Here is a 288,358-nt window from a genome sequence, read left to right as displayed (position 1 = left end):
GTGTCCCATTAAGTGCAAATGCAGCTCAGCTGTGAGCTACCTCCTTAGCTCCTTCAAAGTACCATCAAGGTCAAATGAAGCTCAGGTGTCCAACCAGGTCTCCATTAGCCTTGATTGATTACAGCTGTGGAGCCAGCCCTGCCCTTCCCCAAGCTGTCAACCAGCTGTCAAAACATGGAATCGCTGTCAACACCACATCATCCACCTGATGATCTTCTGATCTTCCATTACAGGCATTCTCACTCTGCAGTCAATTGAGAGCAATTCTCTATGCCAGCTTTGAGGGATTGAGGAAGTTGGACTGCACCAGCTCCCCCAAACTGGAGTGCCCTGAGGTCAACTTTGCGAGGGCTCACTGAAGATTCACCTGCCACCCTCTTTGGGCCAGACAGCCTCTAGGGTCCTGCTTCCCCCAAGGTGCACACCAAGATCCCTACTCCTGTCCCCAGGCATAACCTATCCTATCCTAGGATAATCTATCCTAACATAACCCGTGCCAAATCCTACTCTGTAAATGATCTGACTAGAGAGTACAAACTCCAGAGAGCCAAGTGTAGGAGAGCAAAATCACTAAAAGCTGCAAACTCAAAGACAGAGTCCTGTGACACATGTCATTCTCTCCCAGGTGAATTAATAATATCTGGAGGGGGGAACTCTGGATAAGTTCCCAAACCAGCACCAACAACTGGCTCCACAGCACGTCTCTCTTAGCAGGCCTGCCGACTCTAGCCACATCACTGAACCTGAGCTTGGTGCTGGTGCTGCTGGAGCTTGCAGACCCCCAAAATGATGGAGTGTCCACAAACAAGCACCATCATTGGATATATCTAGCAAAAACCTGTCAAACAACAACAACAAAAAAAAAAGAAACAGAATCAACAGGTATAACTAAATCCATAGACTGCTCCATATTTCCCTCATGGCTACTGCAGCTTAATACCACACTGCTGTCTCCTACTGTGGAAACCACAGCATGGCGCCACCGCACAACCCTCCGTCTGCAGTGACTGCCAACCACAAAAGTGACTGCATAAATTACTCAAGAATGTTCCAAAGTCCACAGCAACACAGCTCACCCAGGCAGCCCCTGCAGCTTAAGCCATTTCTGCCCAACGTTGCATATATGCAGCAGGGATCAAATGCGTACACCTGTGGGCTGGGCAAAAATGGGTTCACCATATCTCTCCCTCATACTGTTGAAGCCACAGCATAAACTCCACAACGCAACCATCCAACTACATTGACTGTCCTACTTCACTGGTGGACATACCACTTAAAAACTGCTTATCTCCAACGTCCTCAACATGTATGTCCATACTTGCAGCAGTAGTAGTGAACCCATAATTCATGCAAACCCTTCTTTTTTTGTTTGTTGGTTTGTTTTAATGTGAGTGGTGAGACGCAGCAAGCAGCAGCAATGGTTATCATAGTGAAATTAGGATCCCCAAGGAAAAGGCCTCCAAAGAATTCCGAAAGAGATGCCTGAGTATTCTAGTCAGGAATCTGAAGCACACTGACATATAGTAGGATGCCAGCCAAAAAATGACTTTGAGTCCCACCCACCCAGCCACCCAAAAAAGCATCCAATAAGGAGCAGGAATCTTCCCCACTCATGTCACTCATGTGATAGTGGGGAGGGGAAAGAGACTTCCTGTCAATTGCACCTTTTGCAAAATGGTGGCAATGGAAGGGCATTCCCCATTCCTGAATACACTTTGAACTGATTTGTAGAACAACTGAGCAGTTCTAGAATTTACTGGCAAGTTATACATGATAGTCTTTGCAACAAGTTCATTCATAAAGAGATTTAGAAATGGGCTATGTCAGAATGTCAGATGCAAGAGAGGGCACCAGGATGAGGTCTCTTGTTATCTGGTGTGCTCCCTGGGGCATTTGGTGGGCCACTGTGAGATACAGGAAGCTGGACTAGATGGGCCTATGGCCTGATCCAGTGAGGCTGTTTTTATGTTCTTATGTTCTTATAAAGCATGAGACTTTGTGCCTACGTGTTTGCTTTAAATGTGCTTTGTTTCTTTGTTTTATTATTCTTTTATTGTTTTATATAACGTGAGCTGTCCTGACAGTTTTTTGTGAGCCATGTGGTGAGATAAAATGTTAAAAATAAAAATGGATGTTTTTTTTACCCAATCGCATATGAAAAGGAATATGAAGATAATACTAAAATACTTTAAATGGACTAAGAAAAAAGTCTAGAAGTTTTCATAGTTCATGAAAGCAATTTTCATGTACCCAAAAATAATGTGACATCTTACTTGGCAGTCACATTCTTTCTAGTTGTAGACTCATTATAATCTCAAAAAATGAGCAAGGCTGTACTTTCTGTGTGGGTGGAAAAGTTGTGAGAAAGATCAAGGCTTCCTAAAGGAAGATTCAATAATCTTTTCTGAAGATTAAGCGGGGGGGGGGGAATATGGATATCAAGAATTCTGCTTGTTTCATGCAGAGATCGGCGCAGTTCCACTGTAGCCAACCCAACTGCTGTGAGAACCTTCCTGTCAATTAAAGTGTTCAGAGGAGACTTTGTTCCATGTTCCATCATTTATTGAAGTCCCAAGGGCAAGCACAAAGGGCAGGGCCCTCTCTGTGGTTGCCCCAATTTTGGAACTTTGTCCTACAGAGGGTTTATGGTGCTTCAACTCCACCAGGTGTTAAGAAAGTGCTAAACACATAGTGTTCCATTAGGCATTTGATGAGGGCTGAATTAACATTGTATCTTTGACTCTCTCTGATTGATTTTACTGCCTAAGGGCCCAATCTAATTTTCCCACTTTCCAGCGCTGATGCAGCCGCAATGCAGTCTTGAGTTAAGGGAACAAACATTCCCTTACCTTGAGGAAGCCCCCGTGACTCTCCTCCGTCACAGAATGCATTGCACGGCTGCATCACAGAATTGACATGGCTGCATCAGCGCTGCAAAGTTGGATAGAATTGGGTCCTATTTCTGATTATGGTGGCATTGTTTTAACATAGCTCTTATTCATTTTTAAGTGTCCAGGTTTAAGAGCGATTTTGAAATCTGTCGATGAAAACCAAGCAAGCTCTTCCCCTACCCCAAAATTCTGCCTTGGTGCCAAATATCTAATCAAAATATTTCTAAAATATTATATTATCGTACAGTTCCTTATTACACTTAATGATGCCCCCCCCCCAACAAAAAAGCTGTGAATGAAGGCACTTTACTGTATACAGTGTTGTGCTTGCTATAGTGTCCTATCAGGAATTATGTGTGGGCAAAATAATGAGGAATCATAAAAAGCAAATCCTAAGAACACACAAACCAGTATTAAGAATACTGTATAAGCTCTCCCATTTGATTAAAATCTTATTTGATCACAGACATTACCTTTGGGACAATATAAATAACTGCTTAATAGTATTACAGATTATTTCTTAGGAAAGAAGCACAAAGAGAATTAAAGCTCCAACATCTTTGATGTAAGGGATTAAAGATCTGAACCACTTCCACAGATGTAATTGTTTAGACAATTATTCATTTTCTTTAATATGTCAAAACTATTACTTTTTCTTCTAGCTTTGGTAGGTATGTCCATGTGGTGCCTTTGTATCCATGGGTTATCCGTTTCAGAACTCCCACGGATAATCATATTTGCTGTTTTTGGCCCAACTGGGCTCCATACGCATCCAGAGCCCTTCTGAGCCTGCATACAGCCTCCCCGAGACTCAGAAAACCTCCCAGACACGACCAGAACAAGGTTCCAGTTGTGTCTGGGAGGTCTGTGGGGGGAGGCAATCTGGGGGTTCAGCGTTTGTGGTGTAGATGCTGAATCCACAGATAAAGAGACCCCACCTGTTCACTCACTGAAGTCAGACTGATTATATGAATAGCTGAAGCACTCATGTCTTTCTGTGGGGTGGGGTAGGAGGCTATCATACAGTAGTATATTGTGTTTTGAATAAGCTAGTTTTAAAAGCCAGAATTAAGTTTTCAAGTTTATATTTTTTAATATATTTTATACATTGGGACATTTCCTAAGCTGCAGTGCAATCAGTTGTGTAACCTTCTTACTCTCAAGTAACTGTGTTTAGGATTTCAGCCTTGGTCATGATTAAACTTAGGATTCAACTCATAGGCCCAATCCTATTCAGATGCCATGCCAACATTGCACAGATGCTGGCTTGACATCCCTCATATCCTGAGCCTGTCCTGGCAATGCCATACTGACACCAGTGCAACAAGGACCAAATGCCAAAGCTGCCCTGGCAAAGGAACACCTTCCCAGTCACTCTCCAACTGTTCATGGAAAAACCTATATAGCCTGTTATCCACAGAGCAGCATCCTGATGGCAGTGTGTTATCGTCATGACATTGGCTTATCAGCCATGTGACATCCGTGTGTCATTGCTGTGAAGTTGGCACATCATCTGTGTGGCATCTGTGGATCATCTCTGTGATGTCCAAGGAGCCACTCGTTGCCTCAAATAAGCCTCAATGCTGGCAGCTGGAGAAGTGCTGCCAGAGTGAACTGAGCAGGGGCGGGGGCAGGTGAAAATCCAATGGGTGACCAATGGGGGGACTCCCCCTCCTGCCAAACACTTGGAATGAATAACACAGCCACAGTCACCGCCTCAACCATATGGAGATGCCTCAAGGACTCGAACACACACACACAACATGACATAAGAATGCCACAGCACTCCCACCTCCTGCAGGAGTTACAGTGGCATCAGCTGCAAAGGGACAAAAGCAAAGTAGTGCTAGGATTCTAGCACCAAGGATTCAAGTCCCTTCATCCCACCCATATAAACTCATAAATCCAAGGAATCCCTTTTGAGTAGAGCAGAGTAAGGCTAGAAATATAATTCCCTTGGAAGAGGGCAGCCATGTGAAATAAATGCACAAGCCCCTCTATGGCAAGGGTTTGAGTCCTGATGGGGGCATCTGACAGCTGGAAGAAACCCTTTTCAGGGGGAGAAACCTGGATATGCCACTAGGGGAGCTGCAACAACATGCAAAGAAGGGTGCTGATCTAGTGAGAGATATGGGTTTAGAACCTACATTGACCATTCCTCAAAACTGCTCACTAACTACCCAGCTACAGCAGAAGAAAGGCAAAGAGCACCTTTCACACACTGAACTGGGAGCCTGTAGCACAAGGGCCTATCAGATGGAGCACTGCATGGACTAATCAGTGGGCTGGTATGTGACACAGGGTACCTATTGCAGGGGCCTACAGAGTTACACACACACACACACACACTCCATGCCCTTTGCTGCATTGCTGGCATCTCTTAGTATGGCTGTCAGCAGGGATGCAAAAATTTAGTGGGGCTTGACTTAAGTCAAGTCAGAGTCACCACTCCCCACAACTCAACTTGAAAAAAGTCATAACAGGGGAACTTTCCAGGTCACCCTTTAGTGACTGTAATGGACTCGAGTTGAGTTGTTCCCCCCTTGAGAAAGCCCTCAGTGGAAAAAAAACAGGGCTGCTCCCCTACTCAGAAGTAGTCCCACTGCAGCCAGTTATTCTCTTCTCCCTCTCCATGTGGTTACAAGCATGATTGTTATGAACTCCTTCCCCCACCCCCACCCTGCCTCCTCTCTCTCACTGGGCTTTTTCAGTCAATCGCAAGGCAAGAAGCCCCTTGTCTTCTCCTCCTGCTCTTGCTCAGCCAATGAAAATATCAGAATGGCCATCCTTTGTCCAGTGATCATCTGTTCCTTCCTATCAGATGGGAAAAGAGAGTCCAGTCCCACCTCCCACCCCCTGCTCACATTAATCCTTTCCTGCCTCCTGGCTGGAACTTCCCTGCTGTTCACCCTGTTAGAATACTTGTCCCACAAAGTTTTCAATGCTGCAGAAACAGTAAACAAGCACACCCAGACACAGATAGACTTGAGTCAGCATGTGTGGGAATGATTGCTGAGTCAGGGGACCCTGATTCGAGTCTTTTATAGTCTTCTATGCGTATGACTCACAAGACTCTGTGTTAGCAAAAATCACACATTTTCACGACTTGTGTCCAAGTAGTTGATTTGAGTCCCCAATCCTGGCTATTAGTACACTGCCCCCATGCACTGCACTGTCCACTGCCATGTACCATGGCAACAGAGAGCAAGGGGCTCATGATCACTAAGGAGCATTCTCCCCTTAGATCTCAGTAAGTCACAGAATGAGGTTGCTCAGACCCTGAGAAAGGACATGCCTTCCCTATTTAGGAAAGATATGTTCTCCCATAAGTTCTTTCCAGTCATATGTCTCAACTATGGGTTCTAAATGGTATGTCAATAGATACATTTCTGATGAACTCACTGTTGTGATGCGTGTCTCATGAGATTTGTTGAATTTTCAGAAATTTGTTTTATATGTTAAACTGTTTCAGGCGCAGTGCTAACCAACTTTCCAGCACTGAGGTAAGGGCAATGCAGCCCCAAGATAAGGGAGCAAACATTCCGTTATCTTGCGGAGGCCTCCGTGAGTGCCAACCCAACTGCAGGATGCAGCATATGCCCCATTGGCACAACTATGCCAGTACTGGGAAGTTGGTTAGGATTTGGGCCTTTGTTGAATAACCACTAAACCAGTGGTTCTCACACATTTAACACCGGGACCCCTTTTTTTAGAATGAGAATCTCTCATGACCCACTGGAAGTGATGTTATGACCAGAAGTGATATCATCAAGCAGGAAAATTTTAGCAATCCTAGGCTGCAATCCTACCCACACTTACCCAGGAGTCAGTTCCATTTACTATCATTGTTAAAAGAAAATACATAGTAGCTTGTTAAAAGTATAGTCCTTCTGTAACATTTCCCCAAATGCAGTCACATATCATGGCAGCATCAAGTCTAATATATTAAAAAGAAAAAATTGAAGTGGATGGGGACTCATCTGAAATTGGCTCGCGACCCACCTAGTGAGTCCCAACCCACAGTTTGAGAAACATGGCATTAAACGTTTGCTATACTTTGTTAATTTTGCAGTTTTAAAAAAAATAAAACTCAAGTTTTCAGTAGTTAAGAAGTTATAAGATCATGTCAAAAACCGTTCCCTGTTCAAATACATGATGGCCCCTGTTTAGCTGGTTATCAGTATAAGAACAGTAAGCTGAAGAGCAAATGGTGCTCAATGAAGAGATGGCTTTTTGGCGGCTAGTATAATTTCTGAGAAGCTTGCAGTGGGAAGACACTGGGAAATGCTTGGAACACAGTTCCTACCTTGGGATGCCCTGTTAAGCAGTGCAGTTATCCCAAATGTCAATTAATTAATTGTTATCAGAACATAAGAATGACATGTTATGTTTAATAGATGAGTCATACACAAGACCTCGGAGTCTCTTTTGAGGTTTACACATTAAGACCCTCTTTCTGTGCAAGCACTTGAGTGCTGCATGTCAGTCCCTTTGTCTTCTGAAGTAATGACTTGAGTCTTATTCAGTGTGTGTCACCCACTGCATAATTATCTTTGCTTTACTATTCAAAAACAGAATGTGGTTGATTTCGTTTAACTTGACAGCCATGTTTCTTTGGCTCAATAAATGTTATCAGGCATTCTTTGGCTGTTCTTATTGCATCAGCTTTAATTAGTTTTTGATTGCTGTTAATTTCACAGTCTTTCTGTTTAATAAATTGCATCAAAAATGCTTTCGTTTTTGTTGCATCAACTTTAATTAGTTTTGTGCATTGCTTACTCAATTTTGTTTGGCCTTTTTGAAGGAACATTCTCCCCCCCCCATCTTACTCCATATATATCCATGATGTATATAGTATCAGTGATGGGCAGTGCAGTCCTAACCTGCACTGGAACAGGCAGACCAACTGGCCTGGGTTGTGTCCAGCGCAGGTTCAGAGGTGGCTGGAGATCGCTTTGGGGTAAGGGGATATTTTTCTCCTTACATCGTTTTGAACCCCAGTTACCCCTATGGGGCTACTCAGATCTGAGCAACCTATGTAAGGCTGCCGGGCCCAGGAATAGGGGTTAGGATTCAACATGTGCCACTACGGCCAATCCCATCCCCCTCCTGAGCCCAATCCACCTCCCAACTACACTTCCCCGTCCCAAAACGACCCATTGCCACCTCTGTCCCTCTCTCCCAGCACCTTTTTCCAACTCCTGTGCTGGTCTGCCCAGGCTGGCACAAACACATTCATCTTGGGATGGATCCAGCCTCTTTGAGAGCCCAATCCTGAGCTCTGCACGCCAGCTTACTGCTGGTGCGCACAGTCGCAAATGTGCTATAAGGTACCTTTGTGTGGCTTAGCGCTGGCCAGGGCCAGTGGGAGGCTAGCAGTTTGCCATTCAGCGGTCACCCGGACCGCCTACTGGAGGTCAGTGGGGGGTGTGGGGAGGGAGGGGGCGGAATCCACCAGATCCAGAGCCCCATATCATGTCTCTCAGCTCAACACAGAATTCTGTAACTCTGTACCTGCTCAATAGAAGGCGCAGAATTGAGTAGCCCCGTTTTGGGGCTAATTTCCTTACACAGGGGATGGGGATGAAAGCCCCTTCTCCCAAGGAGGTGGCAGGGCTGCCCAGGGCGCGTTGGATGCCACATTTACCAATCTGGCACCACAGCAGTTCCAGACAGCTCACAATTGGGCTGTGGCCTCTGCGTAGGTTCGACTGACTCCCAAGTCGCATGTAAACTTGCTTTCTCGACACTTAGGAGCCTGCTCCAGCACTGCTCACCTTCCAGATTGCTCTGTAAATGAGTTGAGTTATTGTCTTAAGCAGTGCTTTTTTTGTAAAAAGAAAAAAGAAAGAAAAAGAAAGGTGCAGGGACTCACAACTTGTTAATCTTTTATTTATTTATTTATTTATTTATTTATTTATTTATTTATTTATTTATTTTTAAACCATTTTTTATTGGAGAAATAAAATCTTTTTTATGTGCTTCCCCCCTAAAGATGAACTTACTTCTGAGTAGACATGCATAGGATTGGGCTGTCGATCTCCACATCCCTTTTCCCCAAGCTTCTTTTTCTACACAAGGTGGAAAAATACTGTACAGGTGCACTTGTAGTGTGTAGTATGTAGTGTGGCACTACTTCGAGGAGAGGAAGCAGTGAATGGATTCCGGAAAATGGCTTACATGAGTTCCATGTAGTAAATTTACTCTAAGCAACTGTGGGAGTAAGAACAAAAAAGGAATTCTTACACGAGAGGGTTCCTTAGGTGCACACAGAAACAGCTACATTTGCAAATAAGCGATTAAATATGGTTTAATTCAGGTATCAGAATACTCTGTGTCTTTGGGAAGGCGCTTGGCATGCAATTGTATGTTCTCTGCTGCCCTGAACAGCTGCTGTGCATTGCTGGAGAGGAGCTGCCAACGCTGGCTGGCAGAGGGCATGCTTGTGGGGGAAGGATGAGGAGAATCTCTGGCAAGGCTGGACAGCACATTGTACACATGTAGAATTCCTTTTCACCTGCCCTTAGCATGTGAAAACGGGTGCAGATATATATCTTTGCCAGGATTAAGAGCCCAATCCTACGTATGTCTACTCTGAAGTAAGTCTCGTTCTAGTCAATGGAGCTTACTCCCAGGAAAGTGCCTAGGATTGCAGCCTAAGAGCCCAATCCTATGCATGTCTACTCAGAAGTCCACTTTAGTGAATGGGGCTTACCATGGATAGGATGGCAGTCTTAGAGTCCAATCCTGTGCCTGTCTACTCAGAAGTAAGTTCCATTATAGTGAATGGGGCTTACTGTGGATAGGATGGCAGCCTCAGGGCCCAATCCTGTGCCTGTCTACTCAGAAGTCAGTCCCATTGGAGTCAATGGGGCTTCCTCCCAGGAAAGTGTGGAGAGGACTACAGCCTCAGAGCCCTTCCTCTGCCTGTCTACTCAGAAGCAAGTCCCATTAGAGTCAACGGGGCTCACTGCGCCCTCGCACTTGTCAGCCAGAGTTGCCTGGTGCAGGAGGAAGCCTGCCTGGAAAAGGATGGGGGGGAGAAGAGGAGCCCTATGGGGGGTTGTGCTGGGCTGGGCGGGGGAGGCTGGGGGGACCCTCGTTCAGTGGCTGTGCTTTCGAGGGGAGGGAGGGAGGCAGGCACTGGGCTGGGAGGTGGAACTGAGTACTGCGGCTGCTTGTTGCTGGGGAAGCCCATCAAAAAGGTGCATTAAAAAGGTGCCGGACCACCGTTCCGGTGCGTTCCATTAGAAAAAAAGCCCTGGTCTTAAGACAGTGCTTCTTATCAGTTCAGTGTCGGTCTTTTGTCATTAGTGGGAATATGGTCATATGACAAGTTACTTGATAGTTACTGAGGGATATGGACAGAGAGATTTTATAGAAAACTTTAACTGTTGTGTGATCATCAAGTATCTATGTTATGTTAGTCAAATATTTCCATACTGTTTTTCAAGTGAGTTTCTCAAGATGGGTATACAGCAGGTACAGTCTTTTCCTTTGCAAAATCTTGTCAGGTAAAGCTGCACCTGTTTAATTTGTACCTGTCATGCAACAGTTAAAACTGCAGATGCAATTTTCTCTGTCAAGAAAAAAGATATCTTTGATCACTTTTAGGTATCAGGCCTGCTCAGAGCTAAGGTAACAGACAACCTAGGGCCTGCAATTTTACTAGCTCAGGGCAGGTGTACCTTTATGGTTTTGTGACAGTCTGTTTCTTCTTAGGAAAATGTGCCTAGGGTCAAAAGTAACAGATTTGTTCTTTAGATCCACCTTATAAAGACCTCTCTCTTCTCTAGTCCCCAAACTTGGCACTGTGCAAAGCTCTTTGTCCTACAGAAGAAGAAAAACTTTAAAAACGAAACCCTGGGCATTTTACATTGCATTTCTTTCATCACCCATATAGTTTTATATGAGTGTCTCTATGCACATAACAATGAAATAGTTGTGGTTGCCTTTTGTTTGTTATGCTTAGGGTGCCTTGGGCTCAAATTCAACTAACGCTGTAGCAGCAAAAACAGTGAATTGCCATTGTGTTTAGTATTTTGATTCCATAAACCTGGACTTTTAACACGGCAGCTTCTCCACTTTCTATTAAATCAATGGTTTAATGCAGTGTTATTCAAACTGTGCAGCGCGGCTCTTTAGGGAGGTGCCAGGAACTCAAAAGGGAGGTGTGGGATGTCCTCTCGCAGCGACACAGTCACACCCCTGGGCAGAATATGAGCCCGTCTTCTGCCTGTCATCTGTGCTTTTTTTTAAAGTAGAAGAAACGGGAGTTGCTCAACTGCGAGAGTGGCTGCCGCCGCCCCGCCCTCTTCTTCCTCCACTTCAAGGCTGCCGCCTTCTGTGTTTGCTGCATGTTGTTGCAGTCCTTCACCCTCGTTGATCCTTGTCTGGTTGCTTCCTCGTTCCCAGCCTGGGATTGCTTCTCATCAAAGTGAAATCTCCAGGAAAGTGAAACCACCAGGATGCAGGTCTCTTGTTATCTGGTGTGCTCCCTGGGGCATTTGGTGGGGCCGCTGTGCGATACAGGAAGCTGGATTAGATGGGCCTATGGCCTGATCCAGTGGGGCTGTTCTTATGTTCTCTTTCAACCCACTCCTCCCTTTTGATCGCCAAACCTTTCCAATTTCCTCCCCCTCCCCAAATAAAACGCTTCCTATTTTACCAGTCACCAGGGGTCTTAAAGTTGTTTCCATGCAGTTGGCAAAGGGGGGGGGGGAGAGAGAGAGAGAGAAGCACACACTTTACTTGGCCAGGAGCAGAAAAAGGGTACTCTTTTTAAAGTGATTTATTAATCATGTTGTTTGACTGTAAAGGCTGTATTTTTAAAGTGATGAATCTTGCTATTTGAAGGGAATACTTATCAGCCATTGATGAAGTGATTGCCAGCCCAGTCCTATCCACACTTTCCTGGGAGTAAGGCCCATTGACTCTAATGGGACTTACTTCTGAGTAGACATGCATAGGCTTGAGCTGTGCATCTCCTAGTATAGGAGACAAATCAGCTTCCTAACCAAACCCTTATCAGCTCTGATATATTTTCATGGTCTATTTTTGTTTTACCCACCAGCTGCTGGAAAAATTTAATTTCATTAAATTAATAAAGGGTTCAGTCCTATCCAAGGAGAATGGGAGAAATGACTAGTTGGATTGGGGTCCACAGGGGTGTGTGTGTGTAATGTTGGCCAGACTGGACCAACATTGAACTTTGAACTTTATGATTTGATAAAACAATTCTATTGGTATGCTTACAAAGTTTTAAAAAATGAGTCCTCCCGGACCAGACAAAATCTACCTACTCCAGTATCCTGTCTCCAACAGTGATCAGCAACTGATCATTTATAAAGCATGTATATTACTGTGTATTAATAATATATTTGTAAGATCTGCATTTAATTAATATGATTAGTATAATTAATATTAATATAGTTAATTTATATTTAATATTATAATAAATATAATATTAAAAATATTATATTTAATATATTTAATATAGTTAATATTTCTGGCCACTTCCTGTTTAATGATGTCACTTCCAGCCCTCAGGAATATGATGGGGAGTCATGGCCAACAGCCATGGGGGTCAAGGGAGCCACTGGCTGGAAAAGTTTGAGTACCACTGGTTTAATGTTATGATGCATCAGTGATGTGAAACTTTTTTTTTTTCTGTGAAGCCTACAGTGTCAATTCACGTGAAAAATACGAATAATTGCCCTGCTCTCAAAAACATTATATTTTTAATAAGGTCTATATACCTTAAGCCATGTGTTAGCTGTCTATACAATATGTCTCTCTCCAGCTAAAGAGTCCAAAGCTACTCCACTAGTTTGTATCCACAGTATATCATTCAGAAGACTTTATAGAAAGGGCAAATGCCAAAAATCAATGTATAAGAAATTTGTGTATAACAAGGTTGGACCTGTACTAAAATTGTCAAGGCCCACCATCAAGTTTTTTGATGACTGACACCATGCTGTTGATGGGGGGCTCACATTCTCCAATGGCCCTACTAATAAATGACCCTCCCCCAAACTTCCGCAGCACACCTGCAGACCATTCGCGGCACACCAGTGTGCCACGGCACAGTGGTTGAAAATGGCTGCCTCAGAGGAAAAGAGACACAGAGATGCCTGCAGTGCTGCAGTCTTCCTTCCCTTTAAAGGCCTATAATTAGAATGACCTCCTCTAAGAGTTCAGCATGCTGTCACCGCTTCTAGCCTGAGGTCCTGCATAGCTCCCCGAAATGGCAGCCAGAAAACAAAATAGAGTTAGGGCAAACTGTTGAAGAAAAGAGGACTTTTATAACAATATATTAAAAAATTGCTTTGGCTCCCCCAGCTTCAATGTTTGGGGCTTTTTAGGAAGAAGGCAATTGTGGCATGACATAACTGAGGCTTATACAATTGAGCACAGTGTTGACAAAGCAGATAAAAGTTTTGCTCCCTCTCTCACAATATTGGAGGTCATACAAGGAAGCGGATTGGCTGGAGGTTTAGGATGGAATAGAGGAGGCACTGTACTTCTTCACACAGCACAGTCTGTGGAATTCATTGTCACAGCATATGGTGACAGGCACTACCTTTAAATGGCTTTAAAAGGGCTTTGGACGTATATATGAAGGACTCATCCATAAGTGGCTACTACTCTTAATGGCTACTTGGTTCAATGGCAGGATGCTTCTGGATAGCAGGAAAGCAATAGTGTGAACGTGTTCCTTTCACTCTGACTTATGAGCTTCCCAAAGGCAACTGTTGGGCCATTGTAGGAACCAGATGTTAAACTAGATATGCCTTTGGCCTGATCCTGCCAACCTTTTCTTAGGTTCTTTTATGTAAGGTGACCTCCAACTAATAAATGTAGATATATTTTTTTTCTGACTCATTGAACAAGGACAAGCTAAACAGATTAAGGCCTTTCTACCCACCCACCCCCCATCAAATGATTTCTTTCTTCTCTAGAGACAAGGATGAAGGAAGTCTACTCCTTGGTATATATTAGGGAGAAAGAATATGGCATGTTACTGAAGATTTCAATAATATTCTTCTCTGCATCATATGTTTTAATTGTAATGAGAAATTGGAATAGTTAACTGTTTTATGTGTTCACATGACTACTATGTTACTGTGTACTTTGTATTACCCTTGGATCTATTTTTTTTTTCTTTTGAAATGAATCCAGATATTTTATTTCTAAACAGTGGGAAGATTATCATCTTTATGGCTTACAATATTCTTAACTGCCTTGGTGGTAACCTTTGATTACCTTAAAACATAAGGTAATATATATTTTGTTTATGCTTCAGGCTGTGTTTTAAATTTGTGGCATAGTGAAATGCTGGTAGTACATCCTGCTTCACAGTATCTGTATATATATTTTTTTTCTTTGTTCTTCCGGATGTATTCAATTAATTCAGCATTGAACAGTCTAAGGATGTCCAATTCGCTAATAATATCTCTCCAGCCTAAAGCCAAGTCCTACAATGTACATATCTGCAGATGTGAGTCAGAATTTAAAGTGCTCACTATTTCAGAGCAGGCTGTCATGATACTATAGGACGAGGTGATTATAGCCCTAAGGCTGCCATCTATCCACATTTACCTGAGAGGATGTTGCCTATAATGGGACTTACTTCTGAGTAGATATGCGAGGATCGGGCTCTAAATACGTTATCTTAACCCTTTTGAATATTTGTTAATTTACACATAAAGTAGCTGCACAACAAATTGTGGAAGGCAATTAATTGAATCTTATAGCCAAAATCTAGGAAAGCTCTGACATCAATTCAATAAACACAAAGTTGGTCCAAAAAATATCATCTAAGCAAGTGCCCCAAAGTACAGTTGGGCAGGACTGTACTCATCCTGCTCTCCTTCATGCCGTGCCAGTCACAACTGGAAAGATTAGTTGGACAGTGGTAATGGTTTACTCATAGGAGGAGCTGCACGATGTTCATGTGTACATCCCTAATCAGGTTTTGGGAGGGAGGCTCCGATGTTAACTTTTGACCTACAGCAAAACATTTGAGGATTTATAAACTGAAATAATAAATATAAAGATCATTGAAAGTTGATAGCAATTTTACCTTAATTTTCAGTTATAAATATAAAAGAAAAATCCTCAACGTTTTAAGTAAACATTAATATCAGCAAAATCTTTGCTGACATCTGTTAGTTGAAGAACTTTGTCGTGATCCTGCTCTGCATCAGTGCTGCCTTTCCGTTGTACATAAGTAGTTGCACGTAAATTCAGACGGGGACCCATGAGTTCAGCAAAAAGTACACATTTATTGCCAGGGCTGAATTGTTATAGAATGGCATAAGTACGAGCTGAGATACAGAGAAAATACAGCTGAGATGAGGAATTATTTAGCTCTATATGGAGAAACTTGGAGTCTTTGAATAAAAGATGACATCCTTTTCTATGAAAAGGTGGCACAAATTATAATTAGTTGGTGCAGGCTGAATGCTAGTTTTAACAGGCCTGAATTTTAAAGGACACTGATTTAAAAAAATGCCCCCTAAGAAGCCTCTTTGTTTCCTCCTTAGAAGCAATTTCAGAAGGACAGGAGAGTGTAAACTCTTCCTTACCTATTTTATGGCTTTGCATGCATGGTTGAAAACTACCCCCAGGAATTAGCAACATTACTTTGGCTGTCAGCTGCCATGTCCTCCCATCCCCGAAGTAACTGCTGCATGGTGCTATGTTGTCATTTATGGGACATATATAATATATATAACAGTATGAACTGGCTGCTGCCGCAAGTGGCTAGGCGTACTTGACATTGGGCAGCGGATACCTGCTGATACAGGTATGTTCACACAGGGGCAAGGGTTGGGAGGAATGGGGGGAAATGTGGTGGGGGGAAGGCGCATTGGACCTGAGAAGGGGGCAAGTTTGGTGGCAGCCCTTCTTTGATTCACCTTCCCCAGGTGGGGCGAAATGGAGCGGGTTGGGTGGAAGAGACAGGGTTGAACAGGGGCAGTATCAATGGCAGTGGTGCTTTCAATATCCTATTCCCCTTCTAGGCCTGAATCTGCCTCCCCAGTACACTTGAAATTGCTGGCACAATTTCACACACCAGTGAAATAGCTGGCACAGATCCAAGTAGACGCATCCCAGCGCAGGAACCTTACCTGGAGGGGAACTTTGGCACTGCCCCTCTCACAGGCTACCGCACATGCTCCAGTGGTGCAGCTGCATCACTGAGGGAGGGAAGGGATAATATTGGGGCATAAGAGGGGTCAATGACCTATGAGCTGACTGTGGATTGTTACTCTGAAAATGGTTTGGAATCTGTGTGGAATCTGTCTCCTTATATGATACAAATAAAAAATAAAAATAAAAAACTTCCCCCACGGTAAGCCATGCACAGTAATGCTCTGGTGCAAAGATTCTGTCATTGTGAATCAAACTCACCCATGTTTTGGAGAAGAGGATTGGAAAGTCTGTTAACCCTAGAGTGTCATTTCCTGCTGTATTTTAAGCAAGAAAACAGGTTTAACCCTCTCTAAACTGTTTTATTGGCTAGAAAAGATGTGCTGTAATTGAGGCTGCAATCCTAAACACACTTATCAGAGAACGAACGCCAGGGGGCTCAGGGGAGTTAATTCTGAATAAACTTGTTTAGAATTGTGCTGCAGGACACTGGGTATGCTTACCTGTATCAATCGATACAGCTCTAGAACAAATAAAATTGGCTGACTTATATGGAAACTTTTGCCTTTGGTCATTCTGAAGATTAGGTTTTTTCACGATTGGCTTGCTGTTTACTGAGAGTTTCTTTTTAATTTCATAGTTTATATAAACATGTAGCTTCTGTGCAAATGATGGAGTGGTCCATGAAAGCTTATGCTGAAGTAAATTGATTAATCTTTGAGGTGGTACAAGAGTCTGCAACAGGCTAGCATTGGCTTCCCATCCAGAAATAGTTTGGATTCTAAGTCTACAATTCTAAGTCTCCGAATATACAACGTATTTTTTGTTCTATCAATTTTCAGAAAATGTGTTGATTTTGCTAATTCATTTTATATTTTTACCTTTGTACCTGTTGTTGATAAATAATAAAAGCAGCTGGCAGTGATCTTGTGGTTACTGACATTTGCTTTTCCCCCCCTTTTTTAAAAAAAATATATATCGCTCACATTCAGTTTGGGAAATATTAGCACCTGTGAAAGTAATCCACCTGCTCTTGATAGAGTGTGCACATATTTGTTCCGTTCCCAAATGCAAGTCTTCTCTGGCTTTATTGCTGTCATTATCATCTAACAGTTGAAATCTGTGATTAAGGGTACAAAGGCATACTTTTCAGAAAGTAAATATTATTCATTGCAGTGTGAGCTACTTCTTGGGGAGAGAAGAGGGGGAAGCATGCTTAGAATTGGGTACAAATGTATTCCTTTTCTTGAATTGGTAATGCAAATCTTGAATTTTACTTTCTCATCCGGTTCTCTTCTGTATGTTCTTAGCAGTCAGGTAGTCATAGTACTATATGAGAATGAAACATTCTTTTGCCCTCATATATATGTCAAGAAGTACAAAGTACTAAGTAAGTCATTGGCATTGGTTTCTATATTTTGTATGACTGCTATACTTAGCAGTGGCATTACTGGGAGGGGGAGCACTAAGTTTTGCAGATGCCTCAACGTGTCTTGTAAGCATCCCCTCTCCCTCGCTTCCGAACTCATTCCAGGCGATGAGAGCAACAGGAAGGACATTCCTCTGTGGTTGGTTTTGCCACACAGATTGGCTTTGAAGTTGAGGGGATGCATTTACATGGCACTTTGAGGAGCCTGCAGAACTTACTGTTTTGCCCCCCCTCCAGCAATGCCACTGATACTTAGTAGTATTTGCTTTGAATGGTTGAGATAGAACCTACCACTTCAGTCACACTAAATCATTATTAATTAAATTGCTGTTATCTCTTTCCAGATAAGTCTGGACCAATGGCAGAAGAGGGTCAAAGTAGGCATGCAGCTAATTTCATTTAGGCATGTTTAATTTCAGGAGTGTCTCATGTTTAATTCGAAGGTAGCAGCAGACTGAAGGGGCGTGAGCACGTCCATTCTTTACCACATGGGGCCAATTCAAGTTTAAACTGAACGAACACCAAAGTGAACACCAAAGCGATTCACCAATAACGAACACCAAAGAACCTTTCTTTCATTAAGAAATAGCAAGTATGTGACAGAGATGTTGAACTGGTGAATCTGTGATGATTCAAGAAAGCTTATTTGTATTAGTTGAGAGCTTTGATGAAGAATGCATAGGAAGAAAAGGAGTACATGGCAGCTTGTCAGGGAAGAAGCTGGGGGCCAACAGCCAACAAGGGAAGTACTGCTTAGTAGTTAGTGCTCATGAAATTCAATGAATTTGGAAGTTTCAATTGGAGCGGCAGACCGTGGTTGGGGTGGGGGCATTAAAGCTATATCAAAGTGTCTCTGACTGATTTCTAGCCAGACATAAAGTAGCCTCCAGGTACTTCCAACATAAAAAGGAGGAGACAGAAAGATTGATGTTGGGGGCAGAGGCAGAAGCAGTGAAAGCCAGGATGGGGTTGCCCAGTTGCTTCTTGCCTCAAGGATCCCCACAGGCCGGCAAAGCAAGCTGCAAGCAATGCCAGCCCAGATAGACATCATCTTTCTCTTTTGCTTGATCTTTCGCTACTGCTACCCCAGTCCTTGCTTGCTTTTACCTGTTGTCAAGGGAAGGGGTGAGTGCTTCCTCCCAAGTTCCACCCAGATTCACAGAGCAAGGAAGAGGTGAGTTAGGGAGTGGTGTCTCTCTACTCCATGCATTCAGTGATACAATCCTATGCACACCTACTCAGCTCCGTTGTGCTCAATAGGGCTTTTCCTGGGAATGTGTGTATAGGTTGGCAGCCCAAGTCACATAATCAGCAGGCCATCCATGGGTGCAGGGCAGTGGTGCTCAAAGTGGTGGGTGCTCAAATGAACGAAAAATGGGTCATAGGAACCATAGGAACGAAAAATGGGTCATTTCCCCTTAAGGGGAGTGACCCAGTAATCATGGTGCCGTGGACACCCAGAGGTTTGCCAGCCTAAATGAGGGGGGTCTGCAAGCCTTAGAGATGGTCCGGGAGGCCTGCAGCCCAGGAGGTGGCAGGGATGGCAGCCCCAGCTGTTCCCAAATCCTATCCCCCGTTCCGGGCTATGGAACCTGAAATGGGTCCCCTCGACCAAGGAGACCTCCAACTGCCTCCCTGACCCCACAGGATACAGTGATGGCCATTTCAGCGCCGCTATATAGGATTGGACTTTCTGTTAATTTTAGTGTTATTTGGTGGTGGAATAAGCTGCTCCAAAAAGATTTAGCAAGTGCTTTTATCACTCCTTTCGGCATTAAAACAGATCAATGGTTCCCAAACTTTTTTTTGACTGGAGGCTTCCTTGACCTACTGGGCTCCCCATTAGGACTACAGTCCTATGCATTGTATCAGGCAGTGTTGGGAAAACCCAAAGAGGCTTGACTTTAGTTGAGTCACCCAATCACCACTCCCCATGATTTGACTTGAAATAGAGTCATAACAGGGGCACTTTCTGAGTCATTGAGTCATCCTTTAGTGACCCTAATGGACTTGAGTCAAGTCACTCTCCTTTAAAAAATGGAGAAAAGGGGGCTGCTGCCAGAGAGTGTGTGCGTGTATTGGAGCTCTCTTTGAACACTCCCCTGCTGTCCCTGCCCATCTGTAAAAAGGGCAGGAGGGGTGGGAGGGGTGGCGAGAGAGCAGGGAGAGAAGTGGCAAAAGGGAGTAGGAGGGTCATAAGCAGCAGCTGGGAAGTTTACCAGGATAACCCGATCCTTGCAGCTCTGCATAGAAGTAGTCTCACTTCAGCCAATCATTCAGTGGGGGTTGCTTCTCCTCCTGCCCTCCCTCGGCCAATGGAAATATGAGAATGCCCATCCTTTGTCCATTGATCATCCCTTCCTTCCTTCCTACCAGAGATGGGAAAAAGAGCCCAATCCTGCTTCCCCCCTTCTGCTCGCATTAACTCTTTCCTGCCTCCTGGCTGGAACTCCCTGCTGCTCGCCGTTGGAATTATTCTACATGGCGAAAACAGTAAGCCGGTACCCCCAAACCCAGGCAGACTCAAGTCAGCATGCGTGGGGACGAGTGCTAAGTCAGGGGGGCCCTGACTCAAGTCTTTTTCAAAGTCTTCCACATGTGTGACTCACAAGTTGCAGAGCCAGCAAAAATCATGCATTTTCACAACTCGAATCCGAGTCACTGACTTGAGTTCCGAACACTTGTATAAGGTGATGGGCTTTTTGCAAGGATTCCACTGCTCCCCTGGCTTTTTCTGTGGCTGCCTGGGAGCCATGACTCACAGTTTGGGAATCACTGCCTTAGATACTTAATTGGTTTAGTAAAATTCAATATTCGCTTAAAGAGAGACATTTAAAAATACTAACTGCTAAAAGCAATAAATATGAACTCAAGAGTCATTGCAATTTATTATGATTTATGACACTGTAAGCTAATTTTAACTTGGACTGTCTATAATTTGGAATGGTATTAAATATCACAGGTGATGTCAAAAAGCTACATTTTCAAATTTCTCTTTTACAGAGAAGAAAGAGTTGGAGAGATGCTCCTTTTGGCTAAGCTTTTAATGAGCTCTTGTGCAGTAATTAAAGCCTGAAGTGGTGGCTCTTCTTGTCTTTGGAATATTTATGCATTTTTGTCTATTTATAGTTTGAAAATGATCTGTACAAATTAAGGGGAAGGTTTATTACAGATACTGACATTATTTTGGTTATGCATATATATGGGAATTTTTTTAAAAATTAAATCTGCCCAATATTAAATGTTTAGAAAAGTACTGAGTAACGCAGTCGCCCGGGCAATGCTACGTGCTGTCCAGGCAATGGCCATTGCAACACACAGTAAGACACATTGCTGCAGCCAGAACAAGACAAACACCAGCAGAGGGACCAGCATGGGCAGGTGCTGGGCCTCCATGCTGGCAGGACAACAAAGAGAAGCACAAGGCAGTAAGTAATCCACCGCTCAGTGGGGAAGTGTTCCTGGGCAGGGGGAGGGCAAGGAGAAGGCAGGGGGAAACTGAGCAGAAGGAGGGTGACCCAGGGGCAGTTCAGGCTCTAGAGGTGGCAGGGACAGTGGCAGAAGCTGCTTCTGAATTCTGTCTCCCCTCTCAAGCCTCAGAGCCCAGCACAGGTCTCCTCGATTCTGCGCCTGCTAAGTAGCTGGCACACATCCGATTAAACTCATCAGAGCTGCCGGAGTTCTATACAGGGTAAGGAACCAGTGTCCCCTTACCCCAAGGAGACCACCGTCTGCTGCTCTGGCCCCACAGGATACAGCAGCAGCTGTCTCAGCACTGTTCACCGAGTGGTACCAGGGCAGCATAGGATTGGTCCCTAGGTGTTGTCATCCACTGTGGTATAGTGAATTGCATGCCCAGTACAGAAACAGAAATGCCATTTGTGCAGCGGTATTTTCCTTTTCGTACAAAAGAATAAGAATCAAATTGTGTTTGGTGGGAGATGTGACCTAGACATTAACTCATATTTACTACATAAGATCAAGAGGCTTTTGAAAATAGTTATGCTCCCATGTTCCATGGGGTGAGTTCTACAGAGGAACTGTGCAAATTGATGCCATCAGACCCTTTCCAGTATTGCCGTGTTCATTTGCATCCTATCTGTCCTGCAAGTAGGTCAGAGCAAGAAGCAATGACTTGCCCAAGGCCACCCAGTCAGCTTTGAAGCTGAGCAGGGATTTGAACTGGGTTTTCCACACTCATATTCAACACTCTAGATACTTCATCACACAAAGGCATCTCATTTCTGAACTGACAAGTCTTAATGCTTTTAGTTTTAGGAGGCATTTCAGATCCCAGCTTGCTTTTGTTCTTATCTATCTATATACGTACATGTGGGTGTTTTCTGTTGGCTTGCTTTATTCTTTCTTAGATGAGATTTCAAAAATTATGCATTGTATTCAAGATTTAGAAACACAATTCTTTATGATCTCTTATTCTGATGGTTTCTATCAGTTTTGTATTCTATGTGAGCAGGGCCTGGTCCTTCCAGAAGGATTTTCCAGCAAGTTTTGGTGATGGTGTTGGAGTATTTTTATTTATGGAAATGGCGTCATAACTTTCTAAGTAGAGGGTCTGGTGGGAATAACAAAGTTTGAGGGAGACTCCTGTACCCATATGTGTAGCAGATGGCCCCAGGCACTCTCTTTACATGCCTGCAGGTCTCGATGTGCAGTGACTTCTGTGGCTGAATTTCAAAGAAGAGAGACTCAGGCTTCCCTGGAAAAGCATATCTCAGTTGCCTTAGCTAGTCATTGTTAGTAAGAAACAGGGGATGGCATGGACCATGTGCTTAGAGGCATCTGTTGGATTTAGTTTAGTTCTGGAGTGTCATGCCAGAACTATAGCCAACTTTGTCACTTCCACCAGAACCCACCACCACCGGGAAGATGACTACCTGATCTGCCACTACTATGTCCAGTGCCACTGGCAGAAAAGCAAGCATTAAGCCAATTGCAGCAAAGTTTGTCTTTAAGGAGCCAGATGAAAGCCATAGCAAACAACACCTCCCAAGGGCCTCCATTGCAGTTCTCGTACAGGGATTTTGTGTCACACATAAGTTCTGGATGTGTAGGAAGGAGGAACTGCATATGCCCAAGGAAGGAGCAAGACTGAAGGCTCTGACTGTGCTGGGAAGTCATTTGCCAAGGGAGGCTGTCCTGTAGAGGTGGAGAAGGAAACAGATGTTATGAGTGAGGCAGCAGTTCAGGTAAAACCACCATAACTCTTGAAAGTGATTTTGTAAAGCAGCACTTATTTGCAGTACAAAGCACATACTGAGTGATTAATTCTCCAAACTGTTAGGATTCAACCTTGAAAGGTGTGTTGTAATATAGGTCTGACTCTGCATGTTCACCCTGGACGAATGATCAGATCACAACTTCCAGGTACACTTGATTCCAGTACCTGTTGCTATAGCAATGAACCCCCTGCAGATCTCTCCCCCTCTGCCCAATCTGTGTATAGCTCTTTCTCAGAAGAACTGCCCTTCCACCAGAGCTTCATTGATCGAATTACAGATTCTGAATCTCAAGCATTTTTGAAAGTCCTTTCCCATAAACTAGATGCTATCTTTTCTAAGCTTGGTTGATTGAGGTTGAGTGAGACTATTGTGTTCAGTTAAAGGAAACATAACATTCTCTCTCTGGAGAAAGCAATGTAGCGAGAGAGAGAGAGAGAGAGAGAGAGAGAGATCTGATTATAGCAGCAAATGCAATATCTGAAACTACTGTGAACACTAAACTTGTAAAGTAATGGGAAAGCTATAAATAGGCTGTGAAACCAAAACTAAACAACACCCAACAGAAGATACTGTGCATAGCAAACCCACAAGCCTAAGTTCATTATAGCTTGGAAATAGGTTTAGCAGCAATAACTTACCTTGTTTAACACCTGCCTTGTTTAACAGTAATGAAGAAGAAGAAAAACTATCAACCTTCAATCTTGCCTACCCTATCTAACAGATCAACTCTGTGAAGGCTGTGATATTTCCTATACTGAATCCCAGAGGTCCCCAAACAGATAATTAGTGCTGTGGTTGTACTTCTCCTAAGGGCACAATCCTAACTTGCGCTGGAACAGGCAAGCCAGGAGGCTTGTGCTGTATCCAGCGCAGGATTGTGGCCAGAAGCGGCTTAGCCAGAGGCAAGGGGAAACTCTTTCCCTTACCCCTGGGTAAGGGCTGCTGGCCCCAGTGGGTTCTTCGAACCTGTGCCATCTTCTGAGGTGGCACAAGTCCGAGGAGAGCGGAGCGGCTTGAAGCTGCTCCATTCTCCCTGGGAACGGGGGTTGGGATCCGCATAACTGCCAGATCCTAGCCCTGCTTCCTTTTCTTCACCTGCCCGCCCCCAGGACCACCTATCGCCCTCCCTCCCCCTGCTCAGGAACGCCTCCCTCCCTCCTCCTCCCCGCCCCCCACAGCTACCTTTTGTCCTTACGTTGGCTCATCTGAGCCAATGCAAGGAGCTGGGGGCAAGCTGGTGCAGAGGCTTCTGTCAGCCTCCGCAGGCCGGCACTTCTCAGAGCACCCACCTGACTTCCTCCTGAGGAGGTGCTGTAAAGCACGTTTGCGACCCTCCCAGGCCGGCCCAAGGGACTTGGGCCGGCGTAGGGCACAGTTAGGGTTGTGCCCAAAGTGACTTAAAGAGTGACCTTTTGGGGCAGGAAGGAATGCTTGAACGGCTAAGTTTTTTTTTTCCTTGGACTCCTAGATTTTCATCCCAAATCCTATCTAAATCCCTGCATGGTGATGCAGCAGCACAGGTGCAGCTACTGCTATATCCCTTGGGGGATTTTTGGCTGCTGAAAGTCTCCTTGGAGTCAAGAGATATTTGTCCTCTTGACCCAGGATAAGACTCAATTGCTGTATCTCTGGCACAAGACCTAGTCAGGTGGACTGGGCCTGAGAAGGGGGTTAGGATTCAGCATGCACTGATGCTGCCAGTCCCGCCCTGATCTGCCCATCCTCTGTTCCATCTCGTCCCCATCCCATCCCCTACCTGGACCTACCTGATCTGGCAGGTGTCCTGACAGCCACCAGTGCACATGGAAAGGCTCCAGCCTTCCCATTGGCATGCTGGCTCTCTGCACTGTTGCAAAGCACTTTATGGCATTTTTGAGGCAGTGCAAGCAGAAGGAACTCACGTTCCACCGATGCAATGCTTGAACTGGATTGGGCCATTTGTCTACCTGACACACCAGAAGTATGATTAACTGTGACATCACATAAGTTGTGACCACAACATTTGACAGATCTGAGTTAGTTAGCAGCCCTGGAAGAGGTCTCTTCAGTGAGCTGGAAGAGGATTGGAATGCTGAGCAGACCAGCTGTCTGGAGAGGGCAGCTGACAGATGGGGATTGTCAGTTTGCTGCCTCCCTAACTTTGCTGCTGTACATAATGATTTCATGTTAACTTCATGGATAGATTGGCCTTGAATTCCTCAAAGCATTTGGTTGACCATTGAAAACATTGGCCTAGATGTATCTGTGGTCTGATTGAGCAGGGGTCTTCTGATATCTGAATTCTGCTGACGTTTGTGTCACAGAACTGTCTACCTCGCTGAAACAGTATGAACCTCTGGTAGAGCAGTGCTCCTGCAACTTACCCAGTCCAGAAGAAGGTGCATCTTCTAATGCAGGATCAGCAACAAGGTGCCTTCAGGAGCGCATGCAGCCATGCTAGCATCTTGTGGTGCCCAGTGGGGTCACTAGGGTTCATGTCACCCGGTGCAGGAGACCAGCGCGTCACCCCCTGCAGTGGGCGGGACAACACTCTAGGTGGTGGGCATGGTGACCTACCATCGTCCTGCCCCCACTGGTTTTTTGACTGTACCTTTTGATAGAATAAAGATATTTCAACATAATTTGTTTCATCGCATTCTGCATGAAATTACACATTGATTGATGTATGATGGTATTATTCCTCCAAACTCTGATTTTAGTGATTTTGGTCACTAGTGGTCACCTCCCCCCAGGGTGTCAACTTACTAACACCTTATTGGAGCAGTTCTCAAACTTTTAGCACTGGAACCCACTTCTTAGAATGACAATCTGTCCAGGACCCATCATAAAGCAAATTAAAATAAATAATTATAAATAAATTAAAGTAAAATCAATAAATAAGGGAAAGCCAGCCCTGTTCCACCAAGTGAATTTTCTCTGTAGCCTGCCTGCAATAACACCCCCCCCCCAAAAAAAAAGAATCAGTAAGATTTTCACCCCTACCCAGTACCCAATTCAATTTAAGTTCTTCTATTTCAAGCATATCACTATCAGGACCCGCCTAGCTTTGCAAGTCTGAGAGTCCATCTATGCCCATCTACTCAAAAGTAAATCCCATTATAGTCAGTGGGGCTTACTCCCAGGAAAGTGTGGATAGGACTGCAGCGTAAAACAGAAAAAAAATTTCACCTTACCCTGTCAAGCCTGTTTCATTCTTTTTAGGGGGGGAGGCTGCCTTCTGGAGCATTTGTTGAGCTCTAGTTGCATCAAATCAGGACCATTCTGGTGGCCTCACATTTCCCTTTGACTGACCTGCCCAGGAGCCAAGGCACGTTTGCTTACTCACGAGTAAACTGACCATGTGGCTTTCTTTAGGGCCCAGTACATTCGCTAGCTTGGAGGGAGGGACCTCTTTCTCGGATGTTTTTTGGGGGCTACATTCATTGGATCAGGACCAATATGGTGGTGTTGGATTCTTCTCAGCCGGCCCTTTCAGATGGACTAAGGTATGTTCACCTACTCATGAGTAAACGCGCAATACCCCTTGGTTTCTCTTTCTATTGGGCTCCATGCATTTTTTGTTTTCTGGTTTTTTGCCAATAACATTTGATAGAAAGGAGATATTTCACTCTTGTTTTTTGCATTGCATTCTGCTCGAAATTCCACATCCAATGGTATATAACATGATGTGGTTACTCCTAACCACCATGATTTTAGCGCATCACCCTCCCAGTGCGCGTCACCCCCCTCTTGCGCGTCACCTGGTGCGGCCCGCACCCCCCTAGCGACACCACTGGTGGTGCCCGCCTACTGCTATCATCATTGTCTAGCTATCTTCTGTTCTGTAGTCCTGTGAATTGTGAAATGTGAAGAAGAGAGTAGAAGGTTGAATTTCTTTCTTTTCACTCCCACTTCCTCTTGTACTTTCTCCCTACCTGAAACACAAGCATGCACTGAGTCAAGCACAGCTTCAGAGAGCAGTTCTGTGAACAGGACACATGCAGGTGGAAGCCACTGGCAAGAAGATGGTGAGGTTGACGAAAGATAGCAGGACATGAGGAAGTTGTGTGCATGTGTCTGGATGAATGAGTGGGTGACCAGTTGCATCCCTCTGTGTGTGTGTGTGTGTATGTGTTATAAATGGTGAAAGTTGCATATATGTGAATGCATGCATTGGGGAAAAGCTTGTACATGTGTAAGACCTCAATTTGTTCCTAGCTCAACTCCCCTAACAGCCAAATTGTGCCTGGCATACCCCCCCCCATGACTATTTTGCAGTGATGCTTGCTGTCTGTTCACAGAATTCCTATGGCATAAACAGGTTCATTGACCAAGAACTCTTGTTATAATAGAATGGTGTTTCTCAGCCTGCCTGATGTGCAGTACATGCATCCGTTCCTGAATGATGGAAGCCACAGAGCATTTTGGGCTGGTCTCTGCCTTATAAGTTCGGTCAGTGGAGGATAGGTGTGGCTGAACAAGTTAATGTTGTTGTGCCTCCTCCAAATATATTTGGAGACAGCATATCTGTCCAACCTAACAGGTCAGAATTAACTGGTCACCAGAGGGGCTGGGAAGATCTGTTATTGTTCAAGAATACCTGACCTACAGAGATACTTCTTCACTCCGGATGAACTTGTTGACTATCCTGATGGGCTAGGGGCTGACGATGCTTAACAATCTTTAAAGCATGTGGCCTATGGGTGAACCTAGTGCTTGCAGTTGGTGTGGAGCTTTCCATTCAGGGTGAATTGAAGAAAATGTGGTTTGATAGTTCCCACCTTGGTGGCCTGAATGAATCAAGCATTTAACAAATCAAGTTGTGTCCTATTTCTAGGGATGTAGGGGCAATGGGGATCTGACTGCAAAGCAGTGTCGTTCATACCTCTATACAATCTCTTGCAGAGATGCATGCCTGGATATCAGAAATAGATTGTAGGTGTTTTGACTAATCTGAGTCAGGGCTGAGCCCCAGCTGCATGGGCAACATTGTGACATAACCCATATGATAGACCTTGGTTCTGGAATTTGACACTTCTGCATTGACTCAGAGAATACAGCAAATCTGTGTGCTTATTATTATAATTATAAACCCTGGTTGTTGTTTCACATAAGCATGTTTACATTCAAGTAAAAAAAAATTGGTTAGCTACGAAAAATAGCAATGACAGCTTGCTCAATGTGAGATTAGTGCAAACAATAGCTTGGATTACTAATGAAAATCATTTCTGCGTATTTTCTGATACCACTATTAGAATCAATAATCTGTTTTTTATTCAGAGAAAAAAATTTGTTCCAAGAACTACAACTCCCAAAATGACTTGCAGAGATAATGAACTCTTTAAAACATAGGGGTGGTCACTTAGCTATCAAGTAAGTACTGTATTTGATGTATGATGAGACAAAGATCAAATATTAGGCAATCAGTGGCCCTGTAAATCCTTGCTGTGAGCCCTATTGGCTCTCATTCACTCATACTACTTCAGCTGGACTAATGGAGTGGCTGTAATCAAGTCTATTAATGGCACAGTACAATATCTGCAGGTTTACAGATTGCTTTAAAATGTATGTTACACTGTACTCATTACAAGAGCAAATACAAATGTTCTCATTCTTTTCCTAGCATCAGTGTGCCTTTAAATTCAGGCCACAACTCTGTGAACAGAACAGGATTTAAAATTCCCCAGCAGTTATTTTAAGCACTGCTTTGTTATGGAAATGTATTAAATGAAGGTCATCATTCTGAGTTTGATTCTGACAGACATAATCCCAATAATTGATAGAGGTCAATTTCAACAGAGTGATATTATGCACTTACAGGTGGATAAAATCCCTAGTCAAGTGCATAAATCCAAGGCCTCCCCTCCCTCCTCACATTTATGCCCCAGGCTGTTACAGAAGGTATTATCTTTTTTCTGTAACAGAACCAGTGTCTAATGGAAGCAGGAATACAACAGGAGGGACTGTGATATGAAAATAACGTATATACATTTTCCACTGTTTCCAAAGAACTTGCTAGGGAGTTTGGGTCCTTCCTGGAAATCCATTGGGAATTGGTTCTTATCTTCAGATCCTGCCTATCCCAGAAAGTTAGGTTTGTAAAAGTGTGATTTGGGAGTGCAGATCAGGTCTGGGACAGTCCATTAAACTACTATAATCCTGTCAAAGATTCAAAACATAGCAACAATAGAGATAATTTAGATGGATACTCCTGGCAGCTAGTGCTTGTGGTTCTTTACAAAATACGCATGCCCCCTACCCTATACTTAAGCAATATATATAATATTTGAAGGATCAAAACTGGATTCTGCTGATTGGGGAGACAATATAAATGTCATTAAAAGTTGAGTTGTTTTAGAAAACTAAAAAGTGACTTGAAACTGCAATAATTAAGCTAATTCTATCAAAATTAGATTTGTCTGATGCAAGCACCTTTCTCAAATTGCTTTGCTAAAAAAATATAGGAATTAAAGCTCAGAAGAGATGTATAGGAGGTTCATTTTTATCTTTCAAAATGTAGTCTAATTAGTCAAGATGACTTAACATGAACTATTGCATGTTAAGTTGGGGAAAGGTAATAGAGTACACCCTTTGTTCACAGGATGCTTCATATTCATTTTCTGGAATTTCCAGGTAGGGGTGGGAAAGACACCTCCCTGGGAATTTTTCTTCCATAAATGAAAAAAATACTGGCCAAGATGGACCAATGCTATACCTTGGTATAAGGCATCTGTGTTTAAAGCATTCAGGGATAAAAGAGATAATAATTCTATCATATAATTGAGGGGATTGAAGGTGTAGCAATAGGGTTGATTTTTTTTTTCTCTAGGTCTTCAGCATCTGTAGGTTTGTCCAGAGGTAGAGTCAAGATGGTAAAACAACTGTTTGTTAAGATTGGTACCAGAAGTGCTAATTATTCCTGAGAATTAATATGAAACCTAGAAATTTGATCTTTCATATGTCATGCAACTGTATCAAAACTGTGTCAAGAGGTTGAAATTATGAATAATGAATATAGGTCACCAGTGTAGTTATCTGAATATTGTTTTATGTATACTTCCCTCTGTAGAGCCCTCTCAGTAATATTTTGTGTATTTAATGCATGTCATAGATATGAAATATGATGTGCTTACATGAAAACAAGTGGGTTTGGTTGGTTCTTCCTTCTTGCTTTAAATATATAATGCACTTGAGGGAGGACTGCAACCAAATTACTATAGAATAAGATTACTTAGCAGTTATGTAAGAAAAAGCTAGATGTTTTCTTGCTTATATGTTGGGACTCTTCTCTTTAACGTAGTTTCAAACCAACCAGTGGCCTTTACACCAGGGGTGTCAAACTTGTTTCATACAGAGGGCTAAATAGCATTCATGATGCCTGCTAAGGGCTGGAAGTGATGTCATTAGTTAGGTCTTAACAAAAAATAAGCACTTTTTCTCACTTAGGCACTCATGAGCTGCAAACGACAGAAGAGAAAATCTGATCATATGTCAAGATATGGGAGAGCCCAATTTTCATGTGTGCTGCCCTTTCAGCAGTGACTCCTTAGCACTGCTCAGCAGCTGAGAGCCTGAGGCAGTGGCGCCACTAGGATTCGCGTCACCTGGTGCAGGAGGCCGGTGCATCACCCCATGTAGTGGGTGGGGCAATGCCCCAGGTGGGCGTGGTGATGTACCATCGCCCCACCCCACTGTTTTTTTGGCTGTACCTTTTGTTATAACACAGATATTTCAATGTGGTTTGTTTCATTGCATTCGGCATGAAATTACACATTGATTGATATATAACATGATGGTCTTCTGATTTTAGTGATTTTGAAAACTTACAGAGTCACACACTCACTCACACACACACACACACACACACACACACACACAACCTGTCAACTTACTAACACCTTATTGCAGCAGTTCTCAAACGTTTAGCACTGGGTACCACTTTTTACAATGACAATCTGTCCAGGACCCATTGGAAGTGATGTCATGGCCAGAAGGGATGTCATCAAGCAAATTAAAATAAATAATTATAAATAATTAAATTAAAATAAAATAATTAAATAAGGGGGAGCCAGTCCTGTTCCACCAAGTGAATCTACTCTGAAGTAAATCCTATTGTGGTCAATGGGGCTTACTCTCAGGAAAGTGTGGGTAGGATTGCAGCCTGTGAGCCCAATCCTATGCATGTCTGCTCTGAAATAACTCCCATAGTGGTCAATGGGGTTTACTCTCAGGAAAGTATGGGTAGAATTGCAGTCTGTGAGCCCAGTCCTATGCATGTCTACTCTGAAGTAAGTCCTGTAGTTGTCAATGGGGCTTACTCTGTAGTCTGCCTGCAATAACAACCCCCAAAAAGAATCAGTGAGATTTCCAGCCCTCCCAGTGCCCAGTTTAAAGTTCTTCTATTTCAGGCACATCAGAATAAAGACCCACTTGGCTTCACAAGTGCAAAATAGAAAACTTTCCCCTTACCATTCAAGCCTCTTTTTTGTTCTTTTTAGGGGAGGGGGAGGCTGCCTTCTGGAGCAGCTCCATCAGATCAGGACCCTTTTGGTGTCCTCACATTCCCCTTTGCCTCATCTGACCACCAGCCAAGGCACATCTGCCTACTTGCGAGTAAATGCAACTGTGAGGCTGCTTTGCTTTCCATAGGGCTCCATAGACTGGGAGGGAGGCAGCTGAGAGGGAGGAACCTTCTTCTCCGGTGTTTTTGGGGGCTGCACTCATTGGATGAGTACCATTCTGACGTCCTTGGAACCTCTCAGCCTGCCTCGACTAAGGCAAGTCTGCCTACTCACTAGTAAACGTGGCCACATGGCTTCGTTTTGGGCTCAGACTCACAGCCGGGAAGGGGAAACCTCTTGGGTGTTTTTTGGAGGCTGCATTCATTGGATCAGGACCATTCAGGTGTCATTGGATTCCTCTCAGCCTGCCCTTTCCGATGGACTATGGCAAGTACGCCTACTCACGAGTAAACACACAATACGGCTCACTTTCATTTTCCATAGGGCTCCATGCATTTTTTCCTTCCGGTTTTTGGCCGTAACATTTGAACGAAAGGAGCGATTTCAATTCCGTTTTTTGCATTGCACTCTGCTGGCCATTCTGCATCCAATGGTGTATGGCATGATGCGGTAGCTCCTAACCCCGCGATGTTAGTGGGCCCTCACCCCAGGGCGCATCACACAACCCTGGCGCATCACCAAGTGCGGCCCAAACCCCCTGCACCCCGCTAGCGACACCAGTGGCCTGCAGGCCAGATTAAATGCTTCTGTGGGCCACATCAGCCCCCGGGCCTTATGTTTGACACTCCTGCTTTACACTGTATATTTTCCAGTTGGTATACATGGATGTATGGTAGTTGTTGATATTTGTTTTATTATGCCCACATGTATTTGCCAGACTATAATGGGCAGTGGGCTTCCAGTGCATTAAATACCTGAATGGCCTTAACATAAGGTGCTTCACTGTGCTGACACCCAAACTACAGAACTCTTCTCCTAGATATATTCACCTGGTGTTATAATTACTTTTATTTTTCATTTGTTAAGAATATGGTGGTGCTGTTTCTCAACAAAATGTACATTACAAAACAGTTTAAATAGCACACGAACAGCCCAATCCTAAACTGCCCAGGGCACCCAGCCTTGGTGGCACGAAGAACAGCTACCGCTGGATCCTGCATGCCTTGGGTTACCGCATGTGGCACCTCAGGAGAAGGGAACTTTTGTCCCCTTCTCCCGGGTAAGGGAAGCAGCCCCGCAATGGGGCTACTCACTTTACCACTAACCAAAAGGTCAGTGGTAAAGTAAAGGCATTCGTGTAGGGGACTGAGCCCCTCATGAATGCCTTTAATCCAGTGGAGCAGAGCTCCACGGACCCGCCTCCGCTCCCTGCCCCTGAAACGCCTCCCACCCGCCCCTCCTCCCCATCATGCCTCCCCTCTTTCCACCCCCCACCGGCCTTCCCCCTCCCCAGAATGCCTCCCCTCGCTCACCGTGCTGCGGCTTGGTGATCCATGAGACTGCCGAGCGGCGGAGGCTGGGTGCCTGCCCTGCCCTAGCCTGGCGCTAGCCCAGCACCGGCTGGCACTGGGCTAACACAAGCGGTAGCGTGGCAGTGAGGCTCACAAGCGTGCCTTATGGCACGTTTACAACAGTACACAGCAGCAAGAAGCCGCGGCACCAAGCCCAGGATTGGGCTCTGAATGGTTTCCTGTCCCCAAGGGCTCACAACCTAAAAAATATATAGAAGAGACACCAACAACAGGCACTGGAAATGAAGTCATGCTAAGGTGAAGAGGAAAAGTTGCTCTCCCCTTCGAAATATAAGAGGACACCACTTTAAAAGGGGCCTCTTTGTCTAGTTAGCACCAGCCAAAGACCACCTTATTCTCTCTTGCATTGAAGTGGTATTTATGTTACTTTAGTATTTAGTCTCACTCTTGTCTTTTTTTTAAATTCATTTTTTAACCTTGTTGTTTATCTGCTGCTTTCATTTTTAAACTTTTTAAAAAAATATATTTTTTAAAGTGGATAAATGGATTTCTTTGTAATTCACCTTCTTTTTTTAGTTCAAAGATAGATTAAATTTCTTTATTTATTACTACTGCTGCTACTTTTACATTGCTATATACATCTGTTCAGAAAGCTTTTGTTTAATTTAACAAGGAAGGGGTCTCTTTAAGGTAACTTAACAACATTTTCCAGTGAGAAACTTAGCCAAGGCTGAATGCAGCAAATAAAAAAGCAACTGTATTCAGGTCACATATTTCATTCACATATTTTACTTGTAATAGTGCCCTCAGAAAGGCCAGATGGCTGAAATGTTGGCAGGCTCCTGCACCTGAAATTATAATAAAATACTGTGTTATTATCTGAAATATGTGAATTGAATGTCATTTTTTTTTACCTGTTGTTGTGTTCGCTGGCTAGACAGCTTTTCGTATTACTTAAGCAATAAGACATGGTAGGGTGTATATTACTGAATCTGAGTTTGACTTGTTTACTGAATCATGTTGCCAAGTAGCAAATAATTCCAGCCGCTGAAAGAATGCACTAACAGCACTGCAGTGCAGCCCTCTTCAGCGTCTTACAGCTATTTAAAACATGGTCAGAAAAGGAAAGTGCTAATTTGTCAAGTTGATGATGCTGTGTCTGTACATTGCAAGCAAATTATCGTAGAAAAGTGGTATATCAAATATATGGGAGGAAATGAAAGATGGCTAACACAGCAGATTGGTGCAGTATTTAAAATAATGATAGTTGCTACTGGCAACTGTAAGTTAAGCTGCTAAATTGTTTTCTGCACTAATTGATTTTACTCTTAGTTCTACAGATGTCAACTGTTTGCACTGAGCCTTTTCATCAGTGTAGCCTGCATGTAGGGCCATTTTTAGGTAAGGAACTATGGGCATATTCATGCTTTTTGCTTTCCTGTGGCTTCGTTCAAACAACTTTGGCAACATCTGTGCACAAGAAATCGTGCAAAATGTGCCAATGCTATAGCTACTCTCTGCAAAAGCAAAAAGGGGTGCTTCAGAAACCCAATGTCCAAAAATCAACAAAACACCCTAAAATGAGAGATGTACATTCATAAACACTTATACTTGAAAATATAAATGCAGTGGTTCATAGCCACTTCATAGCCAGTTCATAGCCACATAGCCAAGTACAAATATACATAATTAATGGCCCAGTCATAAGGGTACACTTTATCAGTGAAACGCACATTCACTGTCATAATGCTCTTTGCATAACACGACACTACTGGAGTGCGCGACCTGAGGGAGTGGGATGTGTGATGGCTTTCTGCAATAATACCATGAATAATAACATAATCAACCCAATATTGATAAGACTTTCTTGGGGTGAACTTAAGGTGGATCAGGGCCTCTGAGAGGAATTTTATTAGGGGGTACAAAGTTTCAGGGCCCCTTTGCTAAGGGTGAGGGGTGAAACAGTGGGGTAGGGTGGGGATGGGCAAGCAGAACAGGGCAGGGAGGGGTGTGAAACAGGGTGGGGGAGGGTGGAGACAGTTGGAAAAGTATTTAGAGCCCAAGTCTACCCACCTGTGTGGCACTGGCAGCTAAATACAGTAATATGGAAAACCAAACATACTCCTAAGTCTCTCTAAATTCTTTTAAATATAGAAAATCATGTAGAAAATTAGCATCATCGTATTTACGCTCACACTAGAATGGAAACTGTCCTGCACATACCAAAACTTACTTCTGCAGCAGCTGCAGTCCCACAGCTGTGTCCCAGAACTCCTATACACTCCTTCATGGTAAGCAAATTCACAAACCAAAGAGCTACTGTAGCAGTCCAGTTTCTTCCCAGATTTGCAGTGTTGAGAAAACCCAGTATGGCTTAACTTGAGTTGAATTGCAGAGTTACTCTCCCCCAGGGCCTCTAAGAGGAATTTTATCAGGGGGTACAAAGTTTCTTTTGGGCCCCTTCACAGAGGGGGAGGGGTGAAACAGCAGGGCAGGGTGGTGCTGGTTGAGCAGAATAGGGACTGTGAGGCGCAAAGCAGGGTGAGGGGAGGGTAGAGACAGCTGGAAAAGTCTTCGGAGCCCAGTTCTACCCACCCATGTGGCATCAGCAGTGTCCCCAGCATCCCCAGTCATTTTAGTGTCCCCAGCATCCCATACGGACAACAAGACTGAGTAGACAGGAAAATGTCTGATCCCAGGAAATTTCTGGGCCCCTCCTTTGGCTCCTGGACGCCCCTTTTGATCCTGGGCCTGGGTATAAATTACCTCCTTTACCCCCCTCTCCTAGGCCCTGCTCCCTCCCCATGACTCAACTGGAAAAAGAATCATAACGGGCATTTTCTGAGTCTCCACCCTTTAGTGACTCTAATGGACTCGAGTTGAGCCCCCCCCCCTTTAAAAAGCCCTCTATGAAAAAAAAACAATAGGGCTTCTGCCCGGGAGTGTGTGTGTGTCATAGCTCTCTTTGAACACTCCCCTGCTATCTCTGCCCATCTGTAAACTGGGCAGGAGGGGGTGGGAGGGACTGAGTGAGAGCCGGGACAGAAGCAACGAGAGAGAGGAGGGTCACAATGAGCAGCAGCTGGGAGGCTTACCAGGATGACCTGATCCTTGGCAGTCCTACTCAGAAATAGTCCCATTGTAGCTGCTCATTCAATGAGGTTCCCTCCCCCAAATACCAGTGGAGTCAAGAAGCCACAGGGTTGGAAAACAGAATCAGGCAAAAGAGTTTTCTCCCACCTCCCTGGGCTTTTGCAGCCAATTGTAAGGCAAGAAACCCCTTGAGCTCCTCCTCCAGCTCTCCCTCAGCCAAAGAAAAAATCTGAATGTCCAACTATGATCATCGGTTCCTTCCTTCCTGTCTGAGATGAGAAAAAAGATCTTACTTCTGCCTACACCCTCACATCTGATTCATTAACCCTTTCCTGCCCCCTGGTTGGAACTCCCTGCTACTCACCATCGTATTGATGCCCCACAAGGTTTTCCACGTGGTGAAAACAGTAAGCAAGCATCCCCAGACACAGGCGAACTCAAGTCAGCGTGAGTGGGGATGAAGTTCCCAACATTGCAGATTTGACATTGTGTTAAGGAATGTCATGTATGCATTCCTTGGCCCAGCATAAATGGCTTGCCAGTAGCTGCAGCTGCACACTTGTGGTCCCTTCATCCCGTATGGGCAACAAATCTGAGTAGATAGGAAAATGTAAGATCCCAGGAAATTTCTGGGAACTTCTCCTTTGGCTCCTGGGCCCCATTTTTGATCCTGGGCCAGGGTTTAAATTAACTCCTTTACCCCCTTCTCCTAGGCCCTAAGGTAGATGGAGACTTTGTGGTAGAATGCCAGAAGATGCTTGGTAAGGGTGGAGGGGAAACTAAGACTTGACTTTTATGCGGAAGTACTGTGAGCTCAGTTCTGCTCCTAAAAATAGATTCCTGGACTAAGCATGTTCTCAGGCACCATGTTCCTTCATTCTGTCTGTCTTATCTAGGTCAGTTAAGACTATTGGTCACAACTATAGTGGGGTGGTAGTAGGGGTAGCGGAAAAAGTGGTGTCAACCAAGTGCAGGAGGTTTTGTGGAGATCTTCTGGATGCTAGTAAGTGGGTAAATGAATGTATGCAGAGCAGAATATGGTTGCAGTTTCTAAAAGCAATACATGAAAATAGTATAAAATTGTGCAATTGTTTTTGAATGACAGGAAATGAGAAAAACAATGTCTTTTGTCAATAAAAAAATGTGAGTGTGAGAGTATGTGCCCTTTATATCTCTTTCCAAAGACAGAAAGGTTCGAAACAGAAGACAGTTTAGGTAAAAAGCTAGCTTTTGAAATGCAGTTCCACGCTTATAGCAGGTACATAAAACACGTGACATGATCTGTTAAAAATAAGTCACTGCAAAGCAAACTCTTGTCTGACGTGTCATAGGTAGTTTTTTTAGCTGTTTCATCAAATGAAAAGTGCATGTTCATACAGCAAGAGATGTTGACAGTGACATGCCTCGTCAGCACAGCACGATTCTTGGCTTTTAAAATGAGTACTTTCTACATTTGGCTACTTCTTCAACTTCCTGAAGCACTGCATTCCCAAGTAATTCATACTTCTGAGCTGTATTTCTGCCTCCTTCACAGATTCAGCATTTACTGTGACCTTTGAAGCATTAGGCAATTAAATCCTGTGATACCCCTAGGCTCAAAGTAAATATTCTCATTTTGCAGACTGGGAATTTGCCTTAGTGAGAATAAGCAGTTTCGGGGGGGGGGGGCTTACCAGTGATTCATGGTCCAAAAAGATTCAGGAGCTCTTGGCTGCTTCTGTCCTGATGGTCCATTAAATGAAAATCCATATAGGCAAAAGATCACAACCTGAAATAAATATTAAAATATGATACGTGATTTTGGTAGCTTGCAATGTGTTCCCTATGGGGTTTAAGATGAGTTTACTAGTCTTTGGGACAGGGTCTTTGCTTGTGACAGGTTTGCCACAGTAGATTTGTGATGCGACTCTCAACTGTATCTCAGTGGTAAGCATGAGCTTCACATGTGGAAGGTGTCAGGTTCAATCCCAGGGAGGACTGGGAACAGTTCTCATCATATGAACCCTTGGAGAGCCACTACTAGTCAGTGCAGAAAATTCTGGGCTTGAAGGACCAATGATCTGAATATGATTCCGAACAAAAGCATGACAGCATAAAATGTTGCCCTACATTCTGTGTGTGTGATATGAATGAAAAAGTGTTTTCAGTTCACTTTTTGCTAAAACAGCCAAATGATCCCAAATCTCTGCATAAGTACTTCAAAATTAATCTCTTATTTTTTTTTCTTTCTTCTCTGCCTTTGCTCCTTCATTACCTTTTAACCTTATATTTCCTATCCCCATTTTCTTCCCATTCAATTCTCCTGCCAGCATTTCCAGCTTATTCTAATTTAATTTTTCACTTTTCCATAAAGATCCCACTTGACATCCTATTTTTTTTTCTTACAACCACTTTTTAAGGTAGGTACAATATACCCAAAGAAGGGGTTCCTCACGTTTTTTTTTCAGTGTTTTTTTTTCTAACCCCCCCCCCATTTTAACCCTTCAAACTTGCTTTTCCTCATTTTGCTATCGTCCTCTGTTTCTCCAATCAATTTCCAAGGAAGTGAGCTTAATTTTCAGCTCAACCCTATCTCCCACTGGCATGCAAGATTTAAGGCTATGAGTGCAGCCTCTTCCAAATCCTGTGTGCCAGCAGAGGACCAGGTCAGCCAGGAGAGGTAAGTAAAGAAAATGTTTACATACCTCCTCTGATATTTCCTGAGTCTCCATGGGCCTACTCAGGTGTACTTCAGCTATTTTGCTGGCATGGAACTGTTAAGGCCAAGGAGGTGGATCAGAAAGGGAGCATTGGAGCTGGCAGACATCTCTGCTGCCAGATCAAGAGAGAGAGCAAGCAATAAAATTGATGTTTTAATTAACAGTGTTGAATAGGACTTACTTATGAGTAAACACTGTAGAAGGATCTTGGCCATTTGGAAGAGCATTGCTAGATAATAGCTGTTTTAATTCCAATCAGTCACGGAGAAGCAGTGCCTCATCAACAGTGAAGGGTGGAAACAACTGCAGAAGCCTGAAGAAAGATTGAGTTAGTTCAATAAAAGTTTCTTGGGAGAACTACCACTGCAGCCTGAAGCCCATGTTATGTGTGCAAAACCTGGAGAACCAGTTTATTGCAATGGATATGGTTTGTCAACAATTTTATATTTCAAATTTTGGGCAGAAATTAGCTATTTTATAGAGAGACAATTGTTGCCATGAAATTCTTTCATTATGAGAATGTATATCCTATTTGAGACCATGGTTTCCCCTCGTTCTGTCCCACTGTTTTACTGCCATTTCTTTTGTCCTGGGCTATGTCTTATTTCTCTGTTATGCAGTTGCTGGGGGCTTACATTGTATTTAGCTCACATGAGCTATATCACCAGTCAGATTTGGCTAAATGCTGACATGACCAATGGAAAACTACATTTTTTCAGAAATGCTTCCTGAACAGCAGGGATGTGCCGGAGCCACTAACTTGAGTCAAGTCTCCGCCCCTCCTTGCGTTGAGTCGCAAAGGAGTCATAACGGGGGTTTTTGCAACTCATCCAGAGGCATTTTTAGAGTCAGTTTGACTCAAATCTGAGTCTTCGCAAAAGCGAGTCAAGCTGTGGAAGCTGCAAAAACAAAAAAGCAAACACACACACACACACACACAAAACAGAGTTGCAAGCACACATAAAAGCGAGTCATGACTTGGGTCTATTAGAGTCTTTTCATTTTTAGGGTAAAACCCCGAATCCTGTGCCAGTGCCCAAGTTTTTGACACATGTAACTTGAATCTGTGCAAGTCACAAAAAACACATGTTTTTGCAACTCGAGTCTGAGTTGCAGCCCATCCCTGCTGAATAGGCAAACATTTCAAGTGGATTACTGACGCGTTTCATGTACTTTGGCCCTTAGCAAACTTTCATTTTAAAATAGCCCCTGCAGCATTTTGTGATAGTGTTTACTGTTACTTTACTGGACATTACTTTGTTTCCATTTTGTGAATGAATGAACTTTTAACTACAAAGTTAACCATTCTAAATCTTGCATTGTTCCACTGTGTTGCTTTCTCTGCATGAAGATATATGACATTTCCTAGTCATGGTCTTCTGACTTCACAAGGATGTTTGTTGGGCTTTGTTTATCTAGATCATTGTCTATCTTTTTCATATAAGGGTAATTCATTATTCAAAGAAACTTAGGGAGCTGTGGTATTATTGAATTTTTTTTTTCAAGTGACATAAACAAATCACACTGTTTCCCAGTTACCAGTAGTGTTAATGAGGTAGTAGCAGTTATGATGAACCATGAGGATTTAAAAATCAATACAGTTTTACCTGAAAAAAGCATTGTAAAGGGAAAGCAAAGTTTGGATAAAGGAAAAGGCAATAATAAATAGCACAGCTTTCAAACCATCAATATGTTTTCCAAACAAAAGTGCACACCAGCTGCCTCGGACCGTGCCCATGTCTGTCTTCTGTCAATCACACACATTCTTTTATTAGTCTAAGATAGAAATAAACAACAAGACTGACAGTTTTGTGTCCTTTGGCATTTTTGTGTCACCACCACATGAGTAAGAGGGTATTATGTCATCCCTCAAGACTGTCAGGTCTGCTTTAGACTGTTGTATATCCTTAAGTGTTGTTTTCTTTAATTTTTTCCCCTCTAATCTAATTTGTGAACCCAATATCAATTACATATTGTTGCTCTACCAGAAATCTGGCTGGATATTAATACATACTGGGGATAAAACTGTCTGTTTTCAGAGTGTCATTTCAGTGTTGGAAACATTCATGGAAGGTTTCAAAATGCCCTTTTGGTGACAACTGGAAATGGGGATGTTATGAGTTGCCAGAAGTATTTGAAGGGCTCAATCCTAGCCACACTTTCCTGAGAGTAAGCCCCATTGAACAAAATAGGACTTACTTCTGACTACATTGTGCCCTAAGATAAAGATTCATAGTCTACTATACTTTAGGCTAGTGTTTTAAGATATGCTGTATCCCACAGGGCCAGAGCATCCACCAGAGGACTCCTCAGGATAAGGGAATCTTAGCCTTTGCCACCGTCCCTGCCCCCCTCCCAGGCTGGAACCCCCTATGGCCTGCCCAACCTCTGCCAAGTTTCATCCCGCCTTCCCTCTGCCCTCTTCCTACCCCAAAAAAATCTTCCTTCCTCCCGGCGAGAACACTCACCAGCCGGTGCTCCTCTTCTGCATCCTTCTGGTGTAGAGGCCCAGCACCAAGTAGGGCTGCAGCACCAGGGGTGGGCACCATAGGATTGGACTCTTAAGTCAAGCAGCAGGTTCTGAAAGATTTCTAAACTCGCATATTTCTTGAAATGCCTCGTCTTAGCCATTTCTCTCCTGTTAGTGGTGGCACTAACATTTCAAAAAAGTGAAATTTCAGTGTTCTTTCCAAGTAGAAATATTAGCGATGTCAAAGCAAACCAAATCACTTTCTATAAGACAAATGACATTTTTTTCCCCAGAGGTTTCTGGTGAAAGTTGCTTCAAGTTTCAGAGATATAACCACCTGGGAAAAAGTTTAGGGAGAAGATGGGACAGGATCGGCAGTTTGCTCCCAGTTTTATAGCAATTTGGCAATGGCTCAATCTGAACAATAATCTGTCAGCATCACATCCAGTTTGAGCCTATGTGTATTATACATCACATAACTCAGTCCTGACTTCCACCATCAAATGCCATGCAGCTGTGCTGCTGGAGCATGTGGTGCATGCCATGGTGGGGGGAGCACAATCAGATGGCAAGTGAGAGGTAACTAAAAAAACTTTTTTTCACTTTTATGAGGGAAGGACTGGGGCATGTCAGAGCCAAGAGGGGTGGCACTCAGCGTGGGCAACTTCTGCCAGATGCTGTTCCCTCCGGGAGCAATCAACATACCCCCTTTGTGTCTTAAAGAGCTGGCTCTGGTCCAAGAAATCCCACTGGTGATCAGGAGGCTTCCAAAAGGATAAGGGAAAATATTTTCCCTTTACTCTTCCAAGCCTTTTGATCTGCCCCTTCCCCATCACAGCATACAGAATAGCTGATTTTGGCATGGCTGCATACTATGATGGGGAAAAGGATACGATTGGACTCCCAACTTTTGTGTGGCAATATCTGAAGACTGGTCATTCTAGGAGAAGTGAGCTATTGTTTTGACAAGAAATAACTTTAATAGGTTTTATATGCCCTTTGGAATTTTCACACTGTCTGGAGAATACAATATGCACTATTGATATGCAAGAGGAAAAAGATCCATAAAATTTTTCATGTTTCTGTATAGGATTGACATTGCTCACATGGTTCAACAATTAATCATTGCATTTAAGCCATAATGAGGAAGACTGGGCTTTCATTATTAGCTACAAAATTACAGACTCTATTTTTGTCTTATGACACCTTGGCACATTACAAGATGAAATAAACTAATGTAATAATAGCAACCGGCTTAAACTTTTCTATGTGAAAAGTTATATGTGAAAAGTTGTGGGGTCTCTTGGTATCAGATTTCATTTTTTATTAATCTATCTCTTTATTTTGTCCATTTTTATCAGGTTGTTACTGTTTCGTAATAATCACAGAGATATGTCAGCAGCCTGAGGTATTAAAAAACAGTAAGCTTAAATAGCCATTGTTCAAGGCACTGTTTGATATGGCTGTTATAGCTTCCAAGTATATTCCTCAGAGACCATCAAAGAAAACAAACAATAACTAAAGGCTTTTGATTAAATGTTTGCAGGGACAGATATCTGTTTAATCTTATAACAGATGAACAGAAGCCATCTGAAGGTTAATACTTCAGGATATCATTTTAGTCATTGCCATTGGGGGGTAATTAGCATAATCACATTTTCCTACCTATATTACTTCAGTCAATATTGTTTCTCATTAGGCATTTGACACTCATGTCTATCATCACATTGTTCATACATGACATTCTCCATGTAGGGTCATAACTAAACATGATCAAGACCAATATTCCACCTAAGTTGCACAGCTGCGCACCTCTCAACTGAGCTCTATGCAGCTTGGTGTTTGGTTGATCCGGAAGTTGGCGATGATGTGTTGACATCTTCGCCAACTGCTGGGAAGGCACAACTGTGCTGCTGTCTATCATGGAAAGGCTCCATGCAGTGGCGATGAATCTTAGAGGGAATATGAATCGAGACAGGTCAGAGGGGAAAAAAATGAGCTATGCTCATGTTTCCTAAGTGATAATGCATACTCATATCTAAGCTGTCAGTTGTTGGAAACATTTAGGGGCCCAATCCTAACCAACTTCCCAGCTCCAATGCAGCTGTGCCAACAGGGCAAGTGCTGCATCCTGCAGTGGGGAGACAGTCATGGAGGCCTTCCCAAGTTATGGGAACATTTGTTCCCGTACCTTGATGCTGCATTGTGGTTTCATCAGTGCTAGAAAGTTGGATAGGATTGGGCCCTAATTCATTTACCTTTACCACAAAAAAGAGGAAAGATTGCATGCCCAACTTACAGTCCAATCCTAACAAGGGCCTGCACTGGCAGAACACAGGTCCCACCAGTGCATGCTGTCACAAATTGCCGTTAAGCACTTTGTGACAATTCAAAGCCCAGGCATGCCAGTGGGAAGGCTGGACCCTTCCCTCAGGATTCCCAAAGAGCAGGTAAGTTCAGTACAGAGATGAGGTGTACAGAGGTGGAGGGAGGCAATGATGAGGGCAGGGGAAGCAGATCGGGTCCAGGAAGGAGCTGGAATTGGCATTGCCAGAATGCACTATATCCAAACCCTCTTTCCAGGTCTGATCTACCTGCATGAATCAACATGGATTTGCACCTGTATTATTGCTGGCACAGGTCTGAATTGACCCAATGCAGCTGCTGGGTCTCACCTTAGGTAAGGGGACATCCAGGATAATATCCCCTTACCCTGGGGAGACCTCCAGCAGCCAAAAATCCCCTATGGGATGCACTGTAGCCAACAGCATTGCTGCATCACCATACAGAGTTTTATGTTGGATTGGGCTGAATCTTTAGTTTGTCAATGATTTACAGAACTTTTTGACATATGATATATTGGGTTATTAAAGTTTTTTTTGCAGTACTTTTGCTGTAGTTCAGCTTATGAATATTCATTTAGTATTTTCTCTTATTTCCTCTAATTTATTTCTTACTGAAATAGCAGTATCTCATTTTGAACTGGATATTTTTAGTGAGCCTTCTTCCTCTCCCAGCATGATATCTCAGTCTTTTGATGGCCTCACTTTTCCTCCAACCATCTGTATTTTGGTGAATAAATAATTGAAGAACGGAGTCTATATATTACATTTTCCTATATTTCGCACATGGAGGCTGCATTCCTATATACCTATATTTTCATTAATGGGGCTTACTTCTGAGTCAAATATGCATGGGGTTACACTGTAAATATCATTAAGCTGTGCAGATTTTTCATGTACATATAGTACTGTCTTTTCATATGTTTCAAGATCCCAGTGAATTGGGGACCCCTGGACTAGGACAGTATATATATTTTTTCCTGACTATTTAGTGAAATATCCAATCCAAGAGTTCTGGATTAAAAATTCCAGAGTTTTACATGCCAACATTTTGGAAATCTTGTTGGTCATGGTATCCAGCAAAGAAGTGCAAGGGTTTGCTAAATTTTGAAGGGGTCAGTTTTTATAACTCATTCACATGAGATTTGGTAGTATAGCTCAAGCTTTGCACACAGACATTTCCATTTTAATCCATATCTGGCATCTCTAGGTCAGTAAAGATTCCTGACTGGAAGCCTGGAAAACTGTTGCTAGTCCGTGTAGGCAATGAATCAATGTCCTGGCTCAGTATAAGGCAATAAAAGTCAGTTTCCTGTGTTTTGTTGATATGTCCCAGATGGTGGAAGTTCCAAGTAGTGCTACTGGATTTGCTGTTCTTTTGGATAAACTGTACTGGTGTCCCTGTAATATTTGCTTCGTTGACAAATGTACAAGTATAGCACAGGAGGAGGTAAACAGCAGGCAGTCTGCAACAAATTCTTTATCCCATAGAAATTCCCCCGAGAGCATCCTTGCATATCCTTGGTGGAATTAATTTTCCGTTTTCTCTCATTCTCACTCTTTGGAGACCGCAAACTGGTATTTAGCTGAGATGTGGTTTGACACTAACCCTAAGATCCAACCATTGTCTTTTCCACACCATTGTCTTTTCCAGAAAGTTCTCCAGATATCAAGCAGAAATTTTCCAGTTCAGGAGCTCAACATGGCACCCCAACAGCCACCTTCCACTTAGGCCTTCTACTCTGTTGCCTTGCATTTTAACTTGATTGTTAGTCACCTTGGGTGCTCTTCGGGAGAAAGGCGAAATACAAATCTAATAAATAAATAAATAAAATAGGCAGAAGTGCTATACATACTCACCTGGGAGCAGGTCACATTGAACTCAATGAGACTTACTATTGAGTAGACATGGGTTGGATTGTACTGCTAGGCTGTGCAACAAAAACATTCAACTTTAAATTTCTTCATTAAAGAATTTTCTTCCCTTGCCACTGGAAACATCTTCTACATCATTTAAAGATGGTGCTCCTTTCATCCAAAACTGTTGGAGTGAGCTGCAGATACACGGACTTAAAACAAATATATAACACTTGAAAAGGGGATAAATTTTAAAAGGTATATCAGAGTACTATGCATTTTTACACAGAAGTAAGCCTCATTATGTTCAGTACGACATTGAGCACAATTCTATGCATTTCTACGCAGAAATAAGTCCCATTCTGTTCAATGGAGCTTACTTTCAGGTGTGTATAGGATTGCAACCTCACTCACAGGTACATTTGCAGAGGATTATAGTCTTAGAACCCAATCCTATGCATGTCTACTCAGAAATAAGTCCCATTATAGTCAATGGGGCTGACTCCCAGGTAAGTGTGGATAGGATTGCAGCCTCAATGTAACATGAGCTATATACTGTCTCATGAGTGACAGTAAGATGATGGGACAAATGATGACATATGTCTCATGAATGACCCTTGGGAAACATGGTTTGACCCCAGGCTAATAGTTTTCCTACTGCTAAGCCTAAGGCTTCTCTCAGCTAAGGTCCTTAGCAAAAAGGTTTGAAATGCAGCAGCACCTGAACAGTCCTGCTGATGACACCTCCACTCTTGCTATAAGAGAAGTTCCGATGCTCCACTCAATCCTAAGCCCCCTTGGCTATTAAGAAATGATAAAATTTAGATTTTAAATAATTATTTTCCCTTGAATTTTTTTTAAAATAAAACAAATTATAACAAATTAAAGCTGTTTTACTGAATATTATGTTAAAGTGCCTTATTTATAAAATGCTTTAATACATGCCTCTATGTTTTGCTTTTCAGCTCTAAGGGACAATAGGATTGAGCTTCTTCGAGCGTCATGGCATGAACTGACCATCAGAGTCACAGATGTGTCACTGTCAGATGAAGGGCAATACACCTGTTCTTTATTTACTATGCCTGTCAAGACTTCCAAGGCTTTCCTCACTGTCCTAGGTAAGCAAAACAGATTTAGAAATATCAAAAAAGAAGATGACTGCTATGACTTCTTAAGCACCAGAACATGTATCTGATCTGATCCGAGTGCCATTTTGCTTTCTGTCAATTCCATTGGATTCACAGCCTTAAATTTAGCAAAACAGTAGATTTGTGACTAGCGAAGTTCCACTGAACAGGCAGGCCAGTTCGCCTGTGCTGTATCCAACCCAGATTAGGAGGTAACTGTTGTGCAACTCACATATTTATCCCCTTACCCCATGTCTGTGCCAGTCACCCCTATGGAGCTACTCAGATTTGTGCCAGCAAAATCCGATCAGCCCAGAGTAACACCGGGCTGGCCAGGAGGATAGTTTGGATCTGGGCAAAATTGTTGAGGCTGTTGCCATTTTCCTCCCAGTTCCAATCCACCCACTGGCCCACCCTGCCCCAAAACGTCCTGATTCCGCCGTCCCGCCACCCTCTCCTACACCCTGGTTTATGGTACATTTGTGACACTCCTAGATTGGTGCAAGTGATTTGCACCAGCCGAAGATTAAGTCAGGATTCTCCCCTCAGTCATCTTGTCCTGGGAAATATGTGTTTATCTGCACATTGTTCAGGAGCATAAAAAGTGGACATGCAAATTATTCCTGCAGTATGTGGTGCTGTAGTATGTATCAAAACAGGTTCTACAACTCCCATACCTCAGTAGCCCCATAGAGAAACTCCTGAGAGCAAACATGATATCCTTACATCCAAGGATCAAGGGTAAAAATTTCATTTGCATGTGCTCATTTCTTTACAATGTACTAATACATGTCAAATAAGAGAGTAATCAGTTGGCACGACAGAGCCTCTATGTTATTGAGTTATCTTGCCTCTATACTGTAAGGACATCTTTCCACAGCGATGGATGGCTGCTTTTGTGCTTTAACTTCTAAATATTCTGCTGTTTCTCTAACATAAAGCAAACGTTTGCAAAATGAACAAAATATAATGATTATTTATGAATAGTATAGACATGGAATTGCTAATGATTTCTCACAAGATAAATATACAGGGGAGAGGGTCATATCCATGGATCCAGGATCCGTAAATTTATTTATCTGTGGAACAGGTCTGGGGGCCCCCAGCGCTTGCCCCTCTGGAGGGTTTCCCTCGGCCTCCTAATGCCTTTCTCCATGAAACCAGAAGTTGTGTTGTTGTTTTTTTCCTCTATAGCAGAACTCAGTCTGAGCTCAGCAAAGGCCAGGGATGGAAGTCCTCTGCTTCTACTGAACTCCGAAACCCCTGGAGGCGAGGGGAGTGGAGCTCTTCTCACCTCCAGAGGGGGGCAGTCCCTTCGGGACTGTGGAGAAAGATGTTCGCCTGTGGTTTCAGCTGTCTGTGAGGAGTTCCATAATGGAACCCCTATGGATAAGGGGGCATGCCTGTACACATGTTCCAAACATGTTATGTGTCTGCAATCCTATACACACTTTCCTGGGACTAAATTCCACTGAACACTATGAGACCTATTTTTGAGTCAACATTCACAGAATTATGCTATAACATGTTATAAAGAATGGAATTTTAGCCCAGTAAAAGCAAAGACTATGGACTCCCCTTCTGGATAGGGTGTGTGTGTGTGTGTGTGTGTGTGTGTGTGTGTGTGAGAGAGAGAGAGAGAGAGAGAGAGAGAGAGAGAGAGCATGTGCATGCTGCTCTTGCACTGGGTGTGTATCAGTGTCTCTAATGGCAGCTGTCTAAAGATACTCTTCACCTTCTTTAGGCTAGTAGTCTCCAAAGTAACAAACCTGAACAGCTGTTTGGGGACAAGACTGTAACTCCATGGTAGAGGACATGCTTTGCATGTAGAAGGCCCCAGATTCAGTACCTCGCATTTTCACTAAGCTGTCTGAAACCCTGGAGAGCTTCTGCTGTTATAGACAATACTGAACTAGATGAACCAATGGTCTGACTTCATGAAGGCAGCTTCCTATGTTCAGATGCAGGGCATAATCCTTGCTCATAGCAATACATATATGGGCTGCTGCTTTAGATTTGAGAGGCAGACCCTGTTTGGCAGGTTTTCTTACCTTTTCTTTCCATTCTTTTAAAAGTTTTTCCTCTGTTTTTGACTCTTTGTATAGAGTAAGGTGAGAGTTGAATTTAATAAGGCTGATGTAAAATGTTCTGTGTGCCAGTAATATTAAACTTAATCCAGCCAGGGAATTGCTTTTGTGCCTAGGATATGAAATATGTGCCTCTGCTAGTTCCACTGAGACTATTTTACCAGTTTGACGTTAAAGGGGAGGGGGAACCAACTCAGAACAGAGTATTCCAGGATAAAGACAAATGCAGGTCAGTTTTCAATCTAAAGAAGCACATCTTAAGATCATAAAAAACAGGTGGTGATTTAAATTCAAAGCGCAATATACCTCCCAATATCATCTATTTTGTTTCTAGAGAAAGGATATAGCCATGTTAAAAAGTCATTTATCATGCTGTAGTCTTATAATTTTTGTAATTTAAGGGCAATTATCAAATCAGTTGAAAATCTTACTTCCTGTAATGCATTTCTGCCATCTTTTTAATTAGCTAGAAAATTTCTGCATATCAATCACCTTTTTCATTCTTATGGATTATTAGATTTTAATGTTAGGAGTATTATTAAGGATAACATAACATGTCATACATCCCACAGAGAATTAATATATTCCAAAAATGCTGCAGTTCCTTTCATGTTGACTACAGGGAAAATTGGTTACCTGTGAATCTATGCTGAAGCATGACAAAAACACAAGTGGAGATTGCAGAGAGGCTGTCTTTTGTCAAGTGCAAAAAAAAATGCATAATATACCCACACACAAAGTAGTGTCAACTTGTTTATGTTGTATGAGATCATAACAAAAGATGATGGGAGGAAACAGTCTGTTCAGTTCCCAATTATAGAATGGAATATTTGTAAACCTATTTAAAATGTCACTACAGTGTTATGGGGAAGTTTGGATTGTGGCCTCTATTTGTCAGGGATGGTTAATTGTTATGCTGTATCTATAACTTGAAACTCACTGTGCGTCACATCCCCTGTGTCTGAAAGAGGCACCTCCAGTCAGGGTAAATTTTAGATACCAAGTGCTGGGTGATAACAATATCTCATGATATTTTCTATTATATTAAATATCAATGATATTTTCTACTCTCTACTTTTCTAACAATGAAGTGTAGGTTGACTCATTCTTCCTGGTGTGGTCCATTTGAAAACTTGTACCTTGTAATTTATGCTGTCTTGTGTCTGCTGCTTTGTGCTGTATGTCACCCCCTCCTCATGGCTATGCAATTGCTATCATTCTACTTTTCTACTCTGTAACTCTGCTTTTCTACTTCTAAGTATCATTATTGTTTCCTTTTCCCCCCATTCATCTCTTTTCACCACATGAATACTTTTCCTCACCAGTCTTCCTCCAGACAAAATCTCTAACCTAGTGTTGGCCAGTGACGCTTTGCTGCCTGAAGCAGAGCACCACATGGGACTTCTCCCTTATCTTTCCTCTCTCTTTTGGGTTATTTCGCGCCCCCCCCCCCAAAAAAAAATTTCTCCCCCTTCCTTCCTTTTTGAATAGAAAAGGGTAGGGAAGAGGAAAAGCAGAATGGTGGCATTTCACATTCCTTCTTCTGCAGATCATCCATAGCATGGTGCCCTTGAGAACTGGTCCACAATCTGCAACCTGAAGTAGCCCTCTTCATCCTGCTTCATGGTAGGCCCAGCCCTGCTCAGGTCTGAAAATCTCACTATAGTGTCTGAACGACTTACCATAGTGAGGAACAATGCAGCACAATACTATACTTGCTGAGTCTGTTCTTTAAGTGGAACTACTGAGCAAAAGTCCAGCAAGCATCATAATAGCAAAGTGTAGTGCTGAATACCTGGACTTCTCTGTGCTTGTATTAGGAACTGGTGAGCAATAGTTTGCAGTGATTCACCATACTTAGCTCTTTCGGCCCTTTCAGTAGGGAGTGTACTGTGGGCAATAGACAGCTAGTGCTAGGTTTTGAATAAAGAACTGATGCAAAGTAGGTTAGAAATATGCAAGATAGCTAGTCAGCCATGATCAGCAGTCTGATGCACAATAGCCAGCATAACTTGTCCTTTAGATAGGGAGCTTATGAGAAACAGCTGATTCAATAGCTGGCGGTTTCTTTGAATGGGTCATAGTATTGAAAATTGGATATCTGTGAAAGGTGATTTGAGCATGAGAAACTAGTTTTTGGCGTATGTAAAATATATGCGGGGAGGAGGAGTGAAATTTGGAATTTGTCATGCTCCCCTGCTATATACATTGGACTTTCACTGAGAACTTTAGAGAAATGCTAACAGTCATGCTTGCTTATCTACTCCAGGGTTACTCCACCTTTCTTCAGTGTTGCTCTTTTTGTTGCTAAGCACCTGCTCATGGAGTGAACCTCTGCTTCTATTTACCATCTCTGAGTAACTAAGGACTTTGTACCCATCCCTTTATTTTTATCACCATTGAAGATGCCATAGTATTTGTTATTTCCATTGATGGTACATCCACCACAACCGTTGCCTTCCTCATGCTCTAGCTTATGTCTTTTCCTCCCCATATAAAAGCCGTCCCTTAAGATGAGAGTATTGGAGGGAGTGGGTAGGTGTTTAAAAAATAAAATAAAAATTTGCAGTGTGGGGGTAAAGGAGGCGAAATATAAAGGAAAGTGGATCATAAAGCATTCTGTAACTCCCATCTCTAGCTTTGTTACAAGACAAGGGAAATGGAGGGGGCTGGGCTCAGAGTGACATGCCCTTTCCTGCTCCGAGGTCTGTGCATTGTCACCTGGCAGAACACATTTGGAGCATCCCGATTTGCTTCAGTTGCCTGAATTTCTCTCTGCAGTGCACTGAGATCCCAGAGCTCCAGCTGCACATTGAGTCCAATTTCACGGTCTGCATCGAAATTCACTGTTTCTATATAGTCCATGAAATCATAATTTATACAGAATGTAAATTGTAATCATATGGGTTGATCAAAATCTCACTGTGGTCTGAAGAAAGAACTCACAGCGACATCAGTAAATTTAAACTTGTTATTACTAATTAAACTGAGGCAAGCATAAGTCATACTGAGTCTGTGCCCCGTCTTCGTCTTTTTATTATTAAAACATATTCAGGTCATATTGTCAATTGGTGTTTCTTCTCAATCAGTTTATTTTATTGAAAGGTTTTTTGTTTTTTTTAATGTGAATGGCTCTTGCTTTTCAACATGATTTGCTTAGAAACCAGACTTTTGACAACAGTTTCAAAACAAGATGGAAGAATTCTGTTTCATATGTGAATAATTTTGCGCAGTTCTGATTGCTTATTTTGTTGGGGGAAAGAGTTCTGTAGTACATACTAGCTATTAATTTACTATACATGTAGCACCTGATTTTTGATAAATCAACTGCTGATTAATTAATTCATTATAAACCTTGATACGGCTGACATACATCAAACAGTCTCTCATCAATAAAAACTGGATAAATCAATAGTGCCAGTTTAGCTCTTAACAATAACAAGCTTTTAAAATATCTCATTGTGACTAATTTTTTTTTTTTTTTTGCTTTTTGTTAGGTGTTCCAGAAACTCCTCAAATTAGTGGGTTTACTTCACCAGTTATGGAAGGTGAAAGGATGGAACTCACATGCAAAACTTCTGGTAGCAAGCCAGCCGCAGATATCAGATGGTTCAAGAATGACAGAGAGGTGAAAGGTATTGTTTGGAACTGTATATTTCATTTATAAGGAACAGTTGTTAATTAAACATGCAAATCAGGAGATTTGATTAGCAAAATGTTACAATTTTATTCCTTGCAGATAATCAAAGTGTAATCAAATGCATTTCCGTAAGCAAATACAAAGTATTTTTCATATAGCTATCAGTAAGCCAAATCCATTGGGAACAGCAAAATTCTACTCATCAGATGTTGTGTTCTTCATTTTTCCCACTGACTAGCTACTGTAGCACCTTTCTCCCACAGCAGTCCCAATTGCACAGAGCATGATTAAGTGATGTATGCGTCCAAAGTCCCTCATGCACAGCCCCACATATTCCTATGCATAGAGACTGCTAGAATGAGGATTTGAAATGGGAAATTTCTGTTTAGTTTACTTTAATGGCTAGTCTAGTTTAATATAGAAAGTATGTGTGTGTGAAAAATTAAGCCCCGTTAATACCTATCTCCTATCTCTGTCTGCCTCTTCCCCCTACTATTTCCAGGCTAATATACGTTCTGTCTGTGATGAAGTTTCACCAGTACAATATCATATTTCTTAAATTGACTTATTGTGGATCTATTACGTAGGTCATTTCCTTCAAATGGGACCTGGTGCAATTTTATAAAACAGCCATCACTTGCATTTTCTGTCTCGTGGTTAGAGCTCAGAGAACACTTGCGGTCTCAATAGTACATTTCTTTACTGAAGCACATTTTAGAGTCCTTCATTATGACCAAACAATATTGCAAGGCTGCTGCTTGAGGGAATAAACAAAAATCACTGAGGGATAAAAATAGAGAGTAAAACCATATCCACAGCATCTTGAATTGCTATAGCGGAACATGCTGCTTCCCTTGTTCAGAGGTCCATGAGTGGTGCACTCTAGGTGCTGTTGCATAGATTCTGCATCATTCATGCCAATTGAGGCAGTAACCCCACTCATGAATCACTCTGTATATGAAGTGAAGTGAATCCACTCTGATGTGAATGAGGAAATGCCTTGAAATACTTTCAAGGCATCAGAGTCACTTTGCCCCAGCCAGTCACTGGATTGGGATGTATGCCTACTGATGCATCTGTTTAACACAATGTACAGCTTGTGGATTGTAATAAATGGCACAAAGCCAATCACACAGCTCCAAGAGCACTAAGTGAATTTTGAATATAATGGAAAAATCCTTGTGAGTTGGGCTCAAGCAAGATGAGGTTAAAAAAATTATATATACATATTTGCATTTTGAGTCAAATTTGTTTATATTTAAAACAATATATATTTGCCTTTTGTATTTGGCTATATATAGATTCTTGCTAAGTTAAATTCAAAATGCAAATATGCATTGTTTTAGTGCAGGGGTGCTCACACTTTTATGGCTCGAGAGCTACTTTGAAACCCAGCAAGGCCTGGAGATCTACCAGGGGGGAAGGAATATTTTAATATTCATTACACACACACACACACACACACACACACACACAATGTATATGTAATATTCTATCTATATCTATCTATCAAATCTCTTATATATAGTATATATTAAATATATTAATAAATATTAATATATATTTTTTATAAACACACATTATATATGTGTATATATATATGTATGTATATGTGTATGTGTGTGTGTGAGTGTGTGTGTGTTTGTGTGTGAGTCCCCTTTGGTGTGGGAGAAAGGCAGGATAAAAATCATATATACTGCTGAGTCAGCAGTCAGTCCCATTACAGTCAATGGGGCTTACTCCCGGGTAAGTGTGGACAGAGCTGCAGCTGCGTGTCGGCGGGGCTCACTCCCAGGCAAGTGTGGCCGGTACTGCAACCTTTGAGCCCCGCCGCGCGTCTGCTCAGCAGCCAGTTCCCCTGCAGCCAGGGGCCACTCCCGTGAGCGTGGCGGGACCGCAGCCTTACTTGTAGGTGAGGCCGTCCCTGCAGTTGAGCATCTGCTGGGCGGTGAGGCCGTCGTCGGGCACATAGCCGGTGCCGCCGCTGATCAGGTAATCGGTCATGCTGGGCGCCCGGGTGGACCGCGGCAGAGAGAGGGAGAGCAAGAGCAGAGCGCGCGCCAACCTCCCTCCGCCACATGGGTGCTCCCTCCCCTGCATGCACACAGACAGGACTCCTACTGCCGGGCGGCGCGTGCACGCGCTGACGAGATCAGCCGCGTGCTCCAAAAGACACTTGAGCCTGGCGCGTGACGAACCCCGCCCCCTTCTATGGCGCTCTCTCCAATCTAAAATAACCCGGAGTTGCACCCTGTGCATGTGCAGGTGTGACTCTAGCAATGAAGTCTATAGCGGCTATATAGACTTCATTGCTAGAGTCACACCCGCACATGCACAGGGTGCAACTCCGGGTTATTTTAGATTGGAGAGACAGGGTTCCGCGATCGACTCATTTTGCCTGGCGAGCTACCAGTCGATCGCGAACGACGTACTGAGCACCCCTGTTTTAGTGCCTGCGGTAGCAATGAACAAGCACGTTGAAGTTTTGCTCTCACATTTCTGAAACTGATTTCAACGTCTACAGCAATTTTCAACCACTGTGTTATAGCATTTTGGTGTGCCTCAAATGGTCTGCAGGTGTGCCACACAAGTTTGGGGCACAGTCTTTTGTTAGGAGGGCCATTAGTGGATGTGAGCTCCCTGCTAGCAGCATGGTGTGTCTTGTCAGTTGTCAAAAAACTGATGGTGTGCCTTGACAATTTTAGTGTCTGTGTGCCATGAGATGGAAAAGATGAAAACTGCTGGTGTAAAGCATTTTTACCAAAGCTAAACTTGTCTCTTGATTGTCTTTTGGACTCACTCCCTGATAGAGCTGGGCAATAGAAATGTTTTGGTGTTCTGTGCAGAAACAATGTCAACTACAGTGTCTCAAAGTGCCCTAGATTATAGCCTCATTTTGCAACAAGGGAGACAAGGGTCAGCATTGTTGAACCTGCGATCTTCCCAATTCAGGAGCCACATGTTTGATGCTGTAGTGAAAAGTTAACTGTCTGGAGTCCTTCCTAGTGATTTAATCGCCCACTAGTAAAGGAGGAACACATGCTTGGAGGAATGTGAGAGGCCGATTGTGAGGTGGATTTATGTCTGCTTGTCGCAGAAAATCTCAGGGAGGGGGGGAAGTATCATAAATCTTCAGCTATTAAAGCCCCATTCTGAAATCAAACTTTGACACTGATTTTAGATGCCTGTTCAGTATTTAATCAGCAGTGTGAGAAAATGTGCTTGAATGCATAGAGAAATTTGCACCTGTCTAATGCTGTCTTTCTGTTCCTTTTTGCTACTTTGATCTATTGCCAGGGTATGTTCCCATATGCAAAAAAGGTTGAATTGTAAACCCTCTTATCTTCCCACTAAATTGTTCTTTAACATAATTGTGCTTCTTCGCAGCCGTGGAATCTTGTGGTCATTCAGCAACTTCTTTAAGGGGTTTGACAGGGCTGCTCCAATTTTGCTCTGTGAGGCAAAAGTCAAGGTGACACTGCCCAATGTGTGGAGAGGTGCTTAGCACTCTGACCATGCTGCTGAGCTAGTGCATTCGCGTGCATCACAGATGGTGCTTCCATGTACAGGCTCCAGGCTGAATACCTGAAAAGCTGAGATTTCTGATGCAGAATCTGGTGAATTCAAAGAAACAAGGCCATTACCCATACTTAAGCTTAATTTTAGTTTTGAATAGGACTAGGTGTTAAGCCAATGGATTAATGGACCAGCTAGGCTTTGGACATTCAGTGTAGCTCCAGTGTGGATAAAGTGTGCAACTATCTACTCTTTTCTGTGTCCATCTTGCATTCACTAGTGAGCAGGGTACAAGTGCTGCAGCCTTTAAAAAGGGGGGGGGAGAGAGTCTGGTTTGGAGGAAACCTCCTTGCTGGCTCCCAGCCTTCCCCAGCAGCAGCAGTTCATATGCGGTTCTCACTGATCACCCAACCCTGTCTCTCTACAGATTTTACTATTTTGTTTTGTCTCTGACACAGGAAGTATGACAGAAGTGCTGAGAGCGGCACAAGGTGTGCTACTAATGTAGCCAGCACACATTCACAGATTAAAGAAAGTAGGGTGGTGGCAGTGCTGGTGTTTGGTCTTCACAAGGAAAACAGGAATGGTGGTAGCAATGGCATTTGAGGCATGGGAATGCAGCCGGCTGATGCAGGGCACAAGCCATCTTTGCCAACCTGCCAACCCAGGTCTGACCCGGGTTTTATGTTTGCTCACCAGCTTTTCAGAATCCTTCTGTGCTGTCTTATTGGAATCTGTTCCAGGTTCACGTGTCATGTAACCAGTATGAGTCCACTGGATTAGAGAGCAGATACGGGAAGTGAGGAGTCTTCATCACCCATGTGACTATAATACCCATGTACACTTCTTTTGAAACTTATCTGCACTGGTGGTTCACTGTGGTCATGTTGGCTTTTAAAAAGTAGTAGCGATTAGGAGCCTGTGCATAGTTGCTGCCTTGGAGAAGACATTCTGTACCATGCCAAAAGCTTACTCTGCCTTCTTGACTATGCCATTTTAAAAGTTTTAGTCTAGAAAAGCAAACTTGATAAGTGTAGAAATGCCTTCTTGTAAAAAAAAAATAATGCCCAGCCTTTAACATCAATTGAACATCTCAGAAAACCTTTACTAGTAGAGGTTAAGCAAATATTAGCATTTTGTTAAGGACATTTTTATTTTATAGTTTATGTTGTTATTCTTTTGGTTTCTGTTTCAAATATTGTGTTCTGGCCTGAGCCCTCTGCATTGACCAGATTAAAAACTACAACAACACCAAATAATAATAAGATGATTTAAGAACAAAAAAAGATTAAGGGCGTAATCTTAACCAGGTCTACTCAGAAGTAAGTTCTATTTTGTTCAATGGGGCTTACTCTCAGGAAAGTGTGGTTAGGATTGCAGCCTATGTTTTTTTAATAGGCTTCAGGGAAAGACTATTTGAATTGTAATCTAGTTATATCAGAGATAATGAGGAGCTGAATCTCATTCTGACACTTCTGCCTTTTGGTTGATATTGAAATTGCTTTTCCCATCTGTGTCTGTGTACATTTGGGAATGACAGCACTGGTAGTTTTGTAAGACAAATAATGGAATGTCTGGAATAGAACTTTGTTTGCCTTGAAAGAGTGAGCAAACATGATGAAAGGTGCATTTGTCATTTGCTATCTGAAATGGCTCCGGGTACTATATTGTCTTCTTTTACCTTTTATCATCCCAAACTATGGTGCTAAACTATAGTAAACTTTTATTTTGCAGATGTTAAATATTCAAAAGAAGAGGATGCAAATCGGAAAACGTTTACTGTCAGCAGCACAATAAATTTCAGAGCCGATCGCAGTGATGATGGTGCAGTTGTAAGTTGCAGAGTAGATCATGAGTCCTTGAATTCCACACCTCAGATAGCAATGCAAGTGCTAGAAATACACTGTAAGTAATACCACAGAATGACTGTAAGTAATATGCTGATGTAATTGTAACTTTCAATATTGCTTCTGTACTTAAGGGAGAAGGTGTTATAACAATTTGGATTTTTTGAGCAGAGGAAGGCAGTTCTAATCTGGGGAAAAACTAGCACTGTGTTATATCCAGTAGTATTCATAAGCTCCAATTTAAATTTTCATGAAAATCTTTTGAAAGATCAGTTTCCCTCTTTGGAAACAAATGCTGCTGATTATCAGAAAATCCAGAGTCTCCAATATTCGTACTCCAGGACTTAGGATGTGAATGTTTGGTGACAATTTGTTAGATTACACTAGGTGAAAATGTGGGAGGGGGGAGATTGCTGTCCTCCAAATGAAAACATTTGGTACTTTGTATTTTATTATTACTACCTGTAGATCAACTATATGTGTTTCACTATTGTTATGGAAGACGTTTTGTATTTGTAAAAGTTTAAATGTAAAAGAGTGTAAACGTAACCTAAGTCAACAAAACGATAACATAGGTGCCCTTTATAGAGCGTATTCTGTCAACAAACTGAACTAAACTGGAGTATTTTTATTAGTTTGACTGTCTTGACTGGGAATATGCTGCTCTCCATCGTTTTAGTCAAACTAGCAACTAATGGGTGCATTAAGGTGCTAAAGAAAAGGAGGTGGATGTTCTTCATTGGTGTAAAATACCTCTCCAGTCATTGAAAGGTGAATGCCAGCTGAGTTTGAGGAAAAGAACAGGGATAATGCTAGATGTGCAATTTGCAGATTTGAATTGGAGAGAAAGATTTGGTTGTTATTAGCTAAAGTTAACTAAAAAATAAAACTGCAAAAACAAAACCTATCCAGGGTAGCCATGGGAGGCTACAGTCAATCTCTAGAAATCTGATGAAGAATTAGTGGCTGTGGTTTCTCTCGTATTAATCTTTTTGCTTCTTTGATGCTCTAATAGTTTACAAATAAACAGACAATACAAAGATGCCATAATTCTCCAGGGTTTCCACATCCAAAGGAAAATGTCCCTATGACCTGACTGCTGCACTTCTCCCCATTCAGGGATGCAGGGAGCTTGCAACAGTATTAATGCTACCATGGCATCCTTCCTCCCAATAGGCCTTGAGAATAATGCATCTAAGAAGTTAATAGGTACATCATGCATACAACTTACACAAATTATTAATATACTGGCTCAGAACTGGAATCTTCATAGTATAGGCTGCCAAACTGTATTATTTGTGTCTTGACTGGGAGGTGTTTTCCATGATTGGTTTTCAGCATCATGCTCAAGTGCAAAATTGCAGGTGCTATTTGTTGACTATTCATCAGAAACAGAAGGATTAAGAAGTAATAGCAGCCACAGTTTCTACGAACATCCCTGTATTATAGAAACCAGATTCTATTGCCTTGATGATAGAGAAACAATCTGGAGGAGGAATGCCTCACTATCCCTATCTTTTTACTGCCCAAAGCTAAAAGAAGATATTGATTTATTTCATGAGTTTCCTTTTTAAATTGCTAGAATTTAACTGCCAGAAGGAGGTCATGTGATGCCTTCCAGTACATGTCAGCACCCGTGTTGGGTCAAAGGAGGGCCTATTGTACTGTGAATAGAGACTGCAACCCTATTCTTGCATATGTTCAATATGTACCATGCCGAAAAGCACAACTGCTTCTGGTTTTATTGTAAAACTGGAAGTGATGTTTTTATTGCCTTATAAGGCATTCTGAGGCCCCAGAGGGAAGCCCCAGAGGGTCTTTGGAGGCTGTGCTCCAGTCATGCTCAGAGGGTGGGGGAGCTGTTTGGGACCCGTGAATAACTGAAATCTGCATATGCCAAACCCGTGAATAACATGGACCCTCAGTATTTCATGACTTAAATATCTATAATATTAAAAACTTTAGTCAAATTCAGATTGAAAAAGAGCCATTTGAAAACTACTTTATAGAAGCATTCTTTCAAACTGGTACTTCTAAACCATTACTTTCAATAGTTTGCAAGATCTTATTCATATACTCTTCCAGTTTCAACAGATAAAGGCAGACCCGCCCATCCCAACACAAATAATTATTTCTGCAGCTTTTGGATGCAATTAACATAAGGAAGTGATCATTTTATCTCCTATTGATAGTTTACAAAGGAACTTGGCAATCAGTGGAATCTTTATTGACAGGACAAACAAAAAAATAACCCATTAAGGGCGCAATCCTAACTCCTTATATCAGTGCTTTCCAGCACTGGTATAGCGGTGCCAATGGAACTTGTGCTGCATCCTGCAGTTGGGTGTCACTCATGGAGGCCTCCTCAAAGTAAGGAAATGTTTGTTCTCTTACCTCAGAGCTACATTGCCCTTATGTCAGTGCTGGAAAGCACTGACATAAGGGGTTAGGATTGCGCCCCAAAACAATTTGCTTTAATGTGAGAGGTGATTATTGCAAAGTTGAAAAATAAGCATATATAACAATGAATTATTGAACCTTAAAATATTCCATGGCCTCTTAACACAAATCAAATTGTGGCTAGGAAGCATTTAAACTAGGAAACTCAATAATCTACCAGTGTATGTTTATGGCCATTTAAGCTTTGATGACGCTCTACAGATAGAACTGTACATTCAGAATTGTATGGATGTCTCTGGTGTGGCCAACACTTAAGATAGCATTAACAGGAAAGTTGAAGGAAGAAATTAATGAAACTGTTGCACAGCATTATTTTGATTTGGCCCATAAATTCTGCTTTTCTGACTGCATATTTATATTGTAAAAAGTAATCTGCTGTTTCAGGTCTGCTTTTGGTATTATTACTTTAGGGTTGTATTTTTCATGATTTTACTGTTGCTTTTAACTTTGCGTGTAGCCACCTTGAGTGCCTCTGTAAACCGGGGGGGGGGGGGTAAAGTGTAGGATTTAGTTTTTTAAAAGTTAAATAAATACATCAAAGAATTGGAATGTGAATAAATTAGAAATTGAAGGGCAATATGGAACATTTAATAATTCTCTTAAATATTTAAGCCCATTCAAATACAGAAATGATTTAAATTATCCACCTGAATTATAATGTAAACACTACACTCAATGTTATTTTGTTTAAACTTTCAATCTAATGAATGCTTGAAACCTAGCAAATATAGTATCTAGTAAAGAAAATCAGCAGACATGAAAGTTCAGTGCCACAATTTGCATGTTTAAATGAGATCAATTAGGTTAATGATGGATGAAAATAAAAATTCCATGTTTTAAATGCAAAATAATTCAAAACCATGTAGGTTCATTTGCTACCAAACTTTTAAATTCAAAGGGGTTATTGAGTTCAAAGGGTTAATGTACAATCATATAATTTACCATCTGGAGGGTTATGCTCCAATACGGCTTGCTTATAATGAAATATTAACCAATATAATGTTTTGTCTAACTTCCCTTACTGCAAAGTGTCACAGAACGGTTCACAGTGGTTATAAACTGCAAGACAATAATTGTGTTGTGCAGTATACCTCACACAATTACAGATCCTACACAAAATACTATCAAATAAAATCATACTGTCAAGTAAAACTTGTATATGTAGATACTCCTAACTGATTCATAGCAGAAAATGGGTGCTGATTGACCCAGAATTCACTGATTCCATTGGTTATAATGGTAGTCAGTCACACCAGCCTTATGGAAGCTATGGAGGTATGACTATGCTGAAGTGGCAAAAAAGTGCCAAAAAAGCGGCCAAATGAATGTACAAAAATGGCTCTAGCTCCTGATTGACTTTACCACAATCTTTCAGAAGCATTTGCTTCTATATCATGAATTTTAGCCTTGGCATAATCAGACAACTACCTTAGTACTTGGATGATCATAGCTTAAACATTCACCATAGGTTTAGGATAAACTCAAAAGTGATTGTGTGACTTGATCTGTATTCAATATTGAAATAATTTATTCAACAACCTCATAATCTGGCCCACCTCCCCCCAGCAGTGTCTGTTCTAGTGGCTGTCTGCTGGTATTCATTTGCATCTTTTTAGATTGTGAGCCCTTTTGGGACAGGGAGCCATTTAGTTATTTGATTTTTCTCTGTAAACCGCTTTGTGAACTTTTAGTTGAAAAGTGGTATATTAATACTGTTAATAATAATAATAATAATAATAATAATAATAATAATAATAATAATAATAATAATAATAATAATAATAATCGTTTCACAGGTAGCAATGACCTCTTTTGCTTCACTACTGTTAGAGTTAGGCAAATGACCAGTACTGTGGGCAGTATTGTCATGACATAAATTTATTTAAAAATCTAAACGCAACCATGTTTGTTCTTAACTTGAGTTAAATTGTAGTCTGATAAGATATAGTGGATAGCATCCAGATTTAGAGCCCAATCCTGTGCTCGGCAGCACAGCTTCGTGCCACCGACCACTGTTGCCAACGTGCCGTAAGGCATGTTTGCGAGCCTGACTGCCAAGATCCCGCCTGTGCTAGCCCAGCGCCGAACGGTCACGCAGCCTCCACGGCTTGGCGGTCTCATGGACCGCTGAGTCACGGCACGGTAAGTGGGGGCAGGGAGGAGGCGTTCCAGGGAGAGGGGAGGCCAGTGGGGGACGGAGAGAGGGCGGGGGGAGGCGTGACGCAGAGGCATGACGCAGGGAGGGGTGGGCTGGAGGTGTGCCGGGGGGAGGGAGAGAGGCGGGTCTGCAGAGCTCCACTCCGCTCTGCAGGATCCAAGGTACTCGTGGAGGGCTCCAAGCCCTACACAAACGCCTTTACCTTACTGCCAACCTTTTGGTCAGCAGTGAAGTGAGTAGCCCCATTGCAGGGCAGCTTACCTTACCTGGGAGAAGGGGACGAAAGTAGCCCAGGGCGCACAGGATCTGGTGGCAGCCGTTCTCAGGGCCGCCGAGCCTGGGAGCCCCGGGCAGCTCAGGATTGGGCTGTAACCCTTCTGCTGGAGCAAGGACTTGTCTGCCAGGGGAGAAATCCCTTTCACCAAAGCAAGGAAACTTTGGGCCCAATCCTATCCAAATTTTCAGTGCCAGTGCAGCTGCAATTCAGTCCTGAGGTAAGGAAATAAATGTTCCCTTACTTTGAGGAGGCCCCCATGACAGCCCCTCCAATCACAGGATGCAGTGCATGCCCCGTTGGCATTGCTGCATCAGCGCTGGAAAGTTGGGTAGGACTGGACCCTTTGTCTTCTGTCTATGTGGATGCTACCTAGGGAGCTATGTTAACCTGTTAGGTAATAATGATCTGCTTTTGTCACATGAGTATTACAGAATGTGTAAACCCATTTTCCCCTTAATTTTATAATTCTGTTCTTTTATTTTGAATTTGTGTTTAAAATGTCAATTCAAATGTAAGCATGCATAACAGCACAGTGCTATACATTGCCCCTACATGATGCAGCAATACCAAAATAGTGACTGCTGCATCCTGTGGTGGTGGTGTTGGGGGGGGGGGTAGTCCAGGAGGTCTCCTCTGGGTAAGAGAACATTTGTTTCCTTACCTGGGGTAAACCTCAGCAGCATGGAGGGATCTCCCTGACACCTTGAACCTGTGCTAGATAAATAGCTGGCACAGGTCCACATGGACCTGCGTCATGGGGTCAAGTTGGCAAGGGGAAATAGGATATCAGCACCTCCAGCGCTGCTGACCCCACTCTCTCCCTGGCCCAATCTGCCCATCCCCCACCTCTGTCACCACCCTCTCAGTCCATTTTGCCTCACCACCCTCTCAGTCCCTCCTTGTCCCATTGCCTGATTCTGTCCTTCCCCACCCCTCCTGCACCCCCTATTACCTCCTACCTCTACCTCTTCCACTGACTTACTTTTATCAACAAGAAGGGGGACTACACTGAATGGTGAGCTGTCAGAGTGCCTTTTGTGACTGGTGCTGCTTTATGGCAGTTGGCACCAGTCTAGGAAGTACATCATCGTCAGGCAGCATGCATAGGACTGTAAGTTTCATCAATTTTAGCAGAAGGGTTAAGCACATTCTTAGAGCTTTCCTATTGATATAACTGGGAATTGAAGCTGTCAAACTTTGGCTGGATCAGTCAAATAGCAGCTTTCCTTTTGATCAATACAGTACAGTAAATAAATGTGTATTTTCTTCTAAGAAGCAGCCGATCATTTCAATGAATAGTGAAATAATTTATCAGGCATAAAATACCAAATTCTTCATGTAACTTGCTATTTAAATATAGCAGAGATATAAAAATATAAGGTCATGGAATTTAACAATTGCAAAACCTGTTTTCTTTGCCTTACGTTTGTGTTAGTCAAAGTAGTACTGTCTTAAGAACACTGATTCACAAGTAGAATACCTCAATAGTTGCTAATTTTATTATTTATTTATTTATTTAAGAAATTTATTTTAACAAACCTGTTTCAAAATGTTAGGTATATGTTCTTTGGAACATAAAAAAACAAGTTGGATTTACTGTAATTTTAAGTTTAGTGAGTATAACTGGAATACATTTTTTTTACCGCATTTGCATAATTTACATGACCTGAATATGTGGCTATAATTTGTAGTAACTAATTAGGTTTAAGAACCTCAAACTTATTTTTGTATCTTTCATGTCTGAAAAAGATACTGTGTTCAGTGTAATTTTGATATTGATCATAAAATGGTAGCATCATCCTGAAAGGATATTTTTATTCTTTTCAACAGAAATTTGTTAGGAAAAAAACCAATTGAAATCTGGAAGATACCATAAAAATGTGCTATGCTGAAAACAATAAAATGACACTTTACATTTTAAATCAAAAGATAATACAAGAATTAGTTATGCAGGGAGTAGAATAGAAAGCTCTGATTTAGGAGACTTTTAGGACCAAGTGGTGATAAGTGTTTATTGCTATTTTTTTATAACCTTTCAAAATTCTTCCAGAGCTGTTGTGATATAGTAAAAAGGAGAAATATATTAATACTTTAAATATGCAGAAGTTGTTAAGTCATAAAGTCATCAAGATATGACATTGTTTTTAGTTCACTGTTCAAATAAACTGGTAAAAGCAAAACAGGATACATGGTGGATTAAATCATACTAATTTGTTTTTTAGCGCATGTAAGAAGAACTGCTGATAGATGGCACAAAAATTAAGTAGGAGTATAAATATAGTGGAGACTGAGTTCAACAGGGCAAGCTGAGGTGCACTCTACAGTATGAAATGTTATTAAAAATCTTTAAAACTCAATCCACAAGTAATCACTACACTAGTGCACTCTAGTCTGAAACACTAGTCCTGTAAGGCTGACTGCTGATGTTTTAAGTGACAATGTGGTGAAATTCCATTGCCCAGGTATCCCCCCCACAAACATGCGTGACACAAAAGACTTGGTTGAAACAGGGCCATGATTTATTCCATTACAAGGCTGCGCAGCGATTGGTGCAATGCAACGGGTCCTGACTATACTCCACCCCCTTTAGTGCAGGCACCTAACTAGGAGGAGACAGTTCCTGTCTGAGCCCTCCTTTGGGCGAACCACCTTAAGTCAGAACCTGAGCTCGCCCAAGGCTCCCCCAGGTTCTTCATCACCAACCCCTGGAATCGGGGTCCAGCCAGCTGAATTGTTCTGCCAACCCTGAGCCGGGGAACCATGAAGGTGAGCATCCCAATTCCATTCCGGGGTCAAGCCAGGCTGCCCCTGATTCCGGTAGCCTCGGGGCTCAGCACTACTCTGCCACATTGGGGGGGGGGGCTAGCCTAGTGCTTAGCATCCCCCCACCCCATCTAAGAGTCCTTGCAGGATTCATTGCAAGTCTGACAGAAAGATATGGTTCCCGACCTCTGAGAGATGCACGCCATCTCACCTGTAAAGGTGCAGCAGAGAGCTCTCTATATCTGGGTGGCGAAGCACTAGGCCGCCAGCTGCCAACACTTCCCTCCCCAGGTGCGCATTCACCTTCCTTCCGGCTCTATGCTTGTAGTACACCTCCAAACCCGGCGCGGAAGCAGATCCAACCATATGATGATCAGGCACCATATGATGAGCTTCTCAGTGTGGTGAGGTCTTCTGCCACCTGCTGCCTCAAGGACAGCCTCGTCCTCAGGCAAAGGTCATTACCGCCAATGTATATGAGAAGTACCTGGGGAGGAGGAGCTCCCTGTATACACTCATATACCATGGGCAGTAACTCCCCCCACTTCATCCCTCTTCTGGCAGCCCACTGCACTGAAAGCTGTGCTCCCAGGCCCAGCTGAGATCCAAGTTCACTCTTGAGAGCTTGCTTGTGAGCCCAGAAGACAATGGAGTGGCCACAAGTCAGTGCCCTCGCTGGCAGTGAAAGGCCCAAACCTAACAATTAAAGAAGAAAAAACAAAACAATGTAGGTAAACAGGAATAATCAGGTGATAACTAAGGCGACCTGCCTGCCTTGGGGCGCACGTACGAGCTCTTCAATGCCCGAGATCTCCACCTACCCATTCTTTTGATCTCCCCACTATCATAACCCATGCCAGCAGCAGCTGTTGCTGCCCCTGTCCTAAATGAATGAAGGCCAAACTTGGCTGAGTCCTGGCCAAGGCCATCCAAAGACTTCCGCACCACAACCACAACCAGGAACTGGAACATGGTGAGGGGCTCCAGCCTCCTCTGGAACCTGGTGAGGGGCTCCAGCCTCCTCTGCCCCATTGGGGGACCATCACTGACATCTTGGGATCTGCTCACTTTGTGCGCCTCCTGTGCTACTTCGGCCCCATTTCCAGCACAACAGTGCTCCTTCCACTTGTGCACAAAGATTGGCCTGTCAGACACGCCTCTCTGAGCCACATTCTCACGCAGCCCCGCCACCGGGCAAAGTGGGGAGTTCCCTGCCCCATTCAGTTGGACCCACTGTCCTTGACCGACCTGGTCTGTCTTCGACCGCCTCAGCCTCACGCCAACCTGGGTCCAGTGTACATCCATGACCTGCAGGGCACGCTCAGAGGAGTCCCACCTACTTAGTGCCAAAACCTCACCTGGGCAGAAGGCCCTCCCACAAAAGGACAGCAGCCCTAAACAGCAGTGCTTCAAATGCAGTGGAACAAACTGCACTGAATGACTCACATAGTGAGGCCAGGAGGTCAAACGTAATAGGCTGCCTACTGTCCCCTCCCTTAGGGGACTCACATGACCACCCTGTTAACATTCTCCTAATGCGAAAATCCCCGGTGCAGTCAGACAGCCCGCTTGCCTTGGCCTCAAAAGTCAGGGCCACCAAGTGTATTACTTGCCCTGCCATTTGACCTGAGTCTGACTAAAAACTGCATCACATGCTCTGGGGGGATGGGCCAAACACCTGGGAGGCCAGCAGTAGCCCTGAAGCCCTCAAACTCGCCTACTCTCCTTTTATAACTTGCCCAGGTGCTTGGGGCCAGGGAGGCATTCACTGCCCTGTTGACTTCTCGCACCCAAGGTTCCGCAACCACTGGGGCTTGGGGTCCGGCTCTTCCCTCGCACAGGGTGCTAACTGGCGAAAATGCTCCTCCTGGAGAGCATGGGCTATCCCATTAACCAAGCCCGGCACATGCCTAGCCACATGTAACATGTAACATGTTAAGACATAGGCATTGCAGTACAAAGGCGTGTACTAAACACATGACTCTTGGGGACCGGGAGGTTTGCCGATTTATAAAGTGAACTACTGCCAGATTATCACACCAGAATTGCACTGTGGAGTCCTTAAACTCCAACCCCCAGGGGTGGATAGCAACCACGATGGGAAAAAGCTCTAAAAAGGTCAAATCAGTTGTAATGTCTAAGTGCCAACTAGAGGGCCATCTGCCAGGGCACCATCTTCCCCGAAAATAAACCCCAAAGCCTGTGCCACCTGCAGCATCTGAGTGAACTCGCAGCTTTTAAGAAGATAGCCCACATGCCCATATCCTCCCGCATTGCTGGTGTCACTCTGATCCAGTGATGAGGCTTAGATGCCCCTCTAAGGGCATTTGTCCACGTAAAATTGGTTATCGAAAGCAAAACCCAGCAGGCAGAGATCATCTGGGTGGACTGGCAGCAGCTGAAATGCAGACTCAGTGTAGCATTTCGCCATTTGTGCCCAAGCCCCACAACCTCTGAGAATAGCCAATGCCACCTCAAATGACGTGTACCGCACCAAGCAAAAATCCTACTGTATACCATCATTCACTAAAGCACCCCTGGGGAATGAGAGGTGGTGGATCAGCTGGTATTCCCCGGTGTTTTCTTGGGCACTACACCCAAAGGAGAGATGCGAAGGTGTGGCAAGGGAGGTAAATGAAAAAGGGGCCTCGGACCCTGCCTGTGTCAACCTCCCTACCTATCTCCACCTTCACCACATCTTCCAAACCAGCCACTGATTTCAAATTATTGGCCCAAGCCCGTTCCCTCCACTCGTGGGGCCAGGGACTGAGCGCACCCTCCAGGAACATCTGCTCAGAAGCAGGTCCCCTGTGCTCCACAGGGCCCACTTCCTATCCTTCCCTTGGGCAGAGCCCATCCAAACCCCCACCTATGCTGCAACTGATGTGGGTTGCATCATTTGTCTGATGGAACAGCAGACTTGAGATAGCCCCACACCCTGAATCTGCCATCACTTCTCTACAGCCCACCATGGAAGGAACTGCATCAGTCTGCTTTCTCTGTTAATCTACATCAGTCTACTTATTCCCTTTGTTCCTTTTCATGCATGTTCCTTTAAACTTAAAGAAACCGTGTGAAGAATGAGGAAGATGAATAGACAGGGAATTAGATTGCCACTACCTGCACCTGAAACAACCACATGGGCAGTTATCTGCATCCCTAGCTCCTCAACCCACTCTTGTGTGGTTCCTTTACTGCGCAAGGAAGGAGTGAGGTGAGTGAAGCAGATCACTGCAGCCCATGCAGTTGTTTGGGGAGCACACAGCAGCAATCTGCTTCTCTACCCACTCACCTTATTCCTTCCTTGTGGTCCTTTTAGATAAAATAGAAAGGGCAGGGCACTCTGGGGGTTCCCAGCTTGACACACACTGACTTTGACAAAATAGATTGTGGGAAGGAGTGAGGTAAGTGGTTGTGTTTTTCTTTTTTTCTGGGTTTCATGAAGGTAGTGTGTAGCAGCAGTGATAGGCCAGGGCAGCGTTTGGCAGCATATCTGATTGGGCCATCCCTGACCCTGTCAGATGTCTTTTTTGGTGAAGAGTGGTGAATAAACCTGGAAATGTACATAAACGTACTGGGGGGTGGTACCATCCCAAAGCTGGAGTATTGGAAGAGATCAGGCAAGACTGTACCACCCCACTATTGAAAGAGCAACCATGAATGTATTTCATCCTGCACACTAAGCCTCATTAGGCACTGGTTGTGATATAGAGATCAAAATCCATTCATACTGATAGGTAGTCTCTGCATTGACAGTCTTTTTCTTCTTTACATATGGTTATCTGGTACACAACAAAGTGAGCTAAGGAAATAAACTTTATGGGAGAAAAATATGGTAGAACACTTTTAAACGTAGCAAAAACTTGTTGACTAGCAGCCCAATCCTATGCCAGTCTACTCAGAAGTAAGTCTCACTGTTCAATGGGGCCTACTCCAAGAAAAGTGAATATATGATTGTAGCCTAAGGGCGCAATCCTAACTTGTGCTGGAAGCAGGCAGGCCAGTGGGCTTGCACTGTATCCAGCACAAGTTTGGGACCAAAAGCTGTGCAGCCCGAGGCAAGGGGAAGCCTTTCCCTTTACCCTGTGTCACACTGCAGCAGCTCTAATGGGTCTACTCAGATCTGCGCCATCTGATTTGATGGCACAAATCCAAGCAGCCCGGGACAGCCCTAGGCTGCCTGGGAACAGGGTCAAGATCCGGTATAGCCCCGCCCACCTGCTCCCTGCAGGTGCTCCCTGCCCACCTGCCCACCCCCGGGAACACTTGCCACCCACCCTTCCCCACCCTGAAATGCCTCCCCTCCCACCTCCTCCCCACCCTTCCCACACACACACACAGAGATCCCTGCATTGGCCAAGGTTGGCTGACACAACTCACCCATCCTACAGGGCCTTCGTTGCCATTGGGAGGCTGGTTCATGCCCATGCACCAGCCTATCTCCCCTGAAAGTGGAGAAAAAGAAACTTTTGGGCCGGCCCAAGTGAAGGGCAGGATTATGACCTAAATGTGTTACATTCGAGGACGTTTAAAAAAAATGTCATAAGAACATAAGAAGAACCCTGCTGGATCAGGCCAATGGCCCATCTATGAGCTTTATGTATCTCACAGTGGCTCACCAAATGCCTCAGGGAGCACACAAGACAACAGACACAATCTGCATCCCGGTGCCCTCCCCTGTATCTGGCAATCAGAGACAGCCTGCCTCTAAAACCAAGATCATTATTTTTAAAATCAAACAGATCATTATTTTTTGAATTGCTATAGATATTGAGTTAAATTCTCTTAACAGATATGTTCTTAAAAGCTGTTAAAAAGTGCTGAAAAGAATTAAACTACATTTCTAGGCAGGTTTATGGGCAGAGGAGAAATCAGGAGATGGAGGTAGATTTGTTTGAAAAAGAATTTCTGAATAAGTGCCCTCAACAGCACAATCCTATTCATGCCTAATTGGACATAAGTTCCATTAAATTCAATTGTATGTATGTCATTTTGTCACTGGAGCAAATATTTCCTTACGCCAAGGAGGACTCCCAAAGCTGAAATTCCCTAAAAGATGTAACGGATGTTTGCATTGGTGCCACTGCATTTCTGTGTAGGGAATTAGGTAGAACTGGGCTGTTACTCCCATAAAAGTGTGTAGAGGATTGCAACCTAAGGTTGGTGTTGGTTTATAGTAGACTACAGTGTCTTTATCGTCTGAACACTTTCATTTCAAATGTGTGCTGTAAATTAAGTTCAAATTTAAAAAGTATTTGTTGTGATGTTGTGCTTCTTCTTTGATTCTTGGCGTATACATGCCATTATGAGAAAGGGTTTGTAATATAGGACCGTTTTATCTTAAGAACAAGTTTCCTGAAAAATACATCTGCTCATTTTAAAAAAGAAGAAAAATAGAAAAGAATAATAATTTGCACTGACCCTTCACAGCCTTTCTGCCAAAGATTAAACCTGGATTATTGAACTGTATTGCTTACTAAATATTAAGTAGTAGTTTGGGAACTTTGGAAATCACAGAATATGTTCAAGCTCTTTGAAGACTGCTGCTTTTACAGTATTATTATTATTATTATTAACAGTATTTATATACCGCTTTTCAACTAAAAGTTCACAAAGCGGTTTACAGAGAAAAATCAAATAACTAAATGGCTCACCGTAATAACTTATAGTAATAACGTACACAACCAATTAAGAATGTGCAAGCCAGAAAATTGCATTGTTATAGTATAGACTGTGTAGCTGGCTGCCATTCAGACAAGACACAATGCATGCTTTTCAGCCATTGTGACCAAGTTAGTCATAATTTGGCTTTAGTGAGAAATTGGCTTTTCGACTTTTAGACAACAATACTGACTGTTCTGTGGCATACTTGTAATAAGAAGAGAGCAGGAATCCTCCTGGGATCACAGCAGGAAGAACTGGAGTGACCAGCACTAGGCCTCCTTCTCCAACAACAAGTAGTGTGCCTTAGATATCTGCAAGCTCAGCATCCAAAGATTCCAGAATCCGCATCTCAGAGGGCCTCCAGGACTCGGCCACTACTGGTCATGTCTGAGAGGTGTTCTGAGGGCCACTCCATGGGCTTTCTTGTTCCTCAGGATGCCTCCTAGACGCAATCAGAAGTCAAAGATGTGAATTAGATGTAGCTTTCAGTCACATCCTGGAGGCCTTCTGAGGAGCCCATGGAGTGGGCACAACCCTAACATGTTTAATTGCAGAACTGTGACCCTGCCCCCCACAGACTCCACCATCAGTGGATTTCAGTATCTGTGGGGAGTCCTGGAACAGATTCCCTGCAGATACTGAAGGCCCACAGTATCAGTTGGGTAATGAAGGAGAACCAAAACTTTCAAACCTTATCAGCAAGCTCTTTTTGCACCATTACTTGATGTCACCCAGTATCAGCTTCGTTCCCTCCTCACTTACATCATCCAAAGCTAAGGTTTTGCCTTCACTGAAACAGGTGTACTGTGGTTGCTTAACTTTTACTAAAATGTATTCCATCAATATTATGGCTTGTGTTCATTCAGACATGTCCCAATCCTATGGGTGTGCTGTTCCACTGGAGCACACATTCCAGCAGCATGACACGGTTTATGGGGATAGCAAAAGGTTAAGTGCCACTCAGCCCTGCTGGGCCACCACACGTCAGCGGCCTGCCAAGGAGCCCTGATGCTAGTAAGTCAGCATGGGGCTGGGTGAGGGGGAGGAACAGGGCAGCGAAGGGTGGAGAGGAGTGTGTGTCAAGGCTGGGAAGGGAGTGGTATCAGCACCAGCAGTGTAACCGATATCCTGTTCCTAGAGGCAGTCTAAAACATTTTTATTTTTCTTGGATGGCAGTGTTATCCTAAAAAAGGGCTAAAAGCGGTGTTATGAGTTTTTACCCCAATTAATATTTTAATCAATTTAAAAGCATTTTTATGAAGTGTAATCACTGTCATATCGGTGGTATGTATGTGTTTTATGACTGTGGCTGTCAGCAGACACAGCCACTCAAAGAGCACAACTACATAGTCAACTACTTGAGTTAAACTTACAGGAGCCATTTTAGATTTGTATGCTATTGTATGAACAGCTACAGGGAACTTAATGCTGCCAAACACTAACAAATTAAAACACTGCCAAATTAGAACGTTGAAAAGATAACAACTTGAACCAACAGAATTGCACATCGCATTGAATTGCTATGGAAACAGACTTGTTTTAAAGTACTGTTGAAAAAAACAACACACCAACATGGCAAGCAACCATTAAACTTTTGCTTACTCATGAGTAAACATGAACATGTAGCTCAGTTTCACTTTCCAGCAGGTTAATACTTTTATCAGATTGGAGGGAGGGACTTCTTTCTTGAGTGTTTTTGGGGCCCATGTTCATTGGATCGGGACAATTCTGATGGCATTGCATTCCTCTTGGCCTGCCCTTTCCAGTGCACCAAGGCATCTCACCTACTCATGAGTAAATGTGCACTGTGTTCAGTTTCACTTTCCATAGGGCTCCATGCATTTTCCTTGGCAGCTTCTGAGAATGCTCAGAAGACTGTAAAGGCAGTTACAGCAACAGAGCTCTCAGGGAGGTAGGGGCTTAGAAACACAGACAGAAGCACTCCGGTTGAACCGCAGGTGCTCCGCAGCCACTTAGGTACATTTTGGAGTTATTTTGTTAATTGAGCAGGATATCACATTTTATAAGCCAAATTTTATGTTCTAGTGGTGTTATTTCATTTATACCATTTTAGACTGTCCCTGCCTATTCCCCTTCCAGGCCTCAACCCTCATTCCTGGGTCTGCTGGCACAGGTCCAGGTAGACTCATTTTGGAAGCAGAGGCTTACTTCTGGGCAAGGAAACAAATGTTCCGTTACCTGGAGGAGATTTCTGGGACTGCCCCCTCCCCACAGGATGTAGTGCGCACTCCAGTGGCATGTCTGTATTGGCAGGGTTTAAGATAGATTTGGACTGTTCATTGCATGAGAGCAAGACAGTGTGTGTAAGTATGTGGTGAGAATAGCAGGGACAGAAAAGTGCATCTGAAGGATTTTGTGGGAGATTTGACTTTTGTCTGAAATAGACTGTTATTAGAAGGTATAAATACAACAGAATTCCGATAATCCAGCACATTTTGGACTAGTGGTGATGAATTGTTGGAAAGACTGCACTATCAGCTGGTACTATGCTACCATTGATTATCCCTGGATCTAGAGTCTCTGTCACTGTAGCAACAGGATTACTATAGTGCTTTCATTACTGCCAATCCACTCGAGTTGCCCCTGAGCTGCTTTTCTAGCCTGTCTTGGCAATACCATTGCCAAGTTAGGCATGACTATGCCTGTGCAAAGGCAAGTGAGTTCAGGAGTCTGCTCCCAAGCTGGGAGTGCTTCTGCAAAATTTTGATGCCATACTATCAGACCGCTGGACTATTTGTTGCTAGACTACTGGAGTTTTACTATACTGTACTGGTGCAGAAAATTTCTCCATCAAACATTTTGTGACGTATGTCAAAGCAGCAACAGTTGAACCCAGAGTATGTCTTAGACAAAAAACGAACAAAAAAACCTCAGACTTTACTCCATAGTACTGGTAGCAGCTGGGGTGAGTAAATTTCAGCAGTCAGTTACTAACTAAAAAAGTGATTTAGTGTTAAGGGCCAAAAAAAAAAAAAAAAGCATATTTAGTTGTCCTATCCAAATATTCCAACTCCCTTCTAATGCCCACTTTTTGGGTACTTAACACCCTCTTTATTTCTAGGATCAACAGCTGTGGTGTGCAAAGAAATGAACAGAACTCCTTATCAGTTGAGCAATTAACAAGAATTTATTGCTACAAACACATACACTCCTGCAAGTCCTCTTGTCCAGAAGCTTTCCCTCCCCAAAACTCCAATTAACTCAGTGGGTAAAGATCCAAAGCCTCCAGTCCAAGTCCAATCCAGTCTCCAAAGCACAGTCCAGTCTTCTGCAGCAGAGTCCCTCCTCACCAGCAGTGTCCTCTCCAGCAGAGTGTCTACTCCAGCTGGGTCCTGGCAGTTCTCTCTTCTGTGTTCTCCAGCAGAGTCCTGGCAGTCCCCTTCTCCCGTGTGTCTGTCCTGTAAGTATGGGGTCAGGTAGCCTCTTGGTCAGGATCCCTCTGGGTCAGGTAGCTTTGCTCCTTCTGAAGCTGCCTTTTATCGTTTTATGTCCCATTAAGTCCAAATTAGGCTCAGGTGAGCCATCTCCAGTCCATGTCCATTCAAAGTCCCATCAGGGTCAAATGAAGCTCAGGTGTCCATCAGAGTCCCATTGGCCTTGATTGATTACAGCTGTGGAGCCAGCCCTTCCCTTCCCAGAGCTGTCAAACAGCTGTCAAAACATGGAATCGCTGTCAACACCACATCATCCAGCTGATGATCTTCCATTATTCATTCATTCATTTTTCACATTTTTATACCGCCCTCTACTGAATTCAATAGGGTTTATTATTTCCAGGTTCTTGTGGATATAATTGCAGCAGGCAATAAATAAATACTAGAGTCTGAGAGGAATATTAACAGCATGATAATAGTCTTTTACTTGGAAGTAAATTTCACTGAATTTGGTGCAATTTACTTTAGCTCAGGACCTGACAACCCAATCCTATGGTTCCCTCCTCCTTGTTGATGCAGTAATGCCCAAATGTCTACTGCTGCTTCCTGCAGGAGGGGCAGTTGCAGAGGTTTCCACTGGGTAAGGGAACATTTGGAAGGGTCTGCTTGGACCTGCACTAGTGAAATTGCTGGTCAGGTTCAGGAAGGAGACTGGGATTTGGCAGCCACTGCTGCCAACAAACCCATCTTCTTCACGGATACAGTCCACAAATCCCCCACCCATTGCCTCCCCATTATGTCGTCCCCCACCACATTACTTCGTTCCCCCTCCCCCAACCTAATCCTGCCTCCCTTGCCATCCTTCCTGCCTGTTTTTGGCATGGCTGCACCACTGGAGGGGGGTGGAATTGAGCTGTTAGCATATTTCACATAACGGCATTCAAATGGAACCGGAAGAAACCAGGGGGGATACTCTCCCCCCCCCCTTAATACTGGATATACTTCCTTGGATATACTTCCTTGTATATCATTTTTTTTCATCAAAACACAGAAAAGAATATTTGTCTAAGTCACTGCTTGTCAGGTAGATAAAACCTGAGAGCATATAACCAGGAGCAGACAAATTAAGTATTAGACACTTTTACATTAGAAATGAGTATTGGGAACTCCACTGGTAAGAATGTACAATTCTGAATCAAGTACACTTGCTGGGTTGCATTTTAACAAGGATTTGTGAAGGACTGAATATCAGTTTTATGTTATTCAGAAGGTGGCTGTGCGGGTTCACTGGCAGAGGTGACGATCAGTTCGGGAAGGTTGTGTAATGAGCTATGCCAGGCTACATACAGCTATCCCAGCCAGAATGGGGGCAGCTACATACAAGTCTGGAATAAACAATGGGGGTAGTAAGTGCTGAGGGATAAATATGCTTGATGATAATTCATCAGGCATGCGGTTGGCTGCCAAGGGTGGTGGGGGGAGAGAAGCAATGCAGGGCTGTTGCATTCATTTCTACCCTTTGGTAGCATATGACTGACAGCTGTTGGATCCTGAACTAAATGGACCCTTGGTCTGACCCAGCAAGGCTTTTCATACAAAGGAAATAGAAAAGTTAAAGGACCGTTATGTAGTATGAAGGTGGGCTTCTACCCACAAGTTAAACTCTGGCTAGTCTGTGCTTGGAATTTTAACAAAGGCTAGATATCTAAAATAAGTTTAGCATAAGCCAGAACTAAGTGCATCAAACCTGACAGATCTGAATAACTTGCAAACTTCTTGCACTGAGAAAATATCAAAGAGAAATTAACAACAGAAGGAAGTATGTGAAAGAGCAACACAATTTAACCTTAAACACATTTTTGTATGTATTGATGATAACCTGTTTTCAAACATAAACACTAATTCCATTGGTTTTCTTTTATGATTAGCTAGGTTGCTAACTGAACCGACTATCTTAGGGCTCAATCCTAACCAAATTTCCAGCACTGACTTAGCTGCAGTGCAGACCCAATGTAAGGTAACAAGCATACCCTTACCTTGAGGAGGCCTCCTTGACTGCTTCCCCACTGCAGGTTGCAGTGCACACTACATTGGCACATCTATGTCAGTGCTAGAAAGTTGGTTAGGGTTGTGCCCTAAATAGCTTTAGTCTGTATGTCGGGTAACACATACATGAATACACAATTTGTGTGTGTGGAAGAGTCCTTACCATTTGGCAAAGGGTTCATTTAAAAGGCCTAGTGATAATGTAGCATACCTGTTGGTTTTGTCTGTTTCCTTGGCAATGTGTAGCTTGGTTTTGCTTACTCAGCACAGATAATTTTTCCCCCTAAATTTGGCAAGTTTGAAAAAGGGCTATCATCTCAAACTGTTTCAAGTGCAAAAGCAGGAGAGAAAAAACAAATTCTGTAGAATCAAGCATTGACACTCAAGGACTCAGAAGGAGAGACAGCAGGTGTATATTGAAGCATGCTCAGAACTTTCAATCAAGCTTTCAAAGAGCTGAACACAAAGGGATTAAGGATATTAGCTTTCTTGAAAGCACCTAATCGAATTCAGCAATTCATATTATTTTTTTTAGCACTAAATAAGTCTTTTTCTAATAAGAATTCGTGCCATGTAATAATAGAAGATATTTGTGTGGAGTGAGCGGATGAACGAAAACAAGAACATTTTGAAAATGCAGAGATTATTCTTTGTTCTTCTTACATTGCCCACGAATCCCTTTAAAACACGAGACAAGGTAATTTGGATTAAAATTGGGCCACAATTTTTTTGAGCTTACTATATTCTCCTTTAGGTTTTAAATGACCTAAGTCTCCTCCTAGATTTCAGGGCATACTCCTGTCTTAGAGGAGACAGTCTGAATGTGCTATCCTACCTTCCTCTCTTTCCTAGTGATCCTACTCTGGCTCCAAGCTTCAGATCATTCTTTCATGATCCCACCTCATCACTGCCAACTCCTTAGTTGAAGAAGTTCAGGTTGGCTCACCCTCTTCAACCCAATCAGCTTCAAAACCTTGAAATGAACTGAGCACCCACTGTACAATGGAGCCCCATCCCACTTTCCCAAGGTGGTCAACCTATAGAGACTGTTCTGGGGTGCCCTTAAACAATCAGCTTGCCTCAGGATACCTATCAAGTTTTATGTATTCCTGTTAGCCCTGCATTGGACATGTCACATGGGAGGCTAGCCTTGATAAGTTCCCCTCTTTTGCCAGTGATAAAGTTGAGCAGAGTCAACTGCAATTTTCTTAAAAACGATGGACATTGATGCTGTTTTTGTAACAGCACGTGCAGGCAGAAAATGTGTAACTTCTGCCATCACAGGCCCTCATTAGGATAGAGCTGTTTGTTAGCAATGGACAGCTCCTATTAGGTGCCTTGCTACACCAAGCACCAGTGTGCTACAGCCCCATCATGCCACAACACTCCAGATGGCTGCACAGGCAACTAGTGACTTCACCGATAAGATTCGGGATCTTTTTACCTTGTTTGTGTGACACCGTCTCCCCCAACGAGGACAAGTGGTATTCTGGTTTTCATCCCTGCAAGATGTTCTCATTGTTTACAATTTACTGTCTTGGATCCTATACTTTCATAAATTTAACCACTACACTACATTCTCACATTACACCAGAACCAGGGGACATCCACTAAAATTGAGTGTTGGGAGAGTTAGAACAGACAAAAGAAAATATTTCTTGACTCAGCCTGTGGTTGGTCTGTGGAACTCCTTGCCACAGGATGTGGTGACGGCATCTGGCCTGGACGCCTTTAAAAGGGAATTGGACAAGTTTCTGGAGGAAAAATCCATTACAGGTTACAAGCCATGATGCGTATGTACAACCTCCTGATTTTAGAAATGGGCTATGTCAGAACGCCAGATGCAGGGGAGGGCACCAGAATGAGGTCTCTTGTTGTCTTGTGTGCTCCCCGGGCATTTGGTGGGGCTGCTGTGAGATACAGGAAGCTGGACTAGATGGGCCTATGGCCTGATCCAGTGGGGCTGTTCTTCTGTTCTTACTGCCTAGCACATCTGACAGCTAACCCAAGTAAATGTTTCCAAATTGGGGATGTTTGCTAGAGGATCTGCACCTATGACTCAAGTTGCTGGATGCACATCTAAATCTAATTGCTTTTAATCAAACAAAAGCCAGATAAGTCTAGGAAGCCCTCAAGGCACCAATCTTTATTCACTGGCAGCCCAATCCTATGCATGTTTACTCAGAAGTAAGTCCCATTAGAGTCAATGGGGCTTACTCCCAGGAAAGTGTGGATAGGATTGGGCTGTCAGTCATTAATGTATATGCTTGGTATGCTAATCATGCAATCCTCTGCACCTTTGAGTTCTATGGAATTTACTTCCAGGTATTTGTAGGATTGTAGCCTTAGTCACAAAAATAGGTACAGAATTTTTGAGGAAATAAAGTTTAATGGACATTCATTGAAATCGTAGCACTGTAGAGCATTGTCTTTAAATGGGAATGGAAATGCAGAGACCAGGCTGAATCCTTCATGGTTCTCAACCGAAAGGCACTGAAACCAGCCAGCTATTGTGCATCCATCTGGTCTAACTATCTTCTTTGCCACTCATTGTTGATTGGTTTGATATTGAGCATCCTTCCCCCATTCTATATAATTGGCTTAATTGCACAACACCACCCTTTTTTTCCATGAAACTATTAAGAAACCTGTTGCTATAATCAGGACACTTATCTGCAGCTGCAAATGGTCTATTTTTGTACCCAGAAATGAAAATCATGGATATATGACGCATCCCAACACCAGCTCTGTGCATTAGCAAGATGAAACTGCAACTGCCAAAGCTCTGCTGGATCTGACATAGGATCAGCAGAAGCCCATATAGCAATGCATGCTTGGCAGGAAAAGGAGGCAGAGAAGAGGAAAATCTTTACATCTGCCAATGCCAGGACAAAAAAGGAAGACTTTGGGCAAAGATGGTCAAGGTGATTAAGTGAAGTTACATCATGCTACTATGTTGAAGTGGTCCCAGCTTCCTCACCCATTTGCTTTGAGAAAAACATATAGTAGGTTTAAAGAACTTCCATGTGATTGCACCACCATTCTGGTGGTGGCCTTGCACAAGATCCTGCAGTCTCTGACAGGTCCATATGCATCATGTGACTATACAGAGGATAAATGACATTCACTGCTTCATGGTGCTTGACCTCATAGAATTTATCCCCTCTCCACTTTGTGTGCTAAAGAATACCACTGCATTACACATACTAGATTGATCATTCAGTGTTAAATGTGTTTGTACAGAGGGGGCCCATATCCTGTATCCACAGATTCAGTTATCCACATATCAGGTCTGTGCCAAATACACCCCCGCACACTCTCATCTCTGGAGGGGCTTCTGAGCTCAGCAGAGGTCGAGCATGTCCAACCCCAGCCTCTGCCAAGCTCAGACTGAGCTTTAGAGCTCAAAATACGTGACTTCAGTTTCACAGAGAAATTGGAAGTGCCATTTTAATTAAAATGTGACATCCAGTTTTTCCATTAATCCAGAAGTCACGTGTTTTGAGCTCTAAAGCCCAGTCTGAGCCCAGCAGAGTCTGTGAAAAATACGTTTCTAAGGTCCTGAAATTTCAGGAGGGTCTTCTGTCACCCTCCCCCCTTTTAGGTGAGATCAAGTCTCCTAACAAGGAAAAACCAGCAGAAAAAGTCTCCTTGGGCTGTTCCAGATGCTCTGTTTTAAAGGACTGACAGCCCAATCCTATGCATGTCTACTCAGAAGTAAGTTCCATTGTGTCCAATGGGCCCTGTGCCCAGGAAAGTGTGGATAGGCCTGAATCCCTCAAAATGGGCAAAATGAAAGACCATTTCCCTGCAAGAGACAATTTGGGTGAAATTAGAGAGTGCTGTCTGTTCTCCACCTCTCCTAATTTTCCAGGGGAAAATCCTTTCATAAATTACCCCTCAGCCCCTGTTTAATGTGGTGGAGCTACAAAGCTGCCTTATTATATGAAATAAGGAACGGGGAACCAAAAATTCTTTTCTACTTGGCTTTTAGTTGAAGCTGAAAGGAATTTGGGGGGCTTTTGAAGCTCACCTATCCTTGGAAGCAAATTTTAACAACTCCCTGTCATTCTTTATTCAGGCTTGGCTTGGGAGAATTTTGCTGGCATTTCTAACTGTCAGGATGTTTTTGGTTTGCCTCAGTAATCCGATTCTTTTGTCCTTTTGTAAGCTTTGTACCCACTGCAAAGCTGAAGCAGACATTCAGAGTTCTGTGGTGGAAATGTGTGAGAATTATATGCAAACCATGGAGGAACTGACCATATTGAGTTAAAATGTATATAAGTTGAGCCTACTTATCCCCTGATTTTCTGTCCATGGATCTGCCTAAATGTGGGTATCCCAGACCCTCCTTGAGCCACACTTGGTTCAGCCTGAATTCTCTGAAGGTGAGCAGAGCTCTACAGCCTTTGCAGGCTTCAGAATGCCTCCTTGAGGCAAAAAAAAAAAGTGTGACTTCTGATTTTCGAACGGAAACCAGAAGTGATGCCTTTTAAAGGCATACAAATGTCACTTCCGATTTTTATCCGAAAACCAGGTCACATTTTTTTTGCCTCAAGGAGGCATTCTGAAGCCCATAGAGTCCACTCTGCTCTGTTCCAGTCACCTTCAAAGGGGTTGAAAGCACGGATTTCATTATCCACAAGTTTTGGTTTCTGCAGGGGGTCCGAGAACAGATCCTTCACGAATACCGAGCCCCACTTGTATATGTACCTGTATAGGTACATATTTTTATTTCCAATTTCATTGTATCCTCATTAAGAAGTGCCTATTTTTTATCCTACAGATATGTTTGTGCAATGCTACCTTTCCATGAAATGGGCAGCCCAATCCTAATTAAATCTCTCCCAGTGTGGTCTATGTTGCATCCAGTGGGGGATTTTGTCTGTTGGAGGTCTCTTTGGGGTAAGGGGACATTTGCCCTCCCCCTGCCCCTGCTCTGGAATTACCCTCGCCAGCAAGACTCCTGATGGCCACTGGCACAAGTGAAAGAGTGTTGGCCTTCCTGCCAGCACTTTCACAAGCCCTGTTAAGCTATTTCATGACAGTGCACACCAGTGGAATGTATGCCACCAGTAGAGTCTCTTGACAGGACTGGGACATGAAATCAGCAAATTGCCTGTAACCGGCACAAGTGGATTTTCTGCCATTACTGTATGGTGCCAGGGAGGAGGAAAAAATCATTGGCAGAAACCCGATAAAGCTACTTTAATCACTTTTATAAATGGAAGCTGACAGAGTAATGAAGGGGGATGCAATATTTCCGGGTTTTCCTAGTGTGATCATACCTGGGGTAAGAAATGTTTTCGTTGGATGTAGTCAGTGAAGGGCATGGGCATTATGCTATATAGACCTTTCCAATAAAGCGAGGTCATGTGAATTTGAACATGAATGGATGAGCTAATTAGACACTGTTTTTTGTAGTTTAACTGATAATCAGGTCAGTGCAAGGTAATTGCAAGAAATGGACTTTGCTGCAATGAAAAGTGATTATTCACAAGGCTAATGAAAGCTGTGCTTCCAAATGAAAGCGTTAACAAGCCATGAAAGAATAGAGGTACTTCTAATTAAAAATGAATATCAAATGCAAAATACCAAGAGAAGATGAAGTGTAGGTACCAGGTTTATTTGAAAAACAAAAGTGAAAGCAAATACCATCAAACAGATGCCAGGACATGGGCTTATTAGGCGTATCCTACACTGGCTGATAAGCTGCATCTATAAAGGCTATAAACAGGAAACCAGCATTGCACTCCTGCAACTGGCATGCAGACACATACTGCTACTGAACCTGGAGACATCATAACTTGTAGCCACTGGTAGTCCTGCCCTCCATGAGTTTGCCCAATCCCCTTTGAAAGCCATCCAAGTTAGTGACCATCAACACGGCTTCTGGCAATGAATTCTACAGACTAATTATGCATTGTGTGAAGTAAATGTTGATTTTGCTGAATTGCAGAAAAAACTGTGTAAGTCATGTGGTTGATTTGCTATTTGGAATTTCAAAAATCATTAACTGTATTATAATTAGAGTCTATCAAATTAAGATGATTTAACTAAACCAGCTGTAAGAGATCCTGGACTCATTCTGACTTGAGTGTACAGCAAACATGCTCATCATAACAGAGAGCTAGGATTGCCAGACCATTTTTGTTCTTTCTTGACAGAATGCATGTTGGGAAAGGGCAATGGGAATTAGATGCCCAGTTCTTTGAGGAATAGAAAACTCAGAGAAAGGAAGAGAAACTTCAGCTTTGAGGAAGAGAAAACTCAGCTTCTCCACTTGAGCAAATAAGCCTGACAAATGAGAAGTTCCCAGTGCAAAGGATTATTATGTTTTATATATTCAGTATTTGTTTGAATTTGGATATAAACTCGGAGTGAGTAGCAACTCTTCAAAACGTGCATGTATAGAACAAATCTATTTTTTAAAAAAAGATAATTTAAAATATCAAATCTAAAAACCACATTCTCAAACATGGCGATTCCAGCCACAAAACATCACTCAAATGTAGGTTGGCACAGAAAGCCTGCTACCTATCAGCAAATCATGGTTTGACAATTGGGAGCACCTTATGGGTTTCCCCCCCCCCCCCGCCCAGCCATGTTGCCTTTTCCCTTCCAGCATAGTGTGAACTATGCTTCAGCGTGTTGTCTGAAGGAAAAGGTGACTGGAATTTGGAACTTCTTAGAAAATTGAAAGCAATTAAAAGTCTAGATTGTATTATTCCCTTGATTACTATTATACTGGGACTGTGGATTACATAGATATAGGTTCATTTAGGGCTAAATATTTTTCATCCAGAATGATCTCATAGATCTTATCCCAAATAGATTCCAGTACGCTCTCAACTTTTCTTCAGAACATCTTTTCGTTTGCGTTACAAAAAAGGATACAAAAGCCTCCCCTTTGTTTTCCTACATTGGAAATACATCTTAGCCAGGTATTTCCTAAAAACTGATAGGGGTCATTGAGAACTTGGGCTTCCCTTAGCCGCATGATCCTCTCCTTTTGTGTCCAGGTTCCATTCAGCTACTGTTTCTTGCTGTGAGACTAGAGCAGCCCCCTCCAAACCCCCGCCCCTTGGGTCAGATTCAGGGTTTGGGTGAATCCTTACCCCTCCCTATGACTGGCACTATTTGCACCTGGGAAGGCATTCCCAGCGCGAAGCAGTCTCCAGTTTGGACTAGAGTATGGTGCTAGAATGTAACAGAAAAGATTTTTATGTTGAAAGTTAATTCCAAATAGGAATTATGTTCTAAAATTTAGCAGACATGTTATACTATTGCATGCTAATTCTACCTGCTGTTTTTATAAGAATGGTTTGCTAACTTAAAGAAATAAAGTCACGCTAAAAGAATATTCTGGTTTAGTAGGGAAGTCCTATTGCTGTCTAAGAAGCATATGCTTCATTATGCATCTAACAAGGTATTTTTAGTTAAAAGCCTGCAGAAGGCTTGCTGTTACAATTTCAGAATATCGTGGCAGTAAACATGCTTATTCAAATGAACCCTTAATGCAGTCCTAATAGCATTCACATCCATCTACAAAGGACTTGCGTGAAGTGCCTGTTACTAATTGTCTGTACTTTCATTTTTGTATTTTACTTTTCAATTCCGAATTGAATGCTAATATAGTTATATAAATATATAATGCATGACACTAGATCTTGTATTAGAAGATCTAATGCATTTCCACTCTATGCACTTCCACTCCAGTTCTTGAAGCTACTCACATCCAGTCATGTCTGTTGCAGCGGTGCCCTGTATGACTCCACTTTTAATGGGGAAAGTAGATGCAGCATCGTTATCTGAAAGCGTCACAAGATGTCAGCACCAGTGCTCTTATTTCAGCATTGTGCAGGCATATAACAGCTGAGTGGGTAAGCTACTGATGTAGTCATCAGATATTGCTATCCACTCAGCATCATGGTGCTCTTGTGGGAGGTCCAGTGCTTCTTTTCCCACCTTGATGTGCCCTAAGTTCTTATCTTTCTGTTAAGTGTGCTTAGTAGCAGAAACTGGTCAGCCACCAACAAACCACCATATAAGCCATTGTTGCTCATACTATCCTGTACTCTTAGAATTAGTAAAGGTCAATATATCGTCACTTCTTAAATGAAGCCTAAGGTTTCCAAATCACCTCTAAGTGAAATCTCTATTTACTTTAATAATCTGCATAGAAGAGAATACTGATATACTATTTAATGTAATTCAGCAAATATTATTTTTTCCAGATATTCCTTCAGTTAAAATAATAGCTTCCAGACCATGGCCAGAAGAAGGACAATCTTTAACTTTGATTTGTGAATCCAAAGGAAAACCACTGTAAGTGATTTAACAAGCAATATATTTTTGTTATTTTCTTTATTTTCCTTTGATTGCAGTCTCTGACTGCAAAGCTCCACTGTTTTTTCTCTTGTCCTGGGGTGTAAAGTGATCTCTGGTACAGAAAACCCCTTGAAGCATGTCTTCATTAAGTGCCTATGGAAGACTGGTCTTTTACTTTGTCATTTATTTTAGTTTGGGGAAAGGATTCCTGCTGTGCATTTTTTTTTTTTTAAGTATGCTATTTCAACCTGAAAGGATTGCAGGCTTATTTGCTGTTCTTATCGTCAGACTGATGATGGGTACATATTCTCAAAGCCTCACATCTGATGAAAAACTTCTAAAATCAACACTTTTTTTCAGCAAAGTGTTGAACTCTCTGCCTGCCTTCATTGTCATTTACATGGTAATTGGAAATTTAATGATATATGCAAATTGTCTTTTCAACTATCTCACTTTTAAAAATAGCAGTAAGAGAGTGGTATATGTAAAAAATTCACTGGGAATTTGTTTATTAATTCCTTCAGAAACAATCCTTACACCCACCCTGGAAATATGTTAGAGTCTGTCATTTGAAAACAGGATTCAAAATGCTCCCTATTATATTAAATGCCACCCAAGAAGAGCCCTTTTATTCTGAGATAGCTTAAAAAACCATGTAAGTACTGTTTCAGGTATGAATAACTCACTTAGCTTTATTGAGTGGGTCTAATGATTATAGAAGTAAAAATACATACAATCTGCATTTAGATGATAAGGACCCATGTATCTGTTATATTACTTAACCACCTATTTTACTAAGTATTGTAAGTCACTAGCATTAAATATAGAGCCCAAATTCTGTTTCAAACGCATTGCTCCTGTATGGACTCTATTTTGAAAGACTTACTAACCACTAATACATTTAGTTCCCTTGGTACTTGAAAGAAAAATATTTGCAGAATAATAATAACAGGGCCAAAACTTCTCCTCTCCAGATACTGACTATCCAATTAGTTAGTGCTCCATGCAGAGTGGGTTTACACAGTCATTTCTGTGTTGCGTGCAAATTTTCCCAAGGCTGCAATTGCGCAGAGAATATTTCATGTGAAACAATCTTTGTAGATGCAGTTGCTGCTTCTTTATGACAGTTCCAGTGCTAATTGGGTGGTTGGCCTATAATCCCATTCCAAGCAAATCAAGGAGCATCTCACTGTGGCAAGACTGTGTAGACACTATAGAAATAAAGTATGAAAGCAACTTGCACAGTCATGGAACATGAAACTGACACTGAAAAAGTGGCACTGCAATTAGACCATCATGCAGAGGCATCTTTTACACCAGTGGTTCCAATCTTTAGGAGCCCGCGGACCACTGAGGCAGAGGTTGGAATAGTCATGAACAACATGCAATGCCAGCTGTGAGTGGTTTCTGCCCTCTCTGGTGGTCTGTGGGGAAGCATCTCCCAAGTGAGCGCTCCCACACAGACCACCAGAAATGGTGGAGAACAGACCATCCACAACTGCAGCCATGGGGAAGTATCGCCCAAGTGAGCATTCCCCCACAGACGACCAGAGAGGGTGGAGAATGGAATGCATGCAACTGGCACTTCAGTGCTGGCTACAGACAGTCCATTCTCCACCCTCTCTGGTGGTTCGTGAGGTACACTTGCTCACCAAGAAGTGACCAAAGGTGATATTTTTCTGAGGTCTTGTGGACCATTTCTCAGGGTCTTGCGGACTACCTGTGGTCCACGGATCACAGGTTTGGAACCAGTGCTTTACACAAACACCACCATCATCTGAACCCAGCTCATATGTGAGGTTGTTTTGCACTCTCCTGAGGTACTAGGGAAGATATGTGATGCTGCATGCGTGAATTGATAAGCATGTTGGCAGAAACACAAAGGCAAAGTGAGCTGTTGCAATCACTTACTAAAAATACAGTATTCAGGAATCCCCCCCACCCTTGGAAAAAGAATGCATGAAGCAGCATGGGCCACAGTCAGCACAGTTGACAGTTCTGTTTGCAGTCTGTATTTTTTTTTAATCTTCAAATGAGGTGTTCATAGTCTTTCTGCCCAATCCTATTGCCCACCGAGGATAATCATTGAAAATGTAACCCCCTGCCCATCCACCCTCCCTACCCATGACATGCCCTTGCTGCCAGCTTATCGTCACTGGAAGAGTCACCCAGAATTGCTGCTACATGCACTGCACCTCTCACCATTTGCAACAAAGACCTGGAAATACGCAGCAGCAGTTAGGCTTCCATACTGCCATAAAGGGCCATTCACTGCCAGAATGAGAGTTTTGGCAGTGCTAGGCCTGGGTAGAACTGGGCCCTTAATCACTTAACACCTATAATATTTCAGTGGAAACAAATAACACACATCCTATACAAGTAGTACAGAAATGGTCTCTAAATTCTTGGAGATACTATGCCAGATATATTTTAATGTCTACTGTTTGTTTCTCTCAACCTTCTTCCTCTGTAATGGGTACCACATTTTAAAATAATTTTCTTGTCGTCATAGTCAGAATCCCTAGCCAGACATTATGTTTGACAGGTGTTAGACTAGAGGTTAAATTTGCTCTGTATACTTGTTACTCAGAAACATTAATGTGGATGACTAATGGTTACTTGACAGATCAAATAGGTGACTTCTCTGTTTCTTTGTCTTTTTAAAGCACGTATGTGAAGATTTTTGTTAGGCAGAAGAAAGTTGTTCAGTAATGCCTTATCTTTTTTTTTTTTTATTCTCCTATTAACTTGCTTGACTGAAATTGTCTATAACAGTGTTTCTCCACCCAGAAGTAACTGACAATAATGCCATCACCAGTTACTTCCAGTAGTATTTCCAGTAGGTGGACCATACAATGTGATGCTGTGAAGAGAAACATTGAGAGTCTCTAGAAGATATTTTTGAATCTAATTCTTTTGTGTCTTTCAAAGAACTTGTGAACTTTCTGAAATAATGATAAGAAACAGATCACTGATCAGAAAACTCCAAATCTGCACACATCATGAGCTTGCTGCATGTTAGTCAAGATCTTGCCAGAATAAGACTACAAGATTAATCCAATTGTGCACAGCCCACAGGTGTACACATTTGTTCCCTATTGTGTATATGCAATGTTGGGCTTAATGTGCCTAACGTTAAGAAATGGCTTAATGTGCATCACAATATTTATCAAATTCCTTGACAATACACATATCAAAATATCAAACGTGTCAACCATGTTATATAATGTAATACTGTGCATTTAGAATCCTTGAATTAATGGAAGAAATCAATGGAAAAATTATGATGAGAAAAAGAAACATATTATCCATAGTTATGCATTTCTTCTAACATGACTATTCCTCTATAATATTTTGGTAGTTCCTTGTCCAAAGACATGTTCAAAAATATCTGAAGGACACTTTAAGATATGTCCCTTGACTTTTGAGGTCAATACAACAGTCTTGTAACCACACTGAGGGCACAATCTTAACCAGGTCTACTCAGAAGTAAGTCCTATTTTGGGGGGACTTACTCTCAGGAAAGCGTGGTTAGGATTGCAGCCTGAATTATGCATTCTGAGTTATTTACTGTGCTAAATACTGAAAGCTAGACTATTCTCAGAAATGGTACACTTTTCACAATCGGCGTGAGTGCTGTAAACCAGGGGTGCCCAAACCCCGGCCCTGGGGCCACATGCTGCCCTTGAGGCCTCTCAATGTGGCCCTTAGGGAGACCCTAGTCTCCAATGAGCCTCTGGCCCTTCAGAGATTTGTTGGAGCCCAACGCAACTGCTCTCAGCGTGAGGGCAACTGTTTGACCTCTTGAGTGAGCTGTGGGATGAGGGCTTCCCCCACTGCTTGCTGTTTCACACCTGTGATGCAGTAGCAGCAGTAAAGGAAAGGCCAGCCTTGCTTTGTACAAGGCCTTTTATAGGCCTTGAGCTATTGCAACACCTTCATTCATTCATATAAGTTCCATCTTTAATATATTCATTTATGTATACTTATGTAAATATATTCAAATTTTCAATGTAAATCAATTCTTTCCCCCCCCCCCCCAGCCCCTGACATAGTGTCAGAGAGATGATGTGGCCCTCCTGCCAAAAATTTTGGACACCCCTGCTGTAAACTGTCTAGTTCTGTGGGAAATACTGTGTTTACAACAAAGCATTCTAATACAATGCATTCTATAGACAAGTTATAGAAATACTTGATATAGAATAGATGATCCTGTTCATAGAAAAATGAATAGATAATCCTGTTCATAGAAAAAATGTTCCATCTTTCACTCTACAATCTAAAAATAGCACTCTTTAATCCTTCATGGAACAGTAAAACAAAGGATGAGATGAGACTCTTGAAAAACATTTACAATGTCTTAAGGCTATGACTCATGTTAACTTTAAAGGTGTGTGTTGATCTATGGTAAGGCCACACCTGGAGTATTGTGTCCAGTTCTGGTCGCCGCATCTCAAAAAAGACATAGTGGAAATGGAAAAGGTGCAAAAGAGAGCGACTAAGATGATTACGGGGCTGGGGCACCTTCCTTATGAGGAAAGGCTACGGCGTTTGGGCCTCTTCAGCCTAGAAAAGAGACGCTTGAGGGGGAACATGATTGAGACATACAAAATTATGCAGGGAATGGACAGAGTGGATAGGGAGATGCTCTTTACACTCTCACATAATACCAGAACCAGGGGACATCCACTAAAATTGAGTGTTGGGCGGGTTAAGACAGACAAAAGAAAATATGTCTTTACTCAGCGTGTGGTCGGTCTGTGGAACTCCTTGCCACAGGATGTGGTGATGGCGTCTAGCCTAGACGCCTTTAAAAGGGGATTGGACAAGTTTCTGGAGGAAAAATCCATTATGGGGTACAAGCCATGATGTGTATGCGCAACCTCCTGATTTTAGAAATGGGTTATGTCAGAATGCCAGATGCAAGGGAGGGCACCAGGATGAGTTCTCTTGTTATCTGGTGTGCTCCCTGGGGCATTTGGTGGGCCGTTGTGAGATACAGGAAGCTTATCTCATGTTCTTATGTTCTTATTGTTCTTATGATTAGTATTTTTCTTTTAATTTTCCTAATTTGCTGAGGGGGATGAAAACTGTAACAAATGCACAGGGAGGGTTAAGGGATCTTTAGCACTTTGTCCCCAGAGTGGTTGTGATCCAGAACATGTGTCAATATATGAATTATTTACATTAGAAAAATGTTTCAGTTCGAAGTCAATTAAATAATAGGTAGGTAGTGTGTAGAGATGCACTATTTGGATTGGAACAGCAGCAGGGGCAAAATGTGAAATGTCCCCTCAGCCCCCATCTGCTGTACTTTTGCCATGGTTAACATGGCCCACATGCTAGTAACCAAAAATCACCAGTTTAACACAAGCATTTAATGCAATGTATATTTTTTTCATTAGCTTATTTTAAAATATGTTAGTGAGGCAAACATGACAGTGGGGTGGAGTTTTTGAGGAGATAAGAGCAGCTCAATTGCATCTTTCTCAATTTCATCTTTGGCCATATTATTAATATTTCTAGTGGTAAGAGGAGGAGGAATACTTATTAACAGTATTTATTAACAGTATTTATATACCACTTTTCAACTAAAAGTTCACAAAGCAGTTTACAGAGAAAAATCAAATACTTATATACTGCTTTTCATCAGAAGCAGTTGACAAAGTGGTTCACATTATAAAATAAATCAGTAAACAGTTCCCTGTTCCCAAAGGGCTCACAATCTTAAAACAAATCACCAGCAATGTGCACTGGCAAAGACTTCATGCTAGGGTGAAGAGGGACAGTAGCTCTCCTCCTGTTAAATATAGGCAGACATCGCTTTTCAAGGTGCCTCTTTGCCCAGTTATGCCTTAATTATATCTGTGATGTAATCTTGAAGATACTCCCATGCATACTTGTATTTCAAAAACAGTGGAACATGTTCCATCTCCTTGGATATGCTGAAGTACATCTAGCCCACACTGCACTTGACATGGTGTGCAAAATCTGCTGCCTCCTACTACTGTTGCTGCTTCCTACCCCACTTAGCTAGGAGTGAACTGATCCAAAGGCAGAGGGCAACACAATCCTCTTCCCATCATACCTCCAGATCCAAGTGCCACTTCCCAGCTACAGGGCAGCATGCTGGGAGGAAATTATTGAAGGGCCCAATCCTATCCAATTTTCCAGCCCCAATGCAACTACAATACAGGTGGAGCCTATTTATCTGCGTTAGTTTCATTCCATGACTTGGCGCAATTAACAAAAACGCGTTGTGCTAAATTCCATAGAGTTACGCAAATACACTGCAGCCTGACACTTCCGGATGGAAGGAAACTAAGGCAGCTGTTATCAATCCCCTCCGCTCCATACTCAGCCCTCCCTGTTGCCAGCTGCCTGGCTTCCTTCACATGGGATGCTGATCTTTTAAGAGTCCAGCCCTATGTGTTTCTACTCAGAAGTAAGCCCCATTGTAGTCAATGGGGCTTACTCCCAGGAAAGTGTGGACAGGATTGTAGGCTAAATCTCATGCTTTGCTTGGTGGGAAGACTTGCTTGTGTCCGTGATAGCCTGCACCATGGGGGGGGGGATTGCTTTTGTCGATGATTGCCTGCACCATCTCAATGGGGGGATTTGGCAAAGACTCCCTGGGTTTTTTAAAGCAATCCCCTCTGTTGCTACCACACCTGCCCCTGTGTGAGTGTGTGTGTGTGTGTGTGTGTGTGTGTGTGTGTGTGTGTGTGAGAGAGAGAGAGAGAGAGAGAGAGCAAGCTCCACCTTGCTGCATGTGTTCTGGCTACAGAGATTTTCAGGCCCCCCCTTCCCCTCTTCAGCCTCTTTGCTGACTCAGGGACTCCAGAAGTGTTACTGTTCCTTTGCAAGGGGAACCTTTTCCAGGGCTCCAGGGCTATTTCCCTGCCTGGGCAAGGCAGAGCCTTTTTGCAGTGTTTTGGACTGCCTGAAAATGGAACGAGACACCAGTGCAGGGCAAAGGAGGCAAAGATGTGTGTGACTTTCAGTCCCCCCCCCATTTTTGTTGAGACAAATCTGCAGATAAAAAATCCGTGGATAAATAGGCTGCACCTGTACAGCCCCATGGTAAGGGAAGAAATGTTCCCATACCTTAAGGGGGCCTCTGTGACTGCTGCGCCACTACAAGATGCAATGCATGCCCCATTAGCACAGTTGCAACGGCACTGGAAAATTGGATTGGATTGGGCCCTAAGTTGGAGGTATTAGCAGGAATTTCTTGCCCTATAGGCAAGTATCTATGGTACTTCTGAGCAGATATACATAGGATTCCACTGTTAGTGAATCTGGCAATTTTGAATGATCCAAGGAATTTAACTTGTAATAAATATAATGCAAGAAATGAAACTTCCTTGGAGTGGAATATTACCAAATGTAACATAATATGAAGTAAATATATTCTTACTTTTTAAAAACACATTCAATCAACCGGCGCAGAAAGAGAATGGTTATTATTCAGTCCTGACTTCTGTTCACTATGAGAAGTACTAGTAAGGCTGTTGTTGTCTTTGGGTAAGTTCTGCTTCCTGCATTTTGACTTCCAATCATTGAAGTGTTTTGCACAAGAATAAAACATGTTACATATTCTGTAATAATGGAAAAAGGCTTATATTGCAAAACTCTTTGTAAGTATGGCACAAATATATTTCAGTATTTCAGCATACTTGTGTCATGATTAGACATGTATAATAAACTATTCAACTGAGAACAGAGAATAGAAGTTTAATCATCAGCTCTGGAAAGTATCTCTTTGATAGAAAAATCTCAAAAATAGGCATCCCAAGAACAGCTAATCCAGCAATGAATTGCAGCCCATAATTTATCATGATCATAAGTGTTTAAAGTGCCTCTTCCACCCAGAAGGCTTTGCCTGAATCTCTTGCTGCTGTCACTTTTTAAAAAAGAAAAAAAGAACAGGAGGTAGGAGAATGTTACATGAGTTACTTTATACCTTGGGGGGGGGGACAAGAACAATATGGTATACCATCTGCATAGAGGGGACAATCTTAAAGCAGGGCAAGTGCATCCATTGGGCCAAATGAAGCAGAGACCTCAGGCATCTGGTGGGGAACAGTCATCTCTGTATGACTACTTGCTTCCACTGTCCCTCTTCCACCCTCTGGATTAGAAATGGGACAGAGAAGAAGAGGAAATGTGGAGGGGAGAATAGTGCTAAGATAGAACATTGGAGAGTGGGAGGACCAGAGGACAGCAAATCATTGTGGGCAGTATTTGGCATGCCGTGTCATGTGATACTGGGCCGGACCTACATTGAAGTAGGATAGTTTATGTGATAGGCTGGATCAGGTTCCAGTTGACAGTGTTCCTAGGGTTACATGACTGGCAACTTAGTGTGTGCTCCTGCCCTCCCTCCTTGCAGGAAGCACTTCATTGTCATCTAATGTGTGACACTGTGGACCACTCTCCCAGAACAGGAACAGGTAAGCGACTCTGTTTTCTTTGTGGAGAGAAAAATGGATTGACCTTAGATCCCTAGCCAGAACAAGAAACCCCTCTCCTCCCAGAGGCTGCTCTGAGAAATACATCTGCCTATAAGTTTACTATATCCTGAAGAACTTAACATTTATCCTGAGCTTATTTATTCAGCTACCACCTCCTCTTGGAAAATGCATGGACCTCTAATACCTGGAATAGGAATTCTTAGAAAAGGAAAACAGAGTTCCAGTAAAACCTATTGTACATCTCTTTCAAAGAATTACAATTGGAACTTTGGATTAAATAATAGATTTTAACATATCCCTTTTTCAAGGATTGAGATACGATTTAAAGAAAAGCACTGCCATAGACACAAGATTCTTAGACATGTGTTACAAGAATGGGAAAAAAAGAGTAACTTTGGTTTTTCACTTCAGTCCTAAAAGGAATCACAGGCTAAAATTTAAATGAGTCTCCATTTACATAAGCAGTTGTGGGTAAGAAAATAAAGAAGATAAGCATTTTCCACATTTGCAGATCTTTTGGAGATACTTCTGTAGACATAATACAGAAAGAAGGAATTTACATTTCAATATGATTGACAGATGTATATATATCACCTCCCAGCACAAGTTAAACAACAGGGGTGTCCACACTGGAACCTTTCGGGCACCACTTTTCTGCAGTGAGCTATACACAGAATTAAAATAGTGGCTCTGTAAACTTAATGTTTTAGAGCTCTGCAGCGCCGGTGACACAAGTGAACCGCTGGCACTGGGTGTTGTAAACGTGCATAAAGCATGTTTACAGCTCTGTCCGTGCAGGGAGTGTCAGCATCGACCCAGTGCCAGTTGATGCTGGGCCCAGACAGAAGCCGCCCAGAGCAAGGGAAGAACTCCAGGCGGTAGTAAGCTGTGGGGCAGGTGGTCTTTGGAGGTAGGGGGAGGAACTGGAGTGGGAGGGGGTGGGACCAGCGGATCCCTGCTCCATCGTATTCTATCCTCCTTGTTGGGCTACAAAGCCCGACATGCTCTCATGTCTGCACTGGCAAAATAGTTGGTGCAGACTTGAGAATCCCCTTTGCAGGGCTTGGAACTTTCTCAAAGGGAAGGGGATGAATGATGGATGAAGCTGTAGCTGTTTGGTACCACTGCACCCAGTGGCACCGCCGCCATTAGGATTGGGCTGCTTGTCATCTAATCCAAGAACCTTCCATCATGTGTAAGCAGTGAGTGTTATTCAGCAATGCAAACTGAAAGCCTCCACTTTCAGGAAGAAAGGTCTTACTCGTAGTCAGCATAGCTGGGGTGTTAGTGTTGAATGCCCCAGAGTAGCCTCTAAAATTACCCTAATGTTCCTTTTTTCCTATTGGGGAAGATACACACACACACACACACACACACACTTATTTCCTCTCTCTCTCTCTCATTTATTCATTTTAAATGTCAGAATATCTTCATTTGTTTAAAAACCAAAATGAAGAATTTTGAATGAAAGGTAATAGTAACTGAATGTTCCACCTGAAACTTATTGTACATTAGGTCAAATCATAGAAGCTCTCCAAGGAGAAAACTGGAGGTGATTCACCACTAATCCTTCAGCTGAACTACATAGAGAAGCAGCTGAACCTGCAAAGAAGTGCTTGGTTTAAAAGGCACAGGAGCCCCAAAAAACATTACTAAAGTGTGTGTTGTTCTCTTTCCTGTCCCCACTGGACAGGAAGGTACTGCTATCTTGTTCTGCCCTTCTTTTTCTTTTTTGCTAATAACATCATGAGATTACCACCACCACCCCCTCAAGATTGAGAGAGAGAGAGAGAGAGAATGAATGGGCTGTCTATGTATAGAGATATGGACTCAAATCCTAACCAACTTTCCAGCACTGGCATAGCAGTGCCATTGGGACATGTGCTTCATCCTGCAGTTGGGTGGCACTCACAGAGGCCTCCTCAAAGTAAGGGAATGTTTGTTCAACTGTTACCCTGCAGATGCCTGATCTCCTCTAATCTTGGAAACTAAGTAGGTTCAGGCCTGGTTAGTACTTGGATGGGAGACCATCTGGGAATACCAGGTGCTGTAGGCTTATACCATAGTCTTTGGAGACTGAAGGTTGCCAACCATAATACCTCAGTTTTGCATTGTACTTATATCAGTGCTGGAAAGTGTGTTAGGATTGCACACAGAGACTCATCAATAGGGCTGGTAGATACAATGCATTGAATTTTCCAGAGGCATAATGGATTCATATGCATGCAGTCAAACTCAATGTGCAGAATATATCCATTTATATAAGTTGTTTATGTTTTAAACTCTAGCATAAGACAAACTATTCAAGAAATGAAACTTTGCCTTATATGCCCTACTAACATTCTGCTGAGTAAATAGGAATGTGAGATAAAGAGCATGGTTTTAATCCTTATTCATAGATGCCCTAATTAAAAGTGAAAACAAAGACTGTAATTGCTGTTTGATCTAAGATTTCTATCAAAAGCTGACATAAGTCAATTTAAGTGTTGCAGTAAGCAAAGAATTGAATTAGATGGGAATACATGCCCAGGAGGCCCATAATGTCTTCAGTTCTGATGCAGAAATATAGAGAAATTTAAACTGAGAGTTGGCAAATTAAGAAACTTGACAGCTTTCCTGTATATTATTGTACATGATTTTCCTTTTCTGTTTTCGCAATATGTGAATATTTTCTCCCTTCTGCCCTTCTGTTTTAATTTCTCCAACCACCCTACTGTAATTTTCTCTTGAAGCTGGATGGTTTTGAAGGGGAAGTGACTACTTGTTTTTTAGTCATCTGCACTCACTTTACTTAGGACCATCTGCAATGTGGTGTATGTTCAATTAAACGTTCTAAAGTCTTGCAGGAGTCATACCTGAGGATGCTCAGCGTCAACCAAAACTATAACTCCATTGAGGAAATACACTTAGCAAGCCATCACAGATCGACAGTTTGTCTTTGTAACAAAGAAGCCAATTATTTTGAAGAATTATGTAAATGTTAGTATTGTAACCTGCTCACCAATATTTCAATAAATTTAAGACTCTGGAGTGATAATGTATTATTATACAAAAACTCATATTGACTAAGGAAAAACACACCATTTCTGCTAAGATGTAAACATGTACCATAAAAATGTATTAAATTTTCAAGTTACAGTCAATAGATTTGCTGTCTGTGCGACTAGATTTTCATTTTCCAATTGGGAATCCTTTTTTCATTACAAAGCAGCAAAATTGGTGTCATAAAAAGTGTCATGGGAAGAAACATGTAGAAGCATTAGAGCCCAATTTTAAATTACACTTCACAATAAAACCTACTACAGCACCTCAGAATTTCTTTTAGTGGTCTGTAAAGTGATCAGATTGCTTAATGGGCTCTATTCAGTGAAGAGCTGTCTTATCTTTAACTGCCTTCTCTGCAAAGTTTGCTCCTAAAATGGGCAGAAAATAGTGTGAAAAACAAGTAAACCTGGCATTTTTAGTACCTGCGTATGATTTATCTTTGAAATGATCTCTTTAATTTTCTTCCTTGAGAAGTGCAAGACAAAAAGATGGTGATTAAAATAAAAATGATCTGTTGCTTGGAACCAGTTTTTAAACAAAAAGAATAATACAGCAAATGTCATCTGTGTAACAATTGGTTACACCAGAAGTTAGACTGTGAAAGTCTAATCAAAGATATTTTAGGCATCCAGCCTTTCAGATGATAAAGAATAAAATAAGTACAACTATAACATTCCTTCTTCCCCAGCTAGAGTTTGGTAGAGTCAGCCCCCTGATTTTAAAATGCTAGCTTTTTGTTTTGTATTTTTAAAAGCAGCAATCTGTGTAATGAAAGAGGTGTTAGGCAGATGTTCCCCCAGATGGTAAGAAAGCACAAAGCTTTGTTACTTTTTTGTCATTCTTTCAAGGAGTTTAGGGTAGTCTACATCAGTTATCCCATTTTATTTTCACAACAGTGAGGAAGTTAGACTGACCAGTGAGGTTTGTTAGACTGACCAGCAGGCGCTCAGCTGTCCTATGGGAAGAATACCTAAGTTTGTGACTGGAAGTTGCTGGCTCAAACCGGAAGTGCCTTCTGGTCATCTGCGGATATTCAAATCCACTGATGCCAACCCTGCAGATAAGAAGGGGCCACTGTACTGTCCTGGATTCCAGTTAGCCATGTGTGTATGTGTTGTTTTTGTTATCTAAGCTTGTTATTTGTAACATCTCTCTCTGTGTGTATTTCATTACATACAAGAAGAGTAGGTAGCAAGTCCCTTGCGCTGGCTGAGTAGTGTTGCAAATGTGACATCAGGCATGTCTGCAAAGACTTAAGAGTTAGAAGGCTGGTGGAAGGATGCCCACCGGCCTCCCGCAAGCTCTGGGTTGGGTGAGTTTGCACTGACGGTAAGCTACTGGCAGAGAGCGGGGGGAGAGCAGGGAGAGGCTGGAACTGGGGCGCTTTGGACGGGGAGGGCAAGAGGCAGGTGGGCCCATGGGCAGACCAGGCTCAGGAGGAGGGTGGTGCCAGGATCTGGCACTTGGAACAGATCCTAATTCTTCACCCTGGAGGCCCGACCTAGCGCTGCACTGTTCAGATCTGCTCGGAACCCTCTTTAGATGGCACAGATTCAAATAACCCCATCCGGGCCACTGCCATGTTACCTGGGTATGGGGAAACTATTCCCCTTTCCCCAGGTTGTGCTACAGCCAGCCCCAATCCTGTACTGGATATGGGGCAGGCCAGCTGGCCTGCCTGTTCCATTGTGGGTTAAGATTGGACTGCCCTTCTTGCAGCAAATCCTGTCTAGTATACATCTCCTTTAGTGTGGGCACTTATCCTGAGGGAGACAGATGCAACTGTTCTCATCCCTTTGGCATTAGCACCCTGACTCCAACCCTACCTTGGCTCATGCCACTCTCTGAATTTTCCCACTCTCTGAATTTTCCCTGGAGTGAGAGTCAAGGCAGCCAAATTACCCAAATCATTACAATCTGGGAAACCTTCAGAATGGACTTTGCAGTCCAGGTCTTAAGAGTCTCCAACCAGCATCCCTGAGCCAGTCATCCTCTTGAGGTTGGTTCAGGCCTTCTGGCCTCCAAACTTTTTGATATGAGGGTTGGATCATATATCTGACACCATTTGAAGGACCGGAAAAGCAAGTAATAAATAAGAGATGGAAAGGGGGGAGGAAATGGATTTTGAAAAAAGGACTGGAGGAGCAGAGGGCAAAATTGATTTGCACAGGAAGAGGGGGGAATGATTTTGAAAAAGAAAATTAATGATTGAAGAATTAATTTTTGAAAAGAAGAATATGGTAAAAACATGAACAAGGTTTTTGGAGAAACATTTTTTGAAGGGGAAATTATTTAGAGGGAATGGCAAGAGAATTCATGAGTTGGAGGGATAAAGAGTTGGGGAACAATTGAGTAATAAGTTGGGAGAAATCTGAGAAATAAATAAATTTGTAAACATGCTTTCAGTAAGTGTTGAATAGATGGAACTGATTGGAATGGAACCGACTGGGTTGGAATGGAACCGATTGACCAGCAGTCTGATCAGGGTATTGAATGTATCTGGAACTCCTTCTCTTAGGTTTTGAGAGGAAGTTGAGAATTAGGCAGAAATTACTTTTGTTGTTTGCTCCCCCCATCTCCACACAGACACCTCCTTCCATAGGAGAGCTCTCCTTCTAAGGAGTCCCTGCAGGCACAGAGCCTTCTGGGATGATCTTTGGGGAAGCCTCTTCAGTGGAAGAATCTCTCCATGCAGTTTTCTGTGTACCCAGCAGGTTGCTGTGGGCTAGAACAGCCAAGCTTCCCCACCATGTGCTATGGGCCACATTAAATCCTCTGGAGGGTCGGAGGCGACCCCCAGGCCGGGGTTTGGAGACCTTGTTCTAATACTTTTACACTGTGAAATCCTGTCAAGCAAGAATGACAAGAATACTAACAGCCTAGTTACTGAAATACCTCTGTTCCTCTTGTTAATGCCAGATAAATACTCTTGGCAGATTTTGCTCAGATTTTGTCATCAAAGCTTTCTTTTTCTGTCTTTGGGAAGTGTAAAAAAAAAAACAATCTGAATTCTATGACATATGTGTAGGCAGCAAAATTATGAGAATGCATAGGAAAATTGCTGCAGTATCTGAAGAACATATATTTGCATGGAAAAAGTGTTTTAACTGAAACTAGCTTAACAAGATGAACAAATAACTTTTAGCTCTGAATCACATTATCATTCTTTTTTGTTTCTGAAATTTTCCACAATTTAAATCTAATCATGAGGAATAATTGCAACTTTTCCATTATAAAAAGGTTGCTGGGCAGATCTTTATGTATACTGAGAGAGGTATCTGCAGTATATTCAGAATGCAAAGTTAAGAACAAGCAGGCTATATGGCAGCACACTCAGTGTATAGCCAGTGGCCATTTCGGAGCTACCACTGTAGCCAGCAGCCTGGCTGCTATTGTGGTAACTCATGGGTGGAGAGAAGAAGGAAACAGGCATTCTTGGGGAGGCTCTAGTGGCAATGGTGCATGCCAGATCTTATCCTCTTTTTTTGAAACTCCTTTTCACTCCCTGAATATACAGCACTAAGATACACGGCATATGTTCGAGGAGACCCATAGGCTGCTCAAGAGCTTACAATGTAAGCCTTAAACTGAGGGAAGGAAAAAAAACACATTACCTAGACGAGACCTCCTGGACTGCCCCCACCTCAGGATGCAGTAGCAGCCATTTTGGCAATGCTGCATCAGGGGAGAGTCAATAGGATTGGGCTCTGGGATGTTGACCCAATCCTAACAGTGCCTAGCACCACCGGAATGAGTATTCCAGTGGTGCTAGGCGCTTTCTGGTTGTTGCAAAAGGCTGGAGTATGTGCCTGCTTGCAACATTTAGACACCCACTGGCACAGGTAAGTGTTCATAGGGGCAGAAGAGGGCAGGGAGGAGGAAGAACACTCAAGGATAGCAATAGGGGCAGGGAGGTGGACAGATTGGAACCCTGAAGGGATGAATGTTCACTAAATCCTAACCCCTTTCCCAGCCTCAATTCCCCGACCCGGGTTCATGCAGACTTACGCCAGCAATATTGCTGACACATGTTCAAGTAAACCTGGTGGCTCAGCTCAGGCTTATCCCAGGGAGGCTTCCAGAGGCCAAAATTCCCTCATGAGATGTATGGACGCTGCATTATCACCACACAGAGAGTGGGTTAGGTTTGGACTATTTGTTACATCTGCCCTATCCTTTAAGCAAGCCGCTTTCTAGATGTGTAAAAACAAAACCTTTGTTTCTGGAAAGAGGTTCATTCATCACCCATTTGTAGCAAATTGCAGCACTGTGCATTCACTTTGGGGAAAGGGAAGGAATTTTTGGTGGGAAAATGGCATTCCCTACCTTCATGCCATGGCCCCTATCTGAACTACATCCCATGCAGCTGTTACTGCTAAGTGAATCTAAGCTCATAACTACATAGGAACACATTTAGGGCACAATCCTAACCAACTTTTCAGCACTAACATAGCTATGCCAATGTGGTATGCACTGCATCCTGCAGTGGGGAGGCAGTCAAAGGGGCCTCCTCAAGGTAAGGACATGTTTGTTATTTTACCTTGGGGCTGCATTGTGGCTAGATCAGTGCTGGAAAGCTGGTTAGGATTGCGCCCTTAAGGTCATATGTAGTTTGGCCTGTAGACACCTAACAACAGCCTAGCTCTTCAGAAATGTCTTTGGACTGACTGGTTTTTGTTTCAATTTCCGTTCTTGCTGTGATGGGACTATGCCTGCCCCTTGTTATTGATTGTGTGCTAGCTCTGTTGCTCAGATGAGGCTATGCATTTTTATCTCTCTCTTGAGCTATTTGATGCTATTCCTTTTGATTACCAATGGCTTTATTTAAATTTTTGTTTTTATTGCTGAACCCACTTTTATTCCTTCTGAAAAATAGGCTGGGTATGAAATACAATACAATCAACCCTTCCCTGGCTGTTGCTGCCCAGATGCCTGGCTAGCTGCTTATCTAAGTTTGGTCTCCTGCTCCATATTTTTATTCCTGAATTCTATTCTACTGTTTGTTTTTAAATTTTGGACACCTGTTCCTGTTTTTGCTCCGATTCCTTGACTGCTGGCTGTTATCCAGTCACCCAGTGTTTGACCACCTTGCCTGAACTCAGCACGTTACTGACTGATCCTTTTGAACTGACACTCAACCCAGCGTGATCTGATGTCTGACTCAACCTGTGGGCAGTTGGGCTGATTTTTTGCTTTTCTTGAGCTTTTAACATTTATCTTTTAAAGATTAGTGAAGCTTTTTGTTAATGAATATTGATTCATGAGTCATTCTTATGTGGGAAAATACAGACTATAAACCTCAAAATAGGTGACAAGAAAAGACAGGAGAATAATTCAGTTTAAACATCGGGTGTTTTCCGGTGTTGACTGTAGTAATGCATTAATTGCCAGTTCTTCATGGCTAGTTATCATCATTTCTGAACTCTACTCTGCATGTGCAATAGCAAATATTCTTTTTTTAATTATTTTGTTTAATTAACCATAAGTTTTAAAAGTGCCTTGCTTTTAAATTCCCTGCTGGGAATCGTAGATGAGGCCAATTCAGAATTAGTCCACAGCACTGCTGTGAACACACAAGTGTATGAGTGCCATAAAGGAACTGTCTGAATTAAGGCTTATCTGTTTCTTTCTATTACTTAAAAAAAGGAAGAAAAAAAACAACAGTAAGCAATATGACAGTCTGAAGCTTCTCTTCTTACATATGCAAAACAAAAGATGATTAAAAGTTCAATATATTTAAAGCACAATTTTTAAAAAAATGTGGCAAAGACATGCAAATGTCAGCAGTATCCAGATAATTCTACACTCAAGTGGGTGCATTTGAATGGCTGTTACAAATTACGGAGATTAATTGAGAGCGAGGGTTTTAATGCTAATGAAATACAGTTTGGGATGTGAGAGTGCGGTTGTGCAGTTTGCACACTTTTGTTTTAAATACATTCTTTAATTAATTCTTGGATTCTCCCCGCTATAGAGTGGCATGAAATTGCCATTTTCAGCTTCTTCTATTCATACCTTTTCCAGGAGACAGGCAGTTCTGTTCCTATGCTTTGTTTATCTGATGTATCCTTTCTATCTAAAAATGTCCCTTCTTCCACCAGGTTTCTTTCTATTCTCATTTTACCCAATGTGCAGATTCTGTTCTTATTTTATTGTAATGAGCCTCAGCAGCAACATTTCTAGTTCCACATCTCTGGGACAGGGAGCATGAAGGGATTCCACAAGCATTGAGAAGTTCCAGGACAGCTTTATAGACTCAATTTCCTTTTGAAATGGTGATTACTGGATAGTTGTGGGATTTTTTTTTTTAATAGTGTCTCTTTACAGCTAAGTACTCCTTGAGCAAGTGTTATGGAGGAGTAGATGCCAGTACACAGCTGGTAGAACCTTATTCTGTCTGTCCTAAGCTTCTTATGACTGTATTTTCCTAGTGCTTTTTTCCTTGAGTTTGGGCCCAATCCTTGTAAAAGCTGTATACTTTTCCTGGAAATCCAGGAAAGGGGCAGTATCGATGGCAGGCAGTATCCTATCTCCCTTCCCGGCCTCAATCGCCCAACCCAAGTTCACTCGAACTTATATCAGCAAAATAGCTGAACAGGTCCATATAGACTCATTGAGGCAGTGGAGGTATTTCCCTGTGGGATGCAGCATGAACCCCATTGGTGCTGCTGCTGCAGTGGTGGTGGGGGCGGGTTAGGTAGGATTGGGCTACCCATTTTGATTGGCTGGCAATGGAAGTAATACTGATCTGTTCTAACAAGGCATACATCTCTTGGGTGAAACAGAATTTAAACTTGTATACAGTTTTTACAGGTTTGTTCAAATAATTTATAACAACATATATTTTCAAGTGCACGTGTGGGTGGGTGGTTTTACAATTCTGTTTCAATAACATTTCTATTGCTGGAAGCTCTTCCATTTTTTGCCTCGTGAGTCTTTTGGTTGATGATCCTTTGAGAGTTCCCATTTCTATGCACACTTATCCTAGTTAAATTATTTATAAACGAGCAACATTATTTAAATTAAGCACCCACACTTACTACAGCAACAAAAGTGTGACAGCTCATCTTTTTACAGTACCATTTTTTTTTTCCTCTCTAGAGACACAGTCTCTTGAGCCTTGGCCTGCTACTTTATCAAAGCTGCTATTTTAAAAGTAGTGTGATGGAAGTGGTGCAAATAGCAAACTATTGTCCATTCCCAAACAATTTCTCTGTGAGTCTTCTGTAGCAGAAAGCAACAAAAGTCAATGTAGATGAAATGCTACTAATTATCTCATCATGTGTTGCTTTCACAGCAACAAGTTGTTTTTGGGTTCTGGTTAAGTAAGAATCTTGGTTCGCCTTAGGCGTCATTAAATGAGGCAGCAGGAATTTGTGCTCCTGATGAGAAGAATGGAGGACAGTGAGGGAGTGACCCCAGCAGCCCTCCAGTGTTTGTGATTCAGCAATTAGGAGCATTATGTTTGCTCACACCAAAGAAGACAATTCATGTGGTATAGAAAGATATGTTTATCAGATATGACCATGAAGCATGTAATCCACCCTGCTCTTGTGACATGGAGTAGTGACAGAAGATATCATGAAGCAGATGTTCCCACGTTGCTCTAGTATTGTGTGAATTATAGGGGTCCCCTGACTGCTAAATGGATATATGGAGGAATCAAAGAAGCTGAACTTGAAACAGTCTGAAATGTCTTTATGTGGGTAAAATGAAAGTGGCAGTGATGTATTTAGGTCTTTTACTCCAAGTCTCAAGTTAAGTCTCTACCTTCAAATCTCAAATCCTTGTAAGATACTTTCAAGACAAGTCTCAAGTCCCATCTCAAGTCTGGAAGCCAACTTTAACAGAAAAAAAGGAGGTGGTGGGGTGTGTATGCATGGAGGGGAGTTTCAATAACTCAGTCTAAACCAGGGTTGCTCAATATGTCGATCTCGAGCTACCAGTTGATCGCGAGGCAAAATGAGTGGATCGCAGGCTTCTCTCCCGTCCACGCATCCCTAGGAGTGAGCCCCTGGCAGGCTTGTGAGCCCAGGGAGCGAGCCCAGGGAGTGAGTCCAGGGAGCCTAGGGAGCGAGTCCAGGGAGCGAGTCCAGGGAGTGAGTCCAGGGAGCCTAGGGAGTAAGTCCAGGGAGCCTAGGGAGTGAGCACCTGGCAGGCTCTTCCCTGGGAGAGGAGCCCCTGGCAGGCTTCTCTCCCGTCCACGCATCCCTGGGAGTGAGCCCCATTGACTCTACTGGGGCTGACTTACCTTTCCCCTGTTTTTGCACTGGTATGTATGGAGATCTGCCCCCCCCAACTTCCATCTGTTGGTTCTGTGTGCAAGGGGTTTTGCACTGGTCTTGCTGTGATGTCTATACAGAGATCTTCCCTCCCCCACACCTTTCCCCTGCTTTTGCACTGGTATGTATGGAGATCTGCCCCCCCCCCAACTTCCATCTGTTGGTTCTGTGTGCAAGGGGTTTTGCACTGGTCTTGCTGTGATGTCTATACAGAGATCTTCCCTCCCCCACACCTTTCCCCTGCTTTTGCACTGGTATGTATGGAGATCTGCCCCCCCCCCCCAACTTCCATCTGTAGGTTCTGTGTGCAAGGGGTTTTGCACTGGTCTTGCTGTGATGTCTATACAGAGATCGTCCCTCCCCCACACCTTTCCCCTGTTTTTGCACTGGTCTGTATAGAGATCTGCTCCCCCCCCCTCATTTGTATTGGAATCAAGGAAGATCTGGTGAGGAGGTAGATGTGGTGTCAGCAGTGACCCCTTTAAGGGTAAGGCCTGGGCGTCCAGCAGAGTGTGCTGCACAGCTGCAGCCACTTGAAGGCAATAGGGCCCTCAGGGATATAAGAGCACCTGAGGCAGGAAGGGCTCCACTTATTTATGTGAGTCAGCCTTTTCCTACATGGAGATCATTAAGTCCAAGTACTGTTCCACCATGACTGATGAACATTTGGAAGTGTGCTTGAGGCTGGCTGTCAGCAGCTACTGTCCGACTATGCATCCTTAGCTGATTCACTTCAGTGCAAGTCATCAAAGTAAACTCAAGTAATTACAAAAAATGTTTATAGTTAATTATGTTGTGTTGTGCAATATTGGCTCATTCGGTTATGCAAGGTACACCAACATACATTGTACACATAAATGTTATATGTTATGATGGTGCGAACAGAGTAAAAAAACTCTGGTAGATCTCCGGGCCTTGCTGGGTTTCAAAGTAGCTCTCCAGCCAAAAAAGTGTGAGCACCCCTGGTCTAAACACTTCAGGCTTGTTTCCATCATGGTCTTTAGCACAAAAAAAAATTAAAATTAAAAAAAAACAAAACAGTGTTAATTGCTCAGTGTAATGGCTGTTTGCTGGCATTCCTTCTGTATCTTGCTCTGAGCAGCCAAGTGGACCTGGGTTGGTCGATTGAGGCTGGGAAGGGGGATAGGCTGTTGGCTGCCACCGATACTGCCCCTTACCTGGCCTCAACACAAATCCCTCTCCACCCAGTCTCTGCCCTGTTCCTCTCCCTCCCTGTTCCACCAAACCCCTCACCCATCACTCATCCCCTATGCCAGTGGTTCTTGAACTTTCTGGCTAGCAGCTCCCCTGATCCTTGTAGCCATTGGCCACGGCTCCCCATTACAACACCTCACCTCAGTGACGAATGGGGATGAAGGTGTTATAATTGTACGCTAGAAACAAAAAAACATCTGCCAGCACTCTGAGGCTGCAATCCTAACCACACTTACCTGAGAGTAAGCCCCATTGAACAAAATAGGACTTACTTCTGAGTAGACCTGGTTAGGATTCTGCCCTGAGTTTGTTAGCAGCACACCTGGAGGGTTTTGGAAAGGGAGGGGGGAAGTGATGAATTTGGGGGGGGAGGGGAAGACTTTGTTTTGTGTGTATCTGCTAATTGCAAACTGTTTGGCTGCAATCCTAACCTCACTTCTGAATAGACCTAGCTAGGATTGTGCCTTATATCTTACAATAGCAGCCAACAGAGTACCCCCCCCCCAAAGGAGGCAGGAGGAAAAAGGGGGATGGCTGAAAAGGAATGGGTATTTTTATTTTTTTAATCAATTTTTGGAGGCAAAGCCATCAAGAGTGGGTTTTTTGTCTTTTTGAAGGGGGAGGAAAAAGAGAAAGGTGAGGATCCTTGGTTAACCTGACACAGACCGCAAGCCTCTGTAGGTCTACTCAGAAGTAAGTCCCATTTGAGTCAAATGGGCTTACTCCCAGGAAAGTGTGGAAAGGATTGCAGCCAGCAAGATTACAACTCACCCTAAAGTAGATGTGGGCTGCTCACACACATACACCCCAACATGCAGACGCCATCCCTATTCCCCCCAGGCAAAATGAAGGAATGCAGGCTGGGGCATTTGGACACCCCCCCCCCAAGAGCAGGCTGGCTCCTTCCTTCCCAAGCAGAGGAAAGTGCTGAGCTGCTTGTGCTTACTCTTCCCTCCCAGTTTGAAACCTGCCAGGAGGGCACCCTGTGCTGATGAGATGCAGCATCGCTGCCCAGCCAGCCTTCTCTCCCATCTCCCCCCACCCTGTTTCACATGCCCTCCCCACCTTACGCTGCCCCACCCACATCCTTCACAGCTGCAGAAAAGCAGCAAGTCAGCAGGCAGTATGTGGAGCTGAGCAGTCTCTCCAGATGCCACAGGATGCCCCTGGAGGCTAGCCATGCCTCACTAGGGAGGCAGGACACACAGATTGAATACCTCAGCCCTATGCCAGTTTTCTGGCACAGGGCTTCTCTGGTGGCTGCTGCCACACAGCATGAAACCCAACTACACTGAAGGTCATCTTTTATGACCTCCATAAAATATGCAGTGATGCTAGAACCCAGGAACTCTGCTAATTACCCCTGCTAATTGGGCAAGAGGCACTTTTTCAAGTGGGTGCTCCTCTTTTTAGCAGGGGGAGAGTAACTGGCCCACCTCACCCCAGCAGTGTCTTTTCTAGTGGCTGTCTGCTGGTGTTCTTTTTGCATCTTTTTAGATTGTGAGCCCTTTTGGGACAGGGAGCCATTAGTTATTTGATTTTTCTCTGTAAACCGCTTTGTGAACTTATAGTTGAAAAGCGGTATATAAATACTGTTAATAATAATAACTCCTCCCCTAACATCTTAATGCCTCTCTTTTTCCCTTGCTCATTCTCTCCATAACATTTGCAGAGAGAAGCTTGGAGGGGACACAACTTACAGCTCAATCCTATCCACACTTTCCTGGAAGTAAGCCCCATTAACTCTAATGGGACTTACTTCTGAGTAGACATGCATGGGATTGGGCTGTAGGCCTGCAAGAGAGCAGAAGCCAGCAAACTCTCTCTCTCTCTCTCTCTCTCTCTCTCTCTCTCTCTCTCGCCCCCCCCCCCCAACACATTTGTGACAACCTTTGCCCAGGCAGCACATGAGTGAGTGGCTCTGCCCGGGCTCAAGATCAGGCTGTTAGCAGCTGTAAAATATATTTCAAAGTTTTGATGGGCTACAAAAATAAGTCCACTTTATACTAATAGGAATAAATAAAATAAGGAGACATGCATGTCCTCATTCTGTGATCCTTTCCTCCTGGGGCCATTTGTGGTCAATGGATCACAATTAACTCTAGGCTGTGCTGAAGGAGCACTGATATGTGGGGTGCAGTGTGAATCTCTAGCAGCATCCATAGCTTTCTTGCCTAGAGACTTAACTCAGGCTGGGAGCAATTGCTGCCACTGAGTGATGTGTGGGCTCGTCTTGGCAAGGAAGATAAATAGACACAGGAAAAGACAAAAGGACAAGGAGCAAGCTGGGTTCCCTGAGGGATTGAGCGCAGCAGTCTCAAAAGGCAGTTCCTCAGGGGTCAGTGCTATATATATAATTTTACTATGCTAGGTTCCATCATTGCTCTTTTGTGTCTCTGACTCAGCAGACCTGTTGTTTGATCCATCTGTCATGGATGGATCTGCCTGTGCTACAATTATAGAACACTACTACAGTCCGGCTTTATGCTTCATGCAATCCAGAGAAGGGCTTCCTCTTTCATTCTGCTTTAGCTTGGGTTTGAGAAATGTAGCATGCAGTATGATGGTCAGGAAGGTTATAGAATAATTGGAAATAGCCTTAGGCATGTTGCCATTCTACACAAAACATTAAAAAACCTGCTTCCTCCCACTTCTTTCAGCACACGTTCACAGGAAAAAAGAAGATTCATCTGATTCATTCCCACAAGGCAGCTTATTTTTCTTGTGCTAGAGACTATCTGATCCCTGTGGGGCCCCTGACCCATCCTTGTCAGTAATGTTACATCAAACTCCAAGCCATGTGGCAAAACCTCCTCGCTCAAGACTCACTCAAAAGATGTGGAGACCTTTCATTATGACTATTTGCCTCCCAAGTTGGCCTCCTTACATGCTTGTTCTTTGTGCTTGTGTACAAGTGCGCACACGCATTTTTAAAACAGCATCTCAAAGGAATCTCAATTGTGTGCTGCATAGATGATTTATCACAAAGGGAGGCTCGTGCTTGGAAAGATGGTGCGTGACATCTGTATCCATATTTATTCAATGAGCATCAGAAAAGGAATTTCTTGACGGTTTTGAGTGGAGAGAGAAGAAGGAAGCCTAAGGAAGCATGCTGCTACTATTTTTTCTTCTTCTATTATCTTGGATAGATATATCTTGAAAGGTTTTATAGTGAGAGAAAGCAATATTCTATCTTCCCTTCCTTTTCAAAATGAAAAAGTGAAATAGAGTTAAACATGAATCCTTTCCCCTGGGAATAGTAAAGGCACATCTAAACAGTATTGGGATCTACATAGGTATTTAATTCAGCTGTTCTCAAGCTATGGGTCATGCCCCAATTTTTGGTGAGTTGCAGGGCCGGCGCAACCTGGAAACTACAAGGTGTTTTTAGCCACATTGTACCCCAGAATGTCTTTGGCTTCTGGGTAGTATCATCATACAATCCACTTTGCTGGCCATGTCATACACTAGAATGCCTTGCAAGATTGCATTCTGGGGCATGACCCTGAAACCTGAAGGCATTCTGGGGTGCAACATGGCCACTGTGGCTGACAAAGTGGATTGTGATGGTAAAAAGTTTGAGAACCACTGATTTAATTGATTATATAGATTGGTATGGTGTCCTGTTCCAAGTGAAGACTACTGTTCCTGTTGGTGGTAGTAGTAGTCACTGTACGTGCCCCTCAACCGACTGTCCTATTTGACTGTAGCATTAACTAGTTAAGAATAACTGCCAATATCCAACTCTTAAGACAGGAAGAGCTACTCTATCAAACTGATATAGAAGGTTTGCCTACTCCTTGTGAAATTTCATGGGTGATAGAGTAGGGACGGGCAGGTGATTGCATTGACACTAAAAACTGTGGCTTTCTTCTTGCCTGTGGATCTTAGGCTTCTTATAATCATTTCTGCTTCAGAAACCATAACAGGCTTGGGTCATGTTCTCTTAACAGGCACCCAGCGTAATGTACTTGCCTATGCACAGGTTGTTTCCTTTCTTCCTTCCTTCTGTTGGAAAGATTTTCAGATTCTTTTCACTGACGCAATGCCAAACAGTCACAGACCTTTTAAAAGGGTTTGGAGGCTTTATTTCTACAATAATTACACAAGCCAATTGATTCAGTTTGGATACAAATATTCACTCTTCGTTTCCCATCCTGTTTGTCAAAGAACCACACCCAGAAAATCACATTAAATAAGGTGAGATAAACAAGTTACCCATGTGACACAGTATGTCATTTCTACCTCCTTATTGGGCCTATTATGACAGATTTGGTGCATGGTCCCAGCTCTAATTAGGAGGTCATTCTGCCCTGCATCTCAAAATATTCCTGGCCCACAACTTTGGTTATACAAGATCCTGGAATTTTCCCTTTAGGAAAGTTATGATCTACATGTTCTGCTAACCATTATCTCTTTAGGTCACTTTGTCATAATGACCCTCCTATCCTATTTTTGAGGGGAACAACAGTCATTCTCTTGGCTCCAATTTCAGTATTTTTCTCAAACTAGAGAAGATAAGTTAACCCTCTAAAATCTCTATCACTTCCTTGCCAGTTTCAAAGAAAAAGGGTTGTCAGACTATATCCTACTGTGCATCCATTTGTCTGCTGAGGCACAGTTGGTATGGATGCAGCATAGGACTTTCTCAGTTGTGGCACCCAGATTATAGAATGTCCTCCCATGTGAGACCTGACTGATCCCTTCACTGCCAATTTTTAGGAGACAAGATATTTCATTTCATTTGGTCTTCTGGATCACTGTGGATTGCTGTTTGATTTGTTTTCCTTTGAAATTGGTAGCAGTTGTGTGCTCACTCCACAGAACTGGATTTTTAACTGTTTTTTCTTTAATATTATTAAAGATTTGATTTGATTGTTATTTGTAAATCATCTTACTGGTCCCTTTAATGAAACAAAAAAGGCAGCATCTAAATGTTTTAAATAGATAAATTTCTGGTGTAGCACTATTGTATTTGCACTATCTTAAATTTCCTACAATTGTGTAATACCATGACTGGTATAACTTTCCATGAACCTCTGTGCACATTCAGGAATGGATTCAGAAAGGGAGTGGCTCATCTCTTACCATACAGTGTTATAATATTGCAGTAATAAACAATAAATAAACAAATAAATGTGATGTTTTAAAATAATTCTGAGTCTCCATTTACCTAACGTTGGTTGTAACACACATGCTAATGAAATATTTAATGACTGAATATATCTTTTTCAGAATTCATCTTTTGAGTCTTCAAAACTTGTGAAAAAAACATGAGTAGACAAACTGAGTAGTGCTTATAAATTTTGTAAAGGCCCCCTTCCTCCCATTTTAAAATTACAGAACCTTTATGAAGCCAACAGTAACCTTCCTTCTCCCCCTTAAAGTGAAATTGGTTCAGTCAGCATTTTAGCAGAAGCACATGTAGTGTCTGAGCATAAATGTTTTCTGCTAGATTACATATGCAAAATTGGCTTCAAAGCTCATCTGTTCGCAACATAAGAGATTCCCTTGAGCTTCTAGTTTTGGTATCAGAGGTTAGCCAGAGGATTGAAAAGCCAAACTCAGCACATGTTTGATAAGGTAAAATAATAAATAAAAAAAAAAACAGAAGCACTTATGTCTTCCAAGAAAATTGTGTTTTACAGCTGGAAATGCTACATTATATTTGAAATGCACTTATTACTATGGTAAAATATTTTCCTTTCTAACAATAATATTTCTATACATGTACTTTTAAGTGCTTTCTACAAAAAAAATGTACCTTTAAAACTGTTTAAAAACAATGATAATATTGAGGTACAGGATTTCACTGTCTGAAAATATCATTTATAGCTTTCTTACACTTTCCATAATCATACTGGATATTTATTTAATAGCCTAAAGATAATGATCCTGTAAATAGTAATGTTTAACTTCTTAATTTTAACTGTTCATATAACTTATAAAATTTGGCAGCACTGTCCAGCACTAAAGACTTCATTTATAATTTCTAGACAATTTATCCACTTGTAGCAACTGAAAATAAGCAAATAAAAGATTGTATAACCATAAAATTTCCAAATTAGCACAGTGTATTTATATAGTACTATCTATGTGCATGGTGCTCTAAATAGAGTAAGCACATGTCCCTGCTTTAAGGCATTTGCAAAATAAATCAAGGGAGACAAGGGAGGGACTGAGGGGAAGATGGCTATATAAACACAGGGAGTATGTGTGAACCACACATACCATAGTGGTTCAGTACAATACATACTGGGTCAGTACTTTTCATAGTTCAGTACAGCCTAATGACCCACTGAGCAGGGAGTGGGGTAACTTTTAACTACAAAATTCTGGTAGATTTACTGCCATCACAAAGGAGTTGGTCCTTCAAACTAAAGGTGAAAAGGAGGTGCCCTTTCTTACTTGCCTTCCATCTGGCTAAATGCATAGAGCCAGGGTTCCTTCAAAATGGCAGGTGTTACTGAAAGATTTAGGAAACCAACTGACATGGCCCTCCCCAACTCCTTAGCTCCCACTCTTAACCCTGGTGCTGCTAGCCCTGAGAGGTGATCAGGGACAAGGTAAGATAGCTCTTTGTTCTGGACAGACTGGACAAGCAACTTACAAAAATATTTTTTTTTTAAGTCTAGGGTGATAATAGAAACAGGCACATAACTAGATATGATTAAAAAAGCATCAGGTCTTTGTGTTACAGGTAACTAAACTAATAAGACCTGAGCTACCCAGCACATGGGGCTGCAGCAGTGATGAAAATGGCTACCACTGCATCCTGCATGGTCTGGGCAGCCACCAGCAGCTCCTTGGGAGAAGGGGACTTTCGTCAGCATTGAATCAAGAAAACTCCATGTTGGGCGATGAGCCCGACACGGAGGCTTCCCTCCCTCCCTGCTTCTTCCCCCTGGCCTGCCTCCATTGTACAAAGCACATGCTAAGTTAGTGGCGCTGCATGGTCTGGGCTGGCAGGGAATATGATTGGGCTGTAAGGCATGGTGCCAAAGGCTTCACAGAAAAGTAGGGGTTTAAGAAGGGATTTGAAGAAAGTAAGCAAAGAAGTTTCCTTCAGTGCTCAGAGATACAGTTTGAGGGAGCAGGAGACCTTTGACTAGTAAAGGCTTGTGGAACACGAAGCTTAAATGCTAAACATTAAAAATCAGTCATAATGACATTCTGTTGTTTTAAGTGAATACTTACTTGAAGGGCTTGTGGAAACAGAAGTATCTGAAGCTGTGCTGCCTTTCTGTCCATTTCTGTTTATTGCCCAACATACATGGTTGCTAATGCTTTGCCATTCTGATGCTTTCTTTTTGTAGGTTTTCACTGTTCCATTAATTAATATAGTTATACAGAGTTCTCTAAACTTCAGGTTCTCTAAAATATGCTTTCAAGTTATAGGCATTAATCTATTAAGCAGCGGACAGACAATGTATGATGAGGCAGGAATTGTTAATATAATAATAACGCAAGGTTGGAGAGAGATAATTGGTTTGGCTTTATTTTCACTCGCACTAGGAGGAGGCTAATGGTGGCACCTTGCCCGATAATCTGGAGAAAACAGTTTTTATGCTAAAAGGGAAAACAAGGAGGGAACAACTGAGCATGTCAGACATGCATCACATCCCTCCATCACCATGAACATTCCTTCATGAGCTTCAAACAATTCCATAAGCAATTCCTTTGGTACCACAGTTCTTGCTAGTAGACCTGCATGTTCTCAAAACATTAAAGGAAGCAATAAGCAACACAGCAAGTATGAAATTCTAACCCCATTTGGTCTTGCTAAGCAAGGCCAAATTTACATTTCAAAGAGGAGATTCTTTCCTGTTCCCAGGGCCTGGTTGATATGTGACACCCTCAGAACTAAGAAATGGAAGCAAGAGGAAGAGAAAAGTAACATGGCTCCCAGGATTTTTGGGAGATACTCTAGCTAAATTTCATTTAATACTCAATAAGGAAAAATCACTACATTCCCCTTCAATGGTCTAGGAGTATATGCATCTGCATGCTTATAAGGCTTCACACTGTTAAATTAACTTCTCTTTTGACCTCATGTCTCATGCTTTCTATGCTCAGCTGTTAATTATAGCACCCATCAGTCTTTTTACAGTTCTCTAAAATGTATGCAGAGATGTTCTATAGTAATTTTTTTTAACACTAAGAAATATCCTTAGTTCCTAAAGAATCCAAAGGGTAGGCTGTGCTGGCAGAACATGCATTCCACCACCATAGTGCGCTTTCTGGCTGTTGCAGACATGACTTCATCGCAGAGTGTGGCCTGACCAGAAGTTTTGGGTGTCCAGGTTCACACAGCAATGGATCTTGAAGTTCCTGAACAACTATCAGACTGGTAGTCTAATACAACTAGGGGGCATAGCACACTGTGAGCACTTTCCCCCTCTCCCATATTGATAGCAAAAAAGTGATAGCACTTTTCCCCCCAAGTGTCAATTCGTCAAAATAACTTCAAAGATAAATTGCAGGGATGGGGCACTCACTTTCACCACAAAAACAATGGAGGAAAAAAGCATTATCCATCCTACACACTTACCATATTAAGCTTTGATGCTGAATCTGGGCCCCTGCAGCCATTCAGCAACTTTGAAGGACTACTTACAGTCCACTTTATAGCTCTAAGGGCCCAGATTGACTGAGAACAGAAAACTGTTGTTGCTGATGGTAGTTGCAGACTTCATGACTTTGGTGGCAGGTCATAGTGATGAATGAACAAAGTACTTCAATGGAAAAGAGATCTATGCTCAGATAGTAGTTCATATTATTGTTATTATTAACTCTTCCTTAGAACAGTGGTTCCCAAACTTTTTAGCACCAGGACTGACTTTTTAAAATGGCACTCTATCAGAACCCATCTAGGTTTGCTGGACTTTAAAAAAAGGAGGGTTGGTGTAACCCCCATTAACTATTTGTTTGTTTGTTTGTTTGTTTGTTTGTTTGTTTGTTTGTTTGTTTGTTTGTTTGTTTGTTTCATCAAGTAAAAAGGAACCAACCAAAAACCAGTGGCCAACTTGATAAAACTCATACTACTTAATAAGAGTTCTCGTATTAGCTCTGATACATGGAAATGAAAGCATACTAACACCTTTTTGGTCCCCTGATGTGTCATAATAACACCTCATTCATACTAGTAACACTAGCCACTGCCTTGTGGCTACATCCAGTTATGGAAAAGGCTTCAGGAGTCAACCTCGAGGCAAAATCCGGAGCCGGAGTCCCTGAGGCAGTTCATGGCTGAACACAGTCACATTCTGGCAACTCCTGCGACGCCGCTGGAACCAACCGTATTGGCCTCTGCCTTTCCATTGGACCATTTCAGTGACGTGGAGAGGGGGGATTTGCTGCATGGGAAATAGTCTATCCTCCATATCTACTTTACCCAGGCTTCGCGCACTGGAGAGGACACTCTGTTCCAGAATCACCATTCAGAGTGCGATACCATAGTCTTCCGAGACTGAAGGATGCCAACAGTACATACTAGTAACAGTAATTGGTCAGTTTTAAGTTAAGGAAATCACTTTTTGTTACATAAGGCAATTGTATTTTTCTTTCTGGTCAATTGGCCGTAACATTTGATAGAATACATACTTTGCTTCATTACATTCTGCATGAAATTACCTTTTCAGTGATACCATGATGGTATTATTAATAAAAAACACAGTTTCCAAAAGGTTTCCAAAATTTTGGCCATTAGTGGTATCACCCCTCTGTGGAGGGGTCACCTGGTGTGATCCTCACCCCCAGCACCCCTTAGTGATGCCACTGCCTGAATGTTGGCTACAAGACAGCTAGCATACTTACATTGTTTCACATCCCCAAATGGGGGTTCCATGCCCTGAGTCATCACCACCCATCTCAGATGCTATTGATGTGTCTACAACTGTACCTGGTTTCAGCACAGACCACTACTTCCTGCTCCTCACCTGAAGCTTCCTCCTCTTGCTTCTGCAGAGTTCTGGTGGAAACTGAATAATCTTTCCTTAGCTGCCATGCAGATTCCTCCTGTCAGTTGCTCTTGTCCTCCCTGACAGCCTGCTCCTCACTGGTGTACCTGGGAGGGTCGGGGGAGCGGGCAATGCCACCATGTCCCCCCTGCCACCCATTTTATTAAGTCTTAAGGCCCTTTTACTCAAGGCATGCAGCTTGCAATAGGACCTATAAAAGTCACTTCCCGTTTTTGGCTGAAAAACATCACCTTTTTTCAGTGTGATGTTTTTGGGCCTGGGGGGACGGCATTTTGTGATCTGGGCCCTGGGCAGCACAGGAGCCAGGATTGCAATTGCTGCTCCTATCACCACCACTACCTGGCTTACCCTCTTTCCTGGCCCCCTCAAAAGTCTCCAACTAATTGAACCCATACCCGCGGGGGGGGGGCACTAGGGGATAATTATGTGCAATATGCACAGCCTTTTCTAATAAAGCTGAAAGATACCTTATACAAGGTTCCCAGCAGCCTCCCTCCTACACAAGCCAGGCACATAGATACAACTCAGGCCTGTTTAGCCTATAATGTTGTGGTATATTAGCAGCCCCCTATCTGGACCCAGGCTTGTTTAGCATACCAGCTAGCTGTATCCCAGCAGTCCCTGACAAAGGCACAGACCTACCCAGTCTGCTGTAGTAGGAGTCCTCAGGTTCTGCTCTGTGGTGAATTGAGCAGTGGTGATGGTGTGTGCCAGTAAATAGCCGTGATCTGACCAGCCTAAGGGTCCAATGCTATCCAACTTTCCAGTGCTGACGCAGCCATGACATCGGGGCATGCACTGCATCTTGTGGTGGTGGTGATGGAAGAATTTGAGAATGTTTAACATTATGAGGCAGGAGCATAAGCTTAGTGGCTACAGGCAACATTGTAAATAGCAGAAAAGATATGTTGTTGAAAAGTTGTGAGTTAATGTTTGTTAGTATTATGAGTGAATTTGTGAAGGGGGGAGGGGTAAATGGATTTAAAAGAGTTATATATCTTTCTTCTGAGGTAAAAGTTCTCCACCCTTTCCAAATGGCAGTTAATAGCAGTTGGAACACCTGACCCAACTACCAGACATCACCATATGTGGGCATTAAGTCCCAAAGCCACACACACTCACATCACCAGGATATAAAAGGAGAGCTCTTACTCAGGCTCAGCTCTCACTTTCTGCAAGTCAGTAGTTGGTGTTAGCAGGTTCTCACTCTGAGAGGCCAACCAGAGTGTTAGTCTTCTGGGTTGGTAGCATCAGGCCTTCCTTCCTCCCTGCCTTCCTTCCTTCCTTCAGGCTCACAGTTCTCAGAAGCCCCTGGAACCGTCAGTCTCTATCGCTGGATGTCATCTGTTAGTCCCCTTGCTTTGGTACTACCTTTTTTGTTCTCTTTCTCTGTTCCTAGAACAAAATCCTTGTTGAGTTTGTGAGTATCGTTTTGGATTGTTCGGCCAAGTCAGCATTCAATACAAAGGGGTCCAGGACACAAACCATCTTGTTTGGGCTTCTTGGCTTACAATGGGGCAATGTAAGGAAACATTGTTTCTTTACCTTGGGGTTTCATTGTGACTGCATTGGTGCTGGGAAGTTGAATAGGATTGGGCCCTGAAAAGTGAATATCTGGAGTCCTCAGCAGCCTAACTTTATGAGAACACAAGATAGCTATTTCCTTGGGCGGAATGTAATTATGTATATCCCACATTTCTTTTCTCATGGAACTCAGTGCAGCTTAACTGTGAATCCAATCCAGACACTAACCACAGCTATACCTGCTTAGGTTCAGCAAGGTAGTGTATAATGTGCACTCCAATAAACCCTGTATGATATGTCACGTATCTTGAATTATGTAAAGGGGAGGGGTTTGGACAAACAGCAAGTCTGAGCCCAGAAAGGCCCAGCGCCAGTTCAGAGCCCAATCCTGGGCTCCTAGTGCCAGCCCTAGACTGGTGCCAAGTGTTGCAAACATGCCATAAGGAGCGCTCACAATGCTCAGCGCTGGATCAGCACTGGCACCAGCTCAGCACCAGTCCGCACTGAGCCCAGTACCAGTCACATGCCACCTGGAGCAAGGGGAGAGCTCCAGGTGGTGGACAAGTTTGTCAGGGTGGGGGGAAGGTGGGAGCTCTGCTCCACCGTATCCTGAACCCCATGTCAGATCTTGCAGCCCGACATGGGGACTCAGCTCTGCGCCAGCGAATAGCTGGCACGCACTTGAGTAGCCCCATTGTGGGGCCTGTGCCCTCTCCCAGGGAAGGGACAAATGTCCCCTTCCCCTGAGGAGATGCTGGCAGCTGCTCAATGCACATAGGATGCAGCAGCAGTCGTTTTGGTGTCGCTGCTCCTCTGAGCTTCAGGCAACTCAGGATTTGGCTGCCCCTCGGCATCCATACCACAAGCATCCATCCCCACTGCCCCACCACTTGCTTGTGCTTCTTTCTATTTCTCTCTCTCTTTTTTAAAAGGCCTACACCATCAGTCAGTTGAAAAAAATAAACTGGACATATCCATCACACTTAGTGCTCCAAGCATGTCTCCACTCTCCCTTGTACAGATTGCCTTTGATGTCATCCGGCCCCAAATGGTTCCAGACCTCAAGGAGGAATTGAGATGGCAGCAACAGCATCTCTTCCGAATGTGGCATTAGCCAACAGGCTGGCACTGTTCTCCTGCCCTGCCTTGGGATGGAGCAAAGATGCTCCTGCACATAATTACATTAACAGTTTGAGTGATATTCCTATATTATGTCATATTAAAATATGATATAGATTTTTTAAACAAATTTAAATAATTTTTTGTATGCATGTAGCTTTTTTGCCCTGTATCCTTTAGTGGTTTGCTAATGGTCTCCTTACACCATCTATTAATGAATGATTTTGTTGAATTTGCTCCCTCAAGGTATAAAGGCTTATTGTTTTTTTCACATTTTAAATACAGATCTTCAATGTGCCATTATGATTCTATTCCTACTACGCCAGGGTGACATTGTTATTTTGTTACTGTGTTGGTTATTAATGCTCCATTCTGCATATGTTCCAGAACCCCTAGTGGATTAAAAAAAAAAAATCTGTGGATTAAAAAAAATGTGGTGAAATAGATTTAAAGACCCATTCCAGGTTTCTTGCCCCTCCGTTGCTCCTAATGGAATTAGGTCTTGCCTCAACATCTGCAGGAGTTTGATTCTGGGACTTCCTACTGATACCATAAAATGTGTTAAATAAAAAACAGTTTTAAAAAATAAAATAACAAACTGTGACCCTTTACAATTGTGGTTTAAAAACAGCTTTTTCTTACTGTTGTAGATAGGCAGTCAGCAATTAGATATGCAAAGGACCCCCTGCCTTTGTCTGGCTCAGCTGAAGAATGGAATGATCGCTTGCATGACTGTCTCTCTACAAAAGTAAGAAAAGCAGTTTTTAAAACTAAAAGGATGCATTTTCCCCCTTCTCCAGGGATCAGCACATTCCTTCTCATTTGCAATGGCCATTCCTGTTGAGTCAAATCCGTGTATAAAAAATCCGTGTATAACAAGGTTGAACTTTTACTTAGAAACAAGACTGTAGATATTTCAAAGACATCCAAAGCCGAAAAGCTAGTGGATACGTAAGCATAATCTTAATTAACAAAAATTGACAAGCTTAAATATTTACAAAACTACTTCCTGTGGTACCAAATAAATTCTACCAAATTACAGTTTGCTTGATTGGCATGTGTGACTGTAACTTGTCTTTATCTGTCAATAAGAGGATATTCAGAGATATATTTTTAAAGATTCAGTTAACCTTTTATAGGAAAAATTAGTGTGACTACTATCACCTATGTTTGTTATGTGAATGACAACTGCAAAACAAATTTAAAATAATTGCTATTGCCATATTCATTTATATATATATTGAACAAAAATAACCCTGTGTTGGTTTATCGGTTTATATTTCATAGGCCAGATCCTGTATTATGGACAAAAGATGGTGGAGAATTACCAGATCCAGAAAGAATGGTTGTCAACGGTAGGGAGCTAGTCATTAATAGCCTAAATAAAACGGACAATGGAACATATCGATGTGAAGCAGAAAATACAATTGGGCTAAACAGTGCAGAATATGTCCTAATTATACATGGTGAGTACATCTCCCTGTACTTTTTAAAAAATAGTGTGGATTGACATGTGGTTTGATTAGTTTTTTGTTGTTGTTTTTATTAAACTTTTTTAACCCTTTCTAAAAATTAAATTTGGCTGTGTTTCAGTTGTAACATTTCATAAAGTGTCAGAATGTTGACTGAATCAAAAATAAGAAAATGCTATGTTGAATTACAGTTGCTTTCATAAATGGGATGCAAAAGTGGAGAAAATATCTTAGTTCTGTATAAAATGTATTCATTTTCTGAATGTGAATATATTCATATCCATATTTTCTAACAATGGACTGGATTCGTTTTCAAATTACTTCCACAAAAAAGATTGGGAAAAGAATTAAAATGAATATTTAGGACAGGAAATCCAAGATTTAGAAATATAACATCAATGATCTCTTTTATAGTTGCCCAGTGCTAACTACAAATACAAGCGGTAGACTTTGCTCATTTGGAAGAAATACCACTATAGTTAAACCTGCAAATTTACAGTAGCAGGACTTACAAAGCCTCATACAAGATTATGTAGATTCTGGATTGAAGATTAAGCACAGAAATATGATAATTAAAGTGAAGCAGAGCTCTAGCTGCCTTGTGTTTAGTTTAGAAAGAATGGTATATTTGCCTTACTGTGATATCTTTTTAAATGTTCTTGATCTAGAGTCATGCAAAATTCTTTCTTCAGACTTAGTGCATTTAAAAAGAAAAAACGTTGGTGTGCAAAAATCATGTGGTTGAAAAATATTAATTGTAATTTTGTAAGTACTTCATGTGGAGAATTTTCCCTTTTTTATTTTAATGTTGGTGTTTCAGGATTGCTCACAGCATGATTCACCAGGTAGCTAACTTACCTTTATGTAGTTAGTTCACATTTATAAGTACTTCTTTAAGCTACTTTTTATTTAGTCATTGCAGGCTCTATTGTTGAACTGTAATTTATCGAAACCACCCCATGGATTAATGCTGCTCATGCTGCTAGATAAGTGCTGTGAAATTTATCATTCGTTTACCTAGGATTAGTGGCATAGGTAATGACAGGCTCATTGAAATTGTGAGGATTTATTACTCAAGTTCAGTGTTTTCAAATGGAAATAAATAAAATCAGCAAATATTGGTTCTTTCCCTTTAGAACTGTGGTTCGCAACTTTTTTTTGCACTGGGACCCCCTATTTAAGTCCAACAACCTGTTAGGACTCCTAGAGTTAGAATTGATGTAATTAAGCAGGAAGTGATGTCATTGTGCTGGCAGGGCCGTAAGCGGTAACATTAAACAGGAAGTGATTGTTTTTAATAAATCACATTTTTTCAAAGTTGAAAGAACTCCAAATCCTTTTTAGAATGATCCAAATACTTTGTCTCTAAGTGACGTTTGAGTTTTGAGTTCAGTGATTAAGGGCGCAGTCCTGCCCTTGACTTGGGCCGGTGCAACCCTTGCTTCTGGCTGAGCCACTTGTGGCCACAATCCTGCTTGCTTGTTCCAGCACAGGATAGGATTGCACCCTAAGAGCCCAATCCTATGCATGTCTGCTCAGAAGTGCGTTCCATTAGAGTCAATGGGGCTTAGTTCCAGGAAAGTGTGGATAATATTGGGCTGTGATTCAGTAATTGATTCAGCACTGAGAATGTTGCGCATAACACATTGTGGCTTCTCTGTGCCATTGCTGATCAAAGCGGTACAGCCACAGTGGTACAGGCTAGTTTTCCCTGCAGCCAGAAGCATTGAAGAAACAGCAGTTTAAAAGGGAAGCCTCTTCCCTAGCCAGAAATTCCCACTGCTAACTTTTGCAAAGGGGCCCCAGCAGGTGCAGGGAGGACAATATTGTTCATAAAGGTAGTAAAGAAAGCATACTTACCACCAAACAATCACAAATGGTCGTTCCAAAAACTACTGCTAATGCTTAGGCTCTAACTGCCTCTCTCTCCAACCTCACATTTTCACTAACCATGTTCTTAAGCTCTACCTTTCAAGGTGGCAGCAGGTGGTTGCTCAAAAGAGTCTTCCAAGATCGTGATGCCAAGCCCTCTGCAACCCCCTGAAAATCAGGTCATGACCCCCGTGAGGGTCCAATGCTTTAGAAATTCCTCTTATTTTGTTATAACATGTCTATACTTCGGTTGAAAAATGCACAAAGAAGAGTACAACAATAACTTTCCCCCTAACTAGATGACAGAGAGAATGGTGACAATGAAATAAAAACACTTAACACCACTGTCTACAATTTTCATTTTTTGTAAACAAACAAAAAACACCAAAATGCATCCGTTTTCTCCCAGTTCTTCCTGCAACCAATAATATTGCTCAACAGCAACAATAAAAAATTGTTCTGCTGCTTCAGTCATTAGACCTATTCTTGGGTATATTTGGGGCTCTGATTTCAAATATGACATCAACTGATGTGCAGTTGAATCAGCATAGAAGACGGCTATGCTGAATCTCCAAAACTAGAGCTATCAGGGCAAAACCAATGGCATTTTTTGAATCAGCACCCCAAATGTTTTCAAGAATATGTCTAACTTTTAAGTAACCAAAATGTGTGTTGGGCTGTGTGATTAAAAACAGTGTGAACAATAAATTGTAAAACATTAAAAAAAATGAGCATAAAAGTCAGAAAAAAATTAAGATATACTATATATGTCAGTTCCCAATTCCATCATACAGGTGGTGCCTTGGTTTTCTGCAGGGATCTGTTCCCAGACTGCCCCCCCCGTGGATACTAAAAAACCATAGCTATGCTATGGTCACCTCCAGATGCTCCAGATGAGGCCTGAGGAAGTTTTCATTGGCCTCAAAAAGCCTTCTAATGCCTCTGGGAAGCCTGAGAAGGTCACTTCCGGTTTTGCTGGGAAAGCCCACACAGGTCCCACAAAGACCTTATAAGGCCTTAAAACATCACTTCTGGTTTTGAGATGTCTCCCAGAGGCCTTAGAAGACTTTCTGAGTCCCGCGGAGATTTCCACAGGCCTCAGAAGAGCCTCCAGAGGCTTCACGTTGGGCCGAATCTGGCTCAACACGGGTCTGGAGGACTCATGTTGAACCAGATCCACAGATACAAAATCTGCAGATAAGAGGCTCAGGGTGTAATCCTAAACCCTTATGTCAGTGCTTTCCAGCACTGTTGGGTATCACTCACAGAGGCCTCCTCAAAGTAAGGGAATGTTTGTTCCCTTACCTCAAAGTTTCATTGCCCATCAGTGCTGGAAAGCACTGACATAAGGATTGCGCCCTCAATCTCTACTCTGTTGACCAAAACAATAGCATTGGGGGGAAAAAACTATACAGGGATTAGAGTATTAAACTATGCATAATGGAGCAGGCATGAACCCAGTGGCTGGAGGCACTGTAGCAGGGAAAAAGTTAATTTCTCTTTCAGTGTGTCCTTGAGTGGAATCTCTGTACTTTCTTCACAAGCACACACATACACACTTATAGGTACACTACTATAGTGAGGGCAACTTCTGCCCTCCACCACCAACACTGGGGGTGCAGTACATCTTGGAACACAGAGCATCCAGAACTGCATGCAAGCTCAGCATAAGAACATAAGAAGAGCCCTGCTGGGTCAGGCCAAAGCCCCATCTAGTCCAGCTTCCTGTATCTCCCAGTGGCCCACCAAATGCCCCAGGGAGCACACAAGACAACAGACACAACTTGCAGCCTGGTGCCCTCCCCTGCATCTGGCAGTCAGAGGCAGTCTGCCTCTAAAACCAAGAACTTCACTGGTCCCTGCAGCATAGAAGTCTTCCTTGCACACCAACCCCATTGATCATAATGATGGGTACTTTGCGAAATAGTAATAAAATGCCTTGAGACCGCTTTTGAATAGTTAATGATAAAAGCATGAAGAAACAAGAAGTGGAGAGTTTTCAGAAATGTTTCATAATCACACATTTAGCTAAATGATGGTATTTCAAGCTCTACCATTTTCATTCCATTAGGCAGCCGTTGTCCTAGCAATGTTTATGAGTCTTTTTTGTCTTTTACTGCTACTCAGCTGCTTGCACCCTATTGATCTGATTATCCCGCTCAATGGGAGTCAGAGAGATACTTCATTATCAAGATTCTATTGTGATGGTTAAGTTTGATTATTTGGTTGTCTGTGCATGCACATCTTTCATATTATCTTGTTGAAAGTTGGCCTTGGTAACATTTTCTTATAATGGAAATTGGAGGTTTTTTCCTAATTAGATTTCTGCAAATAGCGATTTAGAACTCAAGAGAGTAATTGAAGGAATATATTTCTGAATCCAGTAGTCCTGCAAGTCTTCTGAAATAAGATAATGTTGAATGTTCCATGTTTTTTAAACTTTAGGTCATTAGCAGTGTTTGATATAAAATGGTTCTTCCGTATGGTTTGATTAATACAGATAATCTGTGACAATTTCCTACTTTTTGAGCAATGAGATTAGATATAGAGTTTTATGAAGTGCACCAAGTAGGAGAGAACTTTTTTACCTCATCCTCTTGCTTTGCAGTTTGAAAATTGAAGAAAGGGTTATGCCATTTAATAGAGGGCATATATTTCCTTATCTGCATTTTGCACAAAAATTGTCTCTTAACATTTAATATATTCTTCCACTGCAGAGTTAATAACCACCATGGCTGGATAAGGGCATTTATTATAGTCTCTTCCCCTTTGTGAGTTCAGTTTAAAGGGACTAAGCATAACAGAAGAAATGCAATTCCCCCCGCCTCCAATATGCCAAGAACATTTATTGAGCTACAGGAGGTTTGGGACTACACATCTACTATTATTATCATGTTCAACACACTTGCCATACACTGGGAAGCAGAGTTTACACATGTCCAGTTGGACCTAAATGATCTCCTCCTTATAAAGTCTTATAAACTGCCTAGGCCCGCCCTGGATGTGCAGTTGTTCTATGGCAAAATTTATTCATGGATGCACAGAAGGGGGATCATGGGGACCCTCAATGATGCAACATCATAGTTAACCCCCTCAGTTCATGGAGGTTCATGCCTGGATGGGTGCCTCCATCACAATGGTCTTCCTCTCCATGAAGGTACTCATCATGTTATGGGTGAATCTCCCATCTTTATTTTCCTTTTTATTCCCGGTTATGCTGTTTTATGGACTCTGATATCAAGCAGTGTTACCACTTACTACAATTTCATATATCCACATCAAGGAACTGTTTTCCCTGAACCCCTCTGCTCAAAATGGACAGTAAAACAAGTCATGTTTCCAATAGACTTTGGTCAACCCTCAGACTTGTTTGTTTATGTTCTCCCCGCCCCTCTACAGTCACACATCCTGGAAGGAAAACAATAATCTCACTTTGTGTCCGAAGGATAATGCAATTTTGTAATCATGTATTTTTAATTGTATCTACAGTTTATATTTACTTTCTGAATGCAATTCCAGTAACTTTTGTGCCTTTTACCAAAATATTGAATTATATCTATGTTTTACATTAATTTATATAAACCTCATTTTAAGTTCCTAGACATCATCTGTTATCAGGGTGCTAACCAATATTTTTAGCTAACTGCTAGCTCTGTTAACCTACATCCTGCCTGATTAAGAGGAATTACCTTCATTCATACACAAGTTACTCATTTACACATTAAAAACAAATATCCCAAGTTACACATTTATCCTCAATTTGCCTGCACATAAGCAACTTTTCAATATCCTTAAATAGCCTTGCAACACCTCCTTGGATTACATGGACTTCAACCAGCCAAAGCTCTAATGCAGGTTTGAGTACACCTATAGGTATGGGCAGTCCAAAATGGTAATTTAGAAATATGGTGATATAATGCGAAATTGGGCTCTTGAAGCCATAAAACACGATATCCTGCTGAATCCACGAAATAACCTGAAACTGACCTTTTGAACAGCCTGCTAATCATCTGCAAAGCATCTGTGGAGCATTTTGAGTGCTTACAGGCAATTTCCGAGCAACTAATTAATACTCTTTGTTCTCCATTTCCTTGGTTACATTTCTCAGCAGCACGGAACTATGCTGCTATCTCTATAGCGGCTTTATACTACTTTATACTACATAGCATGCTACTGAGCATGCTCTTAAATTCCCAGGCCTGAAGACCCAGACCAGAACAGAAGCTGGTTTACAGTGCTTCTGTGTTTATCTCAGAAGGTATTTAAAGTGCACACTTTTTGGTGTGCAGTTTTTTTCAAAAGCAACTCAATACTATGTTCAGTTCTGTTGCATTAAGTGGACATGCCAGAGTGATCTCTGCCAACAAAGGAGGAAGGAACTATCCTCTGCCACTGTGCTAAGTGGGGGGGGGGGGGGAGCCAGGACTGGGATTCTTTGAACTCTGGTTCTGAAGTGGAGTTCTACATTTGTTTTGGAAGAATTGTAGAAATCCAAATGCTTTTCTGCAGTTTCAAACCTTTTTTTTTATTATTTAAGCAATTCAATGCAGTGTTCAATTCTGTTGCTTCAAGTTAGGCTTAACTGGCATGCTATATTGTGAAATTGGTTACTGTTGGCTGGTTAGCCAGCTGCCTTGAACCTTAAGTTTAAATAAAGTGGCCCATTTTACCTACACAACTGTCTTGTGTCATTTTTCTGTGTGTGTGGGGGGGATTTTATGCTTGTTATGCCTGTGACTATACCTGCTGACAGTATACTACCTATATTACAGTGATTAGAATTGATAAAAGTGCTTTAAAATTGACAAATTTAATTTTTGAATAAAAACACATAACACCACTTTCAGCAATTTTTATTTTTGGATAACACAGAAATCCCCCCCCCCCCGAAAAAAAACATTTTAGACTGCTTCTACTTATAGGGGACCACAGCGTAACAGAATAGGGTAAGTAAAACTTTAGCTTTCTTTCCTCTCTCATCACATCATGCCATCCTTGGCATGACTGCATCAGCAGGGGAGGAAAAGGATAGGATTGGGTCTTAAAAGACACCTTTATTTAAATGTACTAATTATAATAATGCAATACTATGATAAATATATTTTAGTATAACATGTAGTTTAAGAAAACATAAATAGTTTACAGATGTATCACTGCTTTTCTCCTGTTTCAGTTCCCTTTTTTGCGGAACCTTTACTGCTTTATGAAGTTCAGATTTAAAGTAATTTACTATTCTTCTGAAATGATCTTGCCCGACAGCTGTTTTACCACTAGCAATTGAAAGAGGCTTTGCATATGTTTTGCTTGCTCTATATGTTCACAGCATGGTCAGTTTTTAGTATATTTTTCTTCAAACGCTGTGTCCTCATTCTCATTGGAGAGTGGTTTTACTTTACTTTAATCAGATGTTTTTTGAGGTTTGCAGGCCCATATCTGTGGAAGTTCTGTTCCGGAACCCTTCGCGGATAGCTGAATCTAGATATGGGGGGGTGCCCCCACCTTATGGAGATGAGGGAAACTGCATTCCCCTCCCTCTGGAGGGTGTCCCGTGCCCCCCAGAGGTCATGTGGGACCTCTTGGGCCTCAGATTGCCTTATAAGACAATAAAAACGTCACATCCGGTTTTACGATACACAGGCCAACAGACATTTTGCTTCCTTAAATGTTACACCAATTCCTGGGTATTTTTGGGGTGCTGATTCCAGAAATGGCATCCATTTTGCCCTATCACGTCTAGTTTTGGAGACACGGCATAGCTTCTTTAGCGAATGGTTCAAGCAGCTTCCTCATGAGGAAGCTACACCATGGCTTCCTCATGAGGAAGCTGCTTGAACCATTCGCTAATGCGGCTATACTGTATCTCCAAAACTAGATGCGATAGGGCAAAACGGATGCCATTTTTTGAATCGGCACCCCAAATTCATATCAAACCACCATAAAGTTTGGGAAAACTTTTCTGACCCTCAGTTTTGTAGGCCTGTATAATTTTTTTTTCTCCATAACAGTCATTCTGAGGCCCACAGAAGCAATGGGTGGACATATGCGGCCTCTGCGAAGCTCAGAACACCATCAGGAGATGAGGGGAGCACAGCTCCCCTCGCCTCCAGAGGGGGCGCGGGTGTCCCGTGGATCTGATCCGCAGTTAAGTGAAATTGCTGATATGGCATCCACGGTTACAGGGGCTCCCTATATCACTGTTTTCTTCACAATACCAACATTCCCTTCTCTGAAACAATGACCATAGCAACAGCAGTTGCAGAGCTTGTCAAAAAGACATTAACTTTTGAACATTTTGCAGCACTTTTAGCATTAAATATGCTTCCTTTTTGAACTTTTTAGCATTTGGAGCACATCTGATTGCCCTAAGACTTCCAGTTGTTAGAGGAACCGTGGGCATAGAACTGCTTCTACTTTGATTGGATCTCTCATTTCAGTTAGCTTTCCAACTGGCCTTGGGTCTGCCTGTTTAAGAGGTCTGGGGCAAGTCAATCTTGGTTTATTCTTGATGTAAAGTCTCAGGGGAATTGCATATATACTGGCTGTCTCCATAATCTATAGACCAGAAAAGGGAAAAAAGCTTGGCAACACATAATGCAGTCTATGTGAATCCCCAAAGTAGATGAAAACAAATTATCTCCTTCTGTTTTATTTGACGTTTTTTAAAAAAATCTATTTAAAAACAATCATGCAAGATGCAGTTGGACCTTCCCCATTTTCTCATAGGACAAAAAGCTTGGGTTAAGGGGAGGAGTGGGAGGGGACTTTATCTCCTGCTTTGTCCCAAATTGTTGAGTTTTCCTATTCTTGTGCTAAGACAGAAGGCTCTTTAAATCCAAAATGGAAAGTTATCTCAGCCTCTTACCATCAACTTTTTGCACCACTTACCATCTCATTCAAGATGGGCAGAGGTGCAAAATGGTCTCATGTCCTCTGGATGAGGAAATAGAGGAAAGGGACAGGAACTGAAGTTTTATTCTGCAGCCTGTCTCCTAGTCTCCACAATCCTGTCTACTGTATTCTGAAAAACACATTTAGTGGAACTCAACACAGTGAAATGAGTACAGTGGACTCTCATTATCTGCGAGGTTTCTGTTCCTGGACCCCTCAAAGATACTGAATTCCACGTAAAACCAAATCATGCAGATTTCAGGCACCATTGAGCTTTGGTCATGTCTAGAGCAGTTCTGAGTCCTGTGGAGACTGCGCGCAGCCTCCACAGGCCTCAGAATGGCCTCCAGAGGTCCTAGAAGACCAGTTGAAAAACAGAAGTACCCTTCTCTGGAGGCCATTCTGAGGTTTGTGGAGGCTGTGTGTAGCTTCCATGGGGCTCAGAAGAGCCTCCAGACACAACCGGAGCAAGGCTCCAGTCACCTCTGGAGGCTTCAGGTTGGACCAAATCTGAATCAGCTGGGGTCTGGAGGACCCGTGCTGAGCAAAATCCATGTATCCAAAATCTGTGGATAAGTAGGCTCAACCTGTACTTGAGGGGGAAATTCTGAGTCTTCTGAGGAGAATCACAGATAAGGCTGAACTGGGTAGTGAGGCAAAGAACCCATTTCCTCAAATGGAGAAAGGAGTGTTACCTGAACAGCCCTTTATTTCCTTTTATTTCAAAGTGTGCAGGACACACACATTTTTACACATGCACAGTGCTGAGTGCTTGTATGAACCAGGCCAATGACGTGACTGTTTCCTGGACTGATTGAAAGAGGTGTCAGATCCACCAGCTAAGTACTTTTGTGCATACAAGTAATCATCCCCCACCGTTGATTCAGCAGGGCTCCAAAATGATAAAATTCAAAATTCCTTTCTAGTTAGCCTGTTCCAAAACTATAATATCCTGCTGTGACCATAGCCATTTTCCAATTGTGTTAGAAAAACAACATGTTTGATAAAACAAAAGGATTCCCCATACTGTAATGGTCTTCAGCAACCCCTTGATTGGATTTAATCAAGGAGGCATGTTCATAAGTTAATAAATCTCCTAATTTGCCACCGCCCTCTCAACTGTGTGTGAAAACGAAAGGCAGCAGGGATCCTCAACTTGCAAAGGAGAACTATTTGATTAGCTCATCCTACAAAGTATCCCATAGGATTGGAGGGGGAATCTATCAAAACTCTTGTTCAGCAGACCCTCATGTTCTTCCCTGTCCTCTTTGATTTCATTGTGCTTGCTGTTGTGCGTTTTGGGAGAACCTGCTGGTACTGTAATAAGCCATCCCCATTCCAATCGTTGTTGAAGTATCATCGTGTTAGTAGCACTCACCATTGGTAATACCCCTGTTCCACCACCTCTCTTTCCTCTCTAAGTGCAACCAAAGCAGCTGAACCAGCAGGGACTGTCAGCTAACTTTTGTGGACCTCCTCTCAGAACGCAGGCATCTTGTTCTCTTGAGTGTTCCCAGAGGCATTTGGTGGGCCACTGTTAGATACAAGAAGCTGGACTAGATGGGCCCTTGGCCTAATCCAACTCTTCTTGTGTTCTTATGCATAGGGTTGAAATGGGAGTGAATAGTCAGAAATAGTTTTCTCCTCGCATAAGTTCAGCTAGGCACAATTTTTGATTCTCTTTTTATTCTGTTGAGTCATGACAATAAATCTTTTTGTTGCAATTTTCATCTACACTTCCCTCTTCTTTTCCCTTTTAAATCACATTGCTGTGTTATTGGCCACTGCACAGGATCCCTGCACACAAAGTGTTTCCCCCTGCTTCTGCGCATTACTTGTGTGCCATTTTCCATGCATGCATGTGTGTGATGAGTTGGAATACTGTGTCTGGGAGAACCCAGGCCTCTGTAGCAACTTTGTCATCGGCTGTCCATAGTAAGCTCTAGGTTCCACTGAAAGCAAATGATATGAACTTCTTAATAATATGACCTGAGAAAGTATGGAAGAGTTGTCAGCCTCTCATTGCTAATGGAGAAATTGCATTCATTTATGATGCATCTATGGGTAGTGTATGCAGTTTCTTCAACCCTCCCCAGTGTGAAACTCAGGATGAGCAGGGAATGCCTGCTTCTCAGTTTTTCTCAAAAAGGAAAAACTTGGAAGGAACTCGATCTGTCCCACATATTCCTTCTTTTTAAAAAAATTTTACTTCGAAGTTTAACACATTTTCCATTTGATGATCTAACTTATTTTCCAATCACAGCAGTTTTTATTCCTTCCAGCTTTCATTATCAAGTACTTGGAGTCACCTATCTGTCTTTTATTCCCTTTCCTGTGAACACTTTTCTCAGTGGGACCCTATCTGCTAATTCCCTCAATTTCCAAAGTTATCTTCAAAACTCAGGAGAGATTTAGACAGCTTTAGCACAAGCAGAGGCTTGACTTAAATGAAAATGTGTAGTTTATCATAATTAGAGATTAAGAGTAAGCATACTGTTTATTCATATTAATTATACAAACAACATGAATGCTGTGATGCTTTAATTGGGACAGCCTAAAAATAAAATTATGGGGAAATCACTTTCTCCTACAATATCAGAGTGTGGAATAACATTGTTATTCTGAAATGGTAGTTCAGATCAATGCATCTCTCAGCAGATGAATAGCAAGCCAAGAATTTTGGTCAATATCTACTAATATAAAATAACAATGTTTGTTGGCCTCTACTATGAAGTAAAAGAAGCTGTCTTAAAGATAATGAGTATATTTTTATTAAATAAAAAGGGTAAAAAGAATACATTGCTAACCAAACCTCTCTGATACTCCATACACCCATTGCATCTCTTTTCCTTCTGTCACTTTAATGTCACTTTAATAACAAGAACACGAATGTACGCTAAAATTCACTTGCAGAGGGAAAAACAGAAGGCCAAAAGACAATACCCTAAAAAGCTCCATACTCTGACCTAACCAAGTGTCATACAAGACTCTTATCAATTTTTCTAAAGTTGTATGGTATTTAAGAAATAAATTATTACAGAACCTCTCTTAACCCAAGCATATTCTGTTTACAACTCAAAATATTTTCTATGAGAATATCACAAAAATGGTCATTTAATAGAGAGTTGTATGTAGGAGTAAAAGAAATGTAAGAAGCTACATTATACTGCATCAGATTATAGTACAATTTACAGGTATGTGTATATAGGGTTGTAGCTGAAGACTGAAAATGAGGGGTTTCGAACAATAACAAATGTAGGCATTGGTTCCTTTTCTGTGAAGCTTGGGAGTGGTGTGTTACATGGGTTGTGGCAGCATGGTTTTTTGAATGAATTATGTAAGTTTAAACCAGGCATATGAGATATTTATAAGAGAAAAGTTTACAAGACTTTTCTACAACTACAACTTTTTCTGCAACTACAAGAAACTCTCAAAGTCAGGAAGTGGGCTATGAAGTAAGCTCTTAACAACCAAGGGAAGCAGTCGCCTTGAAGGGAGCCAGGCAAGGGAGCTGAGTGGTCTCTCTTCTCTGGAGGGAGAGAGGCGATAGGGGTGCTTAGAGAGAAAAGCAGTCTGAGAAGGTTGGCTGACCAGCCGGTGCTGGTTTCAGCAGCTTGGTAGAGCCGGAGGGAAAAGCTGGAAAGGGACAAGAATTGTGGGGTATTACTGTTCTGGGTGCCAGCTGGCATTGTGGTTTTTGAATGGCGGCTGGAATGGGGGTGAGTTCTTGCAGACTAACAATCTACAGACCAACTGCAATGCAGGATAACAAATATAGATCAAGGGAAAAAGAACATGAGGCTCTAAGGCCAAATTTTATAAGTTTTTGCCCCATAGAACCCTATAGGATTTGTCCTCTTTTATTAGTCAGGGACCCTTGATGGTCCTGCCTTTCTCCTGCTACCCAATTGAGGATGCAAGAACTGGCAATGTCTGTCATTGCCTCTCTCATTCTCTCAATTAAGCTTCATGATGAGGTTGGTGAGAACAGTTGGAGCTGTGAAATTTTTTCTTGGTCTTCCAAAGGCAAGTCTTGCAAATTAAGGAATCCACGAAAGTGGCTAGGGTCACAAGCCATTAAGTGTGCTGTTCCAGCAGAATTTAGAGCAGAAAAGCATCATCTCTATTTTGGAGGTGTGAAAACTGCATTAACACAAGTGGTAAACAACTTCTGTTCAAATGGAGTTGGGGTTATTACATGTTCTTTGAATAGGGGTGTTTGTTTCTGGTGAGTAAGATAGGTTTACAGCCTAAGTCTTGCTGAACACAATGGGCTTACTTTTGAGTAAAATAAATAACACCATTTTAATCAAAAGTGTGTCCTTCTTGGCCTTAAGAAACTTAAGTATTGTTCATGAAAATGGTCTAAAAGTATCAGATTATATTCATAAACATATTGTTGATATGTGGAGAAAGCAGCCTGTTCCCTCTCCCATTGTTTGAATTAATGACTCAGTTAAATCTCAAATTACATTGCTTTAATCCTTCAAAATTAGCTCCTTAATTTGAGGTTTAACTGTATACATGATCAATATTAAGAAGCTACAAGTATACCGAATTTTAGGCCTCATTTTATTGTAACAATGTACTTGAATCCTGTTGTATACAGTTTAAACTTACTCAGTTACTGCTGATATTAATATTGCAAATGATTACATATTTAAGAAACTGTGCAGTCCTAGCCAGTGAGACAGTGAATGTACGTGATATTTCCATCTCTGGGGCTCTTGGTTTGTTGTTGGGCAGACCAATCGGGTGAGCTGCTAGCGGAACTAGCTTTCCGCCGGCTGCTGAAAAGCAACTGTAAAGTGCACTCCTTGCCTCATGCACTGTCAGAGCGATGGCTGCCAGTTGGAGCAGGTAAGACAGGTGGGAGGCAGGGGGGGTGGGTGAGGGCAGAACAGGGGCAGGTGGAGAATGGGGAGGAGGAATGGAGTAGGGAGGCTGCAGGGTGGGGTAGGGAGTGGATATAGAGGCGATGGTGTGTTCCAGATCAGATCCCTTTCTCTCCCCATACATGCACCAGCAAAATCCTTGGTGCGGGTCTAAGGAGAACCATTGTGGGGCATTTAAATCCCCTTTTGCATCCAAGCCTCCTGTTCCACCACACCCACTGGATACAGTACACTCCTTTTTGGCACGGCTGCAACAGTGGGGGGATGAAGGATGGGATGAGACATCAGTTGCTTAATATTATACAGCATCTTCATTTTTATTTATCTGATTGCCTGCAAAAGCTTTTGAGAAGGAAATCGGTTTTTGACCTGTGAGGGGTCGGACCTGTGCTAGTGAAATTGCTGGCACAGGTCCACATGGACTTGGGCCCATGAGATTGAGTCAGGGAAAGGAGCTTAGATTTGGCAGCTGCTGCTGTACTCACCCCCTTTCTGGACATGATCCACCCCATCACTGCCTTTGGTGCCTCCCCATTCCTTCTACTCCTGCCCCGTTAAATTCAATGGGATTTGCACCCAGGTACAGCAATGGTATGCACTGGAATGCTGCCTCATGCCACTGGGTAGAGCAACTACAGGTTGCCGCTTAACAACCTTCCACTTAATGACAGACTACATATATGACGGTGGTCAAAGCACAACAAAGAGGCTCCTAATGAGGCAGTCAGGTCTTCCATGGCCTGCAGCAGAGTGTCTGTTTACACATCAAAGAGGCCTTTCATACAAAGAAGAAGCAATCTATCTTCAGTAACCTGTACAGCAGGTAGTTTCTTACTGGGAGTGTCTACATTGGCACTAGATTAGGCTGAATGTTCACTTAACAACCTAATTGCATAATAATGGGGATTAGACAGCGTAGCCTTGTTGTTAAGTGGTGCACACCTGTAGGTCCTTGCAGGATTTCCACATTTGATTTAAAGGGACTGCGCAAATAAAGGAGCTCCGTTGTTGCAGTTGCATCGGGGGAGGGGTTGTTAGGATTTGTATGAAATAGATGTTGAATCTATAGTATCATTAGTCAAAGTGGAAGCAGATTCTATATAAGAAAAGATGAACTGACATAAATGCAAATGCACACAATCATGCTTACATGTTACAATCATCTTTTGCCACGCTTTATCAAAGACCAAACGTCACATTTTCTCTTTAAGGTTCTTATTTCTTTGTTCTCTTTTATTTGTTTCTGAAAACCTGGTTTTTTGAATGAATTATGTAAGTTTAAACAAGGCATATGAGATATTTATAAGAGTAAAGTTTAATATATATTTTGGAGAAAGAACAAAGATATAATATTTACTACACAATAAACCTTATATATGTCCCCTGTGCTACGCAATATTGTTTAATAAAATCTTAATGAGCTCCTATATATCACAAGGGAAGTATTTTTCTGTGTGTATAATGAACGAGGACAGATGAAATCCCTTAGAATTATCGAAATATAGTAATTTTATTGTTACAAATAAATATTTAAAACAATACAAGACATGGTGAGTTTTTTTATTATTTTAACTAAACTCAGAGTGTGAACAAAAAATAAAGCATACAGTCATCATTTTAGAGCAGTGGTTCCCAAACTTTTTAGTATAGGACCCACTTTTTAAAAAGACACTCTACTGGGACCACCTAGGTTTACCAGGCTTTTAAAAAAAGAGATCTAGAAAGAAATAATATTTTGTTTGTCTATAAGTAATAATGACCAGAAAAGAGACCCTCAAACCTTATCTCTCTATATTTACACATGCTTGCAAACTGCAGGAGCTCAGCTCTTTGCAAAGTAATTATTAGCTACAATATCTTATTTTTCAATAGCCTCAGGGCTTGAGGCAGTCAGTGGTTCTCCAGCTGTGGGTCTGGGACCCACCAGTGAGTTGTGACCCAATTTTTGGTGGTTCATGAAACTGACAGAGTAGATTAGGCTATGTGCATCAAGGGTTAAACAAGCTGCTATTGGGGGGGCACTGCTGCCCAATTACCATTATAGCAATACCCCTTGGCGTTTAGAAATTGGGTAGTAGCCTCCAGGCCTAATAAAAAGTTTGGGAACCCCTGAGTTATCTGATCGTTCCATCATCCTTTGGTGACCCACCAAAAATCAGGTCACGACCCACAAGTGGGTCCCAACCCACAGTTTGGGAACCACTGTTTTAGAGCTTAGGTTTTAAGGTGACCATCCCAAGAAGTTTGAGCAGCATGCTAAAGCAGTTATTTTCATCAGTTGTTCAATGTAAGATTCCTAATATATGAGACAGTGTGTTATGAATCAGTCCATTAGTCTGTCTGTGTTGATATTATTTAAGCTGGCTGGCACTCCAGTGCAGTGGCATGGCTAATTATCGTGTAGCCCCGTGCCAAGTTCAAAATGTTGCCCCGGAAGTGATGTCACAACCAGAAGTGACATCATACCCAGGTTTTTTTAAAAAGTGAAAATTGGGAGGGACCCACCTCCTCTCCCCAGCCGCTTACCACCCCCTTGCTCTGCTGCCTCCCCTCAGTCAGTGGCATAGCTAAGGCATATATCTGCTACCTGGGTCAAAGAAGATTTTGTAGTCCCCTCTGCATTACAAAATCAATTTTAATTAAGTAAATAAATAAAAAGTTATTGGTTCCATGCTGTATTATAATAACATCTCATTGGCACTCAGAACAATCAGTCTCATAGGTCAGTTTGGAGTTAAGCAAATCCACTTTTTGTTCCACAAGGCAATTGTGCTTTCATTTCCTGGTTAATTGGTCATAACTTTTGATAGAATACAGCTATTCCAGTGCAGTTTGTTGCATTGCAGTCTGCATTAAATTACCTTTCCAATGATATATACATGATGGTATTATTCATACATACCAAGATTTTCACAATTTTGGTCACTAATGTCAAGCTCAGCATGTGTCCCCCTAAAGCTTGATGCCCAGTGCAACTGCTACCCCCTGCAACCCCTTAGTTACGCCACTATTCCAGTGGTACTCCATTGTTTCAGACAAAGTTTCTATAAGCCCTGTCTGAAGATGTCAGGGACTGAAACTTTCTGTATGCAAAATATATGCTCTACCACTGAACTACATCCCATGTCAGAACAGAACTGATTTTTAGAAAAGTCAATAAATTATAATCTGCATTCTAACCTACCATCCAATCCTGCCGATGCTGCAATAGAGCGGTGCCGAAACAGCAACCACTGTATCCCACGTGGGGAGGAAGACATCTGGAGGTCACTTTGTGGTAAGGTAACAAACGTTCCCTTACTCTGTGTCAAGCCCCAGCAGCCACTATGGGGCTACTTTGATCCATACCAGCTCAATTTCTGGCACAGAATAAAGCAACCCTGTATAGGGATTTTAGGTCCAGGATGGGGGGTTGGGATCTGGCAGCAGCCACCTTCCCCCTCCCTACCCTTACCCTTGAATGCCCCTCTTGGCCACTTGGTGGCAAACACACCATTGACAGCTCCCAAGCCTTCTCCAGCCAGTGTGGAGGCCCAGCACCTTCTGGCCTCCTTCCTTGTGGCCTCTGCAAAGTAATAGTAAAAAAAAAAGTTAAAAAAAACACCCATTTCTGGTTTTTGTCGCAAAACTGTAAGTGGGCTTTGCTTTCTTTTTAAAAAAAACTATTTTCAGATGTTTGGAAACAGGCCAGTAGTCAGGATTCTAGAGGTGAGTAGGTGACTGTTTTTTCAGGGTGGGCAATTATGTCAGGTACATATACTGGTTGCAAAATTAAAGGATAAGTAGGAAGAAACATCAAAGACCCATAAATGCAAGGGTGGGCAAACTGCAGATTCAGGGTGGGCAATGTCCATCCTGGCCCCTCTCTAGCTACAGCACTGTTTGGAAGCTTGGAGAGCCTGAGGAGTGGTCCGCAGTTTCCCCAAACCCACCAGGAGGCTGGTGCTGGTTGAATGTAAATGTAAAAAAAAATCCTTGGCCCTATAGCAGTACAATCCTAGGAATTGTGTTGCTGCCTTCCCCCTCTCCCACAACGACTTACCTTGGTTCTCAAATGCCCTGAGCGTTTGAGAACTGCTGGTTTAGGCACTAAAGTGGGGGTGAGGGGCAGTGTTGGACTATATATGTACTATATATATATATGTTGTACTATGTATGTACATGCACACACATAGTGTTTTCCTTGAAGCATTGCTTCAGCTTCCATGGACCTACACTGGAGAGCTGCAATCATGACAGCCTCTCTGTTCCAGCTGGGCATTTCCTTGTTTCAGACTGCAGTGGTGGTTGTCTCTGTAGCAATAACCTGAGAGATCTTCCACAGGGCCCTCTCCCCCCCCCCCCCGTTTTAATGGTTGGCATTTCCTTGGTTTAATGGAGGAACTGCAATAGCTGTCTCCATAAAGTTTAAATCTGGAGAGACATAGTGCAGTCCCCCCCCCCCAACTTCCAGTTGTAGTAGAATTGTAGTAGTTACAATTGTTCCCAAAGCTAGGTGGAGTCAAGACAAGACTTGCTACCGCTCCTCTGCCCAAGCTCATTTCTTTCAAACTCAAGAGAAAAGATTGTAGCCGCTATCTTGAGATCTGGCTCCATGGAGCTGGAAGCTGTCAAATTCAGGGGAGGGGGAGGGAGGAAATGAGGTAAAATGTCTTGTTTGCTTTGACACCCTTTTTAATGAAAAATGTATTTTGTTTGGAAATGCTTGGAATGTTTCAAAACTTGTTTTTCCTATTAGTAAAAATATACATTTTAAAATCTATGTCACAAATGCCATATTTTTCTTTCTTTTCTTTAATCTAGAGCAGGGGTGTCCAAAGTTTTTGGCAGGAAGGCCACATCATCTCTCTGACGCTGTGTCGGGGGCCGGGGGAAAAAAGAATTAATTTACATTTAAAATTTGAATAAATTTACCTAAGTTTACATAAATGAATATATTAAAGAAGAACTTATATGAATGAATGCAGGTCTTGCAATAGCTCAAGACCTTGCACAAGACCTTGCACAAAGCAAGGCTGGCCTTTCCTTTGCTGCCGCTACTGCAGCACAGATGTGAAACAGCAAGCAGTGGAGGGAGCCCTTGTCCCACAGCTCACACAAGAGATCAAACAGTCGTCCTCAGGCTGAGAGCAGTTGCGTCGGGCCAGTGCGGGCTCCAACAAATCTCTGGAGGGCCAGAGGCTCATTGGAGACTGGAGGCTCCCTGAGGGCCACATTGAGAGGCCTCAAGGGCCGCAAGTGGCCCCAGGGCAGGGGTTTGGGCACCCCTGATCTAGAGGGATTTATGGTGTTATTTACAAGCAAAATAAAACATCTATCTGTGTGCTGCCACTAGATATTGGGATGCCTGTGTCCCTTTTGCTTCAAAAAGCCTGGCAGCCATTTCTTCACATTCTTAGTGAGCTACAAGAAGAGAAAATATCATGATCATATTACAGTTCATTTGTCTGCTTTTCAAATCCTTCATATGTAACTTTGGAAATTATATATACACACAAACCCCTACACCAACTATGGAAGTACTGTGAAGGTGGCATGGTAGGCTACAGCACTCCAGATGAACCACTGCCTCCTTTCTATGAAGGATATTTGGGTATTATGGGTCAAAGTAGTGGCATAGCTACACAATATAGAAAATGTGTGGGAAGAGCCTCTGGAAATTGATTCATTTCAATTCAGAGCAAGGTCAAGCCCTGCATGTTGCTTAGAGATGCTGTTGTCCAACTCGTGTGGTTCTAAGCGGACAGATTAAAAAGAATAAGAATCGGGCACAAGTACAAGATTGCTTTGTCAGGTATCTGCAACTTTTGTTCACATTTTTATAGAAGGAGAAATTGAATGGATAGGTGACTAGAAGAAGGACCCTACATGAAAATCATTAGAGAAATTTTGTCCTATGATAATAATATCAAGAGTATGAACACCACAAACAAGATGCAAAATCACAAGTTTCTGTGCAACAGAGACCTAGAATGAACAAAATTACTTCTGCTAATACAAGGTGCATTTCTGATTTCCACTGATGTCTCCCACAGCTGCAGTACGCTGAACCACATGAAATGCTGCAGCAGTGTTGTGGGTGGATGAAGGAATGTACCGGTTTCCTCCATTTTGATTGTGTACTATGTTCTATACAGGTCTGCCCACTGCCTCTACCAGAGGGAAACTGGAAGTAGCTTTTTTCCGGCAAAAGCGGCCATTCTGAAGCCAGCAGAGAAAGCCCTCCAGTCACCTCCAGAGGGCTCAGGTGGGGCAAAGTCTGGCTCATTGCAGATCCAGGGGACACGCATTGAACCAGATCTGCAGATGCACAATCTGTGGATACAGAGTCCCAACTGTAGACCGCATGCGGTCTCCCTGGCCCTCAGAACATTCTCTGGAGCAGCCATTTTCAGTCATAAATGGTCTGCAGGTATGCCACATGAGTTTGAGGAGGGCTATATATTAGTAGGCCATTGGGGGATGTGAGCCCCCCACCAGCAGTCTGGTATGCCTTTTCAATTGTCAAAAAACTGATGGTGTGTCTTGACAATTTTATTTCCTGCTCAGTGTGCCATGAGATTTAAAAGGTTGGAAATCACTGCTCTGGAGGCTAAGGGAACACAGCAATGAATCCATTTATTAACCCAATGGCCAATTCATTTTAATAATGATAATGATCAAAACTTTTTATTAGTAATACTTTTAGAAAATGATAAATCTTTGAGATAAATACATTTGCAGTTTTTTTTTATTGATAGTTAGGCATATTTACTTAAAGCTGGTTAGATATATTAAAACTTCTTGCTTTAATTACTAAAAATGTTGAAGTGCATTTATTGTAAGACTCTGCATTACTCTGTATTGGACTTAATAGGAAAAAAAGTATTTTTAATCCATATGTTGTCCACATTTCCTAAAAACAAATTGAGAAATTTCTAGGAACACAAGGAATATATAATGTGTTACTGTGTATTCTGATGCAAAAGGCTATGTGAATGAGAGTTTACAGCTAATGTACTCTTCTAATAATTTCTTCTTAATAATATCTTTTTATGGGGTTCTGGGAAAATAGTTTAATATCTTCATTCTCCTGTGTGCAAATTTCAATGTATGCTATGTGCAAATTTCAGTGTATGAAATTTACAGGGACTGTGTTCTTGCATGAACTTTTTCTGTTCTTCTTTCATTTTAATTTCACTCCTAGCTGTACTGAGTTGCAACATCAGACATGGGATTGCACTCAAAGTTTCTGTTCCATGAAAGTTTAGAACTTCTGTTCTTAGCAGTGAAATTTAATTCACATGAGTTTTTCTTCTGTTAATACAGCTTTCCTTCCATGATTAAATGGACCTTGCATGTGTGCAGATGTTCCAAATTAAACTAGGAATGAGCACTAACAATAGTTGTTTAAAATTTCCCCAGTCCTCAAAAAAACAGAGTGGAATCCACATTCAGACTTTGGCCCATATATTGTGCAGATCTATCCAACAGAATGACTTTGAGGTGTACTTAATCATAATTAATTGTCATATGGGATAATTATGGGAAAGTATACTTTCAATGATTAATGCACTGCCAGAATAGACACATTGCTCCCATAATATTGTTTGTTTTGATATCTTGCATACTGTGCCAAAATTCAAGTCTGTTCTAGTATTATTATCACTTTCCAGTGTGACCTTTGCCTACAGGAGATCGCTAATATCAGATCATGACAGAAATCTCCATTACTAATAATAAATACTAATAGCACAATCCTAATCTCCCCCTTGAGCTAGCAAAGGCCTCCCTGCACTGGCTCCAAATGTCACAAATATGCTGTATGGCGTGTTTGCGCTTACCTGGGAGCTGGCTGGGCCAAACCGGATCCTAATCTTGTGCTGGCCGGCACAGGTAAGTGTGTGTCAGGAGAAAGTGGAAGAGAATGGTAGGAAAGCAGTTCTGAGGCAGGGCGTGGGTGTTTTGAGGGGAAAGAGGACTAGGGAAAGGATTGAGCTCAGAAAGGATGGGACGGGCAGTGGCAGCACATGCCGTATCCTAACGTCCTTCCTGGCAGGGCCAGCATTACACTGGACTTTTGGATTTGTGCCAGCTAAATAACTGGAACACATTCAAGTAGCCCCATAGGGCAGGCTGGGGCATTACTCATGGTAAGGGGAAAAATATTCCTTTACCCCAAGATGACCTCCAGCTTGCTCCTAATCTGAGTAGGCTACAGCGCAGGCCATGTGACCTGGTTGTACCAGCACAGGTTAGGATTGTGCTGTCAAGGATACAACATTGTGCCAAAAACCTTTATTGTACCAAAAATGAAGAAGGGCTCCTTGAAAAAGGCATACAAGTTGTAATATACTATTTTTTTACAAGGTCTGAAATATTATGTCCAGTTCTAGATACTTGAGACTGTAATCCTTAGCATACTGAAAGAAAGAAAGAAAGAAAGAAAGAAAGAAAGAAAGAAAGAAAGAAAGAAAGAAAGAAAGAAAGAAAGAAAGAAAGAACTCTGGGGTTTGCTTCAGGTCTGTATGTTTAGAATCAGGCTGTGAGTCTGCTTAAATTCACAGACATGCAAATGAGTGCAAGTAGGTGAAGGCTTGCAGCCAGGAAATTTGACAAGTGGGACTCGGGTGCCTAGTTTATAGGTAGTATAAGCAAGATGGTTTACCTTTTTAGACAGGCATTAATTTGGAAATCCTGACAATGTTCATTTGTTACTCCTTTAAGAACCCAGTATGTGTCCAAAGGTCTGAAATATTCCTAGAAGTTTATAATCTATAAAATAGCAGGAACTGTTTTTACTCACAATATCAATAAACTTCATCAATAAGCACAACATGCATACCCTAAATAGAAACTGCTATTAATTCCCTGAGCATATTAAAATAGGGTTGATTTGCTAAAGGGATGTATTCCCTTTAGATGCTAAAGGCCACTAAGGACTACTATATCTCCCTATTCATGCCCAATAAACACTGAAATGGTGGCGAGCCCAGGAAATCATTTCTCATTCTTTTATAAGCCTATTAGAACAGCATGACTTGGTTGTATTAAGACCTTCTTCAAGGAGACATACAGCAGCAGCTCAGAGGATGGAGTGCTGAAAGCAGGCCTCAGTAGTTTCAGGGCAGTTAGTAGTAGTAGTAGTAGTAGTAGTAGTAGTAGTAGTAGTAGTAGTAGTAGTAACTTTATTGTCATTGTGCTATAGCACAATGAAATTTATGCACCTTTGAGATACAAGCATAAATATATACTACAATTCCAACAATCACACTCTACACACTCACCCACACATCCTATACAACTTGCATCATAATATATAAACAGTATAACAGACCATAATGCCCAGGAGCATGGTAACAACTATATCACCTTATTCAACGTAATTATGGCTGTGGGATAAAAACTGTTCAGGAATTGTGTGGTGCGTGCTCTGATAGTTCTGTATCGTCTACCCTAAGGCAACAGTTCAATGAACTTATGAGCTGGATGGAAGGGGTTTCTTAGAATACTATGTGACTTCTGCAGACAGCGAGATGTATAGATGTTCTCCAAAGCTGGTAGATGAAGATTGATGATGTGCTGCGCAATCTTAATAATGCTCTGCAGAGCTTTTTTGTCCCCTGCAGAGCAATTTCCGTACCACACCAAGATATCATAGGTTAGGACACTCTCAATGGTGCAACGATAGTAAGCACCATTTCAGCATTACTTTCAGGGCAGTTGTTCAAACACAGAATTTTTCTGAAGTAGGTAGGATGGCAGAAGGGCGAGGCACCAGTAGATGCCTGACTTGACATTCTTGGGGTCTTTTAAATCAAATATATGCACTGGCCACTCTTCATTGTAAGATTAAAGAGGCAGGGGGTGGAAAGAGAGTGCACTTCACTTGTCAAGCAATAGTGATTGTGCTCCTGCAAGATTGTGCAGGAGATACATGTTTTTCCCCCTTCTCTTTTCTATCTGTGCTATATCCAGTTCAAAACATAATTTTTCTCTATGTATAATTACAAAAAAGTGATGCACATGTTTTAGAAACATCATCATTTATTAACAGTGTTGACTGTTGTCAACGCTATTTAATTGTCATGGCAGTTGTGCTCCAGGCATTGCTGCAGTTTGTCCTTGTGATTAATATGGTAATATTAGTTGTTGTTGTTTTTTTAAACCTTGCTTTAATTTTTGTTGGCCATGGAATATCTCTTCTTAAAGATCATCTGTAATCATCAGTAAGCAAAGGATGAAAGAGTAAATTTATAAAGATGTTTTTGCTGTGAATATTCTTGCAGGGATAGACTCAAGTGATAATTACCGTTAATGTGAAAGTCAACTTAGGGGCATGACAGAGACCCCTTAAAAATGGCAACACGGACTGTGATGCATGAACATTAGAAATATGTATCAAAAGTCAAACAGGGCAATTAATTGTCAGTGGAAAGGTTGGTGTCCTCAATATGTCTCCTACTAGAGCTGAGCAGTCTGTGATCCTGAGTACCTCATGTGTGTTGTGCTGCATGATTTTAACTCCCCTTTCTTTCCTGAGAGGGATGGTGGTATCATTACATGCTGGTTTCTACAGCATTACCATACCCAGTAGTGCCTTGTTTCATAGAGATAACCATTGGCCATTCCTGAAATACTGTAATGCTGCTGGTAACAGTGTGTGCCACTAGTATCTTTGGGTGCTCAGTTTAAAGCGGAGCTTCAGAATATCTGGAGCTGTTTTTCTGTGTCTTTCTTATTTTTGGTTTTTTCTTAGACAAAGGAGCATTGATTTTCAATGCTCTATGCCATGGGCATCCAAACTTTTGCTGGAGGGTCACATCATTTCTCTGATACTGTGTTGGGGGCTGGGAAAAAGGGATTAATTTACATTTCAAATTTGAATAAATTTACATAAATGAATATATTAAAGATGGACCTTGTATGAATGAATGAATAGCTCAAGGCCATAAAAGGCCTTGCACAAAGCAAGGTCGGCCTTTCCTTTGCTGCCACTGCTGCATCACAGACTTGAAACACCAAGCAGTGGAGCGAGCCCTTGTCCCACAGCTCATGCAAGAGGTCGAACAGTTGCCCTCATGCTGAGAGCAGTTGCATCAGGCCAGCGTGAGCTCCAGCAAGTCTCCAGAGGGCCAGAGGCTCATTGGAGACTGGGGGCTCCCAGCGGGCTGGATTGGGAGACCTAAAGGGCCACAAGTGGCCCCATGGCCAGGGTTTGGGCACCCTTGCTCTAGGCAGTGTTGATCTTCAAGGAGATATCTTCTCCCCCACACTTGTCTGTTGTCCTCTATATATTAAAATTACACAAATGTTTTGCTATCAGGAATTTATGATGTGATTTAGAAGCAGTGCCTTTAGCTTGATGTGTACCTGCACCTTCTCCATTCAGAATATAACCTTAACAATGAATGTGTTGGTCTTTCTTTCTTTCTTTCTTTCTTTCTTTCTTTCTTTCTTTCTTTCTTTCTTTCTTTCTTTCTTTCTTTCTTTCTTTCTTTCTTTCTTTCTTTCTTTCTTTCTTTCTTATTAGTAAGGGTCTTCTGTAGCTCACACAAGTACTAATACTATTACTATAATCAACGCTTAATACTGGATTTTGACCTATTACGGTTAATAAACTTTTGTTTTATGTAAACTAAGTTGTATCCACAGTGTTGCTCATTGGAATAAAGGTTTTGATGTGTTCTCTGCTCTGGATCTTGGCAGACTACTGTTATCTATTACAAAATATGGAAGAAGACAAGCACACCCCCCAAAAGCAGCTTTTAGAGTTAGTAGCAATTTGCCCCTGTTTTCTTTCATTGAGTCTGTCTGAAAGTAGGTGTTTTTAACATCCAGCCATCTCTTGTTAACATGTGTGTTTATTTTAGCATGATGGTGTTGTGCTTTCATCTCCCACGCTGACACAGCATGTTGTTTCATCTATATTTGCTTTGTTACCGTATAAGGCATTTAAAAATGGCTCCGTGACGAAAAAGATTCTTGTCACTTAAAGATTCACTCTCCAGCTTTGTGGAAACTAGATCATTTTAAGAGTCTCTATTTTCCTTGAAAATTATATCCATTGTTGTTAGAACGTGAACAAAAAGAGAGTGATCTAATGTCAAGAATTTCAGAGTATACTGCTGTACCTTTGTTGGTCTGTGCTAAGCATGTTTTAATTTATACATTTTCTACATGTGTGTATTTACAAATTGAATCATTGTTATACTGCTTCTATGTTTGCATGATATGATTTTATTTTATATTTCTTTTCCACTCACCAGATGTTCCCAACATTTTGCTTCCTACCACTGTCATCCCCTCCCTTACCACTGCAACAGTCACAACCACTGTAGCCTTAACAAGCACAGTCCCATCGGCAACAGCCATCAGCACCCGAGGTACAGTATGCTTCTTTGTTATGGCCTGCAAACCACAATATAAACAGGCAGCCACAGGTTTTAGAGCACAAAATATGATCAACATGCTCAACAGATGATGTGAATATTAATGCCAATTTAAGTTCAAACATACATTAAGTAAGCATTCCAGTTTAGTAGCCAGCAATTAACAGAGTTATGAATGGTGTAACAAAACATTGTGATCTAACAACATATATGAATGTTGATGGAATGTTTTTTAACTTAGTTTCTTTAAGATTATCATATTAAAAGTGTTAGAAGCAAATCTACTTAATTTCAAATTAACATTATCTCTTAAGCGGATAATTTTGCATTCTGTTGCTAATATGTCATGAATGTGTGAGAGATCTGGATTTAACTGAGAACTGTTTTATTAATGTTTATAGTATATCTCATGAATTCCATTTTCTTCTGGAACTGCGTAATAGGCTTTTCCACACTATAGTTTTATTGCACTGGAAACCTGTTGTAGTGGAGGATCTGGGAAACACTTTGAGAAGTACTGCTTCTTTTATTAGAAAATTGCAAAACCTCAGACTATTCTGTTGATGGAGAAAAGCTATCCTGCTCCTAACTAGTACACCCATTTCACTTCTGAATTTACTGTGTGCTGTGGTTGAACTAGTGATATGGGATCCTATGATATCACTGAAGACAAGCAACACATTCCAATGCCCAGTATTTATTTATTTATTTATAATATTTTTACACTGCCTTTCTCCCCAAAGTGACCCAATACCCATACCCATATATTGTGAAACTTGTATAGTAGAGATATTGAACGTAGCACACTCACAGCCCAATCCTGAGCTGCCCGGGGCGCCCAGGCTCGGCAGCACCATGAAGAGCTGCCACCAGATCCTACGCCTCCCAGGCTACTGCAGGAGGCACCTAGGGAGAAGGGGACTTTCCTCCCCTTCTCCCAGGTAAGGTAAGCAGCCCCGCAATGGGGCTACTCACTTTACCTCAGACCAAAAGGTTGGCGGTAAGGTAAAGGCACTCATGTAGGGCGCAAAGCCCTACAAGAGCGCCTTGGATCCTGCAGAGCAGAGTTCCGTGGACCCACCTCCCTCCCCCGGCATGCCTCCTGTCTGCCCCCCAGTACACCTCCCCCCGCCCTCTCTCTTCCCCCCACCGGCCTCTCCCCTCCCCAAAATGCCTCCTCCCGCCCCCGCCTACTTTGCCATGGCTCGGCAGTCCGGGAGACCGCCGAGCCGCAGAAGCTAGATGAAGGTCCCGCGCTAGCCCAGCACCGGCCGGCGCTGAGCTAGCACAGGCAGGAGACCGGCGGTAAGGCTTGTAAACATGCCTTACGGCACATTTGCAACAGTGCTTGGTGGCACGGAGCCATGCCGCCAAGCACAGGATTGGGCTCTTAGAGTGCAATCCTAAAGATGTGCTCGACTGGCGCAAGTCCCTTGCGTTGGCCTTGGAAGGTCACAAACAAGCTGTAAAGCACATTTGCGCCTCCCTCACAGTAAGCCATGCCAACGCACTTCCGTGCACCATACCATGGAGGCCAGATTCAGCCTCTGCGGCAGTGGCAGTATATGAGTCTGCACCAGCTGACCTCAGGCAGCATGGGGGTCTGGGTGGATGTGGGAAAGGCTGGGAGGAGGCGTTTTGTGGCAGGGAAGGCAGGTGGGACCCTGGAGGCGGGATCCTATTATGCTGGATCCTAGCCCTGTTCCCAGGCAGCACAGAGTGGCTCCAGGCACTTCATTCTGCTTGGATCTGCACCACTTTGTCAGGTGGCACAGATTCAAGTAGACCCATTGAGGCTACTGTGGCTCTCCCAGGGTAAGGGGAATTTCTTCCCCTTCTCTCGGGCCGAGCCGCAGCAAGCCCCAAACTTGCACTGGATGCAGTGCTGGCCCGCTGGCCTGCCTGTTCCAGCACAAGTTAGATTTGTGCTGTCCGTGTAAAAGCCACTGCAGCTGCTTCCCCTTGCCCTATAGATGGCTGCTAGTAGTGCACATGATGATTTATTTTAAACCAGCCATTTAAATCACTAAGGGCTCAATCCTAACCCCTTATGTCAGTGCTTTACCTGTATCCTGTTACCACTCCCTTGCATCTGGCATTCAGAGATAGGCTAGCTCTAAAACCCAGAGGTTGCATACAGTCAACATGACTTGTATCCTGTGATAGTCTTTTCCTCCATAAATCTGTCCAATACCCTTTCAAAGGCATATAGGCAAGGTACATGCTTAGGTTTGCGCATGTGGTGTTTAATTTAGTTTGTTTAATAAAACACCATAGATGCAGGTTTAAGAAATTAGATGTAGGTTTTAATACGCTTGCATTCAAATTTGATTCTAACTAGGCAATTTAAAAAAAACTACTAGGTTTCGTTGTTTTTAAGAAAAAAAATAATTCCAATTAATTCCCCATATTTTTGGAGACTACCCATCAATGAGTCCTTGTAGAACTGAACAATTGGATATAAATGTTTTAAATAAAGTTCAGTAATACAGACATGACCCAATTCAGCGAACACTACTGAATGTTGTGCCTGTGCAGTCTCCGGAAACTACATGAAGCAGGTAAACAGTATATGGTTGAAGGGGCCACTTTATTGCTGTAGGAGGGAAAGCTGGAGACATTAAGCTAAAGCAGAGAATGGTGCAGTGGCAGCTTGCTGAAAGGGTGTCAGATAAAAACCCAAGCCCAGGCAACTGTTCACACCCTGACTCAAAGCCACTCCCCTGCAAGGGGACATCGCTTCTCAACCTCACAAGAGTGAAGGTAGCCGAAACCCTTTGGACCACCCAGGCCAATAAGCATTTGAGGCAGGCCAAGGATACAGAACAGGGGCGACCCTTACAACTAGAGGGCAACTATGTGTCACACCCTGCCTTAACTGACCTCCAGATGCACACCAAAAGCCCAACTTAAAACCTTTATGCCCACACCAACCTGCAAAACAAGGTGACCAACAGTTCAGTCCTGAGCTGCCTGGTGCATGGAACTGCCACAGCACCAAAAATGGCTGCTGCAGTATCTTATATGCAATCAGGCAGCCTGCAGCAGCTCCTCGGGGGAAGGGGACTTTCATACAAGCTCTGGCACCAGGCTCCAGCACTGGGCCTGTGGTATGGGCTTGCAAACGTGCCTTATGGCACATTTGCGACAGTGCGTGCCAGCAGTCAGCCATGGGTCTGGATTGGGCCCCAAGTTAATAAGAATGGGAAAGGAAAAATTCCAACCCAACCAGAGTTTGGGATAGGCCCACCAAGAGACAATTAGGCAGACAGAAAAGTTCCTACCTAGCCTCAAAGGGTGACCAGCGAAGCCCAGGCTGTAGAAACAGGCAGGTAGGGATCAGCATCCTGCATGGTCCAGATTTGACTGCAGAATGGCCACCTGAGGAGGAGCACAGGCCAGGTAAGCCCAAGGCATCACCTGTCTCCCATAGTCATCAATGGTAAAGGCTGCTAGATCTCACGTTAGGAGAGGCCAGCCAAAAATGCTGCCTGCATGAGAGGGCGGGAGTTTGGGATAATGGTAGCCTTTAAAACGTTAGGGTCTTTTTCATCTATACCATACTGTAAGATTGTTCATTAATGAACAATCATGCAGACATTTCTCAGTATGGAATCAGTACACTTTACGAAACTCAGGTTTGGATAACAATTTCAGAAGTTCAAAAATCCCACCTCTCTGGCTCTTTTCTCCTCCCTTTTTACTTACCAAGGCACTGGTACAGTGATGGAATGAGTAGCAGCAACAGTGTGAGGAAGGGGAGAGGATTTCTTCCTCTTGTCTGAAAAAGCTGCCCTGTTGATAGGGAGCCTGGAAGTCTTTTTATTCCTCTCTTCCCCCATTGTCTTAACATCCTGCTCTTAGCACTGGGTATATAGGGGATTTTGCAATGTCCCTTGGGGCTTACACTCTTTCTGAACATTGTGATTGCACATTGTGACATTCCCTGTATACTCAGCACAAGAACAGCATGATCAGACAATACTGGGAGGAGAAAGAAAAAGCCTCCCAGGCTAGTGATCCCCAGCGGAGCCTCTTCTGGAACCTGCTTTGAAGTCCACCATGAAAATGAAGGCAAAAAGGAGAAAACCTTCTTGCTTCCCCCACTGATTGTGCAACTTGCTCACCTGTAGCCCCAGGGTTTGTTAAATAAAGGGAATGGGGAAGTATTGTTTGGGGGAATACATATTAGCTTGGAAGAGGTCTGAGAGCATGGACAAGGGCATTTGCTGAACCTTACAATCGCTCAGTAAATAATCTTATTTTTTTCTGATGGGTGGTGATGAGATTTCATCATTTCTGAATCACTGAGAGGCAAAACTGAACAAGCTCACCCAACTGCAGTTCTTATGGCACTTGTAAAGGGAAGGTAATTTATGAGTTTGTTTTTTTTTTCCAAATGATTTCAGTGGAAAAAAAACAAACCCAACACTAAAGATCTGAGTTTTGTTTTCTCTGACCACGTCATTGCTTTTTAATCTAAGGTATCTAAGATCTCAGTTAGAAAAATAAAGCAGGCTCCTGATTGTTTAAGGTCACATTTGAATGAATTATTGCTGCAGTGAGTGGTCTGATAAGTGGTACTAGGTCACGTTTTGTTTCTTTTAACACAAGAAAGTGTTAACAGTGAAGTACATAATGTAAAGCTATTAACAACTAAGTGAAATGTCTATGAAAATTATAGAAAAACACCAAGGCTCTGTGTGCTTAGGAAGTAAAATGACAAACATTTACAGCCCAATACTGAGCTGCCCGGGGCTGCAGTGGTGCAGAAAATGGCTGCTTTTCGTCCTCTTCTGCTGGGTAAAGCGAGTAGCCCCTCAGTGGGGTTATTTGTTTCAACACCAACCCAAAGGTCGGTGGTGAATAAAGAACCTTCATGTTGGGCGGTGAGCCTAACACAGAGGCTCTGAATCCAATGGAGCTTCATTACCTCCCTCCCAGCTCCCTCCCCTTGGCATGCTTCCTCTCCCCCCTTTCCCCACCCCCACTCCCCGGAATGCCTCCTCCCAGCCTCACCCCATGTCCCCATCTACCTCTCCTCTGCTCGACGGTCTGCCAACTGCCGAGTGGTGGAGCTCTGGTGGTGGTGGAGTGGTGGAGGCTCAGCCATCACTGGGCTACCAGTGGCACTCACCCAGTGCTAGGGCCCACTGCACGCTGGCAGTAAACCGGTGCGCACTATTCAGGATTGGGACTTTAGTGTTGCTAGGTGAAAAGTAACATACCCTAGGAAAAAAATACTACATCATTTTTGGGTCTTGCTACGTCATCTAGAAAAGGAAGAGACAAATGCTGTATGGTGCAGCAAGGTGTATAATGTACCTGTACAGTGTACAGGTGTACAGTGCAGAGCCCAAGCAAAAGCTGGATGAGGAACCTTTTTCAAGCATTACTGCAAACTAGATGGCAGACATTGGAATCTCTGAAGGCTGAATGGAATCATGCCTTTTCATATGATTTGCTGTGGCTTATTGGCTGTTTAGGTGGCTTTTAGAGGTCTGGTTGTAGGTCTTGTCGTCTCCTTCTTTGTGCATTTGGGAGTACAAGCTGAGCCTCTGCCTGATATTGCCACAGTTTGTCCAAAACGGCTGAAAGCTTGAGCTGTGGTGCATGTATTTGAGCGGGCTTAGATGATACTTTAGCACCCAGACTGACCCCACATGATCAGCGACATGTGTGCTTATGCTACATGCACATCCTGGCCCCTCCCATTGTTTCTGTGCTAGTTTTGTCACATGAGTTGTGGAAGCAGGGGCATCCAAACCAGCCCCTGCTGCCTTACAAATAAGTAGTTTTGATGGAGGAAAGCCATTATGGGTAAGCACATAGCTCAAGCCACATTCCCTTCCCCAGGGACCCAATCCTTTTAGCAGCAGAAGGGCAGCTGTCCTTCACTGCCAAATTTAGAGGGGTAGAATTGGAATCAGAGAATACTAAATGACAGTCATTTATGTAATAGAATTAATACTGTACAGTGAAGCTAAAGTGATGTGCTTCTTGTACACTCTCTTTAAAGTGAAGTCTCTCACGACATAGCAAAAAGCCAAACATACAAGCTGCCTCAACTTACATCCAAATATAGTCAGTGTTTATGTTTTCTCCATTTGTTCTATAATTTTTGGAGAAGAAAATGGAGCTCAATTGATAAACAATTTCCTGCTCCTGGGTGTTATGTGTGCTGCTAGGAATATTCCACAGAAGCACATGTACATACTGCATAATAGTTTTCTGTTGTTTTGTTGTTTCCCAGAATGGAAAGCACTGACATAAGGGGTTAGGATTGCATCCAGAGTCTCAGAAGTCTGTGCAAATATGTGCAACTGTGCACATACCCACTTTAATTTTGTAATTACAGGTGAGCATCGTTTTGTGGTGCTCTGACAAGCGATGGGCCACATATGCAATGCTACTGATGGTCCCTGCACAGACACCCCAAGCCTCCGAAGCTGAGGGGACCTCTGCTCCCCTTGCCTTTGGTGGCTTTTTTGAGCCGCACAGATGCAGCACATCTGTTTGCATTACCCATTCGCTTTGTCATGCTTGCTTGGAGGTCTTTTTATTGATTAAGAAGAACTGTGTTGGGGGGAGGCAAATTATGGGGGAAATCTGCACTCTTGAAGTGCATTTTTGTTTACGTTTGCCCCGTTTTCCACCTTGCCTAAATCATCCTGGAACCTGTTCCTGTCCTCAGGGGAGTTGGGAACCAGGTAAGTGTTTGTGTGGGTGGGGAGGGGGGGCAGCAACAGTACTGCAAAGATTGCAGCGCTTCTGCTGTTTTCCCGGAAAACTGGAAGTAGCTTTAGATCGGAGATAAGGCCTTTGTAAACAAGCTGCAGAGTCGTGACTCGCCACTTTGGGAACCACTGCTCTAGGGTATTAGCTACTCCTCCCAATTTGGTGTTGTCTGAAAATTTGATGAGCATGCTCTCTATTACCTCATCCAAGAAAGGTATTGAACAGTACCAGGTCCAAGACAGAGCCCTGAGGCATCCCAGTCATCACTTCCTTTCAGGTTGATGAGGAGCTATTAACAAGCATTCTCTAAGTATAGTTTGTCAGCCAGCCACAGATCAACCCAACAGTAGTATTATCCAACTACCTTTTCCACTAGGATGTTATGGGGATTCCTGTCAAAAGCCTTACTGAAATCCAGGTATATTATGTGCACAGCATCCCCCCCCCCCCCAAAAAAAAAAAAAAAAATCTACAAAGCTAGTCCCTCTATCATAGAATGAGATAAGGATTTGTCTGGTTGTTCTCAAGGAAAAAAACATGCTGGCTTTTAGCAATCACTGCCAGGTTGAGAAACTTAGGGCCCAATCCTATCCAACTTTCCAACCCTGATGCAGCCATGCCAACAGGGCATGTGCTGCATCCTGTGGTGGAACAGCAGACAGGGAGGTCTCCTCAAGGTGACGGAATGTTTGTTCCCTTACCTGGGGGCACTGCAGCTGCATCAGCATTAGGAAGTTGGATAGGACTGGGCCCTTATGGTAATAAGTGTCCCATTCCCCATGCTAATGAAGTTATCTGGAAAAAATATTAAATAATCATTTTTGGGTTAGGACCTGGGAATCTCCTTTGAAGCACTTAAGAGTTGATGAAGAAAAGGAAAGAGCAGGGTGACCAGATATAATGTTCAGAGTGCCCATACCTTTAACCTGCGGTTTTCAAACTCTCCGGGAGTTTGAAAGCCACAGTGAATCCTTGCAGGGGAGGGAGGCAGCAGGGGTGGAGGGAAGTTCAGCTATGCGATCCCCTGGATCGTGTCACTCAGAGGGCTGCAGGGACTGGCATGTATTCACCAGACCCTGCGGCAGCCTCTTCGGGGTGCAGGGAGCCCTGCACGAGCATCTGCAGAAAGTGATAGTGGAGCAATAGCACTCCACTTCTGGTTTTGTGGAAGTGGAGTGCGGTCGCTCCACCTTCACTTTTGTAGACATGGGGAGCCCTGCAGGCACTCTCACAGGGTTTCTCATACCCCGGGAAGCCTGCTGCAGGGGCTGGTGAGTGCATCACAGTTCCTGCAGTCCCCCTTAGCGACACGATCTTGGGGATTGCGTCGCTGCCTCCTTACTGCCCTCGCCCCTTAAGGGGGCAGAGGCCAGAGCCTTCAGGCTGGAGCGTCGTGATGCCCCAGTTTGAATACCACTGCCTTTAACCATTATATAGAAGAGGGAATTATGGCAGGTGCAACTTTTAAAACTCTTCTGTGTTGACCTGCACCTGCCAAATTTTCTCTTCTATGCAGTGGTTAAATGTATAAGCACTCTGTCTTTCATTGTATCTGATCACCCTGGGAAAGAGGTACATTTTTGTTATAGAGGTGACAAACACTGAATCCATGTACTTTAAACCTGCATTGCTAGCTCTTTAAGATGGGATTTGTGGTTATAAAATGAGATATGTCAGGCAGGCTAATATAAGTCATAATGGCCATTGCATGATCAGTTTCTTCTTAATGTGGTCTTATATTTACCTATTTATTTTGAGACTTTTACACCAAGACAAAAGAAAACTCAAAGAAGCTGGTGGACCTAGAAAAAGAGGTGATAGAGAAATTATTTGGGGGGAATAAAACAGGGATGAATAAATTTGTTTTTCAGTTTAATAAACAGTTTTTTCTTATACTCTTTGTTCTGGGAGGATTTCCTTGCAAAGTAAAGAAGATGCAGTTGTTTCTTTAGTTAATCCTTTGCCTTGTCCGTCTGACAGTGGCCTCCAGTGTTTGTATCCTTCAAGAAAAGATTATCAGACCAAGCAAGGGTGGTTTCAGGAGTAAGCTGGGCCCATCACCTGGCTGGGCTTATCCCTGAACCCTCAACCTGTTACAGTCGCTTAGAATTTTACCCCATGGCCAAACCATACTGGCACCAAGACCAAGGTTAACCACATGCGGTGTCCTCTCACCATGTCTCACAAACATGTTATGAACAGATTGGCCAGGATGATGGAGTTGTACTAGTTCAGAAGCTCATTCAATGTCCTATTGTGCTAATTATTTATTAATAGAGACTTTAGACCACTTTGAACATTGCTATCTGATGCCTAAGACCATGTTATATCATATGTCACTATCTGGCTCAGGTTTTCATCTGAGCCAAAGAACTATCTCCTTCCCCTACTCACCCATTTACCTTCCTGATCTGACATTGGAGGCAGAAAGAAGAAAGTCTCAATCATTCTGTTTTCCCTCATCACTGGAACAGCGAACACTTTCATTCATTCATTTATTTTCAGTTTACCTTTTATCTGTTTCTTCTTCTATGTATTCTCACTATTGTTGGCATCCTTCAGTCTCAGAAGACTATGGTGTCACGCACTGAATGATGGTTCTGGAACAGAGTGTCCTCTCCAGTGCGCGAAGCCTGGGTAAAGTAGGTATGGAGAATAGGCTGTTACCCATGCAGCAAATCCCCCCTCTCCACGTCGCTGAAATGGTCCAATGGAAAGGCAGAGGCCAATACGGTTGGTTCCAGCGGCGTCGCAGGAGTTGCCAGAACGTGACTGTGTTCAGCCATGAACTGCCTCAGGGACTCCGGCTCCAGATTTTGCCTCAAGGTTGACTCCTGAAGCCTTTTCCATAACTGGATGTAGCCACAAGGCAGTGGAGGTTTGGGATCAGAGATTTCCTTCTCTCAGATGAGCTGCCTTCCCAGGCTGACGAGTCCCATCTACCCAGTGGCTAGTATTCTCACTAGGCTGATGAAATAGGGCATCATTCAAAGAAACAAACTTATTGTTCAGTTTCATCATATTTATTTATGCGACAGCTAAGACGTTTGGTGCACATTTTCAGATTAATATTATCAAATGAGGAAATAGGGAAAGGAATTGAAGAGGGAAAGTCCAAGCCTTAGATCATTCTTTAAAAAAAAAAATTCTTATATCTCACTACCCAGTCAACTGGACTTATCATTGTGCCTTTGAAGCCAAAAAGATTATGAGGTTTGCCCTTGCTTATGCTGACACTCCACTCTAAACACTGTTAATAACTTCCAGGGCAAGCGTGATGAAATACTAAATTAATACTAATTACACTGTGTTTTTGGATGAAAGTTGACCTTGGTAGAATCTTGGAAGTTGCGATATCCCTCCGAACAATAAGACTGAAGCAAAACCCACACAGCACATGACCTTCATGACCTTGTTTATTTTATAGCAAGGTGCTCCTATGGTTGTTGATTTAACAGCTTTATTCAAATTATCTCCACATACTATTTGACCTAATTGCAAGTTGTTTCTTTCCTTTGTGCAGTACCCTTCAAATGGAGCAGCCTTCTGCATGCAAAGTATATGCTCTGAGCTCTGACCGCTCCCCAGCTCAAATGCTAGTTTTCAAGTATTCCTGCTGACAAGACACTTTTTTCCCAGTTTTTCACACTGGGACTTTTTTATGCAATCAGTCTTCCACATGAAAACCATTGTGGGCAGAGATTCCATGTACAGGACTCTGAAGATTCCAAATAAGCTTATGATTCACTCCCCCACGCCCAGCCAGGGTGACTTTAGGCCAGTTTAACCTGGGTGGGTTTAGGTCCCCCACTTGCATGGGTTTGCATGGGACCCATGGGCTTGCATGGGTCACTTCCAGGCATCACAGCACCAAGCTCATGGGTACGTACCAAGAGACACTGCCTGGTCTGAGTGAGAGCTTGCAAAGCACACATGTCCTGCCTGGTTCCAGAGCCAGAGCTGACTTTAGACCCATTTGACCAATTTGACCTATGCTTGGTGGGGCCCCACCCTGAGGCAGTGAGTGGCGTGCCCACAGCCACAGCTAGCACCTCACTCTGCAGCTGATACTCTGGCATTGAAACTTCCATGCCAAGGTGTCACAAGAAGAGCACAGGAAATTGAGCGTTGCTGCTTGATGGTCTGTCCTGCCCACTCCTGGGTCCAGTTGGCTTGAATCAGCCCCCCTTTGAAGCATTCATGTCATCACCACTTACTTCTGGGTGCTGCACTTTGCGCAACGCACTACTGTGGCTCACTGGCTCACTGGTTCTCACTGCTACTGCTTGTTCTGGTGAGTAAGGGGGTCCTGCAGGGGATGCGGAGCCCACATAAATGCTTTGCATTGGGCCCCGCAGTTCCTAAGGCTGTCACTGCCCCCCACCATCATTACTACGAATGGATTGAACAGCATTTTGCTTTTTTCAGATTTATGCAATGTTTGAACAATTCAATTGAAAAATTTAATTACAAGGAATATAATCCTGCTGTTACTTAATTTTGGTGATTTGATAAGTTCATGAAAAAATGAATCAAGGTATTTTTAATCAGGGATTTTAAAAATGCATTCTACATTTTTTTCAATTCTATCTGTCTTGTATTCTGTATTCCTTAACTAGTTTGTATTTTAAATGTATCCCTTTTCTCTGGCACAGTTTATATAATTGTTTCTTACAGGGCTGTGGAGTCAATACATGGAACCTCCAACTCCACCCAAAATTGCTTCCAACTTCAGCTCAATGACTCCTGCTCTATCTCCACAGCCCTGCTTAGTCAATCAGAGTTGTGGACTCAGAATCGGAAGCAATTTTGGCTAGAGTTGGAGGTTTTGTGTACTGACTCACAGCCCTGGTTTCTTACCTATGTCCTTATTTTTAAAGTTCTTCTCTTTATTCTGCTGTTCTCAGTACTTTACTAAGGCCCAAATTCTAACCAACTTTCCAGCTCTGACATAGCTGTGGTAATGGGGCATGTGCAGCATCCTGAAGTTGTGGGGCAGTCACAGAGGCCTCCTCAAGGTAAGGGAATGTTTGTTTCCTTATCTCGGAGCTGCATTGCTCTTAAATCAGTGATGGAAAGTTGGTTAGGATTGTGCTCTAACTCAGGCATTTCCCTCTATACTTGTCTAAATTCCTTGGACACATCACTTTTCTAATCTCTTTTAGTCAGACTTTGTCTTGGTCCTTTTCAGTCTCATTTCTGTTTCTAAGGCCCAGATCCTATCCCGACAAGCAAGCTGATACAGTTGCACCAAAAAGATGTGCGCTACATCCAGTGGGGGGGGGCACTAAGGGCAAATGAGGTAAGTATAAAACATTTATACTTACTTTCCAGTAAGTCCTGGGATCACTTCTGGGTCTCTTCTGACGTATGCCACCACTTTTGGTTGTGTAAGTCTGAGGACAGCAAAGGGGCAGGAAGCTTTGAAAAGAAGGGGATAGGATCTGGCATGCATCATTGCTGGATCCACCCCCTCCGCCTCCTCCCTGCTTCAGATCTTTCCCCTTCCTCACTCAGTTTCACCACCAGTCCTCCCCTTCCCCACCAACCTCCCACCACAACTGCTGACTTACCGGGTCCCATAGGTGTAGCAGGATCAGGTGGCAGAGCTATGGCTGATGTCGTGCTGCACATTGGCAGCCATTTTACAACAGTTGAAGGCACTTCCACTGTTTGTAATGCATTCTGCAATGCAGTAAAATGATCCTTCTTACACTTACCCTAGTCATTTCCAGGCTAAAATGCAGGGCTTCACCTATGTTCTTTTCCTACTTGCTCTGTCTATTGTCTTTGATGCTGTGGGTCCAATACTTTGGGTTTGGGTTTCTGTAGTTTGACTTGTACCTGATTTAAGCCATTTCTTCCCAATGCTGCATATACGCAACAGGGACCAACTGTGTACACCTGAGGGCCAGGCAAAAATGGGTTAAGGCCAGTCAAGTGCAATGGGTAGAAAATTAAGAGTCCAGGAAGTCGTGGGTTCAAATTGTTGCACAAACTTAGCCACAAAGGTGGGTGACTTGCAGTCAGTCACTATTTCTCAGCCTGACCAAATTAACAAGATTGTTGTAAAGACAATGGGATGGAAAGTGGGATGGAATTATGCACATGTTGAGCTCCATACACAGAGGAGTTAAGTGTCATATCCACTTTGGGCATTTCAAACTACTAATTTGCTTCTCAGTTTGGTACCATGGTCATGCATTGTTAGTGCATTGTAAAGATCCCCAAGTTACAAAAACCTGTGGATCTTTTGGAGTCTTGTTGCTTCTGGATTTCCTTTGAAGTGTTCGTTCCCAATATTTCCGGGGTTTGGAGTTCTGAAAGAAATGAGTCTTTTATTGTCGTTGGGGCTAGCTCTCCTCATTATCTGACATTCTGCCAAATACTTTCTGAGAACTGTTTTGAACTCTCAGTGCCTTTGGGACTTTTTTTTCCTTGTATAATAAGTCTATTGTAGTATAGTGTGACTGTAGGGATGGCTGGCAGCACAATCTTACAAAACCAATTTGCTAATTGTTTTAAGCGTGACTGAGACATGCACTTCCTTACTTGTGGGCACATTAGGGCAGTGCCCCTTCAGAATGACCAAATGTTTTCTGGTGCTAAACTCCCTGAACCTACTGTGAAAAGTTAGCTGTGTCATTGTGAATGAACACATCGTGAATTTTTCTATGTTTATTACAAAAGATGACGAGAGAAACAGACAGGCATTTGTATCTACAATAAATTCTAGAAATGTTTTAGAATAAGCAGCTACTTGTGTACATTCAACATGTAATTCTTCCTTCAGCTAGAATGCTGATTAGAATATTTCTCGTTTGTAAGCATATGGGAGGTAGGTCTGACCTTATTCTTGTCTTCCTGATACTGTTACACTTGGAAAACGGACAACATGATTTCAGTTTATAAGTTTTTAAGTTGCGGGAATTTTTGTCTCTCATCTACACCAGCAGGATCTGTTGTTTTAAAAATAATGTGGATAGATGTGCAAAGCCATCAGCTGATAGACTACCTGTCAGACACTCGCTGATGCAGACCACTACTTATATGTATTCCCTCCATTCTTCCAACAATCAAAAGCAAAATGATGTATCAGTAACAGTAGAAAAGCCGAAACATTGCCTACATACACGAGGGCTGCAGGAACCCTCATTTTTCATGGGAACTAAAACTATCAATTCAACTAAATGTTTGTGGTAGTGAGCAATTGCTTTAAAAGCCTCCCTGTCTCCGAAAGTAGTGAAGCTTTTCTTAAAAGGTTGCTGCTGTGTTATTCGTTTCAGTGTTTGTTGTGGTGCTGAGAGAGAAAAAAATACATTCGTATATTCCATTTATGCTGCAGTTACATATGTTAATTGCTTTTGTCTGATTGCATGATCGGATAATGTGCCATGCTTTGTGATTTGTTTCCAAAGAACCAAATGCTAGGCTCCATTCACACTACTGGCTTACATTGGCTTCAGCACAATGAGTTCACAATTGGCACCAGTAACTATTTGGATCCTGTCGACTGGATGGAAGGTGCCTGTACAAGTTATTTTGTGCTAGCGCTGAGTGTAATTAAGGGCTGGTCACTCTTGCTTGTGAAATGCCACCTTGTTCTCAGCCCAAATGAAAATATGCTTCTGGTAAACCACTTGTTCTTCTTGGCATTTAATACTTTTCCAAGCAGACAAGTAGTATTCGTCCAGAAAAAATTGGTCTGTCATTGTGGTCAACTGCATCTTTGGAGCTTCAGTTAAAACCAAGCACGATTTTACCTCATACTGGACAATTATATGAATTGTCCCTTCTGCATATGCTCTTTTTTATGCTACCATGGCCTATGGTCAAGGTGGTTTTACATATTTGTATTCCACTTCAAACTGCACTGAACAAAAGCAGAAGCTAGACCTAAGAAATGCAATGAACACTATTGCAATTGATTTATGTATGGCTGTTGTTGCTGTGGTATTATTCCTTAAGTTACATAGAACTTCCCTGCCCAAAACAATATTTTAACTGAAATCTTATTTGGGATGGGAAGGTTATGTCCTACAAGAACTCTGAAATGGAAGAAAAAACCCTTACAAGATTACCTGTTTCCCTGCACAAGTTCTACCCTTTCAATAGTCTCCCTTTCCTTTTTAAAAATAAACTCTGTTATTTGAAAAGTGTGTGCTCCAGCTCTAGAACAGAAGTGCTTTTCATTGATCAAGTAACAGCCGAATCCTATCCCCCTCCAGCCCATAGCATGCAGTGCCACTGATAGGAGTGTGAACTGCATACTATGGGGGGAACAGACAACCAGATGGCCCAGGAGACGTAAGGGGCAGCCCAATCCTACCAAAATCCCATGTGGCAATGCAGCAGTGCCAGTGCAGCCTCCTCTGCATCTTGTGGGGGGGGGGGGTTTGACTGCAGGAGATCTCAGAGGAAGCAGACATTTGTCCCCTTGCCTCTTGGCAAGCCCCATGTCAAGTTTTTCACCCTTGGAGCTCACTATTTCTAGAACTCAAACAATTCCTCCCTGGAGCTGAAGGGCAAAACTTATCCCTAAAATCCAATATTCAGCAAAGCCCCAACCTCCTTCCTTTGGCTTATTCCCCTTCACTCCCTATAGGCTATCTCCACTTTTTCTACCCCCACCCCCACCCCACAAGGGAACTCACATGCAAATTGATAGTACTGCAACCAACCCTTTAAAATCGTTTCACTTCCTCAGTTCCAGGACCTTAATTGAAGGGCATATCTCATCTTATCTTTAACTTGCCAAGGTAGCCAATTGGTCTTGGACACCAAATTTACTAGGCGTATATTTCAGCCCTCCCAAGAAACACACAAGACCAAATCACATTAAAAGTTTATCTAGGCTACAATAATGCCAAGGAGAGCAAAAGCTCTCATACAGAATAAAAACACACACAGAATAAACCATGGCATCACAGAAATAAAATGACTAACTAGACTTGTCTCCCTATGTACTTATCTTCTAGTCAGAGAGTCCCATATCTCTGTCTTCTGGAGTAGACAGAGTGCCATATCTCAAGCCCAGATCATGCTTGGGCTTCTCCACCCTTGAACTACTGACCCGCAGCAGCCCCCAGTGCAGATGAAAAGGAGTGGAGATGAAGTGACCAAATGCCCCTCCTCACTTCTCTTTGTATATCATTTCTAGCTCTAACAAAAAAGGGGTATTAAGTGAGGTAGCCATAGCCAATGTGCAGAGCCGCACACAAGCTTTAGGTGTCCAATATAATATGGGTCATCTTGGACCTGCACAAGTGATATCACTGGTGCATGTCCACTTTGACCAGAGCAGGACGATCAGGCATAGGATGGGGGTTTGGGCCCAATCATCCCACCCTCCACCCCATCTCCTCCTTGTTCCACCCTGCCCCATTCCATCCCTTGCTCTGGGTTTATCTGCTCCAGCAGGCCTCCCAATGTCTGCTAGCATGCTCTGCAAGGCTGTGGCCTTCCTGGTAGCATACCGGAAGGTTACACTGCCACAAAGTGCTTTACAGCTGCTTAGCAGCAGCCTGTGCCAGCAGAACGCACATTCCACTGGCACTAGCCTCCAATAGGACTGGGCCATAGAAATATTTTGTACTTGCCTGTCCATGGGCTACCTGGCCTCCATTGGCTCTCCTCGAATTGAAGCCGGCTCCTTTGCTGGCATAAGACTGAGGAGATCCTGGGGGCAGTTCTGGACCAGGAACGTGGGGGGTAGAAACTCAGCATGTGTGGCTACTGCCAAGCTCTTCCTCCTGCAAACCTTCCATGCCATATAAACTGCTCCTGGCCTGGCACGCTCCCCACCTTGAACCACCCATGATTCTTCCTCAAACCTCCCCCACTGCCAACTTACTGGCGGCAGCAGAGGATGGTGGAGGTTCAGTGGGTTGCTCTCACCAACACTTGGCTTCCATTTGTGCTGCTGGTGGTAACTTACCAAACAGCAGAACAGCTTCTTCTCCACTAGCCTGGAACTTACAGTGGCAGATCATGAGATCTGAGATCCACCACCATAAGCATAGGACTTGGCTGTAAAATTCACATCACCATTGATTCTGTTGCCAAAGTGTCTAAAATGAGGAAACTGGTGTAAGCATGTATGGTGCTGCGACTATGAAATTATTCATTCAATATTCTATTTTAAAACTGAAGCACTTTAGCATATTGTCAAGATTTCCAACCATTGAAACTTATGCAATTGATCCCTTGGAGTTTCTCTGTAGCGGTAGATACCTGTCATGACTTCAGTACAAGCCTAGCACTGATAGAAAACTGACATGTCCAAGGAATTCCCACACTCTGAATGTAGTCTTGCTTTAATTAACCCCATAGCCTTAGATATCTTAGATGTCTTACCAGTGTTGTAAATTGTGTGTAGGAATGGTAGCTTGATGGGATGGGAATGGTAGCGTGATGGGATGTGATAGACGGTCTGGCGCAGTGAGAGGATGTGGGGACAAAGGAGCTAATAAGCGGCCCATCCTGGGGCATTCCACATACAAATGCTTTTATACAAATGCCCGGAGTCTCCGAGCAAAGATGGGAGAACTGGAATGTCTGGTGACAAGGGAAAACATTGACATAGTGGGCATAACGGAAACCTGGTGGAATGCAGAGAATTAGTGGGATACCGCAATCCCGGGCTATAAACTCTACAGGAAGGACAGGGAGGGGTGTGTTGGAGGTGGGGTGGCCATTTATGTTAAGGAAGGGATAGAATCCAGCAAAGTTGAGATTGAAGGTGGGTCCAAATCCATGGTAGAATCTCTGTGGGTTAAATTACTAGGCCTGTGGTACGATGTAATACTGGGGGCATACTATCATCCTCCAGACCAGAAATCGGAAGGGGACCTTGAAATGAGGAAACAGATCAGGGAGGTGACAAGGAAGGACAGGGTTGTAATCATGGGGGACTTTAATTATCCTCATATAGACTGGGTCAATTTGTGTTCTGGTCACGAAAACAAGACTGGATTCCTTGACATGCTAAATGACTAAAGAGCAGCTAGTCATGGAGCCCACCAGAGGACAGGTGACTCTGGATTTATTATTGTGCGGTACACAGGACGTGGTTAGAGATGTCAGTGTTACGGAGCAATTGGGGAACAGTGATCATGCTGCGATCCGTTTCGACATGCACATCGGGGGAAGAATACCGGGCAAATCTCTAACAAAAACGCTTGACTTCCGACGGGCGGACTTCCCTCAAATGAGGAGGCTGGTTAGGAGGAGGTTGAAAGGGAAGGTAAAAAGAGTCCAATCTCTCCAGAGTGCATGGAGGCTGCTTAAAACAACAGTAATAGAGGCCCAGCAGAGGTGTATACCGCAAAGAAAGAAGGGTTCCACTAAATCCAGGAGAGTGCCCGCATGGCTAACCAGCCAAGTTAGAGAGGCTGTAAAGGGCAAGGAAGCTTCCTTCCGTAAATGGAAGTCTTGCCGTAATGAGGAGAATAAAAAGGAACATAAACTGTGGCAAAAGAAATGTAAGAAGGTGATACGGGAGGCCAAGCGAGACTATGAGGAACGCATGGCCAGCAACATTAAGGGGAATAATAAAAGCTTCTTCAAATATGTTAGAAGCAGGAAACCCGCCAGAGAAGCAGTTGGCCCTCTGGATGGTGAGGGAGGGAAAGGGGAGATAAAAGGAGACTTAGAGATGGCAGAGAAATTAAATGAGTTCTTTGCATCTGTCTTCACGGCAGAAGACCTCAGGCAGATACCGCTGCCTGAACGGTCCCTCCTGACCGAGGAATTAAGTCAGATAGAGGTTAAAAGAGATGTTTCAGACCTCATTGATAAATTAAAGATCATTAAGTCACCAGGCCCTGATGGCATCCACCCAACAGTTATCAAGGAACTGAAGAATGAAGTTGCTGATCTCTTGACTAAAATATGCAACTTGTCCCTCAAACCGGCCACGGTGCCAGAAGATTGGAGGATAGCAAATGTCACGCCTATCTTTAAAAAGGGAAAGAGGGGGGACCCGGGAAACTATAGGCCGGTCAGCCTAACATCTATACCGGGTGAGGTGGTGGAATGCCTCATAAAAGACAGAATCTCAAAACACATAGACGAACAGGCCTTGCTGAGGGAGAATCAGCATGGCTTCTGTAAGGGTATGTCTTGCCTCACGAACCTTATAGAATTCTTTGAAAAGGTCAATAGGCATGTGGAAGCGGGAGAACCCGTAGACATTATATATCTGGACTTTCAGAAGGCGTTCGACACGCCTCACCAAAGGCTCACCAAAGGCGTTCGACACAGTCCCTCACCAAAGGCTACTAAAAAAACTCCAGTCAAGGAATTAGAGGACAGGTCCTCTCATGGACTGAGAACTGGTTGAAGACCAGGAAACAGAGAGTGGGTGTCAATGGGCAATTTTCACAATGGAGGGAAGTGAAAAGCGGTGTGCCCCAAGGATCTGTCCTGGGACCAATGCCTGGGACCAACCTCTTCATAAATAACCTGGAGACAGGGTTGAGCAGTGAGGTGGCCAAGTTTGCAGACGATGCCAAACTTTTCCGAGTGGTGAAGACCAGAAGTGATTGTGAGGAGCTCCAGAAGGATCTCTCCAGACTGGCAGAATGGGCAGCAAAATGGCAAATGCGCTTCAGTGTCAGTAAGTGTAAGGTCATGCACATTGGGGCAAAAAAATCAAAACTTTAGATATAGGCTGATGGGTTCTGAGCTGTCTGTGACAGATCAGGAGGGAGATCTTGGGGTGCTGGTGGACAGATCAATGAAAGTGTCGACCCAATGTGCGGTGGCAGTGAAGAAGGCCAATTCTATGCTTGGGATCATTAGAAAAGGTACTGAGAACAAAACGGCTAATATTATAATGCTGTTGTACAAATCGATGGTAAGGCCACACCTGGAGTATTGTGTCCAGTTCTGGTTGCCGCATCTCAAAAAAGACATAGTGGAAATGGAAAAGGTGCAAAAGAGAGTGACTAAGATGATTACTGGGCTGGGGCACCTTCCTTATGAGGAAAGGCTACAATGTTTGGGCCTCTTCAGCCTAGAAAAGAGACGCCTGAGGGGGGACATGATTGAGACATACAAAATTATGCAGGGGATGGACAGAGTGGATAGAGCGAAGCTCTTTACACTCTCACATAACTCCAGAACTAGTGGACATCCACTAAAATTGAGTGTTGGGAGAGTTAGAACAGACCAAAGAAAATATTTCTTTACTCAGCGTGTGGTTGGTCTGTGGAACTCCTTGCCACAGGATGTGGTGATGGCGTCTGGCCTGGGCGCCTTTAAAAGGGGATTGGACAAGTTTCTGGAGGAAAAATTCATTATGGGGTACAAGCCATGATGCGTATGTGCAACCTCCTTATATTAGAAATGGGCTATGTCAGAATGCCAGATGCAAGGGAGGACACCAGGATGCAGGTCTCTTGTTATCTGGTGTGCTCCCTGGGGCATTTGGTGGGCCGCTGTGAGACAGAGGAAGCTGGACTAGATGGGCCTTTGACCTGATCCAGTGGGGCTGCTCTTATGTTATGTTCTTATGCCAGAGCCGTTCAGAAGCCAACTGCAAACCTTGCTTGAAATTATCTAGCTTTCCCTACATTGCTCATCTTGTTCCAGAGGCGTCGCAGGGGGGCGGTGCACTAAGTTTTACAGAGAGCCTCCCTGCAGTGTGCAAGCAGCTCCTCCCCTCCCCTTTGGAGCCATGTGGGCGGGGGGTGGGGGAAAAGGATGCCAATGGCTCCCGAGGGGAGGAGGAGGAGCTGCTTGCACGCTGCAGGGAGGCTCTCTGCAAAACTTAGTGCACCGCCCCCCCCCAGCAACGCCTCTGTCTTGTTCTTAACACTTTGCCTACATTGTTAATAAGGCATGGAAATATAACTACATTCCAGCATTTTTACTTTCTTCCTGCTAAGAAGAAAAAGTCATTTCACATTTAATGCTATTTCTTATATATATATTTGGAATGTTCACAGATAACTCTGTATCAGTTACATTTGATTTTCATGTCCAAGACATCTAGAGTTTTAGTAAAACTACTCTCTTTTCACTTATCCCAGTGGTTCCCAATCTTTTTAGCACCAAGACCAACTTTTTAAAATGAGACTCTATCAAACCCACCAAACTTTACAAGATTTTTAAAAAAGTTTCTTTCTCAGTCTCTCAAGCCTCTATTCTTTTTAGTATGGTGGGGGTCTGCCTTCTGAAGCATTTCTTCAGATTTGGACCACTCTGCTGAACTTGTTTTCCCTTTTGCCTGGCCTTCAATAAGAGCTGAAGCACATGCACCTACTTGAGAGCAAATGGACACCTGTGGCTCAGTTTCATCTTCCACTGGGCTCCATACATTTGGCAGCTGGGGGGGGGGCACACTGCCTTCTTCAGTGTTTTTGGGGCCTGCATTTATCGAATTGGGACCATTCTGGTGATGTTTAGTTCCTCTCGCCTGAAGTGGACAGGCACAGTCATCTACTCATGAGTAAACATGCACATGTGGCTCAGTTTCACTTTCCACATGGCTCAATACATTTTCCTTATCAGCGATCAGGTCTCCTCCAGGGTAGAAAGGCAGGATAGAAATATGATAAATAAATATCACCTTGTCAGTTTCAGGACTCACCAACAATCAGGTTGCAACCCATTGGTGGATCCTGACCCACAGTTTGGTAAACACTGCCCTATCCCATTTGTTTTCCTATTGCTTTCAAGGGGACTGGAGATTAGTGTTTCTGCCCTGTCCCATTTATGTGTTTTATTCTATTTTGTGAGTTAGATTAATACACCATTGCATAATATAGAGAAACTACAACATGTGCTTGAAGAGAGGTTAGGGGAGATCTCAGCCAGATTGTTGAAGTGGAGAACTTCAGGAGAAAGGAGGCTGCAAAATTTGAATTGTTCCATAGGTGTATGCGCCTTGAAAGGTCTTTTCCTTGGGTGTTCCTGTTTAGCATGCAACCTTAAGTTAGAGGCAGCGATTTCCTAGGGCTAAGGACCAGAACATAAGGACGAGTAAATCACTGTTTCAGTTTTGTTCCTATTTTTGCATTTTGGGGATGCTGTGTAAACATTTGTGTGTGAATGTCCATACTTCCAGATTTAGTCACCACCTTCAGTTTCTAGCAGTTCAATCTTTGAGTGAAAAATGAACACTAAAGATCCTATCCCATACATACTTTCCTCAGATTAAGCCCTATTGAACACAATGGGATTTACTTCTGAATAGACATGCCTAGGATTGCACTAGGAAGGCAACATACAGTACATAGCCTGCCCATGCTGTTGGCTGGGGGACTTATTTTGAGTTTTTGATTATAGCTTAACATCACTATCAGTGAATTTTTGTTCTCAGGGTTTTATTTCAATGTAATTGGCTGCAATATTATTATTTTAAAACTCTGTTTTGGGGAAAAAAGGTATTTTGTCAAGAGGGGCAGAGAGGACTCCCAGGCAGCAAAATGTCTTGGGGTGGCCCTGCCTTAGCGGTTAGAATTCTGGTGCCCCTTGTTCTTCACACATAGGTTGTGAAAAAATCCTTCTATTAGATAAGGAAGGGGCGTTGTTAATGTGCATATTCAGCTGTTTGGAGAGTGGAAATAGTGGCCAAAGACACATTTTCCCTTCAATAGAGACATTCTGCTTCATCCTTTTCAAGAGCAGCTCCTGCTTGCTTCAGGCAGAGACTGGGATGCTGGCTTGATTCCAACAACTTGAAAAGGAGCTGTTGTTGCCTATACAAATTTGCATAATAGCAGTCTTCATCATTAGTAGTTTTGATATTTTTCCGTTTCTCAAGTAATGATTCATAATGAGTGGAAATGAGCTGGATGGTTCACTGGTAAGCTTGAATACTGATTAACTAAAGACCCAACTGTCAGTTTGTGACCACATCTAAGGATTTTATTGTTCAACTGTTTGTGTTTTTTTAAATACTAGGGCATTTTGTTGCCAATCCACTCTCCATCTCTTAAAAAAAACATAGCAAACCACCAGTGTTAACGCTTTTTTAAAAACTTGGTTTTTTTTATTTTTTGGTTTTACCTGGTTGGCTCTAACATCCAAATACATGTTTGACTTTCTCACACTGAGGCCTGACATGTGCTTCCATATGTCCATTGGTATTTGCGCTGCTTAGCCCTGTAAAGTGTGGAGTGTGAGCGGAATGGTTATGAAGAATCATGCTATGTTTAAAATAACCCTTAGGTTCAGGCAATGCTGAGACATCAGAACAAAGTTATGGACTTTGCAGAAATGGATAAACTTACGATTTTACTTAAAGAGAAACCAACAAAAACCTTTATGAATAACTGGACACCAATTCTTGACTTTTTGCGAGAGAGAGAGTAATGATTTAATGAGTTTTGGATTTGAAGGGACTGTTGGAGATATAACTTCTGTAAGCATGGAAATTTAGATCATTAATATAAATGCAGTAAGTAATTAGAACTTTTTGGCTTTGCTCTTGCTGCACTGTGAGATATATTCTGTGTAGTTTTCTTTGTTTTTGTTTTTTATGTATTTTAATTTTTTAAACATTGTTGTTTGTTGTTTTTCTTTTTAATATCATTAGAAACAAAATAAATATATATACCCAAAAAGAACAAACATTTGAACAAATGTTTACTTAGAGAGTTATCACCAACCTGATGAGCATCTAAGGCTCATTGGGAGCCCAATCCTGAGCTCTTCAGTGTCTGTGGTATGAACATACTGCCACCGCTGGGTGTCATAAATATGCCATAAGACATGCACACAACACCCTGCACCGAGTCAGCACCAATGCAGGCCCGACGTTGGCTGAATGCCACACAGAGCTAGGTAAGAGCTCCGGGCGGCAGTGAGGGACAGGGAGAGGCGTTCAGGGGCAGGAAGAGGAACCAGTGCGGGAGGGGGTAGGACCAGTGGAGCTCTGCTCCGTTGGATCCTGAACTCAGGATTGGGCCTTCCTGAGCCTTATGATTGGGCCTTATGATCTGACACGGAGTCAAGTCTGCTCTGGCAAAATAGCCGGCGCAGACTTGAGAAGCCACATGGGAGGCTTGCAGCTTTCCCTGGGGGAAGGGAACCTCTGGCAGCTGCCATGGGGCCACAGGATGCTGCGGTAGCTGCTTTGGCACTACTGTATCCAGCGGCAGCACCACCCTAAAAACTAATAAGGCATCAACATAGATGGACGTCATGGAAGGCTTGATGAGCTGCTCATGATGGTGTAAGACCACCCCTAAATCAGGGGTGTCCAAACCCTGGCCCAGGGATCAAATCTGGCCCTCAGGAGGATTTTATCCAGTTCTCCAGCCTCTCAGGGTTAAAAATAACTTAAGACACATTTCCAGGTATATACCACATTCAGCCACTAGAGGTGCAGAATGTAATGCAATGTCATTGAAAGAAATTATTCCATCACTTGCAAAAACGTTTGGACACCCTTTCTCTAAATATAAAAGACCATAGTCATAGAATTCCTCATCATCAGCATCATCGCCCTCCTCTCCTTCTTAAGTAAAGTACAGAAGCCTATTATTAACATCATCATTAGTGGTCTCTGGATCATGTATGCCCCTGCACAATTCAAAGCAAAAGTAATCCTTCTAAAGGGGCTTTACGTATGCCCAGAAAAAGCCTTCCTTATATCTTTTATCAGCACTTGGTGCAGCTATTGAGAACAAATCATTTCCCATTACTCTTCCTGCTCCTTCTGCACCATTTTCTCTTTTCTGAAGGAATCCCATCCAATCAGGGATCCCACAGTGAATACAATGATGGGTCGCAGTGCCTTGAAGCCAAAGTCAGTTGTCCTAACTGGAAATGCCTGCACCCGCTGCTGTCAGAGCAACCAGGGTGGCACTTTGCCACTGTCACTCTGTGGCAGTTTCATCTTCAGTGCCTTTCAAACAAATCATAAACCACCAAGAGTTTGACTCGGCCCTTCTGAAAATAATACTTAGCATTGATATAGTGTTTTCTGAGTGGGCAAAATTCCTTACATGTCATTGTCTTGCTGGGATTCAAGCCAGGGGAGTCTTGATTTGCAGCTCAGTTAGCCACTACTCTACACCATCTCTAAATGACTACATATCTCATTAATGGAAATGGCTATTTAATATTACTATTTTTTACTCTGTTAGCTATCCAGCTGAAATATTTCCTTCTTTTTTGCTACATTGTCACAAGCTATGCCAATAAAAAAGTCTAAACACATTTTCTTGTTCCAAAATGCAGTCAGCATTTTTGCCCCCTTTTGGAACATATTAAGGGTGCAATCCTAACCAACTTTCCAGCACTGAAATAACTGAGCCAATGTGGCGTGTAGTGCATCATACAGTGGGGAGGCAGTCAAGGAGGCCTCCTCGAGGTAAGGACATGTTTGTTTCCTTACCTTGTGTCTTTCATGCAGTAAAAACCACAAATCTAAGAACAGTGCTTTTTATATGATTATGCTGATGTTCAAACAAAAATAAATTTTTAAAACAAGCAAGAGATTTATGTGCTTACTGATGCTTTCATCTCCATGCAGAACTTATGACTATAGATACAATTGCTTTGAAATTTCTCTATAATGTCTAGAAATAGTTTTATAAAAACCCTGAGTATCAACAAGGGGAAAGTTAGCTTTGTTTAACAGAACTACTAACAACAGATCATCAATTTCATTGCAATTGATTTCAAGTTTCTCAAGGCGCAACTTACTGAAATGAGCCAGCTTATTTCTTGGGTTTCCAGGGGATAAAGGGTCTCCTGTACGATTTAGATGTTGAAACTACTATTAAAATGTGACACTTAGGGAGCAATCCTAACTGGCACTTATGCCGGTATAGGAGCCCCTGAGGAGTCGCAAACGTGCTGTAAAGCACGTTTGCGCCTCCTTAGGCAGGAGCCTCATCGGTGCATCCAGATGCGACAACCTGCGGACGGAGGCAGAAGCCTCCGCCACGGCTCCCACACCATTGCTTGTGCCAGCTCGAGTGCGCCAGCACAAGTAGCAAAGGTAGGTGTGGGGGGAGGGGGCGTTACTGGGTGGGGGAGGGCGGGCCCGTGGGCGGGCGCATGGGGAGCCGGGGGTGGGGCTGGGATCCGGCAGTTATGCTGGATCCCAACCCCCGTCCCCGGGGCGAGCAGAGCAGCTTCGAGCCGCTCTGCTTTCCTCAGACTTGCGCCAACTCTGGAGGTGGTGCGGGTCCAAGGAGATCCATAGGGGCATGCAGCCCTTACCCACAAGTAAGGGACAGAGTTTCCCCTTGCCCGTGGCTGAGCCACTGCCCGCTGCAATCCCACATTGGATGCAGCGCAAGCCTTTTGGCTTGCCTGCTCCAGCACGGGTCAGGATTGCACCCTAAGTGGTACACTGTTGAAATGTAGCTTGAATTTTTTGATTTACAGTAACAGTTCTGCTCATCATCACACACACCCACACCAAGAGCTCATTACTTTTGCACTATTATAATTATCAGCTGTTTTACATCTTCAGGCTTTCTTGGAGCTGTCTAGAAGGATATTTTGTTTTTCATGTGCAGCTGCTTATTTCACATTGATGTTGCTTCTGTTTCTGTAGAAAAGGATGCGGTCTCACTGTGCAGTTATGAAAAAGAAACCATATTCACAATTTTTTTTCATATGAGTGTTCCAGTATTAGAAGAAGTCATGCTACAAATAAAATGTTTTTTACAGGACTCATCATATTCTTGGACTGCAATCCTATGCAGGTGGCCCTCCTTACATGTGGATTTGGGACCCACAGAATTGACTTATCCCTGGGTTCGGAACCCATAGGGTGTGTCCAACCTATACCCTTCAGAGGCAAAAGGAGCTGTGCTCCTGTTGTCTCCGGAGGGTGTTCTCAGGTCTATGGAGGTTGTATGCAGCCTCTACAGGTCTCAAAAGGCCTTCTAGAGCAGGGGTGTCAAACATAAGGCCCAGGGGCTGGATGCGGCCTGCGGAAGCTTTATATCTGGCCCTCAGGCACTGAGTACTGCTGAGGTGTTACTGCTGAAAGGGCAGCCCACATGAAAATTGGGCTCTCCTGTATCTTGAAATATGATCAAGATTTGCATATTTTCTCTTCTGTCATTTGCAGCTAATGAGTTCCTAAGTTATAAAAAGTGTTTATTTTTGGTTATGACCTGTTTAATGACATCACTTCCGGCCCTTTGCAGGCATCATGAATGCTATTCAGTTCTCGGTATGAAAGTTTGGCACCCCTGTTCTAGAGCCTCCAGAAGGTTGAAATTTGGAATTCTTATTTTTGAATAAAAACTGTATGTCACAATTTTTGGCATTCAGAAGGTACTCTGGATGAGACGGGAATGCAGCTTCAGTTGTTTTTGGAGGATTTCAGGTGGACTACCCACAGATTTCATCATCTGTGGGTTTTGGCCTCTGCAGAGGTTCTAGGAACAGAACCCCCACAGATACTGCGGGCCCACTATACACTCTTTAATGGGAGTAAGCCCCAATGAATATTAAAGAATTTACTTCTGAGTAAATGTATAGGATAGCACCGTTAATATTATAAATGTAGATTTTTCCATTTAGATTCTTTTATATCCTATTATCTATGCTGGCTGCTAATCAGATTTTCAATTTATTATGTTTATTTTCCAAAATGAGCTCAAAGAGTAAGGTCTTCTTGATGTAAACACATAATAATTAGAAGCCCAAATAGCCCAAGCTTATTCTCCCCCCTTCCCCTCTGATGGATCAAGGCCAAATTTGCTTGCGCTGCATCCTGTGGTGGTGGGAGGCAGTCACGGAGGTTTCTTCTGGGCTAGGGAATGTTTGTTCCCTTACCTGGGGTAAACGTCCACAATGCAGATGGGTCTACTCAGACCTGCACTAGTGAAATTGCTGATGCAAGACTGCTTGGACCCAGGCCATTGTATGGGGTCTGGGAAGAGGGTTTAGATTTGGTGGCTAATGCTGCTGCCAAACCTGCTCCCATCCTGGACCCAAGCCACATTCATCACCACCCCATTGCTAAGCATCGCATTAACTTCAACCGTTCAACCCACTTCCTGTTAGCACTTTCCGCTTCCTATTAGTATTTGCAGACAGCACAGAGACAGCCAGACACAGGAGACTTCAACAGGAGAGCTGCAATCAGAGACAGACAAGTCATTTGCACAAGGGGAGAATTTGTGAACTGCTTCTTAAGGTTTGCTGCTGTCCATAGTTTCAGCTATCTGTGGTGGCAGCTGGAACCTGTACACACAATAATAAATGTCATTTAAAAGTCTGGATAGCTTTAATTTAAACATGGAAGTGAGGACCTGACCTTTCTCAGTTGCCATCTCTGTGTTTATGACAAGAATGTGTTTTGCACAGAATTCAAAAAGAGAAGTATGAATTATGTTTGTGTGTTGTACTAACAGCAAAGCTGTACTCTCCTATATAATTTGTGACTTGGATGAAGTCTTTCTCCTCTGTGTAGCTTTGACAGGTGTATGCAGATTAGCAATTTCTGGTTGCATCTGTGCCATGAGAGGACATGGTGTTTCTTCTGCTAAGTAAAAAACTATAGTAATTTATCTGGATGTTACCACGCAGGTAAATAAAGTAGAGAAGCAGATGTTATTTTAAAGGACAGCTGTGTTATGGCTGGGAAGCGCTTTAAAAATTCAGAGAATAATGTGATATTCATTTAAAGTAAGTTTTACAAATCTATGTTTAAGGGTTTTGTCTTATCTCCTGCAAATAAATCTTCCACAGCAGTATCTGAGAGAAAACTTTTTAATGGTTTTTAAATGTACTCCACTCCTATCACAGCCCCATAAAATTTTAGTAGTTTAGAAAAACTGTCAGCAAGCTATAAATTTCTGCAATAAAATCTATTTTTAATCTTAAAATATGGCTATAAGGCATGTTAATGATTTTCTCTTTAAGGACTGTGAGTTGAATAGATAGATACCTGATGCCAAATTTGAAAACTTGGTTGGAGTAGAGGTCTTGTTTGCACAGCGTGTTCTAGAGAACCTTGGGGTTCCTCAGAAATTTATCAAAGCTTCCACACTGAGAAGGTCACTAATGCAGTGGTTGTAACTGCCCTTGAAAGACAGCGTGCCCACTGCTACAAATTTCTTTCTTCAGTGTGCAGCTGTGAGAGGTCATTGGTTGTGTTCTCAGTTGGACTCTCAGGTTTGGTCTACCAACAGAATAAGACTGCAGAATGTTGAGGTCACATTTCTAAATGCTTTCTTATATTATCTGTATCTCGGAACAGAGCTGGAGCCAGTAGTCGTTAGCACATCTCCTGGCAGTCTGTTGGACTTTGCTGCGAGCAGTTCGGAGGACCTGCAGGTTGCGCTCACTGGGACAGACCTTGTATGCTGCTTGAGCTCTCCTCTTTTCCTCAATGACTGGTGTCAACTCCTCAGAGTGGGCTTCAAACCAGTCTGCCGCCTTGTTGGTCTTCTTGCCGAATATGGACAAGGCGGTGTTGTAAACGGTATTCTTGAAATGTTCCCATCTGTTGGATGCGTTTGCGTCGGCCGGGCCTGGAAGAGATTCCTCAAGCGCTTGTGCAAATTCCTCCACTTTTCTCTGATCCCAGGTCTTGCTGGTATCAATGCGAGGTCTTCCTTCCTTTTTCGTGTGATACAGTCGCTTTGTTTGCAGTTTCACTCTGCTGCACACCAGGGAGTGGTCAGTGTCGCAGGCAGCACCATGATAACTGCGTGTGATCTTGATGCTGGGAAGGCTGGAGCGTCTGGTGAGGATCAGGTCGAGCTGGTGCCAGTGCTTTGATCTTGGATGTCTCCAAGAGACTCTATGTTGGGGCTTTGTGTTGAAGAACGTGTTGCTGACACAGAGACCGTGATGACAGCAAAACTCTAGCAGGCGTTGGCCATTTTCGTTCATCCTCCCAGTGCCAAACTGACCTAAGCAAGTGGGCCATGAACTGTTATCAGCACCAACTCTAGCATTGAAATCGCCGAGGATGAACAATGGCTCTTTTACAGGGATTTTCTTGACAGTGGTGGCCAGGTCATCATAGAATTTGTCTTTGGCTTCTGCTGGAGACGACAGAGTCGGTGCATAAGCACTGATGAGAGTGATAGGTCCTGCTGATGACTGGAGCTGCAGGGACAAAATTCTTTCACTTCCCACAGTAGGTGGGATGATGGATTTCAGCAGGGTATTTCTGACCGCAAAGCCAACGCCATGTTCCCTGGTTTCGTTTGGTGGTTTTCCCTGCCAGAAAAATGAGAAATTTCTCTCCTTGACAGATCCGGAATCTGGCAGCCTAGTCTCTTGAAGGGCGACGATGTCCATCTGCAGTCTGCTCAGCTCCATGTCGATGACAGCTGTTTTGCGTGCGTCGTCTATTTCTTGCAGGTCATCAGAGAAGCCAGGTGTCATTGTCCTAACGTTCCACGTGCCCAGCTTTAGGGCAGTAGTTTTCTGTTTTCTGTTGCATGGTGCAGAGTTGTCGATCCGCTTGTCGGTTTTCACCCTAAACCCCACGCACCCCATGAGGTTAACGGACCGTGGCGAGGCAACACCTTACTGGCTGGGGACTGCCCAGCTTAAGGCGGGCGGTAGCTGCCCAATGAGATGCAATGATCTCTCCCACCGTCGGAAGCAGCCCCTGGCGTCATGCTCTACGCCAATCGAGCAAAGACTTATAACCGGTAAACTGCTGCTTCCCGTGTTGTGCCGACGCCGTATGGCGAAGTTGGAGTGTCCTCTCCAGTGCGCGAAGCCTGGGTAAAGAAGGTATGGAGGATAGGCTGTTACCCATGCAGCAAATCCCCCCTCTCCACGTCGCTGGAATGGAGACGGGCAACATCAAGGGGATGTATGATGGTATCAAGCAGGCCCTAGGTCCAACACAGAAGAAAATTGCCCCTCTGAAGTCTGCCACAGGCGAGGTCATCCAGGATCGGGCGCAGCAGATGGAACGCTGGGTGCAGCACTACTCTGAGCTATATTCCAGAGAAAATGTAGTCACCGAAGAAGCACTGAACAACATTGAGTGCCTGCCTGTGCTGGAAGAGCTTGACAGTGAACCAACCCTAGAAGAACTTCACGTGGCCCTGGACTCCCTTGCCTTTGGCAAGGCACCTGGAAAAGACAGCATCCCTGCTGAAGTCCTAAAATGCTGCAAAGAGATCATCGTCACTGAGCTGCATGAAATCCTCTGTCTCTGCTGGAGAGAAGGTGGAGTACCTCAAGACATGAGGGATGCAAACATCATCACGCTGTACAAGAACAAAGGTGACAGGGGTGACTGCAACAACTACCGCGGCATCTCTCTCCTTAGCGTTGTAGGAAAGCTGTTTGCCCGAGTTGTACTAAAGAGGCTCCAGGTACTTGCAGAGAGCATCTATCCAGAATCGCAGTGTGGATTCCGAGCCAACAGGTCCACCACTGATATGGTATTCTCCCTTAGACAACTGCAGGAGAAATGCAGGGAACAACGACAGCCACTCTTTATAGCCTTCATAGATCTCACAAAGGCTTTCGACCTGGTCAGCAGAGACGGCCTCTTCAAGATTCTCCCCAAGATTGGATGTCCACCCAGGCTCCTCAGCATCATCAGATCCTTCCACAAGGACATGAAGGGCACTGTTGTCTTCGATGGCTCCACATCAGACCCTTTTGACATCCGAAGCGGAGTGAAGCAGGGCTGTGTTCTTGCACCAACCTTGTTTGGGATTTTCTTCGCTGTCCTGCTGAAGCAGGCCTTTGGAACTGCAACAGAAGGCATCTATCTCCGGACCAGATCAGACGGAAAGCTCTTCAACCTCTCCAGACTGAGAGCAAAATCCAAAGTCCAGCTGAAATGTCTGCGTGACTTCCTCTTTGCCGACGATGCAGCTGTCACTACCCACTCTGCCAAAGATCTCCAGCAGCTCATGGATCGTTTTAGCAAGGCCTGCCAAGATTTTGGACTGACAATCAGCCTGAAGAAAACACAGGTCATGGTTCAGGATGTGGACTCACCTCCCTGCATTACAATCTCTGCGCATGAACTGGAGGTTGTCCATGACTTTGTGTACCTTGGCTCAACGATCTCCGACACTCATTCTCTCGATGCCGAGCAAAACAGGCGCATCGGTAAAGCAGCTACCACGTTTTCCAGACTCACAAAGAGAGTCTGGTCCAACAAGAAGCTGACGGAACATACCAAGATCCAGGTCTACAGAGCTTGCGTCCTGAGTATACTTCTGTACTGCAGCGAGTCATGGACTCTTCGCCCACAACAGGAGAGGAAACTGAGCGCTTTCCACATGCGCTGCCTCCGACGCATCCTCGGCATCACCTGGCAGGACAAAGTTCCAAACAACACAGTCCTGGAACGTGCTGGAATCCCTAGCATGTATTCACTGCTGAAACAGAGACGCCTGCGTTGGCTTGGTCATGTCGTGAGAATGGATGATGGCCGGATCCCAAAGGATCTCCTCTATGGAGAACTCGTGCAAGGAAAGCGCCCTACAGGTAGACCACAGCTGCGATACAAGGACATCTGCAAGAGGGATCTGAAGGCCTTAGGGATGGACCTCAACAAGTGGGAAACCCTGGCCTCTGAGCGGCCCGCTTGGAGGCAGGCTGTGCAGCATGGCCTTTCCCAGTTTGAAGAGACACTTTGCCAACAGTCTGAGGCTAAGAGGCAAAGAAGGAAGGCCCATAGCCAGGGAGACAGACCAGGGACAGACTGCACTTGCTCCCGGTGTGGAAGGGATTGTCACTCCCGGATTGGCCTTTTCAGCCACACTAGACGCTGTGCCAGAACCACCTTTCAGAGCGCGATACCATAGTCTTTCGAGACTGAAGGTTGCCAATACAAATCTTATATTACGAATGCTTCCTCGTAAAAACATTCTGCAGACTGAAAAACAGCACAACAAGCAAAGGGATGGGCCATATCTTTGATGCACTCTATCACTCTCCATCCAAAAAAACACATGTGGTATAGTCAAATTTTATCTGTGTTTATATTGGTGACAGAAGACTGATCCTATCGCTACTAAACTGCACTCAGGCTTATTCTTTCCCTCCCTCCCACTGCACTGGATACTTCCTCCCTGTGAGTATGCTCTGAAACTTCAGCCCTTTCAGAGCCATTGAGTACATGTAGACAAATATCAAGAGTTACTTCACCCTCCTTGTACATCCTGCAAATTGCTCAGTATTGCAAACCCAATTTATAAAGCAAGTATGATTTTTACAGAAGGATGCTGCAGATATGTTGCAGTGAGAAATCACTGGTTTAAGAGATAACAGATTAACAGCTCAATATTATTACTCATCTCCCCTCACTGGTTCAGCTGCGTGAAGAGGGCGTGTGGAGAGGTGAAGCAGGAAGGGAAAGGTGAAAGCCCTTTCCCTTCTGTAAGCCTCCCGCCCTGCAATGGGTCACCTTGGACCTGCGCTAGCAATTTTGCTGGTGCAAGTACAAAGGAGAGAAAAGGGGCAAGGAGGCTGCTGATGGAAAAGATAGGATCTGACTTCCCCTCCCCATCTCTCCTCCTTCCCACCCAGTTATGCCCCCTCTCCACCCCATTCCACCCTTCCTGTACCCTCCTTACCTCCTCGGCCTTCTTACCTGCCTTAGGTCCCAATCCTATGGCCTGTGGCGCCAGCATAGCTAATCCGGACGGTCACAAAAAGTGCTGTAAGGCACTTTTGCACCAGCAGAACTGATACATTACTGGCACTGGGACTCAACATCCAAAGAGCAGCACTGAGAGCTCCTGGCAGCAGGAATGGTTGTCAGCCAGAAGCATGGCTTTTTGGGGTGGGGGGAGGGCAGGAAGGGGGCAGAACCGGGGGGGAGTGGGCCTGGGAGAGGGGCAGAGATGGTGGCAGACTCTGTCACCATATCCTGACCCCCCCTCCCAGGCTGGCAAACCTAAAACGGATCTCCTCAGTTCTGCACCAGATCAATAGGAGGCCCATTGGGGGCTACCTGTGTCTTACACAGGGTAAGGGAACATTTGTTCCTTCACCCTGAGGAGACCTGGTGCTTCTTGCCTGCCCCATAGGATACAGTGCTTGTTATTTTGGCCCTGCTATAGCCCTGGGCACTAGGGAAACATTGGATTGTGCTGTTAGCAGCTCCTTCTGGGTCTACTGATATAAGCAGGAAGGCTCCAATCTTCCCACCAGTGCTCAGGAAGAGTGCTACTTGGTGTGTTGCTACAGTGCACTTTATGGCTGTTTTTCATTAGTTGCTTTCATTAGTTGGAACACTGTTGCGCTGGCAGCAAGGTCCAATTAGGCTGTTAAAATGTACCTTTGTGAAACCAAGGCATTCATTTCAAATTTCACAGCTTACTCATATCCCCAACCACACTCCCTACATACTACAGCACTTACATACTACAACCATACTTACATACTACAGCACTCATGCTTTTATGAATGGTATTCTTTCATAGGATTTTCACTCAAGGGAGAAAGAAGCAGATTAGTTCTTGTACCGCCTAAGAAGCAGCGTACATTGCCAATTTAATATGGCAAATAAAACTGTAATACACAGAAATTTGTCTTCTCTGCATCAAAAATGATAAAACTGATTACAGTGAGAGCATCAGATTGACATCTAAATAGGATTAATGTTCAGTAAATTAAAGATAACTAAGAGCCCAATCCTGTGGTCGGCGGCACGACTCCGTGCCGCCGACCGCAGTCACAAACGTGCTATAAGGTATGTTTGTGGAGGTGGGGGCGTGAACGGGGGCATGAAGGAGGTGTTCCGGGGAGGGGGGGAGGCCAGCGGGGGTGGGGAGGAGGCATTCTGAGGGGCAGGCGGGAGGTGTGCTGGGGGCAGGCGGGAGGAGGGTCTGCGGTGCTGGGCTCCGCAAGATCCAGGGCACTCGTGGAGGGCTGCGCGCCCTACATGAGCGCCTTTTCCTTGCGAGGTCGGTGGTAAAGTGAGTAGCCCTATTGTGGGGCTGCTTACCTTACTCGGGGGAAGGGGACGAATGTCCCCTTCTCCCAAGGAGCCTCCTGCAGTAGCGCAGGAGGTCCAGGATTCAGTGGCAGCCCTTTTCAGTGCTGTTGAGCCTGGGCGCTCCGGGCAGGTCAGGATTAGGCTGTAAGACTGAAATAGTACTTCAGAAACTATGTAAGCAGTTGGCCATTTGCAGTTTAATTGAAGAACTTGATTTCAAAAGAAATATCTAAATCAATTAAGAAAAAATTAGAAAAAAAAAATCTAAATTAATTACTACATTAAAGCAGATGCTGGTTAACTTGTCCAAAGATATTCATAGTTACCAATCCCAGCTCTTTGTTCTTATTCCAGAATGGATACCTTCCCAGTTCTGAAGAACCATTATGATGACAAAAACCTCAGATTTGGACTGCTCAGACTCAATAACTTAGAGTTTGTGGAATACAGAATTTCCCTCAACAGAAACAGCATTCATTTTCCCTTCTTTTCTGACTGTGCACAGCCATGGCAGATATTTTTCTACCATGCTGCAGCTGCTTACCACCAGGGGAAGTGGTTGGCTGAGCAGTCAACAGTAAGAATGGTTTTGTTCTTCAGTATAGCATCAGAAGGCATTGGCAGCCCAATCCTGGTTGCCTGGCGCCCAAGGCTCCTGAAGCTCCGAAATGACTGCTGCTGCATCATATGGACGCTGGGCAGCCACAGGCGGCTCCTGACACCTCCTTGGGGGAAGGGAACATTTTTCCCCTTCTCCCGAGTAAGGTAAGCAGCCCCACAATGGGGCTACTTGACTCTGCGCCAACTATTTAGCTGGCGCAGAGTAAAGGAGTCCTGTTTCAGGCCAGGAGGCCCAACGCAGGGCTTTGGATTCAGCAGAGCTAAGCTCTGCTGGGCCTGCTCCCCTCTTACCCCAGGCCTTCTCCTCTCCCCCTGCCTGGAACACCTCCCCTCACTCGCCTCTCCGCTGCCCAGTGCTCACCTGGAGCTCTGGGCTGCGGTCACTTGTTCGCTGCCCAGTTCTGGATCAGCATGGGCTCGCACTGAGCCTGCGTCTGTGCTGTCCAGGCAGTGTCGCAGGCGTGCTTATAGCACATTTGTGACACTGTGCGCCAGCACTGAACTGGCGCACAGTCTTCAGGATCATGCCCTGAAGCCCCTTAGAATTTCCAAGGCAGCTGGACAACTCTCCTGACCTTCTAGTGCTGTCCTTCAGCATAGCATTGGAAGAGCAAAATGGAGGTGATTATTGTGGATGTAAACAGTTAATGAAATAAAGCAAATGAAAGAAATTCATTTTTCTTCTTCTCCTGAACAGGCAATAAATTAAGAGAAGTGCCCACACTATGGCCAAACTTCATTCTTCGCAGAAGCACTGCTAACAGGTGGCATGGTGACACCTGTGAAGTTCACCTGAGGACAGGGTGAAACTTCTTCGCCTGTAAACAAAGCTGAGCTGTTTATAGCCTAGTTTTGGCTCAGCTCTAGTCTTTTCACTGGAAAACAAAACATGACTGCAAAGCCGTCTTCACTTTTTAAGGCAACATGGCATATATTCTTCATTAGTGGTCCACATGACCAGGGACTAGGCCCCAACATTGAAATTAGCTGATGGAGCCAAGTTTAGAATTTCTCATCTTAAAAAAAACCTATTGTTATTCATAATATTATTGAAAGCACTTTTAAAGCAGCAGCATTTGGTGGGCCGCTGTGAGATACATGAAGCTGGACTAGATGGGCCTATGGCCTGATCCAGTGGGGCTGTTCTTATGTTCAAAATTTCTCCATCATCCATTTTATACTTTTGTACAAACTTATTCCTAAACAGTGAGCACTGCGAGTGGTCAGCCCACTGTTAGTTTTTGTTCCAGTCATTTCGTTTATTATCCAAGGTACAGCTTGCTACACAATGGAGTTCCCTTTCTTCAGATTGCTCCAACATAATTGTCATTTAGGAAAATGAAATAGCTCCATTGTTTGGTAATGTCTTGCCTAACAACTTTAAGATTAGACCACATCTCACATTCTCCCAGTGGGCAGCACTTAAGAAGTGAGTAATATGTCTATCTGCCTCAGTCAAGTAATCCCAAATGTAAGTAATTTAGAGGATGACATTAGAGACTGTTACAAGCGACATATTGTAATATGTCATTGGAAATCAGCTTCCCTTTGCACATTTGATCAACAGCCAGATGGAAGCTTTTATCACATTTATTTAATCTGAAATATACATAGTAATTACACTGGACCTTTTGATTTGAGCCCTTATTGCTGTCTCCAGAGAAACCAGGAAATATATCTGTCAGTTGCAATATAGATACAACCTGGTAGGCAGAATGCTGGTCCTTTTTTTTTTTAGCAGGAAGTGTTGACATAGGGATCATTGATCCTGCAGGGAAGAAAAATACAGTGAGGGGTAAGGAAACACGATGAACCAAAAAGGGCCCAGTTTTTTATTATGTCATATAAAAAGCCTTTAGTCACCTGCAGATCAGCCCTCAATCATTGCAAGCCCATAAGCCCCATCAACACTATGAAGCAGCTATCACTACACAATCACTATAGACATCACTATACAATACAGCATTCTGCTTGTAATGGATCATATTTTACTTTTAAGACAATAAGGTAAAACAATAACACAACCCTGTGCTTCCTAGAATTTGGTTAAGACATAATATTCCATTAAATATGCCTTCATTAACATATGATACTACATATTTCTTTCCAATTAGCAGTAAAAAGTGCTACAGGATGAGTATCCGTTATTCAAAATCTTGAGATTTTGGATTTTGGAATATTTGCATATATGTAATGAGATATCTTGGGGATGGGACCCAAGTCTGAACATGAAATTCATTTACCTTTCATATAAACCTTACACACATAGCCTGAAGGTAATTTTATACAATATTTTGTATATTTACAAGTGGGTCTGGCCTGCTTCAGAGACTTGAAGGTCAGGTTGGTAGGCAAGCATCTGGGCGCAGTATTTCACCCTAAAAGGAAAGTCTTTGTCTTCTACTAATGGTTGCAGATCTCACTGCAGGCTGCCATTCCCAATCCCAGACCAAAGCCTCCAATGCCCCCTTGCCCCACATCTCCTGGCACTACCTTGATGTGGAGCTTGCATGCCACTTCTGCTGTAATCATCTGGTGGAGGCAGAGAGAGTCCTCAACATGGTGATATCTGAGGGGGTTTTGCTGGGGAGAAGGTGAAATATGCACCTTACACCCGAGCCTTTCCCAAGGGAAGGTGCGGAGAGACAAAAAGAGCACTAGGAGGTTGTCCCAGGAGCTGGAAATGTGACAAACAGCACCAGGATGCATCTTTCCTTTTGAAACTCTTGTTTTGTTTCTGTCCTTTTCACAGCAGCTCGACTCCATTTTGTGCAAGGAAAAGCATCTCCTCGCCTTTATTGCTGTGTATCAAGCTGCTATTTAAAAATGCAAGAAGAGAGCATGAACGAAACAAGATAACACCAACCATTTAAAAAATAATTCATTACCATGAAACTCAAAAAGTTTCAGATTTTGGAGTTTAAGATAAGGACTACTCAACCTGCATGTTAAACCATGAACATAGTTTTAGAAATAATTCAATGTCATAGTATTACAAAGAACAAGAAATTCAACTCAAGTTCTTTTTTTTTTCTTTTTTTACAGAATTTATCTTATTCTTCCCATCAAGGATCTTGTCTCTCTCAGCAGGTTACTCAACAGTAACAGATCTGCAACATAAAAGAAATAATGAGGAATAGTGTCTTCCTCCATCCCCTAAACCAGTGGTATTCAAATTGGGGCGTTGCGACGCCCCAGCCTGTGGGTCCTGGCCTCTGCCCCCTTAAGGGGCGGGGGCAACCAGGAGGCAGGGGGAAGGCAGCGGCACGATCCACAGGATCGCTCTGCTCATGAAGGCTGCAGGGGCTTGGGTGCACTTGCCCAAGCCTCCTGTAGCCTCCCAGGGGTGCGGGGAGCCCTGTGCAACCTTCAGCAGGGCTCCCCAGGTCAGGAAAAGTGAAAGCAGAGCGATCACGCCCCGCTCTGCAAAACCGGAAGTGGGGCACGATCACTCCACTTTCCCTTCTGACAGGGCTGCAGGGACTGGGGTCCACACTCCAGTCCCTGCAGCAGCTGTCCCTATGTGCGGGGAGCCCTGCGCGAGCGCCTGCAGGGCACCCCAGGTCAGGGAAAGGGAGAGTGGGGCGATCGCGCTTCGCTTCCGCTTTTGCAGAGGCAGAGCAGATCGCTCCACTCTCCCTTTCCCTGACCTGGGGGTGCCCTGCAGGCGCTCGTGCAGGGCTCCCCCGCACACAGGAACGGCCTGCTGCAAGGACTGGTGAGTGCATCCCAGTGCCTGCAGCCCCCTGCCTTCCCCCTGCCCCTGCTGCCACCCCCCCACCCCCACAAAGACTTACTGTGGGTTTCAAACTCCCTGAACTCTCTGCAGTGCCACTTGGGGTCAGGGCTGTTTCAGGCACACTGCAGAGCAGCTGTGGTGCTGCTGGGGAGGGTGATGCGCCACCAGCTCCTCCACCACACGCGGGGAGCCTGACGGAGCTGCTCTGCTCGCCTGCCTCCCTCCTTGTTGCTGCTCCTGGGCATTGCAGTCCCACCCACTCAGGCTCCCTGAGCCTGGTCTCCTTGGCTCTGACTTCCTCCTCCTCCGCCCCTGCTAGTCTTCGCAAGGGCAGGAAAGGGGAGCAGGAGCCTGGAGCGCGTCCCATGCGTGTGGTCAGTGGGGCTTACTCCCAGGAAAGTGTGCATAGGATAGCAGCCTTTGAGCCCAAGCCTGTGCATTCCTACTCAGAAATAAATTCCATTATTGTCAATGGGGCTTACTCCCAGGAAAGTGCACATAGGATGGCAGCCTTTGAGCCCAAGCCAGTGCATGCCTACTCAGAAGTAAGTTTCATTATTGTCAATGGGGCTTACTCCCAGGAAAAGATTGTAGCTTGAAGATGGGGAGAGAAACGGGAGGGCTGCTTCTTCATGCAGTGTTTACAGCTCTGCATCTGCTTCTTCCAAGCAAGAGAAGAAGCTTGGAAGCAAGAGCCCCCCCACTCCTGCACTGCCTGCTTCTCTCTGTCCTTCAGCCCCTCTCTTCCCTCCACCAGCCTTCACTCTATTGTACTGTTTTCTCTCCCTTCCCCACTGTCCCTCTTTCTCTGCCCCCTATTTACAAGCCATACAATCAGGGAAACTGACCAGGACACCCCCTGACAGCCTTGATCCTGCTGTAAATCAAGGGGAGGAAACAGCCCTCAGACCAGGTGAGAGTGGGCTTGTTGCAGCTGCAGGATGCACCTTCCCTGATAGCAGAAACACTCCCATCAAATGTCTCACAAACTACAATTCAGAGCACTATTCCATTCTCTTTCAAGTACCCCTAAAGGTCCTGTTGAGTGCCCCTGGGGGTACATGAACCCCAGGTTGGGAACCACTGTTCTATTAGTATGTTGTTTACAGTGCAGTTACTCTTTGATAGTGTTTACAAAAAGATGGTGAACACCAGAATTTAAAAGTTTATGAATAAAAATGAATCTTATGATCTTTTACTATATTTTTAATAAATTAGAGACTATCAGTTCTTAGGTAACAATTACTGGTAGGTTATTTTTCAGGATCTGGCCTAGGGTAAAATCAGACAAAACTATAATCAGACACACCCCCCTCCCGTTTATGACCCTGACTTATCCGAGGGTCATAGAAAATTCTATGATTCTTGCCTTAAAACTTGCCCTCGACTTATCTGTGAGATTGACTTATGGGTGGGCGTCTGCGGTAAGTCCATCTCCTAGGATCCCATCCCCAATTGCAATTTAAGAATTGCAGTTTAGGCAGTTAATAATAAACCATTATGTTGATATGACCTTAAATAAAAAGTGCCTCCCAAAGACATGACTATTTCTTCCCAGACAATCTGCTGCCTGAAGTGATAGCTTTAGTTAGCCTCATGGATGGGCTGGATTGGATATCGCCAAACAGCTGCTGCCTGTCCCAACACACAATTAAATTGGTGAAGCCTTTCAGGATAGTTAACATGACTCTCATACAGGGCTGAATCCCACCACGTCTGTCTGTCTGTCTGTCTGTCTGCTCATCTTCCCAACTTCCTTTCTCACATTGTATACAGCTGGATATGGTCTCTGGCCAGCATCACAAATATCCATGGTACTCCAGGTCTTTTCCCCATTTATTTTACATGCTATCTGCATTTGTATACATTGATAAAACAGCCTCCCCCCCCCCCCCCAAAAAAAAAAGGTCACCTTGATGTAATTATACATCAAGATTTATAATAAGGCTGAATAAAGATTTTGGGCAACGTGCAACTTTGGGTAATGCCTAACTTTGGGCAACTTTATGAATGCCTTTATCAATGGCTATCAGTAAAACAGCCAATAAAAAAAGGATCTTGTACAATTATGCTTTATGTACAATAACATCAAAGATGCTTCTGCAGCTTTTTTAAATCAATGTACATGTGAGCATTGATAGCACAGAAGGAAGAAAAGATGCAACTGATGAATTGCGGAAAATGAAAGCTGCAGTGAATGGTGGATACTTCTATTTTATCTAAAGTGGAATTAAGATGACATGGAACACAAGGCAGGGCAAGGCAGAGGAATAGTAAAGGGATGGAACAAAGTGAGTTCTCTTCCAAATGTTTCCAGGTATTCCACTGAGATGCACTGAATCCTTTACTTGAGAACCTCCAGTCTGCTCTTGAATTCTTGTCAAAACACAAAACATGAAGCATAGTTCCTCTCAGCATCTGCATAGAGCAGTACCTCTTAGGAGCAACTTTGTGGTTGGATGTTGATGATTTCCTCCAGCAACAAATACCAATGATACAGAACCCCAAGTGCTAGATCTCCCAAACCGAGCAAAGAGAAGTGGAACTACCATAGAATATTCCATAATAACAGCTACTACAAAGAGCTCTAACAAGGTGCACAGCTTTCAAAGGCCACCCAAATATGAAGGGGGAGATATCTACAGCAAAATTATCTATTGATGGGACACTCCTATTAGCAATCCATGTCATCTTTCCCTAAAGGGTGGAATGGCTGCTCGTAGAAACAGTTTTCCACAGATGATGGCAAAAGCTGTTATGAATTAGATGTCGTTTTATTGCTTTTTTTTTTTTTTTTGCTGCAAAAGATGGGCAGCCCAATCCCATGCTTCCCAGCATACACTGGAGCAGTGTCACCAAAGTAGCTACTGCTGTATCCAGAGGGCACCAGGAAGCCGCCGGGAGTTTCCTTGGGGGAAGGGGACTTTCATCTCCTTCCCCTGAAGAAAGCCCCAGCAATGGGTCTCCTCATGTCTGTTCCAGTTATTTTGCTGGTGCAGACATGAGAGCCTCTGTGTCAGGCCTTCCAGCCCGACACAGAGTTCAAGATCCAGTGGAGCAGGGCTCTGCCAATCCCACCCCCCTTCCGCCCTAGTTCCTCATCACACCCCACCCTCATTCTCCATCCAAAACAGTCCCTGAACCTTATCCTTATCTATTTTATACCTGTTTAGAGTATTATTGCAAGTCCTTGGGGCTGCTTCTTTAGAACTACCTTTTCAAACCAGACATTTTCTTTTCTTCTCCTAGGAACACAACTTCATCCAAACACATCTAGCCATGTTTTTATATCATGGGGGAAAGTGTAGCCCTCTCATAGCCTTCACTCTGAATGGAGGGGGGAGGTAAAGTGTTAGAATAAGGCTAGGCTCAACAGTTACCAGTCAAAGGAGTAGCTCTTTTACCCAGGCTGCTTGCAACTAATAAGGCACAAGAAAACTTAAACAAAAAAGCTTCAAAGTTAAAAAAGGAAGTTTACTCACAATTGAATACAAGTTCATACACACACTTAGGGCACAATCCTAACTCACTTTCCAGCACCAACATAAGGGCAATGCAGCTCTGAGGTAAGGGAAGAAACATTTCCTTATTTTGATGAGGTCTCCGTGTGTGCCACTCAACTATAGGATGCAGCACATGCCCCATTGGCACCGCTATACCAGTGCTAGAAAATTGGTTAGGATTTGGACCTTAGTTATATCAGAAGTTCTTAACACTGAGAAGACCAGGAGCCCTGGATAGCTGCTCCTGAACAAATGCAAGTACAATTAAAGTGATTCCTAAAAACAGAACTGAGAATCACACAAAGGAGTCAGGAAAGAAGAGAATATACACTCTAAGAGGCAATCACCAAAGGATACACCCTTTACAACAACTACCATAAGGGAATAGGTGCAGTATTACTTCAGAGGATTAGATGCTGCCCTTTGCTGGTGCATGCAATGCAGTGTTGCTAATCCCCAACAAAAGGGGAAAAGGGAATGTGGCAACACTTCCTTCTTCCTTTCATCTAGTAATTCAGGATGAAAGTAATTAGCACTGTGAGAGAGTATATGTTTTGTTTTTTTAAATTGCTTGTATGTATATGCACATGAATTCATAAAGCATATAATGCGGAAAATAGTGATGATCCTTTCCAATGCCATTTATCTCAGTCTGAATAGGGGACGGAATCTATTCCTGTTGCCTTGGCAATGAGAACACCTTCCCCTCTTCCACCCCCATACAAAACACAAACATTTTCACTCTCTTTTGAGATCCTCCCCCAAAATTGCCATGCTGGGTTACATTGTTAGCTCATGCTCTCCTTCTTCCTTTATTATGTGCCACCACTTGGTACATATTATTCCCCCTAAAGGAAGGCAGTTTTTGGGAAAGTCTGTGTTACATTACGTTGAGATGAAAAGTTACCCTTTATTTTCAGTAACTGTTCCTGAAACATTTAGCCAAAACGGTAATGGTATAAGATAATAGATAATTGACAGTAAACTCAGTACTGTAATTCACTCCAGGGATTACACTTGTGGTAGGAACTGCAGCAAGGTAGTGTATTGCTCTGCACATATATGTCTTTTTATATTTAATGTTATAACATTAAGGAGAGCTTCTCAGTTTGTCTTATTTTATGTAAAGATGTTTTTTCACCTTGAGATGACAAAACCTCAATACCAACCCAGCAGTTATCATTTCTGAGATTGGCTTCCTTGTCTTATTGAAAACCTGATAAATAACAGTACAATTGAAATCTTCATTTTTTTTACCTTCTATTATACAGTGCTCATTCCATCTTATCATATATCTGAAGGGTAAATGAGTGTTTCTGGGTTTAAGATGAATTTTCATTGTGCATACACCAGGACATCTAATGTGGTTAGAGATGGGAGAGCCTAGCCAGGGACTCTTTGCTATAGCCTCTTCCCTAGCTGACACTTGCTTACAATTTGGGCAGACAAAAATCGGGGCAAGTGCTGGGACAGCAGAATCAGTTTTATTGGGCTGCCTTTAAGCAAGAGGGTTATATGTCTTGACCACACTATATCTCACAGAGGAGCAGGGTTCATGCTACTTCTGATAGAATATATGAAAGACTGTTCAGGTAGCAGACAATGAAACAGAGTAAGGAGAGAGCCTCTTTCGCTTCCCAATGTCAGCAGTTCATTACTTATATAGAACTAAGCTGAATTTCAGTTGGATCATCAATAGCCAGTTCATTTAGATTGCTCTTAGGTAGGACACAGTATATCATTCCTAACCAAGATCTGCTACCAATGTTGCTGGTAAGGCCTGATGACTGACTCCGGGCTTGAGGGATTGAAAGAGAACAAAAACAAAAGGAGGACATCATTATCATCACTTCTGAGCTTCAGAATGCCAACAAGGAAGCTACAAGTGTTTCTAATTCCAGCTGCACAACCGCTTAACCATGTTGCTTGAATAGAACACTAAAGGCAGGGACCTAAGAAAAGAGGGAGGCAGGTCAAGAACTCTCACTGGTTACTCCACAAACCTGCTTTCTAACCCCCTAAAACCCAAGAAATCATAGATTGAGAAAGTTGCAGAGGCTGGTAGCAGAAGGGCCTGTTCCCCTGCAGAATCCCACCCTGAAGCTAGCTGAGGTAAAACACAACTAGAGTGGGTAGAAGGGATTCCAATCTGCTAATAAGAAGACAAGGGTGGTCCAGCCAAAGCGTTCATTGTACTATATCAGAGATAGAGCAGTATCTGAAAGACAAACACAAAGGTGCGTTTGTCAATCACCTCTGCCCAGCAGTACTGTCATGCCATTGCAAGGAATCCAACAGACAGTCAAGCAACAGGTGTAAGTAAGGTCTGGCTGCACTAGTTGGTTCACTGTCTGCCATGGAGTCTCCAAGCATGGGAACTTGGAATATTACCTTTCCCTCTCCCGGGGAGAGGGGGAGTTATAGACATGAAACAGGAATGAAGCATTTTGCGAAAACATGACTTTCTCCCTCCCCCTTGCTTCCCAGTGTGGAGTGCATTGTGCTTGCTTCCCCTGCTGGGGGAGTGTGATAGAGGTTTTAGTTGGGTGTTTGCATATGAAGTCCTCCTGGGGCAAAATACCTGCAATAAGTATTCTGAGAAAACAAGAGTTGAAATATCTTGCCAATACATGCTATAAGGGACAAGAGGTTGTTTGTGCAAAATTCTTCCTTTATGTGCCAAATATTCTTTCATTATGGTTCACATCACCAATGTTCTCCATTGGGAGACCAGAGGTATCACCCCATGTTGTTTGTCTTATCAACTGAGCTGTGTCTCCCAGGCAAGGACTTATATAGTGAGGCAGGTGTGATCGGATTGGCTGCCAACTGTAATTGTATCCTATGGTCTATAGGGATGTGGGCAGTTCAGGGAGGGTGACAGAGTTGTCATTTTCTGCTGTTTTGCCCATCTCCATTCCTTTGGAATTTTGCCTACCTACACCAGCTTTGTTATTGGCAAAGCGTTTTTCCAGCAATGGGAGCATGTCTGTTACCTGAAGGGGTTTAGAATCTGGTTTATGTTGAATTCTTATCTTTCCTATGTCCCTCCCATGCCACACCACCATCACCACCCTGTTTTGTCTTCTCCAGTGGCAGAGTTGTGATGAGTTGTGTCAGTGTAGCATTTTTCTGATGCTGCACCAGTGTTTGAGGTATATCCATTAGCAAGTGGACTTCTACATCCAGTGGCATCGCTAGAGGCAGCAACACTCAGGCAATGATGTGACATTGCGTGATATTGTGATGTCACTTCAGGTTCGCCCAGAGAAGGATATGGCAGCAGCTTTGCCATCTCCCTGTTGCCCCCATTCCTTCTCCTTTGGAGGCTTAATGTGAGCCTCCAAAGGAACAGGGGTGGCAGTGAGAGAAGCAGCAGTGGCCAAATAGAAGCCGCAGCGGCAGACTCTGCAAATGGTAAGCAAGCCTTGGATCCAGCCTCCAGAGCCTGCTGCCCAGTGAGTCTGAAATCAAACAGCGTCACGTGCTGCAGATGTGAGGACAATGGAAGTCTCAGTAGGGATGTGGGTTGAGGGCAAGATGCTTTAGAGCTGCTGCTTCTCCTGTCACCTGCTGCTTCTCTTCATTTGGCCAAAGCACTTTGGAGCAAAGCCCTTCCTGCTGAGGCTTCTGTTCAGTGAATAAGGCTGTTTGCTTCCACATTCAGATCTGCTTCTCCCACCACTGCCATCTTAGCTGGGCCTCATGTGGCACCCCCTTCTGGCCTGTCACCCGAGGTGAACCCTGCTTGCTATACCACTGTCTCCACCAGTGGGCCTTTCATTGCACCGCCATATGTAGAGATATATCTTGAGGACAGGATTGGACCTTTATCCATTTTATCTACTATGCCAGTGTCCAACTATAATGAACCACTCTAAAATGAACCAATGAAAAGAGAGAGAGAGAGAGAGAGAGAGAGAGTTTTTTCTGTTGTGGGCATTTTCACAGGAGTTTTTTTAGAAAGTAATGAAAAGTTTTTCTCTTTTTCCACTATAGATCTGCCCTCTTTTGTGTGCTTCTCATATTTCTTAGCTAGAAAATACAGATAGCAATTTAAAAACAAATTGCAGAAGATAATTCTTGGAAGGGAAGTTTCCATAGATCAGTGTATGTGGACCAGCTATTCATTGTGAGCATGTTAATAACATTGCATTTAATCTTGGCAGGATTGCTGTTTGTAGTGGAGGCATTTTTCCTGTAAAAAGAGATAACTTCAAGCATTATCTTTATAAAGACCAAATCTTTTCCTCTTTTTTTTTTTAATCTCCTTCTCTTGCTCATTTTGGCAGACACTTGAAGGTTACCACTTCATTGATTACAACCACAGAGGAACTGCTTCCCCCAAGTGGTGTCATTTTCAGTGGTTGCCTTTTTGGAGAATTATGTAGAGGACACAAACCCTAAAGATAAATCTCCAGTGTGCCCAGTTTAAATTCATCCATGTTCCTAACATTCTGAGCCCAGAACAAGAAACGAAAGACCTAATCGATCATTAATAACCATTTGCATTTACTCCAGAATTAATCAGAATTCCTCAAACTGTTCAAAATGAATGATGTTCTTTCACAATGTATGTGCCCAAATTCATGCAGACTCAGCCATCTGAACTTGCTCGGCTGCATTTTATCTCTTGCACTCTCTCCCTGCATTTTTTTTATTCCCAGTGCAAAAGGATAGGGATGACAAGAGGAGAATATATAAGGAATCCCCACTGAGATTCAGCCCTATAAATTATGTATTATGCAGACACCATTCTGCTGATTCTATCTGATCCCCAATTCTCAGTTCCTTGTTTTTGCTTCTATAAATAGCTATGGCCAGATTTTCAGTTGTAAAGTGACGAGGACAAAACCAGAAACCTTTCCCATTTAATAACTTCTGCTAGAGAGATTTTTTTCCCCTGTACTGTGACGTCCTCAGGGCTTTAACAATCTGGGAATACAAGCAGTCTTGTATGGCTGATAAGATATTAGAAATAACTGAATATTTTTAATGCCTTCTTTTTTCCCCAAACAATTCTGCCATCTGGATGTTTATATCAATTCATAGCTTATTAGAATAATGTGATACACATGTTTATGTATATATATAGATATATATAGATATATATTTCTTTTTTCTCGCCCTAGACCCTAATACTTTGGCTGGAGAAAATGTACCGGACCATGCTCTTATAGGAGGGATAGTGGCTGTAGTTGTCTTTGTCACGCTATGTTCTATAATTCTGCTTGGTCGATATCTGGCAAGACATAAAGGTAGGCTAGATTTAATCGAAGTGCAGTAACCTTTTGTAGCAATACTTCCTGGTGATTAGCTTTACTCTGCAATACATTTTCTTTCTTCTTGGTCCAGGGAAACTCAGTTCAGAGAATACAGGATTTAAAAAAACAACAACTGAGGTTTTGGTTTTACCCAATTTTACAGCTGGATTAACTGTGGCAAAATAATGTCTAACAATTTGCCCAAGGTCATGCAGAGAGCTGGTGACTCAGAGAATCAGCCAAGTGAATTGGGATATTACACTGTGCCATGCGGCAGACCTTCTGAATCTAAAAAGTTGGTTAGTGCAACATTCTGTCTATAAGTGTGTAGATAGGCAGACAAATGTCAGCTGTTTTTCTTAAAAATGTGTTTTAAAATGACTCATGGTGGAGAAAATATGGAGGATTAAATTGTGAAGTCCTAATAAAACTTTTTAATCCCTTCCAGGGAAACTACCAAAGGGCAAGCTGTATGGGGTGTTTGTTTCAGATTATTGAGGGCCAGAGTAGACATGATGAGGCTGCCAAATCTATTTTTGCACCAGTCTGTTCCATTCACATATAATCTGGAGAGTGAGGGAGATTTTTTTTTATTTTTGCACAAAATGGAATATAAGTCGGAAGGGAACAAAACTCTCTCCTACCTGCCGCACTGTCCCTTGTGGCATTATGTGAATTCAAACAGTTTTCTCCAATCTGGCTCGCTTCTGGTAATATAAATGAAAAGGTGTTTCCTGAAATACAGTTGAGCCTTTTCATAGTTAGATAATTATTGCCACAGATTACAGCAGAAGAATTTTCAGTGTACTTTGGAATAAGCACATGGTCTTCGGAATACTGCTCAGCATCAAGCTTTTGGCTTAAGTTTGCAATAGTTGAGCCAGCTGGTACAAATAACAAAGCTTGCTTTGAACTGATAAATAAATTTTCATTGAAAAGGTATGAGTGAGCAATCTGGTAAAAAATAAAGAAAAAGAAAAAGGACATCTGTTTTCTACACCTCCTTGGGAAGACAACACACATATCCGAAACCCCAAAATAAGCAACACTTTTCATTAAGTGAAAATTGACTGTTTCAGACATCACTGACTGTGAATATGTTATCGTATAAATTCAAGATTTGCTGTTCTAGGAAATAAATCCTTGTGATGGAAAGAATACCCACTGCTATGCAAGTGTAAGAACAAAACAGGAAATTGTAGCAGCACAGATATTGAGGATTGGTGTCTCAGAGCTCAATCCTATGCAGAAGTGAGTCCCATTACAGTCAGTGGGGCTTACTCCTCAGTAAGTGTGCATAATATTGCAGCCTCGGGCCCCAAACCAATCCCCCCCTCCCGCAAATGCACACATAGCAAGGAGGCACGTGCTGCATCCAATGGTAGGGGCATAGTTGCAGAGTTCTCCTCAGAATAAGGGAACTTTTCCTTATCCTGTGCAAAGCTTTCATTTTCCTTATCTGTTTCCTTGCTATTTTGCTGGTGCAGAAGCAAGGAAATAGAGAGGGAAGAGGGATATGGCTGAACACAAGTGCCGAAGATTCCACCTCTCTTGCACCCATTCTACCCCCATTCTGCCTCTCTTCCTTCCAACTCCCTGCCCAGAAACACCCTGATTCCTCCTCCTCCCTCCCCTGTTCCTCCCATCCCCACTGCTGACTCACCTGGCACCTCCACCGCTCCATGCATGTAGCCATCAGAATTGCTGGTGACCTCTGTGATTGCCAGTAGCATCAGCGAGTACAATGGATCCAGGCATTATCTGCCTGGATCCCAATGCTTCCCTTAGCAGAACACATGTTCTACCAGTGGAGTAGTTCGAATAGGATTGGACTGTTAGATTTATAACAATTTTTTTTCCACTTGCAATGATATCAGTAGGTCATAATATAGCCATTGCAGGACAGTTCTAGCCAATATTAAGTAACTTTTAAGGTATTTTATTTCACTGGAAAAGTTATGCAGACAATATGTTCTTCTGTTGTAAATCAATGGAACTTATAGCTTTGACATAGCAAAGTATGTAACTTTGTTGAATTAAAGGTATCAGAAAAAATTTTTCTTGCCATGTCATAAAGCAGTAAAATAATTTGGCTGGTTAGAAGAAGTACCACGTGGGCTTTTGGTACTGTTACTGTGTACTGAGGCCACACAAGGGCTACAGATAACAATTATTACTTTGACAAATTGGAATAGCATATGTCCTGTAAAAATTCATTCTACAATATTGTATGACATTTACCCTGAACTTACCAGGGCCAATTAGTCCTCTGTTATTGAACCACATTTAAAAAAACAGTCCAAGGTATCAAAGTGCTAACATTTTCTTTTGATCACGTTGTTTCCTACAGGAACATATTTAACAAATGAAGCTAAAGGAGCTGAAGATGCACCTGATGCGGATACAGCCATTATCAATGCAGAAGGCAGCCAAGTGAATGCAGAAGAGAAGAAGGAATATTTCATATAAATGCAGACTTAGGTTCTCTGAGTATTACTCACCAGGCTGACTGCTGGAGAAAACTGGCTCCCATCTTTCAGAATTAATTTTGCCCATATTTTTGCTACCTTTATTAATGTACACAGTTGCTTTCTGTAGCCAGTTTATGCCAACAATCAGCTGTGGACAGCATTTTTCTTTAATTATGGTACAATTCATAATGCAGGACATTTCTTATTGCCTAAGTATCATCTCCATCGCTCTCTTAACATACAGTGCTTGAATATACAGCCTTAACAATTTTAATCATAATCTCAGTTCATATTTGTTCAGTTTTTCCACATTTTTAAAAAATGTTAAACAGTTTTTCTTTTCTGTTGTGTTATGGTCCTTACCAGTATTTCACCAGACCATTTCCTAGCAAGTATTCTCAAGGTGAGGACCCAAATGTACTTATATCAAACATTACAAGTAAGATTAGAGGTTTACAAAGAATGTTTTATATATGTCTATAATTCAAAAGCAGCCTAGTTTTGAAACATTATGCCCTAGAAAACACCAACTGAAAGCATTCTAGTATAATTTCTTGTGTGTTTGCAAACAATAGCAAAGGGGTATGAACTGATCTTCCATTTTAATGGCACATTGGCACTAAAGCGCCATCTGGGTGGTAACCACATCATGCAGTCCGTCTATACAGAATCCAAAGAGATGGATTTGTAGCTCCATTTTGAAAATGTTTGTCCAGCTCTTTTATTGCTTTTAGGATCATCAAGACTTCCATGTCTGTTTCTGTTTTAATTTTAATTTATTTGCGTCACATGGGCTCACCTGCCTACTCCAACTGGATGTGTTCATGGGGCACAATTGCAAGGCATTTTAGTATTTGTATATAGTGCATATAATAAATCCAATTAAACATTATTTGATACATATTTAACTTTTGGGGCTGTAGGTAAGTCAGTCACAAGTAAGCATTTTCTAATGTCCATTATATCCCTTTAGATATGACTTAAATTAATATTCTGAGTAGATAACATGTATTAGTAATTTTTGTCTGTATGTCCTAGCACTGTTCAGCAGCAAACTTTTCTAGTTCCAGTTAATTTTTTTGTTATACAATGGAAGCACAATGTTCTATGGAAAGGTAGTTTTAAGCTAACAACCAGTGCACAGCCTCAGGTTTTAAATTACAACCACATTAATTATTAAGTTGCTAAAATTTTCAATATATAATTTGGCAGTTCCAGAGCTGCTTATCGATGTTGGACTTGCCAAAACACAAACAACAAAGTGTTACGACAAAAAAAAGCTCTATGTTTTGTGTATACGGTAAATGGACTAATTCTTTATATTAAATTCCTGTCTATGCATTTTGTGAGGTACAAACTTATGTCACGGTGAATGATAGAGAATATCTGCCATGCTTTTAGCTCCACAGTACAGACCTCTCTTTGAGACAATTCTCAAAATGTGGGGCAAAATGACAGCTAAAAAATAAAAATCTGAGATTCTATTCTTTAAAAAAAAAAAAAAAAAGGAATATAAACTGATTGACTCAATTCCTCTTCCAGAATTTAAAAAAAAGAAAAGAAAAGCAAAACATCACCAGATGAGCTCTTTCGTACTGGTTCCATGTCAGAAAATTAATAGAGACTGTCGTTCATCTCCTAAGTGCTGCACCTTTAAATAAGGAATATTTCTATATGGATGCTATTGCTGGTGAAGTCTAAAAGCATAATGGCCTATTGTAAAAGATTATCTCCTGGGATTTATTTTTTGCGTGGGGGAGGGCATGGGAGGGTAGCATTTGAATATGACATCATGTGTCGCAGTAAATGGAAATCAAAGGTGCTGTGTCAGATTATTTATCAGAAGAGTATACACCTTTTAAGGACAATAGTAGAGTTTTTAAATTGTTTTGTTGGAAAAAAAAGAACATTTACCTTGTTAATTTCTACAAGAAAAAAAAGAGACCATCAACCAAGCAGCACTTTTTCAAAGTATACAGAACATAAATAATATGATGTGGTTGAGTGTTAACATAATAAATCATATACAGTATGACATTTTAAAGAAATACGTCTGCATTGATGTGATTGCATGCTTGTTTTTACAGTTCACTCCAAATCATCTGTGGAAAAAAAATGCAATAATATGATAACCTAATATGGTAGTTTGAGAGAATCAGGTAGGAGCTACTAGACACATTGAAGCTAGCTAGTATAGGTTTACAACATAGTCATGACGTTCAAGGAATACATTTTTTTTTAAACTGGCAAAGTAATTGTTTACTACTAGGAAGAAAAGGTGTTTGTCACAGCAGCTTGCTGTAACTACAATTTAAAAGGCCAGCAAAGCACTTAACTCTGTGCTTAAGTACCTTGCTGCAATAGGGGTTATGTTTACTAAACTTAAATTTCCATTAGTGCTATATTTACACATTTACATTCTTTCTCAATTCCATTTGCTTAAATTATATAGAATTGCTGCTTACATTATCCACCTGCTCATCAGAGTGTTGAGTGAGATTTCAGACATTTGGGCGTCTTTAGATGTAAACATTTCAAAGTGTCTTGTCAGTGTAGCATAAGGAAAACATTGGAACTTTGCAATAGTAGATAGAAATTGGACTGTTAACTTTTACTTGAGTGCAGAGTTGCAGTAGAATTTTTAACAAACTTGTTCCTGCCATGTACCTTGAGATGTCATTTACAACAGGCCAAAAGGTGGGGTGGAAGTACACCAATACAGTGGTAGATGGATTCTGGCCTATCATAACTTTGTATCAACTGCATCCGCCCAGGTAAATCAGAGGTTCTCAAACTTGTTCTTAGTGGATGGGGTCCTTCTGAAATGACCGTAAGCAAGTGATCCCTCCCAGATTATTAATTCCGTAAGCGAAACAGTGTATCACTTTTGATGTTTCTTTTGTTCATTCTTTCCAATGGATTCAGCTGTGGCTGTAGCACAAGTACTGTCAAGTTTTGTAGCATGATGTTTCAGTTTCAAGTTTCAATACTGCTTTATTTCTTAAACATCATTGCATAGTTTGAAAAGAGGTTCAACAGTATGATGTTAAACCTCTTTTATCTGCATTTGCAATTGAAGCAACGGTGCCACAACAAATCTTTGCACCAGTGACCACAAATCTTTGTGGATATTGCACTAGCACTTGAGCATATCCCAATTTGCTCCCGTTTTGGTGCCTTTGGTGCCTTTGGTGCCTAACCAGTGGGGATTGGGAGACACAGGGGAAAGGCCAATGGAGAAAGGAGGTGGACCCCATTTCTACTTTCTAGTTGGCTTTAGTTCAGCTTACATGACTTAGAGGTGGCTAGTTATTACTAAAGCTGTAAGATTTCCTTCTTGCCTGCCTTCCAGTTCGTTACATAATATAAACTCACTTATTCAGGAGACAGAAGAGAGTCTGTTGGGTGTCCAATGCTAGACAAACTGGACTATAAGACACATACACACAGAGTAGTAGTCAATAGTGTCTGATAAGCTTTTTATTTTCCATTCTAATAATACTGCATAGATTCCATTTTTGTCATCTGATTTGTGTTTGAGAACCCTTGATGAATACACTGGGAGCAAGGCACCAAATCCTATGGAAATGATGGCTTAATTTGCAAAATATGACAGGTAGAAATGGTATCCACTAGATAAAGGCCCCATGAGAGCAACTAGCAAAAATGTGGGACATGATAGTTCTCATTGGGAATGTACTGCATACACAGTGTCTTTGTTTTTTAAATCAATTTGAGGCATCGAGTTGTGGCGATTTGCTATCTAATATCAGTTCTTTTCTTAAGAAACGATGTTTTTAATTTAAAATAATATGTGGCCTCAGAATATGAGTGCATCATTTCTTTTTCATTCTTGCATGTCATTAGCAAATTCAAGAAACAGTTGACGGAACCTAATATATGATCTGAGGCTCAGAGATGAACCTGGAACACTTACATTTTTTCACATTTATGAAAGGCAGTTCATCTTGCGCTGAGATTCCTGCTGTAAAGACCACAGAAGGAAAACTGATTTTCTAAATAAACCATGGAAGTGGACATTTTCAGTGTGCTCTTCATGATGTAGGAGTTCTGTCTATCTCTAATAATCTCTCAGTGAGAAGAAAGGATGGGAGCTTTTATCATTTATGATTGTAAAAGCACTGAAGTTACCATGTACACGTGCGTACATTAGGTATTTTGATCATGACAGTGTGGTTACATGTGCTTCCATGTAACATTGCAGTTATAGTGTAATTTAGTGCCACTTATTGTAAAGTGTTACCAAAAGTAAAGCAGAACTCTTTACTACTCCGTCAAGGGATAAAAGGTAATTTCAATAAACCAAAAACCATGATGTTAAAAAGAATTGTCATGGTCAGCTTTAAGTTCTGTAGAACTTTAGATTCCTCTAAAAATTCTAGCTTCTCATTCTTTAAAACTGGCAATTTTCAATTACCTTGCCCTTACCCCAATTTTAGTGATTCAAAAATTTCCTAAACAAGCTGTCTAACCAAGTAATGCTTTGGGTTAAGTGGCACAAAGTACACACTAAAAACTATGCAAAAATATAGGTGACTACAGTGTACTTACATGTAAGTATCTTGTACTTTCTCTGTATGGATATTGGAAACCCATGTATTTATAATATGCATTTTGATTATTTTATAAGTAAGGAGACAAGACTTTGCAGTTACAAGAGTGAACAGTAAAAATACATCCAGGACAGTTCTCTAAGTATGTGTATTTCCCCGACCACTTCCAAATAATGTTTAATTTATTGTAAGCCATATTTTTCTTGAAGCCCAACCGGCACTCTGTTTAGTCTCTCTTCTTATCTGGGTCCCGAGGGGCTCCTTCAGAACACCTGTGGGGCAAAGACTTCAATTCTGCTAATAGCTTTGCTGCCAGCACACTGTCTGGAAAGACTGTTCAGTGATCTATTTCTAGCCCAACAGTACAAGGCTGCTCTTTTTATCTTCCTTGAGGGAGCCTTGCATGCTAAGATGTTGAAAAGTGTTGCCATTTGCCCTGGTATTTTTAGCTTGAGCAATGGAAAGAGAGCCACCGAGAACTGTGTTCTCCTGACCCCTATTTTGTTGAAGCCCCTCAACTGGAATTTCTGCTATTTATTTCCCAGTAACGTCAGGTAATCTTACATTGAGAGAACAAAATGCTTCCATCAAACCACAGAGGATGCCTTTAATGATAAAGTTAACTTTTTTCCAAACATGAAATTTTATATCATTGATCCTTTTCATCTTGTCATTTTTTTCCATCATGCTCTTCCAAAAGCAATGCATTGAAAGTAGTGAGATAACACAGAACAATCACAGATACAAGAAATATTGTTAAATTGAACACTGTAAGGCATTGAAGCTGTTCCTGCTAGAGCTTTCCTTCGGCACCTAAAGCACTATCATTATTGTTCAAGGCATTCAATCCACTTTCAGTTGCACAATTTTAACTAGTTCCCATCATGAATTGGGAACTCGTTTGGACCACATTTTGTTGCCTAGTTGTTTGCTTTCTAACTAATGATCATGTTTTTGTTTTGTTTCAGGGTAGTGGGGTGTGTGTTTTACCCTGAAGTGTGTCAGCTGAGTTGCTTTAATCATCTGAAGCTCTCAGCACTGCCAGCACCCTGGTGCAGTAAATCTTCCTTTCAGTGCTCTCCTTGTGCACACTGTGGTCTGCAATTTGGAGATCTCATCTGCGAATGGCTTGTATGCAAAGGAGCCTGTGTAGGGTTGTTTGGTTATTCTGCTCTAGGTAGAGATGATTTGATGATTGAGGTCAGGGGAAGAGATACATGGCTAGATAACTCAACAGGAAATATGCATGTGCGTAAGCATAAAAAATAATAGCTGGCATGCTGCAATGAGTGTGCTCTGCTACACCTCTGGCCATGGACCAGCAGCCGAAAGGAAAAGTGAACTCCACTGACCTTGGGTCACCCCCCTTTCACATTGCACAACTGTACTCACAGTGAGGTGGATTGCTCTCACAGTTCCTAAAGCAAATTTTGAGAGCAAGCATGTTGAATATTTAATATACATAAAATGTTAATACTTTGTGATTCATTTGAATGAAATGTATTTTATCTAAAAGAGGCTTCAGCGCTATAGCCTCTCAAAAAATAGCAGAATGAAGCGTGGTGCTTTTAGTCTTTTAGCCCAATCCTAACTAAACTCCTGTGTGATGGTGTGGCGACACCAGCAGGGGAATTTTAGTTGTGGAGGTTTCCCCAGAGTATGGGGGCATTGGTCCCACAGACCAGGGTAAGTCCCAACAACTATAATGGGTCAACCTGGACCTGCACTAGTGATATTGGGGGCACAAGTCTGAGTTGATCTGTGCAGACAGATCATGCCTGGAAAGGGGAACAGGGTACCATGCACTGGTGTCGCAGATTCTGCCGCCATCATGGAATCGATCGTCCCACCCCCACCGTCACTGCCATCCCCCACCCCATTCCACACCCTCCCCTTGCCCTTGTCCTACCCAGTTCAGAGGGCATCCTCTTCACCAGCAAGAATGGGAAGGCTTCCGCCTTCTCACTGGCACGCTGACTAGAAGCGCTGCCACAAAGCACCTTATGGAACTTCTGCAATAGCGTGCACCAGTGGAACACATGTTCCGCCAGCACACTGGCTCAGTAGAATTGAGCCATAAGTGTTATAAGGATTACAACCCAATCCTATGTGTGCTGAGAAGTAAGTCCTACTGCATTCTGAAGGGCTCACTTCCAAATAAGTGTGCATGGGACTCCAATATTCATCCCTTTTTAATTTGCTTATTATCTTTGGCTCGTTGAAAACAAAAAAGTTAGATAAAGGAAACTATCTTGAACAAATAATCTAGTATTCTAAATCCTTAAGTAGTTTCATTTCTTGTGAATGTTAGTGGTGTTCTCTTGTGAGAACTGTGCTGAACTTGCGGAACTGTGCAGAAATTGTCACATAGGCCACATAGGCCAGTTAGGCACAACAGTGTTTAAAGATCATAATCCTTTTGCCAAGGGTAGCCAGCTACTCAAAGCACGACTGCGCATAGGTAAGCTGCAGCATTTCCAGATTTATCTGGCTGACCTCATAAACCTTGCATAACCTGACCTTGCATCTTTACGAAGCGCCTTTTCAAACCAATATTAGCAATGTTGTAGTTTAGTTTCTATTCAGATATTTATCCTGAACTTTTTATATTCAGTTCTATCCAAAGTTACTTTCTGTCAAGCCCCCCAAAAAAATTATAATCAGTGTTTGGATGCTCAAACTCTTGTGCAAATCAAGTGGACAGAGAGACTGAAGAGCAAAATGGGCCCAAAAAATGCATTGGCGTAAACATCTGAGTGTAAATGTTTGTTGGCGTTTTAGTCTCTATAGGGTGTGCATTCCACATTTGGATGGACAGTTCCATCCACAACTGGCCAACATCCCTGCACCAGCCCAACACTCCAGATTTACGTTTTGGGAAAACAAAAAACCCCTAAATGCACAGAAATTGTTCTCAAAACAAAAAATCAATTAAAAAGATATCTGAGATACACCATGAACTTTTTCTGGAAGTATGGGAAGCAAAAATGAAATTAATAGAAATCAAAGGTCAGGTTTCACAAATGACTGATCTGTGGTGTTGACCTAACACCTAGTTGATAAGCTGTGAGGGCCTCCAAATGGTTGTCTGTATTGTATAATCATCCAGTTGCATATTGAACTGCCTCATTTGTCTTGCCAAAATGTGCAGACAGAAATGTCACCATTATGCCAGACATTTACATGATGGTTGTCACTTGATCTAGGATTATGGTGGAAGAAAATTTCCAGTAAGGCATTCCAGCTCCCAAAACATAAATTTAGGTGAGGATTCATAGAAATAGAGACCCATACTTAGGAACATATGTTGTGTGGCAGCACAGCAAGGAACTGATGATAGAAGACTAACGAGCAGTGACACGGACACTAATATCCCACAATCAAATGTGGTATGTCCTCACACTAGAACGCAGAAACCTCCCACCACGTGTGTGGGAAGCTGTGCAAGTAGAAGACAATCTACTTGCATTTCCCACGCAGGGTTCAATCCATTGATATAGCAGAGTGAGAAGCCTTTCAAGAACTTTTAATCTTATTATAAAGTAAAAATATAAATAATTTCTTACAAAGATCCCGTATCTATAACCTAGACTCATTGAGGGCCAACCTATAAGTTACAGTTTCAACTGAAAAGGTGGATGATATTTAAGTATTGTTTATAACACATCTGCATTGGTGACCATGGAATGTTCACAGTGATCCGACCTAGTGTAGTATTGATATTCTAGGCTCATTATATGAAAATATATTTTCCACCAGTCCCTGAACGGTTTTGGCAATAATTTGTAAATACAGCTTGGAATTATATTCTCTGTAGATTGTGCACTTCTGTGCATATATGTCGATATGCCAAAGGTTTGCTTTTCCTTCCAATAGCATGCATATAAATAAATTCAGAAGATTCATTTTTCACTGGCCACCACGTATTTCCTACTGAAATCAACAGGAAAGTGGCACCCATCCTAAAAGAAGTCTATGCACTGTATTGCTTTCCAGCCTTTTAAATCCAAAATGCACTTTACATGTTCACCAAAAATTGGGATCTACATGGACTCCTATTGTATCTTCTTTTGTGTCACAGATTTGCTTGATAATAAGAGTCAAGAAAATATGATAAACTACCAGTTCTCAGATGGTTCCATTGAAGTATTTCCACTGATTTCAAATTATGTAGATCTATTCCCAGTTAAGTAGGATTAATTTTACCCAACCCTTATCATTCTGTTGCAAATAGATACACAGAAGAGTGTCCCAGCCCACAAAATGTTATGACAGTCCATCCGTGTGTCTACGTATTCCAAAGCTGCTTTAAGAGTGTGGCCTGGTAAGCGACTTGCTAGCTAGAATTGTCACTGGCCCCAGGTGAAATACTTGGCTGCAATGGACTACAAGCTACAGTGTGATTGACTCCATCGCCTGCAATCCATAGCAATTGGAAGGGTATGTTTTCAACACTACAACATTTACACCAGGCCCAGGGGAGTTAAGCTTGTTGCACTGAAAATGGAAGCACAGTTTCTTCACAATATTTTTCCTCCCCATACCTTTAAGTGAACAAAATGCATATTGTAATGTTAGGTACATGACACTTGCATGTTGCGATGCCTATATACTTACAGAGTATTCAATGTGTACTTAGTGGCGCTTACGAAATGTCATGTACAATTTTTTATAAACATTCTACAGGGTTCCCATTTGCACTTCATCTTTCAGTAAAGTCTTGTCAGAGAAATGTCTGAATATTATTAAAAAAATAAAATTTCAATTTTAGTTATCTGTTGGACATTACTGAAGTGTCTATTCATTTAAACCTCATGAATTTTGCAGTGGACAAGTACTGGTAAACATGAGGGCCTGTAGGAAAGGAGAAAAAAACTTCTTAGTGAAAATGGCTGCATGATTGTGTGTTCCACATTTAAGTACTATTTCAGATACCTGTATTATTAACTATGATTTGTAAACTACATGTGCTACACTGATATCAAAGTTACTCAAGTGAATAAGGCTAAGAAGAATCCCTTTCTTTTGCATTTTGACATTTGTAAATTTTTGTGTATAAATTAAGGATGACTTGTATGCTGTAGAAAACAGGTAATCCACCACATCACTGGTGTGATCAAAGATTGTCATTTGTGTGTGCACATCAGGGATTATCTGTGTGACTCTCTCTTCAGGAGGTTCTCTGACTACATTGCACACAACTTCGAAAACATGGAGTTTCAATGAAGTCTTTGAGGTTTGGAAGCAGAAGGAGCTGAAGAAAAAACATGCTGATAAAAACCAAAATTGCATGGAAATCTTGTATCTATGCACATATGCCAGGATCATGGTCTTGATATTTCTCTTATTGATCTTTGATTCATCTTTGAACACCAGCTTGATTTTCAAAAATGGGGTTAACTAGGATTTATGTGTCATATAATTTCTACAGATCCTTTACTTACAACGTGCACCTCCTAAGATACATCCTCCTAAGGATCCCAAACTGTACATGGGCATAGGAGGAATAAATTCATGTAACGGCAGAAACAGACCCTCTCTGGAGGACCATTTCGCAATAAGCAGGTCAACTACTCTTGTAGATCTCTCTTATCCAATTTACAACGACTGACATTGCAGTTTCCTCATGAGTACCACCAATATTGGCACGATACCATTACCACTGCTAGGACAATTTCCATGCATTTTGACTCAACAGTTATGCTGTGTGTTTGGCATTGCACAGAATGCAGAAATGACAAGATTCTGGCTAAGAATGCTTATGATCTCCAGTAAATGCTCAAGACTGAAGAAGGAACTTTGCATGTCTGAGCAGGTGCAATTTTTTTCCTGGTATATATGATTGATAATTCATACACAATCGCACAGTTTCCCAGTGTTTATCAAGACACAAATATGTCATAGTACTGGGTTGAAGACAGTCTAGAGAAGTGCTTCCCAATTTTTGGCATCTAGCAAGACCCCTACATGCTGCAAATGCAGCACATGACTCCTGGAAGTGACAGGTAATGAAATCATCGCTAGTTACTTCTGAGTTTGGAGACCATGCTGGTAAGAAGCTCTGTGGGCAGAAGCCCTGTTACCAAACAGAGCCTCTTATTGGCCATTTCCAGTATCCCACATGGTCTCACCCAAGGGCATCATGATGCACAGCTTGGGATCCTCTGTACTCGAGAATCAGAGAAATGTGGAGCAAAATGCGTGGATAGGGGAACCAGTTTCCAAACTTTAGTCCTCACTGATTTTTTCCTAATCAAATATCAGGGGAACATTACACAGAGCTCTGTGTAGTTCGCATCTCATTTGTTTGACCAAATTAAGATAGTAAAGCCATCTTCAGAATGTTTCATTTAAAAATCATTTAAAATCCAACGGCTGTGCAAACACTCATGTACCATAGAAGAAGAGAATGGCTTAGATCTGGAAAGAGGCGTACCGAGGGCTTTTGGAACCCAGGGCAACACCATGATGTCATGACACTGCGCAGCATCATGATATCATTAGGGCGCCAGTTAGGAAGCCATTGGAGCACGAGCACTTGCTCCACATCTGGCTGGGTGATTTCGCCCAACTAGCTGCTGAGAGGGTGCATATGCTCCAACGACACTTTTGGAATGTGAGGGCTTGCTCCGCAGCTGGCCGGGCGATTTCGCTTGACTGGCTGCTGAAAAGGCGCATGCGCTCCAATGGCCTCCCCAGATGGGAAACCATTGGAGCATGAGGGCATGCTCAGCAGTCAGCTGGGCAATTTCACCTGACCGGCTGCTGAGAGGGTGCATGCGCTTCAATTGCTTCTCAAAAGGGGAAGCAATTGGATCGCGTCCTGCACCTACCCTCCACTTCGCGCCCATGGCACAAGCTTCCTTGTTCTGCAGGGACGGTATGCCTCTGGATGAAGGACAACAGCCCCCTAAAATATGTGCAAAAAATAAGATAAAATAGAAAAGATACCTGACGTGACAGGTGACCTACTCACATGGCTGCTGGTTTGGCCAGTAGTTAAATCACCCAACCAGTCCCTTGCAATTAAGATGCGTGTGCCCATATCCTGGCCCCACCCTTCACTTCCTAAAGAGTTTGCATCCAGTTTCCTTATCACATGGGAGGGCATTCCATCCATCGTTCACTCAAACCACCCCTTTACGAGCATGGATCAACCTACATTAAAAGTAAGTTTACCAGCACATACAGAAGGGTGGATCATATGAACCACCTACCTTCACAAATAAGGGAACTGCCCACAAATTCTCCAGGAAATGGGGGGGGGGCAAGACATGTGCATACCATGAATGCACATGTCATTAAATAAATAGGCTGCTTAGGCAATTTAAGTTTTGTTCTAACTGGTCTACAGTACAGTACACAATAGTTATCAAAAATTAACAATAGTTTCTTTGACAGGATAGGGTAATTTCCACCAGTAAAGTACTTGACTTTCTAATGCATGTAATTTCACAAACATCAACTACAATTCATCTAGGGTAGATGACTCGGTTGGTTGATCTGCTAAATACTGATCATGTATTTGCATAATCTTACATTATATCGCACCAGAGACAAATGTATGGGGGGAATGGTGTTCAAACATATACTTTGTGCAAACTGAACAAATTCATATACTGAGAGTGCGATCCAATGCCAGCTCTCCACTGGCACAGCAGCCATTCCACCAGCTTAGGGTATCACAAACTTGCCACTTGCGAGTAAGCAGTGTGGGTGGAAAAGCCTGTGCCACACTGCCCACACTATATCCCATTGATTGGCCACTGGCAGAGGTAAGAGTTGTGCCAGGCTGCTGAGTTATGAGGGAAGGGTGGATCAAAGGCAGGGAGTGGATGTCTCTGAGCAGGGGAAGCAAGAAGAGGGAGTGAATTGGGCCCAGGCGGGGGAAGGATTGATAGAGGCCTTCTCTCTTGTATCCTAACCCCCTGCTAGGTGTTACACTGGCCTGCTTGGAGATCTGAGTAGCCCATAGGGTTGGCTGGGGCTTACCCTGAAGAGACCTCCAGCTGCCTCTTAAACTGCACTGGATACAGCACAAGCCATGCGGCCTGCCTGTGCCAGCACAGGTTGGGATTGGGCAGCCCATTAGGTAAGTATACATGTTGGGTGCATCTTTTGTGATATTTGCATTCAAATGAAAGCTTGACTATGTATTTTTAGTAAGGCAATACTTCCATGACGCAGCTATTTATGTGGATATTCCTCCCCACCATCACTCGAGTTGAAACTGACCTGAATCAGCTTCAAGTAAACACAAATCTATATCATAATCTAATATGTATTTACTTAGAAGCAAGTCCCGGTACATCCATTAGAATGTACTCCCATTCAGTGGTACAGGACAGCAGCCTAAAACTTGGCCATTTGATCACAGTAAAACCAAAATGCGACCACCATTTTGAGCTACTTCCTCAATCAAATTTGGAAAAGCACTTACCTTTTTAGGAGTTAACGTCATTTTTTATAAATGTAACAAGCTAAGGAAATATTTCCTATACAAAGGAAATGCACAAAGCTAAGGAAACATTTGAAATCTTAAGAGCCAATGGTCTGTGGTCAAATTCTAAAAGCCCGAGATTTTTCCAGCCTGCTACTAAGACTATCCTGAATTGGAAATAAGCTAATCAACTAAACAAGGGATTCATAAACACACAGCCCAATCCTGTGGGCCTGTATGCGCTGCTGAAACTCACATTTCAGCAGTGTACCATGCTTCACATTGCAAAACATGACAAGCTGCTGCATGGTGTCCGGTCACTGCTGCAAATGGTAAGATGCTGGGAGGGGCATGCCATGGTCATGCCATGGCCAGGAGGAATTTCAGGGCAGATCATGGGGTGGGGAGGGAGCAAGATTCATGGAGGGAAAAGATGTGTCCCAGAAACACCAGCATGCACCAAGATCTTGTCACTGCCCCCTTGCCCAGTTATTCCCCTTTTTTCTTCTCAGTATTATGCCAGCTATAGAGCTGGCACAGGTTGAAGAGAACCATAGGACATCAGGGGCTTACTCCAAGAGGCCTTCTGATCAGCCCCTCTCCTCACCATTGAATGCAGCTCATGCCTCCATGGCATGGTTGCATTGGTGCCAACGGTGGAACAGGATTGGGGCATTAGGTTTCAATCCTATATTCTCTTACCTGGAGTAAACTCCACTGAACACTGTGGTACTTGCTTCTAAGTAATCACACGATCTGTATCAAAGTTTACAGATATGAGTTGCTTCCTTGTGATCTCTTAGATTGAACATAGTACGTCTTGTCCCATGATGCAGGGACCTGGGAACTACTTAAACAAGACTGAGTTTGTTCTCCATGGTATGTCACATGGTGTGTCATTCTCACCGAGGTGCAACATTCTGCTTTTAACAACTATGTTAAATCTAAGCAAGACCCTCCACCATTGTTGGACGCTTAGTTCCACCCCAGCACCCATTCCTTTTCTGATTGCAATGGGGCATATGAAAGTATGAAGCTACTTCCTATAGAAGAAGCTGGTTCATCTATTACTCAGTATTGTCGTCTTCAAAGATTAGCAGAAATTCTCCAGAGTTTCAGGCAAGGTTCTTTCCCAGCCCTACTTGGAAATACCAGGGTTTGAACTTGAAACCCACTGACTAGAATCCAGTACCCCCCAAGCTCCATTTAATCAATTATCAAACTTGTACCGTATATTACAATACTTTATTTGGGGGGGAATTGTTACCTGTGGAAATGTACAGTGATCTATGGTTGCACGCAATTGTTATATGGGTATGAAACTGCTTGTATCCCACCACAGGCACTGAACTTCACCACATACACAGAGCAGTCCTGCTTCCCCATTCAGTACAATGGAAGAAGCTTGTGAAGGACAGACTTTGCACAGAGTCTGTGAAGAAAAAGACCTGACTGTTGGGCTTCGTGGGGGGGCAGGGCGGTTGTCGTCCATGGAGCGTGGAGCTTTGTTCCCTGCCTCCCAGGCCTTCCCAGCAAGGGAGAGGAGGCCTAACGAAGGGGAGGGGAGTGCCTCAGGAGCCTCGGCTGGGTGACCAGAGGGAGGGGGTTACAGCACCCTTCTCCTCCTCTTTGTCTCTTGAAGGTGGTGCTCAGCAATAGCAGCAGAAACTGCTCCACACCTTGCCCCTCCTCTCCCTCATCACAGGCTCCCCTTATGAAGCCCTCTCTGCTCCACCCTTCCTCCCTCACCCTCCTCCCACTTCTTTGTGAGAGCCTTAAATGGGCCTGGGGCTCTGGTCCCTGCCTCCCTTCTTTCCCTTGTGTTTGCTGGAACAGGCAGCTGGGCAGCTGTGCCCAGGGTCCAGGCAGCCTCTCCTCCTTCTCCTCCTCCTGAGGCTTTTGCTGCCAGTCTGGGGACCCTCCCCCAGCCTCTCCAGGTAGGTCGGGGCAGGAGGGAAGCAGCTGACCCCGACACTGACTCTTCAAGTAACCCTGGTCTATCCTCCATTTTAGCCATCAGCTCCCCTCTGCCATTTGCTGAGTGTCTACCTGCACATAGCCCACATTATGTTTGGAGAAACAACATCCCCCCCCCGTTAATTGTCTGGCAGATATGACCTCCTCCCATTCTCACCTGTCAATGGCCAACCTGTCAAGTGTGAAGAATATATATGAAAAAACATGCCCTGGCACCTGTCACTAAATCTCACCTGTGGGGCAATTACTCAGTCCACATGACTATGAGACAATTCCCTTGCATTGGGGAGGGGCTGGATTCTTCTGCCAATCAACTCATCCTGATTTGTGGACCAAAGTACCCCTTATCACAGAAGGTCCTCTCAAATGTCACGTATCTTCTCTGTTCATACTGCCATATTAATAGCATATTAACTGCTAGTTCATAATAATTACAGATTAAGCTACTGTTGCATCATGGGCTGTGAGTATGAAAGAAGTTACCTATTACTTTTTTCCATCTTGGGAATTCTTTATTTTCTTTGTTAATGTTACTAGTCTGAGTTGTTTTTCTGAGGGTACTTCCTCTAATGCTTTCCCCATTTTCTGGACCCTAAACAGCCTCCCCCCTTTTTTGGATCAATTGAGTTTGAATGTGCTTGGACTGGGGATGGCCCAACTGGATCCATCACCTGATGCTGCCCCAAACCCCCACTACTATCACTGCATGCATCCCCCCAAAAAATCTAGAAAGAAAAAAAATGCAGCCCCTTACCTCTCTCCATGCACATGATCTTTTAGGGGAAAAAAATGAAGAGCAGGCCATGCTAGGAGCTCCAGCATGTCATGCACTTCCTGTTTTATTTAAAGAGACCACAAAAAAGGAGAGAAGTAAATGGAGTAGGGGAATATGGCCTTCCTCCCATTTTTTGGAGGGTATGAACAGCAGTGCTCTGCTTTCCTTACTCTCTCCTTAAATAGTCTCTTAAAGTTTAAGGGACCCTGTGAGGTAGGAACAAGGTGAGTAAGTAGGGAAGCAGATGATCTGCTTCCTGCTTGCTTTTAGCAAGTCGGAAGCCAATTGTTGTGGCTGTACCCATGGTGGGCTAGAGAGAGGTGACAGGGCACTGAGAATCTGCTTCTCCCATACTACTTGATGAGAGCTGAATCTTCATGGGTGGGTTGGCACTGGTACTTATCCAAGTACTCTTTCATGCTACACTTGCTAGGCAGTGAAGAAGGCACTTCATTTACTTTGAGATACCAAGGGAATCTCTGTTGGAAGCAATAGCAGACCTAGCGCTGGGCAAATGCCCTGGGCCCTGAGTCCGCATGACTGTACAATCGCAACTGAGGCTCCCAACACAGTCGGAAATTACACTTCCGGTTTTCCCAAAGTGCATTTTAAGACCACGAGGAAGCCTTAGAACGCTTCCAAAGGCAGTCTAAAGGTCACACAAGGTTCTGTTGCACCCAAAAAGTGAAGGAGCAGCAGCTTCTTGCATGGGGGAAAGGGGTGGCAGGTGGCACAAGGGCAGCTTTGCAGCCCTTTGTCCCGGGAGCGGGGAGGGGTACGTCCACCACTGGTGGGAAGTTTCTTCAATGTGATTGTGGATCCCTTGCATTGCCTCTCACCAGGCCTGGAGTTCCTTAGGAAGTGATGTCAGTGCTATCCAAACAACCGTGGCTCAAATCCCTGTCGCACCTGGGTTTGGGGATGAGATACCCCTCCAACTTTTCCCCATATTCTCTTTCACTTGGTGTGCAGAGCGCCCAAACTCTGGTGTGTGTTTTCCCTCCCTGTTCCTTACTTTTGCGGCTATTTCAGTATTATTTATTTATTTATTTATCACATTTTTATACTGCCCTTCCTCCAAAGAGCTCAGGGCAGTGTACATGGCTGCTCCCCTCCTTGCCACCACCATACAGGTGCTTATGAAAAGGCAGAGAGGGGGACCAGGAGGAAAGAGAGGCGACATGGTGGGTCGGAGCAGCCACTTTATTCCTTCCTTTCAGTCCCTGATCCCAGGGACTTTCTGCCTTTTTAGTCAAGGGCAGCCAAGACAAGGATGGGAGGGAAAAGTAGCTGTAAGTAGCCAACGGAGCCAAAGGCCACCTTTGTTAATGCACCACCCTGGACTCTGTCTCTTACTGGGACTCATTGGCAGACCAGCCTAAACCGAAAGAGCAGCAGGCCTGGTTCTTGTCACTCTTTGAACCCATGTATGCATAAAATGCTCTGTTGAACAGGTCCGGGCTTGTCTGTTTTTGGTCATGTGGATTGATTATGATGTTTACATCTACCATCAATGCAGATAGAGCTCCATGCAGTCTGTAGAGCAAGGAGTCAATTGTTGTGGTTTCTTTGCTTATGAACTTTCTGAATTCTGCTCTGGCACCAGCTTATATTCCTGTTCAGAGGGGGCATTGCTTTTTTCGAGTTTCAGCTCTTAAATATGCATTTTACTTTGGTGTTTATTAAAAGATATACTAGCTGCCTGTCCAAAAAAGCTTTGCTCAAGGCAGCTCACAGTAAAATACCTAATGGAAGGAAAATCGATAATAAAGCAGGAATAAAGTAGAAAGAATTCACATTCAGAAAAAAACAAAAAGAAGTTTCCATTTAACTTCAAAATCTAGTCAGAAAATAACGGTTTTTCTAAAAAAAAAAAAAAAACCCAAACCAAAAACCTGCCCCCTAAATATAGAGAGTGAGGTGTTCAGTTATATTTTTCTGGGAGGGTCAGGGTGACCCAAGACCACTTAATGCCTGAGGCAGCACGCAAAAAGCTTCCCTCCTTTCCCAGTGATATGCCAACCTTTACAACTCCCATCTCCAATGTTCTAGCTCAGCACTCTCCTCCCTTTTCACATTTCCACCTCCTCTGTGCCCCCCTCTTCCTTTTCTAATCCTGGGAATGGAAGAAGAAGGAAGGACAACAGTGTCAAGTAGGCAGACAAAGATGGGCATCCCCAAACAATCTGCTGCCTGAGGTAGAGCCACTGAAAGGAATTTTATCAGGGGGCACAAAGTTTCTTTTGGGCCCCTTCAAATGTGACTCCCAGGCCCCATTTTTTTGCTCCCCTTTGGCTCCTGGACTCCCCTTTTGACCCTGGGCCCAGGTACAATATACCCCCTGTACCACCCCCTCTCAGAGACCATGGCCTGAGGTGACCACTTCAGCTGGCCTCATGGATGGGCTGACCCTAGGAAGGGAGTTCCAAAAGATAGATGCCATCAACCACATAGTGGGTGACATGCAAAGCCTTGTCTCCTATGAAAATTTGAACTTAGTTTCATAAGGTGCAGATGCATCTGGAGGTATACTGTGGGTATAAGCAAGGTAAGATTATGTAGCTCCTTATGGTTGGCAACCTTCAGTCTCGAAAGACTATGATATAAGCCTACAGCACCCAGTATTTCCAGGCGGTCTCCCATCCAAGTACTAACCAGGCCTGACCTTGCTTAGCTTCAAAGATCAGACAAGATCAGACATGTGCAGGGTAACAGTTGCTCCTTATGCACACCTTGCCTTGTGCCTGGATGGCAACAGGAAGATATCGCGAAGGCAGAAGAAGGAAAATGTCATCTGCCCCAATCTAGCTACCATCTGTACACAAGTACATCCCTATGTACGAGTATGTAGACAATTTCTGTGCAAGCAATTTTTCAAGCCTATCCAGGAACAGGAACTCTGCATGGATAACCTTCCTTGATAGTCAAAAATGGCACTGATATCCTGGGTGAGGAAGAGGGGCTGGATTCAGTCTTCTTAAGCTGCAATACTATGCACACTTTCCTGGGAGTAAACCCCATTAATACAATCAGATGTGTCAACCAGGCCAGAATGGGGAGGGGGTGGCATTGGGGCCAGTTGGCATGGGCCTATGATTTTGACAGAGACGACTCCAAGAGAGTTAAGGGTCATCCTTTAGCACTAAATATTAAAATTTGAAAGAAGTTGAATATAGATAAAATATAAACAGATAAATGCATTTAACAGAAACCAGCACTGTGCTAAATTTAAGTGAGAATTCATGAAAAACAAAGGGGTACAGAAAAATTTTGATAAGATTTTTGGTGTTGAATATTTGGATGTTTCTGCCTTTGATGTTTATGAATAGAGATGTTGGACAATTGGAAGGTCCTTAATGTGTGCAACCAGCTGGTATCTGGCAGGGAGTATCTGTTTACACAAGAAAGGCAATAGATTGGACTGAATGTTCACTTAATGACCTAATCACATAACAACAGGGATAAGAGAATGTGTCCCCGTTGTCAAGTGGCACACACCTGTACTTAAGTGCCCTTGTTTGTTTGCACCCTCTAGCAATATTAACTGAGCCAACCTATTGAAACAATTGAGTCATGAAATCCTTTGGGTTTGAGAATTGAACAAGAGGAAAACAAACGCTGCTGACTTGTTTGGTATCCTTTTGCAACTACAATGGCTTGTTTTTTAAAAAAAAAATGGAAGGTGTGATGTGGCTCCTAAAATCAGTGGTCTTCCTTGAGCACATCAGTCTGTATGTCACTGTTAAAACCCATCAAGGAGCAGGGGAAAAAAACTGATGTGCATACTGCTCACTGAAATGATGGACATTTGCCTATTTCTTACCATCGAGATTCTTGAATTGGCCTGATGTAGCACACTCAGTGTTCTCCGAGTTCCGGAGCTGGACGCTGAATAAGTATAATTAGAGCAAAGTGAGCTGTAGCAATACATCCTTATTAAGACAATCACCGCTGAGGTGTTAAGATGCTTTGCATCAAGGTTCCCATTATTCCTTTAGTCTTTCACTGTGCTGCTTGGGTTGTATTGATAGTTCAAAAGATTGCAAATGGAAACTTTACAGAACGGGCTGACAGTGATATATTTGCCAGTTGCAAATTAGTCCAAGCAAGTTGTAAGATATGCTCAGACAAATGTGATCCTTAGCAAGTTCTGAACTGTCTCCTTCAGGCTACAATTAATTTCATTAGACACTTTAACTTTAAAAAATTAGTGGCAAGGTAGCTTGTCAATCACAATCTCTAATTCCAGCAAGGCTTGAAGATAAAGGGCGCCAAACTCATACAAAATACTTTGTTCACTTAAACAGACTCTCTTTTCACATAGTTCTGTACTACAGTGATTCCACTTTTTCAGCAAGTCAGGGAGAAGCATTTATATATATGTTTAGGTATAAGTATACATGAATGTTTTAAGTAAAAAGTACAGGTGTGTGCTGCTTAATGACCTTCCACTTAACTACGAACCGCATATACAATGGTGCTCAAAGCACAAAAAAGATGCTCTTAATGAAGCAGTCGGGTCTCCCATAGCCTGCAGTAGAGTGTCTGTTTACACAACAGAGAGGCTCTTAATGCAAAGAAGAGGCCATCTATCTCCAGTAGCCTGTGCAGCCAACCAGTGTCTGTTCACAGAACAGGGTCTGTTTACAGAACAAAGGCACTAGATTGAACTGAATGTTCGTTTAACAACCTAATTGCATAACAGCGGGAATTGGAGAACCTATCCCCATTGTTAAGTGATGCACACCTGTATATACATACAGAGACAGAATGATTCAATGCAAATCTTATGTTTGTTTACCATAAGTAAACAAGTAAGTCCCACAGTGTTCAGTTGGGCTTATGCCCAGGAAAGTGCTATAGGAGTGCAGCCTTCAGCATTTTCAAAGTGCAAAGAGAAAGATCAGCAAGTAAGCCTGCGATAATTTTAGTCTTGGTCTGTGTTTTTCTTCTAGAGAATGAAATCAGAGTGCTCCAAAAAGAGGGAGGGAGAAATGCAGCCAAAGCTGCATGATTGAGCACCTGCTTTGTGTAAAGAAGCTTCTAGGTTCAATCTTGTTATCTCCAAGCAGGGCGGGGACAGACCGCCATCAGAAACCCTGGAGAGCCATTGTCTGTCCATGTAGACAGCAGCAAGTTAGCAGGCCTGATTGCATTCAAGGCAGGTTCCTGTTTCACTATGAAAGATCCTTTAGTGGTCTGCAAGTGCTGTGCAGGTAAGATTAAACTGTCCCTGAATAGCTGTGCGTTCCTTTAATGTTTGCCTGAGCCTTTATATCATCCAACAGGGCTGGCCAACTGTCAACCTGCAGACTAGATCTAATCATATCCTGATTTTTTCTGACCCTGTTACTTGTTCCAGACTGAGATGCCGTGTCTTACTTGGACGATGCCTCCTCCGTCAAGACGTACTTTCCCTCTTGAGACATCTGTACATAGTGAAGAGGTGGCGTTTCACCTCAGTCAAAATTTGGGCAAGAAACCCAGGTTTGGATTGAAGCGAAAGCATCTTCAGAGCCCTTCAACTGCTGGACATCCCTGCTGGACTGCGCTATGCCTTCTTGCATACCCATAGGCCTCCATCATGGTGATGGATGGTTCTGTTCTAATATGTTATTGCTTTATAAATTGTCTCTGCTCTGCCTGCATTCCCGTTTCATCAAGAGGATTTCGAACATCCATTTTGGAAAAACTGCAGTTTGCTGCAGTTTTCAGTGGGTGTTTGCGCTGATTCAATCCAGTGCAAACAGAAGCCCTAGGCAGACACTCCCTCCCTGAAGTTGGCCCTCGTTACCATGGAATGTTCACAAATATTCTAACCACAGAAGGAAGCACAAAATGTTTGCAAATGCTGTACCATAGTGAGGGGGGAGGAAAGACCGGGTAACGCAGGAGAAAACTGCACCCAAGGTTAAGAGAGATGTTTTTAGTGGGAAAGGGGGCAGAGGGGTCTGATGACTCAATTTCCATTTTTTGTCAGTAGAGCAAACACAGGTTTCTATGTGTGGAGTTGCTCAGCCTATATTTGCTTTTTTATTTAATACATTTTAACCCCCCCCCTTTACCATATTATAGTAAAATGACTAGAAAAGAAATGACAGAGATGTTTTGACTAGGAAATGGAAGTCCTGGATTTAGAGCTTGTTCTGTAGAATTTCACAGAGATTTTTTGAAAAATCACAGGAACAACCCAGCAAACAGCATTGTTCAAATTCTCTCTCGAAGTCTCCTGTCCTTGGTGTGTATCTGGATTCCTGCCTGAAGATAAATCAACAGCTTCAATATCCAAATATGTTTGGAAGCTGCACAAACAAGAATAATGACCAAAAATGTCTGCTTTCAATGGCCACAAACACGGCAACTAACAATCCATACATCTGTCACCTACTAGACAGCAGAATCATCACATATTGCCCCAGCAATATTAAGAAGGGAGAGAAGAATGTACCTCCAGTGAGATTAAACAGAACACTTGCTGTTCATAGGGAAGTATATGTTCCTTATGGTTTAATCCAGGGGTGTTAAATTTGTTTCATACAACAGGCTGAATAGCATCCATGGTGCCTGCTCAGGGCCAAGAGACATTATTAAGCAGGAAGTGATGTCATTAAGCAGGTGGTGGTCAGAAATCAGCATTTTGTTCTCACATAGGAACTCCTTAGCTGCAACAACAGAAAATATGCCGATCTTGATCATATTTCGATGATATGGGAGAGCCCAATTATCACTTGGGCCACACTTTCAGCAGTGCCGCTTCTGCCGAACCGTCACTTCTTAGCTCAAGAGGTGCTCTGTGAAGTGACACCTCAGCAGAAGTGATGCTGCAGAAAGAATGGCCTGAATGATAATTGGGCTTTCTTAGTGCCTTGGCAGCACCTTCCTCTCTCACCCCTCTTAGTCTGCCCTTTCCCCCATGGTATTTCTTGCCTCCTGAGACCTCCTTCCATCTCTTCCCCCAGAGCCTCAGCAGCAGCAGCACTGCTGAAAGGACAGGACAGGGAGAGCCCAATTATCACATGGGCCAGCTAAAGAGCTTCTGTGGGCCATATATGTCCTGCAGAACTTATGTTTAACAATCCTGAATTTATAAGGACCCAGAACTCAACTGCCAGAACTAAGGTTTAAGAGGTGCAAGACCAGGTTCTAGTGTAATCAGCAACAGTGATTGCTCTTCACCTTGGCTGGGGTGGGCAAGTGGATTCAGAAGAAAAGTAATGGAGCATTCCAGACGACAGACAGAAGCAAACATTGGGCATTGTACCAACTGTAACTTTAACCTGTCCTGCAGCCCTTAATATTATTTTAACTCTGCCTTGTTTCACTGTGACAGCTTGCTCAAATACATGTTTGTTCAGAAATATCTGACGCAAGATCAAGGGACTTAATCCAAAGTAAGCATACATAGAATTTGAGCATTAATCTCAAATCTTAACAAGCCTGATCCACAATTATAGTCTCAGGGTTTTCAGTGGTGCTGTCTTGCATAGGATTGCCTCTCCCTCCCCATTTGTCAGGCTGATTTCTACAGTAGCTGACACATATTTGTAGGGCTGGGCTGTTTGTTTCCGCACTGTCCAATGAACACTCGAGACAACAGATATGGGAGAAAGGGCCACTTTATTTCACATTAGCAAGAGAAGAGGAGGCTGAGACCTGCAGCATCCGAGGCAGCGAAAGCCCCTGTGGTGCGGGATGGGACCTCTGGGCGGTACCAGAAACCTCTGCCCCCAGACGGGCATGCACCCGACTCCAAGTCGCGCCCCGCTGCTGGGTGGCGCGTCTCATCCATGTCTGTCCCTTAAGAGGAAGGCAGCCGGACCGTGGACTGCGCAACCTCGTGCCGCCGAGCCCCTGAGGACTAAAATAGGGTTCCGCCCTGCCTATGCCGCCTGAAGGTGCATGCCCAAAGTCCCATTCACACTTCCTAACCCACACCACCTGCCCTCTTAAAGTGACCAATGGCAGCTTGAAAACAGGGGGGGGGGGTGACGCCCTGGCCCCTGACAGTCTGGGGTAGGCGAAAAAACTGCCTGCCCTTTGGCCAATCTTGGCAGGCAGCAAAAAATTCCTACCCCGGCCCCAAACGGCGACCAGTTAAACTCAGACTGCCTCTAGGGCAGGTGGGCGGGCGGGCGGGTATTCCCATGGTGCCCACGTGCAAAGGAGGAAGAGGGCTGGGTCTTGTACCCTTTAAAAGGCCCGCCGTAGCTACCAGACCCAGCCCCTTTCCAATCCCCCTTGGGGAAGGACTCTCGTGTCCCAGGCCAGGCCAAACAAACTCCGATCACCCTTTTAATTAGGCAATCGGGATAGTAGATGCTCCTGTTAAGACTTTTGCATTTTATTCAGCAAAGGGGAACGGGGTTAGCTTAGTGGCAGTGCACATACCTTGGGTGAAGAAGGTCTCCGGTGAAGTTCCTGACATCTCCAAGTAGGGCAGAGAAAAATATCTGAAATCCTGAAGAGAGGCTGCCAGTTGAATAGACCAGGGGTGTTCAAAGTTTTTGGCAGGAGGGCCACATCATCTCTCTGACACTGTGTCGGGGGGCCAGGGAAAAAATAATTAATTTACATTTAAAATTTGAATAAATTTACATAAGTTTACATAAATGAATATATTAAAGATTAACTTATATGAATGAATGAAGTTCTTGCAATAGCTCAAGGCCTATAAAAGGCCTTGCACAAAGCAAGGCTGGCCATTCCTTTGCTGCTACTACTGCATCAACAGATGTGAAACAGCAAGCAGTGGAGGAAGCCCTCATCCCTCAGCTCATGCGAGAGGTCAAACAGTCGCCCTCAAGCTGAGAGCAGTTGTGTCAGGCCAGTGTGGGCTCCAACAAATCTCTGAAGGGCCAGAGGCTCATTGGAGACTGGGGGCTCCTTGAGGACTGCAAGTGGCCCCAGGGCCGGGGTTTGGGCACCCCTGGAATAGTCTAAAGATCTTATCAGTATAAAGCAACTCCTGGTATTTTTAAGCAGTGTGGAGCACTGTACATTGAAAAGAGCTGTGAGAAGCAGTGGTTGACATAAGGTTATTAGGGAGTTCATGAAAGAGGAGAGATTTGAACTGAGAACTTCGTGATTTGTGTCTCAGGCTCTCAGCCTCAGTGCTACACAGGCTTGCTATCTTATTTTCAAAGAAACAAAGGGAGAAAACCATTAACCAGTGCAATGTAGTGCATCTGTGTAGCAGTATCAGAGTGAGACCATAGATTCTATGGTAGAGTCTGAGTTTTCCTAGCAGAGATCATAATACCCAAGACTGAATAAATATTCCGAGCAAGATGCTCACCACTATGGAGCACACCCACATTTCTGGTACGCGGAGACAGTTCCTGATAAATGGCTAGCCAAACTATCTCCAAGGGCACTATGCTTTACTATCAATATATTAGCTCTTTGCCTGCTGGATAAGCACAGCACTGTGTATTTGTTAAAAGAACGTCTGAGAACCTCATTATATGTAATTGCTCTTTACAGTGACTGGCTATCTCTGGTGAAAATGAGTCAGTGATCTCCGCTATAACAGAATCTATTAAAAAAATGGAGAGTGCAGCTAGTCTCTTTGATGTTGAAAAAGGAAGAAATTCAATAGGCAGTCTCATCAGGCTGCCTAACAAAGCAGAAGTAAGGATTGCAGGCAGGAGCAAGCTGATATCATGGGTCACTGAGGGTTTACACTGGGAAGGGAAGTCAGAGGTACCAGCACATGGATGTTCAACTGCTAGCCAGTTGCCTAAGGGAACAGCAGAGGGTGGTGATGGCAAAGCCTTCTGAATGCACAGACGTCGCATTGAAACAAAGGGATTTCCAGAGTGTATCTCCACAAGCTCAGAAGTGTTTTGATCATTCTCAAAGAAACTGGTCGCCCACCCTTCAGAATGTCTCTCTGCTACTGCAGTTCACAGGCACTGTTTGGGGAAATGAAGGTCAAAGAAGCTGTTTCTGCTGGCTGCCAAAGAAACCCTTGGAGCTCTCCTCCAAGAAAGTCAAGAGCAGAACGGCAACCGCCTTGCCTTTGATCCCAGCAACTCAAGAACACATCAGCATTTGCAGGGGCTAAGGATGACCCCCAATTCGACTGCTTCTGGGCAGGGCAGAGGGGAGCTACACAGGCTCCTACTTTCCTGTGTGGTGAGAAGTTCAGAGTGCTGCACTACTTGGGTTCTGGCTACCTTTGGAGAACAGATCACTGGAGGCTTGTGGCACTTTTTAATGTTTGGCTTTTTTGCAAATCTATAGGCCAAACAGGATGAAAGCAGAAAGCAGATCGCTCCTTATCAGCAACGACAGGTCACAGCCAGAGACATGCCAGCACCCCAAATGATGCTGGTCATCCTCAGTGTCTCTCTTTCTCTCTCTGTCTTACCTCCAGACTGTATGGGACTGCTTCTTTTGTTGTCAGTTTACACTCACACAGCAGGTGGAAGTGTTTATGTGCCATCTTAACAAAGCACTGATGGTAAGGAACGCTGATGCTAAATTCGACCACCTTCCAGAGAAGTCTGGATATACCCCATTAAGGACGCTTCTTAAGTCATTACCAGCAATGTGACTGACAAAAGATTGTGATGTGCTATTTGTGGAATGCGTCCCCATAAAGCTCCTTGGACACAGAAATATGGAATGTCAGAGAGATAGCTAGACTGAATTCTTTTCCCTGACATGCTTCTTTTATAGTTAAGGGAATTTTATACATATAGTCAGTGTGTGTGTGTGTGTTTATATATATACATAACTATACATATATATATATGGTATATGGTAGCGGGTTCAAATGTCCATTCCTACAAGACAGCCTACACTGGCATAGTCCAGGGAAAGCTTCCATCTTGATTACAAAGTACTAATTCAGTAGTTCTGTTCAGGTGTTAATAATCCACATACAGGACTCTAAATACCAGGTTTTTTAATCACTTGGACAAAGTCTCCTGGCTTCAGCATGGCCACCTAAGACAAACACTGAAACTTGGGGTGCCCTGAGCACATTCCTGTGCAGGCTGAGGTTAGGCAACATTTTTTCTTGTGCTCCTGTGTACACCGTATCCACTTTTGCTATGCCTGAATAGGACTGTCTTTTTTGTTTGTACATCCTCAAAGGTTTAGTTTTAGAGCATGTTAGAATACGTCCTAACCGCACTCCCATATGCACCAACTGTCCTATTTGCTAGGGCAGCCCTATATTCTGACCCCTAGTTAGTCCTCGTTCAATCACTATCCCTATTTTTTGCTTTTGGAATATGCCGGTATTCTTCAGGGTCTAGCCCTCGCCCTGTCTCTTCAGTCTCTGAGTAGATGCATCTTGGTTCTAGTGCACATGGCTGTAAATGGTCATGCACACTAAGGTTCTAAGGAGTTACCTTCTTGCCATGCTCACTGCACACACTGTAGTGGCTAATATTTTATGTTTTAGAGCAGGGGTCTCCAAACGTTTTGACCAGGGGGCCGCATCAAATATCTGGCATGGTGGGGAGGGCCGGAAAAAAAATTTCAATATAAAATTTCAATAAATAAATTAGAAATAGAACTTAGATGAGTGAATAAATGAATGAATGGGCTCATTCATTCAACCTCTCAGGCCCTCAGAACACCCTCCAGACACAATCAGAGCACAATTCTGGTCATGTTCAGTTCAGTGGGCCAGAGGCTTTCAGGGGACAAGAGGTTGGCCATGGGCCAGAAAGAGGCTTGCTGCAGGTTGCTCTAAAATAGGAGTCTCCAAACCCCAGCCCAAATTGGGCTGGGGTTTGGAGACTCCTGTTTTAGAGCAACTATGAGTTCAGACTATCTACTCACAGAGATGATTATGTACCTTCTTTCTCATTCTCCACTGTTTGCTGGTGGAGAGCAGCTCTTCTGCAACATCTCTGCACAACTCAATCTTCTTTAATTACAAAGGACCAGAGGGGGCCCACTTCCTTACATTTTATGCCAGCCCCCTGAGTATCAGGCCCAGGATTGGTGGTGCTGATGCATACCATATCATACCCCTCCTTCCTGGGTCCTATCCACCTGCATGGATCAGACTTTCACCAATGATGTAGCTGACAGAGGTCCGAGTTGACCCACAGTGACTGCTGGAGCTTACCCAGGGGCAAGGGGACAAATGTCCCCTTATCCTGAAGAGAACTGCAGCAGCCAAATTTTTTCCACAGGATGTGACTTGTGCTGGAGCCATTGTCTCACCGACCAGGAGGTTAGGATTGGGTACTTAGGTGACTATTTCATCTTGCCCTATGAGAGAGTTACCCCTGCAAGAAAAAAAGTTTTATATCTAAGGTGTCACTATGGAAAAGACCCCTTCCTGAATGTCCACCAATTGGCAGCTGGAATACATATATATGGTAGAAAGTCATTCAGGTAGCATGGGCCAAAGCCATTTCCCAAAGGCTTCTTTCTGCACACCATTTGGACAGTCCTTGTTAAGCATTCAAACGGGCACTCAGCAGCAGGTTTTCTCATGATCTGCTGTCTCCTCCCATTTCCACTCACCTGGTGGACGTTCCCCAACACGTGAACCAAGAAACATTAACAGTACATGCCTTCTCTTGCCTTTTTGGTGGTGTGAAATGACTCTGTTTCTACGATGAGCTGACAACAAGTTTCATGGCTGCCTCATTTGCAGAGGAATCTACCACAGAAATATTTTCACAGGGTAAATCCAAGGCTTTCAAAATGTCTCAAACGAAGCTGCATTGCTGTGAAACCATTTCTCTCATAAAACCTCTCTTCCTTGTCCACCTTTGCCAAACTGGAGCAAATTAAATAAAAAAAGTTGTGCACAGAGCAAGAACGAACCTAACTAAACTTTTCCCCCTTTTGTTAGGATCAGTAACTTTTCATCTCCGAGTTTTGATTAACTTGTCCTCTTTTTCGGTGCCGTCTGTCCCCTAAAGTATTTCTATTAAAACATGTTTCACAGGAACACAATTCTCAAACCCAAGAGAAAAAGTTAAATAGAATTTGGTGGGGGAGGGACACACACATCTGTTTCTTGGTATGCTTGTAATATGGGAACTGGCTTCTGCTTCATCAGTTATGTGACTTGTGGTTCAGATAAGAAGCTTTTGTTAGGGCAGAAAGGTGAGACTTGCTTCATATGTGGAGCAACAAAACAAGTGGTGGTGATGCAGTGACTAGTGTGGTGGATGTGGGCAAGGGAGACCTGGATTTGCCTCCCTTCTTGCCATGAAACTTTTAAAATCACCTTGGAATTATCACAGTCTTTCCCTCTGTCCTTACAAGGTTGTTCTGAAGCTAGAAAGGAATGACCATCATGTATGCTACAGTCACACTGAGGTTCTTGCAGGAAGAGTGGAGTACAAATGTAAGAGTGGTCTGATTTGAATTATTATTATTTGTCTGACCACTCCCAAACATTAAAAAATGTGCTTACACATGTGCCAGCATGTTCTGGCACATCTGTCTGGTTTCCCTGATTGGTGTTCCTAATTGGTTCATCCATACCAGCCCAGTAGCTACATCCGCCCAGACTGTTTTGGAAACTGTTTACTGCCAATGTTTACTGATTGTTTATGGAGAAATCAAAGTACAACTCGGTGTGCCAGGAGATGGTTCCCCAGGTCAAGCTGTTGTCCATGCTACACCTGGAGCAAACAGCTCAGAAGACAAGTCTTGCCCCAGCTCACCAAATTAATTTTTAGAGACCTGTGGAGATGGTGTGCATGTCTGTATGAACAAACGGCATTTCTGAAAGGTGTTGTTAAAAAGTAAAATGGGAACAAAACAGGAACAATGGGTCACTGACAAGAAACGGGAAATAGTGGCGGTCCTCGGTCAAAAGCAGATCTACAATCATTTCAACGATGGTAGGTGCACTTTTGCCATACTGATGAAGTCTTACATTGATACTACCAATGATGTCCCTGTTGGCCCTAATGGTCCATGTCAACATTACTGAAAATGCTTCTGTCTCTTAATCGTGAGCCAACCAGGACAGTTCACCTCAAGTGGCTGCACCTCCTTCCACCTACCCTCACTGCTTTTCTCTGAAATCAAAAATAAAGAGGGAAGAGGATAGAAAAAGCAGCATGGAGAGGAGAAGGGGGATAGTCTAGAGCAGGGGTGTCAAACGCGTCTCACACAGTGGACTAAATAGCATTAATTATACCTGTTGAGGGTCAGAAGTGGTATTAAGCAGGGAGTGATGTCATTAAGTCATTTCTGCCCAATGTTGCATATACGCAACAGGGACACAAACGTGGGCCAGACAAAAATGGTTTAAGTAGGTGATGACCAGAAATAAACACTTTTTTTTCTCAGAAACTCATTAGTTCCAAATGACAGAAGAGAAAATCCACGATCATCTTTTAAAGATATGGGAGAGCCCAATTATCATGCAGGCCACCCTTTCAGCAGTGACACCTCAGGAAAGCTCAGCAGCTGACAGCAGCTAACGGTGGCATTGAGAGTGCCTGAGGGCTGGATAAAGAGCTTCCACAGGCCACCTGCAGGCCATATATTTGACACCCCTGATCTAGAGTGGCTCTTATGCTTGCAATCGATGCTCCATTAATTTTGCTAGCGTTTTCTTAAATTAATTTTTTTGTTACCACAGAAACAGAAACTGTTTTTATACTATCCAGATGTTTGTTCCATCAATAGTTTCTTTTAAGTGAGAAGTTTTTTAAAGAAATCTTCAACCTATAAGGACCTTCCAAAAAAAAAGAATGTCATCACAGAAGTCTATCAATTCAATAAATATTCTGATAATTCAGAAAGAGCCTGGAGTGACGTATATGTGAAATAGTTAGGACCCCCTGGGGAGGATTAGAGTTCAATTTTAACAGAGAAAAGTTGCATTAACTTTCTAATTAGTACCAAAAGATTTTTTTTCCCCTGAGGAAGGCATCTTTTGAAAAGGAAGTCCTTGTTATTGCATTAAACATCAAATTAGGCATTGTCATTTTTGTTCAATGTCTTGCTTCCCCTCCTACGCCCGCGAATCTGCTACGCACTGTCTCTATGGCTGATTATTCATACCAATTCTCTGTTCTGAGCATCTGCACCCTTCATTTACTCCCATACAGCTTCAAATGGAGAAGGTTGCAAACTGAGCACAAAATTTGAATATTTTAATAGTTAGCAGTGGCCAAAAATAGCTCTTTATGAAAATTCTGAACTTTAAGATAAAAATGTTCGCTCATAAAATATGTAGGCCCTTTGATGTTGCAGATTTACCTGAGTATTTGCCTTAGCAAGAAAAGATGTCTCTTTTGCTGGTTAAAAGTAAGGCAACAATCACCTGCATTATCCTAATTAGCTAGCTTTCGTCTTATGTCATTTTAAAGAAATTTGTATGAGTAGCAGGATCCCCCCTCCTTGTTACGATCAGCTTCTGTGTTAGTGAAAGCACATTTCAGTGCTTTCATAGCTATCATAGCTTGGCACACCATATGATGTTCCTGTTTCTTCAGTCACTGGAAGCAGCTATAGAAATTGTAAAGAGAAATGGAATGTCCCACGAGAAACTTACAAGCCGGAGTAGTGCAAGCAGATTTGCCATCTGGGTTGGAGAGTTCCACCACACCTGCCAGATTGACGCCCCCCCCCCTTTCAAAACACTTCGTGCATGTGCTCACTCACATGTGCCGTGTCACTGCTGTGTCCTCCTTTTTGCATACCCATTTTCTTAGGTAAGGGGAGGGGAGCAGGTGCAGCAATCCAGAGGCCCCCTCGTGCCTTCTTTTACTTACCTTCAAGCCCTCTGTCCATTGCCACCTCCTTTCACTTGCTACTACCATCTAGACTGAAAGCAATCTTGGCATGCTCTGCCCATAATACTTATTTTGAAAGGGCTGGGGTGAAGAAAAGGGGAAGAGGCAGTGATGGAGCTCAAGGGAAGAGAAAGGAGGTGTGTGTGTGTGTGGGGGGGGTTCTATCTCTGCATCTACCTGGTCTTTTTGCTGAGTGGACCAAAAGGAGAAGAAATGGAGCTTCTGGGAGGGTGGAGAGTGAGAGGCAGTTCAGGGGAGAAGGGGAAAGGATCCTGGCAGCACCAGCATATGCTAGGATCCTATCCCTGTGTCTTTGCCCTTTCCATCTCCCTTACAGCTCTGAAGTGACCCATCAGAAATGTGAGGTCTTGCCCCAAAGTAAGGGAATGAAATGCCCCCCCCCAACCATAAGATGCAGCATTCTCCCCATTAGCGCAGCTGCATTTTTGCTGTTAGCAGGAGATAGGGTTGACTGCTTGGATTTACTCACTTTCTCGTCTGGAGAAATTGAAGTATTGGCATATCTGACTTCTAACTAGACCTTAAACTCCCTGGCTGTGTGAAAGGCCCTAGCTTTCAGAAAAACCAGACTGAAGGTTAACACAAACCTTGCAGGCCGTCTCCTAAAACCAAAGGAAATGGAAACCTATTTCAAAAGTTGGTGTTGTGAGTTATCATGAGGCATTATTGCCCATTGCACATGTCAAGATGCTTTTGACAAAAGCTTCATCTGCTGCCTGACTTGTATCTGTTGTCTTTCAGGTGATAATCACACATTCTGACTGCCTGTCGCAATTGCGGAAAGGGTCTTGATGTGTGGTTTTCCCCAGAGGAGAAGGCAACTGAGTGGGAGGTTCCTCATTAGTGCCTGAGTTACATTGCTTTATGTTGTGTTGCCTGGGTTGGAATGTGTGGGTGGCAATATGTATATCTTGAGTTTCCAGAAGGCTTCTGTGGCTTACTTTATACATGCATAAACTCATTTTGGGGAGAGAGAGAGAGAGAGAGAGAGAGAGAGAGAGAGTCACCTGAAGAGCAGTATCAGGTCAATCTATTAACCCATGTTTTACTTAGTTTTCAACATCTCTTGTCCTGAGATATTCTTTCTCTTGTTTCTCAACGGTTTCTCTTCAAAAGGTTAATCAGCTTTATGTCTTATTGCATGTAACTCCATCACTACATGTTTGAATAGATGCATTTAAAAACCTGAGATCGAAATCTCAAATCTCCTGAGGCTGGAGCTTGGTGATATCCAAAGCCTGTCAACTTGGAGACATGTTGGAGGATTGGGGCAGAGTCCAGTGGCAAAAGAATGGAGCCCAGTGGACCCCTAGAATGGCCTGTTGCTGCCTGACATCTGAGGAAAAGCAAAGCACTGATAGAACAGTGGCATTTGAGCAAACTGGCAACCCATTGCATAAGCCAGCCATTTTCAACATGTGTGCCACTGCAGTTTAGAGCATAGTGTAGAAAATCACTGAAAAACTGGGTCCTGTGGCTCTGTTTGTAGGGCAGCTGTCTGTAGTAACATATTGTCTGTCCCTCTGCAGAGCCAAAGGAGGAAAACAAATAGAGAACAATTTGTTATTACAAACAGTTGCACTAGAAACAGAGCTGCAGAACTTGGACGAGTTTCCTGGAAGGTGGAAGTGAGATCACAAGAAGTAAAGACCATAGAGAAGACCAAAGAGTCAGTATGCTGTGAGAAGCATGATGAAAATCATTGGTGTGTTTCTTTATTCAGTTTTCTGAAGTTATACTTTTCTTTCAGTCTTCATTATATATCCCTTGAAGTAGGACGGGCATCCAATAGTTTCTCATACAGTACAGTATCTTGCAATTCACCTTTCCTTTGGAAAGGAACAATTCCTGAGTTGTATCCTGAAGCCCTCCTTTCCTTTGTCATGAAAAGGAAGAGAACAGAGTTCCAGGTTACTGATCATGTCTTACCTTCACAAAAACACAAAACATACACAATGGCTACCAGAAGACACCAAACACCCATGAAGTTTGCCTGCCCCAGGTTACCGTTTGTTACAAATAAATGAGGAATGGGCACTGCATTGACTGTGTCGGGCTGAAATCCAAACAAGTAAGTGTTCAGCTTGAAAATGGAACAGACATGATCTCAAACATCCTGAGAGAGAGAAATGAACTGTTTATTTTTATGAAGTCACTTCTTGGAGACAAATTTCACTTGATTTATACCAGAGCATTTTGTCTCGGGCAGAGATTTCTCCTTGATTTAGTAGGTTCTTCAGAGCATCTGAACTGGCACCTAGCTGGTGGGCTGCTATGTGAATTAGAGCAGTCATACTGTGCTACCTGACCTGAGAGGTGCAATTTATAACTTGTTAAATGCAGGGGGCACTTTGTAATGCTTACAGCAGGTTGAATCATAATGATATCAGGCCTTCCTTTAATTATAGATATCTAGCAATTAGAGGGAAGCCTCTAATGGCCCGTCTAAACTTTAAAACTTTGCAGAGAATTGTGAGAATTAACATTACAAATGATGCACACCCATAGTAAATCAAAATTAGGACTCCATTTGAAACTGATTGTACATTTTTTTTTCTCCAGAGTGGAACTACTACACATGCCCTCCTGTTTGTGGAGATGGCTTGTGTAGAACAGCGGTCACTGACAAAAATTGCATGCCAATCTTAGTATAGGCCAGTGATGGCAAACCTTTTAGAGACCCAAACTGCAACCCAAAACCCACTTATTTATCGTAAAGTGCCAACATGGCAATTTAACCTGAATACTGAGGTTGTAGTTTAGAAAAAACAACTCATACATTAACATCTTTTACCTACTATTACTTGTAACCCGTAATTAACTTTTCCTCTAGAACAGGGGTGCCCAAACCCCAGCCCTGGGGCCACTTGCGGCCCTAAAGGAATCCCAATCCGACCCGCAGGGGGCCCTAGTCTCCAATAAGCCTCTGGCCCTCCGGAGACTTGCTGGAGCCCACGCTGGCCCGACACAACTGCTCTCAGCATGATGGCCAACTGTTCAACCTCTTGTGTGAGCTGTGGGACGAGGGCTCCCTCCTCTGCTTGCTGTTTACGTCTGTGATGCAGCAGTGGCAGAGAAGGAAAGGCCAGTCTTGTTTTGTCCCCTCTTAAAGGCATCTAGGCAAGTTGTCATCACTGCTTCCTGTGGTAAAGAGTTCCACAGACTAATTGCATGCTGGGTAAAGAAATATTGGCAGGGAGGGGGTGGCTGCAAGAACTTGCCACTGCTCATTTTCTCAAACAAGAAAATATGTTTTTTAAAAAGCCCCACTCACAGAAGTGGGCTCTAAGGCTGCAATCCCAGCCATTCTTTCCTAGGAGTAAGCCTCATTGACTCTAATAGGGCTTACTTCTGAGTAGACATGCACAGGAGTGCGCTCTAAGGCTGCAATCCCAGCCACTCTTTCCTCGGAGTAAGCCTCATCCACTGTAATGGGGCTTACTTCTGAGTAGACACACAGGACTTGTCTCCGCCTCTGCTGTGGAAGAAAAGCCTCTGTCGGCGCTGAGTGGGAAGCTGCTCTCAGGAAAGGCTGTCTGCAGAGGCTCTGAATGGCTCTTCCATTTCTCGGAATGGCTGAGAAGGAGGGTGGCTCAGGATTGGCTGGTGGTCAGCCAGTGAAGTGCCCTGTGCCATTTCAAAGAAAGAGACCAGGAGCTTGCTGGATGCTGATTGGCTGAACCGGCTGGAGACTTGGGGAAGGGAAGAAACAGGGACCTTAGCCAGCAGAGCCGACAAAATTCAAAAGGGAAACAAACGCGGGACAGGTGGGGGTGGCAACGGAGCGACGGGGAGGAGGGCAGTGAGCTCAGGGGGCGGAGGGAAGCAGGCCGCCCTTGGAAAAAGCCTCTGTTTTCTTTAAAGTGACACATGGGGGAGGGAACTGCAGCTTCAGCGTGCATGCCCACAGAGAGGGCTCTGAGTGCCCCCTCTGGCACGCGTACCATAGGTTTGCCACCACTGGTATAGGCGGATGTGGAGTGATCGGAGTTCTGGCCCATCACAGTTCCAAATCTGGTGGTGGGGATGGGGCTAATAAAAGGTGTGTGTGTGTGGGGGGGGGGGGTCATTCATTCTTGCTCAAGATTGTGATTGTGTATGTGTGCTCCTCAATACTACATTGAATTTACAGCCCATACACATTGAGCAAAAACGATACCAGCACAGAGACAGAAAATATACGTAGCTACAAGTTGTCACATAAAGGCCCACATCCTAACCAACCTTCCAGCACTGGCATAGCTGTGCCAATGGGACATGTGCTGCATCCTGCAGTTGGGTGGCACTCACAGAGGCCTCCGCAAAATAAGGGAAGGTTTGTTCCTTTGCCTCAGAACTTCATTGCCCTTATGTCGGTGCCGCAAAGTGGGTTAGGACTGTGCCCAAAGTTATTTAGTTATAGGTGTTTTTCATCCTTGAAAAGAAAAGCGGAATACAAATACTGAGGGCCCGATCCTATCCAATTTTCCAGTGCCAGTACAACCATGCCAATGGGGCTTGCACTGCATCCTGTGGTAGGGAGACAGAGGCCTCCTCAAGGTATTGGAATATTTGTTCCCTTACCTCAGGGCTGTATTGAAGCTGTACTGGTACTGGAAATTTGGATAGGAGTGGGCCCTAAATCTGCCTAGTCAGATTTAGTATTTGGATGTCACTTCTCTTTTCAGGGATGAAAAATGCTTAGTGCAGGGTTGCCATAACTTTCTCTTTCCTTGTCTCGTATGCAGTCAAAAACATGGTCAGTATCTCTATTATTTTGCTGCTGCTTCTGTGCTCTCTCTCTCTCTCTCTCTCTCTCTCTCTCTCTCTGTGTGTGTGTGTGTGTGTGTGTGTGTGAGTGATATTTTGATCCCTCTTCCCTGTATTTGTAAAATTAACCTCACAAGAAAAGTATGTTTGCTGCACTCCCTTCCTCCTTTCTCTAAACCATCACTGCATATAAAACAGATTTTCTCTCTGTGTTAATGCATGTTTTAAATGCATGTCTGAAATAGCAGGGTGGCTACTTAAGCAAATAAGTCTAAAAAGCCCTCTGGGACTCATAGAACTAGTTCCCTGGCTTCTTGGATCAGGGGCGATATTTGTTGTTTAGGTTTTAGTATTTTTTTAGATAGTAACTAGATTGCTGCAACAAATAATATTGGATCAGACCAAAGGATTGCAGAATGGCTGGTCAACGCGATAGGAAATAATCCATGAATTTCATTGGTCAATAGGGATGACACACTTAACTGGACTGCAGAGTTGTCATTCATTAAAACAGTCGTCTCTCCCCCCTCCCACCTGTTTCTTTTCAACATAGGTTTATGTTGTTTTGTTTATCAGTTATACTGCCAGATTCCGGAATTTCACAGCATCTTCTCCGAGTTGTCATATTTGTGTGCAGTTCCCTGCTGTTCTCTTCTTGCATATTCATAGTCTGATGTGCCTTCCGCCTCACTAGTGAGCATCTATTATGACTGTATTCTTTTTTGGGAAGCTGTTGCTCACATTAATTGAGACTTTTGTGTGTGTTGTGGGGCCCAAAGGACCATGTCCTTGCAGAACGGCCTGCCTAAGCCAGTGAAGGCTGGAAATAAGGGTGAAATGGCATTACTTTGATTGGGATGTTGATTTCAAATAACCAAACAGTGCTTTCTCCCATGATCATGCGTGGGACCATTTTACAAAATTAGTTTGATGTTGTATATAAAAGATGGACAGAAAGGAACAGTGTGCTCACAAAAACAATTAGCTGGGCTAGTTCTATTCCTAGATTCATTAAACTAGCCTCCTCTGTTTTACGTACGGTTGGAGCTCACTTGGATTCTACACAGTTCCCAGTCCACAATTGCCGGCAGCCCCAGTGCCTAGATGCGGCTATCCAATGAGAACTTCAGTGTCTGTAGCATGTTGTTACACGTGTTGATCTACAAGGATCAACTAAACAGCCTGAAACTAACAGCCTGATTCCTGTCAAGGCTTTTTGTGGGAGGGAAGCAGACCGGGCAGTGGGTGTTTTGAGGAGGGAAGTGGTGGATCTTGGCAGCAGCAGCATGTGCCAAGATCCCTCTTCACACCCCAAAATGCCCCCTACCTCTCCTTGGACTTATGCCAGCAACATAGCTGACATAGGTCTGAAGCAACCCATTCATAGCCTACAGACAGCCCACATTGGCCTACAGCGAGGTAAATAGAAAATACTTTTACTTACCTTTCCCAGGCAGTCTGGTCACATTCTACTCCATCTTAGCATGCAGCATGTAAACTCCATTGGCAGCGCTGCATGCTATGGGCTGGTCAGGCATAGGATTGGGTCCTAAGGTGAAGAAAGCATACTTCTGTGTTCCAGTAAGAGTGATTTGATCAGGGCATTCGTTGAATTTGGGATTTGAGTTCGTCCCACATCTATCTTGGGCTGTGTGGGCTTCTGCAAATCTCTACACTCAGGGCACAATCCTAACCAGGTCTACTCAGAAGTAAGTCCTATTGTGTTCAATGGGAAACACAAGGAAAGTGAGGAAAGTGAGGTTAGGATGGCAGCCACAGTCTCATTTCTCTTGTTTGTAAAACCGTTTGCCCAACAAAACCAATTTTTGAGGGAAAACCCCATAAAGATTCTGCAAGTGCCTTTCTTTTGAAATAGGAACTATGGGTTAAATCTGATAATATGTAAATTCTCTGGTATCAGTACCTCTAAAGAAATGCACTTCCAAATTGTGTTGTAAAAAACAAGAACCAAGACAGGTAATAGAAATACTATGAGAAACTTATTACAACCAGACATACATTTTTCAAACAGCACATTTTAAAAAAAAGACATACATATTTTAAAATAAATTTTACACATTTTTATGAATTATCAGGCAAACAGATGTAAGCAAAAACTCCAATTCCTGTTAAAAAATGGAAGGCTGATATCATAGGCCAACACACATTTTGCTTCCTTAAACGTTACACCAATTCCTGGGTATACTTGGGGTGCCGATTCCAAAAATGGCATCTGTTTTGCCCTATCACATCTAGTTTTGGAGACACGGCATAGCCTCTTTAGTGAATGGTTCAAGCAGCTTTCTCCTGAGGAAGGCTACACCATGGCTTCTTCATGAGGAAGCTACTTGCACTATTCACTAATGAGGCTATACTATATCTCCAAAACTAGACGTGATAGGGCAAAACGGATGCCATTTTTGGAATCGGCACCCCAAATATACCCAGGAATTGGTGTAAAGTTTAAGTTACATAAGTTACATGATTGTTGACTTTCTTTTCCTTTAAAAAAAATATTTCTGTATTCTGCCTTTTTTGGTTTCTGTCCCGGTACTGAAGATATGCTTTTTTGTTGTAATAGTAAAAATTATGGAGAAAAAATTAAGAGATTTAAAAAGAAGAAAAGAGTGTCATCAATGATCAAATAAAGTGCTGTTAAATTATATATGATTGTTCAACAAATGTTAAATAAACTCAGTGAAGGACAACATTATGATCCCTGGAAAAGTTCAACAGTATTCTGAATTATACTCTTGAATTGTGCAAAGCCATAATTGGATGGGAAGAGGCAGTGATATAACATCAGTCAATGATAAATATTGCTACCTGAAACACAGTTCTAAAGTAATGTGGTTGATTGACAAGTGATATTATTAGATGAAACAGGGTGTATCTAAGGTCCCTTAAATGGCCTAGCTCTGCAGAAGAGGACCAGAATGAGTCTTAATTATTACCTGTAGTGTTTATTAGTTATGGGGTTTTCTGCTCACCGCATACACCAAAGGTAGATTCGGAGCCCAGCAAATCTTCCTGCAATGCTAATTTGATATTTGACTTTATGCACTGCTCATCCTTTGTCCTGTAATGAGACGGTGTTCTGTATGCCAATGAGTGCTGAGCAGACATCTTACTTTTGGAGGAAAGGCACATAAAACTGATGGATGCCAGGCAAATGCTTATGAAAAATACATCGAAAACAAGATAATTGCCAAGCAAAACTTTCTCTGCTCGGGCCATATGGAGAGAGTGGAGGAGTACTGAATGGGTGTTTTGTTTATGAAGATGTATAAAAAATGCTAATGAATACCGAGTGAACATCTTTCTGCTGAAGATATACAGGGAACGCTGACAAATTTGAAATGGATTTTTGCTAACAATGAGATAAGGAGCATGCTAATAGCTGCAGCGTAGATACTGCGCCCTATACTTTAAAAAAAATGTATGGAGGAAAATAATTAATTATTCAACTGCAAAAGCATGTTAGTCCAGACACTTGTATAATTATGCCAAATACACACAACAGGGGCTGATTCATGTTCTTTGCATAGGCTGAGTAGCAGGCTTGCTTAATTTTCTGGCAAAGGCATGGGAGTAGCAGTTTTGAACGCAGCTGTATATGGAGCCAAGGTCCACTTTGATGAACCATGGCAGCTTTGGGTGCTAAAGCATTCATTAGTAAACCTAAAGAAAAAGAAATAATTCAGGCTTAAGTGTTTATTTTTTTTGTTATTGTAATGGTAATTTTTGAATAAATATCGTGTATGATTTATTTATAAAGTTTCTGTGTGCAATAATTTTGGAGCCAGTTTACAATACAACTGGTTTAAAAAAAGAAAGAGCAGCAGGGATCTAAAACTACTGAAACTACTGAGAATAAAACAAAACAGGAAGATAATAGAACTAAAAACCAAAGGGCATTGGAACATGAGTGTCTTGACCTGTCTACAAAATGCCAGAAGAAATTGTGCTTACAGTATTTTTAAATATTTACACCCCACCATTCAAATCCAGGGTTCCCAAGGCAGCTAACAAATCCAAAGCAAATATAAATGCAATAAAAACTTATTAATAAAAAAGGAACAAGTGAGAAAAGTTGCTCACACACACAAGCTATAAACGGATCAATTAAAAGCCAGGCAGAGCAGGAAAGTTTTTGAAAGCAGCCCAAGAGGAGCCCTTGAAAGCAGCCCAAGAGGAGGCCTGATGGAGCTTTCCATAAGCAGGTTTCTATAACTGAGGTGCCACCACAAGAAAACCCCTGTCCTTCCCTCACCATTCAACCCAGCTGAGACAACGGTAGGCCAGAGAGCAAAGCTTGTGAAACCAACTTTGAAGCTTTATATGGACAAAGGAGATCCTGACGGTGATTCTTAAGGTCCCAGACCATCCAGGCCATAAATGTACAGTCCAGGGAAGTGTCGTCTGTAACTGTGGAGCAGCAAGCAAGAAAGCCTTGCCATACTAACTTGACCTCTGTGTAAGATGGAATTCAAAACTGGCCTCCTCCTTTTGATCTTAAATTAGAACTGGGTCACTGCCACATTCCTGTAAGTACAAGCATGCATGTGCACACATTTTAAAGGATAGAATGGGCAGTTTCCTTCTTGTGTGCTTTTCCACCTGGAACCACTTCTTCCTAGTTATGTTTCTTCCAATGTATTCAAAGCCGAGAACTTCTGCTGAAAGAAGAAAACCATCTGGTACCCTTGTTGGAGTTGGTGCAACTCCGTCTGCTGTCCAGAGGGGGCAGGACGCTGTCCAGAAGGGGTCAAGCTATGGCCCAGTGAATCTGACCTTTCTACCTGTTCTCTCTGTGATCCTTGTGGGGTGTGGCCCTAACCCTTCATCCTTCCCTTCTCCTCTGAGCACTTCCTCTTGTCCTTTGACCACCGACCTGTCAAAATGCGCACACCAGGGCTCTGATGCCCAGGCCATCTTGAGCACAAGGCATGCAGGGCGAGGCAGCTCCAGGGCCTTGCTATCTCTAAGTGTTAGCTGAATTTCTGATCCTAATCAGATGCTGTAAATACACACTCAATGGAACTGTCAGTAAATAACTTTTTTTTTGCAACTTTAACAAGCCATTGCCTCTGTCTTTTTTTTTTATTGATTAGCAGTCAGCCGGGTAAGGGAGGTTCCCTGGGGTGATACCCAAAAGCGGGGGTTCGCTGCTTAAGCTACTCTGCTTCCCCCCAAAGAGAAAACTATTTTTAATTTCCTCCAACAATCCTGAGTGAAGGAACGGTTCTGCACCCTCTTTCCAGCCCACCATATGCTTTAATTCCTCCTTCTTTTATAGGCATTTGGTACAGCTTGCATTGTAACAGACAGGTCTTGCTGATCTAACATTTCATTTGCCCTGAAGACTGACACTGGTTTGATTAATTTTTAAGGAATAATTTTACACATACTAAATACGCAGCTGAAAGGTCAATATTAATTCATTTATTTCAGGGCTGTAATGGGCACTTTGTTTCTGCTTTCCAAGGTAACAGCATCAGGCCACTGTCTTCCAGGAACAATGATATGTGACTTTCAAGAGCCTGCCCCTGTCATATGACATCTGACCCCTTCTCTTTACAGCAGGAAACCATCACTGTTTTGAGCTGCCCAAGTCAATACAGTGGTGCGTTGCTTCCGTTTTCCCTGCTCATCCTCACAGATACTTTGTAGAAACTCATTAATTTCAGCAGACTTTTGTGCAGTCTTGGAAAATGTTCTGAGATTGCAATCTGATGCCGTAGTTGGTCTTTGATCATAATATCTGCACATTTTGTTTAATCCACAACAAATGTTTGATGTGAAGATGAGTTATTTAGCTCAGGGTTGGCAATTACATTTCAGACAACATTAAGCCCAGAAATGTGGACATCTAGTAATGCCAGTTCTTGATCTGAAGAGGGCTTCTAAATCTGGCATACTGAGAACACAATATAATAGTGTGGTTTTTTTGTCCCTGCAGTTCTGCAACAGGAGATGTAGCACCTGGTAGTTCTTTCTCAGGTTCATGACTGGAGCAGCCTCCCAGAACACCAGTGTGGCGGCACCTCTTTCTTCCTTCATATCAAGCCTAAGTGAGGCTAGCCTAGGAGTGAAGACACAGGATGCAGTCACAGGTCAGGCAGTGGGCTGGAAGAGAGAGCAAGAGCATAGATAGAGATAGACTTTGGGATAAACTTGGGAAGATGGGACTGGACAAAAGGCTATTATTATTAATCCGTGCCCTTCACTCAAACACTTCTTGTCAAGTGAAACTATCTCCAAGGGGTGGCCTCTCGGCCCCAATTCCAATCAACAAGGGGGTCAAACAGGGGTGCGTTCTTGCACCCACTTTGTTCAATCTCTTTATCAACGATTTGTCTCCCTTTTTAGCTAACTTCGATACACATTCTCCCAAATTAGGTTCAGTGGAAACTCCTTTACTTTTGTACGCCATGATATCCCGCATTAAAATAGGATTACGGAGACTGGTTAACGCCTGTATAAATTATTTTACCAACAACGCCCTGCAGTTAAACTATGATAAGTCCAAGATTGTGGTGTTTGGGCACTCTTGGAAACCGCAGTCTTGGCTTTTTAGTGGTAAATCAATACAACAAGTCAAGGAATTCCAGTATCTTGTTCTCCGGTTCCACTACCGGCACTCCTGGTCTTCCCATCGCCTCACAGTAATTAACTCATCCAAATTAGTTGTCCAGGCTATAACCCGCTTTTTCTTTTCTTGGGGTAACTCATTTGTTCCAGCTGCTATCCAAGCGTTTAATGCTAAAGTTACACCTCAAATTTTGTATGGAATTCCTATATGGATGCCAGCATTAAATGATTTGATTGAAAAGATCCATTCAAATTTTTTATACAAAATCTTAGGTGTTCCGCATTGCGTTCCCTATGTGGCACTCTGTCTGGAGACAGGCCAATATAGGCTGGAGTTTCTAGCATGGTCCCGTTTCTTAAAATACTGGGCCATAGTGTGCTTCAGGGCTGATCAAAACCCTTTGTTAAAAGGGATACTGTCTGACCCACTGTTATCTCCCTGCTTAGCTCTTTTCTATAAGAAAATCAGACAAATGGGCCTTGAGGCAGATCTACAAGGAGCTGCTACACCTGAGGTTTCTATTAGGCTCCTGATAACAAGATTAACTGATATAGAAAGGCAAGAGATTCTGGGTGCAGCACAAAAAAATGTTCGCCCCTGAATTTCCACCTAAGTATTACATTTGGTCAACAACCAAAGTATCTGACCTTCTTGGAGTGCCCCTTCGCAAGGAGGACTTTTACATTAGCTCGCTGCAATGTGTTGCCTTCTAAAGACCTACTTGGCAGGTTTAGAAATGCCCCGAAGGAAGAACGAGTCTGTAACTGTGGCCTTAGAGAGGTAGACTCTCTTTTACACATTGTTTTGCACTGTGTTGGCAATCAAGTGCCTGGAGATCAGTAGCTTCTCCCATTATTAAGAACTAAAAAAGGTCTTTCTGAGAATGTTTGCCTACAATTTTTGTTAGCGGGAGATTCTAAACTCGTGACCCTTCCAGTTGCGAAATTTTTACACCTGAGTAACTTGAAGAGGGCTAATCTGTTGGTCCTAAGCAACCTGGAGTTACCGCACAAGTAAATTGTTGCGTTTTAACCTTTATCTTTATTTGCTTTTTAACATATATTTATATATTGGATTGTATAGAGATATTATGTGTTAATTTTTATGCCTAATAAAGGTTTGATTGATTGATTGATTGATTGATTGATTGATTGAGCAAGAGAAGTAAACCAACAGACAAGACTGTGAGTCCATACCGAGATCCAGTCCAAGACCAAAAAACCAGGGAGGTAAGATCTAAGAACTTGAGACCTATGCCTAATAAAGGTTTGTTGAGTTGAGTTGAGAACTTGAGAATGGTGGATAATAAAACTTTGTGTGTGTGAGTCTACTGCTTTCTTGCAAAACTGTGGCTTCTGTATCTTCATTTTCACTAATCAGGACATACAGCCTAAAAGGAGTTTTAAGGAAAAAAACAATCTAACTCAGCTGTCTAAAGTTATTGCAGTCTCCTCTGATGATGTAAAAGCAGCAAGAACAATACTTATAACGTTGTTTGATCACAATTCAGTTATAAAATATGGATTACATAACTAAGTAGATCACAGAGATCTCTGATATCCCAGAAAAAAGAGACTTGGCTGTTGAAAGGCATGCCGTTTTTGACTCATACACAGTGCCTTCATTTCCTTTGTCTTTGGGACTCCTTTCTGTTAACGATGTAAGAACATAGAGGAGCAATTCCTTGTATTGGGCAGCCCAAGGAAGTCTTCTGACAATATGCCAGCTTCATCATCTGCTTGAATAGGAGCTCCCAACCCAAGTAGCCATGCAAGTCGGAATGCAGAAGAATCAACTGCATTCCTTGGAAGAAAGTCCCTGTTAGCAAGACAATTGGTGGACAGGGCTGTCTAATACACGCAGCATCAATAAGAAAGCAGGACTGGCCAGGTGAAGAGATCGCTTTGAGCAGCAGGGAGGGAGCAAACAGGCAAGACATGCGCTACAATGTGAACCTGCACACAACATTCACCCGCCCATCTCCTGCCCAGCCACTTCGCTTTTCCATCACCCCACGTCTCATCTTGCTTGTTCTTCTTCCCACAGGGAAAGAAGAACAAATGAGATGGTGGGTGGTGCTGAGCCACAATCTCCTTCCCCACAGCTGTCACAAGTGAACAATTGCAGTACCAGGGAAGGAGAAGGAAACAGAGGGCAGCAGCAAAATCAGTTGCTGAGGTAACATGGAGAAGGAGAGGCAGAGCAGGGCATACAAGCTTATTTAAAAAGAGGTGGGACACTTGGTTGCCGCCTCAGATCTTGGCTTTGCTTGTCCTGGGCCTGACACCTGGTACCACCCAACCATTTTTGACAACTTTGTATCTGTCACAAGTAAGATTTTGTCTTTTTCCCATTTGGCTGTACAGTCACTTAAGCTCTAAAGTCATTGGTGAAGAAGTGTTCCAATGCACTACCTCTCCCTTGCACAGCTTCTTGCTCTCCCCCCCATGATGGCCAGCTACCTAGGCACACCCTCTCCCCTCCTCTGCAGCAGTCTCTTCCACCACCACATCCATCACACTCACACTATTTTCATGGAAGAGGAGGTACCTACAATAGAGTGCCTTCTCTTGAGAGATGCCCCAAGCCACCACACTGCCTTGTACAGCCTTTTCCACATTTTTTAAAATGGGGGAAGAGGGGAAAGGAGGAGGAGCAGTGACTACTGGTGGATCAGCTAGTCTGGGTAGGTGTATTCCCTACACAGCCCAGGCTGCCTGATGGCACAGGAGGGTTAGATCAGGCAGAAGCAGCCAGCAGGGGTACTGTGTTGGCATGGGGCATCTCTTTTAATCTACCAGCTTATTGCATCTTTGCAGACTGTCCCCACTTTTGCCACTTTATACAGTGCCTGGCATGCTGTTCATTTGCAGTAAAAGCTACACGGTCTTGTAACAGAAGAGTCTTATTCCTTTCAATAAGCTTGGATTGGGTCCTTATTATTTATGACCTTTTGTCGAAGGGTGATAATACTACCCAACAATGATTATGGCTTATAATGTGTCAGCTATGAGCTATGAGCCTCGCTTCGTAGAAGTGCATAACTGTACCTTTCCCGCAACCTCAAACTGACAGCACTCCATATCAGATAAGTAATAACTTTAGTTCAAAATGTTTTCCCCATTACATGGTTCTTCAGCGTTCTGCAGTAATTTTTCCCCCTTTTGAAACAAGACTGAATTTAATTCTCTCTCCAATATGTCAGCCACTGTGATTGCTTTATTATGCCACTCCTAGCTTATCAGATTTTAAATTACCATATAAATCTACATACTTAGACAATATAAGAAACATCGGTTTAAATGTATCTAATCTCATTTTCAAAGTTAGATAAGAAACAATCAACACTTTAAAATGAAAGTGATAGCCCGAAGCTAGGATCTGGGAGCCTAACAGAATTATCTACACCAATCATCATTAACTATAATAGTACTTGCAAAACAGAAAACTCTGGTGTAATTAATTGTAACATCTACGGGGTGTGAAGAACCAGGAGAAAACCTTCCCAAATTGCATATTGTTTGCTAAATTACAGTGCTGTGATACAAAAGGGACATACTGTAGACGTACATAAAGCAGGTCTCATCTCACATTCTACAGGATTACCAATTATTCTTAACATTCTTAGCATTCTTGGTGGGCACACCAAATGCAACAGTAGGAAAGCATGGTCCTACCAACAGTAGCATGTTCGCTCAGACCACTGGTTCCCAACCTGTGGTCTGCAGACTGCAGGTGATCCATGAGATGCTGAGAAGTGGTCGGTGAGGCCCCAGAAAAAAAATCCTTTGATCACTTCCAGGTCTCACTGAGCAAGCACTCTACCCCGAAGGACCACCAGAGAGGACACAGAATGGACTGCCTGCAGCCAGCACTGAAATGTTGGCTGTGGGTGGTCTGTTCTCTGCCCTCTCTGATAGTTCATGGGAGAGAGCTCACTCTTCCCCACTCACCACCTGACTGGGCGGAAAAATGAACCGCCTGTAGCTGCCCGCAAAAGAATCAACCCACAAATCTTCTCTATAAATAATAAATCTAATAAATCTCTAATTATAACAAATTTAATTGTATTTTCTTGTGTGCAGGGGGTGGGGGGGGGTTTCATGTGGTCCAAAATTCCAATTTTTGCCTCAGTGGTTCGTGGGCTCCTAAAGTTTGGGAACCACTGACTTAGGTGAACCAAATATCCCTCTATTATGCCGGATTGAAACTTAAACATCACTTTGAAGTTCTTAAAATGTATATCTCTTGAATGACAGGTAGATAAAGAGAAGAGACACACTTATGGGATTTGGGCAGTCCAATCCTATGTAATTCCCTGCATGTCAACAGTGGGCATGATGTATCTCAGGAAGTTTCAGGCCTTGAAGTTCTCCTCTGAATTAACATTTGTTCCCTTGCCCTGGGTAAGCCTTCATTGCCTGAATGGATCTGCTCAGACCCACAGCAGCTATAAAGCTTGTGCAAGCCTGAATAAACTGAGGAAAGTGGACTGAGGCCAGGAAGGGAGATAGGATATTGGTGGCACTGCCCCTTCCCAACCTCAATCTGCCCTCCTCCCCATCCTTATATCTGCCCTGTTCCCCTCCCCATCTCCTTCCCATCCCACCCCCCAAGCTGACCTACACTTGCAGCAGTGGCCAGGCTGCACAGAATGGTGTGTGACACTCATAAAGGACCTTACTTTGCTGTAAGCTAGTTCCAGCAACATAAGGCTGGATACGGCTGGATAAGGTTAGGATTGGGTCAAAATTAAATACAGTAAATTATATTTGGTTATTCCAATGGCCAACCTAAGATTCTGCTGCACTTACCAACCCAAAGCACTCGGCACACTTAAGAGAAAAATATATACCACCAGGGGGGCAGAAGAAATTCTGGACTAGAGGAAAGGAAGCCCTGTGGAGCTCAGGACCTCGTGGAAGGTGGACACTGGGGAGAAGGTGCTCAGCATAGAAGATGTGTGTGCTTGACCCCAGTCTGCTCAGTCAGGAACAGGACTCAGCTCTTGTGCATGATTAACATTCTTGTTCCTTCGTAAAAGATACGGAACGACTTGACCCAGGCTGAACTGTCTGCAGCCATGTGCATCCTTCAGTTGTTCAAGCCAATATTAGTATTACATCCTAAGCGTGAATATTGACAGTGACATGAGCTGAAACATGACAACTATGCAATTACTGGATATCTCATCAATCTCATAGCCATTTAAAGGAGTTCTTTGGGAAACATTTTCAATGGTACAATTGCCTTGCTTTAGTTTCCAACTTCAGCTTCACCTACCTGGTGATATTAGTCACTTTCATTGGTTTTATAAATGAGTCAAAACAGTAGCATCAGTAGAGAATGGCTAGGATTTATCATCTGATAATTACAAAGAGAAGAACTGGGTGAGATGAATAGGAAGATGATTTTGTAAATCTCTCCAGGTAAAACTGAATTTGCAAGCTGGTAGTTCTACTCCAGTTTCCATGGGCAAACTCAGGCTCACTGTAATTTTTGGAAACCATTATCTTTTGAAAATCTCACCCACAGCAACACACAAAATCCACACAACACAATTTCTTGTGGCATAGACAACTCATTTGGTCACTCTGTGGTCAAACAGATTTTGTAGGGTTTTGATGTCTGTTTGACACAGAATGTAGTTGGATATCAGTTCATACCACAAGCAAAACTGCCCCTGGCACAACACATTCAGACTCTGAAGAGAAACCTATCCTCTGTCTCTATCCTTTACCTCTATCTTGACATTATCTGAGCCATTTTTGTGCCTTTCTCCTGTGATCTAGTTGAGGCACAAAGAAATAGAATAAGAGCACAATCCTCTGCATGTCTACTCAGAAGTAAGTCCCATTGTGTTCAGTGGGGCTTATTCCCAGGATAGTGAGTACCAGGTTGCAGCCTAAAATTGCAATCCTAACCACGCTTTCCTGAAAGTAAGCCCCATTGAACAAAATCGGACTTATTTATGAGTAGACCTGGTTAGGATTGTGCCCTGATATAATAAAATGTTGAGAACTTCCTTTTAAAGTGGTCCTCTCTTTCTTGGAGTGCAAGCCTATACATTCCTACTGAGAAGCATCATTGAATTAAATGGAACTTACTCCCAGGTAAATGTGTATAGGTTTGCAGCCTTGGACCCTTTTTTAAAATGACAAAAACAACAACAACAACAAGAGTGGCTCAAGCTGGTGCTCCCTTGTTATAAATAGTGACACTAGGCTGGTTCACATGCATGTACATTTTCTTCTGAGTATAGCAGGATGAAACAAGTGATGTTGTGTGTACATTTGAGTGGACCGTCTCAGATGTAACGCCACAAAAGAGACTTTTCTATCATCAAACACAATGCTTTTCTCAATGGAATCAGTTCACACATTTGGGCTGCAATACTATACATACTTACCTGGGAGTAATTTCCATTGAACTACTAACTGGACAAAGGGGCACTTTTTCAAGTGGTGTTCCTCCTACATTTAATGAAGGGAGAGTGTCTCTTCTAGTGGCTGTTTGCTGGTGTTCTTCTGCATCATTTTTGATTGGGAGCCCTTTTGGGAGAGGGAGCCATTTAGGCATTTGATTTTCTCTGCAAACCGCTTTGTGAGCCTTTTTGTTGTTGAAAAACTGCATATAAATATTAATTATGGGTCTTATGTCTGAGTAAACATACATAGGATTGTGCTATTAGCGGTCTGCCATCAAGTATAAGGAAACTGACAGCCCAGTTCTATTCAGACCTTCAGCTGATGGAACTCACATTCCGTTGATAGAAGGCCCAGGCCATTGCCATATGGCAACTTCAGTGATGGCACATGGAATGGGGCTGCCAGTGCTAATAGCTGCTGAGTGCTCGTGCGCCCCAGAGTGCCCAGCCACTGTTGGTGGCCTCAGTGTTCGTAATTAGGTGGTGGGGGTGTGCCAGGGGAGCAGAGGGGGAAGATCTGGTCAGGGATCAGGGCTGGCTGGGGGCGTGTCAGGGAGGACAGAGGCAGATATTGGTGGCAGCAGCATCGCCAAAATCCTGTGTTGGCTTCCTGGCCTCAACACACCCCCTTGGGCCCACTCCAACTTGTGCCAGCCAAAGGGCTGCTGCAGATCTGAGTAGGCCCATTGAGGATCATGGCAAAATGGACTAGGAAAGTAAGAAGTTCTTACTGTTCTCCACTTCTTACTGTTTCTTCATGCCATAGTCCCCAGCTAGTGCATAGCATGCAGTGGAGCCTGCTCTGGTGCACACTGTAGGCTGGCCTAGGATAGGATTGTGATCTAAATGAAGGTGCAGACCCGTTCATTGTCACTGATTGAAGATTCAGAATCTTGGTTACTCTGCTCACTGTGGTTGGTAAATTAACATAGATGCAGGTGCAGAATGCCAAGTACACACTTGCACTGAGCAGTCAATGGCTCTGGTGCAAATTCACGAATCAGCATGACCAAAGCAGTGATGTTTGTAGTAAGCCAGAATGGTTATTTGCAATGTTCTGTGTTGTCCTTGATAAATCCTTTTTTTTTTTAAAAGCCTGCCTTTTAGAAAACTATTTCACATTGTTGCAAATGAAAGCAAGTTGCCATGTGCCTCATGGGGGGGGGGCAGTGTCCAGCAAGTACCCGGAACAGGGAATCTGTTTTAGATCTGAACTGTTCTGCTTGTAAGGTCTTTAAGTGTAACTCTCAGCATTGATTTAATACCTGTTTGCGTTTGCCTTTGTTTTCAAAGTGATGGCAAAGGGAAGACTCTCTGTGGACACAATAAACAATATCAGTTCTTGAGAACCATTATCATTTATCACATCAATGCGAACCAATAAGAGCCCTCTAATCCAAGGGCAAATTTCATGAAAGGATCCAACTATCTGTCATCTGAATGAAGGCTTTCATAGTTTAAAAAATACCATGCAGCCGTAGCACAGAATTACACTCCGTACAAAAAAGGAAGGAATAAACCCCATGAAAAAGTCATTACCATGCACACATGAGCTGCCTCTGAAACCTCATTATCTCGGCCCATTATTCATCCAAAACACCCCGGCTGTTGATTATCATTAACCTACCAAAATTAACTTGACTGAATACATCAGAACTCAGCTAGTCGTGTCTCTTATTAAGACTTTAAAACTAGTATTTTTAGTTGCAAGTTTAAAAAAAATGTGCAGAGGTTTATTAGTAAAATTGGAAGTATGTTACACAAAAGAAAATAGGTTTAGCATCTGAGATGGTGAAAAGGGCAGTCTCTAACTCAGATAAAGGACTAAACGAAAAGCCCAAGTCAGCAATGCTGTCCTTTTGTCCCTTTTAATACCTAGTGGGGCTGGAGTTAAATTGAGGGCTAAAACAGCTGTTCCAATGGCACAACTTGTGCTGGCTGCCTATAAAGCAAGGGAGAAGAGGAAACCATTTAAGAGTAGCAGCCCAATCCTATGCGTGTCTACTCAGACGTAAGTCCCAATGAGTCTTTCTCCAGGAAAGTGTGGATAGGATTGGGCTGTAAGAAAGGATTGCTGAAAGTGCTCTCTGCTGTTTTTTTGCCTCTGGTTGGGGCTCCAAAACCAGAAGTAAACCCTGAGAGAAAAGAGGATGGGGAGAAGCAACTGGAAAGAGGCAAAGCAGAGATGGGGGGGAAGTTCAGTTCCAGTATTCCAGTTCCCCATCTGAGCTGAAAAATTCTGGAACCATGCACCATCCTAACTCTCCACCCTCTCCCTCCACTTTCTGGAAGTTGGCACAACCCATCTTGAAACACAACAACACGAACAATAGTGTAACGTTTAGCTCTTGATTCTGACATTTAAATATGACTCTACTTGATAAATATGTAAAGGGAAAGTGAAACATCTAGCTAGTCCATTTTGAGGCAATTTGTCAGAAGGCAGCCTCAAGGACTAGATTTTCATGTTACTTCTGAGCAAAGGGCAGTTCGATGACAGGATTTCAATAAAGAATTATAGATACCAACTTTTTTGTATTTCCCAAACTGGACCAGCAAGGAGTCCGCTACAAGGACCAAGCTCGGCTGGAGCTGTTTGGCAGAATTCCTGCCCAGTTGAGAATTGTCTACCATGGCTATCAACGTGAACTGAGTCTTCACCCTCTGCTAACACTATTTCAAACTGCAGCAGTAGGGATGCAGTTCATATTTTTCTAAAAGGATGGACCTATAGACAAATAAATCCTTGGGTGTGTGTTCATCCTTGGTGTGTTGCCAACAGTTGAATACAAAAGAGAACCTGTAACAAAAATAACAGAACTTTTAAAGAGTGGTCAGTTAGATCCATGCAGGGGCTTCTTGGCTCCTGTCCGTCCATAGTGAACTGTCAGAAATCAGAATACTTATGTGTTGGTAGGTCTAGTCTTATGGTGACGGATTGTGAGGGCTGCCAGCGTAAGGCTCTGACAGGACTGAGCCATAAGTAAAATTAGGTTGCAACCCTATACACACTTTCCTGGAGAGCAGGCTGTATTGAAGACAATGGGAGTTACTTCTGAGTAGACATGCATAAGATTGCACTGTTAGTTTAGCCAGGGTGCACCTATTTGCTCTAACAGGGAACAGACTCTTTCATATAATTTTCAAGTAAAATCTTAACCACATACGCCCCTGCCATTGGTCCAAGGAGCGGACTCCATCTCTCCCATCTGTCTTCAGCTTCATCCTGACTGTAAAATGAGTTGGGTACAGCTCCATCAGCAAATGCAGAGAACAAAGCAGAGTTATCTGTGGAAGCCTCCCCAGGCTTTCAAGTCAGGTCTTTCACGCTGTACTTTGTACTGACTAGGGAGGAAAATGCAGAAAGTAATTGTGACAGAGCTTGATGCCTTGCCTGCATGAGAGACTCCATTAGCACCTGCAAAGGGCCACCAGCCCAGAAGGCGAGAGGAGAAAACCATAGAATTAAATCTTCTCACTCTCAGCACTGAATATGTCATCAAGTCAGTATAGAGACAGGCAGGGAGAGAGGAAACTACATTTACATTTTCTTACTAATTTAACAAAGTGACAAGGAGAGAAAGGGGCTGGTTAATTTTACATACAGCATCAACAATAAGGAACCTACAAGGACAGGCTGAGAAAGGCAGAGAAACGTACCCACTGTAATAAATTGAGGCCTGATCTATTGGCTGGGAGACAGTATAGCTGTGCTAAGAGTTCTGGGGGCTTAATCCCATAATTCAGCGGTTCCAGCTCAATAAGTGTTCCTCTTCTCTTGCCACTATGCTCATTTACAATCCCAAGCAGTTTTTTGCTGTCAGTTCCTATTTGCATCTTCTGTCTTCCCTGGGTTCCCCCCCCCCTTTTTCCTGGGTTCTTTCCTGTCACATCTCATCTTGCTTCTGACGTGTTGTCATCTTTCCTTGAGCTGTTTCAACTTACTTTTACCGCTGTCACCCACAGTTTCTGTCATCTGGAGGTTAATGAAGCAAACCTCCCTTAGCAGTGGCACAATTCAAGCTTGAAACCTTCCTTTTGTTTGTACTCCTTTGGCCGAGTTCTCACTGAGGTGCTGGCTCAAAGCCCTTCATTTCCATGATTTCCTTATCCTGGTTTGCACCAGAGGAGATAAGCACATGTGTAACCTGTACTGCTGCAATTGGGGCTCTGATGCTTCTCCATACATTAAAAAAACAAAACAGACCATTCCTACACATAGAAAGAGTAACATGTCAGGCTAGAACTCTTCTCCCTGACAACCAATTATCCATGTGTAGGGTGGTGTGTTTTGCTTGCGTGTTTATTTTTGCTTTTGGTATGAAAAGGCATTGAATCATGAAGTGGTACAGACCAGGCACAGTATACCACTCCAGAAGTGAGCCTTAGACTAAGTACAGCATTTTATGCTGCATCAGACTCAGGGGCCAATCCTATCCAACTTTCCAGCGCCGATGCAACTGTGCCAATGGGGTACAGTGCTGCATCCTGTGGTGGTGGGGGTAGTCATGGAGGTCTCCAAAAGGTAAGGGAACATTTGTTCCCTTACCTCGGACTTCGTTGCAGCTGCATCGGCACTGGAAAGATGGATAGGACTATGCTCATTTAAGGCACTTCATTTTCAAGGTTTGCTTATCCTGCTTTGCACAAAGGAAGCACTGCAGTGGTAGTTATTGTTATTGACTATTATGTTCATTCAGGGATCCCTGCACATGAATTGGTTTCCTAATGATCTCCTGCACATCTGCCAAGGAAAATCTGTCTGTTGCAGAGGATTCTGGGATGTGTTCTAGGGTACACACTGAGTTCATGTGGAATGCGGGAATTAGAATAAACCCTAAGATACATCAAACACTCCCCTAAAGTCTGCACTGTGGTGAAGAGTAATAGTGGTGAGCAAGCTATTTTCCAGGAAAGCATGTCTACTATTTTGACTGATGAGTTCCTCGTAAATTGCTATAGAAGCCATAGCAGGGCTCTTCAAATTGTGGAGGAACAATTTGTTGGAGTTAGTGCAACTGCTGTCCAGAGGGGGCAGGATGCTGTCCAGAAGGGGTCAAGCTATGGCCCAATGACTCCGACCTTTCTACCTGTTCTCTCTGTGATCCTTGTGGGGTGTGGCCCTAACCCTTTATCCTTCCCTTCTCCTCTGAGCACTTCCTCTTGTCCTTTGACCACCGACCTGTCAAGATGTGCACACCAGGGCTCTGATGCCCAGGCCATCTTGAGCACAAGGCATGCAGGGCGAGGCAGCTCTAGGGCTTTGCTATCTCTAAATGTTAGCTGAACCTCTGATCCTACTCAGATGCTGTAAATATACACTCAATGAAATTGTAAGTAAACAACTTCTCTTTTCTGCAACTTTAACAAGCCATCGCCTCTTTATCTTTTTACTGAATAGCAGTCAGCAGGGTGAGGGAGGTTCCCTGGCGTGATACCCAAAGGGGGGGGGGTCTGCTGCTTAAGCTACTCTGCTTTCCCCAAAGAGGAAACTACTTTAATTTCCTCCAACACAGTTATCGTTGTGTTAATGCCATAACATACCCAAACCACTTCATAGTTGCCTATTTATTTATAGTCAATGAAGTGCCTGTGGTTTTATGAGAAAAATTTAGTGTTGAAATTTCATCTTTGGCTTATTGATGGTCAGCCCAATCCTATCCCCCACTAGCCCATAGTAGTAGTAGTAGTAGTAGTAGTAGTAGTAGTAGTAATAATAATAATAATAATAATAATAATAATAATAATAATGGTATTTATATACCGCCTTTCTGCTCATCGGATTACTCCTCTAACTTTATTCAAGGCGGTTCACATAGGCAGGCTACCTCTAAACCCCCAAGGGGATTTTTACAATAACAGAAAGGTTCTATTTTGCAAGAACCGCACAATATTTCAGATGAAGGTCTGGTCCCCCAGTTGCCTCCCATGCTGGCTGACAAGCAGGTCCTTCATCTCTCACTTGAAGGGCAGCCAAGACACTTCTTCGCTCACACCAAAGCTCAGGTGGACTAACTCAGCTCATCAGCTGCTTCAAGGTCTCATCATTCACAGAGCTGCCAGTGGCCTCGAACTGGCAACCTTCAGATGTTATCTTTAGGCTAACAGCGGCTCTACCCTCTAGACCAGACCTCCTGCCCTTAGTATATCGTACATAGCATCACTGACAGAGTCCACATTGCATGCTATGGTGGGGTGCGCAACCAGGCAACCTGGGAAAGGTGAGTAAAAATATTTTTTTACCTACCTCCCTGTAGGCTGCCAAGACTCCAATGTGTTGCTTTGGACTCACTGTAGCTATTTAGCTGGCATAAGTTTAAGGAGTGTCGTGGGATGTGTCAGACTGGGAAGAGAGGACAGAATCTCAACATGTGTTGCCACCACTGAGATCCTCTCTCTCTCTTGCCCAATTCTCCACACTTGAACTGCCCACAAACCTCTCCTGAACTGTCTTCACCACCTGCCTGCCTGCTCCAGTGTGGGTTTGACAGTCTAACGCTGCTACCATGGAGCTTCCCACGCCAACTTTAGTGAGCTACGTACTGATGGAGCAGCTTGTGCAACAATGGCTGAGGCCTTATGCTGATGGATCATGAGATCCATCAGTGTAAGCCCACCATAGGATCAGGCCATTAGTATTTTTAAACAACTTGAGCTGAGTTGATCAACTTTTGATGACTATCTGTTGATTTTGCCAACACTGCTAATTCACATGCACACATGTGTTCCTACACTTATCATGCACACACACACAATAACTCAAATTGTGATAATTACTTGTAGAGAGAGAGAGGACAAATGTAGTCATTTTAGGGATTGTTGAGGTGGAGGAGCAGTGCAAACAACCTCAAAGTTCTTTAAAATTAGGCTACCAGTAACCATGAGACTGAACTTTTCAGAAAAAGATGGAGTTTATGAAAGAGTATCAGCAAACAAGAAAAAGGCATGTTTACTTTCATTAGAGCAGGAACTCTCCAGCACTGACATAAGGGCAATGCAGCTCTGAAGGAAGGGAGGCAACAAACATTCCCTTACTTTGAGGCCTCCATGAGTGACACCCAGCTGCAGGATGCAGCACATGTCCCACTGGCACTGCTATGCCAGTGCTGGAAAGCACTGACATAAGGGGTTAGGATTGCACCCTTAGTGGTAGAGCTGCCACCTATGATGCGCGAAGTACATCTGGGAATGCAATTTGAGACTGCCGGAAACCTCAGAGAACTGTTGCTGCAGATGAGAGGGAGTCATCCTAGCAGATGAGCCGAGTGAAGGATGACCCCTTCAGTGAGAGTGAAGGAGTGTCGTCAGATAAAGAGGAGGCAGATGGAGGCAAACGCAGCTAGCAAGATACCAGACTGTGAAGGATTCCATCTGGAATGAAGGCGTTCTCTGAAAGATTGGAACTTGCAATTGTGTGCCCACAATGGGATAAAAGGTCCAAAAGAGAGATAAAGACTACTCAAGGGAAATTACCACAGACATTTTTTGATTTGGCAGAAGCTTTAGGAGTAGTGGACATTTGGCGACAGATAAATAAGGAATGCAGAGGAGTTTACTTATTACTCAGAGAGACACAGATCCTTTTCAAGGATTGATATGTTTTGGGTGTCAAAGGCATAGCAGTTAAAACTTCCAAAACAAAAATCCTAGCAAAAAACTTTTTCAGATCATAATCCAATTCCACTGACGATCAAGAAGAAAGCTACAATTTATAATGGAGATTGAATGAATTATTGTTGCAAAAGAAAGGTATAATAAAAGAAGCTAAGCGGAAATTAAAAGAATTTTTTGAACTGAACATGTACAAAGGAACTGAGTCGAGAACAGCAGCACCAGGATGAGTGCTGATGCTAATTTTCTGAAATGATTTGAGTGACTTAGGAGTGTGTTTGGTTTTCTGTTTTACTGTATCTAACTGCTGATGCCACATGGGTAGGTAGACCTGGGCTCTGCATTGGGAAGACTGGTAGACCTGGGCTCCAAAAACTGTTTTGGCTGTTGCTGCCCTCCCTTGCCCTGTTTTGTGCATTCCTGCCCCCATTATGCCCATCCCTTTGCCACCCTCTCCCTCTCTCTTTCACCCCTCCTCTCCTCTCCCCCTTTGGGATGGGGCCCAGAATAATCTTTGTACTCCCTGATAAAATTCCTTTCAGAGGCCCTGACATGGAAGTACTACCACCTCTGAAAAGCACTGAAGCGAGTAAGTTGTGAGTGCACATCGCACATCCTTGACTCCCAAATACATGTCTATGGATGCACGTGGATGTCCCAAATACATGTCTATGGGTGCTTCGAAAACATGATGAACTAAGAAGCAATTTTTAATGTGCTTGCAAACTTTCAAGACCCACTGGAATCAGAAGAAGGGGAGGATTTATTCTCTGTGGCTCCTGAGGCAGGACTAGAACTAGTGGGTTTCAACAGGGAACTTCTACAGGAAATAGATTTAGGCTAGACAGTTTCCTAATTATAAGGGCTGTCTGGCACTGAAAGAGTTTGCCTCATGAAAAAGTGGACTGTTGCTCATTGAAGGATTTTAAGCAGAAGCTTGTCAGGGATGGTGTAGCAGTTGTTCCATTGAGCAGGGGGCTTGACTAAATGACCTCAGAGGTAACTTCCAGTTCTAATCCATTCTGTGATTCTACAAAAATTAGCAGAGTGTTGCATATCTGGACAGGTTCATAGCCAAGCTATTTCAGTCATGTTTGCAACATGACTACAATCCAGCACAGAGTTAGCTATGCTTATGCTTGCCCACTGAATCAATGGGTTTAACATGCTTAACACAGTACAGGATTGGGGGCTGTGTATTTGCAGAGCGTAATTATTATTTGGTTTAATTTTTTTCCCCCCAACACTGGTCATATATTGCCAATTGATTCTGACCATGAATCTCTTGAGATGGCAGATAATGTACACTAAGGCTTGAAAGAAGATCTGTAGATCCAATATATTTATTGCAAGAAATAGGGCTGGCATTAAACATTCAAAAGCAATATATGAGGCAATAAATTTTAAATAATGTTTTATAAATGAAACTTTGCCCCAGAGTGTAGTAACATGGGCTAGTTGCATATACAAACTGAAGCTCTCAGAACTAGAGCAGAAAGTCAGTTAATATTGGTTTTCAAATTCTCAAATCAAATTTGAGAGTCTATGTTTAGCTCTCAAACATAGAGAGCTGTGACTATTGATTTTACGGAGATGAACATTTCAAGATAGGCTGTTTAGTCACTGCAAATAAATTCTACTTGTACTTCAGAAGTCAAACTAGTTAACTAGCATGAGTTGACTAAACCAAAAGTTAGTGATAGAAAATGAGATCTGGATATCTGAAATAAATGTAACAGGTTTTGTTAAAGTCACAGCGTAATCCTATCTCTCGTCTGAGCCAACATAGCTGTGCCAGCTCAATGTGTAGCACTGAGCAGTAAAGCACTTTTGTGACTACTCACAAGTAGGCCTGCAAAGGCCTGCACTGGCCTGCTGGCGCTGCATCCAGGAGTAGCACCAACTGGCACAGGTAAGGTTGCACTGGGGGGCCCAGGGGAGGGGGAGGATGGCAGGGAGTAGGCGTTTCTGGGTGGGGGGGAGTGGAATGGGGGCATATTGGGCCCAGGAGGGAGACAGGATCAGCTGTATCCTAACCCCCTTCCCAGGGCAGGCAGCCCTATATGGGGCTTCCTGGTTTTATACCAGCTAAATAGCTGGTGCGGATCTGAGAAGCCCCATAGGGGTGGCTGATAACGTTACTCCAGTTAAGGGGAAATAGATCCATTTTACCCTGAAGAGACCTCCTACTACCTCCTAATAGCTTGACTGTGCTGGCACAGGTTAGAATTGGGCTGTCAAATATTTATTCCTTTTAATCCAAGCCTTACTATGAACTTTCTTGTACTATGTAGTCTGTAGCATTTTAAGGAGATTCTCTCTCTCTCTCTCTCTCTCTCTCTCTCTCTCTCTCTCTCTCTCTCCAGCTCCGCTGGCATCACATTCCATGTTCATGGGAGTCCCAAACTCCCATGAGTATGCATGAGTCCCAAACATTTTCATTTGGCAGCCAGTGCATGCACAACATCACTCAGCGGATCATGCCAAATCAGATCTATAAAACTGAGACCCCAATCCTACCTAACTTTTCCAGTGCCAACGCAGCTGTACTAACAAGACATGGGCTGCATCTTATAGAGGAGCTATCAAAGAATTCACATGTTCATTCCCTTAATTTGAGGAAAGCCCCCACTTCCACAGTGGGTCTATTTTGCTGGCCTAAATCTGAAGAGAGAAGAGGGGATAGGAATAGGATCCAGACCCAAGTTGCTGCTGTTGAGATTCCACCCCTCTGTTCACCATTCTGCTCCCACCCTTTCCTCTCCCTACCTAGAATCCTCCCCTTTTCTCCCTCTCCTCACCCTATCCCTCCCACTGCCTGCCCACAAAGCCAACTTACCTGCACTGCAGTCAGTTGCTGCCTGTAGCAGCAGACCACTGATGCTGTTGCTGTCTGTGGCAGCCTCAAAATGGCCACCGGTGGCATGTGCTTAACGCTATAAGGCAGCACTTAGAATTGGGTGGTAAATGTGTGACATTCAAGCACTCCACTCAGTGATGCTTGGAGTGGAAGCAGTGTGACTCTTTCGTAGTTGTTTTGTCACCTAGTTCATACTGCCTTCTTAAAAAATTATGCGACTAGTCCCTGAACATCAGGGGGGAAAAAAATACTCTCAAAACAACACTGAGGACTTTAAAAATAATAATAATCCTCCAGGTGCTCTAGCTGACCTTCAAACTCCCCCCCTAACATTAATTATGTTATCTTGGAAGTTCAGAAGTTCTCCCCTGTTAGAATATGCAGAAATTATGCCAGCAGGGCAACCTCTAGAAGGAAATTACAGCATCTTTCTTGTTTATTTGGGGCTCTGGGAAGAACCTTTAAGCCTGACATTTTTGTATTATTGTGCATTAGTATAATGTTATTTATTTGGCATAGTCTTGGCTCTGTGTCTGTAAATATGTGTGTTTTTATAAAGCCAATTATAGTGTGTCTAGGGGCAATGTATCTTTGGGGTGCTTTTGCAACCCACTGATTAGAAGTACTGGCTTTGGAGCAGTTCAGCTAGCAGATCTGCCTTCAGCTCCAATGAAGGCAAACAGGAAAAAAAAGCAAGTCTTCCTCATTTTGCCTGTTCTAGTTTCCATTATGGGGAGGGGGGATTGAGAGCATCTCGTTGAATGCTAGTTGTCAATTTGCCGCTTGCTGTTTAGCTTACAAATGCAGCTACACAAGACTTGTGACCCTTTACTCTCATCCCTGACTGCTACCAAGTGCAAAGTTACAATGCAGGGAAAACTGCGGTTATTCTTTGTGCTTTGTCTTCTCAGTTTTTTGCACAACAAGAGATAAGGACGTTGGAACTGCCTTATCACCTTAGTACATATAGTGAGATATGGGACATTGTATTGAGTGTCATTCATGAGCCAGGGTAGCCGTCCACTTTACAAGGTGAGTTGTGGACAACTTGACCTGGCTTGGCTGCAAAATATTAGGTTATGTCTCAATCCATGCTTCTGGATGTCAGATTAGCCATTTCACTGTGATCTTTTAAATGCCTTTTTAGCAAAGATGAAGCCTGCAGGAATCATGTGCCTGAAATCACTCTCTTTAGACAATATCCATTTTATAACTCTCCTTTCTTCAGAGGAAAAAAGATGCTGCTTTTTCAAAGAGGCATTTTCAATTTGTACTTTCCTTGCTGTCCCCATTTGTAATGGCTCAAGACCTTCAAATGCAGTTTATCCTTTATGCTGCAATTCTGAGCATATTGACTAGATCAAAAGAAGGTACATAGTACAATGGGATTCGTGTCTGACTCAGCATGGTTAGGTTTGGGTTGTCAGACATTGAGGACATGTTGCTCAACAGCAAAGCGCACGCTTTGAATGCAGAATGTCCCAAGCTGAATCTCCAGCTTTTTCAATTCAGTACATCTCAGGCTGAAGGACCGGAAGAACCTTTGTCAAGGATCTCAGATAGCTGCTGCCAGTCAAAGTAGGCTATAGAAGGCAAGATGGCACATGAGCATTCTGCATTATAAAGCAGTATTATTGTATGTCTCACAGTGCAATCCCATTCATATCTACTCAGAAGTAATTCCTATTGTGTTCAATGAGGCTTACGCCCAGGAAATTGCGTATGCAATTGCAGCCTCACAGCCTTCTCCTACGGGCCTTTTTGACACAGTAGAACAAGCGTTTTGGTGTTGCAAACGGACCTGCCAGGAGGCACGTCATGCCGCTGTCACGCATGATGAAGCCACTGGTAGAGAGGCCCAGTGGCACTGCATGTGTGCCAGACTTGGGCTACAATCCTATCTACACTTTCCTGGGAGTAAGCCCCATTGACTATAATGGGACTTACTTCTGAGTAGACATACATAGGAAGGGGCTCTCAGTTGGACTGGTCACTGGGCTGGTAAATTGTCAGTGGAGATGGACCATGGGCAGGGAGTGGGATAAATGGGGCTTTTCAACGGAAGAACCTGGGTGTGTTGGGAGGCAGGGAGGGGCTGGATGAAGTGGCAGTCACACATGTGGATCCTATCCCCATAACCTGACCCCGGAATGCCCCCAGCTCTCCTTGGAGTTTCACCAGCTTCATACCAGGCATGGGCCCGAGGAGACCCACAGGCAGCCAGAAGGTCTACTTGGAGGTAAGTGAAAAAGTGTTTTACTTAACACCAATTTACCTTTTCGACACTCTGCCTACCATAGCATGCAGTGCAACCTCATGGTGCAGCGAGGGATAGGATTGGGCCCCCAAAGACATAGGGCTGTATCCAAAGTAATCCTTCCACTTGCATAGGGGAGCTTGTGCATGTGGAAATGACAGCGCGTGATTCCTGCACACAGAAATCTGAATGGAATTCTGAATTGACTCTGTGCTTGTGCAACTCATTGCACAACACATTTTGCAATCCGCTGCACAAATGTCACGCACAAAATTGTTGCTTAGTTTCTTCTTCACAAAGGCACATGAAACAGCACAAAATGTCATCTTATTTTGATGTTTGTTCCTTAGGGTGCCACTCATTTTGTTTGCTTCCCAGGAGTTAATGGATTTCTTCTCTTGCTGTAAGAAATGTATGGTCACATTCATTAATGTGTAACAAATACTGGAGCTAATTCTATTAATGATGGGCAACAGCATTAGACGGTAGGTAGGGATTGGCAGGGTCTTCTCACTCAAGTCACAGAGTACTTTTATTCTATTCGGTACTCTCATTTTTCTTCCTAATTCTCATAGGAAATATTGACAATAAAGCAACATGTATACAGGCAGGCAGGTGACTTTCAGAAAAGGCATATGGCAATCAGCTCATTGCAAATAAGATTTGTTCAATACCTGCAAACACATTTGTATGACACTTTATTTATTTTCCACACATATCTCTCTTTATTTTTCTCTGTCATACCTCCACAGGCCAGCAATGGCATTCTCTGATAGAATCAGGTCAGTTGAGAGGACAGAAGCAATACATTTCTAACTTTTATGGAAGTGACATCTTTGTAAAAATGTTTTTTTTCCTCTTGACTTTCTCTCTGATTTTTGTGCTGATTGATGAAGTAGCAGGGCACTCTGGTCAAAAGAATAACAGAAAATCTAATATTAAAAGTGGAAAAGAAGACCTTTCAGGGCAGCAGAATAAAGCAAAGATTTTTCTGGAAGGTCCAGTAATTCTCTCTCAAGAAATGGAATTATATGTGTTAGCCTCCTCTGTCTGCACCAGTCATTGTGACGCATTTTCTTTCTCAGTTATGAAGATGGGTGTCCAATTGTTTCAGGGTTGTTGTGACTTGCACTATAGATACATGTAGGAAAATAAAATCTGAAGATGTAACACCGAGTAGAGATGACAATGTATTGGTGCATAGTGGAAAAGGCAGACATCGCCTTGACTGGAGGAAAGGATACAATATAATAAAGTCACAGTATTTGCAAACCTGGGGCATAAAAATGCATTGGGTGATCTATGAAATACTTACATTAGTATGCAGTACTCCCATTCAAGCCTCCTTAGTGTTATGGTCTTCAACAGAGTGGGAAAATAGATGAATAGCAAATAGCCAAAGAATACTTTTATGATTTTTAATTTGTACATATACAAAGATGCATAATTTCTTCTGCATCATTCTTAAATGCAACCATTATGCTTTTAAGAGCTTCCCAATACTTTAATTACAACTCATGAAGTTTGCTTGATTGATTTTACATGGATAATTATCAGAAATAACTGTTTAGTTATAACTGGTGGAAATGTGTGGCCTGATCTCAAGGATGTTTAAATGTAATTATGTAGTGGCGTATTTTTATGGCGCTATACCATGTAATATTTACTGCTTTCCAGCTCTACAAGTGGTGAAAAGTCCAGAGGTAGCATTACAGATTACTCAACCCATTCTTGCGCATGTTTAGTCTGCCATGAGTCCTGCTGATCAGTGGTACTTACTACTAAACGAGCATAGGATTACAGTGAACCACTCTCCTGTTGTCCCCATTCCATCTGCAAACAAAGTAGGAGGAGGTGGGATGGACTGCGTGAATCCAGGGAGGGAGCGGGAACAGAAGTGGCAAGAGCGTAGAAACTGAGAGACTTACCAGTATGACCCAATCCTTTACAGCTCTACTCAGAAGTAGTCCTATTTGCACCAGTTGTTCAATGAGCCTTCCTCCTCCCAAGTAACAATGGAGCCCAAAGCAGCCATTCAGTTGAAAAGCATGATTGCTACGAGCCGCTTCCCCCTGGCTTCCACACTCCCTTTCTCCCCTCCTTGATTCTGCAGTCAATTCTAAGACAAGAACCCCTTGAACTCCTCATTCTGCCTTCATTCACAGAAAAAAATTCAGATTGCCCATTTTTTCGTCATTCGATCATTGGTTCCTTCAGAGATGGACATGAGAGCCTGTTCCCACCTGCTCAATGCAAAAGCAAAACATTAAGCCTTCCTTGCCTCCTGGCTGGAACTTCTCTGCTGCTTGCCTCGTCTGAATGATGGCCCCACAAGGTCTTCCATGTCACAAAAAAAAAAAGTACGCAAGCACTCCCAGACACAGATAGTTTCAAGTCTGCATGCATGAAGACTTGAGTGCTGAGTCAGTGGCCTCAGACTTGAGTCCTGGTCTGAGTCATAGATGCAGGTGATTCAAATATACATGAATCAGCAAAAAAAGTGTTTTTGCAACTTGGACTTGAGTCACTTGACTTGAGTTCCCATACCTGCTATATGCTACCTCCAGTTTCAACTGCTGCATGCCTTTGAATATCAGTTGCAGGGGTCCAATGGCAGGAAAGCGGTTCATCTTTTTCTCCTGCTTGTGGGTTTCCCAGAAGCAACTGGTAGGTCACTGTGAAAAATGGGATGTTTGACCCTGATGAGCCTTTGGTCTGATCCAGCAGGATTTTTCTTATGTTCAGATATCCAATAACAGCAAGTAATTGGAGCTCGAAAGTTTCTCCCATTGGTTGCTTTTGGCCCAACGCCAGCTAAAAAACTCCAGGCTCTCTGCCTCCCAACAAGAAAACTGCAATAACCTCACTCCTCCAGCACTCCCCAGTAGCTGAAGGCTGTCACCTTTCAGAGGCAAGGGAGAACAATTTCCAGCCATTAGCACCATTCAGGGAACATTAACTGATCAGCCTTGACTATTAGCAAGCAATCAGCTTAACAAAGTATGGTCATGGAGCAGCCTTAAAATATATATACACATTTTAAAATACAGAATGCATTCATCCAGTGCCACTAAATCTTCTCCAATTAAAAAAGGTTTGCAGTGCTTCAGGAAGAAGGGTCATTGAGTATCTAAAGGATGGGAGTTCTGCAGAGGCCCAAGAGCTCTCAGAAGAACAACTGGAGCTAAAAGAGACACATGCTTAAGGAGGAGGGTGCTGAAGCAATTGGAACAGAACAGACAGCGAACTTACAGCCCAAACCTAAAGGCGCCACCACTACCGGGTAAAGCAGCACCAAAGCGGCTATGACTGCATCCTGTGGTCCCGCAGCAGCCGCTGGAGGTCTCCTCAGGGGAAGACCCAAGCCCTGCAATGGGCTACTATTTTGCCTACTATTTTGCCAGCGCAGATGTGAGAGACTGTGTCAGGCCTTCTGGCCTGACATGGAGTTCAGGATCTGGCAGAACAAGGCACCGTCAGGCCCAACCCCTCCCGCCCGGGTTCCTCCCCCTGCCCTGCCCTCCCCCTGCCCCAGAATGCTTCCCCCAACCCCCTAGGCTCTCATCACTGCTCAGAGCTCTTACCTAGCTCCACGTAGCATCTCGCCAGCGATGGACTCAGCATCCTGGTGGTGGGCCAGCACCAGCGCTGACTCAGGCAGGGTGTCATGGGTGTGCCTTATGGCACAGTTGTGACACCCAGCACCAGCACTGGAGGTCAGCACCAGCACTGGCCAGGTCAGGACTGGTCCCTTAAAAACAAACGCACATTTTCTGCAAGGTGCAATTAGACCTCCTGGTTTTCTTTTTCTTTTGGTTTAATTTGTGGAATCATATAGGAGTCTGAGTTTGACATTAGATGTTTTAGGAGGAGAGTATTTAATCTTTTGCCTCTCTCGTCCAACATAAATGTTCACCCCAAGCTGCTCTTATCTGCACACACAGAAGTTTGGCAATAGTTCTGAACAGAAAAATGGTATGAGGAGAGTTAATGTTCTCTTTGCCCCACCCCAGAACCATTGTTCTGATGAAATCTAGGGCCTCTTGATGCTGCATTCAAATAAAAACAAAAAACTTCAGAAGGTCCCATTGTGAATTTTCCATGCAAGACATAGTTGAGCCTCAAGTACAAGTATCACCAGGCAGGAAGTAAAGGTCATTTAGAGATTAATCCATTGCCTGCTTTGGAGAGGTAATAAAAATGGTTCTCTCAGGTTATTCTCATTAATGCCACTTAGCACTGTGAGAGAGTATATGGTATACATCTAAAATTCCAAGGTCTCTGATTAGCAATTAATGTATTAAAAAGAATAAGAAGAAGCACACAGCATACTAGCTATGGATGCTGATGTTGCTTGCAGATCATTCTCGTCATCCACTGCTGTTGATCCAGCCTGGCTCCTTCACACCCACACTCATCTTGCTGAGTCATTCCAGAAATAAAGTGACTGTCTGGGTAAACTGCTGAACGTGCATGTCTGAAGAATGCCAGTGTCTGATGGAGACTAAAGTGAGCTAAGCAGCCCTGAAAATGATAGGAACAGAGAGGAGAAAATCCAGCAACCACAGCAATCAACATTTTAACGGATAAAGAAAAAGCTCATCCAGATTGGAGTGGGGAGAGGGGGAGCAAAGCAGCCGTATCCTGATAGGCAAAGACAAAACAGTCCTTGTCAACAGACAAGGAATAGTAAAGGTCTCTAGTAAAAAGGACTCTGCTTTCACTGAGCTTCTTTCAATGTTACAAAATTTCTTCTCCAAGTGCCATGCAGGGACTTTAAGTAGTTGCAGGAGAAAATTCACTTTTGGAGAGGTTTTGGTGTCACTCATTGTCCTTTTTTCGTTTCTATGAAACATGCACAGAATCTTCTGTGTACTAGAGCCAAGGGCCAGGTGCAACTGGATATATTTTAATTGCACCTGGACAACATCTAGACATAACATTCCTTCCTTTGCTGTGCACTGACTACCCAATTTGCAGTGCAATCCTCTGCATGTCTACTTAGAAGTAAGTCCTAGTTGCCCTGCTAATTGGGTAAGAGGCACTTTTTCAAGTGAGTGCTCCTCCTTTTAGCAGGGGGAGAGTAACTGGCCCACCTCACCCCAGCAGTGTCTTTTCTAGTGGCTGTCTGCTGGTGTTCTTTTTGCATCTTTTTAGATTGTGAGCCCTTTTGGGACAGGGAGCCATTAGTTATTTGATTTTTCTCTGTAAACCGCTTTGTGAACTTTAGGTTGAAAAGCGGTATATAAATACTACTGTATTGGCAACCTTCAGTCTCGAAAGACTATGGTATCATGCTCTGAAAGATGGTTCTGGCACAGCGTCTAGTGTGGCTGAAAAGGCCAATCCGGGAGTGACAATCCCTTCCACACTGGGAGCAAGTGCAGTCTGTCCCTGGTCTGTCTCCCTGGCTATGGGCCTTCCTTCTTTGCCTCTTTGCCTCAGACTGTTGGCAAAGTGTCTCTTCAAACTGGGAAAGGCCATGCTGCACAGCCTGCCTCCAAGCAGGCTGCTCAGAGGCCAGGGTTTCCCACTTGTTGTGGTCCATTCCTAAGGCCTTCAGATCCCTCTTGCAGATGTCCTTGTATCGCAGCTGTGGTCTACCTGTAGGGTGCTTTCCTTGCATGAGTTCTCCATAGAGGAGATCCTTTGGGATCCGCCCATCATCCATTCTCACGACATGACTGAGGCAAAGCAGGCGTCTCTGTTTCAGCAATGCATACATGCTAGGGATTCCAGCACGTTCCAGGACTGTGTTGTTAGGAACTTTGTCCTGCCAGGTGATGCCGAGAATGCGTCGGAGGCAGCGCATGTGGAAAGCATTCAGTTTCCTCTCCTGTTGTGAGCGGAGAGTCCATGACTCGCTGCAGTACAGAAGTATACTCAGGACGCAAGCTCTGTAGACCTGGATCTTGGTATGTTCCGTCAGCTTCTTGTTGGACCAGACTCTCTTTGTGACTCTGGAAAATGTGGTAGCTGCTTTACCGAAGCATTTGTTTCGCTCGGTATCGAGAGAAAGAGTGTTGGAGATCGTTGAGCCAAGGTGCACAAAGTCATGGACAACCTCCAGTTCATGCACAGAGATTGTAATGCAGGGAGGGGAGTCCACATCCTGAACCATGACCTGTGGTTTCTTTAGGCTGATCGTCAGTCCAAAATCTTGGCAGGCCTTGCTAAAACGATCCATGAGCTGCTGGAGATCTTTGGCAGAGTGGGTAGTGACAGCTGCATCGTCGGCAAAGAGGAAGTCACGCAGCCATTTCAGCTGGACTTTGGACTTTGCTCTCAGTCTGGAGAGGTTGAAGAGCTTTCCGTCTGATCTGGTCTGGAGATAGATGCCTTCTGTTGCAGTTCCAAAGGCATGCTTCAGCAGGACAGCGAAGAAAATCCCAAACAAGGTTGGCGCAAGAACACAGCCCTGCTTCACGCCACTTCAGATGTCACAGGGGTCTGATGTGGAGCCATCAAAGACAACAGTGCCCTTCATGTCCTTGTGGAAGGATCTGATGATGCTGAGGAGCCTGGGTGGACATCTGATTTTGGGGAGAATCTTGAAGAGGCCATCGCTGCTGACCAGGTCAAAAGCCTTCGTGAGATCTATGAAGGCTATAAAGAGTGGCTGTCATTGTTCCCTGCATTTTTCCTGCAGTTGTCTAAGGGAGAATACCATATCAGTGGTGGACCTGTTGGCTCGGAATCCACACTGCGATTCTGGATAGACACTCTCTGCAAGGACCTGGAGCCTCTTTAGTGCAACTCAGGCAAACAACTTTCCTACAATGCTAAGGAGAGAGATGCCACGGTAGTTGTTGCAGTCACCCCTGTCACCTTTGTTCTTGTACAGCGTGATGATGTTTGCATCCCTCATGTCTTGAGGTACTCTACCTTCTCTCCAGCAGAGACAGAGGATTTCATGCAGCTCAGTGACGATGATCTCTTTGCAGCACTTTAGGACTTCAGCAGGGATGCTGTCTTTTCCTGGTGCCTTGCCGAATCCAAGGGAGTCCAGGGCCACGTGAAATTCTTCTAGGGTTGGTTCACTGTCAAGCTCCTCCAACACAGGCAGGCACTCAATGTTGTTCAGCACTTCTTCGGTGACTACATTTTCTCTGGAATATAGCTCAGAGTAGTGCTGCACCCAGCGTTCCATCTGCTGCGCCCCATCCTGGATGACCTCGCCTGCTGCAGAGGGGCAATTTTCTTTTGTGTTGGACCTAGGGCCTGCTTGATACCTTCATACATCCCCTTGATGTTGCCCGTGTCAGCTGCTATCCGTATCTGGGAACAGAGCTGGAGCCAATATTTGTTAGTACATCTCCTGGCAGCCTGCTGGACTTTGCTGCGAGTAGCTCGGAGGACCTGCAGGTTGCGCTCACTGGGACAGGCCTTGTATGCTGCTTGAGCTCTCCTCTTTTCCTCAATGACTGGTGTCAACTCCTCAGAGTGGGCTTCAAACCAGTCTGCCGTCTTGTTGGTCTTCTTGCCGAATATGGACAAGGCGGTGTTGTAAACGGTATTCTTGAAATGTTCCCATCTGTTGGATGCGTTTGCGTCGGCCGGGCCTGGAAGAGATTCCTCAAGTGCTCGTGCAAATTCCTCCACTTTTCTCTGATCCCGGATCTTGCTGGTATCAATGCGAGGTCTTCCTTCCTTTTTCGTGTGATACAGTTGCTTTGTTTGCAGTTTCACTCTGCTGCACACCAGGGAGTGGTCAGTGTCGCAGGCAGCACCGTGATAACTGCGTGTGATCTTGATGCTGGGAAGGCTGGAGCGTCTGGAGAGAATCAGGTTGAGCTGGTGCCAGTGCTTTGATCTTGGGTGTCTCCAAGAGACTCTATGTTGGGGCTTCATGTTGAAGAACGTGTTGCTGACACAGAGACCGTGATGACAGCAAAACTCTAGCAGGCGTTGGCCATTTTCGTTCATCTTCCCAGTGCCGAACTGACCTAAGCATGTGGGCCACGAACTGTTATCAGCACCAACTCTAGCATTGAAATTGCCGAGGATGAACAATAGCTCTTTTACAGGGATCTTCTTGATAGTGGTGGCCTGGTCATCGTAGAATTTGTCTTTGGCTTCTGCTGGAGATGACAGAGTTGGTGCATAAGCACTGATGAGAGTGACAGGTCCTGCTGATGACTGGAGCTGCAGGGACAGAATTCTTTCACTTCCCACAGTAGGTGGGATGATGGATTCCAGCAGGGTATTTCTGACTGCAAAGCCAATGCCATGTTCCCTAGTTTCGTTTGGTGGTTTTCCCTGCCAGAAAAATGAGAAATTTCTCTCCTTGATAGATCCGGAATCTGGCAGCCTTGTCTCTTGAAGGGCGACGATGTCCATCTGCAGTCTGCTCAGCTCCATGTCGATGACAGCTGTTTTGTGTGCATCATCTATTTCTTGCAGGTCATCAGAGAAGCCAGGTGTCATTGTCCTTATGTTCCAGGTGCCCAGTTTTAGGGCAGGAGTTTTCTGTTTTCTGTTGCATGGTGCAGAGTTGTCGATCCGCTTGTAGGTTTTCACCCTAAACCCCATGCACCCCATGAGGTTAACCGTGGCAAGGCAACACCTTACTGGCTGGGGACTGCCCAGCTTAAGGCGGGCGGTAGCTGCCCAATTTGATGCAATGATCTCTCCCACCGTCGGAAGCAGCCCCTGGCGTCACGCTCTACGCCAATCGAGCGAAGACTTATAACCGGTAAACTGCTGCTTCCCGTGTTGTGCCGACACCATATGGCAAAGTTGGAGTGTCCTCTCCAGTGCGCGAAGCCTGGGTAAAGAAGGTATGGAGGATAGGCTGTTACCCATGCAGCAAATCCCCCCTCTCCACGTCGCTGGAATGGTCCAATGGAAAGGCAGAAGCCAATACGGTTGGTTCCAGCGGCGTTGCAGGAGTTGCCAGAACGTGACTGTGTTCAGCCATGAACTGCCTCAGGGACTCCGGCTCCTGATTTTGCCTCGAGGTTGACTCCTGAAGCCTTTTCCATAACTGGATGTAGCCACAAGGCAGTGGAGGTTTGGGATCAGAGTTTTCCTTCTCTCAGATGAGCTGCCTTCCCAGGCTGACCAGTCCCATCTACCCGATGGCTGTTTAGTCGCCTCTAATGGCACGTACAGCCAAACTGAGGGCCTGTTCTTATCCCCGGCCCCTGGGGGATGACGCAGGGTAGTCATCGCAGGGTAGAAATACTACTACTACTACTACTGCTACTACTACTACTACTAATACTACTACTACTACTACTACTACTACTAATAATAATAATAATAATAATAGTTAATTTAATAGAAATGACTCTCAGGTAAATGTGTAGAGCAATGTTTCTCAAACTGTTGGTCTGGATCCACTTGGTGGGTCGTGAGCCAATTTCAGGTGGGTCCCCATTCATTTCAGTATTTTATTTTTAATACGTTAGACTTGATGCTACCATGGTATGTGACTGCATCTGGGGAAATGTTACGGTCCTGTACTTTTAATAAGCTACTATGTATATTCTTTTAACAATGATAGTAGATGGGACTTACTCCTGGGTAAGTGTGGGTAGGATTGTTAAAAATTTTCCTGCTTGATGATGTCACTTCTGGTCATGACATCACTTCCAGTGGGTCCTGACAGATTCTTATTCTAAAAAGTGGGTGCTGGTGCTAAATGTGTGAGAACCACTGGTGTAGAGGATAGCCGCCTTAGGTACTCACCCTCTCATACCAGAGATGTAGTCCCACAACACAGTTGCTTTCCAATAAGGATTTCAAACAACAAAGGAAGGGTCTGTTCAAATGTGATTTCAGCTAATAGCAACTGTTATGTCAGAACCTCAAGTCCTAATTCAGATTCCAGCAAGGAAGGTGTTATCCATGTATAACTTGTACCAATAAGAAGCTAGAATCCCAGCAAAAGCCTTGAGTAATTCTATCTCCAAGTAGCCACTTTAGACCTATAACAAGGCCCACCAGCAATCAATCAGCCTCCTAAAACAAAGCATGATTCCTAGTCTAGCTTTCTTTTCCCCCAAAATCTGTCCCTATTTTCTTTCATTATCACCACTGGTCATAGTGGCCCTGACTCCAGGATACCTCTAAAGGTAGTTTGGGAGTATCCAAAAAGTGGATGGATCCCCTAATGGATATCCTAAACTATCCATTAGGGACCCAATCCTGTGCAATTTTCCAGTGCCGGTACAGCCGTGCCAATGGAGAGCCAGTCATGGAGTCCTCCTCAAGGTAAAGGAAAGTTTGTTCCATTGTCTTGGGGCTGCATTGTGGTTGCACCAGTGCTGGAAAATTGGATAGGATTGGGTCCTAGGTTGTTAACTTTTTTTAAACTTGCACAGTTAGAAATGCAATAAAGTTCTGCCCACTAAGCATACAAAATTTCTTTTTAACAATCTTGGGTTTTTAAGCATCTTGGGTTTTGTTATGGTACGGGTAGCTAAGTCATTATTTGATTGCAGCTTACATTTTCTTAAAATACTACACCATGTGTGTGGATATGATCAAATTATTCCTTCCCTCCCAGACTCAGTATTTTGCCATTTGTATTCAAATGACAATTTTGTCTATTCAAATGACAAATGGGGATATGAATGTGTGAAAGGATGTGGAGTGGGACTATTCCTTTGAGCATCATATCAATGCATTTAACCAAAACTTTAAAGAAAGCAGCATGTATACAAGTTGTAGGTGTGTCTGCGAGCTCTGTTCACTGCTTCAGATTGACAGAGATGGGATCAGGAGTGTGAACCTGCTCCCTGCTGTCCACATGTTTTTGATATCCCTATACAGGTTGAGTCTATTTATCCACAGATTTTCTGTCCACAAATCTGGCTCAATGTGGGTCCCTCAGACCCATGCTGAGCCAGACTTGGCCCAAACTGAGCCCTCCAAAGACAACTGGAGCTGTGCTGTGCTTTCTGAGGCTGTGCCTTCTGAAACCCACAGAGGCCGTGCATGTCTGCCCATGTCTTGCCTCTAGGAGGCATTCTGAAGCCTGCAGAGGCTGCAGGTGAACCCGTGAAGCCTCTATGGGCTTCACAATGGCTCAGGATGTGACTGGAGTTCAGCTTTGGTCGCATTTGGAGCTCAGGTGGTCTCCAAAACCCGCACATTTCATTATCTGTGGTTTTCAGTATCGGGTGTGTGTGTGTGTGTGTGTGTGTGTGTGTGTGTGTGTGTGTGTCCAGGACCAGATCCATCGCTGATACAGTGGTACCACATGTATATTTTACCTGAATACAACTGAAAATGTAAATAGCTTTGAGATTGATATGAAGAATAATGTCTATTCATAAATTTGGCAGTGCCAAATTTTTCTGAGAAATACCTGTATGTTCTTTCCTCTCTCTCTCTCTCTCTCTCTCTGTATGCGTATGAGAGAGAGAGAGAGAGAGAGAGAGAGAGAGAGAGAGAGAGAGAGAGAGAGAGAGAATTGAAGGGATTCCAAGAAGCTCTCCTAGGGCACAATATTTACTGGTTTGGATGCTAGAAAATCATCTGTATGGCGCAGTTTTATGAATACAGACACATGGATGAAATAACGTCTGACTGTGACACAGCAGGACCATGGTTTCAGCCACCATTTCCTGGCAGTGACTCACACAAATGTGATGGCTGAAAAATGAGCCACTATGCTCACATGAATCACTTCCAGGAAGTAGTGCCAGGAGTGCTGGGTCGGATGTTGCCGTTTCAGCTTGAATTCTGTTAAGGAATATGATTTACTGATATCTAGCAAGTCCAGATCTTGAAATGTTGCAGTCTGTGATTTTCTTAAGGTTTTAGTGTTAGTTTATATATAACCGCCATATATCAACTCGAGCATGTTATTTCTAATAAACATATCTACGTCTGCTAAGCAAGTTTAATAACAGTTAGAAAAATGGGTAATTTTGACCATAGACTAAAATCTGCTAGGACTTTGATGAAAGTGACACGTGATCCATTTGCTCGATTCTCATTATTTTCAAAGAAACTGGCCCAGTTCAGAGGTAACAACAAGCAATGATTTGGTATACTCTGGTGCACCTTGGGCTTAACCATAGCCCTCTTTCTCCTTATTTTGCAAACACAGTGAGAATATTTAAAGTTTTCAATGTCAGTTTTGAATAAACCACAGTTGCTGTTACATCCAAACTTAGGAAACTGTGGTTTGTTCTTACTGTGGCTAGTTCAAAATACAGAAACGGAAACCATGGTTTTCTCATGTCCAAGATGTCAGTTTTCCTTCTTCATTCTCACCACATAGCATGTCTGGTAGGGAAAAAAATGTATGAATAGTTCACTGGGCATTGTTGGCTTTCTGTTCATCCCTTTCCCCCTTCCAAATATTTATTTTCATTTGCGATGCAAATGGAAGTGGCTATCAAGAGGGAGGCGTTTTTAATTAATTACAGGAGACATTCTCTTGTTTGGTTTCTGACGGAAACAATTAGCAGCCATTTTTGTTTTCCACAAGGATGTTTCTATTCTGTAGAGGAGATAACATTCCACCTAAGTAAACACCACCAGCTTAGCAAAATGAAGGCTGATGAAAGAGAATGAATCAGGGTTTAGTAACTTGAATTCACCTGGCATTCTCAATAAAATTATATGTGCACTATAGCTGTTTCCTTAACGAACATTTTACACGCTGCTAAACACATGGAGAGGGGAATACCTTAACACCAGTACTCAATCCACACTGCTTAGAATTTATTTCAATTCTCTTCTAATTGATATTAGATTTATTTGTAATAGAGCAGCGTGCATGTGGAAAATTGGTTTTTAATGAACACTTTGTTATGTAGCTTTTAAGTCAAAGAGAGCTTTGTTCTCTCATTAGTAAGCCTGATTTCCTTTTACCTCTAAGGTCAGAATGTTTTTGGTTTCAAGTAGTCAGAGATCCACATAATTTTATTTATGTGGGTATTATAGAGATTCCTATATAATGCTACCGGTTTAGGGAGAAATTATTCCTCATCTTAGCTGTTGTGTCTTCTGCAGTTTAGCTCTTTCATTCTCAATTGAACTTAGTCAGTCCCTTCTCCCTACTATAGCAACATGTTCAGTGAAAGGTGTGTGTCACTTAACAACCTTCCACTTAACAACAGATCACATGTAGGACAGTAGTCAAAGCACAGCACAAAGAGGCTCTTAATGTGGACATATTCTCCCATAGCCTGCTGCAGAGTATCTGTCTATACAACAAAGGGCGCAATCCTAACCCCTTATGTCAGTGCTTTCCGGCACTGGCATAGTGGTGCCAATGGGACATGTGCTGCATCCTGCAGTTGGGTATCACTCATGTAGACCTCCTCAAAGTAAGGGAATGTTTATTCCCTTATCTCAGAGCTTCATTGCCCTTATGTCAGTGCTGGAAAGCAATCTATCTCCAGTAACCTGTACAGCCAGCTACTGTCTGGCAGGGAGAGTCTGTTTACACAACAAAGGCACTAGATTGGGCTGAATGTTTGCTTAACAACCTAATTGCATAACAACAGGGATAGAAGAATGTATCCCCATTGTTAAGTGATGCACACCTGTAATGTACAGTGCTGGCGTCAGGTTTCTGAAGGCACATTGAGTGCTACCACTGGTACTGAGGATTCAGCCTGGCCACATATGATCATGGACCCTTGGCTGACACAAACCCTGACAATGGATGTCTCTTAGTGCTCTGCAATCAGTACCTTGGTGTGCCTGAATCCCACATATGCCTTCTTAATTGATTCTGACTCTCATCTCCCTGAATCTAACTTCTACCTTACTATAATTGCTATGAGAGTAACTTGTCTTAATGAAACACTCCTGAGCTCACTTCCTAGACCTGTGAATGTGGATTGTGCCCCGAAACGGGTTTGGATTTGAAAGACATCAAACCTGCCCCTTCCCAGTCCTGATCTGCTCTCTGCCCCATTGCCACCCCGATCTGCCCACCTCCACCTCCCCGACCCTCTATCCATACTTCCTGGGGCCAGCAGATATCCGGAGTCCAATGGTGTATGGAGCTGGCTTCTCAGTGCTTGTGATGGCAAGCAGTCTGCATGCCCCTGCATGTTGCAGTTTGCTCATTCTTATGGGGAATAATCATTCTGGCAGGGCAAGGAGCCAATTGGATTGCAGCCTCAGTCTTTGGCTCCTTATCCTTATGTTCCCCTTTGACTGTCACGCTGAAGCTCATCATGCAAATTCTTTCTGTTTTTAAAGTTACTTTCCGATATCCCTCATATATAAGGAGCCTCTTGGGCTCCTCAAAATAGCAGTTCCCTGCTGTCCTGTAGTTGCCCCATGGCAGCTTCTTAGCTTGATTATTAATATCTGCTCAGCTACAAGAGCTAATGATATGTTTATTATGATCTCATGATATGAGTATCTCACAATCTTGACTCCATTCATAGCTTTAAATCACACACACACACACACACACGCACGCACACACACACACACATGAGTATTAGAAGAGGGGCAGAAGAAGGACTCAGCTCTATCTCTCCTTTCTATCGGACTCCAGGGTGGCTGTCTCTGTCCAGGAGTGCTGCCTGGAAGCAGTTGGGGTCTGGATGAGGGTGAACAAGCTGAAATTAAATCCGGGCAAGACAGCAGTCCCCCTGGTGCAGAAATCCACGATGCAGGTGCTGGACTATTGCTCTGCTTTGAATGGGGTTGCACTCCCCCGAAAGAGCAGGTTCACAGCTTGGGGGTTATCCTGGACCCTGGACTCACAGCTGCTCCTGGATGCCCAGGTGTCAGCTGTGGCCAGAAGCACCTTTGCCCAGTGTCAGCTGGTGCACCAGCTGCAGTAGTACCTGTCTTGGGCATATCTGGCCATGGTGGTCCATGCCATAGTGACATCAAGATTAGACTATTGCAACGCGCTCTATGTGGGGCTGCCCTTGAAGACCATCTGGAAGTTGCAGCTAGTACAGAATGCGGTGGCTCATGCGGTTGTTGGAGGTCAGTGGTTTGACTCTGTCACGCCGCTGCTCCAGCGGGTGCACTGGCTGCCCGTTGGTTTCCGGGCCCAATTCAAGGTGCTGGTTTTGACCTTTAAAGCCCTAAACGGCTTGGGACCAGTGTATTTGAGAGACTGCCTTTTTCAGTATAGGCCGGCCCGTCCTCTTCAGTCATCAGAGGGGGCCCTGTTGGTTGTGCCGTCATCAAGAGAGGTTAGGGGGATGGCAGCCAAAAATAGGGCCTTCTCTGTGGTGGCAACTGTATTGTGGAATTCCCTCCTCTCTGAGTTGCAAACAGCCTCCTCTTTATTAACCTTCCAGCAAGGCCTCAAGACTTTTTTATTTCAGAAGGCCTTTGTCTGATGGATGGTATGATGGCTGCTTTTTAACAATTGTTTTACTGCTATATTTATTGCTGCTGTTTTATTATCTATTTTATTGTTTTATTTTATATATTTTATGACTTTTATTCTTTTCTATTTTTTATTTTTAAATATATTTTATTCATTCATTACAGATACAGGAAAGGAAATAGGCTTAACTTTGGGTAGGGTACAACACAGGTTACACATAAGGGTTGGCCCCAGATTCCAACATACATCAAATAGTAAAATAGTAAAATCCAACAAATAGTAAAAAGGAAAAAAATATGACTTTTAAATGTTGTTAGCCGCCTTGGGTGCCCTTCGGGGAGAAAGGCACCCAAGGATTACAAATTCAATAAATAAAATAAATAAAATAAATGTCAGCAGAGCCACTCAGTATATAGTTTGAAGACTTGGATTTCTGACTCTTACTCTAATTAGAATTTGCGTTAGTTTCTTTTTCCTGTCATCTTGTTCTCCCTGTGTAATAATGGCTGCAACCCGTTCCTTGCTGCAGTAAAGTTCTTAACAAAACTCACCTTTGCTGCTTGCAGGACTGATTGATTCCATCGTGTGCAAAAAGACAAATATCAATTAAATTTGAATCCTCTAGCTTGTGTGAATAAAACAAACATGTTCTGTATTTAATATATGTTTAATACATGTTAGATGATGCAGCCACAGTTAAACACTTTTTAAGTTCCATTAATTACAACTATTCTTAGCTCTTTCCCACAAAATCAGTGGGACTTCCCGCAAAAATCAGTAGCTCAATCCTACTCCTTACTAAATCATGTTATGCAGTGCCACCAATGGAGCATGTGTAGCAGAATATGGTGAGGAATGGTGGTGACCAGATGGCCTGGGAAAAGTAAGTAAAAATATTTTATACTTACCTCTCTTTAGACCACCTGGCCATCAACAGCTTTTATGCTGGCGTAACTCTGAGAGAGTCAGGGGGCAGGTCCAGGCTAAGAAGGGGGGGTAGAATTTGGTGGTCAATGCTGCCACCCCGATCCACCCCATCCCAGGCTGAACTGCCTCTGGTTCCTCCTCTGAACTGCCCATGATTTTCCCTCGCCATCACCTTATCTGCTCAGGGGCATTCTGGGTGAGCCATTGGTGGGCGCATAGCATCTCCAAGCCTTTTATACCAATCATATTGTGACATATGCTGGCCAAAGTCTAAGATGTTTGGACTGTGAAGCATTTTTAATACTTGTTGGATCAAATCCATGAGTCATTTTCACTGTATACTTGCATGTCCTTATTGCTTCCTGTTTCCCCACATCTATGTTAATGCATATTTCATTTCCACCATACTCTTTTTGTTACTTATTATCCCGTTAAAATTCTACTTTGTGTATGTGTGTGTTTAAGCAAATTCCTTTGAATTACTTGATGTCAGTGTCCATAACCTTCATTGGTGGTTTCCATGGAGACCTTCCATTTCACTCTCTAATGCATTTTTGGATATTTTTTATTTATTAATACATCGTAGAAAGATCGTGTTCTAGAATAATTTAAATATTTCATGAGCTTATTTACATGGCAACCTTTTCTCTATTTTACTAAAATAATTTACCATCTAGCATTTATAGATGATGATAATAACTATTTTTCACAACTGTAATTCATACATGTAAAATGAGTGAGAACAAGCAAAAAAGATATAAAGAACAATCTATTACCCAATGATATCTTAGCAAGCGGGCAAACAGGCATCACCCAATATTTTCTGCCTTTTTCTTTTTAGTGGACCTCTGCATTTTTCTTTTTAGTAGATAGGTAATATTATTATAAAAGCCCATGTTCCATGCTGGTGTAGTGCTGCATGCTTCACTGTAAAAAAATGCAGCTTCCCACTATTCAGCCGCTGCAGTCCATAGGTATGTACTCTGATGTGTTGAATGTGTCTATGTGCTGACCCACATACGTAGTGGTGAAACTATGTAGCCTTTATGGAAGGAAATCAGATTGGGGGAAATGAAGCATGAAGAAAAGATTAAAAAGTTGGCCCAGTGTCACTGAAATCGGTTTTACTGTAATTGTTTGAAGAAGAGAGGGATAAAATGGTTTGATGAATGCAAATTTTCTGGAAGATTTTTGCAACGTTTGGAGGACATTAACACATGGTGCTGGCCGTGCAATGTTTCCACTGTGTCTGTGTCACTACACTGCATGCTACTCCTGTGGAAACCATGGTGGCTGGCAGCATCCATTGCCGCTGCTGCCTGCACAGGGATGGCCTTAAAGAGAAGCTGCAAAGGACGTCTGCCCTGCTGTCTCTGATGCTAATAGGTTCCACTGAAACATTAACAAAATTCACCCTCACATCCCGGAAATGCCAAAAAAAGCTCATTTTTGCTTCCTACAAAAAGGGCAGTGAAAGCGGGGAACACTTTTAAACCAGAGTCTTTTCCCAAGCAATACTTCTCAGGTTGACTGATAGTAAAACAAAACTGATGGAGTTCCTGATGACAGACCTGCCACATCACATTGTAGCAGAAGGAAATAGGCTAGCACATCTTCTCTGTGGTTCACTCTCTGTTCTGACTTTCGTTGTGAGAGGGGATTGTGTTAAATCACCTTGAGTCCACCCCAACCTGCAGTCTTGCTACCATGCTTTCCTACTCTGTCTTGGTGCCTGGAGACTCCTGGGACTCATTCTCTCTTTCTAGTTCCTGACTGCCTTATAAACAATCAGCTATGCACTTGACAGGAGCCTTGCTTTTTGAGTGTGCCCGACGGACTATCTGGGCTTCCTATCAGGATGTATCTCCATTGCCTCAGCAAAGAGGATCTATGGGCATTAAATCAGCCTTGAGCCTCATTCTCAAACAAATCCTGTAACCCAGTGGTTTCCAAAGTCCTCCTTAGGAGGAGGGAACCACCTAAGCATTTGTGGGGGTGGGGGGGATTACAGCAACGCGACCCCCAGGATCCCCATGCTACTGTTGGGGAAAGGGGGAGTCCTGGCTTACCTGAAGCCAATGATGGGGTCTGGCGGCGCAGGGAGCCCTGCAGACACCTCAGCAGGGCTCCCCAAGTCTTGATAATAAATTTTTTAAAAAAAAATTGATCAGAAGTCACTTCCAGTGGCTTCTGATTACATTTTTTAAAAGTTTCCAGGCTTAGGGAGCCCTGCAGAGGTGTCCATGGAACTCCTGGCAACCCCCAGACCCCATTGCTGGCTTCAGATAAACCAGGAACTTACTCTTTCCCCAACAGCAGTTTGATCCTGGGGAACATGTTGCTGCAATCTCCCTGCCCCCACCCCTTAAGGGGTCAAACCTAAGTGTTTCCCTGGCTGGTAGGTCATGACCCATCAGTTTGAGAACCACTGCTGTAACCAATCCCTCTAGCCACATGAGAGCAGGATGTAGTCCAAACCAGGGCTTGTGGGCAAACCACAAGTTCTACTTATATCTCTCTGCCGAGACTTGAGATATTTGATTTTGTTTATTGGGAGAGACTAGCTTCCCCAAGTAGGTGAAGTGGACTGGACAAGTTTCTGGAGGAAAAATCCATTACGGGGTACAAGCCATGTTGCGTATGTGCAACCTCCTGATTTTAGAAATGGGTTATGTATCAGAATGCCAGATGCCAGGGAGGGCACCAGGATGCAGGTCTCTTGTTATCTGGTGTGCTCCCTGGGGCATTTGGTGGGTCACTGTGAGATACAGGAAGCTGGACTAGGTGGGCCTATGGCCTGATCCAGTGGGGCTGTTCTTATGTTCTTATCTCTAGGCTCAACCCTACCTGTAGCCCCCAATTTAGGCTCCAGATAGCCACAGTTTGCTGGAGACTGAATGCTAGAAGCTTTCTTTGTCCACTAATCCCACTATTTTCCCCCTTTTCTCCCTTCTTTGTACCCCAAAATCTTTTTCTTCTGAATTCTCTGAGAAACTCATTTCATCTCCCTATGCCCTTTCTCCCCCACATTTTCCCTCTTGTCACCCTGCCCCTTCTCCTAAAGAGTTAATCTCTCCTCACCTCTGGTCATTTCTCCTCAGGGCTCCTTTGTTTGTGAATGTTATCCATAGAATTCTCCCTATCTAAAGTACAAGTGAAGTACTTTAGTTATGCCCCTGTTTGAATCGCACTTTCCCATTTTTGAGTACCAAGTACTTTATTTTGCACCTTTCACCCTCGCCTCCATTTTCCTTTCCCAAATGAACTATATAGCTGTGTCATTGGCCACAAAAATAGCATTCCTACCCCACCCCCCGTGTGCATTTGTTTTAGAAAGCACTGCTGGTAACAGTCTGGTTCTCCCAACTATTTTCATCTACTTTCATAGCCATACCCAATGGTCTTTTTTACTCCATGTTTCTTCACAGCAGTGGAATATATAGTGTTTTTGTGTAGTGTAATATTCCCTTGCTTCAAATTGTGCAGAACAGGTGGCTCAATGTATCCTGGGATCCCAAGTAAATCAATGAACTGCTGAACCAGAGGTGTCAAACATAAGGCCCACGAGCTGAATGCAGCCCCCAGAAGTCACTAATCTGGTCCCTGTTATAATTGGGTTTTCCCATATCTTGAAAATGCGAACAAAATTTTCTCTTCTGTCATTTGCAGCTAATGAGTTTCTATGTGAGGTTTATTTCTGACCATAATCTGCTTAATGATGTCACTTTCTACTTAATGATGTCACTTCCTGCCCTCAGCAGACACCATGAATGTAGGGTAACCAGATGTCCTCTTTTTCCAGGACATGTCCTCTTTTTAGCACCATGTTCTGGAAAAGAACTGAAATATCCTCCTTTTCTATGTGAGCAGGCAGTGCATAGCCTTCTTGTAATTAATAAATAATATGTAATAAATTATATGTATTATAGTTTTAAATTTAATAATAAGTAATATATTAACCACATGAAATGAAGTGTTTAACCACATGAAATCAATATACGAGTGTTTTTAGCTTTTATTTTTTCATGTCTTACATTTTGGGGTGCCTTGTCCTCTTTTGCAGTCATAACATCTGATTACCCTGCATGGATGCTAACTTCAGCGTTCTGAAATGAGTTTGACATCTCTATGCTAAACTGCATCTCCCTGAAAAGGTTAGATAGCAGGTCTCTCCAGAAGGTCTGTTATCCTAAGCTGTGGCTTCTGGAATGTTGGGAGGCACCTCAAGTAGTTTGCCTCTATCATTTGGCCAACGCTGTGAAAAACACAATAAGACCACTTATGAGCAACAAATCCAAACATCTGTTTAATTGCATACGTTTATTCCTAAAGTTCCATCAGGTTCACTATGCTTCCACTGTATCGGTTTGTTTCTATCATGTGTAAAAGTTGCAATATGCAAGCTATTCAAATGCCCCCACTGCAATAAATATGATCACTCTAAAGTGGTTTGAAGATGGCACCACATATATTTTAAATGGGTTTTGAAATGCAACAGTAACTTCAGTAGAGATCAGAGTTGTGTCCCTAGAAGGAATGTTAGGAATCATGGGAACACCATTTTCCATGAGCCCTACTGGTCCTGGTTGCCTCTGAAAGCATGTACGGTGATATCTGTGGTGGTATCTATGATCTAAGGCAGGTCCATACTATAAGAACTGGAAATACATCAAGCCTTGAATTTTAGAATGATCCTGGATTAAGGCGATATATATAATAGCCTTCAATAGCCTTTGAAGAGAAATATTTTTAGCAGAATCCATTCCACATAAAGCTGGAAACTTACTTATCGCTAATGAATATGTATGTACCAACAAGCCCTTAGACACACTCGCTTCCAAATATTTTGCACTGATTTTTTTTTTCTGTTTTGAATCGTCTATGTAAAGTGTCTCTTAAAATGGATATGCTATATCATTTCCATTTACAAGGGGAGCAAACTTGACAAATTACAAAAATTGAAGGAGGCTTGGAAACCTGTCTTCAAGGCACAATTTTCTCTTTAGGAAAAGAATACTGTTTTCATTGACTCATGGCTATAAAGGACACACGACCAAGGTTTGTTAATTACAACATAATATCTACAATGGACACACGACAAGCATTTCATTAAAAGAAATAATGACTCAACATTCACACTGGTGATACCACGGTGATACAGAATGACTTGGTTATGAAATTGCTTTTGTGCATGTTGCTGTTCTGATCTGATGCTGAATGAAAACTTTTGAGACAAAAATACATTTGGATTTCCTTAATTACAGCCATTAAAAATAAATAAATAAATCAGGTGACACGCTGTCTCAGAAATATGTCATACTACCTCACACGTATCAGCTGTCACTGTGGAGTTCTTAAAGTGACATGTTTCATGCTTGATTACTGTTGAATATGTAATTACTGATTTATGTTTGAAGTATAAAAATAACAATCTCAGGAAAACTCTCAAAACACTGGGAAGCCAATTCAAATTTGACACTTCCAAGGAGGAAGGATTTAAAGCCCTCAACCTAACATCATTCAGATTTGATAGGAAAGGAGAGAAAAAAAAGGTCTGAAGTTCCATATCCGATCCCCTTTGATATTTAATATCAGTGCCTGCCCCCTCTTCGAAGTATGGCTATGCTGTCTGGCTATTTCTAGAGTTAATTTTATATATTCCCAGTGACATATCTTCCATTTATTTTGCCTTGAAGATTACGCAGGTGCACTTCATCTAACCCCTATTTTCTTGGATCAAGCCTAAGGAGTAGCGTGCATGCACAGGACTTTAAGTTTCTCCTCCATTTCTCAAATGTCAGAAACAAACTGTTTTGTTTAAAGATACCGTGCAAGGAAGGAACTCTGGTGGGGGCAGTTCTGCCTCATCTTCTCCCACCCACTGCTCATCACTGTATCTCACTCCTTCCTTATGTAGTCCTGTTAAACAAATAAGGGAGGAACATGCTATCAGTGCTCCCAGTATGTCCTGCACTCTTGTTTAAGGAGACCACTTGAGGAAGAACAAGGCAGGAGGTTAGGGAAGCCTTCCAATCCACTTCCTGCTTACTTTTAGTAAGTGGGCAGAGGACATAGGCAACATCACCCACTGGGTCCCAGAGGGAGGTGGCTGCAGACCTAGGGTGATGAGCACCACAACTCTTTGCTTCCACCTGCAACCTGCCACTCAGTGTGGATCATATTGTTCATGGATGTGCTGGCTGTGATGAAAGCAAGAGTGAAGAAAGCAAGAGCAACAGATGATATGAGCAATTACAAGGGATTAGGCATAATTCCAGGTAGGGATGAGAGTGAGGTTTTAAAATATGCTGCTGGGGAAAGTTTGGTTTTGAGCTAAAGGTAGAGAGAGAAGTGGCATCACAAGATCTTCTGGCAGGGCATTACAGGCAGAAGTAGCAGTGAACGAGAATGGGTAGAGTCATTTAAGGCAAGAGGCAGAACAGAACTGAAGAAAAATGATCACAGACAAAGATTTATTAGACTATGGTGACAGAGAGATAAAGAAAAGGCCGGGGCGGAGGAAGCTTTAAAGGAAAAAGATAATTGGACTGGATGCCTAGAGGGCTAGGCAGCCCTTTGTATTGAGATTGGAAGAAGAGCATCCCAGATGAGACTCCATGGGCCCTTCCAAATGCATATACCAATCAAGCTCTGTAGGCTGTGAAAATGTACAGGTATGCACTGCATAATGACGTGTCGGTTAATGACTGACTGCATGTATGATGGTGGAGCTGTGATTCCCAAGCTGTGGGTTGCTACCCGCCAATGGGCTACGACCCAATTTTTGGTGGGTTGCAACAGGAGTGCTCTGGCACTGCGAGGCTTTCTGGTGTTCTACCAGCTGCCACAAGGCATTGTGGAACATTACCCAGACAATGAGAACTGCATCTAATGTATCCCCATCATTAAGTGATGCATACCTGTATTTATGGTTTTTCTTTTTATTTATTTGGGGATTTTAATCTTTTTTTCCAATCAGAGAGAACTTGAGGCAACTTACAATCCGAACTAAAGTGCAATTATGCAATAGGATCAAGAATACACACACAGGAAACAGTGCTGTTCCCAGAGGCAAAAGAGTAAGCTTTGCACAGGACACCTCAACATACTGTGTAAGCAGCCCTTCCCCCTCCCCCTTGGAGCCATTTGGGTGGCAAGTACAACACGGAGGCATCTTCTTCATGTTGCTCGCGAAAGGCTCCAAAGGTGGGGGGGGGGAGCTGCTTACACTGTGTGCTAAGGTACCTGCAAAACTCACTCCAAAGGTGAGGAGGGCTGCTTACACTGTGTGCTAATGTGCCTGCAAAACTCACTGTTTTGCCCCCCTCTGAGAACACCACTGACAGGACGCCAACAAAGATGCTACTTTCTGTCCTTCCTATCCCACCACCTTCAGCTGCCCCAAAGTCTCCTCCTGCTTCATATGGCTCCATCCCATTTTCCTTGCTGATCTTTACACCTGGAACTCCCTCCGAAATCATTTGTGGGATGCTTCATCTCTTGCTTCTCTCCAATCTCTCCTCAATACCCACTTTTCTCGGAAGCCTTTGACACTGTCTCCTAGTTCTTTTCCCATCTTCAACTAAGCCTAAGGATATGCATTTTCTTCCGCACTGTCCCTAGCACCCTTTCCCTTCAATTTCTCTATCATTTCATGTCTGTTTTTAGATTGTGAGACCTCAGCACAGAGGCTCCTATATCTTCTCTTATATTATAGAGTGCCATGAACATTAATGATGCTCTATAGATATTAAAATGCCCAAACCCCTTCAGGTTGTGAAGTTATGGGCTCAATCCTAACCAATTTTCCAGCACTGACATAAGGGCAATGCAACTCCAAGGTAAGGGAACAAACATTGAATTACCTTGAGGTGGCCTCCGTGACTGCCCCCCAACTGCAGGATGCAGCACATGCCCCACTGGCACAGCTATGCCAGTGCTGGAAAGTTGGTGAGGATTGCTCCCTATGTGGCTTACAAGTTTCCCTCATGCTCCAGACAGCATGGGAAATTGAAAGTTGTTAGCTTTTGTGCCAGGCAAGTAGGAAACACTTGGTCCTATATTATGCTCACTTTACAAATTATGCTCCACGCTCCTATGCATTGTCTTGATCTTTCATTGGTTTTGATTTTGGTCTGGAAATGGAGGTTTTCAGGAAGAAATCCAACAAATGAAGCAACATTAACAGAACTGTAGCTTCCAAGTTGCGAGAAGTTGTGGTTCTGCTTTACTCCCCATTGGTTAGACCTCACCTGGGGTACTGTGTCCAATTCTGAGCATCTCACTTTAAGAAAGATGCAGCCAAACTGGAGCAGATTCAGAGAAGAGAGCATTGATCAGAGGGCTGGAGAAAAAGCCCTATGAGGAACTTAGTATTTTTAGCCTGGAGAAGAGGAGACTGAGAGGGGATATGACAGCGCTCTTCCAATACCTGAATGGCTGTCATATGGAAGAAGGAACAAATTTGTTCAACAACCTCTGAGAGTAGAACTAGATCTAATAGGTACAAATGCAAGATTCCAGTTGGACATCAAAACAAATCCTTGATGCTCAGGGCTATTCAGCAGTGGAACAGATTACCAAGGGAGGTAGTGGATTCTCCTTCACTAGAGATCTTCAAGCAGAGGCTCAACAGGAGATGCTGGAGATGCTCTAGAACAGGGGTGTCCAAAGTTTTTGGCAGGAGGGCCACATCATCTCTCTGACACTGTGTCAGGGGCCGGGGAAAAAAGAATTAAATTACATTTAAAATTTGAATACATTTACATAAGTATCTTGTTGGCATCCTTCAGTCACGGAAGACTATGGTATCGCACTCTGAATAGCGTTCTGGAACAGAGTGTCCTCTCCAGTGCGCGAAGCCTGGGTAAAGCAGATATGGAGGATAGACTGTTATCCATGCAGCAAATCCCCCCTCTCCACGTCGCTGAAATGATCCAATGGAAAGGCAGAGGCCAATACGGTTGGTTCCAGCGACGTCGCAGGAGTTGCCAGAATGTGACTGTGTTCAGCCATGAACTGCCTCAGGGACTCCGGCTCTGAATTTTGCCTCGAGGTTGACTCCTGAAGCCTTTTTCATAACTGGATGTAGCCACAAGGCAGTGGAGGTTTGGGATCAGAGTTTTCCTTCTCTCAGATGAGCTGCCTTCCCAGGCTAACGAGTCCCATCTACCCGATGGCTGTTCAGTCACCTCTTACGACAAGTACAGCCAAACTGAGGGCCTATTCTTATCCCCAGCCCTCAGGGGAAAGTATACATAAATGAATATATTAAAGATGAACTTATATGAATGAATGAAGGTCTTGCAATAGCTCAAGGCCTATAAAAGGCCTTGCCCAAAGCAAGGATGGCCTTTCCTTTGCTGCCACTACTGCAGCACAGATGTGAAACAGCAAGCAGTGGAGGAGGCCCTCATCCCACAGCTCACGCAAGAGGTCTCACGCGGAGAGCAGTTGCGTCGGGCCAGTGTGGGCTTCAACAAATCTCCAGAGGGCCAGAGGCTCATTGGAGACTGGGGTCTCCCTGAGGGCCGTATTGAGAGGCCTCGAGGGCCGCATGTGGGCCCAGGACCGGGGTTTGGGCACCCCTGCTCTAGAAGGATTTCTTGCTACAGGCAGGGGGGTTGGACTAGAAGGACCTTCCAACTCTATGATTCAAAGTGATCCAGAAACCTGGAAAGGGTTAAAAGCTTGTCATATGTGCCTGTGGCTGAAACTGGACACTTCCTTATTGAGACTTCTGTCTGGTCTTGTATTGCCTGTGGCCAAAACCTGAATGGATCATACATATTGAATCCCTGCCTGATTTTTCCTCAGGAGCGAGGTTAATTAACGACCCATCCTATCTGAGAGGGCCACTGGTGGAATGCGTGTTCTTCTGGCAGAAGTGTCAGGAAATGCCTGGAGCCAGTGTGCATTGAGTGATGTTACTGCACTTGGTGATGCTGCTGGCGAACACAAGGAGCTATTCTCACTGCTATCCATGGCAGCTATCTGCACCGCAGATGCAACCATGCTGGCAACCATGCATACTCCTAGTCTATGTCCAGGAACTGGTTGTGTCCATACGCCTTTATGAAAACTAAATAGCACCTAAGAATTGTCCCCACCTTGATTTACTAAAGTAAGAGCTTCAGATGGGCCACTTTTCAAGTCCCACTTTTGTCAGAGGTATGTCTGACAGTGTTAGGACCTTTTTGACTGTGCCTCCTAGGCTGTGGAACTCCCTCCCCCTGGAACTGCACATTGCAGGCTTGTGAAAGCATTTAGACAGACTTTGATTGTTGAGTTTGTAGGCTCTTATTTTGATGGTATTGTTTTGTGCTGCTGTCCTTTGAGCTATTGGCATAATTACTGTGATTGCGCTGGTGCAGTGGGGCCATATGAACTATGCTGCATCCAGTGCAGCTTAGGAGGTGGCTGGAGGGATAAGGGGATATATTTCCTCTTTAACTAGTCCCCTTTAACTATTATGCCAGCTATTTAACTGGTGCAAATCCAGGATGCCCAGTGTAATGCTGGACAGGCCAAGAGTGGGGTTAGGATATGGCTGGCCTGCTCCACTAGTTCTGCCCCTTCCTGGATCCTGTCTGCCCCCAGTTCCACCCTTCCTGAACCAAAACGCCTTCTCCTCGCCTCTAACACACCCTTGTGCTACCCTCTTCCAGCCCCCTTGCTGCCTGGTGCAATATAACCAGTGCTGGCCGCTGCTGCTCCAGGATGCCTCTTTGCCTCAGTCTGTTGGCCAAGTGTCTCTTCAAACTGGGAGAGGCCATGCTGCACAGCCTGCCTCCAAGCGGGCCGCTCAGAGGCCAGGGTTTCCCACCTGTTGAGGTCCACTCCTAAGGCCTTCAGATCCCTCTTGCAGATGTCCTTGTATCGCAGCTGTGGTCTACCTGTAGGGCGCTTTCCCTGCACCAGTTCTCCACAGAGGAGATCCTTTGGGATCCGCCTATCATCCATTCTCACGACATGACCAAGCCAACGCAGGCGTTGGCTCGGTCACAAAGATTATGTCAGTAGGATGCGAAGGATGGGATTTAGGGCACAATCCTAACCAGGTCTACTCAGAAGTAAGTCCTATTTTGTTCAGTGGGGCTTACTCTCAGGAAAGTGTGGTTAGGATTGCAGCCTTAATTCAAGATACCTTCTGTTCAGCAGAAAATTTCAGACTCTGTCCTTCTTCGCAAAAACCCAGCTTGGTATCCTGAGAGAATACCAGTTCACCTCAGGACTTCAAAAACACCTCATTGTTCCTCAAGCTACTCTGAATATTTGTTTCCTATATAGAAAAGGCCTGTTCAACGTATACCACTGCAAGGGCATGAGACAGTCGCCTAATGGAAGTGATATTGCTAAAACAATATTTTCATAATGGCTATCCATTGCACAGGCTGTGCAAGATACAATAGAAATGTGATGAGTGAAAATGGAAAGACACTTTAATGTTTCTGAAGTGACTAACTAGGGACCACAATGGTCTCTTCACAGGTGACACATCTCCTAAATGGGAATATTGTGAAGGGGTTGAAAAAAGAAATGGATGTTTCTTCAATTCTCTTTGGACACCAGAGATTTGTTTTGAATCCATTAAAATACGTTTTGCTTTTACCACAAATCTACAACAAAGAACTGTCCTTGACACGTGGAGAAAAGCTGGAAGGTGAACATGAACTTATTAAATCCCCAAACCCTTAACCATCAGGTTTCAAATCTTAAGCATTTTTTCTATTTTATTTTCTTCTTGCTTTTTATAAAAAACATATTCCATATCTGGGTCTTTAATCCTAAATCTCTGTTCTCAAAATTTGTCATAGAAAATGGAAAATACGCCCTCGACCTATTTTTTGTGGTGCGTTTTTTGTTCTCAAGTTGCAGGTTCAAATTCTGAATGGCAGTTATGAAAACCTCTATTCACACTTGTCCTCTGTTTGTAGATGTGTGTGGCCAAAGCACTTACAAGTACTCTCTCATCCTTCGCTCAGAACATTAATGAGAGCCTAGCAATGTGTTGCACAAGGAGATGACTTGATGGCTTAGAATCCTGCAGGTCTTGCTAACTCAACAGTCAGCACAACTAGGTTATACTAGAGTGATTCAGGGCCTGGATCACCCCTTGTCTTTCCCTACTCATCCAGGAAAATGAAAGCTTCGGTAAGTCAAAGATGTAGGAATAGAGTCAAAGGTAGCAGTCACATGAACACCTCACTCCTGGCTATGCTAATTGTCTAGGAACAGACTGACCTGGGGGGGAGGCTCCCAGCATACCCCCATGGCAAAGACCAGTTGAGCCACCAGCCCTAGAAGCAGGAGAGCCCTCTGTGCAAGACCACTTGTGAGAAAACAAGGCCTGGCACTGGCCAACTGAGTGATCTTACAGCAGCACCACACCATACCCAGGGGTGGGGCCTGTAATGCCAGCACAGACCTGGGCACAGCAGCCTTGGACACTGTTGACCCAGATTGAGATTATGCCCAAAGCTGTGGTTGCCTCCCACTGTAGGCCACAGCAGGGTTGGGGAGACAAAGACATGTAAGACAGGCATGAACTTGAAGCAGGAAGGAGCACAGAAAAGGGAAGGAGGGATGGAAAGGGGCAGCTAGAAGCAGGGCAGCATAAAACCCCCAGCTGGGGGATTGATTAGAAGAGGACAGATGGAGGTCCTGGAAGCTCCCTGACCCTTGACAGTGACTGGAGGCTTGACATGCAAGGACGGATTTCCCAAGAAATGGAAGAGAAGTGCCATTAACTCCCTCCCTCTCCCTGGCTCTGAGGTTGATGCAGGGCTAGCTGGTCCCTAAGCCAGGGCTCTTCTCACGCTTGCCCCACAATGCACTGAAAGCAGGAGCTGACACTAATGTCTCAAAACACTAATTGGGGGGGGGGCTTATCAGAAGATTTGCAATGCAAGTGTTAGTTAGTCCTCAGCCAATGAGCAATAGAAGGGGTGTGGTTTTGAAGCTCAGTTGGTAGGAAGGCAATGATGAAAATTTAACTGTGTCACAGCAGGCTGTGGTTGTTGCTGCTGCTATTGTGGCACAAATAGCAGTGCCTTACAGTGGCTTACAATTCTTTCCACAGGGGAAGAGTGCTGCAGACAGGGTCATTTGAGGCACTGGAAGACTCTCAGATACTTCTGGGGGCTGGAACTGGGGGAGCAAAGGCCACTGATAGGAGTAACCATTGTTGGAACTTGCTGAATGTCATTCTCCTGATGACATTTGAAATGGCAGACGTAGGTGGCACTGAATCCAGGAAGGCCTGGGTATTTGCATCTTGCCAATAAATAGCTAATTGTGGGCCCATTTGCTTTGTGATGGATAGATCCAGCTCCATTGTAAGCAAGTCACTTCAGGTTTACTTTATATTGATGAAGCTGAACAAAGTCAGCTTTGATGTCTGGGCTGTTTACTCACCTGAGTTTCATTTTTACTTTTCTCCGTAATAAGCATGCCTGTGAAAACAAGCCATTTTACAAGGTTACAGCACTCAGAGAACTTAGTTTCTTGGGGACAAATGTCACCCTCTCTTATACTGGTGCAAATCAATGGCGTTACCTCGATGTAGCTGAAAGTGTAATTTGCCCTTGAGGACTCAGTTCAGCTGAAAACGTTTTGCAGCTTCCCTGCTGATGGCTACGAAATCAGCAAACTCAAGTAGCATACTTAGTTTATTTCAGTATTCCTTTCACAAGTGTAACTTAAAGCTTGCTTATAAATATACATGATGCAGTTCATAAAAACAATTGAAATGCTCTCGTTTTGCATACTGCAGTGGTACGGAAAACCTTATGTGCAACCTCATAATCGGGGAAGCTTGATTTCGGCATGGTTGCATTTGTAATGAGCATTGCAGTAGCAACAACTGGGGTGCAGGGGCAAGAGAGGGGAATGCGGTGGGCAAACGTCAGAGAGGATCCTTGTAGCACCCTTGATGAGACTAGCCACTTCTTTTCTTTTTCAAAAGTACGAGTTTCCAACAGTTCTCAACCAAAGTTTACAAAATTCCAAAAACAAAGCTTTCCCTTTTTCTGCAGTCTGTGATTAAAGTTTGATTTCCATGCGACACAATTGTGCTTTATTTTCTCTAATAATAATAACGAATAAATAATAATAATTACTAGGTATTTATATACCACCTTTCTGGTCATTGGATTACTCCTCTGACTTTATTCAAGACAGTTTACATAGGAGGCGTTTCTAAATCCCTCAAGGGGATTTTTACAATCATACAGGTTCTCTCTTTCAAGAACCAACAGCATTTCAGAATGGATCTTCCTGGTTTGGTCTCACTTCTGGCCCCCAGTTCTCCCCTGCAAGCT

At 43.2% G+C, this 288,358-nt stretch overlaps 1 protein-coding gene across 2 annotated transcripts; it reads left to right on the top strand.

Moving 5' to 3' along the window:
- Positions 1–46,230: 46,230 nt before the first annotated feature.
- CADM2 (cell adhesion molecule 2) lies at positions 46,231–195,805 on the top strand. 2 transcript variants are annotated; one of them, XM_066620757.1, is made up of 8 exons: positions 46,231–46,270; positions 51,864–52,001; positions 57,257–57,427; positions 84,370–84,460; positions 119,393–119,571; positions 145,481–145,597; positions 193,205–193,330; positions 195,687–195,805. In XM_066620757.1, the coding sequence occupies exons 1-8, from the start codon at positions 46,231–46,233 to the stop codon at positions 195,803–195,805; spliced, it is 981 nt and encodes a 326-aa protein (XP_066476854.1). The 2 variants fall into 2 exon arrangements, with proteins under 2 accessions (XP_066476854.1, XP_066476855.1); XM_066620758.1 differs by lacking the exon at positions 145,481–145,597.
- Positions 195,806–288,358: the final 92,553 nt, after the last annotated feature.

This window comes from Tiliqua scincoides, chromosome 3 (genome assembly GCF_035046505.1).
Source record: "Tiliqua scincoides isolate rTilSci1 chromosome 3, rTilSci1.hap2, whole genome shotgun sequence".
Lineage (NCBI taxonomy): Eukaryota > Metazoa > Chordata > Lepidosauria > Squamata > Scincidae > Tiliqua > Tiliqua scincoides.
This window is presented reverse-complemented; position numbering and strand designations above follow the sequence as displayed.

Excerpts from the sequence above, each read along its gene's own strand:
- CADM2 (XM_066620757.1), top strand. The coding sequence starts at position 46,231 with ATGCCTGTCAAGACTTCCAAGGCTTTCCTCACTGTCCTAG. Across the intron at positions 46,271-51,863 it reads GGCTTTCCTCACTGTCCTAG|GTGTTCCAGAAACTCCTCAA; the intron begins GTAAGCAAAACA and ends GCTTTTTGTTAG. Across the intron at positions 57,428-84,369 it reads GCAAGTGCTAGAAATACACT|ATATTCCTTCAGTTAAAATA; the intron begins GTAAGTAATACC and ends TATTTTTTCCAG.